This window comes from Nerophis lumbriciformis, linkage group LG30 (assembly GCF_033978685.3).
Source record: "Nerophis lumbriciformis linkage group LG30, RoL_Nlum_v2.1, whole genome shotgun sequence".
Lineage (NCBI taxonomy): Eukaryota > Metazoa > Chordata > Actinopteri > Syngnathiformes > Syngnathidae > Nerophis > Nerophis lumbriciformis.
In genome coordinates this window covers 7,077,244-7,335,086 of record NC_084577.2, presented here as the reverse complement: position 1 = coordinate 7,335,086, position 257,843 = coordinate 7,077,244, and the positions used below count along the sequence as shown (strand labels likewise).

General features: G+C 40.7%; 1 protein-coding gene across 1 annotated transcript; it reads right to left on the bottom strand.

Moving 5' to 3' along the window:
* Positions 1–15,256: 15,256 nt before the first annotated feature.
* ecel1 (endothelin converting enzyme-like 1) lies at positions 15,257–191,761 on the bottom strand. The gene is made up of 19 exons (XM_061925937.2): positions 191,660–191,761; positions 187,291–187,453; positions 164,323–165,504; positions 154,539–154,607; positions 154,059–154,169; positions 148,091–148,183; positions 146,253–146,377; positions 87,972–88,194; positions 71,178–71,276; positions 70,653–70,727; positions 62,144–62,247; positions 61,387–61,445; positions 50,723–50,774; positions 39,135–39,202; positions 36,791–36,915; positions 21,455–21,520; positions 16,505–16,600; positions 16,336–16,412; positions 15,257–16,264 (listed from the first exon to the last, which is right to left on the bottom strand). Exons 3-19 carry the CDS (start codon positions 165,172–165,174, stop codon positions 16,165–16,167), a joined length of 2,394 nt encoding a protein of 797 aa, XP_061781921.2. The 5' UTR covers positions 165,175–165,504; positions 187,291–187,453; positions 191,660–191,761; the 3' UTR covers positions 15,257–16,164.
* Between the last annotated feature and the right edge of the window lie 66,082 nt (positions 191,762–257,843).

The following is a 257,843-nucleotide window of genomic DNA, read 5'->3' as shown; positions in this document are numbered from 1 at the left end:
TATATATATATATATACATATATATATATGTATATATATGGGGCGGTATAGCTCGGTTGGTAGAGCGGCCGTGCCAGCAACTTGAGGGTTGCAGGTTCGATCCCCACTTCCGCCATCCAAGTCACTACCGTTGTGTCCTTGGGCAAGACACTTTACCCACCTGCTCCCAGTGCCACCCACACTGGTTTAAATGTAACTTAGATATTGGGTTTCACGATGTAAAGCGCTTTGAGTCACTTGAGAAAAAGCGCTATATAAATGTAATTCACTTCACTTCACACTTCACTTATATATATATATATATATATGTATATATATATGTATATATATATATATATATATTTATATATATATATATATAATGATACTACACAGAAAATAATAATAGTAAGAGAATAAATGCAAAAATAAAAAAGGAACCACAGACAGCTGCATTCCCAAATGGCCTTAGAGAGAGATAACAACCAACAAGCACATAGAAGGCTTCACCTAGTTGTGCTTTAATCAGGGTTCATTTGCCATTTGAGATGACTAGTTCTGTGTGTCAATCAATCAATGATGGTCAATCAATTGATTGATTGATTGACCATCATTTGGGAGTTTGTGTGTTCAAAGGCTGACTCCTAACCCTAACAAAATTAAATTTCTAACACAAAATCATCCATCCCATCCATTTTCTACCGCTTATTCCCTTCGGGGTCGCGAGGGGCGCTGGAGCCTATCTCAGCTACAATCGGGCGGAAGGCGGGGTACACCCTGGACAAGTCGCCACCTCATCGCAGGGCCAACACAGATAGACAGACAACATCAGTTGACAAATATTAATATTTACTTGGTTATCATTATCTGTTGTTTTTACTGGTGTAGAATAGCCAAGACAGCCACATCCGACAGTTGCAGAGTAGAGACCTTCCAGAGTCGGCCGTCACTCATCAGTCAGCCTGCGTGTCATTTGACATGCGTGGGTGACAACATTTATGTGCATGTTTGAGGCCTTTATATGCCGTCATTATGTACTGCGGAGATACACTAAATAATCAATATAATAAATCATTTTCTGTAAGATGAGCTGTGGTGGAAAGCAACAAGCTATTTCTCTTTAAGAATGATGCAATAGAAACAATGTCTTATTTTGTGGCACGGGTGTTTGCAAAAGGCTTTGACAGACATGTGCCAACCATTAACTCTATTTTGGTCAAACAATGCTAAAATATTAAGGAATTGTAATACCGGTACTTGGCATTAGTTCAATACCAACATGTCTAGTTTTCTAGTTTGTATTCATAATTGTTAATGCCCAAGTAACGAAATCCATGACTATTGGGTTAAAAAGTACAAAATTAGCTTAAATAATAGCATAAACTGTAATTAGCATGATAACAGGGGAATAGCGAGCTTACTTCTAAGATGGCACCAGGTAACCAAATTCATGATTATTAGATTTAAAATGTAAAAAAAGAGATAAAATGCTAGCATAAAATGCTAATATTAGCACCTTAATATTAGCATGCTAACAGGTGAAGGCTAGCATACTTTTAAGATGGCGCCAAGTAATGGAATCCATGTCTATTAGGTTAAAAAGTACAAACCCCGTTTCCATATGAGTTAGGAAATTGTGTTAGATGTAAATATAAACGGAATACAATGATTTGCAAATCATTTTCAACCCATATTCAGTTGAATATGCTACAAAGACAACATATTTGATGTTCAAACTGATAAACATTTTTTTTTTTTTGCAAACAATCATTAACTTTAGAATTTGATGCCAGCAACATGTGACAAAGAAGTTGGGAAAGGTGGCAATAAATACTGATAAAGTTGAGGAATGCTCATCAAACACTTATTTGGAACATCCCACAGGTGAACAGGCAAATTGGGAACAGGTGGGTGCCATGATTGGGTATAAAAGTAGATTCCATGAAATGCTCAGTCATTCACAAACAAGGATGGGGCGAGGGTCACCACTTTGTCAACAAATGCGTGAGCAAATTGTTGAACAGTTTAAGAAAAACCTTTCTCAACCAGCTATTGCAAGGAATTTAGGGATTTCACCATCTACAGTCCGTAATATCATCAAAGGGTTCAGAGAATCTGGAGAAATCACTGCACGTAAGCAGCTAAGCCCGTGACCTTCGATCCCTCAGGCTGTACTGCATCAACAAGCGACATCAGTGTGTAAAGGATATCACCACATGGGCTCAGGAACACTTCAGAAACCCACTGTCAGTAACTACAGTTGGTCGTTACATCTGTAAGTGCAAGTTAAAACTCTCCTATGCAAGGGAAAACCGTTTATCAACAACACCCAGAAACGCCGTCGTCTTCGCTGGGCCTGAGCTCATCTAAGATGGACTGATACAAAGTGGTAAAGTGTTCTGTGGTCTGACGAGTCCACATTTCAAATTGTTTTTGGAAACTGTGGACGTCGTGTCCTCCGGACCAAAAAGGAAAAGAACCATCCGGATTGTTATAAGCGCAAAGTTGAAAAGCCAGCATCTGTGATGGTATGGGGGTGTATTAGTGCCCAAGACATGGGTAACTTACACATCTGTGAAGGCGCCATTAATGCTGAAAGGTACATACAGGTTTTTGAGCAACATATGTTGCCATCCAAGCAACGTTACCATGGACGCCCCTGCTTATTTCAGCAAGACAATGCCAAGCCACGTGTTACATCAACGTGGCTTCATAGTAAAAGAGTGCGGGTACTAGACTGGCCTGCCTGTAGTCCAGACCTGTCTCCCATTGAAAATGTGTGGCGCATTATGAAGCCTAAAATACCACAGCGGAGACCCCCGGACTGTTGAACAACTTAAGCTGTACATCAAGCAAGAATGGGAAAGAATTCCACCTGAGAAGCTTAAAAAATGTGTCTCCTCAGTTCCCAAACGTTTACTGAGTGTTGTTAAAAGGAAAGGCCATGTAACACAGTGGTGAACATGCCCTTTCCCAACTACCGTATTTTCCGCACCATAAGGCGCCCTGGGTTAAAAGCCGCGCCTTCAATGAACGGCATATTTCAAAACTTTGTCCACCTATAAGCCGCCCGGTGTTGTAAGCCGCATCTAACTGCGCTAAAGGAATGTCAAAAAAACAGTCAGATAGGTCAGTCAAACTTTAATAATATATTAAAAACCAGCGTTCTAACAACTCTGTTCACTCCCAAAATGTACGCAAATGTGCAATCACAAACATAGTAAAATTCAAAATAGTGCAGAGCAATAGCAACATAATGTTGCTCGAACGTTAATGTCACAACACACAAAATAAACATAACGCTCACTTTCTGAAGTTATTCTTCATTCATAAATCCCTCGAATTATTCTCCTTCGTTGTCCGAATTGAAAAGTTGGGCGAATGTGGGATCCAAAATGTCTGGCGCTGTCGCCGTCTCCCTGTCTTAGTGAACGTCACGTGTGTTCGCCTTCTGTCATCCACTGTTCCCACGCAGTTAGCAGTCTAGCTTCGAATGCCCTGTTGACACCAATATCTAGCGGCTGGAGGTCTTTTGTCAATCCACCCGGAATGACGGCGAGTATTGAATTAAGCGCGTAAGCGTGTCTCTTAATGTGATGTTATGAGCTAGCAAATATAACAACTACACTACCCAGCATGCAACGATAGTTACGAGCATGCGCGGTAGCCCTGAGAAGCGTTGTTGTATGCTGGCAGTTAGAATGTGGTTATGAGCACGCTGTGAATAAACGTTGAGAACTCAGTTAACACGCCTCGTCTGCATTATTTATAATTAGACAGACAACACACTTAATAGGAGCCATTTTGGGGTCTTTACATAAACACACAAATGGAAATGAAACGTCACATATCCCAGCATGCACCGCGCGCTTCTTCTACGGGGAAAAAAGATGGCGGCTGTTTACCGAAGTTGCGAGACCGATACTTTATGAAAATGAATCTTAATATTTATCCATATATAAAGCGCACCGGGTTATAAGGCGCACTGTCAGCTTTTGAGAACATTTGTGGTTTTTAGGTGTGGTTTTTAGGTGCGCCTTATAGTGCGGAAAATACGGTACTTTGGTACGTGTTGCAGCCATGAAATTTTAGGTTAATTATTATTTGCAAAAAAAAAAAAAGTTTATGAGTTTGAACATCAAATATCTTGTCTTTGTATTGCATTCAATTTAATATGGGTTGAAAAGGATTTGCAAATCATTGTATTCCGTTTATATTTACATCTCACACAATTTCCCAACTCAACGTGGGTCCCCCCTCCAATGGGCTCACCACCCATAGCAGGGGTCATAGAGGTCGGGTGCGATGTGAGCACGGCGGCAGCCGAAGGCAGGGCACTTGGCGGTCCGATCCTCGGCTACAGAAGCTAGCTCTTGGGACGTGGAACGTCACCTCGCTGGGGGGGAAGGAGCCTGAGCTAGTGCGCGAGGTGGAGAAGTTCCGGCTAGATATAGTCGGACTCACTTCGACGCACAGCAAGGGCTCTGGAACCAGTTCTCTCGAGAGGGGATGGACTTCTCTTCCACTCTGGCGTTGCCGGCAGTGAGAGGCGACGGGCTGGGGTGGCAATTCTTGTTTCCCCCCGGCTCAGAGCCTGCACATTGGAGTTCAACCCGGTGGACGAGAGGGTAGCTTCTCTCCGCCTTCGGGTGGGGGAACGGGTCCTGACTGTGGTTTGCGCTTATGCGCCAAACCGCAGCTCAGAGTACCCACCCTTTTTGGATTCACTCGAGGGAGTACTTGAGAGTGCTCCCCCGGGTGATTCCCTCGTTCTACTGGGGGACTTCAATGCTCATGTTGGCAGCGACAGTGAAACCTGGAGAGGCGTGATTGGGAAGAATGGCTGCCCGGATCTGAACCCGAGCGGTGATTTGTTATTGGACTTTTGTGCTCGTCACAGATTGTCCATAACGAACACCATGTTCAAGCATAAGGGTGTCCATATGTGCACTTGGCACCAGGACACCCTAGGCCGCAGTTCCATGATCGACTTTGTAGTTGTGTCATCGAATTTGCGGCCTCATGTTTTGGACACTCGGGTGAAGAGAGGGGCGGAGCTTTCTACCGATCACCACCTGGTGGTGAGTTGGCTGCGATGGTGGGGGAGGATGCCGGACAGACCTGGCAGGCCCAAACGCATTGTGAGGGTTTGCTGGGAACGTCTGGCAGAGTCTCCTGTCAGAGAGAGTTTCAATTCCCACCTCCGGAAGAACTTTGAACATATCACAAGGGAGGTACTGGACATTGAGTCCGAATGGACCATGTTCCGCGCTTCTATTGTCGAGGCGGCTGATTGGAGCTGTGGCCGCAAGGTAGTTGGTGCCTGTCGTGGCGGTAATCCTAGAACCCGTTGGTGGACACCGGCGGTGAGGGATGCCGTCAAGCTGAAGAAGGAGTCCTATCGGGTTCTTTTGGCTCATAGGACTCTTGAGGCAGTGGACAGGTACTGACAGGCCAAGCGGTGTGCGGCTTCAGCAATCGCAGAGGCAAAAACTCGGACATGGGAGGAGTTCGGGGAAGCCATGGAAAGCGACTTCCGGACGGCTTCGAAGCAATTCTGGACCACCATCCGCCGCCTCAGGAAGGGGAAGCAGTGCACTATCAACACCGTGTATGGCGAGGATGGTGTTCTGCTGACCTCGACTGCGGATGTTGTGGATCGGTGGAGGGAATACTTCGAAGACCTCCTCAATCCCACCAACACGTCTTCCTATGAGGAAGCAGTGCCTGGGGAATCTGTGGTGGGCTCTCCTATTTCTGGGGCTGAGGTTGCTGAGGTAGTTAAAAAGCTCCTCGGTGGCAAGGCCCCGGGGGTAGATGAGATCCGCCCGGAGTTCCTTAAGGCTCTGGATGCTGTGGGGCTGTCTTGGTTGACAAGACTCTGCAGCATCGTGTGGACATCGGGGGCGGTACCTCTGGATTGGCAGACCGTGGTGGTGGTTCCTTTCTTTAAGAAGGGGAACCGGAGGGTGTGTTCTAACTATCGTGGGATCACACTCCTCAGCCTTCCCGGTAAGGTCTATTCGGGTGTACTAGAGAGGAGGCTACGCCGGATAGTCGAACCTCGGATTCAGGAGGAACAGTGTGGTTTTCGTCCTGGTCGTGGAACTGTGGACCAGCTCTATACTCTCAGCAGGGTCCTTGAGGGTGCATGGGAGTTTGCCCAACCAGTCTACATGTGTTTTGTGGACTTGGAGAAGGCATTCGACCGTGTCCCTCGGGAAGTCCTGTGGGGAGTGCTCAGGGACTATGGGGTATCGGACTGTCTGATTGTGGCAGTCCGCTCCCTGTATGCTCAGTGCCAGAGCTTGGTCCGCATTCCCGGCAGTAAGTCGGACACGTTTCCAGTGAGGGTTGGACTCCGCCAAGGCTGCCCTTTGTCACCGATTCTGTTCATAACTTTTATGGACAGAATTTCTAGGCGCAGTCAAGGCGTTGAGGGGATCTGGTTTGGTGGCTGCAGGATTAGGTCTCTGCTTTTTGCAGATGATGTGGTCCTGATGGCTTCATCTGGCCAGGATCTTCAGCTATCGCTGGATCGGTTCGCAGCCGAGTGTGAAGCGACTGGGATGAGAATCAGCACCTCCAAGTCCGAGTCCATGGTTCTCGCCCGGAAAAGGGTGGAGTGCCATCTCCGGGTTGGGGAGGAGATCTTGCCCCAAGTGGAGGAGTTCAAGTACCTCGGAGTCTTGTTCACGAGTGAGGGAAGAGTGGATCGTGAGATTGACAGGCGGATCGGTGCGGCGTCTTCAGTAATGCGGACGCTGTATCGATCCGTTGTGGTGAAGAAGGAGCTGAGCCGGAAGGCAAAGCTCTCAATTTACCGGTCGATCTACGTTCCCATCCTCACCTATGGTCATGAGCTTTGGGTTATGACCGAAAGAACAAGATCACGGGTACAAGCGGCCGAAATGAGTTTCCTCCGCCGGGTGGCGGGGCTCTCCCTTAGAGATAGGGTGAGAAGCTCTGCCATCCGGGGGGAGCTCTAAGTAAAGCCGCTGCTCCTCCACATCGAGAGGAGCCAGATGAGGTGGTTTGGGCATCTGGTCAGGATGCCACCCGAGCGCCTCCCTAGGGAGGTGTTTAGGGCACGTCCGACCGGTAGGAGGCCGCGGGGAAGACCCAGGACACGTTGGGAAGATTATGTCTCCCGGCTGGCCTGGGAACGCCTCGGGGTCCCAAAGGAAGAGCTGGACGAAGTGGCTGGGAGAGGGAAGTCTGGGCTTCCCTGCTAAGGCTGCTGCCCCCGCGACCCAACCTCGGATAAGCGGAAGAAGATGGATGGATGGATAAACAATTTCCCAACTCATATGGAAACAGGGTTTGTAAGAAATTAGAAAAGAACAAAACAATTAAGAGGTAAACTTAACTTGTCACCACATCCCGCTTAAAAGTTTGCGACTTCACTCTGCTGCTGAATTTAAAGTATTATTGGCCACGGAGGAGACCAAACCAATCAGAATGCGCTGTTCAGTATGGTGACCACTGATTGGCTCAGGTTTAGGCAGTATTACTAGATTAGATTATACCAACGTGAAGGAGACTAAAGGGTGTTATTTCATGTCTAGAGGGCTCTCATATTAAAAAAAACTAATTTTAGAAGGTTGTAAATATTTATTTTATGCCCCAACAATGAAAATATTATGTTTTTAATAATTGATTCCTACTTTGCGGAAAAGTATTTACCACGGTCAGAGGCGGAACCAATTAAGAGTGACAACAAGGGTTTACTGTACTTTTATTTTTGCGCTTTTTCCACAAACTGGGACACAAAAGATGGTATTTTAGGTTTTAAAATAAATCCTTACATGGACACAGATCTCTGTGGTGTGGTGTTTATGTAGCTAGCTTATGGAGAGCCACCATCAGATATTGGGTGGTTTATACACAGATGGGCCGTTGTGGAGGATCAAGCCTATCAGCACCCACACTGCTGTGGGCCCTTGTGGACGATCGAGCTTATCAGCACACACACTGCTAACACACTGATAATGACCCCCAAAACACACGAGCGTTTGTTTGTATTTATTCAAACATTGAACAGCAACCCATAGATGGTAAAACAATAGCAGCCACATGTGAACTTGCAGCCGTACAGTTTTTTTTTTCCCGCATGAGTGATCCATGTATGGCAGTTATTACAACTTTGTGTTGCTAAGAGTCAAAAACAACTGTACAACAGTAACATCTCATTCACGTGTTGCATACAAAAGCATTTTTTGAAAAAATACCACTGTACAAATGCACAAGTCTCCATCCAGCAAATATTTTCTTACCGCTTAAGTCGGTCCCGTTTATGTCGAGCAAATCATCAAGTCCTGGTCCACCGTGTTCTTCGGATTACTGTTTTTGTTGACATAAAATGGAAAACCTGGAGTGGTCATTTTAATTAAAAAAACGTTCTGTTTATGTCGACACGTGTTGTAATACAATACAGTGGTACCTCGGGATACGAGTTTAATTGGTTATGTTTCGGAGCTCTTCATTCAAAGCACTTGTATGTCAAATAAACGTCACCCATTAAAATGTATTTAAAATCAATGACATAAGAGCACAATTTTAACATGTAACATGCCTTTTAAAAATAAAAACGGATGCCATGATTGGATATAAAAGCAGCTTCCGTGAAATGCTCAGTCATTCACAAACAAGGATGGGGCGAGGGTCACCACTTTGTGAACAAATGCGTGAGCAAATCGTCGAACAGTTTAAGAACAACATTTCTCAACCAGCTTTTGCAAGAATTTAGGGATTTCACCATCTACGGTCCGTAATACCATCAAAGAATCTGGAGAAATCACTGCACGTAACATTGAATGCCCGCGACCTTGGATCCCTCAGGCAATACTGCATCAAAAAGCGACATCAGTGTGTAAAGGATATCACCACATGGGCTCAGGAACACTTCAGAAAACCACTGTCAGTAACTACAGTTGATCGCTACATTTGTAAGTGCAAGTTAAAACTCTACTATGCAAAGCGAAAGCCATTTATCAACAACACCCAGAAACGGCCCCGGCAAACATTTGGCTAAGAAATATTGTATCAAAAACAATACAATATGACAGCGTTTCTTAACCATACGGCCAGGGCCCATTAATGGGCCCCCTCGAGGGCCACCCAAAAACACATTTCCCTTTTGAAAAATATATGTATATATTTAAAAGCAAAGAAAAAAAAAGAATGCTAAAAAAAATAATTTGAAAAACATCTGTCAGCTGTGGTCCGTATGGGCCGCAGCAGTATTCAGCTGTGATACACTTTTCCACCACTTGTGGCAGTGATGACAATGATCAAACAGTAACGACATATGACCATATCAAACAGTTTCTTAAGCCAGTGTTTTTCAACCTTTTTTGAGCCAAGGCACATTTTTTGCGATGAAAAAAATGCGGAGGCACACCACCAGCAGAAATCATTAAAAAAACGAAACTCAGTTGACAGTAAAAAGTCGTCGTCGCAATTGTCGAGTATGACTTTAAAGCATAACCAAGCATGCATCACTATAGCTCTTGTCTCAAAGTAGGTGTACTGTCACCACCTGTCACATCACACCCTGACTTATTTGGAGTTTATTGCTGTTTTCCTGTGTGTAGTGTTTTAGTTCTTGTCTTGCGCTCCTATTTTGGTGGCTTTTTCTCTATTTTTGGTATTTTCCTGTAGCAGTTTCATGTCTTCCTTTGAGCGATATTTCAGTTGTTTTTATCCTTCTTTGTGGGGACGTTGTTGATTGTCATGTCATGTTCGGATGTACATTGTGGACGCCGTCTTTGCTCCACAGTAAGTCTTTGCTGTCGTCCAACATTCTATTTTTGTTTACTTTGTAGCCAGTTCAGTTTTAGTTTCGTTCTGCATAGCCTTCCCTAAGCTCCAATGCCTTTTCTTAGGGGCACTCACCTTTTGTTTATTTTTGGTTTAAGCGTTAGACACCTTTTTTTACCTTCACACTGCCTCCCGCTGTTTCTGACATCTACAAAGCAATTAGCTACCGGCTGCCACCTTCTGATATGGAAGAGTATTACACGGTTACTCTGCCGAGCTCTAGACAGCACCGACACTCAACAACAACACATCATTTGCAGACTATAATTACTGGTTTGCAAAAAATATTTATAACCCAAATAGGTGAAATTAGATCATCTCCCACAGCACACCAGACTGCATCAGACGGCACAGTGGTTGAAAAACACTTTCTTAAGCGAGTAAAAAGTATGACAAAAGTAAAGAAGCTGTATTTTCATCAGCACAGCCTAGTTAAAACATTATTATTAATATTAATTATCGACTTAGTTAGAATGTATTTATTTTGGCACTGCATAATGTTTATTTTTGGTGCACCCTTCTTTTGCATATTTCAATAGCACTTATTTTGTAATCAGCTTGATCCAAGCTTTGATGATATTTTTTTGTGATTAACACTTGCTTTCATGTCATTTGACGAGGTGTATCCTGTTAAACTGTAAGTAGGATGGATGTAATTATTGTATACCATTTAAATCAAGATAAGATGATTAATTCAGTGTTAATATTTGAGTGATCCATCTGTAGTGGAGAAGTTGGTCCCCGAGGTCAAAAAGGTTAAGAACCCCTGAGATGTAAAGCACTACAAACAACTACAGTAGTTTTATGAAGTGATTTAACATCCATGTACAGCTTTTACTTTGGAGGGTGGACTTCTACACTGCTTCTCAGTCAAACACACCATCCGCAGCTTTTCGACATTGTCATAGATAAATGTCCGCCGTTTAGATATTACTTTAGCGTTATCGACTCATTCTCAAACTGCTTTGCCAAGCCGTTCACGCAATCAGTCATGTTTTTTTTGGATGATTTCTTCCTTTCACTCAATAAATTGTACCTGCTTCACGCATTTTCTTCACTCCCATGCTTCGAAAAACATAGCGATGTCGCTATGTAGATATAAGCTAATGCTAACGAGTGAGACACAGAGGGCCTGATTTACTAAGATCTAAATTCCTTGAACTAAAGAGCATGTGCAATCTATAAAATAGCGTGTACGATTAGTGCGCAATTGAAGACGGCAATATTTAAACACAGATTTTACGGGGCATCACCACAGAGACACTCTCATTTACTGCACATTCATGTTATTATGCTCCCATGTGTGGCGTTTTGCAATGTTTTCAAACATTTAGCAGCAGTCGTGCAGTGCATCTACATTGACACCACATGTTTTCCCTTTAGCCCTGAAGGTGCAGGAGAGAGGCTGCATTATGCATAATTGTATAAATTGCATAATTGCATAAATGCATAATTCAAAGAAGTAAAACAAATAAAAAAATAAATAACACCAAAACGTATCAATTGAATTTGTTTTAATCAGCCACTTAAGTCATCTAGCAGGTAAGAAACTATAAAATGATGTTGCTGAAAAGATGATTTGTGTAATCATTTTTGTAATTTCTGAATAGGTTGAAAAATACACGCAGGACGGAAGATTCCCTGTCCGTTGTGTGTCTTTGCAAGGCGAGCACTCCTCTCTCACAGGCCTGTGCGTAGTAACTGTCAGTTTGCGCGTCCTTTTTCAAAGGTGCTAAACGCAAAATAGTTTTGACTATTGGAAACAAGCCTTTTGGCTTTTTGTGCCATCCATTTGCCATTTTAAAGCATTGCATGGATTAAATTCTTTAAGATGCCAATAAACTTCTCAATCAATCAATCAATCAATCAAAGTCCACCTGTTTCTGGATGTTGTTGATAAATGGCTTTCGCTTTGAATAGTAGAGTTTTAACTTCAACTTACAGATGTAGCGACCAACTGGAGTTACTGACAGTGGGTTTCTAAAGTGTTCCTGAGCCCATGGGGTGATATCCTTTACACACTGATGTCGCTTTTTGATGCCGATTTACGATTTACACAACGTGCCACCTTCACTGGTTTTTGGATTGTATGTAAAACCAACTGTTTTCCCTATTGGTACCTGTTCTTTTCCTCTTTAGTCAGGAGGACACGACGTCCACAGTTTCCAAAAACAATTTGAAATGTGGACTCGTCAGACCACAGAATACTTTTACACTTTGCATCAGTCTATTTAATGGACCACAATGGAAACAAGCCTTTTGGCTTTTTGTGCCATCCATTTGCCATTTTAAAGCATTACATGGATTCAATTCTTTAAGATGTCAATAAACTTCTCAATCAATCAATCAATCAAAGTCCACCTGTTTGTGGGTGTTGTTGATAAATGGCTTTCGCTTTGCATAGTAGAGTTTTAACTTGAACTTACAGATGTAGCGACCAACTGTAGTTACTGACAGTGGTTTTCTGAAGTGTTCCTGAGCCCATGTGGTGATATCCTTTACACACTGATGTCGCTTTTTGATGCCGTACCGCCTGAGGGATCGAAAGTCACGGGCATTCAATATTGTTTTTCAGCCTTGAAGTGATTTCTCCAGATTCTCTGAACCTTTTGATGATACTACGGACCGTAGTGGTGAAATCCCTAAATTCCTTGTAATAGCTCGTTGAAAAATGTTGTTCTTAAACTGTTAGACAATTTTCCCACGCATTTGTTCACAAAGTGGTGACCCTCGCCCCATCCTTGTTTGTGAATGACTGAGCATTTCATGGAAGCTGCTTTTATACCCAATCATGGCACCCATCTGTACCCAATTAGTCTGTGCACCTGTGGGATGTCCCTAACAAGTGTTTGATGAGCATTCCTCAGATTTCTCAGTCTTTTTTGCCACTTGTGCCAGCTTTTTTGAAACATGTTGCAGACATCAAATTTCAAATGAGCTAATATTTGCAAAAAATGACAAAGTTTACCAGTTGGAACGTTAAGTATCTTGTCTTTGCAGTCTATTCAATTGAATATAGGTTGAAAAGGATTTGCAAATCATTGTATTCTGTTTTTATTTACGATTTACATAAGGTGCCACCTTCACTGGTTTTGGGTTTTGTATGTAAAACCAACTGTTTTACCTATTGGTACCTGTTTTTGTGTATTTGGGATCCCGGAAATTTGAAATCAAACCATGGAGGCATGGCGGCGATATTTATAAAACAAAAGTATTTGGTTTTGAGACTTTAGTGACACATTTTGCCTTTGTGACGTCAGCGGATATCTTCATTTATGGTAAAGGTTTATCCGAAACACTTGGCCCCAGTCAGCCAATTTTATTCAGTTGTAGTCCAAAGTTGGAGTCATTATTTTCATAGTTTTCTATATTCTCTTGTTGTGGGGCATACTAACTCGTATTTCCAAATTCATTTTCAGTAGCGTACTGTTCTAACTTACAGCTGTCAGTAGACTCAATCTGGAGGAGGACTTTGGCACGTAAATAAGACCTCCTACAAAACGGTTCATCCTGAAGAGAGTGCCAGAAAGCGGCTTAAAGATGGTCTGCGAAACATAATCCATCGATCAGCATAATGAATACAGAGACACGAAATTGACTGCACGCCTTAGTCTGCTCACCTACAGACACAATACACTTTGCAAACATATAGTAGATCAGCTTTGCGTGTACTACCAAGTTTGCACGTGCTTTAGTACACGCAAACATTCAGTAAAACAGGCCCTGAATGTTTCAGTTGGATCTTACGGGGTTCACAATATATTCGCTTTGCCAGCTGGTGGTGGTGATTTTCGCTCGCAACCTAAAACATAACAATTCGCCGAGAGACAGCGTGTAGCCCAAAAAACGGCTAAGCCGAGATACCACTGTATTGTTTACATCGTCATTATTGCAAAGCCGCGTAAAACAACAACAGCAACTTAATGACTGTCTAGGTCAGGGGTGTCCAAACTACGACACAAGTTCAATTAACAGGAACTACGTATCCATATCATATAATAATACCCAGAGGGCCTTTGGTTATTCGGTGGCCAGTGATAGTAACTCTGCCTTTAATTGTACTCTAGAATACAGAGAGTGCAGAATATACTTATATGACCTAACCCAAACAACCTTCCCTAGTCACGGTCCAGAAAACAAAAATCAACACACATGACCATGTGTGTTGATTTTTGTGTGAACACAACCTGCTCATTCAACTTTGTGGACATTATAAAACACGTCTGCTCAACATTAAACAATCAAAATGACACCTATTTAAATCCATTACAAGGGATGATGGGAAAAATGCAAAACAGTCTCTCCACACATATCCATATTTGGCGCATTTTAGCTCCTTGATATTTCTGATTGATTAAAAAAACCTTATAGAGGTTGTCACAGAAGTAAACAAGGTAGGAGTCGAACTTTCACATACTCTTAATAACCAATTATAATCATTATTATTTATACATTTTATTATTACAATAATACATACTTGCCAACCCTCCCGAATTTCCCGGGAGACTCCCGAAATTCAGCGCCTCTCCCGAAAACCTCCCGGGACAAATATTCTCCCGAAAATCTCCCGATTTTCAGCCGGAGCTGGAAGCCACGCCCCCTCCAGCTCCATGCGGACCTGAGTGAGGACAGCCTTTTTTCATGACGGGAGGACAACAGGGTGACAAGAACTAAATCATCCAGACTAGAGATAAATTGTATTATTATGTTTATTTTACCTAAAAATAAATATATTTATTAATTAAAAAAAACAAAAACTAAATACATTTTTACTATATTTTGATAGAAAAACATCAAAATTAATTGTATTTTTATTTTTTTGTGACTCCTTATTACATGCAGCCATAGAATTATACATTAAAATAAACATATTTGAAATAATTGATTTTAAATTATCATAATAATTCATTTAAAATGACCATATTTAATTATTAAAATAATTGCTTGTTTATCAACAACTTTAGCATTTTATTCATTACATTTTGAAACTCTCAAAAGCCAAGTTATGTTATATTCCTTAATATTTATTTATGCAAGTTTGAAGTATCAATTATCTAAACACAGTTTTGTTTGCATATTTTCAGGATGTATATATATATATATATATATATATATATATATATATGTGTATGAAATACTTGACTTGGTGAATTCTAGCTGTCAATATACTCCTCCCCTTTTAACCACGCCCCCAACCACGCCCCGCCCCACCCCCGACCACGCCCCCACCCCCACCTCCCGAAATCGGAGGTCTCAAGGTTGGCAAGTATGCAATAATATGTACTCATATATATGTATAGGCTATACATATACAGTATATAGATACTTTGCATATATATATATATATATATATATATATATATATATATATATAGTTACTTTGCATGCAGTTTGCTTTCCGGCCAAATTTTTTAAAGCCAATGCAAGCCCTAGTCAAAAAGTTTGGACAGCCCTGGTTTAGGTGCAAAGCATTAAAACGTACACACACTTACTTCCTGTTAAGTGCACAATAAGCTTAAAATTTAAGACATGGATTACCACCGCAATAACAAAATGCACGCATGTCAACAAACATCCTTTATTATGTTTTTGACCGTTTCACTTAGTCGCGTCAGTCAGCCAGTCTGAGAGGCGTCAACATAAACTGATGGGAAATTTATATGAAACCATATCTCGCCGTTTCTGGGTGTGGTAGGTTCAAGCTCATGTTCCAGTCAGGAAATAATAGCTTTTTGTGTTATATTTTATCGATCAGGTGATGATGAGGCGGCATAAAGTTTGTATCCTTCTTTTGGCTCTAAACTTCCTGAGGTCAACCATCATAATAAACCTTTCTCCCAAAAAAAAAGAAAAAAGAAAGAAATTAAAAAACGTCTCTTAAAAAAGTCGAAATACAAGAACAAAGAGAACAATGCAGGCAGACGATACAACAACCTTAATCACAATGCTGAGGCAGAGGCAACAATGCTACCTTCCTGTTGGTCCTAAAACGTGCTGCAATCTGACTGAGATCACAGCTGCTGCTGACCTTCTACTTCTTCTGGAATGTCCTGGTTGATGCATCAGTGGATAAACGATTGAGAAAACTAGGTTAGTGCTTGGAACCTGCTAAGTAAAAACCAAGACAGCTCACCAACAGTATGAGCCTGTTGTAATACAAAAATAGATGATTTAAAAATAAATGTAAACATAGAAAAATATATATAGTCAATGATAAGCGTCTTGTACTCGGATGTTAGCTTGGTTAGGCGACGATGCTTTATATGCATGTTGGCGTTTTTCATTTTTCATTTTAAAAAGATGAACTTTTATTATGTGGTCGTTCTGATTAACGCAAAATATAACGAGGCATGTGAAGTGGTGTCACCATACAGAACATTTGTCATCAGGGTTCATAGGGGAGCCTTTCCCACAATGGTAAACACGGGAAAACTCTTTGAATTGGGAAACGCTGCCGATCACTCTGCAAAGTGTGGAGGAAAAAAAAAAGCATCATATAATTGTTTTCATATAACAAGAGTGTGATTATTTTACCTGTAGTGTTCTGGTGCATGTTTATCGGTTAACAACTGCAAGTAGATTGACTGAGATCTTCTTTTCATACACCAGTTCTGAAATTAAGACATCAAAACCACATGATGAAACAAAAAAAAGTAGTAAATATCGATGTTGGAATAATATGTTGTGTACGTAAGCTTGGTACCTGTGCAAAAGCGATGAAGAAGAGTTGTTCATGTGTATATTTGAGGCCTGGTAGGGGCCTCTCAGGGCCGTGTTCCCTCACCCACTTCTGGTACGCCTGCACAGAAAGCCGGTGTGACGGTTTGAAAAGTAAGACCGAATTAAAGCTCGAAGTCGGACACGTAAAGTAGGAAAGATGTCTGGTAAAATGTTTATTTTTTTCTGTTAATCTTGTTTTTTGCGCTAAAAATGTATTATTGAACAATTTGTTCTCCATGTATTTGTCTTACTTCAAACATGCATCTTATTAAACACTAAAATTTTTCAAAGCATTAAAATGTAACAAGAACAGCACCGGCTAGCTTTTGTTAACAGAAGACATTTGTTTAACAATTGTCGATATTTTTCACAATTGCAAAGTTTATGTAATGCATGTAATGCCAGAATAAAATGATCGGTGTTTACGGCGGTCGCTTATAAATAAATATACCTTCAAATATACATTCAATGACAGCCAATGCTAGTTATCACAATGGCTATTTTAATTTTTTTTTTAAGTTTTATAAACCTTTATTTATAATGTTCAACATTTAAAAACAAGCAAAGAAGCAATCATAATCAAAACAAGTACAAAAACAGTACACAAATAGTACAATACAGCGCTAGGGGGTTGTAAACACCAAATGGCTATTATGAGCTAACAACACCCAAAGCAGGGGTGTCAAACTCATTTTAGATCGGGGGCCACATGGAGAAAAATCTACTCCCAAGTGGGCCGGACAGTTAAAATCACGGCACGGTAACTTAAAAATAAAGACAACTTCAGATTCTTTTCTTTGTTTAAAAATAGAACAAGCACATTCTGAAAATGTACAAATCATAATGTTGTTGTTTTTTTGTTTTTTTACACTTACACTGCAAAAACTGAAATCTAAGTAAGATTAAATATCTCAAATAAGGGTGATATTTACTTATTTTCTGTCTAATAACAATTCTTCTCACTAAGCAGATTTTATGTTAGTGTTTTACTTGTTTTAAGGGTTTTGGTCCTAAATGATCTCAGTAAGATATTACAGCTTGTTGCTGAGATTTTATGACCTATATTGAGTAAAACATGCTTGGAACCAGAATATCAACTGTTGTAAAGCTGTGTCATCAACACTCACAAGTATAAAACTGCTTTTTCAAAGTAAGAATTTCTTATTTCAAGCATGAAATAAAAAATCTTGACTTTGACACAATTGTGTCTCATAATTAAAACTTTGCTGTTTTATTTTCAATGAAACAATAGAAAATACGTACTCATATAGTAGTACAGTTGGCACAGTACAGTAAACTGACAGTTAATATTTAAACATTTAACATGTGACATTTCAAACTATTTTGAACAGAAATAGTTCATGCACATTCAGATGAATTCTTCAAAATTACAATAAAAAAAAATTGATTGGGGGCCGGGCTATAAATATATATATATATATATATATATATATATATATATATATATATATATATATATATTCCTTGCGCACTAATTGACTGAAAGAGCACGCACTTGGCGCGATGATGTCATTTTATCGATGGCAAAAATGCAAGAAATGTAATGCCGAGCACATATCTTTATGTCAAGATAATGGCACTAGCATTTACTTAATTTAAGAATATTTTTCAACATATTGAGAAAAAAGGTCTCATATTTGTTTTTTCTATCAAGAAAAGTGCACTTGTTATTAGTGAGAAAATACTTATTTTAAGGTATTTTGGGTTCATTGAGGTTAGCTAATTTGACTTGTTTTGGAAAGTCTTGACAAGCCAAATTTTCTTGTTCTATTGACAGATAATTTTGCTTAGTTCAAGTAAAATGCCCCTAAATTTTGTATTTTTTTTTTCTTGTTTTTGAACACTGACTTTTTGCAGTGTGCATGTTGCGGTTAATAATATTCTATCTTTATTTGTCGTTATTTATACTTTCTGAATAAATGATGTGATAATGTTCATCAGTCAACTCATTGGTGTTAATTTTCAATCTATCAAGATAAAAAAATTATATCAAAATCAAATTACAGGATGTTATTTATTTAGTTTAATCATTTTCCTCGACTGATGTATTAACATCAGGTGGTCTATTTTGCACATACTGTATGTAGTATTTACAAAGAATTGTTATTGCGGACACATTTAGAACAGCTGTTTATTTAATTCAAAATTTCAGGTTAATTTTTATACTTAGCAAACTCATCCCGCGGGCCGGATAAAACCTGTTCGCGGGCCTGATCCGGCCCTCGGGCCGTACGCTTGACACCCCTGACCTAAATCTAATGCGCTTGCATGTGTTACGTACGTACGTAATTACGTAGGAGAAGCAGCGAGCCCCTCTAAATTCTGGCTGTGGTCAAAGAGTATAAAAACATGTTTGTGTAGTTTGTCTGTCATCATTCCATAAAATCCACAAACGTTGCATGGAGGCGGCTGCACTCGGATTGTTTGTTGAAGACATTTCACCATAAAGGCAAATTCAAGAAAAAGGTATTCAACAAACAAGAAGTGTCCAGTTCCATTCATCCTCTGTGGATAGTATGAAACTTGTTTCACATTCACACAAATCGGGTCACCGAACTCGCCAATAAAGTGTTCCTTATTTATTTTTCAGGGAGCTGGCAACCCCAGAATCGACCATGAAAATCATTTGTCGAAGTCAGCCCTTATATTTACTAGAACTAGCTCTCGCTGCCAGTGGTGCATAGTGATAGGCAGAACACAACCATGTTCTTCCACTAGATGGCGGAAGCACATAATTCACCTGTGTATTCAACCACCTGTAGGTATGCATTAGAGATGCGCGGTTTGCGGACACAACCGCGGAGTCCGCGGATTATCCGCGGATCGGGCGGATGAAATTAAAAAAACTAAGATTTTATCCGCTCGCGGGTCGGGTCGGGCGGATTAATTTTTTTTTTTTTTTTTTTTTTGCGGGTGGCAGTTAAACCAATTCGGAAATATATATACATAGTTAAATGTTGTTACCCACATACGAAAAACGAGCAGGCACCTGCTGCATATGCCACAACAGAAGAAAAAAAAAGAAAAGAGATGGACACTTTTACGGAGCGGAGAAGGGACGCCTCGCCGGGGTCCTGGACCGAGGCCCCTTCCCCCGAGAGGGCCCCACCGGGAGCCGTAGCTGAAGCGATCCGCGAGAAGGGCCCGACGCACGTCCAGGGTCACTACCGCGCCCACCGCACCGACACCCCGCCTCGTCCGCTTTCGCCGCGGCCGGCGTCACGCGCAGCAGGTAAGCAGCTTACCTGCCCGCCACCCCCGTGGCCGGGGGCTCGTAACATGGGTCACTCCGCGCGCTCCGCCCGCGCAGCTTACCTGCTTGCCACCCCTGTTGCCGGGGGCGCGTAACAGGGGTCACTCCGCGCGTAGTGCGCTCATGAAAGGGGTGGGGCTCACCCTGGTTGATATAGAGAGCAGGACGGTGGCCATGGAAGTTGGAACCCGCTAAGGAGTGTGTAACAACCCACCTGCCGAATCAACTAGCCCTGAAAATGGATGGCGCTGGAGCGTGGGCCCATATCTGGCCGTCGCCGGCAGCGAGACGCGCTTGGAGGTGCGCTCAGCGCGGCTCCCATATGATTGCGCACTGGTGTGCGTCTGGGTCGTGACAGCGTGGCACGCGAATGTCTGTGCATTGGATCAGTCTCCTTTCTTTAACAGGCAAAAGCTTTATAACCTCACCATACCTGCCAACTTTTAAATCAGAAAAACCTAGTAGCCAGGGTCCAAGGGCCGCAGGCCCCGGTAGGTCCAGGACAAAGTCCTGGTGGAGGGTTCAGGGCTTCGCCCCCCGACGCAAAATGACTATTAGCATTCAGACAGGTTAAAATGTTGCTAAAACCATCACTTTTCTATCAGTCACAGTGACTTTTCAAAACAAAAATATTACAGCAAAAATCATATGGGTTGATTGACATGTTTATTCTGTAAGCTAACTTCAATAGTTTGAAATTATTTTGACAGTTAATGCCAGTTATCCTGTCAACCTTTCACAAGACTTCAATTTGTTAATTGAAAGTATAAATAGTATAAACACTTTTTACAGTATGTCGTGCTGTGAAATACAGCCGACAGGATTGCGCATGCATGGTGCAGGAGAACAAAGGACTTCTTTCATTTAAGGTTTGTGATAAACCATCAAACTCATTCGTTAAAAGGACTCTATAGTAATATAAAGCGAATTTTTCTGGACATTATCATGCAAGAAAAGTTTATTTTTGGGATCGCGATCACCGCGTAATGATTTTTAAAGGTTGCATTACATTATTAACTGTCCCATGTGATCAGCCAGTGCGATTGGAAGTCCATGCTCAATTATTGCCTCCGTAAATAAAACTTCGGCATTTATCACATCCAAAGAATCTGTTTGGGCGACGAAAAACGTTGAAAGTTTTCCACTTGTATCGCTAGCAACGGCATTAGACTTGTGTTTTTTTGTCCCAACGTGGTCTTTTACATCGCTAATTCCTCCGTGTCCGATCGAAAAATCTTGTCTGCACTAGGTGCAATTCGCGTAGTTTTCACCCTTTTTTTTAATTTTTTTTATTAATATTAGATATATAACAACGGGCGGATGGTGGGCGGGTGAAGTTCTGATCAAACGTTACATCGGGTGGATGGCGGATGGTTGACGACTTTCTGACGCGGTTGCGGATGAAATAATTGCCTATCCGCGCATCTCTAGTATGCATACAACAGAATAGGTCAATGCATTTGACCTCTGGGTGTTTCACCAGCATTCTGTCTTTGCACTTTTTGTGCCTATAACATAAAAATCTTGGATTTTTTTTGGACTTTACATTTGTTAGATCTGGCCTAGGAGTAAACTGAAAGAGGCCTTGTTTGAACAAATTATGCCTGTAATTTAATTGTTAATATTATAAAACCGATGATAGTAACTAATAGTACTCACATAGTATGACAGTTTGAGTCCTCCCATGTCTGCTATGTTCTCCCCCAGTGTCAGGCGGCCATTCACCTAGAGGCATAAAAAAATGTCAGTTCACTTCATTCTAAATACTTGCATCTAAATGGAATATGGGTTGGAATAATATATCGTCTTTCCCTGTCACAACATGCAAACAACAGTAAGGGAGGGAGAAATGCTCATTCCCATACTGAATAATTCACATAATCAGGAGGGACCAGGGATTCTGCACACACACGAGACTGACCATACGTCCTCTTTTCCCCAGACATGTCCTCTTTTACAGGGCTGTCAGGGCGGAGTTTCTTAAATACCTCAAATGTCCGGCATTTTGAGTTAGGGTTGCGTGTATTTTCAATGTACGTTCAGGGTTAAGAAGGGGTTAAAAACAAAACAAATTGTGAAGGTGTGCACACGCAGCAGCATTCGTGAGGAAGGGGCAGAGATAGAGAAAGCGAGAGAGTTATGATAAACGTGCATGCGTCGTCAGGCTCTGCTCTTTATCCATAGATTTATCAGATTTAATTTTTTATTATCTATAGCAGGGGTGTCAAAAGTGTGCCCCGGAGGCCATTTGCGGCCCACGGCTAATGTTTTAAAGGCCCACGGCACATTCTAAAAATACTATTAAAATAAACAAAAACATAACAAAAGTGAAATAACAAAAGGTGAAATGTAATTTAGAAACAGTTGCAATGTTGACAAAGCTGTTTTTTTTCTTTCAAACTGTCATTGCTCAAAACATAATATTGAATCAAAATCAATGTTATTATGAATTATTGACCTATCCAAGGTTCCGATTACTTCACATCAAATATTCCACTTTGAAAAATATTTTTGGTGAAAGATTTTGCATATTTTGTTAGTTTGCCATAAAAAACATAGTTTTGTTTGACAAAAAAGGGCGAAAAACAAACAAACAAAAAAACAACATAAAAAAAACTAAAACATTTTGAAATGAGGGATAGATGTGAAGTTGATGTAGACTCCAGAGATTTAAGCGTTAAATATAAAATGTATGTATACCCTGGCACACCATTATTATCATTTCATGACCGAAGCAAAACACTTTTTACACTTTTATACTGAAATAAATACACTTACAACTTATTAAATAAAAACATAGAAAAAAACTACCAGCAGCGGTAAAGTTTAGATCCATGAAGGAAAGAAGAAAGTGAATGAATGTTTATAACTGAATACATTTACATATGCAAACAAATTTGTTTTCTTTTTTATTATTATTATTTTTTAATGAATTAAGTAACGTTTATGACAACCTTTTTCCAAAACTTATAGAATGTGAGATATAACAGGATAATGCATACGTTTATTAAAAAAAATTCAAAACCCTTACAAAAAAGTGGGACTCCAAAAATTTACTGTGGGACCCCATTTTTATGACTTGATGGGGTCCCTGGGACCCCATTTTGAAAATTCCTAGCGCCAACACTGCTGTCAACAGAGGAGAAAAAAATGCTTCATTTAAATAAATATATTATTTATAAAGCAAGTTCGAGTATCATTGGCAAATTTTCACCTAGTCCCGGCCTTCGCGTGCTGCCCGCCTTGGCATGCATATATGTGTCCTCTTTTTGGGATTTCAGAATATGGTCAGCCTAACACACACACACATACACACAAAAATTGCTACATTTTGGGACGATGTGGCTCAGATGGTAGAGCGGCCGTGCCAGCAACTTGAAAGTTCTAGATTGTATAAGTTTCTGCCATCCTCGTCACGGCCGTTGTGTCCTTGGACGAGACTAATTTGTTGGATATGAATTTGAACCATAACCAACCATGCATCTTGTCTCAAAGTAGGTGTACTGTAACGACCTGTCACATCACGCCGTAACTTATTTTGACATTTTTGGTGTTTTCCTGTGTGTAGTGTTTTAGTTCACGTCTTGCGCTCCAATTTTTGGTGGCTTTTCCTGTTTTGTTGTTATTTTCCTGTAGCAGTTTCATGTCTTCCTTGAACGCCATTCCCCGCACTTGCTTTGTTTTCGCAATCAAGACTATTTAAGTTGTGCGGACGCTATCCTTCTTTGTGGGGACATTGTTGATTGTCATGTCATGTACGGACGTACTTTGTGGACGACGTCTGCTCCACACGCTGTAAGTTTTTACTGTCGTCCAGCATTCTGTTTTTCTTTACTTTGCAGCCAGTTCAGTTTTAGTTTCATTTTGCATAGCCATCCATAAGCTTCAATGGCTTCTCTTAGCAGCACTCTGCTTTTTGTTTATTTTTGGTTTAAGCATTAGATACCTTTTTACCTGCACACTGCCTCCGCTGTCGTCGGCATATTGTGATCACGACAAACATCTACAAAGCAATTAGCTACCCGCTGCCACCTACTGATATGGAAGAGTATTACATGGTTACGCTGCCGAGCTCTAGACAGTGCAGACACTCAACAATGGCACATTATTTGCGGATTATAATTACTGCTTTGCAAAAAATATTTTTAACCCAAATAGGTGAAATGACATAATCTCCCACGGCACACCAGACTGTATTTCACGGCCCACAGTGGTTCACAGTGGTTGAAAAACACTGCCCGAGAGAGCCGCCAAAAAATATCTGTTTCTCAGCAGTGGTCCGTATGGGCCGCAACGGTACTCAGTTTTCCCCACCACTTATGGCAGTTACGACAATCTCAAGCAAACAGAACAAGTCTAGAGCTGTGGTTCTCCAACTTTTTTCACCAAGTACCACCTCAGAAAACACTTGGCTCTCCAAGTACCACCATAATGACCAACATTGAAATGCAGTAGCGTAGTAGGCCCAAGTATTCATTAGAAACAAGGCAGAGGTTTTGTTTAACAAGTATTTTGAAAATCATTGGTCAAGAGCTAAAGACATGGAGGAGTTTCTTAAGCGCACAAATTATGACCAAAGTGGTGAAGCAGCATCACTAACAATACACTACTTTTTAAATTTTACCAGACACATTAGGTATATTTGCACAAAGCATTGGATTTTTATCGCAGAGAGCTATATTTGACTCGGTATCCAATCGGAAAGCAAATCGGTGGTATCGCACATCACTAGTTGGAGGAGCTTTAGGGACAAAGTCAGTGTACCCCAGGGCAGCTGTGGCTACAAATGTGTGAATGTGGAGTGAATGAATGATGGGTTCTCACTTCTCTGTGAAGCACTGTGAGTGTCTAGAAAAGCATAACATAAATCTAGTCCATTCATTTTTTTCCCGTAAGAAAATCCGCAAACAGAACAAGAAAATTTGACTTCTGTAATACAAGTCAACATATTTAACCTCAAAGACAGGCATACCTAAAACTAGTGTATTTTCATACCTGTCTTTGTCATGTCTTGGTGATCATGTTTAGTTTGGCTATGTTCTGTTTGGTTTTTGGATTTTGTCAGTTCCTGTTTTTTCACTCCCTGTTTTGTTTCCATGACAACCCATTCGTTTTCACCTGTCCTCATGTCACGCACCTGATTCATTTGGACTCACACACCTGTCATTAATCATGTTCAAGACTATTTAAGCCGATAGTTGCCAGGAAGTCAGCCTGGCGACATTGACTTCTGCTACCTGCTTGAGACCCATGCTGTCTGATGTCCTTACTACGGTACTCATGCCATTGTCATGCTGCCATAGTTTTCATGCTGCTCGTTTCTTGCCACGTGAGTTTTGTGTATTCTTGTCACAGTAAGTGTTTATTTGTTTCATGTTCATAGTTTTTTGCCCAAGTGCTAGTTTTTGTTTCATTAGTCAAGTTTGTTCTCCGCCTTTGTGCGCGCCTTTAGTTTTGTACCTTTTGTTAGTGTTAAAATAAAATCATGTATTTACCTCCAAGCCATGTCCGATCCAACTTTACTTGCATCTCGGGAAAACAAACACCCCATAGTCTACGTCATGACAGTCTTAACATACAATAACATGTATAATAAAAATAATAGTATTGAAATAAGCAAACACAGTTACCAAAAAGCACTACGGATGAACCAAAAACCATAATATTTTTCTTGATACAAAGAACGCATATTAGAAAGTATCTACATTACTACAATGAGCTCACATTTTACATCTTGTGCTTTGCAATATTCCTGTTAGAAAAGCCAATATCTATTAAATTGTTTTTTTCTTAGGACGTTTAACCAATGTGCTTGTCTTAAAGGGGACCTATTATAAAACCCAAAACCAGTGAAGTTGGCACTTTGTGTAAATCGTAAATAAAAACAGAATACAATGATTTGCAAATCCTTTTCAACTTAAATTCAATTGATTAGATTGCAAAGACAAGATATTTAATGTTCGAACTGAGAAACTTATTTTTTTTTTTGCAAATAATCATTAACTTAGAATTTAATGGCAGCAACACATTGCAAAAAAGTTGGCACAGGGGCATTTTTACCACTGTGTTACATGGCCTTTCCTTTTAACAACACTCAATAAACGTTTGGGAACTGAGTAGACCAATCTTTGAAGCTTTTCAGGTGGAATTATTTCCCATTTTTGCTTGATGTACAGCTTAAGTTGTTCAACAGTCCGGGGTCTCTGTTGGGGTATTTTATGCTTCATATTGCGCCACACATTTTCAATGGGAGACAGGTCTGGACTGCAGGCAGGCCAGTCTAGTACCCACACTCTTTTACTATGAAGCCACACTGTTGTAACATGTGGCTTGGCATTGTCTTGCTGAAAGAAGCAGGGGCGTCCATGGTAACGTTGCTTGGATGGCAACATATGTTGCTCCGAAACCTGTATGTACCTTTCAGCATTAATGGTGCCTTCACAGATGTGTAAGTTACCCATGCCTTGGGCACAAATAACCCCCCAAACCATCACAGATGCTGGCTTTTGAATTTTGCGCCCTATGACAGTCCGAATGGTTCTTTTCCTCTTTAGTCCGGAGGACACGACGTCCACAGTTTCCAAAACGATTTCAAATGTGGACTCGTCAGACCACAGAATACTTTTCCACTTTGCATCAGTCTATTTAATGGACCACAATGGAAACAAGCCTTTTGGCTTTTTGTGCCATCCATTTGCCATTTTAAAGCATTGCATGGATTAAATTATTTAAGATGCCAATAAACTTCTCAATCAATCAATCAAAGTCCATCTGTTTCTGGGTGTTGTTGATAAATGGCTTTCGCTTTGCATAGTAGAGTTTTAACTTGAACTTACAGATGTAGTGACCAACTGTAGTTACTGACAGTGGTTTTCTGAAGTGTTTCTGAGCCCATGTTGTGATATCCTTTACACACTGATGTCGCTTTTTGATGCCGTACCGCCTGAGGGATCGAAGGTCATGGGCATTCAATGTTGGTTTTCAGCCTTACAGTGATTTCTACAGATTCTCTGAACCTTTTGATGATATTACGGACCATAGTGGTGAAATCCCTAAGCTTCTAGTTCCTTTCTCGTTGAAAAATGTTGTTCTTAAACTGTTAGACAATTTTACCGCGCATTTGTTCACAAAGTGGTGACCCTCGCCCTATCCTTGTTTGTGAATGACTGAGCATTTCATGGAAGCTACTTTTATATCCAATCATGGCACCCACCTGTTCCCAATTAGTCTGTGCACCTGTGGGATGTTCCTAATAAGTGTTTGATGAGCATTCCTCAGATTTCTCAGTCTTTTTGCCATTTGTGCCAGCTTTTTTGAAACATGTTGCAGACATCAAATTCCAAATGAGCTAATATTTGCAAAAAATGACAAAGTTTACCAGTTGGAACGTTAAGTATCTTGTCTTTGCAGTCTATTCAATTGAATATAGGTTGAAAAGGATTTGCAAATCATTGTATTCTGTTTTTATTTACAATTTACACAAGGTGCCACTGGTTTTGGGTTTTGTATGTAAAACCAACTGTTTTACCTATTGGTACCTGTTTTTGTGTATTTGGGATCCCGGAAATTTGAAATCAAACCATGGAGGCATGGCGGCGATATTTATAAAACAAAAGTATTTGGTTATGAGACTTTAGTGACATATTTTGCCTTTGTAGACGTCAGCGGATATCTTCATTTATGGTAAAGGTTTACCCGAAACACTTGGCCCCAGTCAGCCAATTTTATTCAGTTGTAGTCCAAAGTTGGAGTCATTATTTTCATAGTTTTCTATATTCTCTAATTGTGGGGCAGACTAGCTCGTATTTCCAAATTCCTTTTCAGTAGCGTACTGTTCTAACTTACATCTGTCAGTAGACTCAATCTGGAGGAGGACTTTGGCACGTAAATAAGACCTGCTCCAAAACGGTGCATCCTGAAAAGAGTGCCAGAAAGCGGCTTAAAGATGGTCTGTAAAAAATATAATCCATGCAACATTTTGACCAAACAACCACCATTACATGTTATGTAGACCACAAGAGAAGTGTTTTAAATGTAGGAAAAAAAGAAAGAAAAAAAAGACTCCTTTATATAACCTATAAATGTAATACATGTTTTACATACTATATATTATCAAGAAAATTTGACTTGCAAAAACATTTGAAACAAGTAAAATGGTGTACTGGCATGAAATATTTAAACAGTTATTAGAGCAGCTGGTTATTGTATCAATAATTAATTGCATTTATGAAATCTAATTCAATAGAGACTTTGTGAATAATTAATGGGAATAAATCACAATTACATTACGGTACGTGCCAATATTTGAATAAAAGATGAAATAAGAATAATAGAATAACATTTTTATTTTAATATATTGTGATCGACGACTGAATCGATGTACATATGTAAACTTAATGGGGAACTACATTTTTTTTTAAATTTGGCTTATCATTCACAATTCTTATGTAAGACAAGAACACATATGTTTTGTTTTTTAATGCATTTTAAATAGTAAATAAATGCGATCAAAAGTCTGCTGACAATGGAGCTTTATGGGAGCCACTCTAATCTACCTATAAAGCCCTTAAAACATCTTTACACCTCCATTAAGACTATATATATATGAAGTAAGAATCTATGTAATGTAGTAAAAGGCACATTTATAACAACATCACTGATTACTACTCACAGCAGACTTTATGAGAGCAGACAAACATAAAACATCACTTACTGTACAATGTCTGCAGTCATTAGGATGCCGACTGATAGAATCTTGTCATATTCCCGTTTAGATGAAAAATGACTCATACTTCTCACAAAGAAAAGGGGGTGGAACCAAGCGTCTTTTCGTGTCTTTCTCGCCATTTCCTAATCTAAATTGGATGTCAAAGTGTACCAACTTGTGGGATTACGTCCTCGTCCTTCTACTATCCAGGTGAGAGGCATTATTTACAATCTAAAATAAACTTCCACGAGCTCCGACGCGAGAAAGCAACTCACCAGCTGATGGTGTGAACATTGGCACACATGCCAGTGATCACAGCGCCGCTATAAATAGTTTGTCTGCGTTAGCGCTTATAATAACAAAGTCACTAATCCATCCATCCATTTCCTACCGCTTATTCCCTTCAGGGTCGCGGGGGGCGCTGGAGCCTATCTCAGCTACAATCGGGCGGAAGGCAGGGTACACCCTGGACAAGTCGCCACCTCATCGCAGGGCCAACACAGATAGACAGACAACATTCACACTCACATTCACACACTAGGGTCAATTTAGTGTTGCCAATCAACCTATCCCCAGGTGCATGTCACAAAATGTAAATGGAGTACTGTTGCTTTTTTTGTGGTGGTTATTTATTAGGTTTTATAGGCGGAATAGAGGACCTACCATTGGCTCCAATGTAAGCAAACTTTTATTTACCTTTATTTAAGAGTAAGAATGCTTTAAAAAAATACATCCGGCGTCTTGTCCTTCATAATGATAGGTAAAAATTCTCCCAAAAAGTGCAGTTCCCCTTCAAGCAACAAGTACACAGTGCACATGGTTGGTCTTTTCCCATATTTAGTGAAGTCATTTACAAAAGGTATACATGAGAGGCTATAGGCTACTTGGAGCTAGCAGCTACACATCAGGTAAGCACACAATAGCACACAAGCTAGACATACATAACTATCCTTAATTAAACAATGTTGCATTATTCGCGTTAATCTAAACAAGTATCAAATAATTATAGGGCGTGTTAGAAAGTCTCCGAGGTAGAAGCGTACTAAAAATTATCCAGTAACAAACGTGTCCGCATCATTAAACTTAGTGCGTCATGATCTTAACTTAATTGATTATTGTGGCCACTAGGTGCAGCCAAAAAAAACCCAAAACATTCCACTTAAGCTTTAGGACAGCATAAGTCCATTTCAGACGGTTAATAATGAATAGGTTAGTGTTCTTCATACCTACTATTGGTCTCTGTTTTGAGTAATTTTACTTTTCCTTACCTTTTCTAACATTTCACACTACAAAATAATAAAAGTTCGTATGATTCGTGCTGATATTGGGTCAATATTGGTATCAGTCGGCTAATATTCAAAGCTCCAAAGTCAAGAAGTTGAATTGAGACACCTTTACTTAAAACAGGTGGGAAGATACCCTAAAAGTGGCCTTGATCATTTCAGGGGATTTTTTTGAAACATTATTTTAATAAAATACTGTGTGTTAGGGTAAATCTGCGTTCTTCTCCGCTACTCTGTTGTGAATAGCCTGACGTTGGCTCCAGCACCCCCGCCTGAAATCTTGAAATGTTCTCTTACTCGACTTTTCACAAGATTTAAGAGTGGTATAACAATTTAGCCAGGGAAAACTTCAAAACACACAAATATAGCACTTTCACTTCATGTAACGTAAGTGTGCAAAGTTGCAAATGTAGGATAGGAGATAAGAGTTTATACAAAAAGTATCTCGTCAAACATGTTATTGCCACCCTAACTGTGAGAGTTAGTGTTTCTGTGTTTGGCCTATTCCAGTCTTTTATAATTGGCCAACATGATATCACATCTTTGTCTTGTACAAAGCATTTTGCAATCAAGTCAATTTTAGCACAGACTTACAGGAGCTGAAAAAATCAGCACAGCAGCAACCCAAGCATACATCTGTTGTGGGCGCACTCACACTGCGACATGACAATCAGCCTCCACCCTCCCTGGTCAGCCTTTGGCAGCCACACTACACCCAGCTCGCGGCAGGACATCATCACTCTATTTTACAAACGGCCTTTCTGCACCTTTTCAGACGTATTTTATGTCATCATTAATAACTGGCGGATGAACATTGGGTACACAACACGTCTAGGTTGCATTGTGCATTCCTACGAGCAGCTGTGAAAGAACAATCTACCGCGCCCAGGCCCACCTCTCCATGGTAAATTGTTGAACTTGAGATTCTACAGTATGTATTAATTCAGACCTGGGCATTCTGCGGCCCGCGGGCCACATCCGGCCCTTTGTACGTCCCTGTCCGGCCCGCGTGTGTTGTGTTTTTATTTCCCTGCCTTCTCTTTTATTGTGATGTGTTTCCTCAGCTCATTAGTCTCCAGCGAGGGGCGGACACTAAGGCACACCTGCAACCTATTTCTTCAGAGGAGTATTTAAGCTCGTCACCCACAGCTGGGTCTTGCCGGTTATGTTATCCTGCACCTCCCACGTCTCGTCAGTCCTGGTACGTTGCTTTTCCTTAGTCCTGTTATTTCTAACTTTGTTGTGTTTGTTTCCTAGCCTCCTTGAGGCAGCAAGGACATTATGCTGTGCTGAGTGCGCCCTGGTTTTTTCCCCTGTCGACCACTGAGGAACCTGTTTTAGTTAGTATTCATGGTGTGCATTTCTGCCCCATCGCTTTTTGTTACACTTTTTGGACTTATTAAATGTATTCATTTTTGTTATTCAAACTTGCATCCCCTTTGATCAGTTCCTAACAGCGTGAGGCCAATCATAAATGACAAAATACATTTTAAAAAGTATCTATCTCGAGTGTGCAATACAACGATGCTGCTTTTGTTTTGAAAAGCGTTATTTGTATTACTTCCGTGTGGACGTATGCTCGTGCGCGATTGAGTGAATGTGAACAGCGGCAATCACAAATTACAAAATAAATTTAAAAAAACACCTATGTCGTACGTGCAATACAACTGTGCTGCTTTTATTTTGAAAAGTGTTATTTATGGGCGTATGTCCGTGTGTAACCTGCGAGTGAAGGTGCACAGCGACAAGTGATGCCCGGTTACTCCCGAGACGCTAAAAAAAGAAAAGTTGATGACGAATGGCGTGTTTTCAACAAGACATGGACTGCCAAGTATTTCTTTACAGAAATTAAAGGTAAAGCCGTGTGCTTAATTTGTGGTACACAAGGCGACTTGTCCAGGGTGTACCCCGCCTTCCGCCCGATTGTAGCTGAGATAGGCTCCAGCGCCCCCCGCGACCCCGAAGGGAATAAGCGGTAGAAAATGGATGGATGGATGGAAGGTTGCTGTGTTTAAAGGGGAACATTATCACCAGACCTATGTAAGCGTCAATATATACTTTGATGTTGCAGAAAAAAGACCATATATTTTTTTAACCGATTTCCGAACTCTAAATGGGTGAATTTTGGCAAATTAAACGTCTTTCTAATATTCGCTCTCGGAGCGATGACGTCACAACGTGACGTCGCATCGGGAAGCAATCCGCCATTTTGAGTGTTAGACAAGCCTCCTCTCTTCCTGTTTTTAAATCTCTCTTAAAAACATACTTTTATTCCATGGCTTTTAACACTGAGTGATATCCATCCTGCAATGGCGCCCCATAATACACCTGCTGTGATCCTGTTTTTATGTTTTTATGTTTTTATTAATTCTATTTTAATTATTTATTTTCTATCATGTTCTGTTTGTGTTGTGTTGTGTTTGCTCGGTACTCGTTTTATCTTTTAACCTGCTCATTGTACAGCACTTTGGCTACCCCTGTGGTAAATTTTAAATGTGCTTTATAAATAAAGTTGATTTGATTTGATTTGATTTGATTTTCTCAAACACCAAGTCAAATTAGCTCTGTTATTTTCCGTTTTTTCGACTGTTTTCCGTACCTTGGAGACATCATGCCTCGTCGGTGTGTTGTCGGAGGGTGTAACAACACGAACAGGGACGGATTCAAGTTGCACCAGTGGCCCAAAGATGCGAAAGTGGCAAGAAATTGGACGTTTGTTCCGCACACTACCGACGAAAGCTATGCTACGACAGAGATGGCAAGAATGTGTGGATATCCTGCGACACTCAAAGCAGATGCATTTCCAACGAAATCTGCCGCCAGACCCCCTTTGAATCTGCCGGAGTGTGTGAGCAATTCAGGGACAAAGGACCTCGGTAGCACGGCAAGCCGTTTGTTCCCGCAGACGAGCGGGATAAACCGCACTGGATGTCTTGACTCACACCGTCCCGAAGATGATCAAGAGAAGAATATCGACCCTAGCTTCCCTGGCCTGCTGACATGAGGGTATGTCTCCAGAATATATTAATTGATGAAAATTGGGCTGTCTGCACTCTCAAAGTGCATGTTGTTGCCAAATGTATTTCATATGCTGTAAACCTAGTTCATAGTTGTTAGTTTCCTTTAATGCCAAACAGACACATACCAATCGTTGGTTAGAAGGCGATCGCCGAATTCGTCCTCGCTTTCTCTCGTGTCGCTGGCTGTCGTGTCGTTTTCGTCAGTTTCGCTTGCATACGGTTCAAACCGATATGGCTCAATAGCTTCAGTTTCTTTTTCAATTTCGTTTTCGCTACCTGCCTCCACACTACAACCATCCGTTTCAATACATGCATAATCTGTTGAATCGCTTAAGCCGCTGAAATTCGAGTCTGAATCCGAGCTAATGTCGCTATAGCTTGCTGTTCTATCCGCCATGTTTGTTTGTGTTGGCTTCACTATGTGACGTCACAGGAAAATGGACGGGTGGTTAAAATCAGGCACTTTGAAGCTTTTTTTAGGGATATTGCGTGATGGGTAAAATTTTGAAAAAAACTTCGAAAAATATAATAAGCCACTGGGAACTGATTTTTAATGGTTTTAACAATTCTGAAATTGTGATAATGTTCCCCTTTAAAGAATATAGTGTAACGACCTGCTGAAGTTGATGTTGTGTTCTTTAGTTGCGAAAATGAGGAGTGAGGATAGACGTGCGTGTGGAAGGAACGAGATAAGTTGAGCTGTGTTAGTATAGGTTGCTCAATAAAAGTTTAAAATGAGCGTCAGACTTGGTGTGCATTTCTTCTGGATGCTACAATTGGTGTCAGAAGTAAAACTTTGCGCATACTGCCGCTGCTTGTGTGCTCAGCCTGCTACGTCATCGGGAGGTACGTGCCACGATGTTTCCTGGCGACTTTGTCAAGATTGAACGGGAGGGGAAGGACATTGAGTGGGGACTTAAGGTGCCGGCAGCGACGGCAGATAATAGTGTGAATCCCGGACGTGAGGAGCTCGTCGCAAAGAGAGAGAGAGAGGGAGGAAGGAGAGAGGCAGCGTCTACAGGTGCAGCGCACGCTGCTTGGCATGGGGGAATTTCACCCTCAATGAAGACTCCCAGGTTTGATGGCAAGGCGAACTGGGAGGCATTTCATCCCACTTCTGACACCAATTGTAGCGTCCAGAAGAAGTGCATACCAAGTCTGACGCTCTTTTTAAACTTTTATTGAGCAACCTATACTAACACAGCTCAACTTATCTCGTTCCTTCCACACGCACGTCTATCCTCACTTTTCATTTCCGCAACAGTAACGCTTCCTCCTTCTTCGCCAATCACCTTACAGGCGTGATACGTTCACAACAAAGAGGATGCAGGATAAAGTGACAGAAATTGAAATTTTTGCATTGTATTATACATCAGGAAGTGTTGTGTAAGAAAGTGTTAAAAATAAAACCATCAAAAGCCATCTACTTTTGTATAAAGATAAGTTAGGTTAAATGAGCCCTGCGATGAGGTGGCGACTTGTCCAGGGTGTACCCCGCCTTCCGCCCGATTGTAGCTGAGATAGGCTCCAGCGCCCCCCGCGACCCCAAAGGGAATAAGCGGTAGAAAATGGGTGGATGGATAGGTTAAATGAAAATATTATTATTATTATTATTTATCTTACGGTATATCAAAAATAATTTGATATTGTCGGTGTGGCCCTCCAGCAGTGCTCGGGTTGCTCATGCGGCCCCCGGTAAAAATTAATTGCCCACCCCTGGACTAGTAGATGGTAGTCACAAATAAGAGATACCAGACCAGATATATGTGTGGACTGCAAGTTGATGCCTGTTCAATAAATGACGCTAGCAAGTACCGGTAAGCAAGCAAGACCAAAACTCTAATGTTTCATTGAGAATATAGAACCTTAACCGGTGCTCAAATATACCATACCATACCATACCATCCATCCATCCATTTACTACCGCTTATTCCCTTTGGGGTCGCGGGGGGCGCTGGAGCCTATCTCAGCTACAATCGGGCGGAAGGCGGGGTACACCCTGGACAAGTCGCCACCTCATCGCAGGGCCAACACAGATAGACAGACAACATTCACACTCACATTCACACACTAGGGACAATTTAGTGTTGCCAATCAACTTATCCCCAGGTGCATGTCTTTGGAAGTGGGAGGAAGCCGGAGTACCCGGAGGGAACCCACGCAGTCACGGGGAGAAACATGCAAACTCCACACAGAAAGATCCCGAGCCCGGGATTGAACCCAAGACTACTCAGGACCTTACCATACCATCTTCTGACAAAATGTTTTAGTACGACTTTGGTAAGCTACAAAGCCGCACCGCTTGATGGAGCATTACGGCTTCCTTAGTCAGACGTGCTGCGCTTCAACATACAGGTATTATTATGGTGTGTGTATAAAGACCCCAAAATGGCCCCTATTAAAAGACATTTTGTTTGGCGTTTTGTTTTGCAGACTGTACCTGCTGTTGTGTATTTGAGATTTGCAAAAATTCTGGAAATTTGCCATTGTAGTCTGCCCTGTAGTCAATATACTCCTTCTTTTTCTCTATCCTCTTGTTGTGGGGCATTTATCCTCCGCTGTTAACATTTCTAATACAAAGTAGCGTATAGTTCGAACTAGATATGTCCGATAATATCGGCCTGCTGATATTATCTGCCGATAAATGCGTTAAAATGTAATATCGGAAATTATCGGTATCGTTTTTTTTATTATCGGTATCGTTTTTATTTTTTTTATTTTATTTTTTTTATTAAATCAACATAAAAAACACAAGATACACTTACAATTATTGCACCAACCCAAAAAACCTTCCTCTCCCATTTACACTCATTCACACAAAAAGGTTGTTTCTTTCTGTTATTAATATTCTGGTTCCTACATTATATATCAATATATATCAATACAGTCTGCAAGGGATACAGTCCGTAAGCACACATGATTGTGCGTGCTGCTGGTCCACTAATAGTACTAACCTTTAACAGTTAATTTTACTAATTTTCATTAATTACTAGTTTCTATGTAACTGTTTTCATATTGTTTTATTTTCTTTTTTATTCAAGAAAATGTTTTTAATTTATTTATCTTATTTTATAAATACATTTATTTTATATTTTTAAAAGTACTTTACCTTCACCATACCCGGTTGTCCAAATTAGGCATAATAATGTGTTAATTCCACGACTGCATATATCGGTTGATATCGGTATCGGTTGATATCGGTATCGGTAATTAAAGAGTTGGACAATATCGGAATATCGGATATCAGCAAAAAGCCATTATCGGACATCCATAGCTCGAACCTACGTCTACCAGGAGACTCAGTGGCCTAGTGGTTAGACTGTCCGCCCTGAGATCGGTAGGTTGGGAGTTCAAACCCCGGCCGAGTCATACCAAAGACTATAAAAATGGGACCCGTTACCTCCCTGCATCAAGGGTTGGAATTGGGGGTTAAATCACCAAAAATGATTCCCGAGCGCGGCACTGCTGCTGCCCACTGCTCCCCTCACCTCCCAGGGGGTGATCAAGGGTGATGGGTCAAATGCAGAGGACAAATTTCACCACAGCTAGTGTGTGTGTGACAATCATTGGTACTTTAACTTTTAACTTTAACTTTAACTATGAAAGCGCTAATAACTACAATAAAGATGACAGGGAGAAGACGCAGTCAAAGTGGAGCCACGTAAATAAGACCACCCACCAAACGGCACATCCTGAAGAGACGGTTTAAAGATGGTCTGTAAAACATAATCTATGCAACATTTTGACCAAAGAACCACCATTACATGTTATGTAGACCACAAGGAAGTGTTTTAAATGTAGAAAAAAAAAAAAAATGACCCTTTTAATGTGTTTTATAATTTGGTGCGCCTTTTGTATGAAAATACACTCATATAGGCCCGTTTATAATCTGGTGCGATTTATGGTCCGAACAATATGGTACATTACATGTAATGAAAGATGGTGCAGTTTAAGTTTCTGTGGCGTTTCCTTGGTCAAGACTCACCCTTTGATTGTAAACTGTGAAATTGTTGTAGAGCTTAACAATACATTCGGCCTTCTTCTGGAACTTTCTGTAACTGTCCTCAGTCCACCACTGTTTGAGGTTGCCGTGGCGATCATACTGGCCCCCTAGGGATGCGAAGCGATTGTTTAATATGCAAGCAAGAAAGGACATGACAACAATACCTGTATGTTAGAATACAAAAAGGACACGTTTGTTCCATTAAAAGTAGTAATGCACCAAAAATTTGGCCCAATTTGTCATTTTTGGCTTTTGGCCGAATTACTTTAACCACCAAAACAACACTTCCAAAACAGGATGGAGTGGAGCAGAGGCAACATGTCAGCGCTGTGGATGTATTTCAATATATCTGAGAAAGACAGAGATCTGCAGAATATGCATTGTGAAAATATCAAGAGGGGGATTTTCAGCAAAGACGTTTTCCACATCTGGTTTCATACATCACCTGCTGTCCGAACATTCCCATGGCCAGTCTGACAACAACGCCAAACAGCAAAGAAAAGTATCCACCAGTGCGTCGATGCCAAAAGATAAGAAAGTTTTGCACATTAATTTTATTTTATATTGTTAGAAGAGCAGGGGTAAATACATACAGTATTTTCATAATTTCATGATTGTTTTAATTTTCGAAAGATAAATATTAATTTGTGCAATTGCAACGCCTTGATTTTAGTGAGTTTAGTACACATTCATAGTCATAAATGCATTGGTAATAATAATAATAATTGGCAAAATAATCATTCCTTTCTTTGCGGGCTTGGGTTCCTCATTTTTGGTTTCACTTCAGTCCATCCCTAATTAAAAGCTCCAAAGCTCTTTAAACTATGAAAATGAAAGTAGATACATTCATATAGTCAGTGATCTTTTGCTGATTTTCATCAGATGTAATGTACATGTTCAAAGCATTGATGATCTAACATAACTTTTTTCACCAAGTACCACCTCAGAAAAAACTTATATTGACCGACATTAAGATACAGTAGCATAATAGGCCTAAGTATTACTTAAAAACAAGGCAGATGTTTTTTTTAACAGGTACAGTATATTTAGTCTTTTTGGCCACTGTGTTACACACAGTTTGAACAGTAACACTGTTTGAATATTGGGAAATAAAACACTGTACCTTAATCAAGTCATTTTTGGCGTACCACTAGATGAAGCCCATGTACCACTAGTACAGGGGTCGGCAACCCAACATGTTGAAAGTGCCATATTGGACCAAAAATACAAAAAACTAATCTGTCTGGAGCCGTAAAATATGAAAAGCCGTATATAAGTCTTATAATGAAGGCAACACATGTCGTTAGTGTCTATATTAGCTATAATAGCCTACTATCAAAATGACTATGTGTCGCAGGCTGAAGCAAATCTTCGTTGACAGAAATGCTGAAATGTAATATTTATTCTACACATTTTTATATTAGAAACCATTAGTGAATCAGAGGCTACTCAGAAGGTGAGATAACTCTTGGAAATTACTGGCTCTTAATGGCCAAAGATATAGATGTATGTGTACAAGTTAAAGGAAACGGCAGGCTGTCTTCTTTTAATAGATTTATTACAATCTTTGGCAAGCCAGGTAATGTTTGCTGTGGTCTGGAACAACATGGCACACAAAGAACTATCTGAAATGCAGCCAATATTACATACAGATAATGTGTCATGAGACATGCAAGTAAAAATTATATACGAAGTGGACAAAAGTAAAGGATATTAAATGAGCTCAAATATACCTACAAATGATGCATAATGATGCAATATGTACATACAGCTGGCCTAAATAGCATGTTAGCATCGATTAGCTTGCAGTCATGCACTGACCAAATATCCCTGATTAGCACTCCAACAAGTCAATAACATCAACAAAGCGCACCTTTGGGCATTCATGAAACTTTTGATGGACAAAATGAGACAAAGAAGAAGTGGAAGATTTTACATGTAAACAAACTGTTGCGTCACAGTCCACACTATGGTGAGTTCAAGAACCGCCGAAATTAGTAGGACAAAACGGTGTTCACCAAATACTCTCCTCAGTGAAGCATACACACAAACATATTAAACAATGGGCTTTCTAACAATTGGAAAGGTTTGTGTCATGTTTGTCCTCAAACAAAAAGCATACTAAAACAAAACAATTAATTTTCTCCCATCTTTTTCCATTTTCAATCCTTTTTTAAAAAGCCACTAAGGCGGCACTTAACAGCCGCATGCGGCTCAAAAGCCACGAGTTGCTGACCCCCGCACCAGTGGTACACATAACACAGTTTAAAAAACACTGATCTAACCCAAGCAGCAGCACTGATGATGAATAAAATGTTATTCTTACCCCAGTCATCATATCCATGTGTCAGTTCATGGCCAATGATTGCTCCTATTCCGCCATAGTTCAAAGACCTAACAAATAAAGGAAACATTAGACCACATGCAGTCTAAGGATGTTAGAAATTGCATAGCGTGTGTAACCTAATTAATAGCATTTTTTGTATTCATACACAAATTCAGGTTCCGCTTTCCTTTTATTTTATATTGTTTTCCTCCACTCGTTCCTGTTTGTGTTTCCGCTGGAGATCCTTTTACGTCTGGTATTATAGCCGCTTCCCAACTAGTGGTATTCAAATTCACAGCTGCTGAGGCAGGAAGACGACGGATTGATGTTTCCCGGACCTGTCACATGTTGGCCATACCATTCTTGTCTTCCATACCTCTCTATACCATGGCAAAAACAATTGAGCACTGTTTCTAGTTCCCGTTTCTTCAATCACGGTCTAGTATTTTTGTACCTATATTTGTAGCTAATATTAAGCTTTAAAAAAAATAAAAAAATAAAAGTTTACCATCCATCCATCCATTTTCTACCGCTTATCCGGTTTAATAGATTTTGTCTTGGTTGGATGTTTTTATTAGTTTTTTGCACCATGACTAAGGAAGGTTGTTTGCATTGGGTCAGATAAGAAAAATGCCGTGCAAATGTGCAATCACAGCGTAAAGGTCATTGACTTGAATTACTCATGGTCCACTCAATGGTGACATAATAGGAGCAATAAATGTGTCAGACTATTATAAAGACTGCAATCTCCCTGTGGGTTAAGATTCCTTATTAATAAACTCATGTCATCTCACAGGCCATTTGGTCTGCAAGCCATAGTTTGGAGACCCCTGCTGTATGCTAAACATGCCTGTATTTTTCGGACTATAAGGCACAAAATAATTTCATTTTCTTAAAAAAATCCACAGTGCACCTTATGTATGTATCAATTCTGGTTGTGCTTACTAACCTTGAACCAATTGTATGTGATACATGGCGTTATGATAAATGTGACCAGTAGATGGCAGTCCCACATAAGAGATACCAGAGCAGATATATGTGTGGACTGCAAGTTGATGCCTGTTCAATAAATGACGCTAGCAAGTACTGGTAAGCAAGCAAGACCAAAACTTTGATGTTTTATCCATCCATCCATCCATTTTCTACCGCTTGCCCGGTTTAATAGATTTTTTCTTATTTTCAGCTAAATGCTGCGTTCGATCTACCTCGGAAGTTGGAAGTCGGAGCTGGGAATGACGTGATTTTTACAGACGCCAAATACGCAAAAACCGGTACAAAAAGTTGGTTTTGCATAATAAGTCATACATTCCATCCATCCATCCATTTTCTATTCATACATCTATAATCTGATAGGTACAATATCATATGAAAACATAAGCAACTAAATATAAATATGCACAAATTGACATGGCCCGGGAGCACGCCAGTGCACATTCATGTGTGCGCTGCGCTGAGCGCACACATGAAGCGCGTCAGTCCGGCGGTAGCAAGCGGCTGCAATCAATTACCAGCAATCTGCGCACCTGTGGTTGATCAGAGGACCTGCCTTCATAAGCCTGCACAACCTGCTATCCCGCGCCAGAACGTAGTCATCTGTTCCTGTACAGTAAGCGATCATCTAGCTCTATGCATTCTCTCTCTGTGTTTCGCCCCCGTCGTGTGGATTGCCCGTGTCCTCCTTATCGTCCACCCTGCAGCCTGCCCTCATTCCCACGTCACGAGCTGTGTTAAGTTAAAGTTAAAGTTAAGTTAAAGTACCGATGATTGTCACACACACACACTAGGTGTGGTGAAATTTGTCCTCTGCATTTGACCCATCCCCCTGTTCACCCCCTGGGAAGTGAGGGGAGCAGTGTGCACACAACCTACCGATCTGTCTCGTCTTCCTGCGTTCCCTTTGCTTCCGTGGCTGCCTCTTGGATCTCGACCTGCCGCTTGGACACGGACCTTCAACGCCTCTCTATCGCCCCGACTTCCTGCCTGTCTCACGGATCAACGAGCCTGCTCTGCCCCTATCGGACTTCCATCTCTTTTGCTCAACCCTCACGGTAACACTCAGCAGTTAATTCCCACACATAGTCACACACCACACTCTGTTGGATTAATTACACACTACATGTGATTATTTATATATATATATATATATATATATATATATATATATATATATATATATATATATATATATATATATATAAATATATATATATATATATATATATATATATAAATAAATCTAGTGCTAAACTACAAAACCTGTTTCCATATGAGTTGGTAAATAGTGTTAGATGTAAATATAAACGGAATACAATGATTTGCAAATCATTTTCAACCCATATTCAGTTGACTACGCTACAAAGACAACATATTTGATGTTCAAACTGATAAAAATTATTTTTGTGCAAATAGTCATTAACTTTAGAATTTGATGCCAGCAACACGTGACAAAGAAGTTGGGAAAGGTGGCAATAAATACTGATAAAGTTGAGGAATGCTCATCAAACACTTATTTGGAACATCCCACAGGTGAACAGGCAAATTGGGAACAGGTGTGTGCCATGATTGGGTATAATAGTAGATTCCATGAAATGCTCAGTCATTCACAAACAAGGATGGGGCGAGGGTCACCACTTTGTCAACAAATGCGTGAGCAAATTGTTGAACAGTTTAAGAAAAACTTTTCTCAACCAGCTATTGCAAGGAAATTAGGGATTTAACCATCTACGGTCCGTAATATCATCAAAGGGTTCAGAGAATCTGGAGAAATCACTGCACGTAAGCAGCTAAGCCTGTGACCTTCGATCCCTCAGGCTGTACTGCATCAACAAGCGATATCAGTGTGTAAAGGATATCACCACATGGGCTCAGGAACACTTCAGAAACCCACTGTCAGTAACTACAGTTGGTTGCTACATCTGTAAGTGCAAGTTAAAACTCTCCTATGCAAGGCGAAAACCGTTTATCAACAACACCCAGAAACGCTGTCGGCTTCGCTGGGCCTGAGCTCATCTAAGATGGACTAATACAAAGTGGAAAAGTGTTCTGTGGTCTGACGAGTCCACATTTCAAATTGTTTTTGGAAACTGTGGACGTCGTGTCCTCCGGACCAAAGAGGAAAAGAACCATGCGATTGTTATAGGCGCTAAGTGGAAAAGCCAGCATCTGTGATGGTATGGGGGTGTATTAGTGCCCAAAGCATGGGTAACTTACACATCTGTGAAGGCGCCATTAATGCTGAAAGGTACATACAGGTTTTGGAGCAGCATATGTTGCCATCCAAGCAACGTTACCATGGACGCCCCTGCTTATTTCAGCAAGATAATGCCAAGCCACGTGTTACATCAACGTGGCTTCATAGTAAAAGAGTGCGGGTACTAGACTGGCCTGCCTGTAGTCCAGACCTGTCTCCCATTGAAAATGTATGGCGCATTATGAAGCCTAAAATACCACAACGGAGACCCCCGGACTGTTGAACAACTTAAGCTGTACATCAAGCAAGAATAGGAAATAATTCTACCTGAGAAGCTTAAAAAATGTGTCTCCTCAGTTCCCAAACGTTTACTGAGTGTTGTTAAAAGGAAAGGCCTTGTAACACAGTGGTGAACATGCCCTTTCCCAACTACTTTGGCACATGTTGCAGCCATGAAATTCTTAGTTAATTATTATTTGCAAAAAAAAAAAAAAGTTTATGAGTTTGAACATCAAATATCTTGTCTTTGTAGTGCATTCAATTGAATATGGGTTGAAAAGGATTTGCAAATCATTGTATTCCGTTTATATTTCCATCTAACACAATTTCCCAACTCATATGGAAACAGGGTTTGTACATCCCTCCTGTCTGTGCCGTCTCCTCCTTCTGTACACATAACACAAATATAGGAAACAATGTTGAAAAACTGCCATGGGTTGAAAAATACTTTATGATCAACCATTCTTCCTATGTGTCTTGCCAATGTCATAAGTACATTTGCAAGTTTCCATTTCAGTCATGTCGACTGTCTCTCAGTACCAATTCATGCATTTTATTTTAATAAAATGCTGGAGGCCAATAATAGATGAGCTGCATGCCCAAAAAAATGGACACCCCTGACTTAAACTAATGAGGGTGTTTTTGTTCCTGTGCAAAAAACACATTTTCGATGCAATACAGTGATTCTTCCAACTGCACCTAGAAATGCTGACACGTCTTGATGAATTCAACACCAACACGTTCCTTCTTTAATGCCCTATTGCTGCCAAAGAATCTTGCCCCGAACTGGACGCTAGCTTCCTTTGCATCACAGCAGAGTCCAATGAGAGGTCTATCCACATGACTACGTCCGAAAATGACTTTCTGACAGCTAGTCGATACACTGCCTCACAATGAGCTGGCCTCTCTCGCTGAGACTAACCGGCTGATTGAAGCTTCAATTACTGGACATGATAGTCGAGGTGTTTTGTGCCGGTGTGTATTTGGGAGTTTTGGCCTCCTGGAAGGAGACATGCTTCCACACAACCATGAATTAATATTTATTAACGTGCATGGCAGCAGGTAGAAGAATTAGTGGTGATTGGCGCTAATGAAGACGTAAAAGTGTACGGTAATGTTTAGCACACAAACTGTTAGCTCTAATGATCTCATTAGTGTGGGTGTGATTTATATGAATCAAAGAAGGCGCAGCCATTTGGACCGAATTAGAGTTTGTGGTGGAATAAACCCGAGCAGCGGTCTGTCAGTGAAAAGCTCTGCTTTACAAAGACTACATCAGAGGTGTCTAAACTATTTCCAGCGAGGGCCGCAGCAATAAAAATTGAAGAATGTGGGGGCCACTTTGCTACATTTAGTACATTAAATATACTAAAACAATATATAACATCCATGTCTTAGCTTTGTGTAATCAGTAATAAAGTTTATTCTATGTAATTTTTTAATTAAGACTTTTCGAGTATAAAATAGGCCAAATCAGGGGTCCCCAAATGAATCCGGCCCGCGGGAAGTCTCAAGGTTGTTTTTTTTTTTAAATTTGTCCGACCGCTTCTATGTTAGCAACCTCTCTTTGTTTATAATGTCTATTTTCTGCTGGATCTACTTTCTATTTTATGCTGCCCTTTTTTTTTTGCTGCAGCTGTTACATATACTGCATTACTGTACATCAGGGGGGGTCCAACTCATTTGAGCTCAGGGGCTGCATGGAGGGAAATCTGTGCACTATTAAAATCATGGCATTGAAACTAAACAATAAATGACAACTTCAGATTGTTTTCTTTTGTCTTACTTTGGCCAAAAATAGAACAAACACATTCTGAAAATATTACAATAAAAGTATAGAAAAAAATACTCGGCAGCGGTAACGTTTAGATCAGGGGTCTCCTAACTATGGCCCGCGGGCCGAATACCGCCCGCCAGCGTCCAAAATCCGGCCCACAGAAAGTCTCAGTTTTTTTTAAATTTATTTGTCCTTTCTAATCTATTTTCCACCGCTTGTTACTCTCGGGGTCTCCTAGCCGCTCAGGCAAATCATATTGTCTAAAAATGCATTTTCCTATCGATAACGTGACATCATCGCGCTCTCGTCCCAGTGTCAGGCGATCGTGCGGCAAGTCCGCGCTCTTTTAGTCAAATAGTGCATGAGAAATATATATATATATATATATATATATATATATATATATATATATATATATATATATATATTAGGGCTGTGAATCTTTGGGTGTCCCACGATTCGATTCAATAACAATTCTTGGGGTCACGATTCGATTCAAAATTGATTTTATTTCAATTCAGCACGATTCTCGATTCAAAAATGATTTTTTACCGATTCAAAACGCAAGATCTACCCCAGTCTGCTGACATGCAAGCAGAATAGTAGATTTTTGTAAAAAGCTTTTATAATTGTAAAGGACAATGTTTTGTCAACTGATTGCAATAATGTAAATTTGTTTTAACTATTAAATGAACCAAAAATATGAATTATTTTATCTTTGTGAAAATATTGGACACAGTGTGTTGTCAAGCTTATGAGATGCGATGTAAGTGTAAGCCACTGTGACAGCATTGTTCTTTTTTTTTTTATAAATGTCTAATGATAATGTCAATGAGGGATTTTTAATCACTGCTATGTTGAAATTGTAACTAATATTGATACTGTTGTTGATAATATTCATTTTTGTTTCACTACTTTTTGGTTTGTGTCGTGTTTGTGTCTCCTCTCAATTGTTCTGTTTATTGCAGTTCTGAGTGTTGCTGGGTTGGGTTTGGTTTTGGAATTGGATTGCATTGTTATGGTGTTGCTGTGTATTGTTTTGTTGGATTGATTAATTAAAAAAATAAATAAATAAATAAAAATTAATAAAAAAAAAAAAAAAAGATAAATAGATTTTTTTAAAATGAGAATCGATTCTGAATCGCACAACGTGAGAATCGCGATTTAAATTCGAATCGATTTTTTCCCACACCCCTAATATATATATATATATATATATATATATACATATATATATATGTATATATATATATACACACAGCCCGGCCCCCAGCCAAATTCTTTTAACCCAATGCGGCCCCCGAGTCAAAAAGTTTGGGGACCCATGGACTAAATGAACTAAAAATACCAATACTACAGTAGAATTGGCCACTACACAAGAGCAAAACAATCAGACCGTGCTGGTTAGTATCGTGGCCAGTGATAGGCTCAGCCTCAGCCAGCATGGCTAATATTAGCGTGCTAACTTTTTTAGCCAATTTTGCAGCCAAACACCTCAGCTAATTTTGCAGCATGCTAACATTAGCATTTTTAAGTTTGGCTTGCTCATTTCAGCGGCTTGTACATTTCAGCAATCACGTAAAATTTTTCCCCAAATTGTATATTCTAGTTCTTTTGTGTAATCTAATCCGGGATGTTTTTTTTTGTTTTTTTAAGAACGTGTTGCAGGCCAATAAAAAAACATGCTGCGTCCCGCAAATGGCCCCCAGGCCACACTTTGGACACCCCTGCTTTACATACAAGTTTCCCTCCTATATTTTGTCCTATTGACTCTTAACTCATTATTTGGGTGACCACTCAATAGGTCACTATTCAGCTTGAATTTGTGGCACAATCGGGTTGCTGAAGGTAGTATGAAAAGCTAATTTGGCTAATTTTACTAAGCGTCACTTTATGTGGCTCAATAACTTTTCATTCTCCACTTCAATGAACAGAAAAAAACAGCGGCGTCGTAACAAGCAATTCCTGTATTCATATTCATTCAAGTCATACAGGCAACAGAAGACAAAGATATAGTAGCACTTATTAGTGGGCAAAACATGTTAATTATATTTTTTGATTATAGATTTGATTTATGGCTTTTAAAGGAAGAAAGATGTTGAGGAGCCGGTACTTTTAAAGAGCCGTTCCAAGACTGGCTCCTTATTGTTGTTTTTTTTCCCCATCCATCGATTTTCTACCGCTTGTCCCTTTTGGGGTCGCGGGGGGTGCTGGAGTATCAATCACTGGTAGCAGTAATAGATACTGTACTTGGTATCATTACAGTGGATGTCTGGTGTCGATCCACCAATGGAGTTCAGTGTTTCCCACACATTCATTTATTTGTGGCGGCCCGCCACAAAAGAATTACGTCCGCCACAAATGGATTTTTCGGCTTTTGACTCGCTCGACCGCTCATAAAAGCAATGGGACTGTCTGTGAATGTACCTTGTAGTTACAACTCCGGTGCAGTAGGTGGCGGTAGCCTACTATGCATTGTAACTCCGCCAATAGCACTTAATTCACCTGGTGGGCCAGAAGAAGAAGAAGAAGAAGAAGAAGAGGGACGGACGGACGGACAGACGGGATCAAAATACGAGGGTAATATAGGTTATAGGTAGATAGGTTATAGCTGCATCGCTCGCGGCTCGTCATATATTTAACGTTAATCCGCGATTTCACCGAGCGTTTCACTGACGGTGAGCAGCCTGACGCTGCTTCATTAACACCACCGCTGTTTGACTCGTGGCCCGGGGCAGACGCACGTAGTAACAGTCACGTGTTTTCATACCGACGAGCTAACGTGTCCAGGTTATAACCTTGTTGTCAATAAACACACATGGACTGAAGCTAAATTGTCCACTGTCCACTGCAGCATGTGAATGCAATGAAAAGAATACAATCTGAGCCAACCAGCTGTTAAAATGTTGTCCAGGTTAATGTTTTGGCCATTAAAGGCCATTCATTTCAAGATTTCAACTGTGATCGGGCTTTAAACAGGTGGCTGACCTGTTCAGATGGGTGTAACTGCTACTGGTCAAATAATGTGAAATAGCATTTAATTTTACATGTATGCAATGCCATTTAAATGTAATTATAGATACTAATAATAATAATAATAATAAATACTGTGTAGTGTTGTAAATAGTCAACGGGAAGAATTTTAGTAAGATATAAGCCATGAGCACTACACAGCCAGAAAAAAACCTAGGCAGGACAAGTGAAAATATTGGGGCAAGTAGATTTGAGAAGTCGGGCAAGTAGAAAAAAACCTTAACGTAGAACCCTGCATGTGTTGAGCTGCTGCCGCTTAAGGTTAGACGGCACTGTACATAGAGCGGTTCTGCTCGTTAGTAATAAATTCTAATGTTGTATGTTCACTCCTTCACACAGATGAGTATAGAAAAATATTTTCAACGGCCGAAAAGGGCTCGACTTGGAGAGGAGGTAGGCCTACAGTCCGGACCACAGGTGCGACCTGTTCAGCAGCAGCAGGAGGAGGAGGAGGAGGTTGACTGACTGTGGCAGGACACCTCTGCCTCTGTTTCACTTCATGTTGCTGGTAAATAATATGGTTGTAGTAGTAGGCTAAAGTTAAATTATTTAGTATTCACTAATTAAAGGGGCAGAGCTTTAAGAGACATTTTAGCTTTTATATTTTATAAGATATATTTTTTGTAAGAACCACAATTAATAAATATATTTCAGTGAATCACTAATTGTTCAAATCTGTATATAAATATGTACATAAAATGTTGTAATTATATTCCAACTCCGCGTTCTTCTTGGTCATCGCCGCTGCCGCCGCCACCCCCCGCCCCCCGACCACACCACCACAAATAGATGCCTGTCCTATGGGAAACACTGGAGTTTGTTTACATTTTGATGCCGGTGAGCTACGGTGTGTAGTGAAGCATGTTTAGCTATTCCTCGTCCTGCAGGGATGATACTTGTAAGAAACTCACTTTATTTGTCGCCATGGAGGCGAGGATTAGTGATTTAGAAGTAGCTAAAACACTGTGCACGGCGGGTGGACGTTAGTCGCTAGCTACCGAGCCATGTCTTAAAGCAGTGTTATAACTTCACCTTTATCGTTAGTTTTTAAGCCAAAATGCGCCCTTTTCTGTCTACACACTGTGTCTGTTTGTAAGTACTCCGTGATTGTGTGCCGCCGAACATGCTCGTCTGCTTGTAATCCAGCAATGTCACGACGTGACTTTGACGCGGGGGGATGCGGGACCGGTACGTTTCAGAGACGATACGTTTCAGAGACGGTATCGTACCGAAAATGATTCATTAGTATCGCGGTACTATACTAATACCGGTATACCGTACAACCCTAATATATATATATATATATATATATATATATATATATATATATATATATTACACTAATTGACTGAAAGAGCGCGCACTTGCCGCACGATCGCCCGACACTGCGACGCGAGCGCGATGATGCATTTTTAGACAATATGATTTGCCTGAGTGGCAAGGAGACACTGGGATGATCAAGCAGTAGAAAATTTAGATTCGAAAGGACAGATATATATATATATATATATATATATATATATATATATATATATATATATATATATATATTTTTAACTTGGGACTTCCCGCGGGCCGTATTTTGGGGACCCCTGGCCTATGCATCTGATTATTATATATCCTTTACATACACTGTGAAAACATCTTTAGATTTTGCAGTTAGTTAAAAAAACTGGCAGCTCAGTCGTCACAATAATACTGTCAAATGTACGGTGTTTTTTTTACAGCATATTACTGCAAAAGGACGATAGTTTTTTTACGAGACATCTGAGTCAAGCAGTTATTTATTATGATCCGGTTTATCTTAACGAACAAAAAGTTTGAAATGTAAGATAGTATTATATTTGCTGCTTTCTTAGATAACATTTAAAAGATATGCAATTACATGCAACACATGTATTTTTTCTGTCAAAATGGAAAGAATGAATACATTTTGTAATAAAAGATAAAAGTACTGATTTAAGGCTTATATATTCAAGGCTTTTGTGGGCCACAATGAATGATGTGACGGGCCAGATATTTGCCTTGGAGCCTTGAGTTTTACACCTGTACTTTTATTACTCTACTTGTTAATTTCCTGTTAAGAACTACTTACTTTCTGCTGTAACATGGTTCCATCTGCACTTACTACATTTTACAAATCACCTATTTATTGTGTTGTTTCAAACTAGATTAGCGGCTAAATTAGCAATTAGCATGCCTTCTTGTCTGCTCCTGCTCGCTCTTATTCTGTGTGTATCATGTGTAGCCGTGTCCTCCAGTGATAATGTTACTTGTGAGAAATGTAGTTTATTTGACACAACGGAGGTGATGGTTCATAACTTACAACAACAACAACAACAAAAAGCGTAGAATTGAGAGATAGCTCTGAAGTTGATGAATGTTTAGAACTGAATACATTTAAATATGCATACAAATTTGTTTTCTTGTGTGTTATGTTTTTAATGAATTGAGTAACGTTTACAACAACCTTTTTCCAAAACACAATATAGAATGTGAGATATAACAGGATAATGCATATATTTATTAATTTGTTTTCAAAACGATTACAAAAAAGTGGCACCCAAAAATTTACTGTGGGACCCCGTTTTTATGACTTGATGGGGTCCCTGTGACCCCATTTTAAAAATTCCTAGCGCCATATATATATATATATATACACATACATATATATACACACACACACACACACACACACACACACACACACACACACACACACACACACACACACACACACACACACACACACACGCACACACACACACACAGGTATATACTGTATACAGCCCGGCCGTGGCCACATTTTTTAACCCAATGCGGCCCCCAAGTCAAAAAGTTTGGGGCCCCCTGGTATAATATATTGGTTTCAGACTTATTTATTGATGAAGCTATTTGAACAAAACATTGACATCTTCGCTTTGTGTTGTAGGTGAAAAAGCAAATGTCTAATGAATTCATTACATTTTTTGCACTTTGGAAATCCCTCAGGCAAAGAAGGTTTTTTGTTATATATTTGCTTTGTACTTTTAAGTCCAAATGAAGGAAGATTAGTCCCATCTACTGTCATGCGCTGTCCAATTACTTAACTCCAATTTAGTCATATCACCTGACAATGAAACCTGCTCCATTCGCAGGGCCTTGTTAACTATTAATTAAGCTCTTTATGGGTTGTTAAACTGCTTCAATAAGGGGTGCAAGGCAAGACGAGGCTTGCAAGAATAATACGGCCTTTAAAGATCTTTTGTTTCTGAGGCACATGAGATGTTTTTAATGTCCCTGTGGACTGCACTGTAGAAAGCTACTTACTGTGGGAACTCAGGGTTGTACAAAGTAGGCTGTAGGATGCCGGCTGGGAAAACTGAAAAATAAAAGAACAGAGACACGTCAAGATGAAGACAAACTCGAATCAAGCTTTTGAGTTTTGGTTGCACAGGAAAAGGAAATACATAAAGTACAAGACTAGTATTTATAGTATTCATAACAAAAAAAACATTCATATATTATTATTTCTTTACATTTATTACAGGTACAATGAAGAAAAAGATATACTTTTAAATAATTGTATAATTTATAAATGTTTTCCTTGTGTCTAGACTTAAAAACACCCTGTACAGTAGTACCTCAACTTACGAGCTTACTGTAATTTGTTCTGTGAGAAAGCTCTTAACTCAAAACACTTGTATCTCAAATCAATGTCTCCTATTAAAATTTATTGAAATCACCCCTATATATATAAATACGTTGTATATGAAATACGGAATGGAAATGGAATGATCTTTATTGTCATTGCACACACACACACACACACACACACACACACACACACACACACACACACACACACACACACACACACACACACACACACACACGCACACACACACACACACACACACCAGTTTTTGATCATCACTTGTGGGCACCACTCTTTCTACAGGTTGTGGAGGCATAAAAAAAATTAGGTAAAATGGCCACTGCCCAGTTAGCTCATGTACGTCTTTAAATCTCTGGATTGATGAAGTAATGTGCTGATCATTCTTACTGGGGACCCTGGGGAAAAAGACTTAATGGGTTCATGGGGACCAAATTTAAATAATTTTGCATAATTCACACAAATTTGTACGTGACTACTGAGACAAGATCCTCAGAATACAGCACTACAACTGTACTCTTACAGGAAGTTTCACCACTTAAATGTTAAAGCAAATCCTGCATTTTCTGTGACATTACTGAAAACTGCTATTTAGCAGTAATGAAGTTGTCTGCAACTCCAACTACCATATACCAGATTTTGTTTTTGGAAAAATATATTAGTTTTAACTAAGGATGGATACCCTACAGAATCACAGTACTATTAATGCCAAGATAACAAATGTTTCACTTTTCAAGAAAATGTATTTTCTCTTTTACCAATATTTGAAACACGTAAACAAAACACACCCAAATTTCCCTGTTGTGGGATCAATACCCACAGAAATAAAATACAAACTCATTTAAACTTTTATTTTTGGTTTCCCTTTAGGGGACCTGTTTTTTTGTCAGAGGTCCCCTAAAGGGAGACCCAAAAATAAAAGTTTAAATGAGTTTGTATTTTATTTGTGTGGTTTAAGGTAAGATAAGATTATCCTTTATTGGTCCCACAACAGGGACATTTGGGTGTGTTTTGTTTACGTGTTGGTAAAAGAGAAAATAAATGTTCTTGAAAAGTGAAACATTTGTTATCTTGGCATTAATAGTACTGTGATTCTGTATGGTATCCATTCTTAGTTAAAACTACTATATTTTTCCAAAAACAAAATCTGGTACACACACACACACACACACACACACACACACACACACACACACACACACACACACACACACACACACACACACACACACACACACACACACACACACATTTAATATATAAACACAAATATATTGACAGCACGAGACATGGAAGGATAAAGAAATGTGTGTAAGTATCTTGACAAATGGGAAGATTATTATCCTTATTTAAGAAAAAGCAAGGTCAGGCTGACTAATACTTTTTGTCAAATTTTAAACATTGATTTTAAGAAATGATGTGAGTCAGCATGAAAAATCTCCGAAGCATAGTGCTTATAATGTAGGAATGTTGACAGCATTGCTTGGCTTTGCAGGCCATATTTATTTAGTTTTATGATGAAAATCCTCTAATTGTTACATTTTCCCAGGAAATTTCACATATTTTGAAATGCAGATGTTTACATGTATCTGCTTGATGGTGAATATTCTTCTCTTTTCACGTTTAGGGGAAAGCCCCTTTTTCTTTTCCAGCATGACTGTTATCCAGTGCAAAAAACAAGGTCTTTAGAGCAGTGGTTCTTAACCTTGTTGGAGGTACCGAACCCCACCAGTTTCATATGCGCATTCACCGAACCCTTCTTTAGTGAAAAATGTAATGTTGTTTTTTTTCAAATTCAAGACAAAATTATATGTTTTTTTTCCTGGTGCACAAAATGAACCGTGCATGAACCACAACAAATGACACACCTGCAAATCAGATGGAAAATTAGAGGGAACATTGTTTGGGGGCATCCATAATACGCCGATAGGGAGAAGTTTTTATTTACACAATGAGTCTCCGCCGAACCCCTGAAGCCGACTCACCGAACCCCTAGGGTTCGATCGAACCCAGGTTAAGAACCACTGCTTTAGAGGCAGGGGTAGATAACGCAACAAAGAACCCTGACCTTAACCCCATCCATAGACAAATTCCAAAATCTTGAGGAAAACACGTGAGTCACGTTTTCCTGCTTAGAATTAAAGGGGAACATTATCACCAGACCTATGTAAGCGTCAATATATACCTTGATGTTGCAGAAAAAAGACCATATATTTTTTTAACCGATTTCCGAACTCTAAATGGCTGAATTTTGGCGAATTAAACGCCTTTCTATTATTCGCTCTCGGGAAGCAATCCGCCATTTTCTCACTTTCGTCGGTGTGTTGTCGGAGGGTGTAACAACACGAACAGGGACGGATTCAAGTTGCACCAGTGGCCCAAAGATGCGAAAGAGGCAAGAAATTGGATGAAATTTGTTCAAAATACGAGGGTGTGGGGAAAGCCGACGAAATGGTCAGTCGTTTGTTCCGCACACTTTACCGACGAAAGCTATGCTACGACAGAGATGGCAAGAATGTGTGGATATCCTGCGACACTCAAAGCAGATGCTGACATCAACTCAATCCCCACCTAGTACCAACCTCGTCATGTCCGTTGTGTCCTGAGCAAGACACTTCACCCTTGCTCCTGATGGGTGCTGGTTAGCGCCTTGCATGGCAGCTCCCTCCATCAGTGTGTGAATGTGTGTGTGAATGGGTAAATGTGGAAGTAGTGTCAAAGCGCTTTGAGTACCTTGAAGGTAGAAAAGCGCTATACATGTACAACCCATTTATCATTTATTTATTTAACTCCAAAACTGGACGGATCAGCTTTCAGGAAAAGAGAGCGGATGAGGGTATGTCTACAGAATATATTAATTGATGAAAACTTAAAATTCATTACTCCCGTTTTACGTAAATTATTATACATAAACTGTGTTAATAATTGAGCTTAAAAACATTTATTTTTTTCAATCATTCGAGTACATTCGGGTAGTCTTGTGTAATGCAGTATTTTGTGTCTATTTAGGTATGGTTAACCTGAGTGCTGAAATCGTGGAAAAATAAATGTCCTTAGCGCGCTTAAAATAGGCTGTCTGCACTCTCAAAGTGCATGTTGTTGCCAAATGTATTTCATATGCTGTAAACCTAGTTCATAGTTGTTAGTTTCCTTTAATGCCAAACAAACACATACCAATCGTTGGTTAGAAGGCGATCGCCGAATTTGTCTTCGCTTTCTCCCGTGTCGCTGGCTGTCGTGTCGTTTTCGTCGGTTTCGCTTGCATACGGTTCAAACCGATATGGCTCAATAGCTTCAGTTTCTTCTTCAATTTCGTTTTCTCTACCTGCCTCCACACTACAACCATCCGTTTCAATACATGCGTAATCTGTTGAATCGCTTAAGCCGCTGAAATCCGAGTCTGAATCCGAGCTAATGTCGCTATAGCTTGCTGTTCTATCCGCCATGTTTGTTTGTGTCGGCATCACTATGTGACGTCACAGGAAAATGGACGGGTGTATATAACGATGGTTAAAATCAGGCACTTTGAAGCTTTTTTTAGGGATATTGCGTGATGGGTAAAATTTTGAAAAAAACTTCGAAAAATAAAATAAGCCACTGGGAACTGATTTTTAATGGTTTTAACCCTTCTGAAATTGTGATAATGTTCCCCTTTAAAATTGCAATTCTCTGGGACAATTTTTTCAAACGCACACATTGTTAGGGGACATTAAGTCCATGCTGTTATTACTATGTTATACTCCTCGTCAGTTTATGGGAGACGTACTCAAAAAAAAAAAAGAAGATAAAACCGAAAATAATCCATCAATTCAAAAACATGGCACGCTTGCTCGCTCATAAGTACATTAAAGACAGGCCAGAAAAAAGTTGATTAATTAATGCGATCGCTTCTCCCTCAAACTGATGAATGATCGATGCTGCCGGCGAGCCTCGCCAGTGGCGTCAGCTATTAGCACGTGAAACCAGGGAAGCTGAGCCAACTTGCCCTGGCCCGGTGAGGCTTGCTCACGGACGGGGAGAGTGAGGAGGAAGTGTCCAGTGTGAGCAGGGCCAACCCCTGGCATAAACACACTTTGCGGTTGTTTAGGGCCACAACCACATGATTAATGAGACTGGTCACTTCAGCAGCTGATCATCAACGTGTTCGTCATGCTCTGCAGGTGTTTGCCTGTTCTACTTTGATGGACTTGGTCGGATATAATTATGTTTTGTTTCTGCTAAACTAATATACAGCGGTGAGTCGACATGTCCTTTGTAATAGTTTTACAGCAGTTTTTTTTAACAGCATCATGGCCACATCTGTTCAAAAGCTCATTGAGTTCATTGCAATGCGAGATACACTATGTTGCCAAAAGTATTTGGTCACTCATTCCAATGATCAGAATCAGGTGTCCTAATCACTTGGCCTGGCCACATGGATGACAGAGTCTGGTGTGGATGAACTTGACTGGCCTGCACAGAGTCCTGACTGAACCTGATAGAACACCTTTGAGATGAATTAGAACAGAGACGGAGTGTGTGACCTCACCAATGCACTTTTGGAAGATAGGTCGAAAATTTCTATAAACACACTCCGCATCCTTGTGGACAGCCTTCCCAAAAGAGTTGAAGCTGTAATAGCTACAAAAGGTGGACTGACATCATATTGAACCCTATGGGCTAGGAATGGGATGGCACTTCAAGTTCATATGTGAGTCAAGGCAGGTGGCCAAATACTTTTGGCAATACAGTGTATTTCTAAAACGACCGTATTATTTAAGTTTTTATTGTAACCAAACCTTTTTTCCAAAATATATAGTTTCTAGAGCAAAATTTTTTCCATAGTTTTTGGCCAATGATTGTGTTTTGTTTACTTTTTCAATCTATTTTTTTACCTTTTCATCTACTCTTTGGACATTAACTGGAATATAAACACATGACTACTGAACATATTGAATTTAACTGATGATAATATTAGAGATGTCAGATAATATCGGCCTGCCGATATTATCGGCCGATAAATGCTTTAAAATGTAGTATCGGGAATTATCGGTATCGTTTTTTTAATGATCAGTATCATTTTTTTAAAATTAAATCAACATAAAAAACACAAGATACACTTACAATTAGTGCACCAACCCAAAAAACCTCCCTCCCCCATTTACACTCATTCACACAAAAGGGTTGTTTCTTTCTGTTATTAATATTCTGGTTTCTACATTATATATCAATATATATCAATACAGTCTGCAAGAGATACAGTCCGTAAGCACACATGATTGTGCGTGCTGCTGGTCCACTAATAGTACTAACCTTTAACAGTTAATTTGACAAATTTTCATTAGTATGGGGGCGGCATGGCGTAGTGGGTAGAGCAACCGTGCCAGAAACCTGAGGGTTGCAGGTTCGCTCCCCGCCTCTTACCATCCCAAAAAAAAAAAAACGCTGCCGTTGTGTCCTTGGGCGGGACACTTCACCCTTTGCCCCCGGTGCCACTCACACCGGTGAATTGAATGATGAATGATAGGTGGTGGTCGGAGGGGCCGTTGGCGCAAATTGCAGCCACGCTTTCGTCAGTCTACCCCAGGGCAGCTGTGGCTATGAAAGTAGCTTACCACCACCAGGTGTGAATGATTGATGGGTTCTACATGTAAAGCGACTTTGGGTACTTAGAAAAGCGCTATATAAATCCCAGTTATTAATTAATTATTAATTTTCATTAATTACTAGTTTCTATGTAACTGTTTTTATATTGTTTTACTTTCTTTTTTATTCAAGAGAATGTTTTAATTTATTCATATTATTTTATGAATTTTAAAAAAAGGACCTTATCTTCACCATACCTGGTTGTCCAAATTAGGATAAATAATGTGTTAATTCCACGACTGTATTTTTCTCGGTATCGGTTGATATCGGTATCGGTAATTAAGAGTTGGACAATATCGGAATATCGGATATCGGCAAAAAGCCATTATCGGACATCCCTAGATAATATTATATTATAGCTATAGCCTAAAAACAGCTTGCGACTTTCTAAATATGGTTAATAACAGTAAAGGAGAACTGCACTTTTTGTGGAAATTTGCCTATCGTTCACAATCATTATAAAGGACATGACGACAGATGGATTTTTTTTTTATGCATTCTTAATAGTAAATAAATAAAAGTATGCTTACAGCGGAGCCAAGGGGAAGTTCCACATTTACGCGCATAAAATCGCAAACAATACAATTTACATCTCGTGACTTGAATATTAGTCAAATTAGTGATATTGTTATCATAACAGACAAACTATTTTTGGTCGTCGTGGTCACTTCCGTGTCTCCCTATGTTTACATCATCGAGTAATCTGCTGCTTACTTGCTCCCTGTAAATTTATTCTGGATCATAAATAATTAATCTCACTTGAAAAGTAGATGGCTGATGAAATCCGACAAGTTGGGACATTTTGACCGCCATATAGGACCTGGAACTGGCAAGGACGACACGGAAAGCGATTGTTCCCTCCCGGCCCCCAGCCCGTTTCTTCGTGAGGATTATAAGACATTTTTCATCTAAATGGAAATATATGAACATCCCAGCAGTCGGCATCCTAGCAGACCTTGTACAGTAAGTGATGTTTTATTATGTTTGTTGGCTCTCATGAAGACTGCAGTGAGTAATAATCAGTGATGAAGCAAAAAAAAAGCAAACGTTGTGATGCGTTTTTGAAATCAATGCGCCGCGTATGCTTAAAATGAGCAAAATACGTAAATATTCAATGTTATCATAAATGTGCCCGTTACTACATTACATATATACTTACATCATGTATATAAAACCCTAACGAAGGTGTTTGGATGTTTTTTTAGGGGCTCTATAGGCAGAATTTAACGGATCCCGTTGGCTTCATTGTCGCGGACTTTTGATCTAATTTATTTATTATTTAGAATGCATTAAAAAAAATTCCAGCCTCCGTCATGTCTTTTGCAATGACTGTGAACGATAGGCAAAATTACCAAACAAAGTGCAGTTCCCCTTTAAGGCTATATCTACACTAAGTCGTTTAACCCCTTAAACAAGGGGTGTCAAACTCAAATACAGAGTGGGCCAAAATTGAAAACTGAACAAAGCCGCGGACCAAGGTTGAACAAATTAACCTTTTAATAGGGACCCAAACAAGTTTTGCATTGAATATTGAACAAGCAAGGCTTATATAACTTTATAGTGACATGCAAAATCCAGTTTCAAATAATAATAATAATCATTAAAAAATATCAATGGCATATCAAATACAATTTAAATAAAAATTGAATGCCTTTTTTCTATTTGCAGCCTTCTGAGGTAAATATCAATATTAACTTTTTCCACAGGCTAATAAATTTGAAAATAAAATAACAATGAATAAACCAACCATTCAGGACTTTTAACTGTTCAGTTTGCAACACACTGATCTAATCTGATGTGCCCAAGCCAGATACCTGCCATCTTTTCTTGGATGCTAGTTCATTAATGTCGGGGCTCAGGCTTTGAGCTGAGGCAACCTTCATTATCCAACCAAAGTGTTCATCAGTCATTATATCTCGTAGTCCACCCGGACCACAGTCTTGGGCCGTGCCTTAGAGGCACTGCCTTTAACGTCCTCTGTGAGCTGTCGTCACGTCCGCTTTTCATCCATTCTAACAACGTGTCGGCCCAGTCACAAGATATGTGCGGCTTCTGTACGCACACACACGTGAATGCAAAGCATACAAGTATGCTTTGCATCGCTGTTGATCAAGATCAACAGCGATGCAGGTTACACTGAGGGTGGCCGTATAAACAACTTTAACACTGTTAGAAATATGCGCCACACTGTGAACCCACACCAAACAAGAATGACAAACACATTTCGGGAGAACATCCGCACCGTGACACAACATAAACACAACAGAACAAATACCCAGAATCCCACGCAGCACTAACTCTTCCGGGACGCTACAATATACACCCCCGCTACCACCGACCCCACCCCCAACTTGTAGCGTCCTGGAAGAGCTAGTGCTGCAAAGGGTTATGGGTATTTGTTCTGTTGTGTTTATGTTGTGTTACGGTGCGGATGTTCTCCCGAAATGTGTTTGTCATTCTTGTTTGGTGTGGGTTCACAGTGTGGCGTATATTTCTAAGAAAACTTAAAGTTGTTTATACGGCCACTCTCAGTGTAACTTGTATTGATGTTGATCAAGTATGCCCTGCATTCACTTGTGTGTGCGTGCAGAAGCCGCACATATGTGACTGAACCAGCACACGTTGGACTGAATGAAAAGCGGACGTGACGATTTTCGGGAGGGTCACTGAAATCTGGGACTCTCCCGGGAGGGTTGGCAAGTATGAGAATTAGCGGTGAATGCGGTGCTACCGTGGCACCGCCGCTGAATATAATCGGCGGGCCAGCTCTAGTGTTAATTTGATATCGCCTCAAGGGCCAAGTGAAATTACACGGCGGGCCAAATTTGGCCCGCGGGCCAGAGTTTGACACCTATGCCTTAAACTAATAATTATTTAGCCTAAGCCCGTTTCAGCCACACTAAACCAGCGTTTAAGGTAACCCTCCTTGGATACATTTTTACACGGGTAAGTGTTATGATCCGCTGCCCGGATCATAGTTTGTTTACGTTGTTTAGTCACTTGTGTTTTCAGCACCTCTTGAGTTTGTTTGTTTCAGTTGCCATGACGGCAGATTACACTCAGCTGCCTCTGGTTAGTGTTTGAGGCGCTCACTAATCAGAGGGCTATTTAGTCTTCACCTGGTCTGGCTTCCTAATTTGCATTTGCAACAGTTGACGACTTTTGTTTCCTGCTAAATACCGGCTAGCTTCCACGCTAGGCTATTTTGCTTGCTAGCTCCCACGCTAGCCCATTTAGTTTTTACCTTAAGTGCTATGAGCACGTTTTTTTTTTGTTCCCGTCTGATTTATTCTTTAAATAAATCATTTTTCCTACCTGCACGCTGTGTCTGAAGCCCGTCTGCATTCCTGGGAGAACACCCCGGCATCACGATGCGACCCGGTCGTCACAGTATGTGCGTCGTGTATTTCTTGAATCTCCGGCTCTTAACTTTGTATGAACTCATTGATCGTTTACAAACTGAGTTCGGAATAGAAGTGAAGTCAGAAAGACCGCGCCGCACACAGGAAGTGACGTCTGAAAAAACACGCCACAGCCAGCCTATAACAACCGGGGCAAACCACTGGAAATATGAAGGTGAGTCATCCAGACATGCCCGTGTTTCTCCTTCTTCTACATGTACAGACGCTTGTGGAAATCACACATGAATATCTTAAGAGAAGAAAACGCGCAATTGCAGCTATTTCAGATACAACACATCTCAGACGGCAAGAAAACTTTCGAATGTCAACTGTGATTCTACTTACCGAAAAACTACGTCCATTTGAGACAACGAGAATGCGAGCTCCCGTGGATGTGATAAAAAAGGTAGCGTGTGGTTTGTATTACCTGGCTGTCGAGAGAAGACTACGGAAAACATCGAATGGATTTGGAGTGGCAAAGCAGACTGTATCAGTTATTGTCCGCCATGTATGTCGCGGACTCAATGTCTTGGTCCAGAGTATATAAAGTCACCAAAAACGAATGGACAATGAAGGTGAAGGCAAAAGAGTGAGGAGTGTCCTGACCACATATCTAGATCCCTAGATTGATTGTTGTTAAATGTTCTTTATCACATTGTTTATGTGTCTAATAAAGATTTATGATGGCTCAGGTGTGATTCACTACAATAGGGCCCCACAGCACACTGGATTCCAGTTAATTGAAATACCACAACACTGGATATTGTTCAGATAAGTTAAATTTAATTTAAGAACTTGCACACAAAGCAACACTGGAGGTGACTATGACATGCGCCGGCGGACGGAGGGGGGGAGGGGGTCTTAAACGACCATTGTGTGTGTGTGGACAAGGATAAGGTTAGGTTGGATTAACCCTGGATAACCTTACCGGCTTGGTGTAAACGGGGCCTTTAGACATGAAATAACACCTACATAGTCAACTTTACAAGCCGCAAACTTCAGAGTGTGATTTAGCGAGGGAAGACTGTATTACAATACTCACGAGGCTGCAGTCAACCCTAGCTCCACAAGACCAAAATGAAGCCTAGAACAAAGTGTTGTTTAGGGCCACAAAATCCCAAGTCCAGCCTTAAATGTGAAGTCTTAAATTGAATGGCACCATTTATTTGTGATACAGAGTTGTTTAGACTGCGATTTTTGTTGGATTTTTTGTGCAGCCCGAGTCCCCATTTTCAGGTTTGAGGAATGAAATGGCTAGTATTTGTGTTCCTGGTGCTTGAACAATCACTCACCCATTTGGTTCTTGTTAGGAAGGTAGTAGGCATTCAGCGCCTGTGGGGGGAGAAGCCACCTGTGGAGATATCAAACAAACCACACGCACACAAACATCCTGAGTTTGGGAACATTCTCTCATCTCTGTAAACCCCCTAGTGAGAAACATTCAGCCCCTGTGATCCCACAGTCATGGCTCTCTGCACAGAGAAACAAGGACAGTCCCAGTTTATGCTAATCCACTTGAAGCCAGACCCATCGATTGCCACCACATTCCCCAAGTGACTAACTCTGAAAGTGAGCGATGCCCTTGTTCCAGGAGTGAAAGACTGATTCTGCGTGGGCTGCACAGAATCGGTCGGAGAGGAGCAAAACACAAAGAGGAGGAGGAGCATTTATTTATTTCCCAGTGACAAGACAGAGAGAGCGAGCGATGAAAGATGCACCTTTTGGTGATAAAGCAGGAGTGTGTGTTGCAACTCTTTAGGGTATTGCGCGTGGGCTAATGGAGCACTTGTTCCAGGCATCTTGGAATAATAATGTGTGTCAGAGCACAGAATCAGTCAACCCAAGACTATCGGGGGGCTGTATTTTACAAATGAGCGCCAATGCTCACAGCAATACTGTCTGGCTCCTGTAGATAACTAACTAAAAGCGTCTTTCTGGAATATGTCAATTTCAAATCAGTTTGTCTCAGTGGCAATAGCACAGAAATATTAAACTAAAAAAATAAAGCACAGGGACAGTATGCCTTTTATAAAAACACGGGGCACTTACGCGGTCTTGTCCACTTCTTCGTGAATCTTCTTGATCGATAGCTTGATGTTGAACTTGATGCTGTTTAGGATGTTCTTGAAGTAGGTTTTTTCATCCACCTCAAACTGCAGAACCACAGATAAGATGCCAGCTATGGGTTATTTAGTACGGGCTACTTCACTACTGTAAGCTGTAAGAAAGACACACACAGCGTACCAAAGTATTTTCTACCTGTCCCTAATAACATTATGATGCCTGGGTTGTTTTTTCACTTTAGAAAATGCTGTCAGGCAAGACTTCTAGGATGGTATTTTGGATACACCTAAACACGTATATTATGAGACTTGTGTGCAGACAAAATGTGGCACACTTTTAGACTGCAAGAAAATGGCTTTTTTTGAATTTCTGGTGAGGTTATAATGTTATATAGGTTATAATGTTATAACCTCACCAGAAATAAAAAAAAAAGTCATTTTCTTGCAGTCTAAAAATGTGCCACACTTTGAATTTCTGGTGAGGCTATAACACTATAGCCTCACCAGAAATTCGAAAAAAAGCCATTTTCTTGCAGTCTAAAAATGTGCCACACTTTGTCTGCATGATCATGATTTCTATTTCCAATGGTAGTTTTAGGTCCTCAAGCTAGTTTTTAAGGAAAAAAAAAAGTTTTGTAATAAAGCCCCTTCTACACTAAGCCGGCCAGCTAAGGTTATCCAGGCTATAACCCACCTAACCTTATCCTCGTCGACACACACACAATGCCACTGTTTAAGACCCCCAACCCCTCCGTCCGCCGGCAAAACGCGACCGAGTACGCATGGCCGAAAAAAAATGCGCGCGTCATAGTTGCCTCTGACCTGGAAGTGTATTCTTACCCTGTGTTTCAATGTAGACTATTGTCACATATCTTTTAACAGTAAACCTTGCTTGCCTCACCATCATCAGCTGTTAGACTAGCCCTATTGTAGTGAATCACACCTGAGCCATCATACATGAATCATATCTTTAATGGACGTGTGAAAGTAAACAATGTGATAAAGAACAGTTTACAATCTAGGGATCTAGATATCTGGTCAGGACACTGTGCTTGGAGGCTGAAATTGGCGGTTGTACTTGACGGCCGTAACCACTTCATGGCTTCACAATAATTATGGAGTACAAAACTAGACGTCGAATAATCGCTCGACATACATCGCGGACAATAACTGATAGTCTGCTTTGTCAGTCCAAATACACGCGCTGTTTTCCGTAGTACTCTAAAAATTAGCAAACGCAATCCATTTAGCGTATCTGCTGTCATGTATATGTAGAATATACTGTATGCTGATTATCACAACATTGGGAGGTGGAGATGCAAATATAATCATTTTTGTTTTCAAACTCTTTGCTCTGATTACTGCTTTACACACTCTTGGCATTCTCTCGATGAGCTTCAAGCACACCTGTGAAGTGAAAACCATTTCAGGTGACTACCTCTTGAAGCTCATCGAGAGAATGCCAAGAGTGTGCGAAAAAGTAATCAGAGCAAAGGGTGGCTATTTTGAAGAAACTGAAATATAAAACATGTTTTCAGTTTTTTTTTTGTTAAGTACATGTGTTCATTTATAGTTTTGATGCCTTCAGTGACAATCTACAATGTAAGTAGTCATTAGGGCTGTGAATCTTTGGGTGTCCCACGATTCGATTGAATATCGATTCTTGGGGTCACGATTTGATTCAAAATCGATTTTTTTTCAATTCAACACAATTCTCGATTCAAAAACGATTTTTTTCCCAATTCAAAACGATTCTCTATTCATTCAATATATAGGATTTCAGCAGGATCTACCCCAGTCTGCTGACATGCAAGCAGAGTAGTAGATTTTTGTAAAAAGCTTTTATAATTGTAAAGGACAATGTTTGATCAATTAATTGCAATAATGTAAATTTGTTTTAACTATTAAATGAACCAAAAATATGACTTATTTTATCTTTGTGAAAATATTGGACACAGTGTGTTGTCAAGCTTATGAGATGCGATGCAAGTGTAAGCCACTGTGACACAATTGTTCTTTTTTAATTTTTTATTATAATTGTCTAATGATAATGTCAATGAGGGATTTTTAATCACTGTTATGTTGAAATTGTAACTTATATTGATACTGTTGTTGATAATATTCATTTTTGTTTCACTACTTTTGGTTTGTTCTGTGTTGTGTTTGTGTCTCCTCTCAATTGCTCTGTTTATTGCAGTTCTGAGTGTTGCTGGGTCGGGTTTGGTTTTGGAATTGGATTGCATTGTTATGGTATTGCTGTGTATTGTTTTGTTGGATTGATTAACTAAAAAAATAAAAAATAAAAAAACATATATAAAAAATAAAAAAAATAAAAAATAAAAAAATCGATAAAAAAAAAATAATCGATTTTTTATTTATTTATTTTTATTTTTTTTAATTAATCAATCCAACAAAACAATATGCAGCAAAGAGCAGCTCGAAGACCTCTATGAAGAACACGAACAAAGGACCCAGATTTCCCTCGCCCGGACGCGGGTCAGCGGGGCTCCCCTCTGGAGCGAGGCCCGGAGGTGGGGCACGATGGCGAGCGCCTGGTGGCCGGGCCTGTCCCCATGGGGCCCGGCCGGGCACAGCCCGAAGAGGCAACGTGGGTCCCCCCTCCAATGGGCTGACCACCCATAGCAGGGGCCCTAGAGGTCGGGTGCAGTGTGAGCTGGGCGGAAGCCGAAGGCAGGGCACTTGGCGGTCCGATCCCCGGCTACATAAGCTGGCTCTTGGGACGTGGGACGTCACCTCGCTGGGGGGGGGGGGGGGGGGGGGGGGGGGGCCTGAGCTAGTGCGTGAGGTGGAGAAGTTCCGGCTAGATATAGTCAGACTCACTTCGACGCACAGCAAGGGCTCTGGAACCAGTTCTCTTGAGAGGGGCTGGACTCTCTTCCACTCTGACGTTGCCGGCAGTGACGGGATGGGGTGGCAATTCTTGTTTCCCCCCCGGCTCAAAGCCTGCACGTTGGAGTTCAACCCAATGGAAGAGAGGGTAGCTTCCCTCCGCCTTCGGGTGGGGGGACGGGTCCTGACTGTTGTTTGCGCTTACGCGCCAAACGGCAGCTCAGAGTACCCACCCTTTTTGGATTCACTCGAGGGAGTACTGGAGAGTGCTCCCCCGGGTGATTCCCTCGTTCTACTGGGGGACTTCAACGCTCATGTTGGCAACGACGTGATTGGGAAGAATGGCCGCACGGATCTGAACCCGAGTGGTGTTTTGTTATTGGACTTTTGTGCTCATCACAGATTGTCGATAACAAACACCATGTTCAAACATAAGGGTGTCCATATGTGCACTTGGGACCAGGCCACCCTAGGCTGCAGTTCCATGATCGACTTTGTAGTTGTGTCATCGGATTTGCGGCCTCATGTTTTGGACACTCGGGTGAAGAGAGGGGCGGAGCTTTCTACCGATCACCACCTGGTGGTGAGTTGGCTGCGATGGTGGGGGAGGATGCCGGACAGACCTGGCAGGCCCAAGCGCATTGTGAGGGTTTGCTGGGAACGCCTGGCATAGTCTCCTGTCACAGAGAGTTTCAATTCCCACCTCCGGAAGAACTTTGAACATGTCACGAGGGATGCGCTGGACATTGAGTCCGAGTGGACGATGTTCCGTACCTCTGTTGTCGAGGCGGCCGATTGGAGCTGTGGCCGCAAGGTGGTTGGTGCCTGTTGTGGCGGTAATCCTAGAACCCGCCTCAGGAAGGGGAAGCAGTGCACTATCAACACCGTGTATGGTGGGGATGGTGTTCTGCTGACCTTGACTGCGGATGTTGTGGATCAGTGGAGGGAATACTTCGAAGACCTCCTCAATCCTACCAGCACGTCTTCCTATGAGGAAGCAGGGCCTGGGGAATCTGTGGTGGGCTCTCCTATTTCTGGGGCTGAGGTTGCCAAGGTAGTTAAAAAGCTCCTCGGTGGCAAGGCCCCGGGGGTGGATGAGAACCGCCCGGAGTTCCTTAAGGCTCTGGATGTTGTGGGGCTGTCTTGGTTGACAAGACTCTGCAACATCGCGTGGACATCGGGGGCGGTACCTCTGGATTGGCAGACCGGGGTGGTGGTTCCTCTCTTTAAGAAGGGGAACCGCAGGGTGTGTTCCAACTATCGTGGGATCACACTCCTCAGCCTTCTCGGTAAGGTCTATTCAGGTGTACTGGAGAGGAGGCTACGCCGGATAGTCGAACCTCGGATTCAGGAGAAACAGTGTGGTTTTCGTCCTGGTCGTGGAACTGTGGACCAGCTCTATACTCTCGGCAGGGTCCTTGAGGGTGCATGGGAGTTTGCCCAACCAGTCTACATGTGCTTTGTGGACTTGGAGAAGGCGTTCGACCGTGTACCTCGGGAGGTCCTGTGGGGAGTGCTCAGAGAGTATGGGGTAACGGACTGTCTTATTGTGACGGTTCGCTCCCTGTATAATCAGTGTCAGAGCTTGGTCCGCATTGCCGGCAGTAAGTCGGACCGGTTTCCAGTAAGGGTTGGACTCCGCCAAGGCTGCCCTTTGTCACCGATTCTGTTCATAACCTTTATGGACATAATTTCTAGGCGCAGTCAGGGCGTTGAAGGTATCTGGTTTGGTGGCTACAGGATTAGGTCTCTGCTATTTGCAGATGATGTGGTCCTATTGGCTTCCTCTGGCCAAGATCTTCAGCTCTCACTGGATCGGCTCGCAGCTGAGTGTGAAGCGACTGGGATGGGAATCAGCACCTCCAAGTCCGAGTGCATGGTTCTCTCCCGGAAAAGGGTGGAGTGCCATCTCCGGGTTGGGGAGGAGATCTTGCCCCAAGTGGAGGAGTTCAAGTACCTCGGAGTCTTGTTCACGAGTGGGGGAAGAGTGGATCGTGAGATCGACAGGCAGATCGATGCGGCGTCTTCAGTAATGCGGACGCTGTATCGATCCGTTGTGGTGAAGAAGGAGCTGAGCCGGAAGGCAAAGCTCTCGATTTACCGGTCGATCTACGTTCCCATCCTCACCTATGGTCATGAGCTTTGGGTCATGACCGAAAGGACAAGATCACGGGTACAAGCGGCCGAAATGAGTTTCCTCCGCCGGGTGGCGGGGCTCTCCCTTAGAGATAGGGTGAGAAGCTCTGTCATCTGAGGGGAGCTCAAAGTAAAGCCGCTGCTCCTCCACATCGAGAGGAGCCAGATGAGGTGGTTCGGGCATCTGGTCAGGATGCCACCCGAACGCCTCCCTCGGAAGGTGTTTCGGGCACGTCCGACCGGTAGGAGGCCACGTTGAAGACCCAGGACACGCTGGGAAGACTATCTCTCCCGGCTGGCCTGGGAACGCCTCGGGAATCCCCCGGGAGGCGCTGGACGAAGTGGCTGGGGAGAGGGAAGTCTGGGCTTCCTTGCTTAAGCTGCTGCCCCTGCGACCCGACCTCGGATAAGCGGAAGAAGATGGATGGATGGATAGATTTAAAAAAAATGAGAATCGATTCTGAATCGCACAACGTGAGAATCGCGATTCGAATTCGAATTGCTTTTTCCCACACCCCTAGTAGCCATGAAAATAAAGAAAATGCATTGAATGAGAAGGTGTGTCCATACTTTTGGCCTGTACTGTATGTATCTCTCTCTCTCTCTCTCTCTCTCTCTCTCTCTCTCTCTATATGTATATATATATATATATATATATATATATATATATATATATATATATATATATATATACTGTATATATATACTGTATATATACATATATATATATATATATATATACTGTATATACATATATATATTAGGGGTGTAACGGTACGTGTATTTGTATTGAACCGTTTCGGTACGGGGGTTTCGGTTCGGTTCGGAGGTGTACCGAACGAGTTTCCACACAAACATATTAAGTAGCCGCCTCCGCTTCCTTCTGCCTCTGTCTCTGTCAGTCCTCTCCACAGCACCCAGCATTGTCCCATCCACACAACCATCTGATTGGTTACAAACAGAGCGGTAACAGCCAATCAGCAGTGCGTATTCAGAGCGGTAACAGCCAATCAGCAGTGCATATTCAGAGCGCATGTAGTCAGTGCTTTGTGTTTAGCAGGTAAGCATCAGGCAGCGGACTCTCCCCAAATTATAATAAACACCTCCCAGTCAACTACTAGTAACATCACTATGAGCCTGTTGACCTTCTAGAAATATAAAAGGCAGTTCAGCTTGCTCACAGTCCTGGCTTGAGGTGAAGGCTAATTCGCTTTTAGCGTAACGTTAGCTCATTTTGCGGTGTGTGTGTGTGTGTTACGGACAGCAAAGCCCTGTCTGTCTGTTGTTTCACTTTACCTTTTTCTGTGTTGATTGAGCTGTGTTGAAGCAGCAAAAAAGGACATTATGTTAAATGAAGAGTTTCTGTTTCTGATAGTTGATATAATAATGTAACTGCATCATTAAGCCTACTTGAACTCCATGGTGTTCAGGGATGAATAGTCTCTCCTATTGCTATTGTACCATTTTTTCAGCTATAGTTACATTAATCATTAGAAATGCAGCAGCCTAGTTTTGAATGGCAGGGTCCCTGCTATCACATGTTGATAAAAATATAACATTTACATAATAAAAATCAACTACAAGGTTCCCAAATGCTGTAATAAATTAAGCATGATGAGTTGACTTGAAACGGTTTAATGTTGCACTTTTTATATGTAGAAGAAAAGTTTTGTCATTGTATTTAAATCTGAGCAACAACTTGAGGCAGTTTAATGTTGATTAATGTGGGCAGAATTATTATAGTTTTCCCAATGTTAAAAGGATAAAGCCATTGTTTACAAATTTGGTAAATAAATAACCAAAACATTTACATTTTGTTGTTTTCTTACTGTACCAAAAATGAACCGAACCGTGACCTCTAAACCGAGGTACGTACCGAACCGAAATTTTTGTGTATCGTTACACCCCTAATATATATACATATACAGTATATATATATATATATATATATATATATATATATATATATATATATATATACATATACAGCATATATATGTATATATATATATAAATATATATATACACAGTATATATGTATGTATATATATATATATATATATATATATATAGTATAAATGTATACATGCATCCATGTTCTACTATATATATATATATATATATATATATATACATACATACATCCATTTTCTACCGCTTATTCCCTTTATATATATATATATATATATATATATATATATATATATATATATATACATAGTCTTTAGGTCAGGAAAAAACACACGGAGGCTATTTCATCCCTACATGTCTGTTCCACAGGTTTCCCTGCCCTTCAGGGGAGTTTATTGAAGCGTCTGTGGCTGGTGGGTTTTTGGTTGATTTGAAGCCATGGGTTAAGAAAGAATAAGGCTTTCCAGCGCATACGTCGCAAGATGTGTTCTGTCTTTTCAATTAGTTTCTGTAGGTATTCGTTCCTTGATGGTAGTGGGATGTTCTTGGTGGATTAGCCAATGTTGAATTTTTCCAGAGCGGGTTGTCCTAGAGTACTCAACGAGTTTTATCTTGGTTTAACGGATAAACCACAGCAACCTCGGCCATATTTTTGCCCCAAGAAAATCTTGTAATAGGTTACTTAGTATATTATTATTATTTATTAGTTTTAAAATGTCAGCATTTTTTAATTGCATTCTGAATTTTTGCTTGTTTATTATTTTAAATATTTACTGTTGTTTTTATTCTATTAGGAGACTTAATATTTAATTATTTTAATGCTTTTATTACCTTACTTATTTCCTTTTTAATGGTCTGAAACCACCTTGTATGATTATGTCTTCTGTTTTTTCTCTTGTATCAGCTTGGGTATATTCTTGTTCACGCTACTACCTCAATGTACTTCAGAGCTTATTGTATTCTTTATGCAATGAGATATGTTATTTAAAATACACAACTTTTTACATTTTAGCAGACACACTAGGTATATTTGCACAAAGTATCTGTATCGTCGATACCAGCCTGAGTTTTACTCGGTATCAGATCGGAAATAAATTCAGTGTTATCGCACATTACTAGTGCTTGTACATCGAGGTACGACTGTTGGTAATCCAAAAGTTCATAGCACACAGTTTCTATTTGCTTTTTTGTTTACCAAATCTGCTTCTGTTTTACTTCACACCCTCACGTCTGAGTGTTTTCTTTCAGAATCAAAGCTTACGCAATCTCCATCATGGGAAATGCAGACAGACACATTTTTGGTCGGATAGAGTGTTTTTCCTGGCCTCAAGTGTCTATAACACATTCTGGAAGTATGCCTAAATATTGTGGAAATAGATTGATTTTCATATATCATACAGTGAACATTAAATGTGCTCCCTGCTTGGATCAGCACACTTAATTTGAAGGTTGTTTTTTTTCCTTTTTTTTTTTTAAATCACTGGGGGCTCATTTTTTCTCTCCTGTTTTGTACATTTAAGTTGTATCCCAGGATTCATGATGAAAAATCATTTACCAGGTGGAGAAAGTTGCTGAGAAAGTGACTGCTCATAACTCACCCCGTATTCTTGATCTATGAGCTGGGGTTTGAGCAGGAAGTCCGGGTATCCTGTCATGACCATCATGTACTTCAGCTGAGAGAAAAGAGAAGAGGAGGATGACGAGAGGCAAAGTCACAGTGGAAAGTCTCTACCGGTACTCTCCGAGCCGTTCATTTGCGTTGACTTCTGGAGGCGGGCACACATGTCAGTGCGCGCACACGCGTCAACTAATCACGCAAACCAAGTAAAATAGGATTACAGGAAGCTCTTTATATTCAGCAGGGCCCTCTAAAAGGATTATAACTCCATATTGTAAAAGTATTAGAAGGGATATCTTGCTGTGCAGACCCTAAATCAGCACCGCGGAGAGATCCGGATTCTCAAAGTCAAGTCCTTGATGTATTCTATCACTTAGTTTCATCTACCCAAGCAATCAATCAAACCCCCAGTAAGAAGAACTCCAAAAATAATTAAATCCTTTACAAACACTAAATCGGATCTGACAGTGTGCGTGTGACGAAGAAGCGGAGTTAGGTTTTAAACCTTTGCTCTGGCGGCCTCCTTGGTGGCTTCATCCATCCAGTCAAGCTCCTCCAGCCGGAGGTCCAGGGCGTGCTTTATGTCCTCCACCAACTCTTGCACCTGGAGGGGATCAAATGACATTTTTTAAGTCCATTAAAACAGATTTCCTTGCTCTGCTTCTTACAGTAAGTTAATATAAGCTTAGCGGGGCAACATATTTCCAGCAGATGTCGGAGGAATTTTAGTCCTTTCACCTGGCACTCTTCTTTTACTACTACTCATCTACTTTTTAAAACACTGGCTGCAGTAGTATACAATGATGTTGTCTGTATGCAAACATTAACACTTATTTAGAATATGCATCTAGAATAGCACACACTCAATGAAAAAAACAGTTTCTGCAATCGGCAGTGTGTGCTCTGACAATGCACTTGACGACATTTTTTTTTAAATTGTAAATCTACAAACAAACATTTTAAACACAGGAACTTCTTACCCGCTAACGCCACCTTGGTGCTGGATAAGGATAGGCCATATGGCTTAAAATCTCTATTGCAATATGTATGGCAGGTTCCTGGGATAACAATATATATCACAACATTATTTGGTATATAAAAATAATAAAATCATTTCGAAAGCTGCCCAAAATTAGACTTAGACTTATAAAACCTTTAATGATCCACAAGGGAAATTGTTCCACACAGTAGCTCAGTTACATACGATGGAAAGGATAAGGATGGTAAGGATCGTGCACACAAGGGCACAAAAAGAAGGCGAAAACAAAAGGTATAAAGTAGACAACAAATGTAACATAGTAGCAATATAAATTTTAACATATACTGTATGTAATATTTACATGTTATATATACAGTATATAATTCATACTGATATTTTATTATATAATATATACAATATATAACAAATCCCAATTACCATGTACATTATTACAGTATATGTAACAGCTGCAGCATAAAATAGAGAGTAGATCCAGCAGAAAATATACATTATAAACAAAGAGAAGTAGCTAAAAAAGAAGTGGTTAGGTAATAGACAGATATCATCTATTGCTGTATGGCGAGTGATTGCTGGATGGAGTGCGGAATGAAGGAGTTCTTGAATCGAACACTGTGGGAACGAAGCTGAAGGAGCCTGTTGGAGTATGAGCTCCGCTGTCCCTCAATTGTCTGGTGGAGTGGGTGGACAGGATTGTCCATGATGGCGAGCTTTGTCCATTGCCCTCCTGTCCCTTACTGACACAAACGCCTCCAACTGCGTGCCAATAGTTTCTTTACTTTACTTTACTTACTTTCCGGATCTATTGTTCAATCCGGTTTAAGTCCCTTTTGCTGGTGCTGCTCCCCCAACAAACCACTGCAAAGTACAGGGCACTGGCCACAACAGACTGAAAAAAGATCTCCAACAGCTTGCTGCACACATTAAAGGATCTAAGCTTCCTCAGGAAAAAGAGTCTGCTAATGCCCTTCTTGTATACGGCTTTGCTGTTGTCCTTCCAGTCCAGTCTGCTGTTCAAGTGGACTCCCAGGTACTTGTACTGCCCCACTACTGCCACCTCCCGGCTCTGGATGTTGATGGGCTCCACAGGGGGCATTTACCGTATTTTTCGGAGTATAAGTCGCACCGGAGTATAAGTCGCACCTGCCGAAAATGCATAATAAAGAAGGAAAAAAACATACATAAATCGCACTGGAGCTGCGATGACCAGCTGCTTGGTTGTCGATGACCAGCTCCTTGCATATGGTGACATATGCAAACTATTTTTATTGTACTTGTTAATTTACTGTTAATATCTGGTTACTTTGTGTTGTAACATGGTTCTATCTACACTTCTGTTAAAATATAATAACTACTTGTTCTTCTGTTGTTCGATACTTTACATTAGTTTTGGATGATATTACTAATGTTACATTTGTTGAATTAAAAATGATTATCGTCAACGACCTATTCATCCAATGACTAAAATAGGACGATAAAGAATCACAACAAATGCACGTTGACGAAAACAATTACACAATGAATTGACAATTTAGTCGACGAACAAAAACAAGACAAAAATGTTGACGGAGACGAAATCCAATCTTGTTCAATTTCTTTGTTAGGCAAAAGGAACATGTTAGCATACCTGCCAACTTTTGAAATCAGAAAAACCTAGTAGCCAGGGTCCAGGGGCCGCAGGCCCCGGTAGGTCCAGGACAAAGTCCTGGTGGGGGGTTCAGGTTCGCCCCCCGATGCAAAATGATTATTAGCATTCAGACAGGTTAAAATGTTGCTAAAACCATCACTTTTCTATCAGTCACAGTGACTTTTCAAAACAAAAATATTACAGCAAAAATCATATGGGTTGATTGACATGTTTATTCTGTAAGCTAACTTCAATAGTTTGAAATTATTTTGACAGTTAATGCCAGTTATCCTGTCAACCTTTCACAAGACTTCAATTTGTTAATTGAAAGTATAAACAGTATAAACACTTTTTACAGTAAACAAATGGTAAAACAGTACTAAACAATTCCATTAAAAAAAAAATTGGTGTCATTATTAACTTTCTGTCCAAGCTTGTATAATCTACTGCCTTGTTCAATTGTAAAAAATATTATGTGCCTAAAATTCACATTTCTATCACAATTATCATACTGTAAACATGGTAAGCTAACTTCATTAAAATTAATAGTCCTGTCAATAGCATGGAATTACAATTCAAATGTAGTTTTTTTGTAAGCCTTTCAAAAGAATTCAAAATATGAACAATTAATGAAAATTAATTTAAGCCATCAGACACTTGAAAAGTGGCACATCACATCTCTAATGTAATCATTTTAACTTTTCAACAGAAATAGCACTGCAAAAATATTAAGGACATACTTCTGTATTTTGGTAGTTATGCCGTCAACATTTAACAAGATTTCTTCAACTTGGACTTGAAAGCATAAATAGTATAAACACTTTTAACAGTATAACAGTACTAAACAATTCCAATAGATAACATTGGTGTCATTACCTTTTTGTGGCTAAAATCCAAATTTATTCTATCAGATTGATCGTACTGCAAAAATGTAATGGTAACTTTATTGTCAACTGAATAATGTTTGATGTTTTGGTTCGACCACATCCATATTTTTTGGCGATTTTCGAGTCGGGAAACATTTTCCGAAATAACTGTCCCATGTGATCAGCCAGTGCGATTGGAAGTCCATGCTCAATTATTGCCTCCGTAAATAAAACTTCGGCATTTATCACATCCAAAGAATCTGTTTGGGCGACGAAAAACGTTGAAAGTTTTCCACTTGTATCGCTAGCAACGGCATTAGACTTGTGTTTTTTTGTCCCAACGTGGTCTTTTACATCGCTAATTCCTCCGTGTCCGATCGAAAAATCTTGTCTGCACAAGGTGCAATTCGCGTAGTTTTCACCCTTTTTGGAACGGATAATTATTCCCGGATAGGCTTTTGAATATTCTTCACAGAATGACTGCAGTTTTCTTTTCGGTTTAAGACTCGTTTGCGATTTTTCTCCAGCTGATTCCATGATCGTTCGCTCGTTTGGAAACATGCCTCGTGCTTGGCAGCGGTGCTATAAATAGCCTCGCGCATGGCATTCGGAATGGCTCGATAGGAAGTTACGGGAAGCAGTGTCGATTGTCATTGTTGTTACGCGATTTCGTGAATAAAACTTAAAAAAAATATTATTTTTTTTAATTAATGAAAAACCGTATTTTTTATCACTGCAACCGTAACCCGGAATAAGTTGATGAAAACCGTACTAATTACGGGAAAACCGGAGTAGTTGGCAGGTATGTGTTAGGAATCTATCCAATCACAGAATGTGGGAGAGGGGCGGGGGTAAATCATGGTCCAATCAAAACTACTGTCTTTGGGCAAGTTTTTCTGGAAAAACAAGAATGTATTGTAGGTATGCAACGATAAAGGTATTAATGATGAACGTAGCAAAACTCCCTGACGGTGAGTACTACTACTTTTAAATTATAATAATGAAAAAAACGAGATTGATGACTGAACTTTGATAAACTCAAGGACTGACTGTGCCAGCTCGCTAGCTTAAATGCTAACACGAAAACATTAACGTGTTTCCCCACTAAGAAACAACATACTAAACATGTATAAACACATTACTCTCTGAGCAACTATGCTATTTAATTGAGCACATTGAACCTACAAGCTGTGCTCTCTTAGAACACAATTATGATGTTCGATCTTTTCTCAGAGGAGAAGAGAAGGTGTTTTTATGGCGCGTTCGAGGACAGCTGACAGAGTAGAACACAACGCATCTGCCAGAAATAATAAATTACTATAATAGATTTTGTTTGTTACGTACTTTTCATTTAAATAAATCATACAGTACAAACCAATATTTAAAACAATAAAAGCTGAGTCATTAAAACAGATAAAATACTAAGACTAAAACACATATCAGTGAAGTATAAGAAACAGAAAACATGCAAAATAGTGGCTTTTCTAATAGTGTGTCTATTTATTTGAGTTATATTTAAAAAAAACCTAACTTGGTCAAAACATTTCAGTGTGTGTATAAGTACTTTTTGAACACATTCAACAATGCCACAATTATTATGATAACTGTAATAATTTTGGTGACAATAACCGTGATATGAAAATCTCACATCGTTACATCGCCACTGTATTGTTACACACCTCAATACAATATGTCTTCTGTACCTGGAAGAAAGAGAAGACAAATGGACTAATTTTCTGCAGACTAACCGTCCGAACATCTATGCAAAAGTAAGTCAACCAAAACTAATATTTCGAAATTACTCATAGTGAACCGAATTACTATTACTGTTAATCAACAACTACTTCTATTGTACACCATTGGCAAACTTGTCCGCCAATTTAATAAGCAATATTGCACAACTTGACAACACAAAAGACCAGATTTGCCATTTTTCAACCTAACACACAAAGAAAGACCGACATGTGAGCGATATATACCCTCTACATTTATAACACTGGTTGTTGTATTTAAACGGGACCGTGACTAAGACCCCAATTGTGTACCCCCAGTGTAGTTATACACAATATCGAATGACACTGGTTTGTTTCTTCATATGACCATTTTAGTCATATATTATTCAACATTTGAGGACAATGCTTAATTTCAGTAAAATAATAACACTCAGTGAGGGTTTCTGTAAAATGTACTTATTGATATATTCATGGAGTGCAGGTCTTGTTGTGAATTTAGTTTTTGAGATGTTCTGCAATAACCTTAAAGGCCTACTGAAATGCGATTTTCTTATTTAAACGGGGATGAAAGATTCGTGGATGAGGAAAGTGAGAGTGAAGGACTAGAGGGCAGTGGGAGCGTTTCAGATAGGGAAGATGCTGTGAGAGGCGGGTGGGACCTGATATTCAGCTGGGAATGACTAAAACAGTAAGACATATATATACTCTATTAGCCACAACACAACCAGGCTTATATTTAATATGCCACAAATTAATACCGCATAACAAACCCCCCCCCCCGTATAACCCGCCAATACAACTCAAACACCTGCACAACACACTCAATCCCACAGCCCAAAGTACCGTTCACCTCCCCAAAGTTCATACAGCACATATATTTCCCCAAAATCCCCAAAGTTACGTACGTGAGACTTTTTGAGCCTTTTATTAGTAGGTTGCACAGTGAAGTACATATTCCGTACAATTGACCACTAAATGGTAACACCCGAATAAGTTTTTCAACTTGTTTAAGTCGGGGTCCACTTAAATTGATTCATGATACAGATATATACTATCATATATACTATCATCATAATACAGTCATCACACAAGATAATCATCAGGGTGTATACATTGAATTATTTACGTGACATGCACATAGCGGCACGCATGTACGGGCAAGCGATCAAATGTTTGGAAGCGTACTCACGGTACCATGTCTGCGTATCCAACTCAAAGTCCTCCTGGTAAGAGTCTCTGTTGTCCCAGTTCTCCACAGGCCAATGGTAAAGATTGACTGTCATCTTTCGGGAATGTAAACAATGAAACACCGGCCGTGTTTGTGTTGCTAAAGTCGACCGCAATACACCGCTTCCCAACCTACAGCTTTCTTCTTTGCTGTCTCCATTGTTCATTGAACAAATTGCAAAAGATTCACCAACACAGATGTCCAGAATACTGTGGAATTTTGCGATGAAAACAGACGACTTAATAGCTGGCCACCATGCTGTCCCAAAATGTCCTCCACAATCCGTGACGTCACGCGCTGACGTCATCATACCGAGACGTTTTCAGCAGGATATGTCGCGTGAAATTTAAAATTGCACTTTAGTAAGCCAACCCGGCCGTATTGGCATGTATTGCAATGTTAAGATTTCATCATTGATATATAAACTATCACACTGTGTGGTCGGTAGTAGTGGGTTTCAGTAGGCCTTTAATACAAGTGGTTTTAAAGCAACTTCAAAGATGCGTGATACTTTATGTTTTAGTCGATGAAATTTACTGTAATTTTAGTTGACTAAAATGTTAAGGAATTTATTAGACTAAAACTAGACTAAAACTATATCCATTTAGGTGACTAAAATATAAGTACAACCTAACACTGGATACTACACATTTGGGTACGGCTCCAATACCAAGTAGTTCCAGGGGCAGTAAAGCCCTCCTTTGTCCAGGGACCTAATTCCTGAATTTTTAAATAACAAAAATAACAATAAAATTTTTTCATAGTTAAAAAAAGATATTGAGCTAATCACCTGGTATCGACATAATACTATACTACTTGGTATCGTTACTGTTGATATTTGGATCGATCAGCCTACCTTTGTTTACATTTATAAGCTCTGGCTTGCAGAAAGCAGTTAGCATATCCTACGGTGTGTAGTGTAGCATGTTTAGCTATTCCTGGTCCTCCAAGGATGATACACGGACGATGCAAGGATCGCAGACTTAGAACTGTGGAGGGACTTTAGCGAATGCTACATTGTGTTGAGGACGCGTTCATTTGCTTGACACTGTCAAATTTGCGTGACACAGCTAGAATGTGTCATCAACATGCATTACCACTGTATATAACGATGGTATTAAAAGCTCTACCATCGGCTACTTTTGTATCATTTATGTTGTATATCATCTTTATCGCAAAACACTATTGCTGGATAAAACTTGCTTGGTCAGTGGTCAAAATGAAAGGAATTAATGAGATATATTATTAGATGTGACACTAAGTTGCTTTGTTGCCTATAACACAAAGCTAAAATGTTTTGTTCAGATATCTTAATAAATAATGACCTACAGTACATTGTTTTGGTTTAAGCTAGGTGTGTTTCGATCAGATTTTTATGCTGCCGATCTCATGAGTGAGACCGGCTGAGACCGATGGTATGTATTAACTATACATTTTAAATTATAATTATAACCAGAAAAAAACCCAGGATGGCAGTATAACAATATCCACACTATAGTTAAACCCATTTCTTTATCCTCCTTTATTACATGTAATTGTTTGAGCAAAAATAAAATAAATAGCACACAATAACTAAACAAAAGCAAAAACAATCAACTACCGTATTTATCGGACTATAAGTCGCAGTTTTTTTCATAGTTTGGCCGGGGGTGCGACTTATACTCAGGAGCGACTTATGTGTGAAATTATTAACACATTACCGTAAAATATCAAATAATATTATTTAGCTCATTCACGTAAGAGACTAGACGTATAAGATTTCATGGAATTTAGCGATTAGGAGTGACAGATTGTTTGGTAAACGTATAGTATGTTCTATATGTTATAGTTATTTGAATGACTCTTACCATAATATGTTACGTTAACATACCAGGCACGTTCTCAGTTGGTTATTTATGCGTCATATAACGTACACTTATTCAGCCTGTTGTTCACTATTCTTATTCAAATGTCTATTCTTGGTGTTGGGTTTTATCAAATACATTTCCCCCAAAAAATGCAACTTATACTCCAGTGCGACTTATATATGTTTTTTCCCTTTATTATGCATTTTCGGCCGGTGCGACTTATACTCCGGAGCGACTTATACTCCGAAAAATACGGTACTACCTATTTAAATAATTTGTGTATTTCTCTCAAAGTCTTCCTGTGTCCAAATAATTATTACCTGAACTTTTAATTATGGATGATGTTCGTTAAGAAATTATCGATGGAGAACTTGCCTAGCTGTACATTTCGGACACAGAAGATGAGGACTTTGATGGATTTGTGGATGAGGATTGATAAAAAAATAATGTGAGTACATTGATAAATACGGCAATAAAATACAACCGAACTCAGCTTTGCTCCTGCTGCCTTTTTAAAACAGCGTCCATGCATGCTAGCGTATGTTTTAAGCTAACGTATGTTTAAAGCTAGCGTATGTTTTAAGCTAACGTATGTTTACCATGCCTGTGCCCAAAAATACGCTACGCCTTATTTATGCGGTAAATACAGAAATAGCACCCGTAACTGACGCGGCACCTTCTAATACAGTGCGCCCTATGGTCGCGAAAATACGGTATAGTGGCTTCGATAACGGGAACCGGTTCTCAAAAAGGGATTCAAATCCATGGAATCGGTTCTTTTCTTATCGAAGCATCGGGAGAACCGGTTTTTGAACATCATCCCTACTTTTAATCATGATCAAAATCTATAAAAAAAGATTTTGTAAATATAAAAATATATCAAATTTTTAATCAATCTAGTATTGACTGATACTAACCCTGGTATAGACACTTAATGGATTGAGCCGCCCTAACCTGACATGTATGCCTGGCTGCTACACAGAAAATGAGCAATAGGGATGGGCACCGAAACCCATTCCATAATGACACCTGTGCCAATGAAAATGGGAGTAAACAGACCAAAAATGAAAAAGCTATTGGTGCTTCATTTCGGTGCTAAATAGGGATTTACTGTATATCGTTAGGATTTAAGTAGTACTCTTATCGGTACTACTGTATAAGGTTGTGAAAAATAAAGACGAAAAAAATGCCTTTTTTTATTAGCGTTTATATTAACACAAGAAGTTGTACACCACCAACATTATGTAACATCTCACAGCAGGGAAGTCTTATTGACACCTGCTTTTTAAGTCTTAAACAAGTCAACTATGTTTGCAGTGCAAGGCACAATGCAGTCGTTATGTCATCATATTGTAAACACCACTATTGTACTCAGCTGGAATTAATATTTATGTATGCAGAGCACAGTCCTTTTACATAAGGGGTTTTTTAATCTTTTTTTTTTTTAGCTCGGGCACAACTTTTCCATTACAGAGGGGCCCGGGGCCCACTGAAAAACTTACACTGGATTTAGGAATCTTACTTTTTGTCAGGACGTGGACAATGGGTTGTTCGTTTTCCCGAGTTGCAATGAAAGTTGGAGTGGACAAGGCGTGAAGGTAAAGACATATTTATTTTTATCACTAACAAAAAGAACAAACAAAAAGCGCGCACAAGGCGTAGATTCAAACTTGACTATGAAACAAAACTAGCACTTGGGCAAAAAACTATGAACATGAAACAAATAAACACTTGCTGTGACACGAATACACAAAACTCACGTGGCAAGAAACGAGCAGCATGAAAACTATAGCAGCATGACAATGGCATGAGTAGTAAGGATATCAGATAGCATGGGTGTCAAGGAGGTAATGTCGCCAGACAGACTGCCTGGCAACTGCAAGCTTAAATAATACCGACATGGTGCGCGAGTGCAAAACGTGAGACAGGTGAAACTAATGAGTAGTCATGGAAACAAAACAAGCAAGAGTGCACAACCAGGAGCTAAAAAGAGTCCAAAAAACAAACAGCACATGGCCAAACAAAAACATGATCAACAGACATGACACTTTTGATTTTAATTGTATTCAATAATTGTATCTAACACATAAACCTTGGCTTCGGTCAGGCAGGTTACAAAAACAAATACTAACCAAATAGAAGGGACTCATAAATAACTGACAAAAAAATACATGTACGTATAAATATGTGCTGCTAAAATAAATAAACTAAATTAATAACAAATATAACAAATAATAATAATAATAATAATAATAATAACTGGGATTTATATAGCGCTTTTCTAAGTACCCAAAGTCGCTTTACATGTAGAACCCATCAATCATTCACACCTGGTGGTGGTAAGCTACTTTCATAGCCACAGCTGCCCTGGGGTAGACTGACGGAAGCGTGGCTGCAATTTGCGCCAACGGCCCCTCCGACCACCACCTATCATTCATCATTCAATTCACCGGTGTGAGTGGCACCGGGGGCAAAGGGTGAAGTGTCCCGCCCAAGGACACAACGGCAGCGATATTTGGATGGTAAGAGGCGGGGAGCGAACCTGCAACCCTCAGGTTTCTGGCACGGTTGCTCTACCCACTACGCCATGCCGCCCAATATATATAATATATATATATATATAAAATAGGTTTCTGAACTAAACTGGAATTAAAAAGTATGGCTTTACCACTCATACCATAGTTGCACTAAAAGGGGCTGTTTGCAACTAGCTCACGATACATTTTTCCAGTGGTGGACCGTGAGTTTCTCACCTAGGCCTTCAGTAATGTCCTACTTAGTCCGACTTCACCTCTCAAAATACCGTAATTTATCTCACCACATGGACACGGCTGGAGATACTATACAGAAACACACTTTCTCACTACTTGTCATTGAATCCCCTCAACAGTGTACAAAACATTAAACATTCAATAAACCCGCTTCAGCAATTAAAACATATCTTACGTGGTACTGTCAAAATGAAAATAATTGTATAAAACAAATGAAACATGAAAAAATAAAGAAATAAAATATTTGAACTCACAATTTGTAGCACCCATCTGACGCCGTATAAGCCAGTGGTACCGTCGTCGTCGGTTGATTCGTGTGAATGTGGAGGACAAACCATTTCACTGCAGGGACAGCTTTGCTAGCTTCCGGTGTCGGCCGACCTCATCTCACAAGATGTGGTTTCTCTTAAACATCGTTCTTGAAAATGGTCTCCTTCTTTGTGGGTTAAAAAAGTGAGTACCGGTGGGTTTTCTGTGGCTTTCTATGGTTCCGGTGCCACTTCTTGTTTTCGCAACTTGTGATTGGATACTCACTTGGGACTCCCAAGTGAGTATCCAATCACAGGACGCGTAAATGTCACGTTCAACGTGAGGCCAGCGAGAAGGCCTTACTGACAACAACTCGTGATCTGATTGGCTATCACAATTATCCATCAACTGTATGTGTTCGTTCACTTACAGTGCACAGACGCCCGCATTTTTGATTCTGAAGGCCCCGGGCAGATTTCGTGCAGCATGGCAACATAAGCTTGCTGAATTCTGAACTCTAACCTAAAAACAACAGCGCAGGAAGGAGCATAATATGACATGAGGAGAATATGAATACTTTTAGATATTTAGGGAAAGTAAATTAAAAAAATAATTTGATCTTTAATTTTGATCATGATTTCTGTTTATGTTAGGCCAGCAGAGAAGGCCTTGCTGGCCCTGACGGCACACCGCTGCATTTTTCAAAGTAAAAAATACAACAAGAACACCACCGGCTAGCTTAAGTTACCATTAGTGGTTTAACAGAACCTATATGTGTTAAAACTGTCTAAGTTTGAACAATTATTAAGTTTGTCTAACACATTTTTTTACCGGCCCGAATAAAATGATTGGTGTTTACGGCAGCCACTCATCCTCTCTCGTCAACCTGCAGAGAGTGCGTAAACAAATACAAAAGCAATCCAAGAGACGCAACAAACAATTTGCAGTCATGGTGTTGTTATGATAGAATATGCATTCAATGACTACGTTTATATTGCAGGCCAACGTGGCCCAAATCTGTTTTTTTTAACTCAGATTTTTTCCAGCTGAAAAATAAAATGTGATTTTTATCAGTAAAATGTGATTTTTATCAGACTCCAGTGTTAACACGCAAAAGCCCCAATGTGGCCCCAATGGGACCTCGACATCACTTGCATGCGCACTTCGATAAAGTGAAAACAAAGAAAGTTGACCGAGAGGAAGTAGCTACTACTACAAAATAAAATAAAAGTCGCAATGCCTTAAAAATTAACGTTTTTTTAGGTGAAAATAAATTAAAGTAATACAATGTATGAATGGTCCGCGAACCCGAAAGGGACAAGCGGTAGAAAATGGATGCATATAGTGTAATATATTTGGGTGGGTTGTAGTCTTTTTATGGCTGTTAAGTAGAGGAGACACGGACATCAGCGTGGATCTAAGTGAGCTTTATTTTTCAACTCACATGCAAGCAAATGTGCCACAGCATCAATTCCAGGTCTTTCAACAATCGCTATTTCTTCGGAATCAAAATACATTTTCGTATATTACATATTGCCTATTATTTGCGCACTATTGACAAGAGATGCAACAAAATTTGGTCGTCTTAAATAGACTTTGCTCACCGAAACCGGATGTGGTGATGAAATATCAATTTCCGCTGGCGACTGCATCTTTCCCCGAGCACACGAATGACATAGCTCACCCAAAGCTCACTAAAACATTTGTGTCACATTCAGGTCGCATTGCGTTTCGACTGTAAAGCTCAGATTCCAATCGGATTCAGGACTACATCCTCATGTGGCCTGAATCTGATGCCAAAAGATCAGATTTGAAGCACTGGCAAAAAAAATAAATCAGATCTGAGTCACTTGAGAGCCAAAAAAAAACCTGATTTGGTGTGCAGTGTAAACTCGGGCCAATGATAGCTAATGCTAATCATCCAAATCGCTAATATTAGCTTATAACACCCAAAGCTAATGGGCTTGCATGTGTTACATACGTACGTAGTTAGGTCATTACGTCGTAGAAGCCGGAAAAGGGCAGGATATAAATACATAATAACGTTTAAAATTAGAGATGTCCGATAATGGCTTTTTTGCCAACATCCGATATTGTCCAACTCTTAATTACCGATTCCGATATCAACCGAAACCGATTTATACAGTCGTGAAATTAACATGCTGGATGCATTAAACAATGTAACAAGGTTTTCCAAAATAAATCAACTCAAGTTATGGAAAAAAATGCCAACATGGCACTGCCATTTTTATTATTGAAGTCACAAAGTGCATTATTTTTTTTAACATGCCTCAAAACAGCAGCTTGGACTTTGGGACATGCTCTCCCTGAGAGAGCATGAGGAGGTTGAGGTGGGCGGGGTTGAGTTGGGGGGAACAGGGGGTGTATATTGTAGCGTCCCGGAAGAGTTAGTGCTGCAAGGGGTTCTGGGTATTTGTTCTGTTGTGTTTATGTTGTGTTACGGTGCGGATGTTCTCCCGAAATGTGTTTGTCATTCTTGTTTGGTGTGGGTTCACAGTGTGGCGCATATTTGTAACAGTGTTAAAGTTGTTTATACGGCCACCCTCAGTGTGACCTGTATGGCTGTTGACCAAGTATGGCTTGCACTCACCTGTGTGTGTGAGAAACCGTAGGCAAAGGCAGTGCCTTTAAGGTTAATTGGCACTCTGTACTTTTCTCTATGTCCGTGTACCACTCGGTACAACGGCGTTTTAAAAAGTCATACATTTTACTTTTTGAAACCGAAACCGATAATTTCCGATATTACATTTTAAAGCATTTATCGGCCGATAATATCGGACGTCTCTAGTCATTACATCATAGAAGCCCGAAAAGGGCAAGATATAAATACATACTAACGTTTAAAATACATTGGAAAGTTAACGCTCTCTAATCGCAAACAGCCCCTTTAATCGGCATTGGCTTATTATTGCATACTTTTTCACGGAAAATGGTCGATACTTATTGGTGGCTGATCCTCTATGTGCATTTCTAACCAGAATATTTCTGCATGTGTCCCCCCCCACAACCCTGAAATGAAAAATCACTCGCCATCCTTGTGTAATCCTGCAAAAAAAGAATCAAACACTTGTATCTTTGGCGGAAGTAATAATACTATCACAAGAATACAAAAAAAATATCAGTCTTGTTGAGGAATATGTGCCGACTCCTTGGCACATCACGTGTCACTCTGTGTTGGTTATTTATCTTTAAAGCTGTCTCTTGTTTCTTGTTGTGTGGCTTTGTAATTCTTTTTTAAAGTTATCGGTAGGGATGTCCGATAATATCGGACTGCCGATATCATCGGCCGATAAATGCTTTAAAATGTGATATCGGAAATTATCGGTATCGGTTTCAAAATCATCGCTATCGGTTTTAAAAAGTAAAATTTACGACTTTTTAAAACGCCGCTGTGTACACGGACGTAGGGGGAGGTACGGAGCGCCAATCAACCTTAAAGGCACTTCCTTTGCGTGCCGGCCCAGTCACATAATATCTACGGCTTTTCACACACACAAGTGGATGCAAAGCATACTTGGTCAACAGCCATACAGGTCACACTGAGGGTGGCCGTATAAACAACTTTAACACGGTTACAAATATGCGCCACACTGTGAACCCACACCAAACAAGAATGACAAACACATTTCGGGAGAACATCTGCACCGTAACACAACATAAACACAACAGAACAAATACCCAGAACCCCTTGCAGCACTAACTCTTCCGGGACGCTACAACATAATAATAAACAGGTAGGTTGATTGGCAACACTAAATTGGCCCTAGTGTGTGAATGTGAGTGTGAATGTTGTCTGTCTATCTGTGTTGGCCCTGCGATGAGGTTGCGACTTGTCCAGGGTGTACCCCGCCTTCCGCCCGATTGTAGCTGAGATAGGCTCCAGCGCCCCCCGCGACCCCAAAGGGAATAAGCGGTAGAAAATGGATGGATGGATGGAAGGTAGGAGCTTGATAAAATGAAAGTACAGTAAATGATCAAATGGTGCATGTAAAATCCTCATTTAAATAAGGCGGTCTGCACAACTTCTGAAATTTGCACTCAGTGTTAATAGATCACACGCAACACGCCCAATCACTATTTTACAGATTGCACACGCTGTTTAGCGCATGGTAATAGAATCTTAGTAAATCAGGACCCATATTATTTCTAGGCTTTCTAGAGCCACAGAAAATGATGTGGTGGGCCAGATCTGGTCTTCCAAGCCGTGAGTTTGACACATGTGTATTAGAGCAGTGTTTTTCAACCACTGTGCCGCGGCACACTAGTGTGCCGTGAGATACAGTCTGGCGTGCCGTGGGAAATGATCTAATTTCACCTATTTGGATTAAAAATATTTTTTGCAAACCAGTATTTGTAGTCTGCAAATGATGTGTTGTTGTTGAGTGTCGGTGCTGTCTAGAGCTCTGCAGAGTAACCGTGTAATACTCTTCCATATCAGTAGGTGGCAGCCGGTAACTAATTGCTTTGGAGACGTCGAAAACAGCTGGAGGCAGTGTGCAGGTAAAAAGGTATCAAATGGTTAAACCAAAAATAAAGAAAAGGTGAGTGCCCCTAAGAAAAGGCATTGAAGCTTAGGGAAGGCTTTGCAGAACAAAACTAAAACTGAACTGGCTACAAAGTAAACAAAAACAGAATACTGGATGACAGCAAAGACTTACTGTGGAGCAAAGATGGCGTCCACAAAGTACATCCGAACATGACATGACAATCAACAATGTCCCCACAAAGAAAGATAAAAACAACTGAAATATTCTTGATTGCTAAAACAAAGTAGATGCGGGAAATATCGCTCAAAGGAAGACATGAAACTGCTACAGGAAAATACCAAAAAAAGAGAAAAAGTCACCAAAATAGGAGCGCAAGACAAGAACTAAAACACCACACAGGAAAACACCATAAAACTCAAAATAAGTAACGGCGTGATGTGACAGGTCGTGACAGTACACCTACTTTGAGACAAGAGCTATAGTGATGCATGCTTGGTTATGGTTTAAGGTCATATCCAATAATTACGACTTTTTACTGTCAACTGAGTTTTGTTTTTTAATGATTTCTGCTGGTGGCGAGCCTCCGCATTTTTTCAATGCAAAAAATGTGCCTTGGCTCAAAAAAGGTTGAAAAACACTGTATTAGAGTGTCAAAAATAGACATTTTAATGGGTGTCTCAATGACTCGTGTTCTTTGATAATTTGCAAATAGTCTCAGAACGTATTTCTCGTGAATAGCGGGGGTGTACGGTTATTATCATACTTTTTGATATTTAAATACAATATAAACCGTGTTGGGTGAGACATATTCACACTAAAACAGTGTTTTTCAAAACACATTCACATTATGTATCCTTCTTCTGTTTTTTCTGTTTTGTTAGCAACATTTGGCTCAACATAAGTGAAAGTGTTAAATTGACATGCTGGGCACAAGATGATAAAGAGTTTGGGGTTGCAGAGGTTAAAAATTCCATTGGAAACCAAATCCCCATGTCCTAGAATGGGCACAAGATAGAGAGATAAGAATAAGATGGACGGATCAAGGTGAGAGAAGGAAGGACTACGGGTGATCGAGGGCCAGGGGTGTGGGATTAGTCTGAACTGGCCGAGAGAGTGTTATGATGGCCATGGATAGAATGTCCAGATCACAGCTCTGTTAATCCATCTGAATGATCTGGTTATTTCAGAAACCACTTTGAAGAAAGACTGATATAAAAAAAAAAAAGTTGTTAAAAGTACTGAACCAACTTGGAATGAAATATTCCTACAATAACTTATTGTATCATTGAAGGCCAAAGCCAGGGTACATTTTTACCCTGTTGCAATTGAAGGATTATTTTTGCATTGTTCAGATTTTTTTGTTACATCCAAAAAAAATTATAAGCATTTCATTCATTGCTACCGTGTGAAACAACACAATGAAAGGCATGCATTCAAGAAGCCGTGCATACACCTGCCAGCATGCATTCTTACCTTTGCTTTGCTCTGTGAGGAGAAGTGCTCCTGGACAAAAAGTGCTCCCAGGGCCATGCCGAAGTGTTTGTTGGCCTGTGTGAGACACATTCTGCCCAGCTCCAGCTGCTGCTCGGTGCCATCAATTTCCCGAGAAAACTCATGAATGGTGCTCCTGAAGGCGGTGGACAGATTTTCGCTGAGCGCTGCCACAATGCGCCACAACATGTAGTTATGGAGAACCCTTGGATAGAAAATACAAAGAATATATCAAATAAAGTATTACAAAATAGAAGTGCTCCCCTCACCCATCCTTTGATTTTTTTAGTATGCGACCCATGGCTGAAAATATTTGGATATCTCTTGTATAATATAAATTACATAAATACAGTAAATATACTACCTCTTAAATATACAGACTTCGACCAGGCCTTATCTACCAATAGGAAAATAGTCTTGAATCCAGACGGTGGTCTGGACCGGAACTTTTTGATTTAGCGGAATATCAGAATGATTGAAGCAGAGTGAATTCTCTTGATGGGGTCCCGATCATTTTGGATACAATACCGATAGGATTTCCACAAGACTGCCAATTTACTTTTGGCAGTGGAAGCGTGGCTACGGGCGTGATGGGGGTGTGGTCAATATGATGTAATCATATAATTTGCATAATCGCGATGATGCATATATTTTCTTTAAAACGTCTAAAAATTGTTATACATCCATTTTTAAAAACTAATTTGTGTTATAAGTAATTAGAATTAACATATATGTACCCTGCCTTCCGCCCGAGAGCAATTGGGATAGATTCCACACCCACTGTGACCCAGAGAGGCACAAGCGGTAGAAAATGGATGGATGGATATATTTTTTCTTACAATACATTGTTTTGTTTTAGTTTTCAATTGTTGCTTCATAATATACAATGTAACGGGCTGTACTTTGTTGAGAATTTTTCGACTTTCTAAAGACTTATCCAATCCTTTTAGTGACATTTTCTGTATTAAAAACAACTAGGAAACAAATCTAACATATTTTTCTGGTGTTATCCGAGACAGTACTCATGACCTTTAAATATTTTCTTATTGCACATTTTGTAAATTGCTGTCCGTGGGTGTATCTCAAATATACATTAAAGGCCTACTAAAATGCGATGTTCTTATTTAAATGGGGATAGCAGGTCCATGCTATGTGTCATACTTGATCATTTCGCGATATTGCCATATTTTTGCAGAAAGGATTTAGTAGAGAACATCGACGATAAAGTTTGCAACTTTTGGTCGCTGATAAAAAAGCCTTGCCTGTACCGGAAGTAGCAGACGATATGCGCGTGACGTCACCGGTTGTGGAGCTCCTCACATCTGCACATTGTTTACAATCATGGCCACCAGCAGCGAGAGCGATTCGGACCGAGAAAGCGACGATTTCCCCATTAATTTGAGCGTGGATGAAAGATTCGTGGATGAGGAAAGTGAGAGTGAAGGACTAGAGGGCAGTGGGAGCGATTCAGATAGGGAAGATGCTGTGAGAGGCGGGTGGGACCTGATATTCAGCTGGGAATGACTAAAACAGTAAATAAACACAACTCTATTAGCCACAACACAACCAGGCTTATATTTAATATGCCACAAATGAATCCCGCATAACAAACACCTCCCCCCTCCTGTCCATATAACCCGCCAATACAACTCAAACACCTGCACAACACACTCAATCCCACAGCTCAAAGTACCGTTCACCTCCCCAAAGTTCATACAGTACATATATTTCCCCAAAGTCCCCAAAGTTACGTACGTGACATGCACATAGCGGCACGCACGTACGGGCAAGCGATCAAATGTTTGGAAGCCGCAGCTGCATGCGTACTCACGGTACCGCGTCTGCATATCCAACTCAAAGTCCTCCTAGTAAGAGTCTCTGTTGTCCCAGTTCTCCACAGGCCAATGGTAAAGCTTGACTGTCATCTTTCGGGAATGTAAACAATGAAACACCGGCTGTGTTTGTGTTGCTGCAGCCGCCCGCAATACACCGCTTCCCACCTCCAGCTTTCTTCTTTGCGGTCTCCATTGTTCATTGAACAAATTGCAAAAGATTCACCAACACAGATGTCCAGAATACTGTGGAATTTTGCGATGAAAACAGACGACTTAATAGCAGGCCACCATGCTGTCCCAAAATGTCCTCTACAATCCGTGACGTCACGCACAGGCGTCATCATACCGAAACGTTTTCAGCAGGATATTTCGGCGCGAAATTTAAAATTGCACTTTAGTAAGCTAACCCGGCCGTATTGGCATGTGTTGCAATGTTAAGATTTCATCATTGATATATAAACTATCAGACTGCGTGGTCGGTAGTAGTGGGTTTCAGTAGGCCTTTAAAGCATGTTCACCTTGCAGAATTCTGCCTTTGCTCCAGACAATTGCACGCGTCTTGCTTACGCCATCACAACATCCTGTTTGGCAGTGCTGTGTCGGTGCATCACTAGTCAATAATGCGCAAATAATAGTCTATATAGCCGTTGTCGAGCTGCAAACTCCTACAAAACCTAGTACCACCATACGATTTTTTCAATGACCACTAAAATACAAGAAAAGACCAATCTTGTGTACTTATTGGATAACTTTTAGCTGTTTAGCTGTCAAGATTTGACACTAGTGTCCAGTCGAGGGTGTTCCCTACCTCTTGCTAAAACCAACTGGGATAGGTTCCAGCTCACCTGCGACCCTAAATAAGCTAGGTGTAGAAAATGGTGGGTAGTGAGAGCGGAGTCTGGGGCAAGTTCAACCCAGGTGGTTTGTCCCCATGCCTTTATCCCATTCCGCACAGGAACCGTAACTTGGTAGTACACATGAGAGGCGTGAAGACCACCGAGCTTAAAGCCCGGGCTGGCCAACTCAGCAGCCAGCCCACTCTTGAAGTTGTCAGGGAGTGAGGTTTACTAACGTACAGTTGGCTCAGCCACACTGGCTGGAGCCTGTTACACAAGCAAACAACTAAAGAGAAAAAAAAGGTCTGGAAAATCATTTAAGGCAGTTAAACCAAAAGCCGGTCCATGTGTCCGTCTGGACTGCCTTTTTCATTAGCTCTAATCTTAAGAGTCTGAGAAGTAAGGAAAAAACAAAGAAGAAGACAGTGACTGAGAACAAATAGAGAGTGGTCAAGTCCAGTACAGCCTAGGGGTGGACAGAAGGGGTGGTGCACAGAGTAATTGATGTCAGGCTCACTGTGATACACTTTAAAAAATGGTTGTGAAGTTCCAGGAAAGATAGTAGTCGCCTAAGACTTCTGCTTTTTCCCTTCATTTGTTAATGACATCAAATTTGATCCCTGCATCTAACCCGTCACAATCGTGAACACGGCAAGCATGGACTGGGACTATTGCTGGTTTGCAACCATGCGACCAATAGGCACTTCCGATTTTGGCTTAGGCGGGAAATAAATCAATAGTTCCTGTTAATTTATATCAGTACCTTATCTGCGGAGATGTCTGAGTATTATAGGGGGAACATAGAAAGTGATCACTTAGCAATGGGAAGGACATGCTAACAGCCAATCAGGTAACAGTATCAACTATCAAGTTTGGTTGAACCATCTTGGTGTCTCGCTGTGGATGGAGTGAGAAGATAAACTGTGATATTTTGATACATCAACTTAATAACAGAAACTTGTCTTAAGTTTTGTTGGTTTTAATGCATACAGTGCGGCAAAATCTGACACTTGTAATGTCTCGGTCCAACGAGGAGCTTCCCAAACTAAGCTTTGTAGTGTTCAATGGCTTTTACACTACTGCCATCTAGTGTCTCAAAACTGCAACTACCTTCAAATCTACCATACAACAGAAGCTAAAAATGAGTGCTGTCGAGAGCGACAAAATTGTCGACAAAACTGGAATAGTCAACTTGACAGTGTGGCAGTTTTTTTCAAACGGATGAATGAAAATAAATGTTTCTGAGAAAGATGGCGATGTCAGACCAGTGTGATTTGCTCGTTCCCACCAAGAGCAGTAATACAACCAATGTATTTTACCATCTTAGCTGCACTCATAGCTTGCTACAATTCTCTGGGCATAGCTTCACCTGTAGCTTTGCTACATTTAATCGAGAATAAATTGTAGCTTAGCTTCTTACATTTTGCAAGTAGCTTGCCCATCACTGCTGGGTGCGCATTTTGTTAATGCAACAAACCTTGCTTTGTCACTTCCGGTGTCTTCCGAACAATCTATATATATATATATATATATATATATATATATATATATATATATATATATATATATATATATATATATATATATATATATATATATATTAGGGCTGAAACTAACGATTAATTTGATAATCGATTAATCTGTCGATTATTACTTCGATTAATCGATTAATAATCGGATAAAAGAGACAAACTACATTTCTATCTTTTCCAGTATTTTATTGAAAAAAAAACAGCATACTGGCATCATACTTATTTTGATTATTGTTTCTCAGCTGTTTGTAAATGTTGCAGTTTATAAATAAAGGTTTATTTAAAAAAACAAAAACAAAATGTTTAAAAAAAAAAAAAAAAAGCCTCTGCGCATGCGCATAGCATAGATCCAACGAATCGATGACTAAATTAATCGGCAACTATTTTTATAATCGATTTTAATCGATTAGTTGTTGCAGCCCTAATATATATATATATATATATATATATATATATATATATATATATATATATATATATATATATATAATATTTTATCGAACGCTTTTCTTATTAATATTGATTAAGTGTCTATCGCAATATATGATATATTGATGTCATTTTATAGGCCCAGCCCTAGCATGCACTACAAACAACTACAGTAGTTTTATGAAATGATGTAGTATTATTGTTCAGCAGACTTTTGTGGGTCTCTGCTATGCCTTTGAGAGCATACGAAAGTTCAGAGTTGGCAGCAAGCTGTGTTTGTGTACTAAAAGTAATGCTCAATTGTCCAGTTTGTTGAGTCAGGACAGAACAAACTCAAACATGTCAAACGCAGCATCAGTAGCTTCTCCATATTTTCTTGGATAAATGTCCATCCTTTGGATGTTTGTAGCTGCATGCTGCGGAGACTGGCTGTGGCTTGTGTGATGCGGACTAACGGTGCTGCGTTTGGGCTGTCTTGCCGACTCGGCGAATCGGTAGGACATGTATTTAAAGGGGAACATTATCACCAGACCTATGTAAGCGTCAATATATACCTTGATGTTGCAGAAAAAAGACCATATATTTTTTTAACCGATTTCCGAACTCTAAATGGGTGAATTTTGGTGAATTAAACACCTTTCTAATATTCGCTCTCGGAGCGATGACGTCACGTTGTGACGTCACATCGGGAAGCAATCCGCCATTTTCTCAAACACCGAGTCAAATCAGCTCTGTTATTTTCCGTTTTTTTCGACTGTTTTCCGTACCTTGGAGACATCATGCCTCGTCGGTGTGTTGTCGGAGGGTGTAACAACACGAACAGGGACGGATTCAAGTTGCACCAGTTGCCCAAAGATGCGAAAGTGGCAAGAAATTGGACGTTTGTTCCGCACACTTTAGCGACGAAAGCTATGCTACGACAGAGATGGCAAGAATGTGTGGATATCCTGCGACACTCAAAGCAGATGCATTTCCAACGATAAAGTCAAAGAAATCTGCCGCCAGACCCCCATTGAATCTGCCGGAGTGTGTGAGCAATTCAGGGACAAAGGCCTTGGTAGCACGGCAAGCAATGGCGGCAGTTTGTTCCCGCAGACGAGCGAGCTAAACCCCCTGGATGTCTTGGCTCACACCGCCCCTTATGCCACCGAAGATGATCAAGAGAAGGATATCGACCCTAAATTCCCTGGCCTGCTGACATCAACTCCAAAACTGGACAGATCAGCTTTCAGGAAAAGAGAGCGGATGAGGGTATGTCTACAGAATATATTAATTGATGAAAATTGGGCTGTCTGCACTCTCAAAGTGCATGTTGTTGCCAAATGTATTTCATATGCTGTAAACCTAGTTCATAGTTGTTAGTTTCCTTTAATGCCAAACAAACACATACCAATCGTTGGTTAGAAGGCGATCGCCGAATTTGTCCTCGCTTTCTCCCGTGTCGCTGGCTGTCATGTCGTTTCCGTCGGTTTCGCTTGCATACGGTTCAAACCGATATGGCTCAATAGCTTCAGTTTCTTCTTCAATTTCATTTTCGCTACCTGCCTCCACACTACAACCATCCGTTTCAATACATGCGTAATCTGTTGAATCGCTTAAGCCGCTGAAATCCGAGTCTGAGCTAATGTCGCTATAGCTTGCTGTTCTATGCGCCATGTTTGTTTGTATCGGCATCACTATGTGACGTCACAGGAAAATGGACGGGTGTATATAACGATGGTTAAAATCAGGCACTTTGAAGCTTTTTTTAGGGATATTGCGTGATGGGTAAAATTTTGAAAAAAACTTTGAAAAATAAAATAAGCCACTGGGAACTGATTTTTAATGGTTTTAACCCTTCTGAAATTGTGGTAATGTTCCCCTTTAATGGTTCGTTTGTCTGATTCTCCTTTGCACTAACTTTCTCAGTCCTAGTGGTTTTTACGGCAGCACCGTGTCTCTGTTTGTCCGCTGTGGACAATTCAACTTCGATCAATGGCGGGGAGGCAAGTAACTTAAATCATGCTTGCAACTTAAAGCACAACAAAAAGCAGAGAAAAAGCTTGTATTGTGAAATACTCAAGTACTCGTAAGTTGAGGTACTCCTGTAGGGACATGCTGGAGCACTGCACTCATTCACTGACTCCAACAATAATATATATTACTGATATTTCGCTGTTGTAGCAAAAAATACTAAAAACAGAAATTATTGTAAATAACTTGAGGAAAATATTTGCTACATCTCTTGTGGTGAATTCCATTAGATGTTGGTGCATGTTAGTAAATGTTTCCTTAACCTAATGATACAAGTCAAAAACAAGTGTTGAAATTGTGGAAGAGGTGGTAAAAGTGCACCATTCATTTATGCATTCAAATTGTGTCTTCTCCCTCAGACGACAGAATGCTGGTTTGCTCTTGTGCCCTGCTCTGCTGGGTGCATTCATTCAATGTGCCTTGGGGGACAAACACCACTCTCTCCCATTGTGAGGCTCTATCTGAGGCATGTTGTTGTTGCTTCCTCCCCAATTCATTTTCCCTGTATATGACATATCTGGAATCAGAAGAGGCTTGGCAATAGCACCCTGAGGGTCCTGCCAACAAAGCACTTGTGTTGTGAATTTAATTGATGGCAAAAGGTAAAGGAAGGCGTGGTTGGGCCACGGAGTGTGATAAATACAGGCTGTTACAAAGCAAACTAAACATATATCTTGAAACTAGAGTGCTGTTGGAATGCAGACTTTATGTCTAATCATTTGTATGTTTTGCACATATACTGTTCATAAATTATTTACACTGTTGTAAACTGTTGTTTACGTGTTTGATCATATAAAAGTAACCACTTCATTCATTGTGTATTTACAATTCACAGTTTTCCAGTTATACACCACTAACTTAAAAGGGACTTGGTTACAGGACGAGAGCATCAAAACAAGGTCTGCCATGAATGCAGATTTGATGAAGTCGCTTTTGTGGAAGCTGCTAAACTTTCAAAGAAGACAAAAGATTTGTCATCCTGCTGACACGGCATCGAAATGTGATGGACAGAAATATTTTGGAAATGGACAGGATTAAGTGGTGGTTGAGCATCATCAACATCATAACATGTTTATGTGTTGATTAGTTACTACGTTACTTAGTTTGTAATGCCAGACCTTAATGGCAATTAATGAGCGATGGTATTGGAGCTGGAACTAATAAGTCACTTTTATTGCAAATGTTGATTCGAAATCAGAGGAGTAAATACAGTACAGGCCAAAAGTTTGGACTCACCTTCTCATTCAATGCGTTTTTTTTATTTTCATGACTATTTACATTGTAGATTGTCACTGAAGGCATCAAAACTATGAATGAACACATGTGGAGTTATGTACTTAACAAAAAAAGGTGAAATAACTGAAAACATGTTTTATATTCTAGTTTCTTCAAAATAGCCACCCTTTGCTCTGATTACTGCTTTGTACACTCTTTGCATTTTCTCAATGAGCTTCAAGAGGTACCTGAAATGGTTTTTACTTCACAGGTGTCATAGTTTTGATGCCCTCAGTGACAATCTACAATGTAAATAGTCTTGAAAATAAAGAAAACACATTAAAATGAGAATGTGTGTCCAAACTTTTGGCCTGTACTGTACATGCGAACAAATAATGTGAAAAGACGACCATGCACACCATCGTTTAGGGTCTGCGTTGCTGCGGCTAAAGGTTAGACTTTATTCGTAGGTGCATGTTAGAGGAGTGCTAGTGTCTCACCGCAGGAGCCTAATCCAGGTTTCTGAGATTAAAATTGAAATTGAAACCGGCGAAATACAACAAATGCGTGCTTGGACAGTACCAAAATATCCAAGACAACTCAATGTTCAAAATGCTTGCAAAGTACAAACATATGTACACACTGGCCTTGTTTGGCAGTTTTGTAGAGTGGTGTTTAGTTACTGTACTCTTAAATATACACAGCATCTGCATGCAAATGTAATGTTTTATTACTAACTGTACCAGTGATCACACGTATTGATTAAGCTTCCTTGACATGAAGTGAAACTTTCCCTGTGTTCTTTGCATCAATTTATTTAATGTTCGCGTAGTGTACCATGATCAAAGGACATCCCTTTAAGCACACTAATGACTGGGTTGCACAAAGGTGAGTATCGTATTTTTCGGACTTCAAAGTGCACTTTAAATCCTTTCATTTTCTCAAAAATCAACTGTGCGCCTTAAAACCAAATGCACCTAATGTACAAACCCCATTTCCATATGAGTTGGGAAATTATGTTAGATGTAAATATAAACGGAATACAATGATTTGCAAATCATTTTCAACCCATATTCAGTTGAATATGCTACAAAGACAACATATTTGATGTTCAAACTGATAATTTTTTTTTTTTTTGCAAATAATCAGTAACTTTAGAATTTGATGCCAGCAACACGTGACAAAGAAGTTGGGAAAGGTGGCAATAAATACTGATAAAGTTGAGTAATGCTCATCAAACACTTATTTGGAACATCCCACAGGTGAACAGGCAAATTGGGAACAGGTGGGTGCCATGATTGGGTATAAAAGTAGATTCCATGAAATGCTCAGTCATTCACAAACAAGGATGGGGCGAGGGTCACCACTTTGTCAACAAATGCGTGTGCAAATTGTTGAACAGTTTAAGAAAAACCTTTCTCAACCAGCTATTGCAAGGAATTTAGGGATTTCACCATCTACGGTCCGTAATATCATCAAAGGGTTCAGAGAATCTGGAGAAATCACTGCACGTAAGCAGCTAAGCCTGTGACCTTCGATCCCTCAGGCTGTACTGCATCAACAAGCGACATCAGTGTGTAAAGGATATCATCACATGGGCTCAGGAACACTTCAGAAACCCACTGTCAGTAACTACAGTTGGTCGCTACATCTGTAAGTGCAAGTTAAAACTCTCCTATGCAAGGCGAAAACCGTTTATCAACAACACCCAGAAACGCCGTCGGCTTCGCTGGGCCTGAGCTCATCAAAGATGGACTGATACAAAGTGGAAAAGTGTTCTGTGGTCTGACGAGTCCACATTTCAAATTGTTTTTGGAAACTGTGGACGTCGTGTCCTCCGGACCAAAGAGGAAAAGAACCATCCGGATTGTTATAGGCGCAAAGTTGAAAAGCCTGCATCTGTGATGGTATGGGGGTGTATTAGTGCCCAAGACATGGGTAACTTACACATCTGTGAAGGCGCCATTAATGCTGAAAGGTACATACAGGTTTTGGAGCAACATATGTTGCCATCCAAGCAACGTTACCATGGACGCCCCTGCTTATTTCAGCAAGACAATGCCAAGCCACGTGTTACATCAACGTGGCTTCATAGTAAAAGAGTGCGGGTACGAGACTGGCCTGCTTGTAGTGCAGACCTGTCTCCCATTGAAAATGTGTGGCGCATTATGAAGCCTAAAATACCACAACGGAGACCCCCGGACTGTTGAACAACGTAAGCTGTACATTAAGCAAGAATGGGAAAGAATTCCACCTGAGAAGCTTAAAAAATGTGTCTACTCAGTTCCCAAATGTTTACTGAGTGTTGTTTAAGGGAAAGGCCATGTAACACAGTAGTGAACATGCCCTTTCCCAACTACTTTGGCACGTGTTGCAGCCATGAAATTCTAAGTTAATTATGATTTGCAAAAAAAAAAAAAAGTTTATGAGTTTGAACATCAAATATCTTGTCTTTGTAGTGCATTCAATTGAATATGGGTTGAAAAGGATGTGTAAATCATTGTATTCCGTTTATATTTACATCTAACACAATTTCCCAACTCGTATGGAAACGGGGTTTGTACGTATTAATTTTGGTTGTGCTACCGACCCCAAATCGATTTCATTTGGTACATGGTGTAATGATAAGAGATTTGTGTGGACTGCAGGATGACACCTGTTCAATTGATGACATTGGATTATCCATATATGGTAAAGGTTTAGTATTCCATTAACAACTTATTTTTCTCTACGCTCCCATTGTGGAGCATTCATCTTCTGCTGTTGCTATTTCTAATACAAAGTAGCGTACAGTCCTAACTTACATCTGACAGTATACTCGCTATGGAAACACTAAAAACTACCGGTACAACAAAGATGGCAGGGAGAAGACGCTGTCAAAGTGGAGCCACATAAATGAGACTGCCCACAAAAAGAAAAGAACAGAAAAGTGGCTTAAAGAAATGTCCTTTGTGTTCTTTGATGTTTCCCTCTTACACACATGCTTATGTGTGCTATCGCTATGAGGTTTTTCCCCCTTGGCCTCAGTCTGGACCCCCTCTCCAGGGGCCCAGGCTTAGACTGATTTTTTTTTCTTTCTCACTTCCCCCGATCTCCGGTGTTTACCTGTTTCTCACCTTTTTTGTAAGGGCCGCCGGAAGTTGGCAAACCCATCAGCGATCCTGTTCTGTCTCCCTGTAATGTTTGTCTGCTTTTGAATGGGATTGTGCTGAAAATCTTAATTTCCCCCCAGGGATTAATAAAGTATTTCTGATTCTGATTCAGATAGTGAATCAATAAATCACTTTCTCACAGGGGGCTTTCTGTAAAATAACAAATAATTATCCATTTTAAATTGATTATTATTAAATGTACTCGAGAGCCTAGCAACTTTCCGATGCATCAAACAGGTTTATATGTGGTTATAGTGTATATACAAACCCCGTTTCCATATGAGTTGGGAAATTGTGTTAGATGTAAATATAAACGGAATACAATGATTTGCAAATAATTTTTAACCCATATTCAATTGAATGCACTACAAAGACAATATATTTGATGTTCAAACTCATAAACTTTATTTTTTTTTTGCAAATAATAATTAACTTGGAATTTCATGGCAGCAACACGTGCCAAAATAGTTGGGAAAGGGCATGTTCACTACTGTGTTAAATGGCATGGTGTTGAAGCTTTGAAAGTGGAATTCTTTCCCATTCTTGTTCTATGTAGAGCTTCAGTCGTTCAACAGTCCGGGGTCTCCGCTGTCGTATTTTACGCTTCATAATGTGCCACACATTTTTGATGGGAGACAGGTCTGGACTGCAGCCGGGCCAGGAAAGTACCCGCACTCTTTTTTTACGAAGCCACGCTGTTGTAACACGTGCTGAATGTGGCTTGGCATTGTCTTGCTGAAAAAGCAGGGGCGTCCATTAAAAAGTTGCCGCTTAGATGGCAACATATGTTGTTCCAAAACCTGTATGTACCTTTCAGCATTAATGATGCCTTCACAGATGTGTAATTTACCCATGCCTTGGGCACTAATGCACCCCCATACCATCACAGAAGCTGGCTTTTGAACTTTGCGTCGATAACAGTCTGGATGGTTCGCTTCCCCTTTGTCAAATATTTCCAAAAACTATTTGAAATGTGGACTCGTCAGACCACAGAACACTTTTCCACTTTGCGTGAGTCCATCTTAGATGATCTCGGGCCCAGAGAAGCCGGCGGCGTTTCTGGGTGTTGTTGATAAATGGCTTTCGCTTTGCATAGTAGAGCTTTAACTTGCACTTACAAATGTAGCGACGTACTGTATTTTGTGATAGTGGTTTTCTGAAGTGTTCCTGAGCCCATGTGGTGATATCCTTTAGAGATTGATGTCGATTTTTGATACAGTGGTGTCTGAGGGATCGTAGGTCACGGTCATTCAATGTTGGTTTCCGGCAATGCCGCTAACGTGGAGTGATTTCTCCAGATTCTCTGAACCTTTTGATGATATTATGGACTGTAGATGTTGAAATCCCCTATTTTTTTTTTGCAATTGCACTTTGAGAAACGTTGTTCTTAAACTGTTTGACTATTTGCTCACGCAGTTGTGGACAAATCAAATCAAATCAAATCAACTTTATTTATAAAGCACATTTAAAATTTACCACAGGGGTAGCCAAAGTGCTGTACAATGAACAAGTTAAAAGATAAAACGAGTACCGAGCAAACACAAACAGAACACGATAAAAAAATAAATAATTAAAATAGAATAAATAAAAACATAAAAACAGGTTCACAGCAGGTGTATTATGGGGCGCCATTGCAGGATGGATATCACTCAGTGTTAAAAGCCATGGAATAAAAGTATGTTTTTAAGAGAGATTTAAAAACAGGAAGAGAGGAGGCTTGTCTAACACTCAGGGGGTAGGTCGTTCCAGAGCTTGGGAGCAGCAACGGCGAAAGCTCTGTCACCTCTAAGCTTCAGCCTTGTGTCAGGGACCGTCAACAGCAGCTGATCGGCTGATCTTAAGGATCGGGTGGGGCAGTAAGGCTGAAGGAGGTTGGAGAGATAGGTTGGCGCGAGGTTGTTTGTAAATATAATGATAAATGGGTTGTAATTGTATAGCGCTTTTCTACCTTCAAGGTACTCAAAGCGCTTTGACACTACTTCCACATTTACCCATTCACACACACATTCACACACTGATGGAGGGAGCTGCCATGCAAGGCGCTACCAGCACCCATCAGGAGCAAGGGTGAAGTGTCTTGCTCAGGACACAACGGACATGACGAGGTTGGTACTAGGTGGGGATTGAACCAGGGACCCTCGGGTCGCGCACGGCCACTGCGCCACGCCCGTTTAGACATTTAAAAACAAATAAAAGGAGTTTAAAATGTATTCGGTAACACAAAGGGGTGTACCTCGCCCCATCCTTTCTCGTGAAAGACTGAGCATTTTTTGGGAAGCTATTTTTATTCCCAATCATGGCACCCACCTGTTCCCAATTAGCCTGCACACCTGTGGGATGTTCCAAATAAGTGTTTGATAAGCATTCCTCAACTTTATCAGTATTTATTGCCACCTTTCCCAACTTCTTTGTCACATGTTGCTGGCATCAAATTCTAAAGTTAATGATTATTTGCAAAAAAAAAAAAAGTTTGTCAGTTTAAACATCAAATATGTTGTCTTTGTAGCATATTCAACTGAATATGGGTTGAAAATGATTTGCAAATCATTGTATTCTGTTTATTTTACATCTAACACAATTTCCCAACTCATATGGAAACGGGGTTTGTATATTTTCTCATTTTATTTTGCACACTCTTGGAGTCAACATGTGCATAGTCATGTACATAGTGTATACTTCATATTAAAACATTTTTATACACATGTTACAGGTTATATAACTTTTATTATTGAATGTATCAAATGTGATGAATATGTAATGGACCACAATGGAAACAAGCCTTTTGGCTTTTTCTGCCATCCATTTGCCTTTTTAAAGCATTACATGGATTCAATTCAATCCCGGGCTCTGGATCTTTCTGTGTGGAGTTTGCATGTTCTCCCCGTGACTGGGTGGGTTCCCTCCGGGTACTCCGGCTTCCTCCCACCTCCAAAGACATGCACCTGGGGGAAAGTTGATTGGCAACACTTAATTGGCCCTAGTGTGTGAATGTGAGTGTGAATGTTGTCTCTCTATCTGTGTTGGCCCTGTGATGAGGTGGCGACTTGTCCAAGGTGTACGCCGCCTTCCGCCCGATTGTAGCTGAGATAGGCTCCAGCGCCCCCCGCAACCCCGAAGGGATTAAGCGGTAGAAAATGGATGGATGGATGGATGGATTAAATTCTTTAAGATGTCAATAAACTTCTCAATCAATCAATCAAGCTTAATTCTGATTAACCTCCCAAATGCCAGTAGTGCTCTGACTCCCTGCAGGGGGTTGCTTCTATGAACATATATTACTACTTAAAACACATCTTAAAGGGTTGACAACTTCACCTGTATAATGACATGTACAGTATGTGTTCGCATGTCCATTTGCAGTAATGGAGTTACAGCAGAATGTTCGGATCAACCAGTTAGTCTTTATCAGCAAAGAAGTGGGAGCTCATTAGCTAAATGGATTTTAATGAGGCTAGTTAGTGAAATGAAAAGACACTGTCCTCCCATTAGCAAAGGTAATGACCCTGAAGGGTAATGGGGGAGATTGAAAGCCTCCAAACTTCACATGCAGTGCATTTTCAGACTGAACGCGCAAGAGCACTTCTCGTGCGAATAAATATGATAAGAATAATCACTTCAGATTGGAAGATATGTGCACCTCAGCTCTGTAAGTGCAATTTAAAAATGAAAAGACATGAAGTGGGTGTTTAGGGACAGGTTTTTTATCCAAAGTCACATTGCATAGCACGGCTGCATATTTTCACTTCGGATGAGCACTAACATTTGTGAGCGCTAAAGCACCATGAAATCCGGTATTTGGTGAACCGAAAATGACATTAAACCTAAACTGAGTGTTTTTTCAAAGCAGGACAACACGCACACTCCTTAGCTGCAGTGGTAGATATGGATAAAAGCTCACAAATACAGAGTCAGCATGAGTGAGGCAATGCAATACTGTCCCATTCTAAACTTGGACTGGACTTACATTGCACAGCAACAATTGAAAAATGACACGGTAACTTCCCACCCACTCACACACACACACACACACACACACACACACACACACACACACACACACACACACCCTTGAGAGTAATGATGAACAGAAGGAGCAGACGGTGCCGGAGCAGTGGGGAGGAATATGTGTGAGAGAGATTCTGGTGTTGTCATTATGCTTTCCCCTTCATTGAAGGCCTGCTCATCTGGCTAATGGGATTGGCTGCGGTCACCGCAGTGGCTGGAGACTGTATAGAGTGGGCTGTAGAAATGGAAAGGAGAAAAGCGGGTGGAGGAGAAACAGAGCGATGCATAATGTTGGGTAGATGTACAGTATGCAAGTAGGGTTGCTAACTACCTGCAAAAAAGGGACACCTTGCACGGCTGGTCGACCCAATTGCCTTTTTTATTTGTGTGAAAGGAGTTTTACACTAAGCGCAAGTTGTGTAATAATACACAAACATGGAAAATAAGTGATTTAATAATATTTTTTTGTCCAAAACAACAAATGAAGGGAAAATATGTTTTTCTTAAATTGAAATATTTCTTGTTTAACTTAACATAGTAAAAATAAAGCGTTGGGCGTGGTTAAGAGGGGAGGAGTATATTTACAGCTAGAATTCACCAAGTCAAGTATTATATATGTACCGTATTTTCCGCACTATAAGGCGCACCTAAAAACCACAAATTTTCTCAAAAGCTGACAGTGCGCCTTATAACCCGGTGCGCTTTATATATGGATAAATATTAAGATTCATTTTCATAAAGTTTAGGTCTCGCAACTACGGTAAACAGCCGCCATCTTTTTTCCCCGTAGAAGAAGCGCGCGGTGCATGCTGGGATATGTGACGTTCATTTCCATTTGTGTGTTTATGTAAAGACCCCAAAATGGCTCCTATTAAGTGTGTTGTCTGTCTAATTATAAATAATGTCTAATTATAAATAATGCAGACGAGGCGTGTTAACTGAGTTCTCAACGTTTACTCACAGCGTGCTCATAACCACATTCTAACTGCCAGCATACAACGCTTCTCAGGGCTACCGCGCATGCTCGTAACTATCGTTGCATGCTGGGTAGTGTAGTTGTTATATTTGCTAGCTCATAACATCACATTGAGACACGCTTACGCGCTTAATTCAATACTCGCCGTCATTCCGGGTGGATTGACAAAAGACCTCCAGCCGCTAGATATTGGTGTCAACAGGGCATTCGAAGCTAGACTGCTAACTGCGTGGGAACAATGGATGGAAGGCGAACACACCTTCACTAAGACGAGGAGGCAGCGCCAGACGACGCCAACATCTGCCAGTGGATCGTAAATTTGCCCAACTTTTCACTTCGGACACCGAAGACGAAGGATTTACGAATGAAGAATAACTTCAGAAAGTGAGCGCTATGTTTATTTTGTGTGTTGTGACATTAACGTTCGAGCAACATTATGTTGCTATTGCTCTGCACTATTTTGAATTTTACTATGTTTGTGATTGCACATTTGCGTACATTTTGGGAGTGAACAGAGTTGTTAGAACGCTGGTTTTTAATATATTATTAAAGTTTGACTGACCTATCTGACTGTTTTTTTGACATTCCCTTTAGCGCAGCGTAGGCGCGGCTTATAGTCCGGGGCGGCTTATTGGTGGACAAAGTTATGAAATATGCCATTCATTGAAGGTCGGGCTAATAATCCGGTGCGCCTTATAGTGCGGAAAATACGGTATATATATATACATATATATATATATCTTTATATATATATCTACATCCTGAAAATATGCAAACAAAACTGTTTAGATAATTGATACTTCAAAGTTGCATAAATAAATCTTAAGGAATATAACATAACTTGGCTTCTGAGAGCTTCAAAATGTAATGAATAAAATGCTAAAGTTGTTGATAAACAAGCAATTATTTTAATAATTAAATATGGTCATTTTAAAAGAATTATTATGATTATTTAAAATTAATTATTTCAAATATGTTTATTTTAATGTATAATTCTATGGCTGGATGGAATAAGGAGTCAGAAAAAACCCCTAATAAAAATACAATTAATTTGGATGTTTTTAGCAAAATATAGTAAAAATGTATTAAGTTTAAAAAAAATAAAAATATTTCTTTTTAGGTAAGATAAACATATTAATAAAATGTATCTCTAGTCTGGATGATTTAGTTCTTGTCACCCTGTTGTCCTCCCGTCTCTTCCCCAAGGATGGCTCCATGAGCTAGGCAAATGTCTGGAGATGTTCTACGTCAACAACACGGTCGGCGGCCCGTCGGTGCGCAGCTCGTACATCGCCCCCCTCTACTTCACCCTCAGCAGCCTGACAAGCGTCGGCTTTGGCAAAGTGTGCGCCAACACGGACGCAGAGAAAATCTTCTCCATCTGCACCATGCTCATCGGCGGTATGCCGGACGCCTCCTATGGAATAACGTGATTGGGCAGGCACGCTGTTTATATCGTGGGAAAGCGGACGTGAAAAAAAGCTGTCCTCACTCAGGTGCGCATGGAGCTGGAGGGGGCTGAAAATCGGGAGATTTTCGGGAGAATATTTGTCCCGGGAGGTTTTCGGGAGAGGCGCTTAATTTCGGGAGTCTCCCGGAAAATCCGGGAGGGTTGGCAAGTATCCTTTTTCAAAACTCTTCACACAGTTCTCCAAACGAACTTTCAGTTCATTTCACTTTCAAAATGCACTAAAACTACCAAATCACTTCATACATGTCTCAAATCAACTCATTCTTCCAGAACACTAACAAAGGTTGACAGACAACAAACACACTTTTTCACCCACAAAACAATGACCTAAAAAACACTAACAGCAGGTAGCATTTTAAAATGTTTTCTTGTGTAAAACAAGGACCTCTCTGTTTATAATTCACAGAAACATATATGTTACTGGAATGAATCAGACATGATGCAGAATGTCTTCTATTATTTTTTTTTTTTTTTTTGCACTGAGTAATTCCAAAATACAAGAATCTGTATGCACACCATCCACTGATACAGATATAATAGTAATGCTAATCTACATCACATATTATGTCATCTAGGGCAATATACCTAGGAAAGAATCTTCTGGCATGCCTGATCCCTCCCTGGCAATCTTCTGCTGATATGTCCAGGCATCCAGCATTCATTGCGTCCAGGAGGGACATTTGATCATGTGGATGGTGGTCAAATACGATTTAAAAAATATTTCGTTAAAATATTACTGTAGAATTGTAGCAAATTGCTGTCTTATTCAAGTTTGTGTTATGTTATTGTTTTGAACTTAAGTTGAACAGTTTTGAAAAACAGTATGCAAGCATGTGCAAATTGGCCTGCAAGTACACAGAGTTTTGGCGGTTGTTGTGTCGAAGTGAGAAAATAATTAATGTAATTTGAAAGATGCAGTCATTGAATACATTTTGTGCCAAAGCAATGATAATTGATCCTCAGTTTAGCCCATTTATACTTCAGTTGTGCTCACTGTGTGAAGAGTTTTGAAAAAGTGACCCAAGTATTGGGAAATGTGTCCTCGCGACTGTAAAAAACTGTAAATGATTGATTGAACAGCTCTCCAACTTTCATCACAATGAGAGCTACTTTGAAAAAAAAGGGGAGGTGAACCATATGTCTTACATTTTTTGACTGGCAACATTTAAATTAGAGCATGTGTTCTCTCAAACAGTGTGGTCACTGTTTTTATGCTATTTTGTGGTAATTTGTTAAAAAATAGAAATATAGTGTCTGAATTAAACGCTTATAAAAATAGTTAAAGCAAATATTCTTTGACCCTTTAGTGCAGGGGTGTCAAACGTACGGCCCGAGGGCCGGATCAAGCCCGCGAACAGGTTTTATCCGGCCCGCGGGATGATTTTGCTGAGTACCGTATTTTCCGCACTATAAGGCGCACCTAAAAACCACAAATTTTCTCAAAAGCTAACAGTGCGCCTTATAACCCGGTGCGCTTTATTACGATTAATTTTCATAAAGTTTCGATCTCGCAACTTCGGTAAACAGCCGCCATCTTTTTTCCCGGTAGAACAGGAAGCGCTTCTTCTTCTACGCAAGCAACCGCCAAGGAAAGCACCCGCCCCCATAGAACAGGAAGCGCTTTAAGCAACCACCCGCCCCCGGAAGAAGAAGAAAAAACGCGCGGATATCACCGTACGTTTCATTTCCTGTTTACATCTGTAAAGACCACAAAATGGCTCCTACAAAGGACAAGGATCCGGTTCATAAAAAGACGCAATCTCTCCATCCGCACACGGATTACTACCGTATTTCACAACAACTGATATTCCTGTGAACCGCACTGTGGAACGGGAGCACGTACGGTGAATATTCGCACCACAGGGAATGAGAAGTCATCCTTCACTGTGGTTCTAGCTTGCCATGCTAACTTCCACCCATGGTGATATTCAAAAGGAAGACCTTGCCAAAAGAGACCTTTCCAGCCGGCGTCATCATAAAAGCTAACTCGAAGGGATGGATGGATGAAGAAAAGATGAGCGAGTGGTTAAGGGAAGTTTACGCGAAGAGGCCGGGTGGCTTTTTTCACACAGCTCCGAAGGCGAACACACCTTCACTAAGACGGGCAGACAGCTCCGGACGACATACGCCAACATTTGCCAGTGGATCGTAAATGCCTGGGCAGATATTTCGGTCACAACTGTGGTCCGAGCTTTCCGGAAGGCAGGATTCACAGAACAACAGCGACACTGACTCCCGATGACTTCGACGAGACGGAACCGGCCATTTTGGATACCACGCTTGCGCAACTTTTCAATTCGGACACCGAAGACGAAGAATTCGAAGGATTTACGAATGAAGAATAACTTCAGAAGGTGAGCGCTATGTTTATTTTGTGTGTTGTGACATTAACGTTCGAGCAACATTATGTTACTATTGCTCTACACCATTTTGAATTTTACTATGTTTGTGATTGCACATTTGCGTACATTTTGGGACAGAGTTGTTAGAACGCTGGTTTTCAATATATTATTAAAGTTTGACTGAACTATCTGACTGTTTTTTTGACATTCACTTTAGCGCAGCGTTTTTTTGACATTCACTTTAGCGCAGCGTAGGCGCGGCTTATAGTCCGGGGCGGCTTATTGGTGGACAAAATTATGAAATATGTAATTCATAGAAGGTGCGGCTAATAATCCGGTGCGCCTTATAGTGCGGAAAATACGGAGAAACATGAAATTTTTTAATGAAAGAAACAGCTGTTCTAAATGTGTCCACTGGATGTTGCAATAGCAATTCTTTGTATCTTTGTAGATGAAGCTACATATGTACAAAATAAACCACATGATGTCAGTACATCAAAATGATCAGAATACCGTATTTTTCGGACTATAAGTCGCAGTTTTTTTCATAGTGCGACTTTACTCAGGAGCGACTTATGTGTGAAATGATTAACACATTACCGTAAAATATCAAATAATATTATTTAGCTCATTCACGTAAGAGACTAGACGTATAAGATTTCATGGGATTTAGCGATTAGGAGTGACAGATTGTTTGGTAAATGTATAGCAGGTTCTATATGTTATAGTTATTTGAATGACTCTTACCATAATATGTTACGTTAACATACCCGGCACGTTCTCAGTTGGTTATTTATGCCTCATATATATGCGTTCACTATTATTTATTTATTTTAAATTGCCTTCCAAATGCCTATTCTTGGTGTTGGGTTTTATCAAATACATTTCCCCAAAAAATGCGACTTATACTCCAGTGCGACTTATATATGTTTTTTTTTCTTCTTTATTATGCATTTTCGGCCGGTGCGACTTATACTCCGGAGCGACTTATACTCCGAAAAATACGGTACATAAATAACATACTGTAATTTGATTTTGATATTATTTTTATCGTAATAGATTGAAAATCAACACTAATGAGTTGACTGATGAACATTATCACATAATTTATTCAGAAAATATACATAACGACAAAGATAGAATACTATTAACTGCAACATGTAAATGTAAAAAAAACCCGACAACATTATGATTTGTACAATTTCAGAATGTGCTTGTTCTATTTTTAAACAAAGAAAACAATCTGAAGTTGTCTTTATTTTTAAGTTATCGTGCCGTGATTGTTGTACGAGTATGCTCGTGCAACACTTAAAACCTTTAGCATATCTGTATGTGGAATTAAATTATGGAATGGATTAAGCAAAGAATTTAAACAAAGCACTAATATGCTTCAGTTTAAAAAACTGTTCAAACTACAAGTGTTCACAAAGTACACAGAACAAGAATTATGATGAATATCTTGAACCCTTTTTTTTGAGATAAAGATTATTTATGTATTTATTTATTTATTATTTATTCACTGTTCTGTTACAGAGAACAAGAAAATGGGATACAATTGCTATGGTATGAAAAGGGGTAGGACTAAATAAGCTCTGCTTCTTCCTACTCCTTTTCAGACGTGCTGTAATGAAACAACTGGAAATATGTGATGCATTATATTGTATCGTATGCATGTTTGAAATAAGCTGAAACTGAACTGAACTGAACTGATCTAAACTGAGGCAGAGTGACAAATGTAATGGCCATAGGGGTCCATCGAAGTATATATATATATAATAAATATTGCCAGCCACAATTAACTTGTGCTCAGCTGGGAAAATAAGTGTATATATATATATATATATATATATATATATATATATACTTTTTATGTCATCCATTTACTTAATATTATGAACTGTTACAGGCGTATTAAATAATCATGCTAATATTAAAAATGTAACATAATACAATGTAGGGATATAAAAGGCATCCGGTGCTATCAGACCGGGCAGAAGCGGAAATTGACGTCACACACCACCTGGAGCACCTGTCAGCCACAGCGTTTTTGCTACGGAGCCACGGCATTGAAGGATCATTTTTGACTGTTTTGTGGATTTACCATTGGCCTGTGGAGAACTGGGACAACAGAGACTCTTACCAGGAGGACTTTGAGTTGGATGCGCAGATGCGGTACCGGGAGTACGCTGCGGCTTCCAAACATTTGATCGCTTGCCCGTACGTGCGTGCCGCTATGTGCATGTCACGTATGTAACTTTGGGGACTTTGGGGAAATATATGTGCTATATTAACTTTGGGGAGGTGAACTGCACTTTGGGCTTTGGGATTGAGTGTATTGTGCAGGTGTTTGAGTTGTATTGGTGGGCTATATAGACGGGAGGGGGGAGGTGTTTGTTATGCGGGATTAATTTGTGGCATATTAAATATAAGCCTGATCGTGTTGTGGCTAATAAGTTATATACGTCTTGTGTATATTTATTGTTTTAGTCATTCCCAGCTGAATATCAGGTCCCACCCGTGACTCCTTAATTTGCGTAGTGGCAGCGACACCCGGAGAACTTGGGTGCAATAAACAGATGCCAGAAAAGTCGAACTGCAATGAGTTTGACAGGTGAACGATCAGACAAGCTGGGATCAATTGGCTTAGCCTGTAGCAATTTGTTGTAAAGCTCTTGTCATTTGATGGAATCAATGGACATTTTCCAGACTATTTTTTATTCTCACAATAGGGCTCGAAAGGGTGTGTGATTTCACAATGCATTGTGGGGGCAGGGTAGCCATTGGACAAAGTTTGTGTTTACATGACTGTACTCAATCAGCAGTATTGTGAGAGTGAGCAACAAACTGGATAAAAATGGATCGTACCAAAGAAAGAAATTAAGGGACTGTACCGAAACAAACTGGACCCTGTTCCAAAGACTCGCCACCTTAAAAAGAATAAGTAAAACTGGTGGAGTTGATCCATGTGACAACAACCAGAAGATGAGATTTGAGCAAGCTGCTAAAGGTGTCCTCGTATCTCGATTGTCAACAGAGTCAGTTTTTATACAGGCCAAATATTTCGGAATGCAAAGTCAGTAAAGGCTCACAGAAAACCAATTTTTGGGTCTGTACAAGAACAGTGGCGTGTCCAGGGGGGTTGCAAGCACCCCAAGAATACATTTAACACGATTGAAGGGATATATATGCAAAACACTCTCCACACTTGGTTGGACATGTTTGAAACATTTTAGTTGTAGATTTAGCTGTAGCCCTTCCTGTAAGCAGTGATGCATGTGAACGACGCTTTTTCAGCTCTAACACTCATTAAAACTCATTTACGTACAACTATGGTTGACACGAGGCTGAGCCATTTAGGTATCCTAAGCATTGACTCCAAAAGAATTTAGCCTAGCTTAGCTAACACTGACAGCCGACTAAATGCTATGTGTGCAACAACTTACCAGTGTAAAAATGCCGTCAACACACCATCATGTACCAAGTGACGGTGTTAAAAGTGAAGTTTTATCATCTCACAGCTGCTATCCAGGCTATTCATTGTGCCTTTACTAGCTCACTAACTCGACTTCCTTTTCTCACCAAATCTTTTTATTTTCCTGAAGCAACTACGACAACCATTGTGGCAGTTATTGATGCCACACGTTTGCGACATATTTGGAACTTGTTAAAGAAAAAAACCCACAACTTTAGGACAGAGTCTTGCATTTAACCCAATGTAAAGGTTCTATGCCGATGCAGTAAGACCCATTATGCATTGCCTTTCCATGTCACACTTTCAAGCTCTATAGGGCTGCAACGATTCATCGCTTAAACTAAATTATTCGATTTATATTTTGTTGCTTTGGCGATTTGTTTAATGAGTTTACCTACTCAAAAATGATAAAATCTAGAACCCATGGAAAACGTTGTTTTCGTACGACTGCTCGACATGAGAATGTGGGTACATGGTCTGTGTGTGTGTGGCGGCAAAGTAAAAAAGCGACGAGCGGGAAAGAGGGAAAAAGAACTGCAAGAAAAATGCAGAATCTGTCAAAAGTTTGGGAACATTTCAAACTCAAAAAGACAGACAATGTGGTGAAATGTTTACATTGTCAGACGGAGCTGACAATTCATAAGAGCACAACATCAATGATGCAGCACGTTAGGAGAAAGCATTCTGCATATTTACACAGCAGCAAACAACTAGAAACAATGGAAAATGTTACAGAATGTGTTTTCTTATTATTATTATTCAACAAATATCACAAAAATATTATGCAAACATGAAAATGTTAACATTGTTTTTTCTTTCGTTCAGCAAATCCTGGCCCAGTTTTGACAACTTACTGCAAATGCACAGAGCCTGTTTAACACAACAAGCAGCTTAACACACACACACAGCATCTTAAATATGCTAGTGACTGACAGGTGTCCTATTTCCATAGACATGCAATTAATTTCTAACTTGTTACAATTACGAACTACCACCTTCGACCTACTTTACGTACAAAATTAGGAAAAGATACAAGCCGATTAAGACTACCGTATTAAGGAATGTGAATCTGTTGCACTAACCCGGGGGTCAGCAACCTGCGGCTCGAGAGACGCATGCGGCTCTTTAGTGCCGACCGAGTGGCTCTCTGGAGCCTTTTTAAAAAAGGATTGAAAATGGAAAAAGATGGGGAAAAAATACAAACAAACGCAACAGTTTGTGTACATGTAAAATCTTCCACTCCTTCTTTGTCTCATTTTGTCCACCAAAAGTTTTATACTGTGTGTGAATGCACAAAGGTGCGCTTTGTTGATGTTATTGACTTGGAGTGCTAATCAGGCATATTTGGTCAGACATTGACTAATAGGTAATCAATGCTGACATGCTATCTAGGGTAGCTGTATGTACATATTGCATCATTATGCCTCATCTGTCGGTATATTTGAGCTCATTTAATATCCTTTACTTTTATCCTCTTTGTATATAATTTAGTTGTGCATGTGTCATGACACAGTAGCTGTATGTAATATTGGCTGCAATTCATTGTTTGTGTGCCATGTTGTTCCAGACCAGAGCAAACATTACCTAGCTTGCCAAAGATTATAATAAATCTATTAAAAGAAGACAACCTGCCATTTCCTTTAACGTGGACACACACATCTATACATTTGGCCATTAAAAGACAGTAATTTCCAGGAGTTATCTCACCTTCTGATTAGCCTCTGATTTACTAATGGTTTCTAATGTTGTAAAAATGTGTGGAATAAATATTAAACTTCAACAATTCTGTCAACGAAGATTTGCTTCAGCCTGCAACACATAGTCATTTTGATAGTAGACTAATATAGACACTTACATCATGTGTTGCCTTCATTATAAGACTTAAATACGGCTTTTAATTTTTTGCGGCTCCAGACAGATTTTTTTTTTGTATTTTTGGTCCAATATGGCTCTTTCAACATTTTGGGTTGCCGACCCCTGCACAAACCACTGACCACTGACATCAAGACAGCCACACAGCTGCCAACATTGCAGAAAGGCTTCAAGATTTGAGGAATAACTCTGGCACCCCACCTAAAAAGGTGAAAACTGTTTTCCACGATTATGGTGTTCATGTGGTTGCTGCTACTAATGTTATAAAGGAATTGTTTGGTTGGGCATCAGTAAGCTTAAATTTAATTGCAAAGAGCTCCTTGAAAAACAACGGTACTGTTGTACAGTGTGTGTGTCTGCAGCAGTGACGTGCGGTGAGGTTCATGGGTGGTGAGGCACTGACTTCATCACAGTCAGATTTACAAACATATGAACCCTAAAGAGTATCTTATTCACCATTTGATTGGCAGCAGTTAACGGGTTATGTTTAAAAGCTCATACCAGCATGCTTCCCTGCTTGGCACTCAGCATCAAGGGTTGGAATTGGGGGTTAAATCACCAAAAATAATTCCCGGGTGCGGCGCCGCTGCTGCCCACTGCTCCCCTCACCACCCAGGGGGTGATCAAGGGATGGGTCAAATGCAGAGAACAAATTTCATTACACCTAGTGTGTGTGTGACAATCATTGGTACTTTAACTTAACTTGAACTTTACACATACAAACTGTAGCACACAAAAAAGCACATTTAATAAAAAAAACGTTATTATGTTCTTACCTTTACTTATAAATTTAGTCCATTTGCCGCTGTTGTGCTGGATTAATGCAACCGCTGACGGGAGTGTTATATCAACTAAAGCCCTCACTTAAACTTTCCACGTGCAAGATTGAATCTATTTAAAAAAAAGTGTAACCGAGGGTTTATAAATGTCGCCTATACTGTATGAAACTACAAAATAACAAACACGGAGGCTCCAGTTTACACGAGGACCACTTTATTTACCTTCTTTCAAAAACCTCCGCTCCACTCCAACGTGTCATCACTTCCGCTCTTAGCGCCTTCAAAATAAGAGCTCAAGGCATATACTGTATAACAGCGCATAACAGGAACTTAACATCACAAAGAGGAAAGCCCATAAAAATAGGTTACAAAAAGTATTTTATAAGAAGCCAAAAAGTAAAAAAACAATAATGTTCGTGTTGGAGGAGTTGTGAATTAGATACACCTGCAGTCTGCAGGTGTACCTAATGTTGTGTCCCTGCATTCATTCACAACTCCTCCAACACGAACATTATTGTTTTTGCACTTTTTGGCTTCTTATGAAATAACTTTTTTAAATATATTCAATCTTGCACGTGGAAAGTTTAAGTGTGGGCTTTAGTTGATATAACAATTCTACGGCGGGGGTGCAGGAGGCGGGATTACTGGAGCCTCAGCCAGTGCGTTTTTTGCAGCCGTTTTATGATCGCTCAGCATAAGAAATACGTTACACATATACAGTTGTTGACAAAATACACTGTACATTATATACCTCATCTAACTAAACTATGGAAATGTATAATATAATTCATATAGCAATACAGTCTCACTGCACAGCAGGCCAGCAGTTAGCCGAGTCCGGAATCCATGTTGAGGCACTGAGTGACGTGCCTCAACTGGCTGCTGTTCACCGCACCGTCTCTTCTCAGTATTTGAACGGCAAATGTGAAAATTCAGCGATTTTGAATAAAAATAATCTAAAACTGGTGAAGTTAAATGGAAAATAACTTATTTTAATTTATATTTAAACATTTTTTTTTTTTCTTTTTACATTTTTTTTCTTTCCATGATGGCAGGTGAGGCCCCGCCTCTAATGACTGCACGTCACTGGTCTGCAGCTAGTTGACTTGTTAAAATGACCTGCACCAAGCTTAAGATAAGCAGCATCGGATGGCTTGACCACAACATGCTCTTGCAAAATGTCAGCACTCGATGGAACAGCACCATTCACATGCTGTCTCGGATGCCGGAACAAAGTTGCCCATTGACTGCTGCACTTTCAGACACAACCGTGACTCCAAGAGGTAAACATCATCACATCATCAGGACCTCAAATCTGAGCAGTGCAATCTGACTCTTTATGGCCTTTAATGACTGACGTTGGTATTGACAGAGGGGTTGCTCGTTTGTATCTCAACTAGAGATGTCCGATAATATCGACCTAAATTATCGGTATCGGTTTCAAAAAGTAAAATTAATGACTTTTTAAAACGCTGTTGTACGGAGCGGTACATATCCGGTAAAACACGGTTATAAACCCAGTCAGCAGCCCCTACCCTCTCCCCTCTCCCACACTCAACACAGGAGTTGACGACTGCAGCATGAGAGGTTTACTGGCGATGCTTGATGACCTCATCAAACTGCCGCGAGCGAAGCATAACAACAACAAGAGTGTGTTGTTGCCGATGCTGTAGCCGTGGCTAACAAGCGAGCTCGCTCGATGACTGACTAACGACACCATGTCTATGGTTTGGGATTATTTTAAAGTGTGTCTGACGGATAAAAAACTGGCAATTTGCAATGACTGCAAGCAATTTGATCTCCCACCTCTTCAAGAATCATAAGGAGATACACGGTGTATACAAGCGGAAGATGGATGAAAAGCAAACACCGAAAAAAAGTAGTACCACACAGTTGTAGCTTAAATACTACGCCGAGAAAAAACTAAAATACAACACAACCACCCCAGGGCGAAAGCTCACATTGTGGTCAGGGACAACGCACGCAGTATGTCAAAAGCTACGGTGGAGTTTGGTGTGGACAGTCTGCCCTGCATGGCGCACACTTTGCAGCTTGCAGTGAACGGAGGTGCCCTGTCTCAACGCAGCATTTCAGAAGCTCTGGCTGACTGGTAGGCCACTTCAAGCACTCACCACTAGCTTGCAGCACATTTTTGTTACTCATACAAATACGTTAGAGCAGGGCAGATTGAGCCCAGTTTATAATGTTATTGTTTACTTTATTACTCTAGTATACTCTGGACTGAAGCTGTGTGCCTTCATTGTTTTTGTAGCTGTTGTTTTGAGGCATGTTTAAAAAAAAAAAGAATAATGCACTTTCTTAGACTTAGACTTTGTGAAAGTCAAAGTATAGTATTTCCCATAGTTGTAGTGGGTATCAGGATTATCTCAGGGAGAGCATATCCCAAATTCCAAGCTGCTGTTTTGAGGCATGTTAAAAAAAATAATGCACTTTGTGACTTCAATAATAAATATGGCAGTGCCATGTTGGCACTTTTTTGCATCATTTGAGTTGAAGTTGTTCTCTTATTTTGGAAAACCTTGTTACATTGTTTAATGCATCCAGCGGGGCATCACTAAAAATTAGGCATAATAATGTGTTAATTCCACGACCGTATATATCGGTATTGATTGATATCGGAATTGGTAATTAAGAGTTAGACAATATCGGAACATCGGATATCGGCAAAAAAGCCATTATCGGACATCTCCAATCTCAACAGTTGTTTTTTTCACCACACCCCATCCTTGCCCTTAGCCTGTGCACACTGTCCTCTTGTTGGATAATCAATAGTTGGCGCTTTGGCACCAGCATCTAGACTACTGTAGATCTGACCTATCTAAGTCTATATCGAAAGCCTGCTTGGATGAGAGGCAGAACGTCTTCTAAGGCAAACTGAACAGTCGAGTTGCGATCGATTGAATGTCCTGAGAATACATTGACCTGGGTGAACGAGAACATCCACAGACACAAATCGTATGGAGGAGCCGAACTAGGCCCTTCCCCCAATTGAAAGTGCCATTATTCTTTCTCAGCAAACAGTATGTCACCCTGTCGATGCTTCCTCAACATGTACATAGTCTAAAGAAAACTATACTTGGTTCAGTTTTTGAAACAACTAGTCAAGGCTTGCCAGACTGTCATAACTGAAGAAATTGCATCAAGATGGGACAGCATGTTGGTGTTTAACACAAAGAGCCCCGCCCTCAACACACCAATGTTTGCTGGTGCATTTGATCCTAGATTTAGGATCTTTGGGGTCTTTCTGTATGGAGTTTGCATGTTCTCCCCATGACTGTGTGGATTCCCTCCGGGTACTACGGCTTCCTCCCACTTTCAAAGACATGCACCTGGGGATAGGTTGATTGGCAACACTAAAATGGCCCTAGTGAGTGAATGTGAGTGTGAATGTTGTCTGTCTATCTGTGTTGGCACTGCGATGAAGTGGCGACTTGTCCAGGGTGTACCCAGCCTTCCACCTGAATGCAGCTGAGATAGGCTCCAGCACCCCCCCTGCGACCCAGAAAGGGACAAGCGGTCGAAAATGGATGGATGGGCATTTTTTTCAGCACAAGACAACACACACAAAGTACTGTGTGAGCTATGGCATTTGATGCAAATAAATCAATGTTCAAAAGTCAAAGTGAAGGAAACCTCATTCCTCGACAAAGTTATGGGATAATCTGGTCTGGACGGTCTGCGGGTAAAATTATTTTTATTAGAGAAAACGCAACAGCAATTGTGCAGCGGGGAAGTGCACAAAAAGCAACCAGGCACAGGAAATATCGTGAAAACTATGCACCACGTCCAGACGCCGTGACTGCCATAAGAAGTCTCCTGATTGACAACTAGGGAAAGCTGCGTTGTCATCAGGAAACAGGTGTGAAAAGCAGTGCTCTGACCTGAACGGAAGTGGTGATAATCAAGAAGTGGGAAAAATAAGACTGCTATACAGAATACAAAATACAGGAAACTAATAATGAAGTCCAAACTGTCATGTGAGATCATGACATCATCATCTGAATCCAGCGCAAGTGAAGCAGAAGATGCAGAACAGGCGAGTCAGGTAGTTCGCAAGGAAGTACTCATGTATTTGGTGAACACCCTCTTCCTAAAAATGAGAATCCACTTTTATGTTGGAAGACCAATGTTCCATTACCCAACTCTTGTAAAACTTGCCAACTCATTTATACAGTATGCATCCCACCTACATCAACTCCATCACAGCGTTAGTTTTCTTTAGCTGGAATAAATGTATCAAAGCGCAGGGTTAAGTCTGAGCTCAGAACATGTTGACATTTTTGCCCTGCAACAGCAACCTGTTCTGTTAGGAACAGACTGACTGGATGACTGTGTTGTTGTTCTAAGTTCTCTCCGATGCATCTCAATGTTTTTACCACTGTTCATTTGCTACAAAGCCCATATATTTACAGCACTCTAAAAATGCACTTTGTAGACAGCTTTTGACATTAGCCCTATTTGATGTTGTATCTCTTTATTGGTTTGTAACAGAGCCTGAGCTTTTTGTTTTCACATTTGTCATATAAAATTGCATGCTTGAATGTCGATGAACATGCTGGAATGCATACTTTATCAGAGAGACTTTCTGATCAGATTGGTTCTTTATTTATGTATAAGATGGTTTTCGCTATACTTAGGTTGTATTTATCTTTAACTATTTTCTTTAGTGGTTCTCTCATGATAAAAGTGCAATTTTAATGTTTATGTTCATTAATAAAAAAATCCTTGTTAATTTGAACTATTTTCCCTAAAATACCCATTGAGGCTATAAACAGGCATGTGATTTGACCACAATGAAAAAGACTGAAAACATTTCCGTGGGCCTGGGGGACGAAGGCCCCCAGCCAGGTCCAGGGCTCCTGGTTTTTCACCAATTTAACATGCTAAAATTAACAAAGACAGCACCATTTGAAGAAAATATTTTAGTGTTTAAAGACATGAAAACATCATCAATAGAACATACCTTGCTTCAAGTTGTTTCATATGTTTTTGGCGTTTCGCATGTACTTCCAAAGCCTTGAAACCTTGTGATCCATAGTCAATATTATCATGACACCACGTGCACAAAACCTTTCCGGAACAATCGATTTTCCGAATAAAATCACCAAACTAAGTCGTAACTTCCTTCTTCCCAACAGTATCAGTGATTTCCCTTTCCATCTAGTCCCATCGAAACTTATTTTTGACATGTTTATCAATTTCTTTTACTCTTAAAGCGTCCTTTCTCTCGAGAACCGACATCGTTTACATATGGAAAATGGCGGTAATAACCATTATGAATGATGACGTTATTAACGTCATCATTCATAACAGATGTCCTGATTGGTCACAAGGAACATATCGACCAATCAACTACGGCGTAATATAAACTACGTCTCGAATCTTGATTTAGGGTCGGAAAAAAACCCCGGAAAAACGGGAGATAATTTTTTTTTTTTCCCGAGATTAAAAAAGACGGAATTCCAACTTTAGACGGAAAAATCACATGCCTGTATAAAGCGTGTTTTATTAGATTACTCTATTAATTGAACAAATTAATCAATATATTATTTGATTGCTAAAATAATCAAGAGCTGCAGCCCTATCTCACGGTAATACAAATGCGGGACAAAGTGCGTTCCTTGACAGCCCTGTCCATTCGTTACGTGAGCTGGGTTTAGACCGTCATGAAACAGGTTAGTTTTACGCTACTGATTGAGTTGGCGACATAATCTCTATTTGTTGTCAGAGCAACACTAATCACAAAGTAGAAGAAGCCCCGCTTGATATATCGATACAGTACAGAGTATCCCCTGGATTGCCAAGATACTGTACCTGTGGCGGCGGGGGCGTGTTTATGTGTGTGGTTACCATGATGTCATCGGATAATTATCATACATTGCTACGATAATATGATTTTTTTTTAAAAGCTAAAAAAAAATATATACATACATTTTAAAACAAATCTGTGTTATTATTAATTAGTATTAACATATACTTTTTTATTAAATATTATTTCGCTCTTTTTTTAAATTGTTGCTGCTTATTGTACAATGTACTTAGTTGAGAATTTTTCAAGTGTCTAGACACTTTTAGCCAGCATGACGTCACACTTTCTTTGCGCTGCCGCTCCAGCTGGATTTTCTCACCTTAAAAAAGCCGCCGCTGTCCTCTTAAAATTTGCACATTATATAGATCACTGTCTGCAGGTATATCTCGGCTATATTAAAGGGGAACATCACTCTTTTTTTTACCTTTCCTATCATTCACGATGCTAATGAGAGACAAGAAGACAAAAGGTTTTCTTTTTTTTTTGCATTCTAATTTGTAAAAATCAGCTACTTTTTGGTGGTGTAACGTGGTCGAGGCATGTTGATGCCGGAGGTCGTCCTTCCAGGATGCGGCGGAACATCAGGAAGCAGCTTGCAGGTAAGAAGAATGATTTATTTGCATAAATCAAACAAAAAGACAGGAAACGATACAAAACAAACGTGCATATAGCACTGGAAGCTAACGGGATAGCTCACGAGGAACGCTAAGGCGGGACTTAGTGCAAGACAAACACAGGGAACCAGAAATCATCAAATGTCAGAGTTGCGTTAAGCAAACAAAAGCACCAGAGTGAATGAAGCGACATACAGGACTAAATAGCTCTCTGATTAGTGCCCAGGGACTGGTGAGCGTCCCGAACACTAATCAGAGGCAGGCGAAAACAACAAATAACCATGGCAACCAAGGAGACACAAAATAGGGGTGCTGAAACAGAACTAGGCCAACAAGTGACATAAAACGTCAACAAACTATGAGCCGGGCAACGGATCATAACAGCACCCCCCTCCTTTTTTTTAAAAAAAACAAACAAACTCAAGGATGCTGAAAACAGAACTGAAACCACAAGTGAATCACAACCTAAATAGACGTAAACAAACTATGATCAGGGCAACGGATCATAACAGATAACGGGAGCAATCCATTCTGCCTCTAAATCACTTTAAAAATGCATCCAAAAACCGCCAACAATAATGAATTTACGTTCCGTAATCTGTACAATAACCAAGCTGTAGCGGTGGTCAAATTTTCAGTGCTTTACTAGTCAATATAGCATAAATGATAGGTAATATATAGTCATTCATACTGTAACGTTCTACTGGTGGTAATGTTTTATGTCTGTGTGGTTTTGATTTGATGTTCATTGTTTCCAGAATCGCGAACACACCGTCCGTGCCTGAATGTGGATTGGCAGAAAATTAAGAAGTGCTAGGAGGGAATACCTGTTGGAATTGAGTCGGTTGTTAGCATAAGATTGCCAATAAAAGTTAAAAATAGGGTCAGACTTTGTGTAACGTCTTCTGGAGGCTACAATACATTAAATGACTTTAATTTGTTTTCATGTAAAAACACAAAACAAGAAAACTTATTTTTATGGTGTGGCGGCTTCAATTTTGCCGTGGCGGTGCGCCACCATCAGTTACAATAAGGGGAAGCACTGATGCTGAAAATGGTTCCACAAGTGTATTATTCCCTGTCGGCTGCCCACTGAGCAACATTGATGCTAACCGACTTTTCATCACAACATGTCCGCTGTGTGGAAATATTTTACACTAGAAATACCGCAGAGCAAGACAGCAACGAGCAATGCATGTTTGCATCCGATGTAATCCCACCCTGTCAGTTATAAAACGGCTGCTCGCAGAGGAGAAAATAGGTACTGACAGCGGCATCAAAAAATTGAAAAGCAGCTCCTCCAACTGTTAGCAGTCGATTCAGCATCAAAAGTGAACGCCTTTAGGCTGATGTCACCTCAGTGGACGCTGGAAACAATAAGGACAGGCATATTTTTTGCCTCCTTCTGTTTGTTGTTGCTGTAACGGCCAGCATACTTCATTTGTATTTTATTTGGCAAGGAGAAGAAGTGTTAGAGAAGTTTACCTCTTATGTGTATCTGTCTTGGATTTAATTAATATTGACATATTTATTTTAAACCCTGACAGTTGCATTTTTCATGATGGGATTTTTAGTTTTTCAGTAGTATTTTATTTATGTATCATTTTGTTTTCTTTCTTTATGCCAGTCCTTCTCAAATAGTGGGGCAGGCCCACCCATTTTTATTGAAAAAAAATAAAATAAAAAATCAGCACAATCTGTTGTATTTATTTTTGTTTTATAGGTTCAAGTGTTTTATACATTGTGCTCTGGAGTTATTGTTGATGATCAATTTGAATTCCTTATTATTTATTGAGTTTATTTAATTGTATTTTCCAGTATCAAATGGCTAAAGTCGGTCAAAAATAGGATACACTTTTTTTTCCCGCAAATTGATGCACTTTAATGTTAGACTAAAAAGCAATGTTCATGAAGGTATTCTTTGTTGTAAATTGATCTTTGTCTTTTTTGTTTTCTTTAATGTTAATAAGATTACAATGTTTTGCAGTGGTGTACTTATAACAATTTTATAGACAAATGATACTATTTACCGTTGCGGCAGAGAGTGGGGGGGGCACACAATTTTTTCTTCGTCATTGGGGAGGCGTAACAGAAAATAATTAAGAAACACTGCTTTATACTTAGATCTTAGGGTTTTCCCGATACCAATACTTTGGTACCAGTACAAAAATGTATTTCGATAATTTTCGACACTGTTCTAAATTAAGGGGATAACAATTGGCAACACTAAATTGGCCCTAGTGTGTGGATGTGAGTGTGAATGTTGTCTGTCTATCTGTGTTGGCCCTGCGATGAGGTGGCGACTTGTCCAGGGTGTACCCCTTCTTCCGCCCGATTGTAGCTGAGATAGGCTCCAGCGCCCCCCGCGACCCCAAAGGGAATAAGCGGTAGAAAATGGATGGATGGATGGACAAAAAATGGCAATATTGACTTTATTTTAACAAAACAATCTTACAATACATTAAACATACGTTACTTATTGCAATCAAAAAGAACAATGTTGGCCTTAAATAAAATAGTGAACTTGTCTTTTAGTAGTAAGTAAGCAAACAAAGGCTACTAATATGGCTGCTGATGTATGCAGTATTATATTGTGTCATTTCTCATGCTATTATTTTGTCAAAATTATTAGGGACAAGTGGTAGAAAATGGATTATTAATCTATTTACTAGTTTACTGTTAATATCTGGTTATTTTTCGTTTCAACATGTTCTATCTACACTTCTGTTAAAATGTAATAAACATTTATTTTTCTGTTATTTGGATGCTTTACATTAGTTTTGGATGATACCACAAATTTGGGTATCGATCCGATACCAAGTAGTTACAGGATCATACATTGGTCATATTTAAGGTCCTCATGTGTCCATGAACTTATTTCCTGAGTTTATAAACATAATATAATTTTTTTAAATAAAGGAAAAAAGATTTTGTGATGATAAAAATATTGATGTAATAATTGTAGTATCGACTAAATACACTCTTGTACTTGGTATCATTACAGTAGATGTCATGTGTAGATCCAAGCGTGGCATTTGTTTACATTGAGCAGTACCAGCTTGTAAGCGGTGAGCTATTGTATCCTCCTACGGTGTGGAGTGAACAGTGTTGGGTTAGTTACTGAAAACCAGTAACTAGTTACAGTTACTAGTTACTTTTATTTCAAAAGTAACTCAGTTACTAACTCAGTTACTTACACCAAAAAGTAATGCGTTACTGTGAAAAGTAACTACTTAGTTACTTTATTTTTTTATTTTTTTAAGGCTCCCATTAATGCCCTTTTAGCCTTCATTTCAGTACTGTTATTGCACTGGAGAATAATACTGTCATAACGTGGACTATGGGTTGTTTGTTTTCCCGAGATGCAAGAAAAGCTGGACCGGACTTGGCATGAAGGTAGATACATATTTATTTTAACACTAACAAACTACAAAAAGGGGTACAAACAAAAGGCGCGCTCACAGGCGGAGACAAACTTGGCTAAGAAAAATAAAAAAGGGATCCGGTATTTTTTTAAAGGCAGTATAGTACCGTTTTTGATTCATTAGTAACGCGGTACTTAATCAGCTCCGGTATACTGGGGCGGCATAGCTCGGTTGGTAGAGTGGCCGTGCCAGCAACTTGAGGGTTCCAGGTTCGATTCCCGCTTCCGCCATCCTAGTCACTGCCGTTGTGTCCTTGGGCAAGACACTTTACCCACCTGCTCCCAGTGCCACCCACACTGGTTTAAATGTAACTTAGATATTGGGTTTCACTATGTAAAGCGCTTTGAGTCACTAGAGTAAAGCGCTATATAAATATACTTCACTTCACTATACCTAACGTACAACCCTATTTAAATCTAATTAGTTTTTTGTTACATACATGCATACTATGTGACATAGTATACTTGCTGTAAAGAAGTGTCCATTACAGCCTCATATAAAATCAGCAATAATGATCATGAATAATGATATAAAAGCAAATTTAGCTATCGTATTGGCATCGGCTGATATGTAAATTCAGGTATTGTAATTTTGTTGAAATATTTTAGCAAAGTAATTTTCTGGTCAAATACCTTTACTTTAGTATGGCTTTCAAGTACTTTATAGAAGACTGGTTATGCGCAAAATCCACACGGAATTATTTTTCCTGTTTAAGAACTCTTGGTGAATCCTTGATGAGGACATTTATTATTTAATGAATACATATAGTGAATGTTTTTCTTTCCTTCATTGTGACCAGTTTACAAAAGTTGAGAGACAAGACTATCCACTTTGTCCAGCTTTTAAAAAGCAATATCCCGGTTGTGTTTCTCATGGCATTTTTCGAGTTCAGCGGCAGGCTATGTTCTCTGTCCAATTCTCTACTTCCAACTTGGAAAAAGCACAGTTTGAATGAGGCTGTTTTCTGCCACAGTGCACAAAGCAATGCTCATGAAGACATGGTTGATGATAGCTCAGGACCTCAACTCTTTCAAACACATTTGGTATAAATAGAACACATATCGTGTTGCTTCTTAAAGGTCCAACATTACGAATACTTTAGAAATGTTCTTTTAAATCAATGGGCAACAATTCCCACAGATTCTCACACAGGGCTCACATAATGCTATGATATATTTACGAATGAGCTGGGACAGGATGTGTTGCCATGACAATTGCAGGGGAAAAAAAACAACATCAAATGGGGTCTTCCCCCCTTGTTCTGACACAGTCGGGGCCACACATTTTGGGTGGAACAAAATGTCTCTCTTTCTGAGGTAGCCGCTGGAGGATTGTATATCTTTGCTTCAATTATTTAAAGGCAATCTATTACGGTGTATCTGAAATTGACACCTGCTTGATGGGTTTTAATCAGACAAACAACGAACACCCAAGGATAACATTCAACACACATAGAACCATGTCAAAAAAGCTAGCAAGGGGATTGGAGAAGTTGATTGCAGGAAGCATTCTTAAAGGCCTACTGAAATGCGATTTTCTTATTTAAACGTGGATAGCAGGTCCATTCTATGTGTCATACTTGATCATTTTGCGATATTGCCATATTTTTGCTGAAAGGATTTAGTAGAGAACATCGACGATAAAGTTCGCAACTTTTGGTCGCTGATAAAAAAGCCTTGCCTGTACCGGAAGTAGCAGACGAGTAGCGTGACGGCACCGGTTGTGGAGCTCCTCACATCTGCACATTGTTTACAATCATGGCCACCAGCAGCGAGAGCGATTCGGACCGAGAAAGCGACGATTTCCCCAATAATTTGAGCGAGGATGAAAGATTTGTGGATGAGGAAAGTGAGAGTGAAGGACTAGAGGGCAGTGGGAGCGATTCAGATAGGGAAGATGCTGTGAGAGGCGGGTGGGACCTGATATTCAGCTGGTAATGACTAAAACAGTAAATAAACACAAGACATATATATACTCTATTAGCCACAACACAACCAGGCTTATATTTAATATGCCACAAATTAATCCCGCATAACAAACACCTCCCCCCTCCCGTCCATATAACCCGCCAATACAACTCAAACACCTGCACAACACACTCAATCCCACAGCCCAAAGTACCGTTCACCTCCCCAAAGTTCATACAGCACATATATTTCCCCAAAGTCCCCAAAGTTACGTACGTGACATGCACATAGCGACACACATGTACGGGCAAGCGATCAAATGTTTGGAAGCCGCAGCTGGGTACTCACGGTACTGCGTCTGCGTATCCAACTCAAAGTCCTCCTGGTAAGAGTCTCTGTTGTCCCAGTTCTCCACAGGCCAATGGTAAAGATTGACTGTCATCTTTCGGGAATGTAAACAATGAAACACCGGCTGTGTTTGTGTTGTTGCTGCAGCCGCCCGCAATACACCGCTTCCCACCTACAGCTTTCTTCTTTGCTGTCTCCATTGTTCATTGAACAAATTGCAAAAGATTCACCAACACAGATGTCCAGAATACTGTGGAATTTTACGATGAAAACAGACGACTTAATAGCTGGCCACCATGCTGTCTCAAAATGTCCTCTGCAATCCGCGACGTCACGTGCTGACGTCATCATACCGAGACATTTTCAGCAGGATATTTTGCGCGAAATTTAAAATTGCACTTTAGTAAGCTAACCCGGCCGTATTGGCATGTGTTGCAATGTTAAGATTTCATCATTGATATATAAACTATCAGACTGCGTGGTCGGTAGTAGTGGGTTTCAGTAGGCCTTTAACCAGAAATGTACAGCGATGCAAGAACACCAGGGGCCTCATGTATTAAGCGTGCGTATGGACAAAAACCTGGCTTATGCCCTTTTTCACGGCAAAGTTGGGATGTATCAAGAGTGAACTGAATGTGGAAATGTGCGGTGCGTCAGGTCAACTCCATGGCTGTCGTGCACAGATTTCTACATGCTCTGGATATTTTGGCGACTTTCAGAAGTGATGCTGGGTAACTGTTTAAATTAAAAAATGACAAACAATTACTCCTCAGAATGAATGATGTTGTCACACCGATGACAACATGTAGGGATGTCTTGTCTTGGTTTTTTGTCTTGTGAATTTCATGTTTTAGTTTGAAAAGTAACTCTCCTCTCGTTTCAGGTCACTTGCCCTTCCTCTTGTGTCATCAGTCTGACATCATCCCTCATCCTTGATTGTTTCCACCTGTTCCCCATTACCCCCATGTGTCTTATAGTCCGTGTCTCCCTTTGTTCTGTGCCAGAATATCTCGTGGTATCGTGCATCTCTAGCACCAAGCCCAAGCCTTGTCTCGTCTGAGTTATCCGGATCCTGAATTTCCTTGTTGAATTTCCTTTTCTCCTCTTAAGCAGAGTGATTTTTCGTTTGTAAAGTTTTCAAGTTGAAGTGGTGAGTTCTGTTTACTTTTACAGTCTCTTCTTTTCCTCATTTTTGAGTGTTTTTTTTTGTTAATTATTTTGGTAGACACAATAAGGCCAAACAGACCCAGATCTAAGCTTCACAACCTTGGTCTGAACACCTTCCTCTGCAACTGGATTTCGGACTTTTTAACGAATCGCACACAGTATGTGAAAATAGGCGAGCACATTTCTGCCACGCTCACCATCAACACCGGTGCCCCACAGGGTTGTGTGCTAAGCCCTGCGCTCTTCACCCTCTTCACACATGACTGCATAGCCTCTTCAACATCCAATCTCCCTGTCAAATATGCCGACGACACCTCGGTGCTTGGGCTCATCAGTAATAATGATTCGGTGCTTGGGCTCATCAGTAATAATGATTAGACAGCATACAATGCAGAGGTCCAACAGCTGGCTTCATGGTGTGCTAACAATAACTTGGTTCTTAACACTAACAAAACCAAATAACTAATTGTAGACTTCCGCAGGAAAGGGCAGAACAAGCACCCTCCACTTTTAATTAATAACAATCTCGTAGAAAGGGTCAAGCATTTCAAATTCTTAGGGGTGAACATAACAGAAGATTTATGCTGGGACATTAACACTGCTTCTACAGTCGGAAAGGCCCAACGTCTTTTTTTTTTTGAAGAAACTAAAATGCGCAAACATTCCGCAGAAATCAATGGTAAACTTTTACAACTGTGCCATCAGCAGTGTCCTCACTTACGGATTTTTAGTGTGGTTTGCTAGCTGCACTAAAGCGAACACAAGACATATATATACTCTATTAGCCACAACACAACCAGGCTTATATTTAATATGCCACAAATTAATCCCGCATAACAAACACATCCCCCCTCCTGTCCATATAACCCGCCAATACAACTCAAACACCTGCACAACACACTTAATCCCACAGCCCAAAGTACCGTTCACCTCCCCAAAGTTCATACAGCACATATATTTCCCCAAAGTCCCCAAAGTTACGTATGTGACATGCACATAGCGGCACGCACGTACGGGCAAGCGGTCAAATGTTTGGAAGCCGCAGCTGCATGCGTACTCACAGTACCGCGTCTGCGCATCCAACTCAAAGTCCTCCTGGTAAGAGTCTCTGTTGTCCCAGTTCTCCACAGGCCAATGGTAAAGCTTGACTGTCATCTTCCGGGAATGTAAACAATGAAACACCGGCTGTGTTTGTGTTGCTGCAGTCGGCCGCAATACACCGCTTCCCACCTACAGCTTTCTTCTTTGCTGTCTCCATTGTTCATTGAACAAATTGCAAAAGATTCACCAACACAGATGTCCAGAATACTATGGAATTTTGCAATGAAAACAGACGACTTAATAGCTGGCCACCATGCTGTCCCAAAATGTCCTCCACAATCCGTGACGTCACGCGCTGATGTCATCATACCAAGACGTTTTCATCAGGATATTTTGCGCGAAATTTAAAATTGCACTTTAGTAAGCTAACCCGTATTGGCATGTGTTGCAATGTTAAGATTTCATCAATGATATACAGGTAAAAGCCAGTAAATTAGAATATTTTGAAAAACTTTATTTCAGTAATTGCATTCAAAAGGTGTAACTTGTACATTATATTTATTCATTGCACACAGACTGATGCATTCAAATGTTTATTTCATTTAATTTTGATGATTTGAAGTGGCCTCCTCTCTGAGCTGCCACCTTAACGTGGTAGAGGAGTTTGCGTGTCCCAATGATCCAAGGAGCTATGTTGTCCGGGGGCTTCCATGCCCCCTGGTAGGGTCTCCCAAGACAAACAGGTCCTAGGTGAGGGATCAGACAAAGAGCAGCTCGAAGACTTCTATGGAAATGCAAGAACCGAGACTCAGATTTCCCTCGCCCGGACGCGGGTCACCGGGGCCCCCCTCCGGAGCCAGGCCCGGAGTTGGGGCACGATGGCGAGCGCCTGGTGGCCGGGCCTGTCCCCATGGGGCCCGGCCGGGCACAGCCCGAAGAGGCAACGTGGGTCCCCCCTCCAATGGGCTCACCACTCATAGCAGGGGCCATAGAGGTCGGGTGCAATGTGAGCTGGGCGGTAGCCGAAGGCAGGGCACTTGGCGGTCCGATCCTCGGCTACAGAAGCTAGCTCTTGGGACGTGGAACGTCACCTCGCTGGGGGGGAAGGAGCCTGAGCTAGTGCGCGAGGTAGAGAAGTTCCGGTTGGATATAGTCGGACTCACCTCGACGCACAGCAAGGGCTCTGGAACCAGTTCTCTCGAGAGGGGCTGGACTCTCTTCCACTCTGGCGTTGCCAGCAGTGAGAGGCGACGGGCTGGGGTGGCAATTCTTGTTGCCCCCCGGCTCAGAGCCTGCATGTTGGAGTTCAACCCGGTGGACGAGAGGGTAGCTTCCCTCCGCCTTCGGGTGGGGGGACGGGTCCTGACTGTTGTTTGCGCTTACGCGCCAAACAGCAGCTCAGAGTACCCACCCTTTTTGGATTCACTCGAGGGAGTACTTGAGAGTGCTCCCCCGGGTGATTCCCTCGTTCTACTGGGGGACTTCAACGCTCATATTGGCAACGACAGTGAAACCTGGAGAGGCGTGATTGGGAAGAATGGCCGCCCGGATCTGAACCCAAGTGGTGTTTTGTTATTGGACTTTTGTGCCCGTCACGGATTGTCCATAACGAACACCATGTTCAAGCATAAGGGTGTCCATATGTGCACTTGGCACCAGGACACCCTAGGCCGCAGTTCTATGATCGACTTTGTAGTTGTGTCATCGGATTTGCGGCCTCATGTTTTGGACACTCGGGTGAAGAGAGGGGCGGAGCTTTCTACCGATCACCACCTGGTGGTGAGTTGGCTGCGATGGTGGGGGAGGATGCCGGACAGACCTGGCAGGCCCAAACGCATTGTGAGGGTTTGCTGGGAACGTCTGGCAGAGTCTCCTGTCAGAGAGAGTTTCAATTCCCACCTCCGGAAGAACTTTGAACATGTCACGAGGGAGGTGCTGGACATTGAGTCCGAGTGGACCATGTTCCGCACCTCTATTGTCGAGGCGGCTGATTGGAGCTGTGGCCGCAAGGTAGTTGGTGCCTGTCGTGGCGGTAATCCTAGAACCCGTTGGTGGACACCGGCGGTGAGGGATGCCGTCAAGCTGAAGAAGGAGTCCTATCGGGTTCTTTTGGCTCATGGGACTCCTGAGGCAGCGGACAGGTACCGACAGGCCAAGCGGTGTGCGGCTTCAGCGGTCGCGGAGGCAAAAACTCGGACATGGGAGGAGTTCGGGGAAGCCATGGAAAACGACTTCCGGACGGCTTCGAAGCGATTCTGGACCACCATCCACCGCCTCAGGAAGGGGAAGCAGTGCACTACCAACACCGTGTATGGTGCGGATGGTGTTCTGCTGACCTCGACTGCGGAAGTTGTGGATCGGTGGAGGGAATACTTCGAAGACCTCCTCAATCCCACCAACACGTCTTCCTATGAGGAAGCAGTGCCTGAGGAATCTGTGGTGGGCTCTCCTATTTCTGGGGCTGAGGTTGCTGAGGTAGTTAAAAAGCTCCTCGGTGGCAAGGCCCCGGGGGTGGATGAGATCCGCCCGGAGTTCCTTAAGGCTCTGGATGCTGTAGGGCTGTCTTGGTTGACAAGACTCTGCAGCATCGCGTGGACATCGGGGGCAGTACCTCTGGATTGGCAGACCGGGGTGGTGGTTCCTCTCTTTAAAAAGGGGAACCGGAGGGTGTGTTCCAACTATCGTGGGATCACACTCCTCAGCCTTCCCGGTAAGGTCTATTCAGGTGTACTGGAGAGGAGGCTACGCCGGATAGTCGAACCTCGGATTCAGGAGGAACAGTGTGGTTTTCGTCCTGGTCGTGGAACTGTGGACCAGCTCTATACTCTCGGCAGGGTCCTTGAGGGTGCATGGGAGTTTGCCCAACCAGTCTACATGTGCTTTGTGGACTTGGAGAAGGCATTCGACCGTGTCCCTCGGGAAGTCCTGTGGGGAGTGCTCAGAGAGTATGGGGTTTCGGACTGTCTGATTGTGGCGGTCCGCTCCCTGTATGATCAGTGTCAGAGCTTGGTTCGCATTGCCGGCAGTAAGTCGGACACGTTTCCGGTGAGGGTTGGACTCCGCCAAGGCTGCCCTTTGTCACCGATTCTGTTCATAACTTTTATGGACAGAATTTCTAGGCGCAGTCAAGGCGTTGAGGGGATCCGGTTTGGTGGCTGCAGGATTAGGTCTCTGCTTTTTGCAGATGATTTGGTCCTGATGGCTTCATCTGGCCAGGATCTTCAGCTCTCACTGGATCGGTTCACAGCTGAGTGTGAAGCGACTGGGATGAGAATCAGCACCTCCAAGTCCGAGTCCATGGTTCTCGCCCGGAAAAGGGTGGAGTGCCATCTCCGGGTTGGGGAGGAGATCTTGCCCCAAGTGGAGGAGTTCAAGTACCTCGGAGTCTTGTTCACGAGTGAGGGAAGAGTGGATCGTGAGATCGACAGGCGGATCGGTGCGGCGTCTTCAGTAATGCGGACGCTGTATCGATCCGTTGTGGTGAAGAAGGAGCTGAGCCGGAAGGCAAAGCTCTCAATTTACCGGTCGATCTACGTTCCCATCCTCACCTATGGTCATGAGCTTTGGGTTATGACCGAAAGGACAAGATCACGGGTACAAGCGGCCGAAATGAGTTTCCTCCGCCGGGTGGCGGGGCGCTCCCTTAGAGATAGGGTGAGAAGCTCTGTCACCCGGGGGGAGCTCAAAGTAAAGCCGCTGCTCCTCCGCATCGAGAGGAGCCAGATGAGGTGGTTCGGTCATCTGGTCAGGATGCCACCTGAGCGCCTCCCTAAGGAGGTGTTTAGGGCATGTCCGACCGGTAGGAGGCCACGGGGAAGACCCAGGACACGTTGGGAAGACTATGTCTCCCGGCTGGCCTGGGAACGCCTCGGGATCCCCCGGGAGGAGCTGGACGAAGTGGCTGGGGAGAGGGAAGTCTGGGCTTCCCTGCTTAGGCTGCTGCCCCCGCGACCCGACCTCGGATAAGCGGAAGAAGATGGATGGATGGATGGATGGATTTGAAGTGGCAACAAATGAAAATCCAAAATTCCGTGTGTCACAAAATTAGAATATTACTTAAGGCTAATACAAAAAAGGGATTTTTAGAAATGTTGGCCAACTGAAAAGTATGAAAATGAAAAATATGAGCATGTACAATACTCAATACTTGGTTGGAGCTCCTTTTGCCTCAATTACTGCGTTAATGCGGCGTGGCATGGAGTCGATAAGTTTCTGGCACTGCTCAGGTGTTATGAGAGCCCAGGTTGCTCTGATAGTGGCCTTCAACTCTTCTGCATTTTTGGGTCTGGCATTCTGCATCTTCCTTTTCACAATACCCCACAGATTTTCTATGGGGCTAAGGTCAGGGGAGTTGGCGGGCCAATTTAGAACAGAAATACCATGGTCCGTAAACCAGGCACGGGTAGATTTTGCGCTGTGTGCAGGCGCCAAGTCCTGTTGGAACTTGAAATCTCCATCTCCATAGAGCAGGTCAGCAGCAGGAAGCATGAAGTGCTCTAAAACTTGCTGGTAGACGGCTGCGTTGACCCTGGATCTCAGGAAACAGAGTGGATGACATGGCACCCCAAACCATCACCCAACCATGCAAATTTTGCATTTCCTTTGGAAATCGAGGTCCCAGAGTCTGGAGGAAGACAGGAGAGGCACAGGATCCACGTTGCCTGAAGTCTAGTGTAAAGTTTCCACCATCAGTGATGGTTTGGGGTGCCATGTCATCTGCTGGTGTCGGTCCACTCTGTTTCCTGAGATGCAGGGTCAACGCAGCCGTCTACCAGCAAGTTTTAGAGCACTTCATGCTTCCTGCTGCTGACCTGCTCTATGGAGATGGAGATTTCAAGTTCCAACAGGACTTGGCGCCTGCACACAGCGCAAAATCTACCCGTGCCTGGTTTACGGACCACGGTATTTCTGTTCTAAATTGGCCCGCCAACTCCCCTGACCTTAGCCCCATAGAAAATCTGTGGGGTATTAACGCAGTAATTGAGGCAAAAGGAGCTCCAACCAAGTATTGAGTATTGTACATGCTCATATTTTTCATTTTCATACTTTTCAGTTGGCCAACATTTCTAAAAATCCCTTTTTTGTATTAGCCTTAAGTAATATTCTAATTTTGTGACACACGGAATTTTGGATTTTCATTTGTTGCCACTTCAAATCATCAAAATTAAATGAAATAAACATTTGAATGCATCAGTCTGTGTGCAATGAATAAATATAATGACTTGTACATTATATATACACCTTTTGAATGCAATTACTGATATAAATCAAGTTTTTCAAAATATTCTAATTTACTGGCTTTTACCTGTATAAACTTTTAGACTGCGTGGTCGGTAGTAGTGGGTTTCAGTAGGCCTTTAATTTCAGTATAAAAGTGTAAAAAGTGTTTTGCTTGGGTCATGAAACGATGATAATGGTGTGCCAGGGCATACATACATTTCATATTTAAGCTTAAATCTCTGGAGTCTACATCAACTTCAGATCTATTCCTCATTTAAAAATGTTTTAGTTTTTTTATGTTGTTTTTTTGTTTGTTTGTCATCCGCCCTTTTTTGTCAAACAAAACTATGTTTTTTTATGGCAAACACACAAAATATGCAAAATCTTCCACCAAAAATATTTTTCAAAGTGGAATATTTGATGTGAAGTAATCGGAACCTTGGATAGGTCAATAATTCATTAAAAACATTGATTTTGATTCAATAATATGTTTTGAGCAATGACAGTTTGAAAGAAAAAAAAACAGCTTTGTTTTATTAGTCAACATTGCAACTTTTTCTAAATTACATTTCACCTTTAAGCTTTTTTATTTCACTTTTGTTATGTTCTTGTTTATTTTAATAGGATTTTTAGAATGATATGAAATTGTGTGATGTATTATGCTGTAAGTGTGTTCATGTTCGAAATAAACTAAAGAAAGAAAGAAAGAAAGAAAGAATGTGAACTCCCTCGCTCTCTCGCAAAAGAGGACATGTCCGGGGAAAAGAGGACGTATGGTCAGTCTAACTTACATGGATGTGAAGACAGTAAAACGTAGACCATCTAAAGTAGCTCATCCTCTTGAGCAGAAGACAAGAGATGTAGCCGTGAAATACTCGGTCCTGACCAGAGCACAGAAGCGGGTCCAAGTCTGCAAAGCCTCGTTCATGAGCCTATTTTGTAAGTAATTTAATCACACTCAATGTCTGTGACTGTTTTAAGAATCATGCCAAAAAATATACGGTTAGTGAGATATGAGATATTATGTCAAATGTCAAGACATTTTCATTCCAATGCGTATTAAGATTCTAGTACATGTGACAAATGTAATATTATTTTTGTCAATGTAGTTTTTCTTTTTAGTTCCTAATGTTGTTTACATCTCATTACATTGCTTAAGCGATTCTTTTTCAAATAACATAGTGCACATTTCAAATTAAGACACTTTCAAGAATATCAGTTTATTGTCAGGAAGTAGGCATAATTAGTGTAGACTATTGCCTGTTATAAATTGTATTTAAGGCATGAATTGGAGCTAACTGTTTTTGCACCAAAACGCAAGTTGGATATATCTGCTTTTGTCAACAACAACAAAAAAAGTAATTGAAAAAAATATTTATTTTCAATAAGAGTTATATATTTTTTTAAATACTTCTGTTTTGTTAAGTCATTCCTACTTAGTGAAAGCCACTGAACTGTAGTTTCACAAATATTACCTAAAGTTTGTAATAGAAATACTCATTCATTGAGAATTCACAGAAACGGAGATATCTGCTTTTGCAAATGAACTCTTCATATGAACAATTAACACACCCCATGTGTGCAAATACATAAATGGATATAAAATGGGGTGGGGTGGCTCGGTTGGTAGTGCCATGCACACTGGTTTAAATGTAACTTAGATAATGGGTTTCACTATGTAAAGCGCTTTGAGTCACTACAGAAAAGCACTATATAAATATAACTCACTAAAATCTTGGGCAAAGTGGTTAAAAAAAACAACACATTGAATTATCGGCATGTTAGCCAGGTATATGAAATATCTGCACAAGTCAGCTGAACAGCCCGGCATTAAAGCACAATTCAAAGCAATAGCTGATTTTCCTAATGTAATTAGAGTATTGACCGCACACATTGCTCGCCATCATATGACAAATATGTATATGTCAACAGGAAACATTTTTATTCGATCAATTTACAGCTCATGTGTGAAGTGCAAATGCAATGAATGATTCTTAAATTCTCAGTAACAGCATGGTTAAGAACATTGGCATTCTTTGTGATTTGTGGCTTCTTGATGAGTACTTTTATTTATGTAATGGTTCCAATTAGGGCTGGGTGGTATACCGATATTACACTTAATACTGGTGTATTTTAGAAAGAGATACATATTTGAGACCCTACCCCCATACCGGTATCTTTTGATGTGCCTTTGTTACAGCCGTTTGCTCTTCTCTGTGTTTACGTAGGCTTCTCTGACACATAACAACGCAACACAACACACTTTTTAAAAGAATATGGTGGCTCCGGTGCCAACTTCCCGACTCTCGAGTGATGCAATGCTTTGGTCACCGACTGCATTTGGCTATTGGTGATTGACTACAGCTTTATTTACACATACACCAATTTACTTGAGAACCTATGTCTCTCCCTGTAGCGACTTTAATCTCATATGTTTATGTTGTTCAGTTCTGTTAGCAAATTAGCACAGCAGCTCGCAATAGCTCCTCTTTGCTGTTCGCTCGGTGTGTCAAATGTTTAGTTACTGCTCGGCTTGAAAATGCCTCTCCCCATAGCCCGTGCGGACCGACCTAGTGCTGCGGCGGGGAGGCTTAAGAATATCCATCTAACATTAATGAATAATTAACAAAAACTGCTAATTGCTTAAGAATAAGCAACATGTTACGTTACTACTTACAACAAAAATTATCTGAGTACTCTTAACACTGGTTTTCTAGCCATAAAATACTTAGGCATTCTTGAGCACTTTAGACATTTTGTTTAAGATACCGGTCTATTACATATATCGCCATTTAGATACCTGGATATCAGTTTTGGTCCATAACGCCCAGCCCTAGTTTTAAAGGGGAACATTATCACCAGACCTATGTAAGCGTCAATATATACCTTGATGTTGCAGAAAAAAGACCATATATTTTTTTAACCGATTTCCGAACTCTAAATGGGTGAATTTTGGCGAATTAAACGCCTTTCTATTATTCGCTCTCGGAGCGATGACGTCACAACGTGACGTCACATCGGGAAGCAATCCGCCATTTTCTCACTTTAGTCGGTGTGTTGTGGGAGGGTGTAACAACACGAACAGGGACGGATTCAAGTTGCACCAGTGGCCCAAAGATGCGAAAGTGGCAAGATATTGGACGAAAGTGGCAAGATATTGGACGAAATTTGTTCAAAATACGAGGGTGTGGGGAAAGCCGACGAAATGGTCAGTCGTTTGTTCCGCACACTTTACCGACGAAAGCTATGCTATGACAGAGATGGCAAGAATGTGTGGATATCCTGCGACACTCAAAGCAGATGCATTTCCAACGATAAAGTCAAAGAAATCTGCCGCCAGACCCCCATTGAATCTGCCGGAGTGTGTGAGCAATTCAGGGACAACGGACCTCGGTAGCACGGCAAGCAATGGCGGCAGTTTGTTCCCGCAGACGAGCGAGCTAAACCCCCTGGATGTCTTGGCTCACACCGTCTCTTATGCCACCGAAAATGATCAAGAGAAGAATATCGACCCTAGCTTCCCTGGCCTGCTGACATCAACTCCAAAACTGGACAAATCAGCTTTCAGGAAAAGAGAGCAGATGAGGGTATGTCTACAGAATATATTAATTGATGAAAACTTTATTCATTACTCGCGGTTTTATGTAAATTATTATACATAAACTGTGTTTGCCAATAATTTAGCTTAAAAACATTTATTTTTTTCAATCATTCGAGTACATTCGGGTAGTCTTGTGTAATGCAGTATTTTGTGTCTATTTAGGTATGGTTAACCTGAGTGCTGAAATCGTGGAAAAATATATGTTCTTAGCGCGCCTGAAATGAGCTGTCTGCACTCTCAAAGTGCATGTTGTTGCCAAATGTATTTCATATGCTGTAAACCTAGTTCATAGTTGTTAGTATGTATCTTATCAGACAGTGTTAAGCCGCTGAAATCCGAGTCTGAATCCGAGCTAATGTCGCTATACCTTGCTGTTTGTTTGTATTGGCATCACTGTGTGACGTCACAGGAAAATGGACGGGTGTATATAACGATGATTAAAATCAGGCACTTTGAAGCTTTTTTTAGGGATATTGCGTGATGGGTAAAATTTTGAAAAAAACTTTGAAAAATAAAATAAGCCACTGGGAACTGATTTTTAATGGTTTTAACCCTTCTGAAATTGTGATAATGTTCCCCTTTAATATTAATCTTTGTGATGCATATTGACCAGTGGCGGGCCGTGCATTTCCCACCTCGGCCTTCAGTGATGTCCAACTTCAATAATTACCTCTCAAAATACCATAATTGATGATCCCACATGACCATTGCTGGAGAAATACAATACAGAAACACATTTACGCACTACAGGTTATTTTCTGGCGCATTTAAAAATCAATAAACCCGCATCAGCAATTAAAACATACTTATGTGGTACTGTCAAAACTAAAATTGCAAAAACCATATTAAATGTGAAAAAAATTAAGAAATAGAATATTTGAACTTACAATCTGTAGAACCCATTCGAGCTTCCGGGGTTGGCCGACATCCTCTCATAAGATGTAGTTTCTCTTTAAATAACCTTCTTGAAAATGGCCTTGCAAATATATGTGTTGTCTTGTCTAATCATAAACGATGCAGACAAGGCGTGTTGGGTGAGTTCTTAAAGTTTACTCCACAAGGTACTCATTAAAAACATCCAGCTGCCGGCATGGCTAAACGGGGCTACTGCGAATGCTCTTCAGTACTGAGGCATGCTGGGCAATGGAGTTCTTATGTGACCTAGCTCATAACATCACTATATATCTGCCTTAGGCCAGCTAGAAGGCCTTACTGACAACAACTCGTTATCTGATTGGCTATCGCAATTATCTATCAACTGTATGTCCCCGTTCACTTACAGTGCACAGACGCCTGCATTGTTGATTCTGAAGGCCTCGGGAAGATTTGGTACAGCATGGCAACATAGGCTAGCTGAATTCTGATTGGATAAAAAACTCTGTAACCTAAAAACAACAGTTTTGGAAAAAAGCATAATATGACATGAAGAGAATATGAATACTTTTAGATATTTAGGGAAAGTAAATTTAAAAATACCTTTATCTTTAATTATGATCAGGATTTCTGGTTATGTTAGGCCAACACAGAAGGCCTTGCTGGCCCTGACGGCACACCACTGCCATTGACCATATGAGGGTGGAGGACAGAGTAAAACAACTTGCACTGAGCCTAGTCTATAAAATCCGCTACACTTCCCTGATACCAAAGTACATGTCAAGCTACTTCCTTAACGTAAATGACCGCCATAACCACAACACCAGGGGGAGCTCCACTAACCACGTTAAACCCAGATTCCGATCTAACAAAGGTCTTAACTCATTCTCTTTCTATGCCACATCAATGTGGAATGCGCTCCCAACAGGTGTAAAAGAAAGGGCATCTCTATCCTCCTTCAAAACCGCAATAAAAGTACACCTCCAGGCAACTTCAACCCTAAACTAACACCCTCCCCGGATTGTTAATAATCAAATGTAAACAATCAAATGCAGATATTTTTCTTATGCCTTCTGATCTCTCTCTCTCTCTCTATGTCCACTACTTGCTGTACATATCCTACCAAGTCAGACCTACACTGTTTCAATATCCATTTCTCCGTTCTCAATTGTTGATGACTGATGATAACAACCAAACCTAACCCCACCGCCCCCCTCTAAACCCCGAATTGTAAATAATGTAAATAATTCAATGTATACACCCTGATGATTATCTTGTGTGATGACTGTATTATGATGATAGTATATATCTGTATCATGAATCAATTTAAGTGGACCCCGACTTAAACAAGTTGAAAAACTAATTTGGGTGTTACCATTTAGTGGTCAATTGTACGGAATATGTACTTCACTGTGCAACCTACTAATAAAAGTCTCAATCAATCAATCAAAAGCCCCTTAAATTTTAAAACCCTTCTTTACATCATTGTTACTAGCTCTCGGTTAAAGTTAGTGATCTGCTGTATTTTGTGGTTTAAACTACATCTTAAGATCTATTAAAGAAGCCTGTGATTGTCTCTTTGTGCAAAGAATACTCATTTTTATAACCAGTATGTAAAGTGTGAAGCACTAAACCACACCTTTTACCCGGCGCATGTGCTGCTGCACTAACTTACAACAATAGTGGAATAGAGAACATTTTGACACTCCAGCAAGAAGCACCTCCAACACATTGTCGGTGAAATTATTTTTGCCGTCTTGCTCAATATCTTTGTGTTTTCCAACTGTGCGGGATCTCAGACTCATGGCTAATTCAAATAAGATTTGCGTATTCAAATGGAGGTGTGCACAGGTTAGTGGCAAAGCCACTGCAACATGTGCGCTTGATTCCATGCTGATTGGCAGTGATGGGCAAGCTACTTGGAAAATGTAGTAAGCTAAGCTGCAAGTTGCTTTCGATTGAATGTAGCGAACTACAGGGAAAGCGGTCCTCGGAAAATAGTAGCAAGCTACACGGCAAAAGTAGCTTGCTACATCAAAGCTACATTTACAGCATTTATATCTGTGGGCCCACATGAGTAGTCTCAATGTTAATGTAATTGAAAGTCTACAAATGGAGCCAATAGCGTTCCTGTTCTGTAACCGTGTATACTGTTTGTTTGTCTAATCTTGAACGGGTTTGTGCTGAAAATATAGTTTTGTTGTACTTGTGCAATGACAATAAAGTCCTATCCTATCCTAATATGGGTCCATTACTATTAACTATCAGTCATTTAGCTGGGGACACCCTACAACTACCTTTAGGGGTCCATACACCCCACTGTATGTACAAACCCCGTTTCCATATGAGTTGGGAAATCGTGTTAGATGTACGGTAAATATAAACGGAATACAATGATTTGCAAATCATTTTCAACCCATATTCAATTGAATGCACTACAAATACAAGATATTTGATGTTCAAAGTCAGAAACTTTATTTTTTTTTGCAAATAATAATTAACTTTCATGGCTGCAACACGTGCCAAAGTAGTTGGGAAAGGGCATGTTAACCACTGTGTTACATGGCCTTTCCTTTCAACAACACTCAGTAAACGTTTGGGAACTGAGGAGACACATTTTTAAGCTTCTCAGGTGGAATTCTTTCCCATTCTTGCTTGATGTACAGCTTAAGTTGTTCAACAGTCCGGGGGTCTCCGTTGTGGTATTTTAGGCTTCATAATACGCCCCACATTTTCAATGGGAGACAGGTCTGGACTGGACTACAGGCAGGCCAGTCTAGTACCCGCACTCTTTTACTATGAAGCCACGTTGATGTAACACGTGGCTTGGCATTGTCTTGCTGAAATAAGCAGGGGCGTCCATGGTAACGTTACTTGGATGGCAACATTTGTTGCTCCAAAACCTGTATGTACCATTCAGCATTAATAGCGCCTTCACAGATGTGTAAGTTACCCATGTCTTGGGCACTAATGCACCCCCATACCATCATAGATGCTGGCTTTTCAACTTTGCCCCTATAACAATCCGGATGGTTCTTTTCCTCTTTGGTCCGGAGGACACGACGTCCACAGTTTCCAAAAAACTATTTGAAATGTGGACTCGTCAGACCACAGAACACTTTTCCACTTTGTATCAGTCCATCTTAGATGAGCTCAGGCCCAGCGAAGCCGACGACGTTTTTGGGTGTTGTTGATAAACGGTCTTCGCCTTGCATAGGAGAGTTTTAACTTGCACTTACAGATGTAGCGACCGACTGTAGTTACTGACAGTGGGTTTCTGAAGTGTTCCTGAGCCCATGTGGTGATATCCTTTACACACTGATGTCGCTTGTTGATGCACTACAGCCTGAGGGATCAAAGGTCACAGGCTTAGCTGCTTACGTGCAGTGATTTATCCAGATTCTCTGAACCCTTTGATGATATTACGGACCGTAGATGGTGAAATCCCTAAATTCCTTGCAATAGCTGGTTGAGAAACGTTTTTCCTAAACTGTTCAACAATTTGCTCATGCATTTCTTGACAAAGTGGTGACCCTCGCCCCATCCTTGTTTGTGAATGACTGAGCATTTCATGGAATCTACTTTTATACCCAATCATGGCACCCACCTGTTCCCAATTTCCCTGTTCACCTGTGGGATGTTCCAAATAAGTGTTTGATGAGCATTCCTCAACTTTATCAGTATTTTTTGCCACATTTCCCAACTTCTTTGTCACGTGTTGCTGGCATCAAATTCTAAAGTTAATGATTATTTGCAAAAAAAAAATGTTTATCAGTTTGAACATCAAATATGTTGTCTTTGTAGCATATTCAACTGAATATGGGTTGAAAAGGATTTGCAAATCATTGTATTCCGTTTATATTTACATCTAACACAATTTACCAACTCATATAGAAACGGGGTTTGTATTAGCGGGCAAATAACGGGTGATCTACCTGCGGAAGGCGGGGTACATCCTGGACAAGTCGCTACCTCATCACAGGGCCAACACAGAAAGACAGACTACATTCACACTCACATTCACACTCTAGGGCCAATTTAGTGTTGCCAATCAACCTATCCCCAGGTGCATGTCTTTGGAGGTGGGAGGAAGCCGGAGTACCTGGAGAGAACCCACGCAGTCATGGGGAGAACACACAGAAACAAACTCCACACAGAAAGATCCCGAGCCCGGGATTGAACTCAGGACCTTCGTATTGTGAGGCACATGCACCAACCCCTGTATCACCGTGCTGCCCGTTGGCACATTGTGTAAATTGTAAATAAAAACAGAACAATAATTTGCTAATCCTTTTCAACCTATATTCAATTGAATAGACTGCAAAGACAAGATACTTAACGTTTGAACTGGAAAACTTTGTTATTTTTTGCAAATATTAGCTCATTTGGAATTTGATGCCTGCAACATGTTTCAAAAAAGCTGGCACAAGTGGCAAAAAAGTATTTGCAGTCTATTCAATTGAATATAAGTTAAAGGATTTGCAAATCATTGTATTCTGTTTTTATTTACGAATTACACAACGTGCCAACTTCACTGGTTTTGGGTTTTGTACATTGAAACCACTTTTTTTTTGGCACGTTGAAGTTGGGTTCATGGGAGAAACAGTCAATAGGTTGCAACTAGGTATGTCTGATAATATCGGCCTGCCGATATTATCGATAAATGCGTTAAAATGTAATATCGGAAATTATCGGTATCGTTTTTTTATTATCGGTATCGTTTTTTTTTTTTTTTTTTTTTTTTTAATTAAATCAACATAAACAACACAAGATACACTTACAATTAGTGCACCAACCCAAAAAACCTCCCTCCCCATTCACACTTATTCACACAAAAGGGTTGTTTCTTTCTGTTATTCTGGTTCCTACATTATATATCAATATATATCAATACAGTCTGCAAGGGATACAGTCCGTAAGCACACATGATTGTGCGTGCTGCTGGTCCACTAATAGTACTAACCTTTAACAGTTATTTTTACTCATTTTCATTAATTACTAGTTTCTATGTAACTCTTTTTATATTGTTTTACTTTCTTTTTTATTCAAAAAAATGTTTTTAATTTCCATCCATCCATTTTCTACCGCTTATTCCCTTTGGGGTCGCGGGGGGCGCTGGAGCCTATCTCAGCTACAATCGGGCGGAAGGCGGTGTACACCCTGGACAAGTCGCCACCTCATCGCAGTGTTTTTAATTTATTTATTTTATTTTATGAATTTTTTTAAAAAGTACCTTATCTTCAACATACCTGGTTGTCCAAATTAGGCATAATAATGTGTTAATTCCACGACTGCATATATCGGTTGATATCGGTATCGGTTGATATCGGTATCGGTAATTAAAGAGTTGGACAATATCGGAATATCGGATATCGGCAAAAAGCCATTATCGGACATCCCTACTTGCAACATTACCTATACATATTGCAATATATATACAAATATTTTACATAGGAGATAGGGTTGGACGGTATACCGGTATTAGTATAGTACCGCGATATTAATTAATCATATTTGGTACTATACCGCCTCTGAAAAGTATCGGTCCGCATTTATGTGTATACACTCAGGAAATATGTCCCTGGACACATGAGGACTTTGAATATGACCAATGTACGATCCTGTAATGACTTGGTATCGGATTGATACCCAAATTTGTGGTATCATCCAAAACTGATGTAAAGAATAAGTGATTATTACATTTTAACAGAAGTGTAGATAGAACATGTTAAAAGAGAAGGTAAGCAGGTATTATCAGTAAATGAACAAGTAGATTAATAATTAATTTTCTACCACGTGTCCTTAATAATTTTGACAAAATAATACAATGGAAAATGACACAATATGTTACTGCAGATGTAAGCAGCTAAATTAGGAGCCTTTGTTTGCTTACTTACTAATAAAAGACAAGTTGTCTCGTATGTTAACTGATTTATTTAAGGACAAACTTGCAATAAGAAACATATGTTTAAAGTACCGTAAGATTTTTTGTTAAAATAAAGCCAATAATGCAATTTTTTGTGGTCCCCTTTATTTAGAAAAGTACCAAAAAGTATCAAAATAATTTTGCTACCAGTGAATAGACAATATGTCTAATTTTTTTTTTTTGACAGTCCATGTATGTTGACAATCACACGTAAGACTGAGCTGCAGCACACTTGCCTCTTTTCTCCCAGCTGTGTGTGTAACTGTGTTAGTTTGCATGTACTTTTCCGACATAAAAGTAATGATAATAATCATAAAAACTTAAAAAATAGTGCTCGCAGTTGAGTTTTAGTCATGATGAATGACACTGTGTGTGCTAAATAATTATACTTGCATTTTCTCCTCCCAGTATTGTGGACCTGCTGATCATCATCATATATTCTGCATATTCATATTCATGTCCTTGTTTTGGCATACGTTTTTGCTTACTACAAGCTGTGTCGCTGTCAAAACGCTGTCAGTGCTACTGAGGCCACTTGAAGTGTGAAACTGCATGCAATGATAATGAATAAAACGCCTCCAGATAGGAAATGCATCTGTCTGCCATAAGTAGAAATGGATCAGTTATTAATGCAGTAGTGCTCATCTTTACAATAGAGTGTTACGGTTCATGGCTTATCGAGGCAAACTGATTTTTTTATGGACCTAAAGTTTCGACTGACAGTATGCATGTATGTAGGAGTATGACATCCATCCAGTATTCCACAATAATGACAAGAAAGTAATACACCCTCCAGTCAACCAGTCAGTCATCCATGCGTGCAGCTTGAGTGTTGTCGTGTAGAGCACAGTGAGTATTGGCGAGCTGTCAGCCGCTCTAACACACATTACTGACGTGGTAAAGCCCATCAAGAGCAAAAAGAGAAAATAACAATGTGTGTGTGTTCTTGTGTGGAATAATAGTGTGGGTAGATCAATAATAATCAGCTTCTGTAAAACTGGTAGGTAATTCAACAGGAACCAACGCCCGACTAACATCCTCATATGTGGATATCGACACGGAGAGCACATCGTAGTATCTCTATACTACTCATGGACAAAGGACAAGGGTCCAAAACACTTAAACAAATGTGAACATTTTCATCTTAAAAAGTGCTTACGCACAGAGCTTTGAAAATACATGTGTCACATTGTATTCCTTCCTCACAGACAGACCCCAATCTGTGAGAGTGGGCAACACCACCTCCAGTGCCATCTCCCTGAGCACCGGCTCCCCCCAAGGCTGCGTCCTGAGTCCGCTGCTGTTCACGTTGATGACCCATGACTGCTGTGCCAGGTCCACTACTAACCACATTGTGAAGTATGCGGACGACACGACAGTAGTGGGCCTCATCCGTGACAACAATGCAAAACCAACAACCTGGTCCTGAATGTCAACAAGACCAAGGAGATCATCGTTGACTTCAGGAAGCACCAGTCCAGCCACGCTCCACTCTACATCAACGGCACAGTGGTGGAGATAGTAAGCAGCACCAAGTTCCTGGGGGTGCAGATAACTGACAATATAACCTGGTCCCTACACACCGGAGCTCTTGTAAAAAGAGCTCAGCAGCGCATGCACTTTTTGCGTTGGATGAAAAGAGCACAGCTCCCTGCCCCCATTCTCACCACATTCTACAGAGGCACTATAGAGAGCCTGCTGACCAACTGGACTGGAGCCTGCAATGCCTCAGACTGGAAGTCTCTCCAGAGAGTGGTGAGGACGGCGGAAAAGATCATCAGGACTCCTCTTCCTCCTATCCAGGAGATCGCAAAAAGCCGCTGCCTGACCAGGGCTCAGAAAATCTGCAAAGACTCCTCCCACCCCCACCAAGGACCGTTTTCACTGCTGGACTCTAGAAAGAGGTTCCGCAGCCTCCGAAGCAGAACCTCCAGGTTCTGTAACAGCTTCTTCCCTCAGGCCGTAAGACTCTTGAACGCATCATAATTAAATTATCCCCTCAACTCCCCCCAAAATGGATTAACTCGCTGGAATAAAAAAGACAATATAACATACATCCATAAACGTGGACGCATGTGAAAAAGTGCAATATATTTATCTGTACAGTAATGTATTTATTTATTTATATATATATATATATATTTATTATATATATATATATATATACATATTTATATATATTTATTTATTTATATATGCACCTTATTGCTTTTTTATCCTGCACTACCATGAGCTTATGTAACGAAATTTCGTTCTTATCTGTGCTGTAAAAGTTCAAATTTGAATGACAATAAAAAGGAAGTCTAAGTCTAAGTCGAAGTCACATTGTATTGATTCTGGAGAAAACCTCCCCACTCTCTGTAGCACTTGCATAATGTTTACCTTTTTGATGTGGTCTTGATGATGTCGGACACTTTTTGTATGTAATCGGTGGCGAGCACCACTATCTCCTCATCTTCAGAGAAGTTGTCGTCGAAGATTCTATCCAGCAAGCGTTTCCAGTGAAGCTGTGGTCAGACATTCAATTATCAATCATCACTGCACATTACTGATGAAACTACATTTGGCTTGTTTATAAGCCATCCAAAATGTGAGTGCTTGCTTATAGGCTAATGTTTGAGGAAGAGCATAAACGATGCATTTGATTTACAACAGAAGGATAGAACATATTATTGATAGTGTATGTGGATCTCTACATCGAGAGGAGACAGGTGAGGTGGTTTGGGCACATCTGACCAGTAGGAAGCCACGAGGAAGACCAAGGACACGTTGGAGAGACTATGGGCCTGATTTACTAAGATCCAAATACCTCGGGCTAAACAGCTGGTGCAATCTACAAAATATGTTAATGAGCGTGTTGCTTGTAATCTACTAAAACTGCGCGTGCAATTGAAAACTGGCGCAGACCGCCTTATTTAAAAGCTTGTATTATCATCTTTTAAGCCAACTCGGGGGTGGTGAGAATGCTCCGACTTTCCGAGGAGGAAATCCAACTTCGAGGGGAGTTCCAATTGAAATTCCGACAAGAAGTTCCGAAATTCCAACTTTGCAGTACAAATGGAACGCACCATTCGGCTGCTCCCCCTGCGACCCAACTTCGGATAAGCAGAAGAAGATGGATGGATTGATAGGATTTGTGACTACTGAGAATTGGTCTTTTTTGCTCAGTGGCCTTGTGGTTAGAGTGTCCGCCCTGAGATTGGTAAGTCATGAGTTTAAACCCCGGCCGAGTCATACCAAAGACTACAAAAATGGGACCCATTACCTCCCTGCTTGACACTCAGCATCAAGGGTTGGAATAGGGGGTTAAATCACCAAAATCACCGCTGCTGTTCACTGCTCCCCTCACTGCCCAGGGGGTGGAACAAGGGGATAGGTTTCAACACACCGAGTGTGTGTGTGTGACTATCAGTGGTATTTTAACTTCAACTTTTTGGTACTTTTTTTTTTTAATTCAATTAAGTTTGCAAGGAAATTTTTACAAAGTGAAACTTATATGTTTGTTTTTTTAAATCTGATCTCTTAAACCACACCGGTAGTGTTCTTATATATATTTTTTATTTCAAAATGTTTTATTTGAAGAAAGCTTTCATTTAAAAGCTATACAAATAGTTCAAAAACATCACACAAAAAAGATCAAAGCAGAGATGAAAATAGATTCAGACCTGCTAACTTCTATTAAAAAAGCGTTTGAAGAATCAGTTAGTTAAAGCCTTAATTGCACACCGTGTAAACCAGATTTGCATCCTAAATCTATCCGTATTTCAGCCCCAGATTCAATTGACAGCCAAAATAATTCAGCATCACAGAGCGTTTCTTAATGTTCTGTTTTTCCACTTCAATTTCTGCTTCTCTGGCCCCATTTTACAGATAGCATATATTCCCTCTCACCGTCTCACTGTGTGTTTTTAATCTCTTTTTTGGCTGGAAATGGGAAATCAGGCATTTTATCTTTCAGGTTTTCTTTCCTCATGTGTCCCTCCCTTTAACCACAGAACATCTTGAGGATGTCTGTCAGCATTCTCACAGCTCCAGGGTACAGCCTCCTCCTTCTTCTTGCTCAAAATCCAATTTACCCTTCCTCTTCCGCCTGCCATCATGTCTAACACCCTCCAATGTCCTTTTTATATTCCTTCCTTCTACTAGCATTCAAGCTTCATTTATAAGTCCTGCATGGTGGACACCTTTTGTGCATGTGTGTGTGTGTGTGTAGTACTCACACCAGGAGCCATGCGTTGCAGCTGCCTGAGTGTAATACGGTTATACATCGTGCTGACGTCCCTTCTCTGGTCATCATATTCAGACACAGTTATCTGAAAAGAGATTCAAGTCAACAGTGCACATGCATACAGGAGGTTCTCGAGGTTCAGTGCCTACGACGTCCTACGTAAGTTGGGTTTTAGTGTAAGCCTGAACTTAAGACGTAAACTAGTCAGTGCAACTGTACCTAATGAAGTGGGTACGGTTGTGTCTTCTGAAAAGGGATGTTGGCTTATTGGGAGGAGGAAGTGTCACCACGCTGCTTAGTTACGACTGTCCATTTTGAAGCAGAGCCTTACACATGTTAAAGGATACCATCTTCACCATTCATGATGGTCGCAATATTGAGTGACTTGAACCGGCCTTGCAAACAACGTTGATTAGCTTTTCTCCACCATACTTGCCAACCTTGAGACCTCCGATTTCGGGAGGTGGGGGGTGGGAGGGGGCGTGGTTAAGAGGGGAGGATTATATTTACAGCTAGAATTCACCAAGTCAAGTATTTCATATATATATATATATATATATATATATATATATATATATATATATATATATATATATATATATATATATACACATATATATACATATATATATAAGAAATACTTGACTTTCAGTGAATTCTAGCTCTAAATATATATTTATTTTATTATGTATATATATATATATATATAGCGCATATGCCAAATTTTCAAAGAGAACGGCCTACGGATCACGATTGAAGCCAACAAGCAAACCGTCCACTTCCTTGACGTCACTTTCAACCTGAGAAATAACAGCTACCAACCATTCACGAAACCCAACACAACACTCCAATACGTGCACCATGACAGCAACCACCCACCCACCACCACGAAAAGAATATCTACCGGAATCAATAAAAGGCTATCGATGCTGTCATCTAGCAAAGCTGAATTTGACCAAGCAACCCCCCCATACCAAAAAGCCCTTGATGAAAGCGGATACAATTTCACCCTCACCTATGAACCCACGCCAGGAAACCAGCCAAAAAAGAACAGAAAACGAAACGACATCATCTGGTACAACCCCCCATACAGCAAAAACGTCTCAACTAACATTGGACACAAATTCCTCAATCTGATTGACAAACACTTTCCCAAAGACAACACCCTAAGAAAAGTATTCAACAAGAACAACATTAAATTGAGCTACAGCTGCATGAACAATATACGACAAATCATCTCAAACCACAACAAAACAATTGCAAATGAGCTGTCGGCCCCCAGACAGAGCGACTCCAAAACCAACAAAGACTGTAACTGTCGAAAGAAACCTGATTGCCCCCTCAACGGGGGGTGCTTACAAACATCAGTTGTCTACCAATCTAAGGTAATACGCAAGGACATTAACACATCCGACACATATGTAGGATTAACCGAGGGAGAATTCAAAACCAGATGGAACAATCACAAGGCTTCTTTCAGGAACAAAAACCTGCGAAATACCACAGAACTCAGCAAACACATTTGGGACCTCAAAGACAATAATGTTGAATATTCAATAACATGGCAAATTCTTGCATCCAGCACACCTTACAATAGTGGTAATAAAAGATGCAACCTATGCTTGAAAGAGAAACTGTTTATTATTTACCGTCCAGACCTGTCATCCCTCAACAAGCGCAGCGAAATTGTAACAACATGCCGCCATAGACGGAAACACCTCCTAGGTAACACATGAGCCAATCACCACGCCCCTAGGCCAGCCTGTACCCACCCACTCTGTGCCCTATATAAACCATGGTATGTGAATGCTCCCATTAAAATCTCCTGATGATTGAGGGTACCCCCCCTCATGAAACAGGCCTGTAGAGATGAAATAGTCTTGTGATTTTTTTTCCCACACATACATATATATATATATATATATATATATATATATATATATATATATATGAATAACAGAAATACTCCATTCTGTATAAGTGCTTTCATCAAATGCACTAGAGTCTGGAATCTTCCATCTCTCCCTAGCTTGGCCCAAAACCGGTCAGTCTTTGCTTCATGAGGAAGATCTTCACTGCCAAGCACTTGGTACTCCACTACTTCTTCCCGGGGGCTATCCAGGTCCAATCGCATCTGCGGCTTGGAACTTACAAGCGTATTTCTTCATCTTACTCGTCGTCGGCGTCGCCACGGCTGTATCTTCCTCGTTCTTCTGCTTCGTCTCCTTGTTGTGTGCGCAGTTGTGCACTGCACTCTCTAAAAGCCCTAGATGTTATTGTCACATATGCATGTACAGTAGATGGCAGTATTGTCCTGTTTAAGAGTGTCACAACATTGCTGTTTGGCAGACAAACTGCTTTACGGTAGACGAAAACGTGACTGCTGTTGTTGTGTGTTGTTACCGCGCTGGGAGGACGTTAATGAAACTGCCTAACAATAAACCCACATAAGAAACCAAGAACTCGCCCTTGATCATTCTACAGTTATAACGTCATTGGGCAGGCATGCTGTTTATATTGTGGGAAAGCGGACTCAGGTCCACATGGAGCTGGAGAGGGCGTGGCCTTCAGCTCCGACTAAATTTCGGGAGATTTTCGGGAGAAAATTTGTCCCGGGAGGTTTTCGGGAGGGGCGCTGAATTTCGTGAGTCTCCCGGAATTTTTTTTTTACCTTGGCCTCAGTCTGGAACCCCACTCTAGGGGCCCAGGCTTAGATTGAATAATTGTTTTTCTCACCCCCCCTCCTCTACAGCGTTTACCTGTTTCTCACCTTTTTAGTAAAGGGAGCCGGAAGTTGGCAGACCCGTCAGCGTTCCTGTTCTGTCTCCCTGTAATGTTTGTCTGTTCTTTAATGGGATTGTGCTGAAAATCTTAATTTCCCCTCGGGGATTAATGAAGTATTTCTAATTCTGATTCTACCAGTGAGTACTGTAATCTACAGTAGAACACACTCGAGGCCACTACAAGCATGAAACAAGTGTAAAGGTGACTATATAGGTGTTATTTCATATTTAGAAGGCTGTATTATAGTTAGGGATGATGCTCGAACCCGGTTTTCCCGGTTGTTCGATAAGAAAAGAACCGAGTCCTCGGACTCGAATCCCTTTTTGAGAACCGGTACCCGTTATCGAGACCACTATAGTAAAGAAAAAGAGGTGGTTATTTATTCAAATCCCAAGGAGCGAATCCCGTCCCGACAAGAAATGCCCCGTGAGACATCACAAGAAATGACGTCACGTAGCCCAGTCATTTGTCACGGTGGGGTGCAGCCTGCTGCGGTTTGTTACCGGGACGCAAAACTGACGGCTCCGGACAAAAGCGTGCGGGTAGGAGATGATTTATTTCTCATAAATCATACACATTACAACAGACAGGAACGAAACAAAAGGAAAGCGTGCCGTTCGCACGAGAAGCTAAGGCAAAAACTTACTTAGCACAGGATTACTAGAAGCTAAGGTAACTTTAGCACAGGAATCATGAGCTCGAAAACCAGAATGCCAACGTAACTATTGCAAATGCAAACAATGAAGCCACGACGAGTGACCGGAAAAGGCAGGCTTAAATAGAGTCTCTGATGAGCAACAGGTGTGCGTACAGGGCAGGTGAAAACCATAAGTAACCATGGTGACTAAAACAAACCCCCGAAGTGCACAAAACAACTAAGGAAGTCCAAAACTAACAGAACATAACTAAACAAAACATGATCCGAACACATCATAATACATCACAGTTTCATATCATTTCACTTTACAGGAGTAGGAAGAAGTAAAGCTTATTTAATCCTACCCCTTTTCCCACTTCATAGCGTTTACAAATGTATACATCATTTACTGACCTTTTTATAATAAAATATCTGTGAATTAGTATATACAACAGTTTTGTAATATGGAATTCATTAATTCAGTCATTATTAATATACTTAGATGAAGAATATCTTATTTTCAATAAGGTTGAAAGTATTTCTCATAATTCTTCTTCTTTGTACTTTGTAAGCACGATTCATTTGAACAACCTCATAAACTGGATCATATCAGTACAATGTTTAACTTCTTTACTTAATCCATTCCATCATTTAAAGGCCTACTGAAACCCACTACTACCGACCACACAGTCTGATAGTTTATATATCAATGATGAAATCTTAACATTGCAACACATGCCATGTGTTAGCTTACTAAAGTGCAATTTTATATTTCGCGCAAAATATCCTGCTGAAAACGTCTTGTTATGATGACGCCTGCGCGTGACGTCACGGATTGTAGAGGACATTTTGGGACAGCATGGTGGCCAGCTATTAAGCTGTCTGTTTTCATCGCAAAATTCCACAGTATTCTAGACATCTGTGTTGGTGAATCTTTTGCAATTTGTTCAATGAACAATGGAGACAGCAAAGAAGAAAGCTGTAGGTGGGAAGCGGTGTATTGCGGCAGGTGTTGTGCCGGATAACGCACCCCCGCCGTAGAATGCACCCCTTCACTGTTGTGCCGGATAACACAGCCGGTGTTTCATTGTTTACATTCCCGGAAGATGACAGTCAAGCTTTACCATTGGCCTGTGGAGAACTGGGACAACAGAGACTCTTACCAGGAGGACTTTGAGTTGGATGCGCAGACGCGGTACCGTGAGTATGCATGCAGCTGCGGCTTCCAAACATTTGATCGCTTGCCCGTACGTGCGTGCCGCTATGTGCATGTCACGTACGTAACTTTGGGGACTTTGGGGAAATATATGTGCTGTATGAACTTTGGGGAGGTGAACGGTACTTTGGGCTGTGGGATTGAGTGTGTTGTGCAGGTGTTTGAGTTGTATTGGCGGGTAATATGGACGGGACGGGGGAGTTGTTTGTTATGCGGGATTAATTTGTGGCATATTAAATATAAGCCTGGTTGTGTTGTGGCTAATAGAGTATATATATATGTCTTGTGTTTATTTACTGTTTTAGTCATTCCCAGCTGAATATCAGGTCCCACCCGCCTCTCACAGCATCTTCCCTATCTGAATCGCTCCCACTTCCCTCTAGTCCTTCACTCTCACTTTCCTCGTCCACAAATCTTTCATCCTCGCTCAATTAATGGGGAAATTGTCGCTTTCTCGGTCCGAATCGCTCTCGCTGCTGGTGGCCATGATTGTAAACAATGTGCAGATGTGAGGAGCTCCACAACCTGTGACGTCACGCTACTCGTCTGCTACTTCCAGTACAGGCAAGGCTTTTTTATCAGCGACCAAAAGTTGCGAACTTTATCGTCGATGTTCTCTACTAAATCCTTTCAGCAAAAATATGGCAATATCGCTAAATGATCAAGTACGACACATAGAATGGACCTGCTATCCCCGTTTAAATAAGAAAATCGCATTTCAGTAGGCCTTTAATTCCACATCATTTTAGCTGTTTGCAATTTTACCAAATCATCGAACTTTAATATTTTTGACTCAATAAATAAAGTGTTTATATGTTCTCTGTATCCAACATTATGTATCAGTCTAATTGATCTTTTTTGTAACACGGTTAATGAATATAGCGCACATTTGTAGTTATTTCCCCACATTTCTGCACAATAACTCAGATATGGTAATACTATAGTAGCGAGCAGTAGAGAATGTGAAGTGATTTGTTAAACCAAATATTGTGTTTTTTTCCATATACAACAACCTATCTGGACTCGATAAGAGAATCGATAAGGAATCGGTTCGATAAGAGGATTCGATAATAGGCTCGAACTTGATAATTTCTTATCAAACATCATCCCTAATTATTGTTCAAAAATATTTTATTGTTTATGCTTTATCTATGAAATTATTTGATGTATTAATATTAAACGTACTTCTCGGAAATTCATTTACCGCGGTCATGTCTGCGCTAAACAACGGACGGCTAAATTAATAATTTATAGAAGTGCGAACATAATCTGGAAACGTTGTAACACACATATGCTTGCACAGAAACATCACAATCAGCTCACATTGGCCAGACGGGTCTCCAGCTCTATGATCTCTTTGGACTTTTGTGTAGCGTTGTGAGCCCCCAGCATGCTCAGTAAGCGCTCCATCAAGGCCTTGTATGCCGCCAAGATCTGTGAGGAACAAGGACAGCACTATTTGAGGGACGGAGCATCATCGATAACAGCTGGTGATGGCGTGACGCGGCGAGGTGGACAGCACAACAAAAGCGCAGTGGGAGACAGGAGAAAACAGGTGGATTAATGCGGACGAGTGAGGGGTGAAGACATAAGTGGGGATGGGAGGCAGAGAAGCGAGGGAAGGAACAGTGAACTCGGTGACAGTGACGGATGCAGAAAGGAATCATGAAGGAAGGGGGGTTAAAAATGGTACTGGTAAAACAGGAAGTGAGAGCAGAAAGGCGGAAGTGCATGGAAACAAATAGTAATGGAAAAAAGAAAATGATGGATGGTCACAATAAACTGGAAGGTAGAGTTTTTTACCTTCACACTGTCCTCATCCTCACCCAAGTAGAGGCTCCTCTCAGGCAGTGTTAGTCCCTCCTGATCAATCTTTACACACACACACACACACACACAGATGCATGCACACGTACGCACACACACACACATATTTTAATATGATGATCAAAAATAGTGCCAATACTTACAAGCTAATAAATCCTCCTCCAACTGATTATCATCACATTTATTTGAGCTTCTTCCAGCCCTTTGAATATTAATGCTACTCAAAATTAATGCGAAATGTAGGGCTTTGGATTTGCACATTAAATTCTAACATTATAGACACGTGTGTTCCTTATTGCAATTACATTATTGTAAAAGGTTTTGCTTGTGACGACATATTGTATCAACTCTTTACTGCACGACAAGATGCCACATTTTATAACTGAAGTGAGGGCTCAAAATAAACCCATCACTGTGAAGTGGTAACATTTCCATTTTCTCTGGCCTGTCATGGAAGAAAAATATTGATACTGAAAAAGTCCCATAAAATACATAAAGTCAAATGCCCCAAGGTCGCGCAATTCACAATGTTTCCAACGTTTTCCGGAAAGTCGGGTAAAACTTCAGAGCTCTGTCATGCTTTACTGTACGTCTCATGAGACCATGAAAGCATTAAGCGGGTATGTGTACTTTTCAAAAGAACCGGCATCAACAAGGGAGGATAAAAAAACTGAAGAAAATAAGCAAAATATACACCAGAAGTGACATCAAGAAGTGGTTTCAAACCTGTGGGCAGCCAAGAAATGTGTTTGAAATTAAATCAATTAAATTTTTTTGTCTTCTGGTATGTTTTTTTTTAAATAGTCCCACACTATTGCACTTATTTGAACATCCTCCATCATTGGTAAGGTAAGCTAGTAAAAATGAGTTGCACTGATTCCCCTGTTTCTGCATCAAGGTGAGTTTATTTTTACTGTTGTAATTGGTGTGATACGTGTAAACTCTAATAATTTTTCCCATATAACATTATAATGTTGATGTAACTGTCACTCTGCCACCTGTTCTTGTGTTTTCATAAGATATTGTTTATGTTTTTATCTAACAGAGCTTCTGCAGTCATTTCGTTGTCTGTCTTGACTACAAACGTTCAATGACAATAAAACTTTCGTCCATGTACAAACCCCGTTTCCATTTGAGTTGGGAAATTGTGTTAGATGTAAATATAAACGGAATACAATGATGTGCAAATCCTTTTCAACCCATATTCAATTGAATGCACTACAAAGACAAGATATTTGATGTTCAAAGTCAGAAACTTTATTTTTTTTTGCAAATAATAATTAACTTAGAATTTCATGGCTGCAACACGTGTCAAAGTAGTTGGGAAAGGGCATGTTCACCCCTGTGTTACATGGCCTTTCCTTTTAACAACACTCAGTAAACGTTTGGGAATTGAGGAGACACATTTTTTAAGCTTCTCAGGTGGAATTCTTTCCCATTCTTGCTTGATGTACAGCTTAAGTTGTTCAACAGTCCGGAGGTCTCCGTTGTGGTATTTTAGGCTTCATAATGTGCCACACATTTTCAATGGGAGACAGGTCTGGATTACAGGCAGGCCAGTCTAGTACCCACACTCTTTTACTATGAAGCCACGTTGATGTAACACGTGGCTTGGCATTGTCTTGCTGAAATAAGCAGGGGCGTCCATGGTAACGTTGCTTGGATGGCAACATATGTTGCTCCAAAACCTGTATGTACCTTTCAGCATTAATGGCGCCTTCACAGATGTGTAAGTTACCCATGTCTTGGGCACTAATACACCCCCATACCATCACAGATGCGCCTATAACAATCCGGATGGTTCTTTTCCTCTTTGGTCCGGAAGACATGACGTCCATAGTTTCCAAAAACAATTTGAAATGTGGACTCGTCAGACCACAGAACACTTTTCCACTTTGTATCAGTCCATCTTAGATGAGCTCAGGCCCAGCGAAGCCAACGGCGTTTCTGGGTGTTTTTGATAAACGGTTTTCGCCTTGCATAGGAGAGTTTTAACTTGCACTTACAGATGTAGCGACCAACTGTAGTTACTGACAGTGGGTTTCTGAAGTGTTCCTGAGCCCATGTGGTGATATCCTTTACACACTGATGTCGCTTGTTGATGCAGTACAGCCTGAGGGATCGAAGGTCACGGGCTTAGCTGCTTACGTGCAGTGATTTCTCCAGATTCTCTGAACCTTTTGATGATATTACGGACCGTAGATGGTGAAATCCCTAAATTCCTTGCAATAGCTTGTTGAGAACTGTTGTTCTTAAACTGTTCAACAATTTGCTCACGCATTTGTTGACAAAGTGGTGACCCTCGCCCCATCCTTGTTTGTGAATGACTGAGCGTTTCATGGAATCTACTTTTATACCCAATCATGACACCCACCTATTCCCAATTTGCCTGTTCACCTGTGGGATGTTCCAAATAAGTGTTTGATGAGCATTCCTCAACTTAAACAGTATTTATTGCCACCTTTCCCAACTTCTTTGTCACGTGTTGCTGGCATCAAATTCTAAAGTTAATGATTATTTGCAAAAAAAAAAATGTTTATCAGTTTTAACATCAAATATGTTGTCTTTGTAGCATATTCAACTGAATATGGGTTGAGAATGATTTGCAAATCATTGTATTCTGTTTATATTTACATCTAACACAATTTCCCAAGTCATAAGGAAACGGGGTTTGCATAAATATTTTTTACGTTGTCTAACAAAAAATGAAAACTGCTGTATGTCACCGATAGATGGCTTCCTAGACGGCGCTCATGTTCGAATGAGCTGCAGGCATTTTATACCGCCCCATTCCTGGTCCAACCATGGAAGCAACTTGTACTACTAATACACATGCACAAAACAAAAATGATAACATTCGGGGCTTCATCAAGTAAGATCCAAATTACAAGTGCAAAATAAATTGCGCAAAGTAAAAACATTGTGTTTCTATTACTGGGCGTGTTGCGGGTGATCTACTAAGACTGCGCGCACAATTGATAACAAAAGCAAAAGTGGTGCAGATCGTCATTCAAATGAGGATTTTGCCAGTACTATACAGTTGTGCCCATGGAGACGCTCCAAATTCATGACATCATATGCTCCATCGGTCCAACCAGCTGTACTTTTTGTCATGGAATATGCAGCAGACAAATATAATATGAACCACCTTTTCTGGGCGATATAAAAGTTTTCTGTACAACAATGTATTTGATACTTTCCAACCAGGCTTTAGGCCCCATCACCGCACTGAAAAAGCACTGATCAAGGTGACAAATGGTATCATCCGCCTGAGCACCTACGCAGAAAAAGTCTCAGTCTATGTCCTGCTGGATCTGAGCGCTGCCTTTGACACAGCTGGCCATACTATCTTATTACAGAGGTTACAAAACTGGGTGGGAATATCTGGTTCAAGTCCTATCTCGGTCACAAAATAACTTTGTTGAAATTGATAACTGTGTTTCTGACCAAATGGCTATGGCCTGTGGGTTTTCCCAGGGCTCTATACTGGGACCCTTAGTGTTTAACTTGTACATGCTGCCAATAGTAGGTTGATTGGCAACACTAAATTGGCCCTAGTGTGTGAATATGAGTGTGAATGTTGTCTGTCTATCTGTGTTGGCCCTGCAATGAGGTGACGACTTGTCCAGGGTGTACCCCGTCTTCCGTCCGAATGCAGCTGAGATAGGCTACAGCACCCCCCGGGACCCCGAAAAGGATAAGCGGTAGAAAATGGTTGGATGGATGGATGCTGCCAATAGGCCAGCTAATAAGCAGCTTCAAAGTGTCCTATGCAGATGACACTCGGAACTACGTGTCACTGACAGCAGGTGACCGTCGGCCTGTAGATTCACTTTGTCGCTGCATCGAACAGATCGTGTGTGCATGGCAGAATGCAAAATCATTTTCTTCAGCTAAACTCAGACAAAACTGAAATCACTGTCTTTGGCCCACACAGGCAAAGAGAAACTATTATTGGTCACCTTGAGACCCTTTCCCTGAAACATAATGATCAGGTTAGAAATTTGTAGGTAGTAATGGACTCAGACCTGAACTTTAACAGCTACATTAAGTCAATGACATCAGCAGCCTTTTTATCACCGAGAAACATGACCAAAATCAGAGGATTAATGCGTGGCGCGGTGGGTAGAGCGATCGTGCCAGCAAATTGAGGGTTCTAGGTTTCATTCCCGCCTCTGCCAGCTTACAATGTGAATGTGGAGAGAATGAATGTTGGGCTCTCACTTGTCTGTGCGCGCTTTGAGTGTCTAGTGCAGGGGTCCCCAAACTACGGCCCGCGGGAAGTCCCAAGTTAAAAAAAAAAATATATATTTTTAAATTTTCTTAAATTATAATTTTTTTAAATCTGTCCTTTCTAATCCATTTTCTACCGCTTGTTACTCTCGGTGTCTCCTAGTTGCTCAGGCAAATCATATTGTAAAATGCGTTTTACCATCGATAACGTGACATCATTGCGCTCGCGCCGCAGTATCTTGTTTTAACCCACTGTGGCCCCCGAGTCAAAAAGTTTGGGGAGCCCTGGTCTAGTGTATAGAAAAGCGCTATATAAATTATTACTACTATTAAATCAGACTTAGAAAGACTAATCCATGTCTTTGTCTCCAGCAGGTTAGACTACTATAATGGCATTTTCACTGGGTTCTCTAAACGAGCTCTAAAGCAGCTGCCGTACATCCCATATGCTGCTGCTCGAGTCCTGACTCGAACCAGGAAATATGACCATATTAGTCCAGTGCACTGCTCAAATAATAGACATTCAAACAGCTCTACTTGTGTACAAGTCCTTTCATGGTCTTGTGCCAAAGTATATGTTAGAGACATATGAACCTCAGGGAGTGGTCTCTTGCTGGTGCCCAGAGTCAGGATTGAACATGGTGAGGCTGTGTTTCAGTTTTATGCTCTTAAATCTGGAATTGTATTCCCAAAGATGTGAGACAGGCTTCAACATTGGCAATGTTCAAAGTCAGGCTGAAAACACTTATTTAATTGTGCATATGGCAACTAAAAGTATTCTACCTACACTTGAATTATAATAGTTTTATGACGATTTTATTCTACGTGTTTAATATGAGCTATGATTACTTTTATGATTATTATAGTTTTAGTGTTGCCGTCTTGTAATTTTCAGTAGAGCACTTTGAATTGCCTTGTATACGAATTGGGCTCTATAGAAAAAATTGCACTTGCTCTTGCGATTAAGACAACAGAACCTATTTTTTTAGCAATTAATAAATAATAATAAAAATCACACAAAATGACAGAAAATGCATTTTGCTATACATTTTTTTATATATTAATAATATATCCCCACCATGAAAAAAAACAAATACCATTAAAAAGAACCAACAGACACCAAAACAAATCAGTTCAATTTGTTTTAAACAGTGTTTTTCATCACTGTATTTTGTGTAGGAACCCGATATACAGTACAGGCCAAAAGTTTGGACACACCTTCTCATTCAATGCGTTTTCTTTATTTTTATGACAATTTCCATTGTAGGTTGTCACTGAAGGCATCAAAACTATGAATGAACACATGTGGAGTTATGTACTTGAAAACATGTTTTATATTCTAGTTTCTTCAAAATAACCACCCAGAATAACCAACCATCTGATTACTTTTTCGCACTCTCTTGGCATTCTCTCGATGAGCTTCAAGAGGTAGTCACCTGAAATTGTTTTCACTTCACACGTGTGATTGAAGCTCATCGAGAGAATGCCAAGAGTGTGCAAAGAAGTAATCAGAGCAAAGGGTGGCTATTTTGAAGAAACTATAATATAAAACGTTTTCAGTTATTTCACCTTTTTTTGTTAAGTGCGTAACTCCACATGTGTTCATTCATACTTTTGATGCTTTCAGTGACAATCTACAATGTAAATAGTCATGAAAATAAAGAAAACACATTGAATGAGGAGAAGGTGTGTCCAAACGTTTGGCCTGAACTGTATGGCAAACATATTGACGACAACATTTTGTTTTTCCTGTTAACTTTAGTAGATGTAAGTGAAGTGCACCTGTGCTACAACCTTGGTGTCGGTCCTCACACAACGCAGAGAGGAAAATACCACCGGTTACCCACAGAGAGAGGAATCTCTCACCATCGTTTGTCTTTGCAGGGCGATTGCATCCTTTCTCGCAGCCTGTGTGTAAGACACAGTTTGCATGCACTTTCTAGACGTGCCAAATACACACGAAAAAGAGTGGCTGCAATACAGTTTCAGTCCTGCTAAATCACATTGCGAGTACTTAATGATAATATTTGCATCTCCTTCGAGTGCATATACATGAAGACAGAAACTCTAAATAGATAGCACTCTCTATTTTGCACATTTAAGAGACGTACTATAATCCTCAGCGCACAAGCTTAGTAGATCAGCTTTGCATGTGCTATAAAGATTGCACGTGTTTTAAAGTGTACCTTTTATGCAAAACCAACTTTCCTTACATATTGACGCCTGTTTTTGTGTATTTGAGATATGTATAAGTCCCTAAAATTAGAAATCAAACCATATATAAAACAATCTTGCCTTCCTTCAAACTTCCTCTAATCGAGCCCTTTGGGATTTGCACTGTTTGAGACATTTTCCCATTTGGGGTCGTCAGCGGATTATCCATATATGGTAATGTTTTACTCAAAAAGCTGTGCGCGAGTTCGCCATTGTTGTCCGACGCTGTAGTCAATAAGTTATTTATTTTTCTCTATCCTCTTGTTGTGGGGCAGACTGGCTCGTACATGCACATGCATCTTCCGCTGTTGCCATTTCTAATACAAAGGAGCGTATAGTTCTAACTTTTATCTGTCAGTCGACTCCATGTGGAAGCGCTACAAACTACAACATGGCTGATGGGAAGAAGATGCAGTGGAAGTGGAGGCACATAAATACGACCACGCACCGAACGTCGCAACCTGAAGAGAATGTCAGAGAGCGATTTGAAGATGGTCTGTAAAACAAAATCTATGCAAAATTTTGACAAAAGAACCGCCATTACATCATATGTAGACCACAAAGAAGTGTTTTGAATGTAGAAAAACAATCATAATAAGACCCTTTTAATACCCTCAAACCTTTAATACATCAGGCAGTAGATATAGTACTAAAGCATTGTTTGGAAAGGCCTATGATATCACTCATCGGTTTAATGTGGATACAACAACCTCCTAAGCATCTGTTTTAAAATCCCATTATTCCCGAAGCTCTTTTGTGAATATACTTATGCAAGACAGGTGTGGTTGACAGCCTAAGCGTCAGAATGTTTATTCGGCGACAACTGCAATTTTTACACTTTTGGGTTCTAATAGTTTTTGGTTTAGTCTCTTTTTTTTTTTAAATGTGGAGCGACATTAAGACGCTTTAAATGGGCACATTTTGTGAGTTGAGTAGAATCCAGGTTAATGTTGCCATACTTTTATTTTGAAGGTTACTTTGCAATGAACTGAAAGTCACTGTGTTCAGGTTTAAAGCTGTTTAACCAGTCAGTAGTTATGTCCCAGCTGGTATACGACATTAAAACAACGTTAAGAACTTGTTGAATTAGGTCCTGATTTTGAGAAGCTCAAATCTAACGTTGAAACAACGTCCTTTTTGACAACGTCTATTCAATGTTGGGTTCTGATGTTGATTTGACCATTGAATTTTGGTACTTTCCCAACCAATATTCTACAACACAACGTTGAAACACCATGCTTTTTGACGACATGTATTCAACGTCAGGTTGTGACGTTGATTTGACCATTTAAATTTGGTCATTTCCCAACCAACAACGTGGATCCAACGTTTGCACCAACCTCGTTTCAATTTACAAATACAACGATTTTGCAACATTTTTTTAAAGTCAGTTTTAAAGGACAAGCATGTATAATCAATTTTGTATCGATGACTAGTGCCTGCTGGGGTCGTTGTTGTCGTTTTATGTTGCTTAGTGATAATGAAGAAGTTAACAATACTGCAACACATGTCGACTGATTAAACATATTGTAATATGTGATTTGCACAATCTGTATTATCTCAGAGGATTAACCCACTCAATATAATAGTGCACACACACACAGACACACACACACAGACACACACACATTCTTGTATTTGTTACCTTCCTGAGACCTCCGAAAAATGCCTACCTGTTTAGAACCACCCTTTCTAGATATATAAAGATTTGTATTTACAACATTAATGATATATACATACTGTGCCAATATAAAAAAGCTTGTTGTGAAAAATGAGTTGGAATTTCACAACAAAAAGGTCACAATTTCACAAATAAAACTTCGAATTTTGGCAGTATTACAATAAAAGTCGTAATTTTACTCAACGCAAGTCAAAATTTTACAAGAAAAACAGAACATTTGTGCAATATTATCATACAAATTAGAATTTTACTCAATAACAGTCGCAATTTTACAAGGAAAAGCTTAACATTTTGGCAATTTTATGAAAAGAGTCGTAATTTTACTCGACAAAAGTCACAATGTTATAAGAAAATGTAAAATATGTTGGCAATACTATAATAATAATCGGAATTTTTACTTGCCGACATTATCACATAAGTCATCATTTTACTCAAAAAATGTCACTATTTTACAAGAACAACAAAAAAATTGGCAATATTGTGATAAAAGTCTGAATTTTATACAACAAATGTCACCATTAAAAAGTAATAATTTTACATAAAAAAGTAATAATTTTACAAGAAAATATTGCAATATTACAGAAACAGAAAGAATACGTGAAATTGTTACAAACTTTATAACAAAAAAGTCGACACATTGTGAGAAAAACACTGCTTTTAGTGATTTTTTTATTTTTTGTTTTGTAATTGTTTTTTAATCTTCATTATTTACTTCAAGTTATGACAGTATGTCTCTATGTACATATTTATTTTATTTTTTTAATACATTTTGGCCAAAGGGGGCGCATTTCAATTTCTTACACACACTTGTTATTTCATACGTTGACCAGCGGAGGAGCACTTTTAAAACGACACACAGTCAATTTGAAAAATCCCTTCTTTTTGTGACCACCCTAATTTTGATGGATTTAACTACCAGGGGTGCAAATGAGACATTCTCTATTAGATGCAATGGTTTTCCCTATTGGGACCATGATTTATGTCCTAACTTGTTCAGCAGGTACTTTTCCTTGTTGGTGTCTCAAGAAAGGCAGAAATACAAGAACACACACACACACACACACACACACAAACATTCGTGTATTTGTTACCTTCCCGAGACCTCCGAAAAATGCTTACATCTTTAGATCCCCCCTTTCTAGATATATAAAGATTTGTATTTACAACATTAATAATATATATATATATATATATATATACTATGCAAATATAAAAAATATAAAATACTTCAAGTTATTACAGCATCCTATATACATATTTATTTTTTGAAATTAATTTTGGCCAAAGGGTGCGCATTTCAACTTCTTACACAAACTTGTTATTTCATATGTTGACCAGAGGGGGAGCACTTTTAAAACAGACATGAAGTCAATTTGAAAAATCCCTTCTTTTTGGGACCACCCAAATGTTGATAGATTTCACCACCGGGAGTGCAAATGAGACATTCTCTATTAGATGCAATGGTTTTCCGTATTGGCACCATGATTTTGGTCCTAACTTGTTCACCGGTCCTCATATGGAAGGTACTTTTCCTTGTTGGTGTCTCAAGAAGGGCAGAAATACAAGAACACACACACACAAACACTTACACAAGCATTTGGCTCACATATGCACAATCATCCTGTTTCTCACCCTGATAGCATTTCGAGAGGAGTTTTTGTCGTCCACATTGACGGTGAGCGAGAAGAAGACCGCAGTGCTGTACACGCCCTGCGTCCTGTACAGCAGCTCATTGAAGTCCGGCCTTTGCGGGGCACCCTCTTTCTCCCAGCCAGCAGCACCAGGGGGAGCGCCAACTAGATCCCACCCTCCGCAGCTGTCTATCACCTCAGTCATGGGGTCAGAACCCAGCTTGTCAATCTCTTGGATGTTGACACAAGATCTGTAAAATTCCTTGACCTTGCGCTCGGCCGAATCGGGCTCACGCCTCCGAACGGGCTCCAGAAGGATGCGATGTAGCTTTTCTTCATTGTGCTCCCCTATGGCTGTGATGATGCCATAGCTGAGCTTGTCTTCTGGAATGGCGTGACGCCTCAACCAGCCCCCGCAGGCAAAGGAGTAAAAGTCCTGGCAGGGCTGGATGGTGGGGTCGATATTGGCTTGGACAAAGCGTGCAGCCCGCAGCAGTGCGCGTCTTTGCTGGCAGTCTTGCCTGCACTGTGGGTCCTGCTGCGCCTCCAAGGAAATATATTTCAGTGCCAGCATGCTGGCTAAAATCACACACATGCCCGCTGCAAAGACCAAAGCAGAGAGGAGGCAAATCTCCCTCCGGCTCCATCGAGGGAGACCGCCGCCGGTGCCGCTCGCATCTCTATTGCGACCGTTTGACCACGTTCCTCCCCGCGTGCGCCCGACATGTCGGTCCAGACTGCCACCCAAGTGAAGGGTCATGCCGTTACTGAGGATGTCACTGCTGTAGCGGCCGCCGTATTTCACTTCCTGGAACTCATCATAGTGGGCGGTTAGTGAATACGTCTTCTCCATGACAATGGGATGTAATGAATTAGATGGCAATAGCAGACGGCTGTGTAGGGTGGGGGATTAAAGACTTATTTTTGTGTTCAGATTAAAACCATGACTCCGGCAGAGCTAAATATAGGGCGGTCACGCAGGGCAAAGCAAAGAGGACAAGGCCTTCTTTAGGCAACCTTGTCTTTGCCTTGCCTTTTCAAACCATGAGTAGGCAGGATGAGGACTTCCATTGGGAATGGGAAACCTCCTGGGTGTCGCTCGTTATGTGGCTCATCTTCCTTCTCTTTGCTCCTTTTCAATTGATTATCTTCCTCTCCTCCCCTCCAACGTGTTCCAAGTCACCTGTCGATAAAAATAAAAAATAAAGATTTTGGGAGGGGGCTTTAGAGCGTGAGAGAAATATTGAACAACAGGGAATTAAACATTTTGGCAGTTTTCACACATATTCTATGTATGGTAATTCTATTGTGTGCCAGTCATACTGTTGGGGAAGTGAGGTCCTTGGATGGAAATATGGGAAATAAGCGATAGTAGTTTGGCTTCAACCTGAAATTTAGGGGCAGGCTCGGCAAAATCTATTAGTGCTGAAAATTAAAGAGCACTCAAGGGGTGCAGACTTCGATCTATGATTAAAAGAGCTAAATGAATTTAAGATTTAATTCCGTCAGGATCCTAGGGGACAGCAATAAAATCTTCTAAGCACAACAAATAAATTTAGCTTCAGAATGATGTACAGCGGTGCCTTTTTGTACGCCCTGGTGCTAGGATGATTGAGTTTTAGATTAAAAGCAATTCACGAAAAATAGGTCTCGATTTTTACACACTTGGTTATTGTACAAACAAACACACGTTGGTAACATTGTGTCTGTTTTTTTTTTTTTTTTTTTAATACGGCTGCCACCACAGTGCCACATAATGTTGGAGCATACAGGTATAATCCAATCACGGTCAACAAGAACCATTTATTTCCAGTATGCCACTAGAGTAGGGATGTCCAAAGTGGGGGCCGCAGACCAAGTTTTGCCCGTGGTCTCATTTCGTTTGGCCAGTCAATTTTAAAAATCCCTTCTTTTTGGAACCACCCTAATTTTGATGTATTTCACCACCAGGGGTGCAATTGAGACTTTCTATTAGATTGCAATGGTTTTCGTATTGGGACCATGATTTCAGTACATATTCATACTGACCTCTTTCATGCTGTTGATTGAATGCCCACAAGGCTACAGTGTGGAAAAAAGTAATTTTTACTGTAAAAACCTAGCAGCTCAGTCACCTAAAATTTACCGTAAAATCATCAGTGGTACCATTTTTCCATTTACAGTAATGCACTGTAAAGACAGGGATTGCAGATTTAATGATAAAAAAATAGCACCTCAGTCCCCAGAATTTTGCAGTAAAATAACAGGGGTACTGTTCAATTTGTAGTAATGCACCGTAAAAAATGGCCAAAGATGTTTTACAGTGAAAAGCTGTCAGCTCAGTCACCAGAATTTTAACATACAAACAACATTTGTACAGTTTTTATTTAATTTTACGGTAAAATTATGATAACCGACTACCAAAATCTACAGATTTTTTTTTTTACAGACTAACTGGTTGCGTTTGAATTCGGGACCCCTGCTCTACGGTAAAGTTGTGACGTTCCATGGAGAAAGATAATCTTGGTCGCCCTGCTTCGCCCACGTTCTATAATAAAAACCTAAACACTTCGAAATTTAGCATCTTCAATGTGTTTAATCTGTCTGGGTAAAGTTTGAAAGCGATCAGATACAAATATTTAGGAGTAACTGGTTACAGAACAACACCTGGAAATGGCAAAAATCTGCAGAAAATTACCTTTGTGAATGTTTTAGGTTAAAAATGCACATAAAAGATGCAGTAAGATAATTGCACCATGGAAAAATATACATTTTAACAAATCATAACCATCCGAAAATCAATAAGACATTCAAGCTTTAGCTGAGTATATTTAAACTTCTGACTCGAATTGTAGATTTTATTGATATATATAGATCAGAACAATTGATCATTGTTGAGGTCTGCATTAGGGCTGCATCTACCAATTTTTAGCAATTGACGATATCGATTAGTTTGTTCCATTGACCAAGTAATCGAATAAAACCCACATTATAGCCTCAACGTCTATTTTAGGGAACATAGTTTAAATAAACAATCCAATCCAATCCACTTTATTTATTTAGCACATTTAAACAACAAAAATGTTTCTAAAGTGCTGCACAACAATATTAAAAACAATATTAAAAACAATAATCAAATTTTATCGACCCCCGCTTGGACGTCGCTTCTCTCCTGCCTCCACCACCTGCCTGCCTATGGACCACCTCTTTGCCTCGCCCTTCTGGACTGTCGAAAGATTCATCCAACACGCACTTACAACATCCCTTGGTAATATTCACATGGTTAAGATCACACATATCAATCAATCAATCAATGTTTACTTATATAGCCCTAAATCACGAGTGTCTCAAAGGGCTGCACAAGCCACAACGACATCCTACGTCAGGGCAAGAAAAAACTCAACCCAATGGGATGACAATGAGAAACCTTGGAGGGGGCCGCAGATGTGGGGACCGCAACCCCCCCATGGACGTCGAGTGGATCTAGCATAATATTGTGAGAGTCCAGTCCATAGTGGATTTAACATAATAGTGAGAGTCCAGTCCATAGTGGGGCCAGCAGGAGGTCATCTTGAGCGGAGACAGGTCAGCAGCGCAGAGACGTCCCCAACTGATGCACAGATGAGTGGTCCACCCTGGCTCCCGACTTTGGACAGCTAGCGTGTCATCTGTGGTCACCGAATCTCTGCCCTCCCTCTCCACGAAGGAGAGGGGGGCAGAGGAAAAAAGAAACGGCAGATCAACTGGTCTAAAAGGGGGGTCTATTCAAAGGCTATACAAATGAGTTTTAAGATGGAACTTAAATGCTTCTATACATAGTCCTGCACCAAACACTTAGAGTAGCATACACCTCCCACACATTCATCAAAGGTTGCAATAAACCGGGTAACCTGATCTCCCTCCTTCCACCCCTCACGTACATAACAGTTAATCTATATATTTTTCTACCACTCTTACTGTTTATACAACTTTTCACAAAAACTCACCTTTTTCAAACATGCATGATCTGCAACTGGCTATATTAGTAAGGGTCTATTTTATGACATAAGTTTCTTGTTCTTAATGGATGAGCATACAGTGCCTCTGCCTTATTGATTATAATGTACGCATTATTGGATTACAGGATTCAGATATATGCCTTCCGTCTTTCCAACTCTCCCCTGCTTTTGAAATATTGTATCTTCCCTCATGTCACAGCTCTTTAAACATTAAAATAAATTATGGCAACCACACGTTCCTACATACAGCCAAATACAGCACACGCACGCGTACACACACACACACACACACACACACACACACACACACACACACACACAAACACACACACAAACACACACACACAAGCGTGCAAGTGCACAACCTGCATATGGATAATGGATTGGATTGGGTTCCATCACAGAGAATGGCATGCGTGATGAATGGCTATTTACTGAACATGACAGCTTCTGATATCTGAGGGTAACTTATACTGCTGCAGCATGCACACACAGACCCTGGAAATGTCTGAAAATGCTTGGACACTGGGCAACTACATAGAAAGCACACAACCCCTTGACACATTGTAGTGTGACAGGACTGAACAAAATAACTATTTGTTTAATTTTTTTTTTCACTCTTCAATTGTACCAACCATGAGGGGCTGTAATGACATTATAGTCGGTCCTCTGATTACGAACGAGTTCCGTTCAGAGTCGAAGATGTAAGCCGTGGTAGTGTAAGTTGGATCTTATGCCTCAAAAATTATACGTAAAATAACCCCTGAACACGTAAAGGACATATAATATTCACAAATTAAAATATTAGATACAATAATTAAATGAATATTTACAGCGTATAATACACCACCTTCAACACAAATTACTGGTGTATAATACACCACATTTAACATTATTTACTGTGTATAATACACCACTTTCAACATTATTTACTGTGTATAATACACCACATTCAACACTATTTACCGGTGTATAATACACTATATTTACCACTATTTACTAGTGTATAATACACCACATTCATATATATTTATCCATCTATTAATGTTCTACCGCTTGTCCCATATATATATATATATATATACATATATATATATATATATATATATATATATATATATATATACACACAATTGACCACTAAATGGTAACACCCGAATAAGTTTTTCAACTTGTTTAAGTTGGGGTCCACTTAAATTGATTCCTGATACAGATATATACTATTTTCATAATACAGTCATCACACAAAATAATCATCACAGTATATAAATTTAATTATTTACAATCCGGGGTGTGGGATATTGGGGGGGGGTGGGTTAAGTTTGGTTGGTATCAACACTTCAGTCATCAACAATTGCATCATCAGAGAAATTGACATTGGAACAGTGTAGGTCTGACTTGGTACATATGTACAGCAAGTATTGGACACAGAGAGAGAGATCACATGCAATGGTATTTTGATAATACAGGATTTAGTGTACGTCCTTTTTCAACTCCATAGATCTATTTAAGAGTAATTCTAAGACATAGAATTATGATAAAAGCCAACAATTACTTTATTATATATGGGCGATTTAAAAGTATTTAACTCTGTTCTTTATGGTGTAACATAGGTTTTATGAGAAAATGTTAATGGCATTGTTTGTGTAAATGATGCACTCGGGATCTTTCTGTGTGGAGTTTGCATGTTCTCCCCGTGACTGCGTGGGTTCCCTCCGGGTACTCTGGCTTCCTCCCACCTCCAAAGACATGCACCTGGGGATAGGTTGATTGGCAACACTAAATTGGCCCTAGTGTGTGAATGTGAGTGTGAATGTTGTGATGAGGTGGCGACTCGTCCAGGGTGTACCCCGCCTTCCGCCCGAATGCAGCTGAGATAGGCTCCAGCACCCCCGCAACTCCTAACCGGAAAAGCGGTAGAAATTGGATGGATGGATGGATAGTTAAAAAGTGTGTGTTGAAGATGTTGCAATATTGCCGTAATATTGTTTTCTTGCCTGTCATTGGTTCTTACCCCTAGTCAGCCCAAGCTGTCAATTGTAATTGGCAGGTAGACGGGAGGGGATGGGACTTGAAAAAAAAGTCAACAACAGAAGGAGATAACATCCGCAGTAACCTACCACATAGCGAGGGACATACACTATTTGATTTCCTATTATGCAGCTCATTTTTATTTGACAGTTATTGAAATATCTTGTGTGACATCATGCACAAAAGTGCACTTTATTTGTTTTAAACTATTGTAGTGGTGTTCTGTACAAAAAGTGCACTTTAATTTAGTGTTGTTTTGATATAATTTAGTGTTGTTTTGATATGTCATCTACAATTTTGGTAAATTTACTTAGTTGTGATTTCCCTCTCTGCATGAAAATTTAAAATGAGCATATATTAATGCAGTATGAACAAGAATGTTTTAATGTAGACATAAAGAATCATCATACTGGTGTGATTTTATGCATCAAGTGTTAATTCAAGGCTAAGGCAAAATATCGAGATATATATCGTGTATCATGACATGGCCTAACAATATCGAGATATTCATAAAAGGCCATATCGCCCAGCCCTACAACACACAGACAAATATATGTTTCAAAGGGCCTATTTGTTTCAGGCCAGAACAAATTGACACAACTTTTTTAAATAGCTGCAATATAACATACATAAGTAACAAACAGCATAATAACAACATGTCACAACATAGCTGTAAACCTGGCTTCACCCAAGGAAGGCACACATGACATACACAAAGCCTACCCAGGCATTTTTTTTTCTCAAGGAATTCTGAAATAAAATCATGTCTTCAGGAGATTAACACTGTACTGAAGCCCAGAACATTCTACGCATTTCCCCAGTTTTAGTTTAGAGATAAGGAAAGATTGGCCTAGCCGACTAGGATCCCTCTTTATGTTTATGAACTTTATAGTCTATACATTTAGAGTGATATGATAATCAAGCACTCTAGAAGTCTATAATGAAAGAGTATATAAGAGAATTGACAGTGTGTGTACCTTCAGTGATGAATGATGAGCAGAGGCAGAGTTTGGAGTGTTTTCTTTAGCTCGCTTTCCATGTTTATGTACTCACTGTCCAGGTACGTGGAACATGTTTTCCGTTCCAATTGCCGTTTGACGCTGGTATCATGCTAATTAGCTGCCTGAAAGCAGGTGACTCCACTGTAGAAATAGCCTGCATGTCTTCTAGCACATACGCTGCAATGGCTCTATCAATGTTGTCCTGGCTAGCAGTCCCTCCGTTAAAATCCAGTCGCTGTTGCTTAGGTGGAGGTGGAGGTGAAGGTGAAGTGGCATTGGAGTCTGTGTCTCTCTTTACTAGCTTCGTCAAAGCATGTTGCTTTTGTAGCTGTTTCAGCAGATTTGAATTGCTGTTTTGGGCAGTAGATAGGATCTTTGATCCAAGACACAATTTACATTTAACTAAAATGCGGAACTCCGCGGAACAAACAGGAAATAGAACAAAATAAGAGCACTGATGGGAAGTAAATACAAAAACAAGGAAACAAACAGAAATGAAGTGACAGATCGTCACAGGACCCCCCCCCCCCCCCCCCCCCTCAAGGAACAGATTCCAGATGTTCCCGGGAAACAAGAGCGGTCGAAAGTCCAAAAGTTAAGGAAGGGCTTTTAAGTCCTCCATGAATTGTGTGGTCCAGAACGTCGGCTGTGCATCGCCGACAGGGGTTCTCGCGAGGTAACAACGTTCTGGCTCGATGATACTGTTGGGAACTCGCAAGGCTGCCGTTTTGTGACCCCAAGATGCAAGAACCAGGAGAGCGAAGAGGAGGTAAGATTAGTTTTAATCTCGAACAGAGAGGGAAGCATCCAAGACACAATTTACATTTAACTAAAATGTTATTTTCTTTGTGCTCGACAAAAGAAAAGTTGTGAGAATATCTCCATATTAAGAAACTCAACTTCGGCTCCGCCATGATGTCTTCTAGTTAGTAAACACAGACAAGCCCCCCCACACACACACACACACACAGCGCGCCTCTTGTGACACAGGAAGATTCAGAAGGACGACACTGCAGCTTTCCAATAAAACAAACTCAGATCTTCTCAGTTTCTAGCCGATACTACATAAAAAATAACGTAAAATAACGCAGTAACACATCATCCAGTAACGGTAACTTAGATACTGAATATAAAAAATGACGCGTTAGATTACTAGTTGCCACTGAAAATAACGGCGTTACACTAATGTGTTTGTAACACGTTAGTCCCAACACTGGTTGTAAACGAAAAAATTGCCGACAAACACATCACCAACATGGACGATGTGCCGCTCACTCACACACGATGCTACGCCACATGGCGTAACATCGTGGATGCTTGAGCTAACGTGTCTGCTTGCACTGTTGTTCGAGCTTTCGCAAAAAAAGCCGGCATCTTTTCCGAGGAGCCCCACGGCAACGAGACTGACGAGAGGGAATCTGGCGTGTTTGATGGAGAACTTGCCCAGCTGTTCATTTCGGACACAGAAAATGAGGACTTTGATGGATTTGTGGGTAAGGATTGATCAAAAAATTATGTGAGTACATTTATAAATACTTCAATAAAGAACAACCAAACTCAGCTTTGCTCATGCTGCCTTTTTAAAACAGCGTCCATGCATGCTAGCGTATGTTTTAAGGTAGCGTATGTTTTACGCTAGTGTATGTTTAACCATGCCTGCACCCAAAAATACGCTGCGCCTTATTTATGCGGTAAATACAGAAATAGCACCGTAACTGACACTGCGCCTTTTAATACGGTGCGCCCTATGGTCGCGAAAATACAGTATAGTGGCTTCGATAACGGGAACCGGTTCTCAAAAATGGATTCGAATCCATGGAATCGGTTCTTTTCTTATCGAAGCATCGGGAGAACCGGTTTTTGAACATCATCCCTATATGAATATATATATATATATATATATATATATATATATATATATATATATATATATATATATATATATATATATATATATATATATGTCTTAATAAGGTTATCCAAAAAATAGTGCTCGATACCGTAGTAGAGCGCAATATATGTATGTGTGGGAAAAAAAATCACAAGACAACTTCATCTCTACAGGCCTGTTTCATGAGGGGTTCCCTCAATCATCAGGAGAAACTGATGTTTGTAAGCACCCCCCGTTGAGAGGGCAATCAGGTTTCTTGCGGCAGTTGCAGCCTTTGTTGGTTTTGAGGTCGCTTTGTCCGGGGGTCGACGGCTCATTTGCAATTGTTTTGTTGCGGTTTGAGATAATTTGTCGTATATTGTTCATACAGCTGTAGCTCAATTTAATGTTGTTCTCGTTGAATACTTTTCTTAGGGTGTTGCCTTTGGGAAAGTGTTTGTCAATCAGAGTGAGGAATTTGTGGCCAATGTTAGTTGAGACGTTTTTGCTGTATGGGGGGTTGTACCAGATGATGTTGTTTCGTTTTCTGTTCTTTTTTGGTTGGTTTCCTGGCGTGGGTTCATAGGTGAGGGTGAAATTGTATCCGCTTTCATCAAGGGCTTTTTGGTACGGGGGGGTTGCTTGGTCAAATTCAGCTTTGCTAGATGACAGCATCGATAGCCTTTTATTAATTCCGGTAGGTATTCTTTTCGTGGTGGTGGGTGGGTGGTTGCTGTCATGGTGCACGTATTGGAGTGTTGTGTTGGAAGAAGAAGAAACCTGATTGCCCTCTCAACGGGGGGTGCTTACAAACATCAGTTGTTTACCAATCTAAGGTAACACGCAAGGACATTAACACATCCGACACATATGTAGGATTAACCGAGGGAGAGTTTAAAACCAGATGGAACAATCACAAGGCTTCTTTCAGGAACCAAAACCTGCGGAATACCACAGAACTCAGCAAACACATTTGGGACCTCAAAGACAATAATGCTGAATATTCAATAACATGGCAAATTCTTGCATCCAGCACACCTTACAATAGTGGTAATAAAAGATGCAACCTATGCTTGAAAGAGAAACTGTTTATTATATACCGTCCAGACCTGTCATCCCTCAACAAGCGCAGCGAAATTGTATCAGCATGCCGCCACAGACGGAAACACCTCCTAGGTAACACATGAGCCAATCACCACGCCCCTACGCCAGCCTGTACCCACCCACTCTGTGCCCTATATAAACCATGGTATGTGAATGCTCCCATTAAAATCTCCTGATGATTGAGGGAACCCCTCATGAAACAGGCCTGTAGAGATGAAGTAGTCTTGTGATTTTTTTTCCCACACATACATATATATATATATATATATATATATGTATATGTATATATATATATATATATATATATATATATATATATATATATATATATATTGTCTACTTATAATTGTCTATAGTTGCAGTTTTTTTTTTCCAAGATGTTGCCGCTGTAGCGGCTCCTTCTTGCAGAAGCTTTGTGCTCTTGTGTTTCCCCCCTTGTGTTCTTGATATTTCCCTCTTGTTTTCGTATGTTCTTTGCCTCTTGGATCGGGCCCCTCCGGGACTGTGCAACAAGGGGTGGCACTTTTGTGACTTCTGCGCTGCTTTTTGGTGAACTTTTGGATCTGCCTTGTGGACCAGAGACCAGCCGCTGGCTCTCTTCCACACTGCAGTCCACGTGGAGAGATCGGAGAAGACGCGGAGGCAGAGACGGGTCTGCAGTGCTACCGTTGAGCGTCGGGATGGACGAGCATAACAGAGCCCTGGCTGGATGAGCATGTATCGGACTCTTTGGTCTCCTTGGACGAATTCTCGATCATCCGCTCGGAGTAGACATTGATTGGACATTGGCAGAGAGCTAGTGGGCAGCCTAGGATGGAGTCAACTCTCTTTGTTGTTTTGTTGGGTCTGTTCCTGTCTTTGGCCTTGCTGCCCCACCAGCAGACAATGCTGTGGAACACCATGGGTGTTGAAATGATGTTTTTGCTTTGTTTTATTTTTTTGTTTGTATGCATGGTGCAATCGTTTGTGTTTTTTGTTTTTTCGCTGTTTACTTTTTAGCTGTATGTAGAAATAGCGCCTCTGCCGTGGCAGCTGGTTGCATCATCTCTGTGCTCCTTTAATGTACTGTATGTCCTTCGTGTTCATTAATGTTCCCCTCTTGTTACAGAGTCGTCACGCTACTCTGCTCCCTGGTAGTTGTTGCATTTTTCTGTTTCTTTGCTTGAACAAAGAGAGCACAGTCTACCAAGTCCAATTCCTTGTGTGTTAAACGTATTTAACCAATAAATCTGATTCTGATTCATCAATAACAAAAATTTTAACCACACTTTTTGGGCATTGTGTCTATCATTCACAATCCTTATGTGAGACAAGCACACATTTTTTTGTTGTGCACTCTAAATCGTAAATAAATGCTAACAAGAGTCAGCTAATAATGGAGGTAATAGAATTAGCTCTATTCCGCCTTTAAAGCACTCTAAAAAACCTGTGGTAATCTGAAATCTCCTTGTTCATTTCTGTTGTTGTTTGCACATAATGTTCACTCTCTCTCTCTCATCCTCAGTATGGAGTGCAGCTGGTGCGAGGCAGCAGCACACACCTGACATTGATTAGGAGCAGCCTATTTAACCTGGCTGCTGACGGCCTGTGAGCGCCGGAACTTTGTTACTGCTTGCTACCTGTTTATCTTGCCAGAGAACTCACTAGTTCGTCGTGTGCCCTTCATATCAGGTTTGCCTGTATATTTCCTAGCCTTGTCTAGCGTTTTCATTTTGTACTTTGTTTATCTATTTACTTCTTTCATGAAGTATGTTTTCCTAGCCTCGTCTAGCGTTTTTAGTTTGTACTTTGTTTTATATTAACTTCTTTCATGAAGTATTTTTTCCTAGCCTTGTCTAGCGCTTTTAGTTTGTGTGTTATCTCTCGTAGTAGTTTTTTTACATGGTGTGTTTTGTTGTGTTTACCACCATCGCCTTTATTTTGCTACTTTGTGCTTCCTCCTAAATAAAAGGAAGAGCTATTGTACACAATAAGTCTCTGCATCCTTGGGATCCACCCTACCAATTCCTAACAAAACCTCCAGAAATCTCCAACATTTTATATAAATGCTGTACGTATATATGCAATGAAGTAACAGGCACATTTATAATAACATGTAATATTATGTACAAAGCAAACAATAACCTGCTACCAAAGAATGTACAACAATTCTTCTCAACAAGAGAAGTATAACCTTAGAGAAAAATCTAATTTAAAACATACACGTACAACACTTAAGACCTTTAGCATATCAGTATGTGGAATTAAGCAAAGAAATCAAACAAAGCACTAATATGATTCAGTTTAAGAAACTGTTCAAACTACAAGTGTTCACAAAGTACAAAGAAGAACAATTATAAATATCTTGAAAAAAGTATTTATTGATTGATTATTTATGTATTTAACAGTTGTTTAATTATGGTATATTTATTTATTCACTGTTCTGTTTATTCACTGTCCATCTTACCGTATTTTCAGGACTGTAAGGCGGACTTAAAATCCTCTTTTTTTATTTTTCAAAACTTGACAGTGCGCCTTATAACCCGGTGCACCTAGGTTTGGTTGAGCTTACCCACCTCGAAGCTATTTTATTTGGAACATGGTGTAATGATAAGTGTGACCAGCAGATGTCAGTCACAAATAAGAGATTATAGGATTATAAGAGAGTGTAGGCTGCAATATAGTGGCAGTCATACACAAGAGATAAGTGTAGACTGCAATATGACTCAAGTAAACAATACCAATATTTGATATGTTCCATTGAAAATATACAACATTACACACTGCGCTCAAAAATCTATTAATATGTTTTAGTACAATTTGGTAAAGTACAAAGCCGCACCGCTTGATGTGCGTCAACATGCAAGTATTATTATGGGGTGTGTCTAAGGTAAGACATTATCTGGCGTTTTGTTTCGCAATATTATGCAAAAGTAACTTTTCTTACCTTCTGGTACATGCTGATCTGTATTTGGGATCTACATAAATCCTGAAAAATTGTGCGCGTCCGCCTTTGTAGTCCGTCCCGACCACATAGTCGATAAGCTTCTTCTTTTTCTTATTCTTCTTGTTATGGGGCATTCATCTTCCGCTATTGCCATTTGTAATATAAAATAGTGTAAAATTCTTACTTATATCCGTCAGTAAACTCGCCATGAAAGCACTAAAACATAACGGTGTAGTGAGTTTACATTATTCACACAAGGAACTTTAGTTATTAGAGAGTTCTGGTCGGACGTTTTTTCACGGGACACATTTCCGGTGTTGTTGTTTCCGGATGAGGAGATGCTGCTCCGTTATTGATTTAAGTAAAGTCTGAATGTCATTAAAACAGTTAGCTCCATCTTTTGACACTTCTTCCACTCCCGTCCTTGCACAATATACCGCTACAACAATGGATGACGGACAAGAAGCTTCACTTAGTTTTTTATTTCATTCCGCTATACATAGCTCAAAAGGTTAAGGGCACATTTTAATCAAACTTTCAGGAAATGTCAGAAATGGGATAAGGAACAAGTGATTACATTATAGGGGTGATCCTGATCACTGTCTGGATTCAGGTCTTTTTTATTATTGGGAGGTAGGGCCTGGTGAAAGTCTGCAGTCTCTGAGTGCTTTTCTAGTTTCCTAATAAAATAAAATGCCACTTAGGACACACTCGGTTGGGACTCTTCTTTGGTACCATGATTTGGCACGATAACCCCTCCATGCCCCACCTCTTGCTGGCTTGCATTCATTTTGAAAGTTGGTTTATGTAATCCCTTTATCAGTGTTTCCCTGACCATTACAGGGGGTAAACTGCACCCCACACCATCCAAGGAAGTTAATTTTATTTTCACTTAATATAATTTTCTATATACCGTAGCTCCAGATCACAAGTAATTTGATAACTTCCATATAGAGTCATTCAAATAAATATAACATATAGAACATGCTATACGTTTACCAAACAATCTGTCACTCTAGGGCTGCAACAACTAATCGATTAAATCGATTAAAATAGATTATAAAAATAGTTGGCGATTAATTTAGTCATCGATTCGCTGGATCTATGCTATGGGCATGCGCATAGGCGACGGTTTTTTTTTTCCGTTTTTTTTTTAACCTTTATTTATAAACTGCAACATTTACAAACAGCTGAGAAACAATAATCAAAATAATAGGGGTGTAACGGTACGTGTATTTGTATCGAACCGTTTCGGTACGGGGGTTTCGGTTTGGTGCGGAGGTGTACCGAACGAGTTTCCACACGGACATATTAAGTAGCGTACTGCACGTTGTGTAAACAATACTCAAAATGCCGGACATTTGAGGCATTTAAGAAACTCCGCCCGGACAGCTCCGCAAAAGAGGACATGTCCGGTGAAAAGAGGATGGTCAGTCTATCGTAACCCGTTAGCTGCTAGCATGCTAGCAAAAGAGAACATGTCCTGACCATACGTCCTCTTTTCACCGGAGCTGTCCGGGCGGTGTTTCTTAAATGCCTCAAATGTCCGGCATTTTGAGTTAGGGTTGCGTGTATTTTCAATGTACGTTCAGGGTTAAGAAGGTTAAAAACAAAACAAATTGTGCGCACAGCAGCATTCGTGAGGGAGGGGGAGAGACAGAGGGAGTTGTGATAAATGCGCATGCGTCGTCAGGCTCTGCTTTTTATCGATAGATTTATCAGATTTAATTTTTTATTATCTATAGCAGGGGTGTCATAAGTGTGCATATTTGTAACATTTTCCTCGTTTTATTTGGCAAGTTGAAAGAACAGGGCGCCAGTATGCTGTTTTTTTTCAACAAAATACTGGAAAGGATAGAAATGTAGTTTGTCTCCTTTATCCGATTATTAATCGATTAATCAAAGTAATAATCGACAGATTAAATTCATCGTTAGTTGCAGCCCCATGTCACTCCTGATCGCTAAATCCGATGAAATCTTCTTCCTCGTTGTCGCTCCTGGTATGCGCCGCTAGCGTCCTTTCTTTCTGCTGCTCGATCGCCGTTTTCTGCTGCATATTTCACTACGTCCAGCTTGTAATCTGCAGTATATCATTTCCTTTTTGGTGCCATTTTAGTTCAGTTTTTATAAGTTACCGCCAATGTAGAAATTATCCATTTTAATAGCTACGGCAGTAGCATATAGCATATAGCAGTTAGCATCCCATGACCCACAATGCACTTCTGCCATGACCCTCCCCCGCCAAATTCTTATTGGTTGACGTGTGTGTGACGATTGCTGACATTTTGCTTTGTCTCTTCCGTGAAATAGATAAATAATATTATTTGATATTTTACGGTAATGTGTTAATAATTTCACACATAAGTCGCTCCGTAGTATATGTCGCACCCACGGCCAAACTATGAAAAAAACTGCGACTTATAATCCGAAAAATACGGTATTTCTCATGCTTTATATCAGCGGTTCCTGCTTAGTTATTTGACCTGAAGCCTTGTACCACACTGACATACACCAGTGTCTGTAAGCACATAGTTAAACGTCTCACTATGAATTTTTTCTCACCCGCTTGATATAGTCAATTAAATATTCTATAATTATACAAGTGATTTGTTTTGGGGGGAAGGAAATCTTTACAGAGGAATATGTCCTATTTAATTGTTTTTTCAAGAGTGCAAAACATGTGTTGTATCTGTTGACTTAACCAGCTGTAGTGTGTATAATTAACTGGCTTGCATGATAATCATAAAAAAACAAATGCACTAATTAGTCACAGCACGATCTAAGAAGACAACCTCTTTCATTTAGCACACATCACATCTTAATACATCTTTTAAAAAAGTAAACACTTTCAATGCATGACATAATGATTAAACGTACATATTTATTTACATCACCCTCACAGAACAATGAACAAGCACTGTGCTCCATGTGCTGTGCAGCCGCTGTTCACGTGAGGCATTAAAGCACACAGCGTAACTATGAGTGTTAAGACAACAATGTAGTAGGGATGTAACGATAAACTGTATTAATGACAACAACCACAAACATAACCTTTAAATTAAAATGATTGAAAAAAAACATGATTGATCGCCGCACTTCGATAAACTGACAGACCGACTGGAGGTAGCTCGGTAGCTTAAATGCTAACATGACAACAGGAGACATTAACTTTTTTCCCCATTTAGAAACAACATTTCCCAATCGAGTCTGATAAAAAACACATTACTGTCTGATCAACAAAGCTATTTATTTGTGCACATTGAACCTACAAGCTGTGCTTTCCTAGCAGTGAGTGATGAAACTTTACTCGAAGCGTTCAAGGACCACTGTACAGAGCAGGATACCACAACACCACGCCAAAAAACTTATCAGTAAAGCATTAAAAACACAAAACATGCAGAATAGTGGTCTTTCTAACAGTGGGTCTATACATCTTAGTTATTTAAAAAATCTAACTTTTGAAGCAAATTCAACAATACCGCAATGATAATGATAACCTTGATATGAAATGTTCATATCGTTACATCCCTACAGTGTAGTAATTGGGCTGCAGTTATCCATTATTTTTCTAATTAAGTAATATGTTGATTAGTTTGGTCAATTAATCTAAGCACACTTTATAGCCTCAATGCATATTTTAGGGGAAATAACTGAAATTGCACATCATCAACATTGAAATAACACCTTTTTATGTGTGCATTAGGGATCTAATTATAAACTCTAACAATGATAACCGCGGCAAAACTCTGGACAGTTACTAATACCGTTTTAAATAAAAATGATCGAAAAACCAAGACTGATAATTGCACTTTGGTACGCTCACGAACACGCTCGCTAGGTTCAATGCTAACATACAAGAGACATTAACGTCGTTCCACATTAAGAAACGTCATACCCCAATCTAAACTTATATAAACACATAGCTGACTAAGCAATTAAGCTACTCAATTGTGCACATTGAACCGACAAGTAGTGACCTTTCTAAAGGGCCTGATTTACTAAAGGTTTGTGTGTACTAAAACACGTGCAAACTTAATAACCCACGCAGAGCTGATCTACTAAACGTGTACAAAGTGGATTGCGTCTGTTAAGTGAGCGGAATAAGGCGTGCAATCCATTTTGCGTCTCTGTCTTCATTAATATGCCAAATATATGTTGATCATCAAAACGCCAACAATACTGGGAGGAGAAAATATATATATCTATATAATATATAAATATAATTATTTAGCACACGCAATGTGATTTATCAACACTCATCACCGTTTTGCGAGCACAATTGTGCGTTTTATGAAGGACGTCCAAACTGACAGTTCCACACACAACTGCAGGATCAAAGCTCAGGCTGCACAGACAGACGATGGACAGACAAGAATCCTCCATCCTCCATGTGTGTCAACATTTTGGTGAACGGTCAGAGAGAGAATTATTATAATGTCTATTCAGCAATTTCATTTTATAATTGTATTGCTGCTGGATGACTTATGGGGCTGATTAAAACTCATTCAATTGATGCATTTTAGTGTCATCTTTTACTATAATACACCTCCTACATGAAAAGACGTCTTTTATTGCACAGTTTCTTGCATTTAAGTCATTCCAGATGTACGTATGCGCTGGTGATGCGTTCCACAGCCTCACGCACAGAATGTGAAAGTGAAAGAAAAGTGCCTGAAAGTGTCAGTGTGCAAATGTTTCTGTTGTCTAGATTGCAATTTAGAAAAGGTGTTACAGATTATAGATGTCTGCTGCTGATTCAACACATCACACACAGGTAGGAGCATGATTGTTACGGCTAAGACTCCTGCCGCCGCCTCTCATCCATCTGTGCGCTCCAGTGAGAGCCCCGCGGGCCACGCCCACAGGCGTTCCCTCTCCGCTGCGGGCGCGCCTCTGCACGGCTGCAGGAGATCTGCAATCTGCGCCGCACCTGCCTGACTGCTCAACCTACTATCCGGCGCGAGAACGTAATCTTCTGTTGATGTCCCGTAAGCGATCGTTAGCTCTATGCAACCTAGCTCTTTGCTCTCTGTGTTTTCTTCCACGTGTTTGATTTGTCCCCTGTCTTCTCCCTTGTGCTCGCAGTGTTTTCCTTCCGTCGCCTTGGATTCGAGCTGTGTGTCTCGCTTCCTTGGACTCCCTCTGGATCTCGACTGCCTCCCTCGATCCTCGACCCCCGCTTTGGACACGGACCTCTTGACGCCTCTCTCAGCCTTACGGACCTCCCGCTTGTCTCACGGACCTTCTTCTGCCTAGCCCTTTTATACTTCTCTGCTTTCTCTCTCAACACTTCACAGTAACACTCAACAGCTAATCATTCATACACATAGTCTCACAACATACACCCATTTTGGATTAGTCACACTCCATTCTCTTGTTTAGTTTATATTCATATTATTGTTTGTTATTATATATATATATATATATATATATATATATATATATATATATATATATATATATATATATATATATATATATATATATATATATATTATATATATTTATTAATATATATAATAAATACATAGAGCAATATTGCCCCTTGTGGTTCCGTGCCATCAACTCCCTCCTGAAACATAACAGTATGTTCTCGCCAATTTAATAAGGACCAGACGGCGCAGGTTTTTTTTTTCCCCTTAGCCCCGCTCCCAGTGACTTTATCCTCACCCCCAGTGACTTTTTGCCCCACTCACTATGTCTTTTTGCCCCACTCACTATGTCTTTTTCTTTTCCCCCCACCCTGGAGAATTTTTCCAGCCCACCTCACCAATATCATGGACTGTTTAGCGGTGCTGTAGGGTTAGAAGAATTTACCCGCCGCCTGGACGTCTTCCTTTCACCCTCAGTGACTGTTCCTCAGTCGACAGGAAGCGTCTGGCATCCGCTGTCAGAGGGGAGGGGATAGTATTGACGACTGTGCTGGTGGGGTAGCACAACTGCGTCCAGCAAAACCACTACCACCTGTCTTTTGGTTTGCCTGGCCGCACCCACCAGTCAGACCACCAGCACCCGCTCCTCTTGACACCTTTCTCAGCCCCATTGACCTCCCGCTTGTCTCACGGACCTTCTTCTGCCCAGCCTCTTTGGACTTCTCTGCTTTCTCTCTCAACACTATACGGTAATACTCAACAGCTAATCATTCATACACATAGTCTCACACCATACACCCATTTTGGATTAGTCACACGCCATTCTCTTGTTTAGTTTATATTCATAGTATTGTTTGATATTATATATATTTATTAATATATAATAAATACATTGAGCAATAATACCCCCTTGTGGTTCTGTGCTGTCAACTCCCTCCTGAAACATAACAACGATAACTTGAATGTGTGGTAAAAGCCCTGTATGCACGCAAAATCTTCATTTAATAAAGTCGGTCTGCACCACTTTTCAATTGCATGCGCAGTTAGTAGATAACACGCAACACGCCCACTCATAGTACACGCTATTTTATTTTTTGCACACGCTGTCTAGCACGTGGTATTTGGATCTTAGTAAATCAGGCTTTTAGTGTCTCTCTGAATGATATCAGAATGATCAAAAAAAGGGGTGTTTTTCTTTGTTTTGTTTTTTTTCCATATAAGAATACAATCATGTGTGCTTACGGACTGTATCCCTGCAGACTGTATTGATCTATATTGATATATAATGTAGGAAACAGAAATATTAATAACAAAAAGAAACAACCCTTTTGTGCGAATGAGTGTGAATGAGTGTAAATGAGGGAGGAAGTTTTTTTGGGTTGGTGCACTAATTGTAAGTGTATATTGTGTTTTTTTATGTTGATTTAATAAAAAATAAAAATAAAAATATATATATATATTTCTTGTGCGGCCCGGTACCAATCGATCCACGACCGGTACCGGGTTGCGGCCCGGTGGTTGGGGACCACTGATCTAAGCGATATAACTAGGTTGGTAGAGTGGCCGTGCCAGCAACCGGAGGGCTCCAGGTTCGATCCCCGCTTCCCCATCCTAGTCACTGTCGTTGTGTTCTTTACCCACCTGCTCCCAGTGCCACCCACACTGGTTTAAATGTAACTTAGATATTGTGTTTCACTATGTAAAAGCACTTTTGAGTCACTAAAGAAAAGTGCTATATAAATATAATTTACTTCACTAAATATAATTCACATCTTCAAGCCGCTTTCTGACAGTCGCTTCCGGATGCGCCGTTTTGTGGGCGGTCTTATTTACGTGGCTCACCTTCGGCAGCGTCTTCTCCCCGTCATCTTTGTTGTACCGGTGTAGCGTGCAAGGACGGCAGTGGAACTCACGACACCGGTATGTTTTAGCGCTTTCATGGCAAGTTTACTGACGGATATAAGTAACAACTTTACACTACTTTATATTAGAAATGGCAACAGTGGAGGATGAATGTCCCATAACAAGAAGATAGTGAAAAAGAAGAAGCTTATCGACTACGGAGTCGGCACGAACTACAAAGGCGGACAGACGCAATTTTTCAGGATTTATGCAGATCCCAAATACAGATCAGCAGGTACCAGAAGGTAAGAAAAGTTTATTTTGCATAATATTGCGAAACAAAACGCCAGATAATATGTCTTACCTTATACACACACCATAATAATACTTGCATGTTGACGCACATCAAGCGGTGCGGTTTTGTACTTTACCAAAGTCGTACTAAAACATTTTGATAGATATTTGAGCGCTGTGTGTAATGTTCTATATTTTCAATGGAACATATAAAATGTTGGTGTTGTTTACTTGAGTCATATTGCAGTCTTACCTCTTGTGTATGACTGCCAGTATATTGCAGCCTACACTTATTTCTTATGTGTGACTGACACTTACTGGTCACACTTATCATTACACCATGTACCAAATAAAATAGCTTTGAGGTGGGCAAGCTCAACCAAACCTTCTTTACATTAGTTGCACTGGGCTATTAGGCGCACTGCGCCTTATAAAATACGGTATTTAAAAAAAGTAACTTGGTCAAAAGATTTCAGTGTGTGTACATATAAGTACTTTTTGTAAAATATTCAACAATACCGTGATAATAATAACTGTAATCACAGTAATTGTGATATGACATTTTCATAACGATGCATCCCTTGTGTGCATTAATCAAAATTAGAAAAAAAACAACTCCGCTCTTTGCTGCCACAAAGATCACAGCACCCACACACTAACACCATCACGTGCACTCTAGTAGTAAACCCTAGTAGTAATGCTGTTTTACATTTTTATTCACGTACCCCCTGACAACAAGTAGGCGTAACCCACTTTAGCAACCTCGGTTTTATATTATGAAAATATTGAAAAGTAACTGTGGAAGAGCGATTGCAATACAGTTAACTATACTCCGCATCTGCATTTGTGCGTGTTTGTGTCAGTAATTGTTCACACTCCAACACACACACACACAAACACAAACACACACACACACACACACACACACAAACACACACACACACACGCACACGCAAACACACACACACACACACACACACACACACACACACACACACACACACACACACACACACACACACACACACACACACACACAAACACACTCTCTGAGCCCATGCCTCCTAATCCTAACTGTAGAGCAGCAAGTGCATTACAGTCGGCTTGCATGTTTGTATGGATAAGGGAAGTGTAAAAAAACACTACTTCACGATAAAAGACTCCATTACTTTGTGGATTGTTTAAACCTGGCGTAGAGTGCTACCACTTGTCAAACCACATTTTATTGTGTCAATCATGTCCAAGCGTGGTACTAATTACCTTGTGTGAGTGAGCCCATGAGAACTTTTCATGTATTTTGATTAAAAACTTCTTTGAAGGGGTCAATTTATGATTTTTGTTCCTATATTCAAAACACTTCCTTGTGGTTCTTTGGCCAACATTTTGCATTGATTATGTTTAACAGACCACCTTAAAGTCGTTTTCTGACTGTCTCTTCTTCTCTTTGGCTGCGGCTTCTCTTTGCCATCCATGTTGTAGTTTTTAACATTTCCATATGGAGTTTACTGACAGATATAAGTACGAACTATACGTTACTTTGTATTAGAAATGGCAACAGCGGAGGATGCATGTTCATGTACGAGCCAGTCTGCCCCGCAACAAGAGGCTAGAGAAAAATAAGGAACTTATTGACTACAGCTTCGGTTAACAATGGCGAACTTGCGCAAAGCTTTTTAGTTTAATCTCTGCCATATATGGAGATCTCCGTTGACGTCACATTTGGGAAAATTGTTAAAAGCTATTAACTATTAAATTAACCTAAATATGACTTATTTTATCTTTGTGAAAAATATTGGACACAATGTGTTATCAAGCTTATGAGATGTGATGCAAGTGTAAGCCACTGTAAAACTATTGTTCATTTTTTTAATGTTTTTATTTTACTTTTCATAAATGGCTGTGATCATGATGTAAGTGAGGGATTTTTTTATCACTGTTATGTTAGAATTCTTATTAATATTGATACTGTTTTTGATATTATTCATTATTGTTTTGACTACTTTTGGATTGTTTTGTGTCATGTTTGTGTGTCCTTTTAATTACTCTGTTGATTGCTATTTTGAATGTTGCTGGGCCGGGAATTGGAATTGCATTATTATTGTATTATTGTGTATAATTTTGTTGGACTGGTTAATAAAAGAATTTAAAAAATGGGCAAACTCCAAACGGCTTTTATGGAGTAAGTACGAAGGAAGGCGAGATTGTTTTATAAATATGCCCACCATGCCTTCATGGTTTGAGTTCATATTTACAGGACTTATGCAGATTCCAAATACACAAAAACAGGTGCCAATAGGTAAGAAAAGTTGGTTTTGCATAGTCCCTCAGTTACTATTTCTGTCAGTGTCAAACACATGGCTTCCTACAACCAGGTGTGTGACAGGGACGAGTAATGTTCAGTGACTGTATGGTATTGTTCTATCTCGATTTCTAATTGAGGTATTCTAATATAAACACTGCATTTGCCCAAAGACCACCTGTCAGCATCACTGACAGAACTGTGCTCTGTTGGTGTGCACAAAAATGGTTAAAACTTGTCCAAAGAAGCTTACCTGTGGAGAGTAAATCCAAACACTCGGAAGGAAGGACGCTGCAGATGACTGCTCTGTCAAGTGGAAGTCCAAGTAGATGACGCGGTTCCTTCCAGAAATCGGCACACACGTTGGGATGTCCACCACTTACTGCCGCCGCTGCAGAGCCCACAGCCTCCCAAGTCTGAGGATGAGGAGGAGAGAGGGAGGGACAAAAGAGGGAGAGAGAGGCGAGGTGAGTCCGTCATGCACCAGCAGGCACACACGTGTTGGTTATTCAAGCGTCCATAGAAATAAACATAGGAAAAATATGTAGACGTGAATATGCATTCATTCCTGAAAGTGCACACACACAGAAACACCACAATTCCCACCAATTCCTGCTCACATTAGTCAAATAAACCAGACTTTAAGTGTCTAAATAATATTTAAAACTGTCTTGCTTCCCTTCCCTTCAGTGAGTCATTTAGTATGAGGAGTGTGAGTCTGCTTGCTGTTACGCCATGAGTAAGTTATATGGATTTTCAAGAACATCTTCTGTGCAAACAGCTGTGGGAAATAAAGTTATGTTTCTGGGGCGGGTAAATCTCTTCAAAAACGCTAAACACAATCATCTCTCTTTTAAAATGCGGTTTGGGACTTTGACTTGAGACCAAATATAAGCTCTACACTTTTATCTCATATCTAGCCGGTTAGTTTGGAAGCTCTCCATGAATGAACTTATTAAAAAATACTTTCAAAAACTTGCTGCAGGAGCACTGGGACTCAACGCTTATCAGCAGTCGCCAGAGGCTGCAGGGTGGAGCTATGGATTGTGTATGGCCACAAGTTTAGTTTCAGGGGGGACATTTAACTATATTTATTTAGGGAAATTAAGCATTTGTGTTAATTTAAATAATTGTTTCTCCAGAGGAGAATAATGCAGCCCGGAGTAGTGCTTTGCAAATCAACTTGCATCATTCTCTGAGGCTGAATCAACAGTGTCTCTGCTGGTTGATGCCAAGTAATGCGTGCCCCCCCCCCCCTTTTTGTAACCTCCCTTGCTTCAGGATTCAATTAAATTCAAACGTTATTTATAAAGCCGGCTATAGCTGAAACAAAGTGATTGACAATAATCCAAGAAACATGGAGCAAAAAAATGTATACAAAATCAACAATTTGGCTTAATGATCAGTTTTTACCAATCGATTCGGAGCTTTACGGGTGTAGAACACAATTTTGGGCCTTCATACGCATGTTTACAGTGGATCCCAAAAGTTATCCCAGCGCTTCACTTTTTACACATTGTGTTATCCCTCCATCCATCCATTTTCTACTACTTGTCCCTTTCGGGGGCGGCGACTTGTCCAGGGTGTACCCCGCCGAATGCAGCTGAGATAGGCTCCAGCACATTGTGTTATGTTACAGCCTTATTCCAAAATGGAATGAATTCATTTTTGTCTTCAAAATTCTACACACAATAGCCCATAATGACAATGTGAAAAATTTCAATTTTTTAATTTTACTGATTTATAAAAATAAAAAAAAACGCACATGTACATAAGTATTCACAGCATTTGCTGAATATTTTTTGTTGAATTACGGCTTCATGTCTTTTTAAATACTATGCCACAAGCTTGGCACACTTATCTTTTCTCTTCTTCATTCCTCTTTGCAGCACCTCCAAAGCTTCATCAGGTTGGATGGGAAGTGTTGGTTTCCCTCCATCCTGACTAGTCTCTCAGTTCATGCCGCTGAAAACCATCCCTGCAGCATGATGCTGCCACCACCATGCTTCACTGTAGATATGATATTGGCCTAGTGATAAGCGGTGCGTAGTTTCCTCTAAACATGAAACCTGGCATTTGCAGAGTTCAATCTTTGTCTCATCAGACCAGTACATTTTTTTTTGGTTTGAGAGCCTTTCAGGTGCATGTTGGCAAACCTTTTACTAAGAAATGGCTTCTGTCCGGCCGCCCTACCATAAAGGTGTGATTAGTGGATTGCTGCAGAGAATATTGTCCTTCTGGAAGGTTCTCCTCTCTCCAACAGAGGAATGCTGCAGCTCTGACAGAGTGACCATGGAGTTCTTGGTCACCTCCCTGACTAGACTAAGATGAATGCAGCAATGTACAGAGACATCCTGGTTGAAAACCAACATAACATTTGATAAACACCTTTAACATCAGCTTCATGTTCCAAAAAAACTGTCTGTACAATCATACTTTTCCTGCAAGTGTGCATAATACCTTATGTCAGTCAACTGTTTCGTCATTTTTTGTTTGTACACAAATTCCCCATCGAGAGGGCCAACATGCTTTTTAGCTTTTTGCACGTTGGTAACAGTACAACAGGCTATTCAACAAAATTGTTCTAAGGGCCACAGTTTCAGAAAGTTAAAGACTATAATTTCTAATTTGAGAACCGGCATTCCATTCTTTTGTCAGTCATACATTTCGGAAAAAATAGCCCTGTTCTAAAAAATAATGGCCTTTAGGAGGTCAAAATATCAATGCAAGGAATTGTTTACACTGTTACAAGTTAATCTATACAACATGAGTGCTTCAGTGTTTTTATTATATTTAATTTGCTGTAAAAATGTTAACATCTCTCTCCACTGAACTCAGGGGATTGGTCTGGTGTCATTATTGGGCTGAATTTGCCTCTTGAATAGCCCCGTACTATGTGAACAAATTGCCTGAAATGCGTTGTCATAGATATTTTAAGGGATTTTAAATCATTATGTGATGCAGATCAGGTAATTGTGTTCGTTTTTAAAATCAAATTAATAATAAACTACTACAAATATAATGATGGTGAACCAATTTGCAATAACTCGTTACATTTGACAGCCCTATACAAAATGTTGTATGGTTTTACAAACTCTGGGATAAAGTTCTTAGACAAATGAAGACTTTGTGGGCAACCAGACAAATTATTTGAATAAGAGCCAATATGGGGTGTCAAATGTAAAAATGTAGTGACACTTTTCTAGCAGATTTAGATTCAACATTTATATTCATATTTAACATTTAGGTTTAGATTTAAGATTTACATTTAGGATTTTGATTTAACATTTAGGTTTAAATTCAACATTTAGATTTAACAAATAGATTTAGATTTAACATACAGGTTTGGATTTAACATTTAGATTGAAATTTAACATATAAGTTTAGATTTACCATTTACATTTAAATCTAACATTAGAACACACTAACATATTAATTATTAATTATGGTTTATTGAAACTACAGGGGCAGCACGGTGGCAGAGGGGTTAGTGCGTCTGCCTCACAATACGAAGGTCCTGAGTAGTCTTGGGTTCAATCCCGGGCTCGGGATCTTTCTGTGTGGAGTTTGCGTGTTCTCCCCGTGACTGCGTGGGTTCCCTCCGGGTACTCCGGCTTCCTCCCACCTCCAAAGACATGCACCTGGGGATAGGTTGATTGGCAACACTAAATGGGCCCTAGTGTGTGAATGTTGTCTGTCTATCTGTGTTGGCCCTGCGATGAGGTGGCGACTTGTCCAGGGTGTACCCCGCCTTCCGCCCATGTGCAGCTGAGATAGGCTCCAGCGCCCCCGCGACCCCAAAGGGAATAAGCGGTAGAAAATGGATGGATCTAGGTTTAGATTTAACATTTAGATTTAGATGTAACATTTAGATTTAGATGTAATATTTAGATTTAAATTTAACATTTTGATATAACACTTTGAGTCAACATTTAATTTAAACTTAAATGTGATAAAAATGTGTCAATCGTGAGAAAAGTGAGTTAAAGGTGAGATGGTTTGGATTTAACATTTAGGTTCAACATTTAGATTTAGATTCAACATTTAGATTCAAACTTAACATATAGTTTTAGATTTAACATTTAGATTTAAATGTAACATTTAGGTTTAGATTTAACATTTCAATTTAGATGTAACATTTAAGATTCAGATTTAAATGTAACATTTTCATATAACACTTAGAGTCAACATTTGATTTAAGCTTAAATGTGATAAAAAATGTGTCAGCTGTGAGAAAAGTGAGTTAAATGTGAAAAAAGTGAGCTAAATGTGAGAAATATATCTGCAAAAAAGTGTGATGAACTTTTACATTCGGCACCCCATAAGCCAATAGTCGTTGGCTTGTTTTGCACTTTTTTTTTTTTTACTTTATTTTGCTCAAACAATTGTACAGTTGGTATCGCTACATTGTCTTATATTGTTGTATAGCTTTTACTGTATTGTTGTTCAAAAATAAGTCTGTTGATGAAAATATTATTATTATGCTTTCTTCTGAATACAATAATGGTGAACACATTTACAATTGCGTAATAATGTGATAAAATGAAAAGTAGCGGTAGTATCGGAATCATCGATAATGGCTTTGAAATTTGCAGAATCGGCGGGAACTTGTCTGAGCTTACCTGTGGAGAGTAAATTAAAATACCCGGTGGGAAATTAAAAGTGCCCTAGTCAATTGAGGGAAGAAGACTGAGCTCTCCAGTAGAAGTCCGAGTGGATGATACGGTTCCCTGCGGAGGTCAGCGCACAAGAGCCGGGCTGCTGTGCGCCACTTACTGCCGAGACTGCAGCCTCCAGCCTCCCAAGTCTGAACATGAGATAGAGAGGGGGAGGGGCCAAAGAGGGAGAGAGAGGCGAGGTGAGTCCGTCACGCACCCATGGCACACATGTTGATTATTCAAGCGGCCATATGCACTCTTCTTTGTTATGTACTTAATTTCACATTGATTATTGACACCACATGCATGCTTTTCATCAGTCGCGTGCACATTGATTTTGGGGGCGGGGGGGGGCAGGTACTCAAAAGGGTAAAAAAAAATATTCATAAAATTATTACTATGATAAGAATCACATCATGATATTTCCAGCTTATAGTAACAAGTACAAACACAAATGATCAAATTGGAATTAAAATGGGCTTTTCCTTTTAACAACACTCGGTAAACGTTTGGGAACTGAGGAGACCAATTTTTGAAGCTTTTCAGGTGGAATTATTTCCCATTCTTGCTTGATGTACAGCTTAAGTTGTTCAACAGTCCGGGGGTCTCCGTTGTGGTATTTTAAGCTTCATATTGCGCCACACATTTGCAATGGGAGACAGGTCTGGACTACAGGCAGGTAGGCTAGTACTCACACTCTTTTACTACAAAGCCACGCTGTTGTAACACGTGGCTTTGCATTGTTTTGCTGAAATAAGCAGGGGCGTCCATGATAACATTGCTTGGAGGACAACATATGTTGCTTCAAAACCTGTATGTACATTTCAGCACTAATGGTGCCTTCACAGATGTGTAAGTTACCCATGTCTTGGGCACTAATACACCCCCATACCATCACAGATGCTGGCTTTTACACTTTGTGCTTGATTGATTGATTGATTGATTGATTGATTGAGACTTTTATTAGTAGGTTGCACAGTGAAGTACATATTCCGTACAATTGACCACTAAATGGTAACACCCGAATAAGTTTTTCAACTTGTTTAAGTCGGGGTCCACTTAAATTGATTCATGATACAGATATATACTATCATATCTACTATCATCATAATACAGTCATCACACAAGATAATCATCAGGGTGTATACATTGAATTATTTACATTATTTACAATTCGGTGTGTGTGGGGGGGGGGGGTTAGGTTTGGTTGTTATCATCAGCTTATCAGCTTATAACAATACGGATGGTTCTTTTCCTATTTGGTACGGAGGACACGACATCCACAGTTTCCAAAAACTATTCGAAATGTGGACTTGTCAGACCACAGAACACTTTTCCACTTTGCATCAGTCTATCTTAGATGAGGTCGGGCTCAGCGAAGCCGGCAGCATTTCTGGGTGTTGTTGATAAATGGCTTTCGCTTTGCATAGTAGAGTTTTAACTTGCACTTACAGATGTAGCGATGAACTGTAGTTACTGACAGTGGTTTTCTCAAGTGTTCCAGAGCCCATGTGGTGATATCTTTTACACACTGATGTCGCTTTTTGATGCAGTACCGCCTGAGGGATCCAAAGTCCGTAATATTATCGCTTACGTGCAGTGATTTCTCCAGATTCTCTGAAACTTTTGATGATATTACGGATCGTAGATGGTGTAATCCCTAAATTCCTTGCAATAGCTCGTTGAGAAAGTTTGTTCTTAAACTGTTAGACAATTTGCTCACGCATTTGTTCACAAAGTGGTGACCCTCGCCCCATCCTTGTTTGTGAATGACTAAGCATTTCATGGAAGCTGCTTCTATACCCAATCATGAAACTTACCTGTTCCCAATTAGCCTGTTCACCTGTGGGATGTTCCAAATAAATGTTTGATGAGCATTCCTCAACTTTCTCAGTCTTTTATGTCACTTTTGCCACCTTCTTTGAAACATGTTGCAGGCATCAAATTCCAAATGAGCTAATATTTGCAAAAAATAAAAACAAATTCCAGTTCGAACGTTAAGTATCTTGTGTTTGCAGTCTATTCAATTGAATATAGGTTGAAAAGGATTTGCAAATCATTGTATTCTGTTTTTATTTATGATTTACACAACGTCCCAACTTCACTGGTTTTGGGGTTTGTAGAATAGCAAAACTGTTGTCAAACTATTTGCCCTATTGTCATTAGCACTGTGAAAATGGATCAGGGGTTATGATGCTTACATTTAGAGCAGTGCTTCTCAAACATTTTTTCACTAATTACCACCTAAGAAAAAACTTGGTTCTCCAGGTAGCACCATAATGACCAACATTAAAATATAGTAGTGTAGTTGGTCTAAGAAGTAGTCATTAAAACAAGGCAATTTTACACACAGTTTGAACAGTAACAGTATTTAAATATATATATATATATATACATATATATATATATATAGGAAAATAAAACAATGTACTTTAATCAAGTGATTCTTTGGCATACCACAAGACGAAGCCTGTGCACCACTAGTGGTACATGTACCACATTTTGAGAATCAGTGGTGTAGCGTAAGGGACGTGGGTTCAAGTACCAATTTGGACATGTTTTATTTATTTACTGATTTAACTGATTGTGATGAAAATGAAACTCCTTATTTTATGTTATAATCAAATGTACATGTTGACAGGTATGCCCTCTCTCCCTCCATTAAACATGACGAACGTCAGTAAACAGCTGGACGGCTTTGAGTTTGAGTAGTTTGAGCTTGAGTAAAAGGCTTTGAGTTGTTTTTCTGTTTTGTTTAGAGAACGTTGAACCGGCAATGTTTTCAGTGGCTCCAATGTTGTTGTTTTTTGCCCAAATAACATCAGGGGATTTCACAAACATTTTTATTACTTGTCTTTCTGATGCTGTGTGTCAGAGGAGACGTAATGGAGGCTCAGAGCTACATGAGCAGGAGGGGCAGGGGTGAAGTCATCGACTTCATGAAGAGAATGACCCCTGTGGAGCCCATCAACATTCAGGGCCGGGAAGTGGCAGTAGTGGGGCAGTACAAGTACCTGGGAGTCTACTTGAACAGCAGACTGGACTGGAAGTACAACAGCAAAGCTGTATACAAGAAGGGCATGAGCAGACTCTTTTTCCTGAGGAAGCTTAGGTCCTTTAATGTGTGCAGCAAGCTGTTGGAGATCTTTTTTCAGTCTGTTGTGGCCAGTGCCCTGTACTTTCCAGTGGTTTGTTGGGGGAGCAGCACCAGCAAAAAGGACTTAAACCGGATTGACGAACTGATCCGGAAAGCCGGCCAAACTATTGGCACACAGTTGGAGGCGTTTGTGTCAGTAAGGGACAGGAGGACATTGGACAAAGTGCTCGCCATCATGGACAATCCTGTCCACCCACTCCTCCAGACAATTGAGGGACAGCGGAGCTCATACTCCAACAGGCTCCTTCAGTTTCGTTCACACAGTGTTCAATTCAAGAACTCCTTCATTCCGCACTCCATCCAGCTGTATAATCACTCGCCATACAGCAATAGATGATATCTGTCTATTACCTGACCGCTTCTTTGTTAGCTACCTCTCTTTGTTTATAATGTATATTTTTTTTGCTGGATCTACTCTCTATTTTATGCTGGCCTTTTTTTTTTTTTGCTGCAGCTATTACATATACTGTAACATTGTACATGGTAATTGGGATTTGTTATATATTATATAAAAATATAATATAATATATCAGTATATATTATATACTGTATATATAATAATATTACATATATGTTATATTTTATATTGCTACTATGTTACATTTTTAGTCTACTTAATTCCTGCATTATCCTTTCCATCCTTTGAAACTGAGCTACTGTGTGGATCAATTTCTCCTTGTGTATCAATAAAGTTTGTCTAAGTCCAAGCCTAAGTGGGGCGTCAAGGGTTTGTGAAAGATGACAAGCAGTTTGGGGAGGAATTTTCACAAGAACATATTATACATTAAATATCATTGTTGCAAGAAATAATTTGGCTAAAAGACCACGTCCTAACCACCAGACAACTTTAATCATGCCAAAATGTAAATGCTAGCTTTATTTTAAGAAATGTGGGAACCTTTTTAAGTCTAAGCCTCCCTGACGGGCTTACTCATGTCGGCACAAGCGGTTGTCGACATAATATAATCTACCATTCTTGTCCATTTACATATGGCTTTTGCTAAAAAGAGAATGGGTGACAATAAAGGATTTTTAACGTAATCATTCATGCATGCATATTTTGTTTGGATTATTTAGTCTTCATATAAAATTAAGGCTGTCAAACGAATAAAATATTTAAATGTGATTAATTGCAGTTTGTTCATAGTTAACTCTAAATTAATCTTGATTAATCGCAGATAGCTATAATTTTTCATCATTAATAGGTGCACCCAAGACAGATCGTTTTCAGGTTTTTCTTACTATCCATCCCACTTGTCCCTCTCAGGTTCGCAGGGGTGGCTGGAGCCTATCCATGGCTAGAAAATGAGTTTTCTTTAATGAAATATTTTCTCAACAATATGCATTAATAAACAGCTCAACACGAAATTACATAAACATGCTTTTAATGACAAAAAACAGATGCAAAATTGGCATATTTTTTTAGTTACCGTGATTAAACGGTAACAATACTGTGTGCGTGTAATAATGCCGCAGTAGTGAGTAGTTTTGTTGGAGTTGTAGTTTTACGTTGCTGGAGTTTTCTCAAAACTCGATAACCCGGTGCGCCTAATGTAAGGAATACGTTTGGTTGAGCTTACCCTCAAAGTTATTTATTTGGTACATGGTGTAATGATAAGGCAGTCAAACTTAAGAGATAAGTGTAGGCTGCACTATGATGGCAATATGACTCACCGACTCACACAACACAAACTGTTGCCATTTCTAATACAAACCCCGTTTCCATATGAGTTGGGAAATTGTGTTAGATGTAAATATAAACGGAATATAATGATTTGCAAATCATTTTCAACCCATATTCAGTTGAATATGCTACAAAGACAACATATTTCATGTTCAAACTGATAAGCTTTTTTTTTTTGCAAATAGTCATTAACTTTAGAATTTGATGCCAGCAACATGTGACAAAGAAGTTGGGAAAGGTGGCAATAAATACTGAAAAAGTTGTAAAATGCTCATCAAACACTTATTTAGAACATCCCACAAGTGAACAGGCAAATTGGGAACAGGTGGGTGCCATGATTGGGTATAAAAGTAGATTCCATGAAATGCTCAGTCATTCACAAACAAGGATGGGGCGAGGGTCACCACTTTGTCAACAAATGCGTGAGCAAATTGTTGAACAGTTTAAGAAAAACCTTTCTCAACCAGCTATTGCAAGAAATTTAGGGATTTTACCATCTACGGTCCGTAATATCATCAAAGGGTTCAGAGAATCTGGAGAAATCACTGCACGTAAGCAGCTAAGCCTGTGACCTTCAATCCCTCAGGCTGTACTGCATCAACAAGCGACATCAGTGTTTAAAGGATCTCACCACATGGGCTCAGGAACACTTCAGAAACCCACTGTCAGTAACTACAGTTGGTCGCTACATCTGTAAGTGCAAGTTAAAACTCTCCTATGCAAGGCGAAAACCGCTTATCAACAACACCCAGAAACACCGTCGGCTTCGCTGGGCCTGAGCTCATCTAAGATGGACTGATACAAAGTGGAAAAGTGTTCTGTGGTCTGACGAGTCCACATTTCAAATTGTTTTTGGAAACTGTGGACGTCGTGTCCTTTGGACCAAAGAGGAAAAGAACCATCCGGATTGTTATAGGCGCAAAGTTGAAAAGCTAGCATCTGTGATGGTATGGGGGTGTATTAGTGCCCAAGACATGGGTAACTTACACATCTGTGAAGGCGCCATTAATGCTGAAAGGTACATACAGGTTTTGGAGCAACATATGTTGCCATCCAAGCAACGTTACCATGGACGCCCCTGCTTATTTCAGCAAGACAATGCCAAGCCACGTGTTACATCAACGTGGCTTCATAGTAAAAGAGTGCGGGTACTAGACTGGCCTGCCTGTAGTCCAGACCTGTCTCCCATTGAAAATGTGTGGCGCATTATAAAGCCTAAAATACCACAACGGAGACCCCCGGACTGTTGAACAACTTAAGCTGTACATCAAGCAAGAATGGGAAAGAATTCCACCTGAGAAGCTTAAAAAATGTGTCTCCTCAGTTCCCAAACGTTTACGGAGTGTTGTTAAAAGGAAAGGCCATGTAACACGGTGGTGAACATGCCCTTTCTCAACTACTTTGGCACGTGTTGCAGCCATGAAATTCTAAGTTAATTATTATTTGCAAAAAATACATAAAGTTTCTGAGTTTGAACATCAAATATCTTGTCTTTGTAGTGCATTCAATTGAATATGGGTTGAAAAGGCAACGCAAATCCTTGTATTCCGTTTATATTTACATCTAACACAATTTCCCAACTCATATGGAAACGGGGTTTGTATAAAGTAGTGTAAAGTTCTTACTTACATCTGTTAGTATATTCACCATGAAAGCGCTAAAACTTACCGGTGTAATGAGTTTACATTATTCACCCAAGGAACTTTAGTTATTAGAGTTCCGGTCGGACAGTTTTTCACGGGACACATTTCCGGTGTTGTTGTTTCCAGATGAGGAGATGCTGCTCTGTTATTGATTTGAGTAAAGTCTTTAATGTCATTAAAAGAGTTAGCTCCATCTTTTGACACTTCTTCCACTCCCGTCCTTACACGCTACACCGCTACAACAAAGATGACGGGGAGAAGACACTGCCGAAGGTGAGCCACGTAAATAAGACCGCCTACAAAACGGCGCATCCGGAAGCGACTGTCAGAAAGTGGCTTGAAGATTGATCTGTAAAACATAATTTAAGCAACATTTTGACCAAAGAACCAACATTACATGTTATGTAGACCACAAGGAAGTGTTTTACATTTAGAAAAAAATTATAATAATATGACTCCTTTAATGCGCCCTATAATCCGGTGTGCCTAATGTATGAAAAAAGATAAAAATAGACCATTAATCGGCAGTACGGCTTATAATCCGGTGCGCCCTATAGTCCGGAAAAAACGGTAAGTTAAAACAAATTTCTTGTAATAATAACCATAGTGCTGCCGCGATTAGTCAACATTGTTGATGTAATTGACTGGATCAGACAAAGAACAGCTCGGAGACTTCTATGGAAATGCAAAAACCCAGACTCCGATTTCCCTCGCCCAGACGCGGGTTACCGGGGCCCCCCTCTGGAGCCAGAGCCGGAGTTGGGACACGATGGCGAGCGCCTGGTGGCCGGGCCTGTCCCCATGGGGCCCGGCCGGGCACAGCCCGAAGAGGCATCGCTGGTCCCCCCTCCAATGGGCTCACCACTCATGGGAGGGGCCCTAGAGGTCGGGTGTGTTGTGACCTGGGCGGCAGCCGAAGGCAGGGCACTTGGCGGTCCGATCATCGGCTACATAAGGTAGCTCTTGGGAGGTGGAATGTCACCTTGCTGGGGGGAAAGGAGCCTGAACTAGTGCGCGAGGTGGAGAAGTTCCGGCTGGATATAGTCGGACTCACTTCGACACACAGCAAGGGCTCTGGAACCAGTTCTCTCGAGAGTTGATGGACTCCCTTCCACACTGGCGTTGCACGCAGTGAGAGGCGACGGGCTGGGGTAGCAATTCTTGTTTCCCCCCAGCTCAAAGCCTGCACGTTGGAGTTCAACCCAGTGGACGAGTGGGTAGCTTCCCTCCGCCTTCGGGTGGGGGGACGGGTCCTGACTGTTGTTTGCGTTTACGCACCAAACAGCAGTTCAGAGTACCCACCCTTTTTGAATACACTCGAGGGAGTACTGGAAAATGCTCCCCCGGGTGATTCCCTTGTCCTACTGGGGGACTTCAACGCTCATGTTGGCAACGACAGTGAAACTTGGAGAGGCGTGATTGGGAAGAATGGCCGCCCTGATCCAAACCCGAGTGGTGTTTTGTTATTGGACTTTTGTGCTTGTCACAGATTGTCCATAACAAACACCATGTTCAAACATAAGGGTGTCCATCTATGCACTTGGCACCAGGACACCCTAGGCCGCAGTTCCATGATCGACTTTGCAGTTGTGTCATGGGATTTGCGGCCTCATGTTTTGGACACTCGGGTGAAGAGAGGGGCAGAGCTTTCTACCGATCACCACCTGGTGGTGAGTTGGCTGCGATGGTGGGGGAGGATGCCGGACAGACCTGGCAGGCCAAAACGCATTGTGAGGGTCTGCTGGGAACGGCTAGAGAGAGTTTCAATTCCCACCTCCGGAAGAACTTTGAACATGTCACGAGGGAGGTGCTGGACATTGAGTCAGAATGGACCATGTTCCGCACCTCTATTGTCGAGCCGGCTGATTGGAGCTCTGGCCGCAAGGTAGTTGGTGCCTGTCGTGGCGGTAATCCTAGAACCCGTTGGTGGACACCGGCGGTGAGGGATGCCATCAAGCTGAAGAAAGAGTCCTATCAAGTTATTTTGGCTCATGAGACTCCGGAGGCAGCGGACAGGTACCGACAGGCCAAGCGGTGTGCGGCTTCAGCGGTCGCGGAGGCAAAAACTCGGACATGGGAGGAGTTCGGTGAAGCCATGAAAAATGACTTCCTAAAGGCTACGAAGCGATTCTGGACCACCATCCGGCGCCTCAGAAGGGGAAGCAGTGCACTGTCAACACCGTGTATGGTGAGGATGGTGTTCTGCTGACCTCGACTGCGGATGTTGTGGATCGGTGGAGGGAATACTTCGAAGACCTCCTCAATCCCAAAAACACGTCTTCCTATGAGGAAGCAGTGCCTGCGGAATCTTTGGTGGGCTCTCCTATTTCTGGGGCTGAGGTTGCTGGGGTAGTTAAAAAGCTCCTCAGTGGCAAGGTGGATGAGAACCGCCCAGCTGTGGGGCTGTCTTGGTTGACAAGACTCTGCAGCATCGCGTGGACATCGGGGGCGGTACCGCTGGATTGGCAGACCGGGGTGGTGGTTCATCTCTTTAAGAAGGGGACCGGAGGGTGTGTTCCAACTATCGTGGGATCACACTCCTCAGCCTTCTCGGTAAGGTCTATTCAGGTGTACTGGAGAGGAGGCTATGCCGGATAGTCGAACCTCGGATTCAGGAGGAACAGTGTGGTTTTCGTCCTGGTCGGGGAATTGTGGACCAGCTCTATACTCTCGGCAGGGTCCTTGAGGGTGCATGGGAGTTTGCCCAACCAGTCTACATGTGCTTTGTGGACTTGGAGAAAGCATTCGACCGTGTCCCTCGGGAAGTCCTGTGGGGAGTGCTCAGAGAGTATGGGGTATCGGACTGTCTGATTGTGGCGGTCCGCTCCCTGTACGATCAGTGTCAGAGCTTGGTTCGCATTGCCGGTGAGGGTTGGACTCCGCTAAGGCTGCCCTTTGTCACCGATTCTGTTCATAACTTTTAAGACATTGAGGGGATCCGATTTGGTGGCTGCAGGATTAGGTCTCTACTTTTTGCAGATGATGTGGTCCTGATGGCTTCATCTGGCCAGGATCTTCAGCTCTCACTAGATCGGTTCGCAGCCGAGTGTGAAGCGACTGGGATGAGAATCAGCACCTCCAAGTCAGAGTCCATGGTTCACACGGTATGGTCCAAGATCACGGGTACAAGCGGCTGAAATGAGTTTCCTCCGCCGGGTGGCGGGGCTCTCCCTTAGAGATAGGGTGAGAAGCTCTGCCAAAGGAAGGGAGCTTAAAGTAAAGCCGCTGCTCCTCCACATCGAGAGGAGCCAGATGAGGTGGTTCGAGCATCTGGTCAGGATGCCACCCGAACGCCTCCCTAGGGAGGTGTTTAGAGCACGTACGACCGGTAGGAGTCCATGGGGAAGACCCAGGACACGTTGGTAAGACTACGTCTCCCGGCTGGCCTGGGAATTTCTCGGAATCCCTCGGGAAGAGCTGGACGAAGTGGCTGGGGAGATGAAAGTCTGAGCTTCCCTGCTTAGGCTGCTGCCCCCGCGACCCGATCTCGGATAAGCGGAAGAAGATGGATGGATGGATGGACCGTGCAAATTAGTCGACGGTAATGTTTTTAGTCGATGCGTCATCTACTGTTGTGCGCAATCGCTCCTAAGTTACTAATCGTTGCCTCTATTGCAACAAATAAACTTTTTTACAAATTATTACAGCTAAGCATGAAACACACCAATCAAGAGAGAGGATGAGGAAACAGGAAGCCATACTAACTGCTATAATAACAAAACCACAGTACATGTTTTGTGAACTTTGAGCTAATTAGCTGGAACCTCGTTACAATGGAGATTAATCAGATACAAATAGGAAGTTAGCAAGTAGATAGTGCCTAGATAGAAAATAATAAAACAACTACACAAAGAAGCTAAGCGTACACGTCAGAAAACTTGGAATGGCGCAATACTTATCGTGTATGCCAGCAGCCAAAGGAGGAGCCTTTGTAACCCGTTTTGAAATGGTTCTGTTATGATTCATACAGTGGCGGTCTGTGCGTTTCCCAACTAGGCCTTCAATCATGTCCTACATAGTCCAACTTCAATAAATACCTCTCAAAATACAATCATTTATGTCACCACAAAGCCACGGCTGAAGACATACTAAACAGAAACGGGCATTGGATCACCTCAACAGTGTACTCAAGGGGCTATTTTTTGGCGCGTTTAAAAATCAATAAACCAGCATCAAACATATCTCACTGTCAAAGTTAAAATAATTGTAAAAAAACCCGAATTAATCGTGGAAAAAAATAAAGAAATAAAATATTTGAACTCACAAGTTGACGCCTTATAAGCCAGTGGTGCTGAAACAACTTAGCTAGCTTCCGGGGTCGGCCCGACCTCGTCTCACAAAATCTAGTTTTTCTTTAAATATATATTTTTAGTCCTTCTTTGTGGCTTAAAATTAAATTAAAATTTCTCTGCTCCGGTGCCACTTCCTCCTTTTGCAAATCACGAGTTGTAATTGTCACGTTTAACGTAAGGCTACTTAGATGGGCTGCTCGTTATCTGATTGGCTATTGCAACTGTCTATCAATTGTATGTCCTCTGTTCATTTACACTGCACAGCCGCCGCTAATGTTGATTCAGAAGGCCTCCGGTAGAAATCATGCAGCGCTGGCAACAAGCTAGATGAATTCTGATTAACACTAGAGCCTAATATGACATGAAGAGAATATGATGAATACCTTTATATATTTATGGAAAGTAAATAAAAAATAAAATGAAATGTTATTAATTTATGATCATGGTTTATGTTAGGCCAGCAGAGAAGGCCTTGCTGGCCCTGACGGCACACCACTGGATTCATATATATGCCAAATAATATATTGTGATATATATCGGCAGCAAGGTATACCTCTATATCAGTGGTTATTAACCTGGGTTCGATCGAACCCTAGGGGTTCGGTGAGTCGGCCTCAGGGGTTCGGCGGAGCCTCCGCCATGGAGGTAAAGACACATCTGACTTATCGTGTAAATAAAAACTTCTCCCTATCGGCGTATTATGGATACCCCCAAACAATGTTCCCTCTAATTTTCCATCTAATTTGCAGGTTGTTTGATTGATCGATTGAAACGTTTACTAGCAGATTGCAAAGGAAGAGAATACATTATATGAAACAGTACAGTTTACACAGTACAGTACATATTCCGTACAATTGACCACTAAATGGTAACACCCGAATAAGTTTTTCAACTTGTTTAAGTCGGGGTCCACTTTAATCAATTCATGGTAATGTGTGTAAAGGGTGTAATTTGTTGTGAGTTCATGCACTGTGTTGGTTTTGTTCTTTGAACAAGGTGATGTTTATGCACGGTTCATTTTGTGCACCAGTAAAAAAACATAACTTTTTTTTAAATTTAAAATTTTCATTTTTTATTTTTCAGTAAAGAAGGGTTCGGTGAATGCGCATATGAAACTGGTGGGGTTCGGTACCTCCAACAAGGTTAAGAACCACTGCTCTATATATATTTTGAACATTTTTACAATTGACTCTCTACACTGTATAATCCACAGCCTGTGTAATGTATTTAATGTAAGTGTGACATTTTATTCCTCCTAATAGGATTATAGATACAAACAAATCATGCTGAGGAGCTGTTGTACTCTGAGTCACCACACATACTGAATCCATATGAGTTGGGGTGAAGGACCAGAGATAGCAGGCGCTTGTTTATGCCATACCATCGTTTTCCACAGAAGCCAGTGTTTTTTGTTTGAAAAAACTTTTTTCACACAGTCAAAATGCAGTAGACTTATGTTAAGGCTCTGCTGAATGAACGGATTAATGAATGTGACCACTAAGATGGAGGAATATACAGTATTAAAAAATGGGACCCATTGCCTTCCTGCTTGGTACTTAGTATCAAGGGTTGCAATTGGGGGTTAAATCACCAAAATGATTCCCGAGCGCAGCCACCGCTGCTGCTCACTGCTCACCTCACCTCCCAGGGGGTGAACATGGAGATGGGTCAAATGCAGAGGATAATTTCACCACACAGTGTGTGTGTGACTATCATAGGGACTTTAACTTATTTACAAGCACACCTTTCGTTTTTGACAAAACGAAAGGTGATTATTGTGTACGGCGGCGGGGAAGGAGACGACACCACGGCAGGACTAGGGTTAACAGTTTTATTTAACCTTCTGATGAGTGTGTAGGATGTGTATGCTACTTCAAGTGATGGGTGCAAGACGATGTGTAGAATTAACCATGTGAATGTTACCAGGTTTTGTTGTCTGTGCGTGTTGGATGATTCCTTCGTCAGTCCAAGGCGGCAAGGCGAGAGGGTAGTCCGTGGGCCCGCAAGCAGTCGAGGGCTGGAGAGAAGCATCAATGTCCGTGTCCAAGCAGGGGTCGAGGATCGTGGAAAGCAGTCCAGAATCCAGAGGGAGGTCGAGAAACACAACTCGATCACGGAAGACGGGGGATGAGCTGCGGGAGACACAAATGACATCAAAACACGGGAACAGGAAAGGGCACAGAGAGAGAGCGAGCAAGTACAAGGGAGTAATGCCAGAGACGAGATGCTTACTACTAAGAGTGAACTACGTTCCGGCAAAGGCTCATCGGGTCCGCTGGTCTTTATGCCGTCCTCTCTCATTAGTCCCAGGTGCGCTGATGAGAGATTGTCTGCAGCTTTGCCAGCGCGAGCAGGCACGTGTCCTGGCGTGCTGCCAACGGAGGTGCTGGCAGAACCTGCTGCCGAGGAAAAGCGGGTTCGAGCTCGCGCCGTGACAGTGATCAGACTTTTATAATCAAAATTACATAAATGTGACCAATAAGTATGAGATACAATTTTGATGAAAGTAATTTTTTTTCTTATTTGTATCCTATTCTATATTTCATCTTCTTAATGAGCAGCCCCTTTGAACATTGATGAAATTAATGTAATAAATGAATTTAAAACACTCAAAGCGCCTCACCTGCTTGGAACCTAACCGCAAATCACTGACGTTAGTTATGGGAAACCTGAGTCCTTTAACGAGTGCTAATGAGTTACTCACTGATTGCATGGGAAGAAATTAGCACATGTACATAGGGATGCTTGAACCTGGTTTTCCCGGTTGTTCGATAAGAAAAGAACCGAGTCCTCGGACTCGAATCCCTTTTTGAGAACCGGTACTTTTATCGAGACCACTATAGTAAAGAAAAAGAGTTGGTTCTTTATTCGAATCCCTGGGAACGAATCCCGTCCTGATCAGAAATGCCCCGTAGGACATCACAAGAAATGACGTCACGTAGCTCAGTCACTTGTCTCGGTGGGGTGTAGCGTGCTGCGGTTCGTTCTCCCGGGCCTCAAAACTGACGGCTCCGGACGAAAGCGTGCAGGTAGGAGATGATTTATTTCTTATAAATCATACACATTACAACAGACAGGAACGAAACAAAAGGAAAGCGTGCCGTTCGCACGAGAAGCTAAAGCAAAAACTTACTTAGCACAGGAATACTAGAAGCTAAGGTAACTTTAGCACAGGAATCATGAGCTCGAAAACCAGAATGCCAACGTAACTGTTGCAAATGCAAACAATGAAGCCACGACGAGTGACCTGAAAAGGCAGGCTTAAATAGTCTCTGATGAGCAACAGGTGCGTGTACAAGGCAGGTGAAAATCATAAGTAACCATGGTGACTAAAACAAACCCCCGAAGTGCACAAAACAACTAAGGAAGTCCAAAACTAACAGAACATAACTAAACAAAACATGATCCGACCACATCATAATACATCACAGTTTCATATCATTTCACTTTACAGGAGTAGGAAGAAGTAAAGCTTATTCAATCCTACCCCTTTCCCAATTCGTAGCGTTTACAAATATATACATCATTTACTGACCTTTTTAATAATAAAATATATGTGAATTAGTATATACAACAGTTTTGTAATATGTAATTAATTAATTCAGTCATTATTAATAAACTGAGATGAAGAATATCTTATGTTCAATAAGGTTGAAAGTATTTCTCATAATTCTTCTTCTTTGTACTTTGTAAGCACTATTCATTTGAACAACATCAGTACAATGTTTAACTTCTTTACTTAATCCATTCCATCATTTAATTCCACATCATTTTAGCTGTTTGCAATTTTCCCAAATCATCGAACTTTAATATTTTTGACTCAATAAATAAAGTGTTTATATGTTCTCTATATCCAACATTATGTATCAGTCTAATTGATCTTTTTTGTAACACGGTTAACGAATGTAGCGCACATTTGTAGTTATTTCCCCACATTTCTGCACAATACTTCAGATATGGTAATACTATAGTAGCGAGCAGTAGAGAATGTGAAGTGATTTGTTAGACCAAATATTGTGTGTTTTTTTCATATACAACAACCTATCTGGACTCGATAAGAGAATCGATAAGGAATCGGTTCGATAAGATGATTCGATAATAGGCTCGAACTCGATCATTTCTTATCAAACATCATCCCTACATGTACAACAGTCACCCCCCCAGTGAATTGGGACCTGATTCAGCCCTCGTCAAAAAGAGCAAAGGTAGCGTGTCCCAATTGCACAAGTCCTCCCCACTTGAAAACACTGACTCGTTAACCACACCGGCAAAACGTAAACGCTAGCGGTAGTGTGACTGTGCGGAAGTACATGTGCAAGCCTCACTCCTTGACACCTTCAGCGTTTGCGCTGGATAACAAGCTGACAGCCTGGGCAGGACGAAGGTGTGCAGGGCTAGCAGGGTTACATTGATAAAGTGCAGCCTTTATTCACAGTCCATCTGCACTTCGATCTTCAGTCTCTCTCTCTTCTGCCTGGCGGCTCCTCATGCAGTCCTTGTGTACCCCCCATGTTCAGATGACCGATGTGAAAACAGATTGAAGCATCAAGATAGTCTTAATGACGAAACATTTATCAGCGCAAATCTTTGAATGAATGTACAAAATGTTTTTGTAGAAATAACCTTTGCCCTTTTTTCACTCTGTCTCCATGGTACACAAAACATACGCCTTTCTCTTTTTTTGTGCATTCTAAATAGCAAAAAACTTATAGCAAGAAGCAGCTATCAATACAGGCAATGGGGGTTGACATCAACAATAACTACAGAGGAACTTTGATTTATGAATGCCTCTACTTGAGACCTTTTCGGTTTACGAACCTTTACATCACGCTGAATATGCTTCTGTGTGCGAACTATGAACGCTTCATTTATTTATTCATTTTGAATGCCATTTAAAGCCATCAGGGGCTGCCGTAGGCGTGGCTATTTTGAAGAGTTGTGACGGCCAGCGACACTCCTGATGTGTTTATTTCCACAATTGCACGGGTCAGAGCTCTGTCAGCCTGTTTTAGAGATCACTCTGTGAGCAGAAATGATAAACTCTCGTTTTATGGCTTGCAGCCCCTTCAGTTGGAGGATTTTATCAGTGAAGGGGGCTTTGTTCTTTAATTGTGATGAGACCGAATAAGATGTCACAGCAGACCTTTGTTACAGTGAAGGAGAAGGCACTAACGGGACACAAGCCAATAAAGGATCGACTCAAACTGCTAGTTTGTCCTGACGCCAGCGGTGACTATGGGAAGCCACTCCCAGATTGTTCAACAATGGTACAAATATTCACTGGCACAAGGTAAAATTATTTTCCTTTTTAGTCTTTTATTGTAGCAACATGGTGGTTAACATTTTGTAGCACACCAACGAGTCTTGTGTGTGCGCGTGTCTGTTGATATTTAGGCTCGCTGTAATGTAGTTGTGTTGTTTAGACAGAAAAAGAGTATATATGTATGTATATATATTTCAAACCATATATATATATATATATATATATATATATATATATATGTATGTATGTGTGGGAAAAAAATCACAAGACTATTTCATCTCTACAGGCCTGTTTCATGAGGGGGGGGTACCCTCAATCGTCAATACATATATATATATATATATATATATATACATATATATTTATATATATGCATATATATATTCCTTAGGTCAGGAAAAAACACACGGAGGCTATTTCATCCCTACAGGTCTGATTCACAGATATCCCTGCTCTTCAGGGAAAACAGCCTCCATGTTTTTTTTTTCCTGACCTAAGAAATATTCCGCTCTACTGTTAAACGGATAAACCACAGCAAACTTGGCTATAAATATATATATATATATATATATATATATATATATATATATATATACATACATATATATATATATATATATAATCGTTCTCCGGATACCAATATTTTGGTACCGGTACCGGTACCAAAATGTATTTCGATACTTTTCGGTACTTTTCTAAAGGGACCACAAAAAATTGCATTATTGGCTTTATTTTAACCAAAAAATCTTACGGCACATTAAGCATATGTTTCTTATTGCAATTTAGTCCTTAAATAGAATAGGGAATATACAACACAACTTGTCTTTTAGTAGTAAGTAAACAAACAAAGGCTCCTAATTTAGCTGCTGACATATGCAGTAACATATTGTGTCATTTATCATTCTATTATTTTGTCAAAATTATTAAGGACAAGTGGTAGAAAATGAATTATTAATATACTTGTTCATTTACTGTTAATAGCTGCTTACTTTCTCATTTAACATGTTCTATCTACATTTCTGTTAAAATGTAATAATCACTTATTCTTCTGTTGTTTGATACTTTACATTAGTTTTGGATGATACCACAAATGTGGGTAACAATCCGATACCAAGTAGTTACAGGGTCATACATTGGTCATATTTGAAGTCCTCATGTGTCCAGGGACTTATTTCCTGAGTTTATAAAAATAATATACCTGTAAATAAAAAAATAAAAACAGAGGCGGTATAGTACCGAATATGATTAATTAGTATCGCGGTACCATACCAATACCGACCAGTATATCGTACAACCCTAATATATATATGTATATATATATATATATATATATATGTATATATATATATATATATATATATATATATATATATATATATATATATATATATATATATATATATATATATATATATATATATATATATATACGCATACATATATATGCAGAAACTAATATGTAACATAGGATCATAAAATTCAACTCAAGATATTTCAAGGCTTCTTTCCATTCAAATTTGATGATTATGGCTTACAGCTTATAAAAAACCTTGAATTTAAAATGTTTGAAATTTTGCTTATCAAAATTATTACAAATACAAGTTCAACATATTTCACTTTGTATGTAATGAGTTTATATAGTTTCACATTTGAAGTTGAATTGCTGAAATACATTGGACTTTTACACAATATTCTAATTTTGTGAGTCTCACCTGTATTATAACATACGGAAAATAACAATACATGGAGTGCATCCGGAAAGTTTTCACAGCGCTTCTCATTTTCCACATTTTGTCATGTTACAGTCTTATTTCAAAATGGAATTAATTAATTTTTGTCCTCAAAATTCTACAAACAATACCCCATAATGACAATGTAAAAAGTTATTTTTTGAATGTGCAAATTTATTAAAAAAAATAAAATAATCACAAGTGCCTTTGCTTAACACTTTGTGTATGCACCTTGGGTGGCAATTACAGCCTCAAATATTTTTTGAATACAATTCCACGAGCTTGTCACACCTATAGGTAGTTTCGCCTATTCGTCTTGGCAGCAACTCTCAAGGTCCATCAGGTCGGATGGGAAGCGTTGGTTTTCATCCAGGACGTCTGTGTATATTGCTGCATTCATCTTTCCCTTTATCTAGTTCCTGCCGCTGAAAAGACATCCCCACAGCACGATGCTACCACCGCTATGCTTGTGATTGTGAATAATAGGCAAAACTCTCCCAAAAAAAGTGTCGTTCCCCTTTTAGTATAGTGTGATGATGCCTTGGTTCATTGTGTCGTGGTTGTCATGATCCCACATGATGGTTAGAATCTTGTTATTTTCCGTTTTTAGTATCACTTCCTGTCCTGGTGCTCTTGTTTTGTCAGTATTTCCTGTTTGGTCTCTGTGTTTTATATTACTTTCACCTTCTGTTTCATGTCCGACCAGCACATCTGTTCCCATTGTTAATTAGTTCTGTTTAGTTTCACATGGTTCCCTCCTTCAATGCCGGTTCATTAATTAGTGTATGTAGAAAATGGATGGATGGAAAATGGATGGTTAATGTGCGGTTGTAAACAACCTTCCTCACTCCAAATGCAATTCTGCTTTGGGCCCCAATTTAGCCTGGGGCCGCCCTGTTGGTCTCCATTACTACAGGGCACCTTACTGCAGGGCACCATTGAAGTTCAGCATTCTAACAGCTTCCGGAAAGAAGTTGTTGCTTCACAGCCTCCTGCCTGAGGGCAGGGGATCAAAGAGAGGGTGTGCTGGGTGAGAGGAATCCTTGGTGATGCAGAGAGCCCTCTTTCTGCATCGGCTGATGAAGATGTTGCTGGTGGTGTATCGAGCCAGAACGATTAGGTGTCAATACCCCAATATTTATGGACCTCACTATATACAGGTAAAAGCCAGTAAATTAGAATATTTTGAAAAACTTGATTTATTTCAGTAATTGCATTCAAAAGGTGTAACTTGTACATTATATTTATTCATTGCACACAGACTGATGCATTCAAATGTTTATTTCATTTAATTTTGATGATTTGAAGTGGCAACAAATGAAAATCCAAAATTCCGTGTGTCACAAAATTAGAATATTACTTAAGGCTAATACAAAAAAGGGATTTTTAGAAATGTTGGCCAACTGAAAAGTATGAAAATGAAAAATATGAGCATGTACAATACTCAATACTTGGTTGGAGCTCCTTTTGCCTCAATTACTGCGTTAATGCGGCGTGGCATGGAGTCGATGAGTTTCTGGCACTGCTCAGGTGTTATGAGAGCCCAGGTTGCTCTGATAGTGGCCTTCAACTCTTCTGCGTTTTTGGGTCTGGCATTCTGCATCTTCCTTTTCACAATACCCCACAGATTTTCTATGTGGCTAAGGTCAGGGGAGTTGGCGGGCCAATTTAGAACAGAAATACCATGGTCCGTAAACCAGGCACGGGTAGATTTTGCGCTGTGTGCAGGCGCCAAGTCCTGTTGGAACTTGAAATCTCCATCTCCATAGAGCAGGTCAGCAGCAGGAAGCATGAAGTGCTCTAAAACTTGCTGGTAGACGGCTGCGTTGACCCTGGATCTCAGGAAACAGAGTGGACCGACACCAGCAGATGACATGGCACCCCAAACCATCACTGATGGTGGAAACTTTACACTAGACTTCAGGCAACGTGGATCCTGTGCCTCTCCTGTCTTCCTCCAGACTCTGGGACCTCGATTTCCAAAGGAAATGCAAAATTTGCATGGTTGGGTGATGGTTTGGGGTGCCATGTCATCTGCTGGTGTCGGTCCACTCTGTTTCCTGAGATCCAGGGTCAACGCAGCCGTCTACCAGCAAGTTTTAGAGCACTTCAAGCTTCCTGCTGCTGACCTGCTCTATGGAGATGGAGATTTCAAGTTCCAACAGGACTTGGCGCCTGCACACAGCGCAAAATCTACCCGTGCCTGGTTTACGGACCATGGTATTTCTGTTCTAAATTGGCCCGCCAACTCCCCTGACCTTAGCCACATAGAAAATCTGTGGGGTATTGTGAAAAGGAAGATGCAGAATGCCAGACCCAAAAACGCAGAAGAGTTGAAGGCCACTATCAGAGCAACCTGGGCTCTCATAACACCTGAGCAGTGCCAGAAACTCATCGACTCCATGCCACGCCGCATTAACGCAGTAATTGAGGCAAAAGGAGCTCCAACCAAGTATTGAGTATTGTACATGCTCATATTTTTCATTTTCATACTTTTCAGTTGGCCAACATTTCTAAAAATCCCTTTTTTGTATTAGCCTTAAGTAATATTCTAATTTTGTGACACACAGAATTTTGGATTTTCATTTGTTGCCACTTCAAATCATCAAAATTAAATGAAATAAACATTTGAATGCATCAGTCTGTGTGCAATGAATAAATATAATGTACAAGTTACACCTTTTGAATGCAATTACTGAAATAAATCAAGTTTTTCAAAATATTCTAATTTACTGGCTTTTACCTGTATTATTAGGTTTAAGATCAGGATTCTTCCATATGGATTCAGTGACACAACATGGATTGATATACTTTTGAAATGCCTTATGTGCAAATGCAAAATGCACAAAGTAAAACAGTATTGTCATTAAATGTTCTGTTACAGACAGACCACTTTTCATATAATGTGCTTGTCAATGTAAATATCTTACAAAATGTAACCCCGATGTCCCGATACCAATATTTTAGTACTGATATCGGTACCAAAATGTATTTCGATACTTTTCGGTACTTTTCGGTACTTTTCGATACTTTGATACTTTTCTAAATAAAGGCGACCACAAAAAATGGCATTATTGGCTTTATTTCAACAAAAAATCTTAGGGTACATAAACGTATGTTTCTTATTGCAATCGAAGAACCATTTTGTTCTTAAATAAAATAGTGAACATACAAGACAACTTGTCTTTTAGTAGTGAGTAAGCAAACACAGGCTCCTAATTTGTCTGCTGACATATGCAGTAACATATTGTGTCATTTATCATTCTATTATTTTGTCAAAATTATTAAGGACAAATGGTAGAAAATGAATGATTAATCTACTTGTTAATTTACTGTTAATATATGCCTACTTAACATGTTCTATCTACACTTCTGTTAAAATGTAATAATCACTTATTCTTCTGTTGTTTGGATACTTTACATTAGTTTTGGATGATACCACAAATTTAGGTATTGATCCGATACCAAGTAGTTACAGGATCATACATTGGTCATATTCAAAGTCTTCATGTGTCCAGGGACATATTTCCTGAGTTTATAAACATAATATACATAAAAAAAAAACGAAAAAAGATTTTGTGATGCTAAAAAATATCGATGTAATCATAGTAGTATCGACTAAATACGCTCTTGTACTTGATATAATTACAGTGGATGTCAGGTGTAGATCTACCAATGGTGTTTGTTTACATTTTGACGCCGGTGAGCTACGGTGTGCAGTGAAGCATGTTTAGCTATTCCTCGTTCTGCAGCAATGATACTTGGAAGAAACATACTTTATTTGTCGCCATGGAAATGAGGATTAGTGATTTAGAAGTAGCTAAAACACTGCCGACTGCATATGGACTTTAGCCGCTATCGAGCTAGCCGTGTCTTAAAGCATCTCTTTACGCTACAAGGTGTGTGTGTGGGTAGGAAGGGGTGGTTTGGTGGTAGCGGGGGTGTATTTTGTAGCGTCCCGGAAGAGTTAGTGCTGCAAAGGGTTCTGGGTATTTGTTCTGTTGTGTTTATGTTGTGTTACGGTGCGAATGTTCTCCCGAAATGTGTTTGTCATTCTTGTTTGGTGTGGATTCACAGTGTGGCGTATATTTCTAACAGTGTTAAAGTTGTTTATACGGCCACCCTCAGTGTAACCTGTATCGCTGTTGATCAAGTATGCGTTGCATTCACGTGTTTGTGCGTACAGAAGCCGCACATGTCCTGTGACTGGGCCGGCACGTTGTTAGAATGGATGAAAAGCGGACGTGACGACAGTTCGTAGAGGACGTTAAAGGCAGTGCCTTTAAGGCACGTCCCAAGACTGTGGTCCGGGTGGACTACGAGATATAATGACTGATGAACACCTTTGTTCGATAATGAAGGTTGCCTCAGCTCAAAGCGTGAGCCCCGACATTAATGAACTAGCATCCAAGAAAAGATGGCAGGTATCTGGCTTGGGCACATCAGATTAGATCAGTGTGTTGTAAACTGAGCAGTTTAAAATCCTGAATGGTTGGTTTATTCATTGTTATTTTATTTTCAAATGTATTAGCCTGTGGAAAAAGTTAATATTGATATTTACCTCAGAAGGCTGCAAATAGAAAAGAGGCATTCAATTTTTATTTAAATTGTATTTGATATGCCATTGATTTTTTTAAATTATCATTATTATTATTTGAAACTCGATTTTGCATGTCACTAAAAGTTATATAAGCCTTGCTTGTTCAATATTCAATGCGTCCCTATTAAAAGGTTAATTTGTTCAACCTTGGCCCGCGGCTTTGTTCAGTTTTAAATTTTGGCCCACTCTGTATTTCAGTTTGACACCCCTGCTTTATACTGTATATTTTAGTTGACACAATGTACTGTCATTTTAGTCAACTAAAATGTGGAGGAATTTAGTCGACCAAAACTAAATCAATTTAGATGACTAAAATATAACTAAAGCTAAAATACAATGACACAATGACTACAATTAAATTAAAAAACTGCTGTCAGAATTAACACTGATCCGGGGTCCTAGTCAACACAGTTTAACTGCATAACAGTTTGAAACATATGAAATAATGTCACACATTTCAAACATAACATAACTGTTCGTGTTGACATGCCCTCAAACAGCTCCTTTCAATTCCTGGTCAATGCTTCATCCCATTCACTCAGACCTGAGATTGACAGGTTATCAGTCATGGGTGTATTTTGCTTCTGACCCAAACTCAGCTGTGCTGGGGCCCACCCCAGTACCTGAACCAGCAATAGAAAATGATGGCATGGAGCGAATTAAAAGGCTTACACCGGTCAAAGTGCCCAATTACACACCATCACACATGCTAAGCTACCTTCACACATGGACATTTACTGTATGTGTAATGGGTGCCAGCCAATATATGTTTTTTTTTTTCATTTATTTATTCTTTTTAACATGCCCTGTCCAGCCACTCAGGCAAATCATATTGTGATGTAGATGCTCATATCTGCTGTAGAGATTTACCTTACAAAAGTGAAGTGTGTGATACTTCTCGTGTTGCCTTTTTTTTTATTTGACTTTATTAAATAGATTTATTTAATGTTTGGCGCAGCCGGACCGGAGCAGGAGGGGATAGAAAGTAAAAATAAAAGGAAGACAGAGGGTGAAATTGCGGAGACAAGAGGGGCATAAGACAGAGAGACAACAACGACAAAAACAATAACAACAACAACATCAACTACAACATCAGCAAATACCATATTAGATGAAAAATGATAGCAATGAACCAGTTAGTGAATGATATAGTAATAACCCATCCATCCATCCATCCATCCATCTTCTTCCGCTTATCCGAGGTCGGGTCGCGGGGGCAGCAGCTTAAGCAGGGAAGCCCAGACTTCCCTCTCCCCAGCCACTTCGTACAGCTCCTCCCGGGGGATCCCGAGGCGTTCCCAGGCCAGCCGGGAGAGATAGTCTTCCCAGCGTGTCCTGGGTCTTCCCCGTGGCCTCCTACCGGTCGGACGTGCCCGAAACACCTTCCTAGGGAGGCGTTCGGGTGGCATCCTGACCAGATGCCCGAACCACCTCATCTGGCTCCTCTCGATGTGGAGGAGCAGCAGCTTTACTTTGAGCTCCCCCCGAATGACAGAGCTTCTCACCCTATCTCTAAGGGAGAGCCCCGCCACTCGGCGGAGGAAACTCATTTCGGCCGCTTGTACCCGTGATCTTGTCCTTTCGGTCATGACCCAAAGCTCATGACCATAGGTGAGGATGGGAACGTAGATCGACCGGTAAATCGAGAGCTTTGCCTTCCGGCTCAGCTCCTTCTTCACCACAACGGATCGATACAGCGTCCGCATTACTGAAGATGCCGCACCGATCCGCCTGTCGATCTCACAATCCACTCTTCCCCCACTCGTGAACAAGACTCCGAGGTACTTGAACTCCTCCACTTGGGGCAAGATCTCCTCCCCAACCCGGAGATGGCACTCCACCCTTTTCCAAAGTAATAACCCAGAAATGACAATGAACATTGCTGCACTACAAATGGAAGAATATAAATACCAATAGAAATAACACTATATTACCAACAATACAGTTGTTTCAAATGCAACGATACATATATGTAATGAAAACTTGAATTTCAAAATAAAGCAGACAAATGGGGGGAAGAAGGAGAAGCGGACTTTATCAACCTTATAGATTATTATAGTATAAATAGATTAAGCTCTGTCTGTGTACCGGGTTTTACCCAGTTTCTCCTGGGGGGGACAACATTAATATGTGTTTGATGAAACTGAGTGTATGTATGCATGTGTGCTTATATATGTACAGTATGTGTATATGTATGTTTGTACAGTGAATGTCCGTGTGGATGTATGTATATACTGTATTTGTGTATGAATGTGCGAGTGTAATCGCCCTGAGAAGGGAGATGTTTGAGTATACAGTTCTGCTCACGTCTGTATTGACTGCAAGCAGGAAGTCAGGTGTACTCTAGTATAGCTCCCAGCACAACGCTTCCCTGCTGGAGCCGTCCAGTACTACAATGGCTCTTATTAATGCTGGCATTACAATAACATTAGCTCCATATTCTACAAATAACGGTGCTTTACTGTTGTCATTAACAATAAACATTTTTAAGTTGCGAATATAAAATGGCATAGTAATACAACTCAAGAGCTTACTTTGCTACTTACTATCACTGTATTCTACTAGTAACTAAATTTACATCCTGTCACACGAGCGTATGTACCTATGTGTGCCCGTATGTATATATGTCTGAATAATTGTGTGTATGTGCGTATGTATGTATGTGTGAGTGTTTGTATATACAATACATTGGTCTCCCAGTATGTGCGGGAGCCCAAGTACGGGCTGCACCACCTTACAATCACAGACCATCCATCCATCCATCTTCTTCCGCTTATCCAAGGTCGGGTCGCGGGGGCAGCAGCCTAAGCAGGGAAGCCCAGACTTCTCTCTCCCCAGTCACTTCGTACAGCTCTTCCCGGGGGATCCCGAGGCGTTCCCAGGCCAGCCGGGAGACATAGTCTTCCCAACATGTCCTGGGTCTTCCCCGTGGCCTCCTACCGGTCGGACGTGCCCTAAACACCTCCCTAGGGAGGCGTTCGGGTGACATCCTGACCAGATGCCCGAACCACCTCATCTGGCTCCTCTCGATGTGGAGGAGCAGCGGCTTTACTTTGAGCTCCCCCCGGATGACAGAGCTTCTCACCCTATCTCTTTCGGTCATAACGCAGAGCTCATGACCATAGGTGAGGATGGGAACGTAGATCGACCGGTAAATTGAGAGCTTTGCCTTCCGGCTCAGCTCTTTCTTCACCACAACGGATCGATACAGAGTCCGCATTACTGAAGTCGCTTCACCGATCCGCCTGTCGATCTCACGATCCACTCTTCCCTCACTCGTGAACAAGACTCCGAGGTACTTGAACTCCTCCACTTGGGGCAGGGTCTCCTCCGCAACCAGGAGATGGCACTCCACCGTTTTCCGGGCGAGAACCATGGACTCGGACTTCACACTCAGCTGCGAACCGATCCAGACCGTATAACAAAAGCGCACATCTTCCGGATTAACTGATTGATATTCATTGCTATTTGATAACGCGATAATTTATTTTGATTAATCACATGCGTTAACATTGACAGCACTAATATATATATATATATATATATATATATATATATATATATATATATATATATATATATATATATATATATATATATACAGTATATACAGTCTGGGCCAAAATTTTGGACACCTTCTCATGCAATGCGTTTTCTTTATTTTCGGGACTATTTACATTGCAGATTGTCACTGAAGGCATCAAAACACGTGTTCATTCATAGTTTTGATGCCTTCAGTGAAAATCTACAATGTAAATAGTCATGAAAATAAAGAAAACACATTGAATGAGGAGAAGGTGTGTCCAAACTTTAGGCTGTATACTGTATAGACCGTATATATATATACACACACACACACACACACACACACACACACACACACACACACACACACACACACACACACACACACACACACACACACACACACACACACACACACATAAATATATATATATGTATATATTCATACATATACACGTGTCTGTTAATAAACCCTACTCCCCGACAACTTCAAGATTATTGCTGGCTGCTGACCTTTACAGCCAAACTTGCTAGGTTACATCGGTGCCGTGACCCGGATGAGAGTGAGGTTTAGGGGGGTGAGTGTAATGGGGGCCAGTCAGAGTGGCTGCAGCAGGTGTACGTTAATAAACCCCACTCCCTGACAACTTAACGGTAAAATGTGCGGGGCCGAATTAGCCAGGTTACGTATGCAGACTAAGATGTCTTTGATCTGGTTGTTTCACTGCATCCTCTGATAAATGTGTTTTGAGCTCGGGGGTATTTTGTCCCACTTTCTCCAGAAGTCACCTTACTGGTAACAGTGAGAGCAACGAGACACACTGGCCTATAATCTGGCTCAGTGAAGCATTTCATTTGGGTTCAGCTGTCACCCTGCACAGAAGCAGAACACTTGGCACAATTATGTCCCAAAACACTCGTGGCCTACAGGCTCAGAATTATAACGAGTGCCCCAGCAGACCAGAGGGGTGGGAACAACCCGTCGAGCCAGAGACGCTGATGATGAGCAGATGAGCAGGGATCAATGTTGGACTCCAATTTACCAAACAGGAGGGAGTGTGACGAGGAGTGGTGCTTGGGGCCCGCAGTACTTTGATTTAACCAGATTTGTATTAGGATGTTATTTACACACCTGCTGCCAAGGGGACAGAGGAGAACACACACTCTCCATCCCTGGCTGCTGTGCACACTCTTTATACAAACAAGAGTACTAGTGGGAAACAAACACATCTGCGCAATCCTCTCCAAATACAATTCAGTTTTTTTTCTCTCTTTCTAAACATGTCATCTTGTAATTCTGATTAATCGATTAAGGAACTTATACAGCTGCAAATAACTATTGGTTTATTGTGTCCTCATCCCTCCCCTCCAGTTTTAAAGGCACAGTACAGACATACATGGAGGTATCTTTAATCAGTGACCAGAGGTGGGTAGTAACGCGCTACATTTACTCCGTTACATCTACTTGAGTAACTTTTTGGATACATTGTACTAGGGCTGGGCGATATTGCCTTTTTTTAATATCGCGATATTTTAAGGCCATATCGCGATACACGATATATATCTCGATATTTTGCCTTAGCCTTGAATGAACACTTGATGCATATAATCACAGCAGTATGATGATTCTATGTGTCGACATTAAAACATTATTCTTCATACTGCATTAATATATGCTACTTTTAAACTTTCATGCAGAGGAGGAAATCACAAATAAAAAAAATCACTATTTTTTTCATACGGTGTTGATCTGGAAATGTTTGCCTCTGCATTTTGATGGTGTGGACGTGTAGCACCGAACGGAGATGTTGACTTGCGGAGTAAGCCCTCTTCCTTGTCTAGCGGGTGACTTTTCAAATGATGCTACATATTAGCAGTGTAGCCGAGTGTCCTGGGTTTGCCTATACAGTGTACGTATCTAATAAAATAATAAACGGGAGACATTAGAGCAGGTTCGGTAGCCACCGCTTCTTTAATGTCAACATCACACTCCTTCCACAACCACACACACCCTACGTCACAGCCCTACGGCAACAACTCTGGAGGGACAAAACTCCTCCTCCTTACCTAACACACTCCGGTATCTTGGGACACCCTGAACTGTTTGTTACAGCAGTAATGCTACTTTTCATAGCAACGCTTTTGCCCCACACTTGACAAATTACGGTTGTCTGTTCGACATATTCCCACTTGAAGCCAAACCACCGCCAGACGATGGACCCCTGCTGTTTTTCTTGGGAATTAATTATTCCTCCATTTGTTACCAGATTCGCACCTTCTTTCTCTTGTATTACCACTCCGCTAGCATCACAGCTAACGTTAGCCATGCTGCTACCTCTCTGCTGTGAGAGGGCGTATACGTATGTGACGTATGACGTGACGTGTGTAAGAAGGTGCGCTTGTCTGTCTGTGAGAAGGAGAGACTGGAAAGAGGAGAGCCTGTAGTGTAATGACCGCAGCTAAAAGCAACTGCGTGAGAACGTATACTCGATATCACGATATAGTCATTTTCTATATCGCACAGAGACAAACCCGCGATATATCGCGTATATCGATATATCGCCCAGCCCTACATTGTACTTCTAAGAGTAGTTTTAATGCAACATACTTTTACTTGAGTATATTTATGGAGAAGAAACGCTACTTTTACTCCGCTCCATTTACCGTATTTTCCGCACTATAAGGGGCACCGGATTATAAGGCGCACCTTCAATGAATGGCATATTTCAAAACTTTGTTCATATATAAGGCACACTGGATTATAAGGTGCACCTATGCATCCATTAGATGGAGCTGCGCTAAAGGGAATGTCAACAAAACAGTCAGATAGGTCAGTCAAACTTTATTAATAGATTACAAACCAGCGTTCTGACAACTCTGTTCACTCCCAAAATGAATAAACAGCTGTTTTATTATTTTCCCCGAGGTAAAGGCAGTGATGTGGTGTTTTGTTTATCTTTTAACATCAGCAAGGTAAAACATGTAGTGCAACATTTACAGTATATCACATAGTGGAGGGGAACTTTTCCCTGATTCAATAAACACGTAAAAAACAGTGATACTGTTACGGTAAATCAAACGTTAGTGCAATCACAATATAGTAACACTCGAAATAGTGCAGAGCAATAACAATACATCAATAACTCAACGTTGCTCAAACGTTAATGTCACACAACACAACACACAAAATAAACATGTAAAGCTCACTTTATGAAGTTATTCTTCATCCACGAATCGCTCTATTTCTTCTTCTTCAGTGTCTGAATTAAACAGTTGGGCGAATACGGCCCGGCTCCGTCTCGTCGAAGTCGTCATTAATGGAGTCAGTGTCGCTGCTGTTGTCTAGCAGTTCAGTGACGATTCCTGCCTTCCTGAAAGCTCGGACCACAGTTGAGACTGATAAATCAGCCCGGGCATTTACGATCCACTGGCAGATAGTGGCGTATGTCGTCCGGCGCTGTTTCCCTGTCTTGGTGAACGTGTGTTCGCCTTCTGTCATCCATGTTAAATTCTCTCGCTGCTGCTCTATTCCCGTGTTATACTGCATGACTGATCGTCTTAAAGGCCTACTGAAACCCACTACTACCGACCACGCAGTCTGATAGTTTATACATCAATGATGAAATCTTAACATTGCAACACATGCCAATACGGCCAGGTTAGCTTACTAAAGTGCAATTTTAAATTTTGCGCCAAATATCCTGCTGAAAACGTCTCGGTATGATGACGCCTGCGCGTGACGTCACGGATTGTAGAGGACATTTTGGGACAGCATGGTGGCCAGCTATTAAGTCGTCTGTTTTCATCACAAAATTCCACAGTATTCTGGACATCTGTGTTGGTGAATCTTTTGCAATTTGTTCAATGAACAATGGAGACAGCAAAGAAGAAAGCTGTAGGTGGGAAGCGGTGTATTGCGGCCGGATAACACACCCCCGTCGTAGAATGCACCCCTTCACTGTTGTGCCGGATAACACAGCCGGTGTTTCATTGTTTACATTCCCGGAAGATGACAGTCAAGCTTTACCATTGGTCTGTGGAGAACTGGGACAACAGAGACTCTTACCAGGAGGACTTTGAGTTGGATGCGCAGACGCGGTACCGTGAGTACGCATGCAGGCTTCCAAACATTTGATCGCTTGCCCGTACATGCGTGCCGCTATGTGCATGTCACGTACGTAACTTTGGGGAAATATATGTGCTGTATGAACTTTGGGGAGGTGAACAGTACTTTGGGCTGTGGGATTGAGTGTGTTGTGCAGGTGTTTGAGTTGTATTGGCGGGTTATATGGACGGGAGGGGGGAGGTGTTTGTTTTGCGGGATTAATTTGTGGCATATTAAATATAAGCCTGGTTGTGTTGTGGCTAATAGAGTATATATATGTCTTGTGTTTTTTTTTACTGTTTTAGTCATTCCCAGCTGAATATCAGGTCCCACCCGCCTCTCACAGCATCTTCCTTATCTGAATCGCTCCCACTGCCCTCTTGTCCTTCACTCTCACTTTCCTCATCCACGAATCTTTCATCCTCGCTCAAATTAATGGGGAAATCGTCGCTTTCTCGGTCCGAATCGCTCTCGCTGCTGGTGGCCATGATTGTAAACAATGTGCGGATGTGAGGAGCTCCACAACCTGTGACGTCACGCGCATATCGTCTGCTACTTCCGGTACAGGCAAGGCTTTTTTATCAGCAACCAAAAGTTGCGAACTTTATCATCGATGTTCTCTACTAAATCCTTTCAGCAAAAATATGGCAATATCGCGAAATGATCAAGTATGACACATAGAATGGACCTGCTATCCCTGTTTAAATAAGAAAATCACATTTCAGTAGGCCTTTAAGTTTAAACTCTGCGTCATAAGCGTATCTCTTAAAAGGAGCCATTTTTGGGTCTTTACATAAACACACAAATGGAAATGAAACGTCATATATCCCAGCATGCACCGCGCGCTTCTTCTTCTACGGGGGCGGCTGCTTACCATAGACTTACCGAAGTTGCGAGACCTAAACTTTATGAAAATGAAGTTCAGGTTTGTTGTGGCTCAATATTGGTCCATATATAAGGCGCACCGGATTATAAGGCGCACTGTCAGCTTTTGACAAAATTGGAGGGTTTTAGGTGCGCTTTATAGTGCGGAAAATACGGTATCTACATTCAGCTCGCTACTCGCTACTGATTTCTATCGATCTGTTAATGCACGCTTTGTTTGTTTTGGTTTGTCAGACAGACCTTCAAAGTAGGATCTATCACATGCCTGCGTTTCACCAATCAAATACAGTCACTGGTGATGTTTGACTCCGTTTCACCGATCCCATACAGTCACTGGTGACGTTTGACTCCGTTTCACCAATCAAACAGAGCCAGGCGGTCACATGATTAACAAGTTTAAGCTTACATGAACTCAACAAAGCACATGGCGGTAAGTAACGTTAGTAGATATTTTGGTTGTCACCGTAGGCTGATGTTAGCTTCCCTGCTATGAATCACTGTCAAATGTACATCGTGTGGGGACATTTATTAAAGGCCTACTGAAACCCACTACTACCGACCACGCAGTCTGTTAGTTTATATATCAATGATGAAATCTTAACATTGTAACACATGCCAATACGGCCGGGTTAGCTTACTAAAGTGCAATTTTAAATTTCGCGCAAAATATCCTGCTGAAAACGTCTCGGTATGATGACGCCTGTGCGTGACGTTACGGATTGTAGAGGACATTTTGGGACAGCATGGTGGCCAGTTATTAAGTCGTCTGTTTTCATCGCAAAATTCCACAGTATTCTGGACATCTGTGTTGGTGAATCTTTTGCAATTTGTTCAATGAACAATGTAGACAGCAAAGAAGAAAGCTGTAGGTGGGAAGCTTCATCTTCCACCTTCGCTCAAATTAATGGGGAAATCGTCGCTTTCTCGGTCCAAATCACTCTCGCTGCTGGTGGCCATGATTGTAAACAATATGCGGATGTGAGGAGCTCCACAACCTGTGACGTCGCGCGCATATCGTCTGCTACTTCCGGTACAGGCAAGGCTTTTTTATCAGCGACCAAAAGTTGCGAACTTTATCATCGATGTTCTCTACTAAATCCTTTCAGCAAAAATATGGCAATATCGCGAAATGATCAAGTATGACACATAGAATGGACCTGCTATCCCCGTTTAAATAAGAAAATCGCATTTCAGTAGGCCTTTAACGTACTGCAGCCTCAAAGACACACACACACACACACACACACACACACACACACACACACACACACACACACACACACACACACACACACACACACACACACACACACACACACACACACACACACACACACACACACACACAGCATGCATAGAAACACCAATCAGTGTGTTCCCAGATGCAGCCCACACCTATCAGTTTATGGTTTGCATAAAGGCTAACTTTTTATTTTCCTTTGTAATCTCTGCCTACTGAGCCTATGGTGCTGTTAAGTTATTGTGGCTCAATTTGCCTTAATTTTTTTTATGTTAATGTGTTATTATTTAATATATATTATTGTTTGCTCTTGAACGCATCATAATTATCCCCTCAACTCCCCCCAAAACGGATTAAGTGGCTGGAATAAAAAAGACAATATAACATACATCCATAAACGCGGATGCATATGAAAAAGTGCAATATATTTATCTGTACAGTAACCTATTTATTTATTTATATCTGCACCTTATTGCTTTTTTATCCTGCACTACCATGAGCTAATGCAACGAAATTGTGTTCTTATCTGTACTGTAAATTTCAAATTTGAATGACAATAAAAAGGAAGTCTAAGTCTAAGTTTTCGTTGCTTAAGAGATATTCCTGGCTCTGAATTTGCTCATTGCTATTTTTGTCATGTCTGTGTTGATCATGTTTTTGTTTTAGTCACGTTTTGTTTTGTTTAGTTATTGGACTCTTTAGTTTCTGGTTGTTCACTCCCTTGTTTTGTTTCCATAGCAACCCATTAGTTTTCACCTGTCACGTCACGCACCTGTTTCACGTATTGAGTCACGCACCTGTTTTTGTTAATCATGTCTGTGTTATTTAAGCTTTTCTTCTTCTGTTGGTCAGCTGGCGACGTCCGCATTTATGCTCTGCACACTCTGTTTACCTCTGCGCACTTCATGCCATGTCCAAGTAAGTTTTTTCGATTCATGCCACAGTTAGCGACTTTTGTTCATGTCCTTAGTTTTTTTGCCCACGTGCAAGTATTTGTTTTCATAGCCAAGTTGTTTTACCTCCGCTGTGAGCGCCTTTGTTTATACCTTTTTGTATTTTTTTGAGTTAGAATTAAAATGTATTCACCTTCACGCCATGTCTGGTCCAAATCATTTGCACCACGGGAGAACAAATCACGCCATAGCCCAAGTCCTGACAATTTGTATGTTTTTGTGCATTATTTGTTGCCGTCATCATTAAACGAACAGGTTACACATCAGTTATTCAGTACTTGAGTAGTTTTTTCACAACATACTTTTTACTTTTACTCAAGTAAATATTTGGGTGACTACTCCTTACTTTTACTTGAGTAATACATCTCTAAAGTAACAGTACTCTTACTTGAGTACAATTTCTGGCTACTCTACCCAACTCTGTCAGTGTCACCCCCTTCCTTCATTTCACATGCTCTTTTGTCATTGAGGTGGAGTAATCAGAATTCGAATCCGAATCAGGAACAGAAATACTTTAATAATCCCCAACTGGGAAATTAAGATTGTCAGCACAATCCTATTCAAGAGCAGACCAACATTACAGATCTACCAACTTCCGGCGCCCCTTACAAAAAAGGTGAGGAACAGGTAAACACTGGGGAGGGTATTTTTTTGAAAAAATATTCAGTCTAAGCCTGGGCCCCTGGAGAGGGGGTCCAGACTGAGGCCAAGGGGAAAAAAACCTCATAGTCATAGCACACATAAACATGTGTGTAAGAGAGGAACCGTTGTGTTTTTATTTCCCTGCCTTCTCTTTTATTGTGATGTGTTTCCGCAGCTCATTAATCTCCAGCAAGGGGCGGACACTAAGGCACACCTGCAACCACTAAGGCACACCTGCAACCTATTTCTATTTAAGCTCGTCACCCACAGCTGGGTCTTGCCGGTTATTTTATCTTGCACCTCCCACGTGCATGCGCCTGCTTTGCCTCGTCAGTCCTGGTACGTTGCTTTTCATTAGTCCTGTAATTTCTAACTTTGTTGTGTTTGTTTCCTAGCCTCCTTGAGGCAGCAAAGACATTATGCTGTGCTGAGTGCGCCCTGGCTTTTCCCCTGCCGACCACTGAGGAACCTGTTTTAGTTAGTATTCATGGTGTGCATTTCTGCCCCATCGCTTTTTGTTACACTTTTTGGACTTATTAAATTTATTCCTTTTTGTTATTCAAACTTGCCTCCCGTCTCTGCATCCCGGGGTCACCCCCTTGACCAGTTCTTAACAGAAACATTAAGACATTAAAAGAGCAGAGCTGGTGCAACCTAACCTGACTCTCGCCAGATCCTTGTAGTTCTCTGAGCTCCACACAAAGATCTGGGACTTCTCAATAGGAGATGTATTTCAGAAGGCGGGGCCTTGTAAAAAAATTATTGTATGTGATTATCTGTTATCTTGAGTGACGTGCTACTTCAACCACTCACATCGAAATCAACCCGTGACGCTGATGAGAGCGACGCTGGGAAATCCATAACAGAACAGCCGACATATTGAATAACGACAGAGCGAAAAGTTAATAAATGCCTTCAAAACCGTTCTCTTCGATAGATTCGACAAAACAGTTGCAATAAGCAGAATCAAGGTTTTGCAGGCATCTCTACTTCTCGCTCTGTCGTCCATTGGTTTGTTATGATTTCAAGCGCGCTCTCATCAGCGCTACGGTGCTCGATGTCGAGGTGAAGTCGCACCGTCCATCCTGATTGGTAATCAATAATTTTTTAAGGCTATCTTGAAGGAGTTTGCATGCCCTCTGATCCCAGATCCTTGTGTGAAGCTCAGTGAACTACAAGGATCTGCTGAGAGTCAGGTTAGATCAGTGGTTCTTAACCTTGTTGGAGGTACCGAACCCCACCAGTTTCATATGCGCATTCACCGAACCCTTCTCTAGTGAAAAATAAAATGTTTAGTTTTTTCAAATTCAAGACAAAGTTATATCCATTCATCCATCCATTTTCTTCCGCTTAGTTGGGTCGCGGGGGCAGCAGCCTAAGCAGTGAAGCCCAGACTTCCCTCTCCCCAGCCACTTTGTCCAGCTCTTCCCGGGGGATCCCGAGGCGTTCCCAGGCCAGCCGGGAGACATAGTCTTCCCAACGTGTCCTGGGTCTTCCCCGTGGCCTCCTACCGGTCGGACGTGCCCTAAACTAGGGAGGTGTTTGGGTGGCATCCTGACCAGATGCCCGAACCACCTCATCTGGCTCCTCTCGATGTGGAGGAGCAGCGGCTTTACTTTGAGCTCCTCCCGGATGACAGAGCTTCTCACCCTATCTCTAAGGGAGAGCCCCGCCACCCGGCGGAGGAAACTAATTTCGGCCGCTTGTACCCGTGATCTTGTCCTTTCGGTCATAACCCAAAGCTCATGATCATAGGTGAGAATGGGAACGTAGATCGACCGGTAAATTGAGATCTTTGCCTTCCGGCTCAGCTCCTTCTTCACCACAACGGATCGATACAGCATCCGCATTACTGAAGACGCCGCACCGATCCGCCTGTCGATCTCACGATCCACTCTTCCCCCACTCGTGAACAAGACTCCAAGGTACTTGAACTCCTCCACTTGGGGCAAGATCTCCTCCCCAACCCGGAGATGGCACTCCACCCTTTTCCGGGCAGAACAAAGTTATATGTTTTTGGTAACACTTTAGTATGGGGAACATATTCTAAGTAAATAAGACTTAATTTAGAGTTATTTGGTTAGGGTTAGAGCCAGGATTAGAGGGTTAGGGTTATAAGAAGGCCATGCCGAATAAGGCATTAATAAGTACTTAATAATGACTAGTTAAGAGCCAATATGTTTCTAATTTGCATGTTAATAAGCAACTAATTAATGGTGAATATGTTCCCCATACTAAAGTGTTACCATGTTTTATTACTGGAGCACAAAATGAACCGTGCATGAACATCACCTTGTTCAAACAACAAAACCAACACAGTGCATAAACTCACAACAAATTACACACCTGCAAACCAGTCAGCTGTTGCCGTATCTGTAATACGCGGATAGGGAGAAGTTTGTATTTACACGGGTATGTTTTGATCTCCGCCGAACCCCTGAGGCCGACTCACCGAACCCCTAGGGTTCCATCGAACCCAGGTTACGAACCACTGGGTTAGATGCAAACAGCCACTTCTACACAGCCACAAAAGTAAAATAACAACAACAACAACAAAAAAAACATATACACTGTGCTGGTCTTTGCGGTGTTCCACGCCATCGTCTGCTGGGGTGGGGGGAGCATGGCCAGAGACAGGAGCATAACCAACAAAGCAACCAAGAGAGCCGACTCCACCCTCGGCCGCCCACCAAAACTCAGCCAGTGTCCAGTCTGCATGGATGAGTGAGGATACGTCCAAGGAGACTGAGGTGTCCGATACTGTCAAGACTTGGACTATGGTGTGGTTTGTTCTCCCGTGGTGCAAATGAACATTTGGACCAGACATGGCGTGAAGGTGAATACATTTTAATTCTAACTCAAAAAAATACAAAAAGGTATAAACAAAAGGCGCTCACAGCGGAGGTAAAACAACTTGGCTATGAAAACAAATACTTGCACGTGGGCAAAAAAACTAAGGACATGAACAAAAGTCGCTAACTGTGGCATGAATACAAACAACTTACTTGGACATGGCATGAAGTGCGCAGAGGTAAACAAAGTGTGAAGCAGAGAGTCAGGGGTATGATGTCGCCAGCCCGACAAACTGAAAACAATGAACTTAAATACTATAGACATGATTAACGAAAACAGGTGCGTGACTCAAAACGTGAAACAGGTGCGTGACGTGACAGGTGAAAACTAATGGTTGCTATGGTGACAAAACAAAAGTGCACAAAAAGTCCAAAAACAAAACCAAACATGACTAAAACAAAAACATGATCACACAGACATTACAGATGCATGTTCATTCAGCCAAGACACTGTCCGTCCCGGCGCTCAGCGCCAGCTCCGCAGCCCTGTCTCTTCATCCTCATCTTCTCCAGTCTCTCCAAACGGACTCTGGTGTGGCAGAGACCCAGCACCTGGTCTCCATGGCCAAAAAGGCTGCCGGGAGGCAGATCCAGAAGTTCACAAAAAAGCACAGCAGATGTCACGAATGTGCCACCCCTTGTCACACAGTCCCAAAGGGTCCCCAACCAAAAGGCAAAAAAAATCCCACATGAAAACAAGAGAGAAACATTAGGAACACAAAAGGAGCACAAGAGCACAGAGCTCCTGCCCACAACAGCCACTACAGCCGCGCCATCTTGGAAAAAAAGAGTACCGTATTTTCCGGAGTATAAGTCGCACCGGAGTATAAGTCGCACCTGCAGAAAATGCATAATAAAGAAGGGAAAAAAACATATATCAGTCGCATTTTTTGGGGAAATGTATTTGATAAAACCCAACACCAAGAATAGACATTTGAAAGGCAATTTAAAATAAATAAAGAATAGTGAACAACAGGCTGAATAAGTGTACGTTATATGAGGCATAAATAACCAACTGAGAACGTGCCTGGTATGTTAACGTAACATATTATGGTAAGAGTCATTCAAATAACTATAACATATAGAACATGCTATACGTTTACCAAACAATCTGTCACTCCTAATCGCTAAATCCCATGAAATCTTATACGTCTAGTCTCTTACGTGAATGAGCTAAATAATATTATTAGATATTTTACGGTAATGTGTTAATCATTTCATACATAAGTCGCTCCTGAGTATAAGTCGCACCCCCGGCCAAACTATGAATAAAACTGCGACTTATAGTCCGGGAAATACGGTAGTTCACTTCCATTAAAAGTTGTTATAATACATCTTTGCCCCATTTATTTGCTTTGATAAATTAGAAAAAAACACATGTATTTCTTACCTTTTACTGTATTTGTATGTAAAGTACATGTATTACAGTAGAAATATGGCCCCAACGTTACTGTTTACCTGACACATGAAACGTGACAAATTGAGTGTGTACGATCCACTTCAGCCACCAGATGGCAGTAGAGTGTTGAATGTCTTAACATTTGTTTTGTAGCAGATCCAACTTTGACCACTGCGTGAGTTTCTATGTAAAGTGGCATTTTCCATCATTTTCAGCAGACTGCCTTGCACAATCATTAGCTCCCTCCCTTATTAATCCCTTCCCAACTGTATCTTTATATGATTGCCCCAGTTTTGTGTGAAAGTCCAGTTTAGAGAAGCGTTTGATCCTGGACATTATGTCCTCCATTATGGCAGCCACATTCATTTCCATTCATTCATTCGACGACGTTCTTGCATCTGACAAAACAAGGAACAGACAACACAATCGCTGGCTTCCTTGTTGATAAAACATGGTAGCGACATGCATTTGCTAGCTCACGATTGCCCCGACCTCTCACAGTGTGGCCAGTCAGGGTACTAGAAGAGGCACTCCAGTTCAGAGCCTAGAACTGTATTTATTGTTCGATTACCAAGAATAACAATGTCACACTTACATTGGAAACATATTTAAAAAGATTTGGATTATAAAGTGTACTAGGAAGTCGTGATGTAAGAATGTCTTTGCAAAATTATTTGGTGACAAGCAGACCAGCCAGTAAGCCATGCCCTCAGTCTCTTCTACTTCAGTTCTTCTCTAATAGTGAGACCCAGAAGCCTCTGTTTGTTTGCCAATGTGGAGGTCTCAGGTAAGTTATTGTTTAAAAATGATTTTTATCCGACAGAAAATACTTTAAAAACAAAGTTTAATGGAAAAATAGAAGCATTTAAGTCCCCTCTTAAAACTAATTTGTATACACTAGCCTTTAAATAGACCCCCCTTTTAGACTAGTTGATCTGCCGTCTCTTTTCTGCTCTGCCCCCCTCTCCTGCGTGGAGAGGTTATTAGGTGACCACAGATGTTGCGCTAGCTGTTCAAAGTCGGGACCCTGGGTGGACCACTCATCTGTGCATCAGTTGGGGACGTCTCTGCGCTGCTGACTTGTCTCCACTAAAGATGATCCCCTGCTGGCCTCAGTATGGACTGGAATCTCACACTATTAACCAGATCCACCCGACGTCCATTGCACCGGTCGCCCAGGTGGGGGCTCCCCACATCGTTGCCGCCCCTAAGCTCTGGAACAACCTTCCCCTCCACATTAGGTCAGCCCAGAGCCTGGGGGTCTTCAAAACCCTCCTTAAGACCTACCTCTTCTCGCTGGCCTTTGACCTGAGCTGAGTCCGCCCACTAGGCCACCATTTCTAGTCCCCCCCACTCCCACCTCTTCACTTTAGTTTTATTTTTCAATTTGTCGCACTTTTATTATTATTATTTTTATTCTGCAAATTTTTACTTTTTATTCGACCCCTTTTACCGTATTGCTTTTGCACTATCTTGTTCAGCACATTCATTATTTATGTTCTTTGTTTGTTTTTTTTGTTTTGTTTTGTTTTTTGCTCAATGCTTTTTTAACCTGTAAAGCACTTTAGTTCAATTTAAAAGTTGTTGAAAATGTGCTATATAAATAAAGTTGACTTGACTTGACTCCAAGGTTTCTCATTGTATCTCATTGGGTTGAGTTTTTTCTTGCCCTGATGTGGGATCAGAGCCGAGGATGTCGTTGTGTCTTGTGCAGGCCTTTGGGACACTTGTGATTTAGGGCTTTTGATTGATTGATTGAATATTGATATTTATTTAATGATAGTTTGTTTTGGGTTTTTTTCATCACATAAGTGAGTCTCTGTCGTACCTTTCTCCACTGACCGCTGTGCAGGCATAACATACACTATACACTAAACAGCAGTTGAACAGCAGAAACAGAACTAGAATATGAAGTAAGAAATAGGTACAAGCTAAGGGTGGGCGGACCAATCCAAATATTGATAACATCGGTACTACGGGTAGTATCCGATCAATGTTTTTCATGTTTATTTTAGGAAAATATATGTTTATTGTTGTGTTGTTCATATTGTTACTGTTACGGTACAGGGGAAGAAGACGGCACAGACAGGATAGACGTCGTTTTAGCTCTATTTGATATCTATATGCAATAAGAAATGAAATGTGACTAATTCAAATGTGTGCAACTATGTGCGGAATTAAATGCTGAGTGTTACCCGGAAGTGTGGAACGAGGTGCGGAAGTCCAAAGGGGGCAAGACAAGCTCGGAGGTCCGTGAGACAGGCAGGAAGTCGGGGCAAAAGCGAGGCGTCAAAGTCCGTGTTCAGGCGGGAGGTCGAGATCCAAGACGCAGACAGGGAACCAGAGGGAAAGGAGGCGACAAGGAGGAACACGAGACAAATGAACACGGGGCGGAGGGACACAGAGAGCAAAAGAGCTGGATAGATTCGGCTTACTGTACATGACAGGTCGCTACAATCTGGCCCAGAATAGCAGGTTGCGCTGCCTTAAGAAGGCAGCTCTTCTCATGTGTGTTCTCGTATGTTGATAGATAGATAGATAGATAGATAGTACTTTATTGATTCCTTCAGGAGAGTTCCCTCTGGAAAATTAAAATTCCAGCAGCAGTGTACAGATTGTGATTGCTGATGATTGTATGCAGATGCTTGTTGCAGCCAGTGTGGCACGCGCCTGGCGCACTCCTGGAGGTGCGCCCAGCGCAGCGCACAGATGAATGCGCACTGGTGTGCGCCCTGGCCGTGACAGTTACAGTGTTGATATCGTCATTTTGAATATGTTATATTGAGAGTTGGGTCGTAACCTGCAAGTATCATTAATACATCGCTAAATCATAAGTTACTTTTCAGTTACTCAGTACTTGAGTAGTTTTTTCACCGAATACTCAGTTACTTACTTAAATTATTTATTTTTACTTTTACTTGAGTTTACTCTGAAGCAGTGCATCTCAATTATTTTCTGGGGCTCTCCCTTAGAGATAGGGTGAGAAGCTCTGTCATCCGGGGGGAGCTCAAAGTAAAGCCGCTGCTCCTCCACATCGAGAGGAGCCAGATGAGGTGGTTCGGGCATCTGGTCAGGATGCCACCCGAGCGCCTCCCTAAGGAGGTGTTTAGGGCATGTCCGACCGGTAGGAGGCCACGAGGAAGACCCAGGACACGTTGGGAAGACTATGTCTCCCGGCTGGCCTGGGAACGCCTCGGGATCCCCCGGGAGGAGCTGGACGAAGTGGCTGGGGAGAGGGAAGTCTGGGCTTCCCTGCTTAGGCTGCTGCCCCCGCGACCCGACCTCGGATAAGCGGAAGAAGATGGATGGATGGATGGATGTTTATTAACTTTGTTTTTTGTGTATGTAACAGAAAAGATTTAAAGTGCATCAATATGACTGAAATCCCCCCGCCCCCCCAAAAAAATCCTCATTTAAACTACAAACATTTTTTTGACGGATTTGAACCCTTTGATATTGAAAATTAAAATTAAATAAACTTAATAATAAAGAATTCAAATTGATCAGCAACATTACCTCAAAAGCAAAGTATATAAACACGTTAACCTACAAAACAAAAAAAAACAAAAAATATTTGTGCTTTTTTTAATTAAAATGAGGAAGTCAGGATTAATAGCTAAAATGATTGTGTTTTGCAGTGCACAGCTTTTCAAAGCAGGGTTTGAAGCATGATACTGCATTATTGTCAGGACCTGTTACACCAGGGCCTGACCTTAGTTGTCATTTTGTATTGTTTTCCTGTTATTTCCTGTTTTGCGCTCTAATTTTTTAAAATTTCTTATTTTCACTTCCTGTTCCAGTACCACTAACTGTTTCTGAGCGCTTCCTCCCTCACGTGTCTCTGATTGGCAATCTGGGCACACCTGTTCCAGGTCGCCGACCAGGCTTCTTTAAATGCCAGTACAGGTCATTGTTTACCGATGTATTTGTTGTGCACAACTTTCGTTTGCTCTATGTGCACTTCCTTGCTGCACTCCCTGTTTTGAGAATTACAGACTCTTCTAACCTGCATGTCGTCTCTTATTTCCGAATTTTGGGTTACAACTATCGCATTAATACGAACTTGTGACAGTAATACTGATAAAGCATGTTCCCTGGGGTCACCCATGCACACCCCTCTATTTGAAAAGTAACAGTACTCTTACTTATGTACATTTTTTGGCTTCTCTACCTACATCTGTCTGTGTTGTTTACAAAAAAGCAACTGATTTAAAAAAGAGCCAATTGTAGTTTTTGCAATCAAAGTTATTTTGCACTATTGGCTTATTTTGCTGAAACAATAGTATGTCTATCCATTTCCATTTTTGTTGTTGATATTGTTACATTACTTTATATTGTTGTATCAACATAACAAAAGACAAAATCACAAATACATTTTCATGAGCTTGAAAAATGTTGAGTGAAAAGTATCGGTATCTGTACCAGAATCGGTGATATTGGCTCCATACTTACTTGGTATCGGCGCAATACCAACATTTGCAGTATTGCCCACCACTTGTACACACGTCTCACTGGCTCCTCCGTGCAATATTGCGTAAGATTTATTGTTCAACTTCTTTTTACACCTGTATGATAGGAAAAATATTACAAACCCCGTTTCCATATGAGTTGGCAAATTGTGTTAGATGTAAATATAAACGGAATACAATGATTTGCAAATCCTTTTCAACCCATATTCAGTTTAATATGCTACAAAGACAACACATTTGATGTTCAAACTCATAATTTTTATTTTTTTTGCAAATAATCATTAACTTCGAATTTCATGGCTGCAACACGTGCCAAAGTAGTTGGGAAAGGGCATGTTCACCACTGTGTTGCATGGCCTTTCCTTTTAACAACACTCAGTAAACGTTTGGGAACTGAGGAGACACATTTTTTCAGCTTCTCAGGTGGAATTCTTTCCCATTCTTGCTTGATGTACAGCTTAAGTTGTTCAACAGTCCGGGGGTCTCCGTTGTGGTATTTTAGGCTTCATAATGCGCCACACATTTTCAATGGGAGACAGGTCTGGACTACAGGCAGGCCAGTCTAGAACCCGCACTCTTTTACTATGAAGCCACGTTGGCTTGGCATTGTCTTGCTGAAATAAGCAGGGGCGTCTATGGTAACGTTGCTTGGATGGCAACATATGTTGCTCCAAAACCTGTATGTACCTTTCAGCATTAATGGCGCCTTCACAGATGTGTAAGTTACCCATGTCTTGGGCACTAATACACCCCCATACCACCACAGATGCTGGCTTTTCAACTTTGCCCCTATAACAATCCGGATGGTTTTTTTCCTCTTTGGTCCGGCGGACACGACATCCACAGTTTCCAAAAACAATTTGAAATGTGGACTCGTCAGACCACAGAACACTTTTCCACTTTGTATCAGTCCATACTAGATAAGCTCAGGCCCAGCGAAGCCGACGGCGTTCCTGGGTGTTGTTGATAAACGGTTTTCGCCTTGCATAGGAGAGTTTTAACTTGCACTTACAGATGTAGCGACCAACTGTAGTTACTGACAGTGGGTTTCTGAAGTGTTCCTGAGCCCATGTGGTGATATCCTTTACACACTGATATCGCTTGTTGATGCAGTACAGCCTGAGGGATCGAAGGTCACGGGCTTAGCTGCTTACGTGCAGTGATTTCTCCAGATTCTCTGAACCCTTTGATGATATTACGGACCATAGATGGTGAAATCCCTAAATTCCTTGCAATAGCTGGTTGAGAAAGGTTTTTCTTAAACTGTTCAACAATTTGCTCAAGCATTTGTTGACAAAGTGGTGACCCTCGCCCCATCCTTGTTTGTGAATGACTGAGCATTTCATGGAATCTACTTTTATACCCAATCATGGCACCCACCTGTTCCCAATTTGCCTGTTCACCTGTGGGATGTTCCAAATAAGTGTTTGATGAGCATTCCTCAACTTTATCAGTATTTATTGCCACCTTTCTCAACTTCTTTGTCACGTGTTGCTGGCATCAAATTCTAAAGTTAATGATTATTTGCAAAAAAAAAAAAAGTTTATCAGTTTGAACATCAACTATGTTGTCTTTGTAGCATATTCAACTGAATATGGGTTGAAAATGATTCGCAAAACATTGTATTCCGTTTATATTGACATCTAACACAATTTCCCAACTCATATGGAAACGGGGTTTGTACAAACGTTTGCACTTTAAAATTGCCTGAGAAGTTTTAGAGATATTCACGATGGATGCAGTTTGAAATAAAAATTCCTATAAATCAGGTGTCCTGGATTGCAATCAACACCACTTGTTGTAATTACATTACAATGTTAACCCTAACACAAAGTGCTAAAGGTGTCCTGGTTACTTGGTGACTACCCAACTTAGTCTGATTTTGCCATCTAATGAGCATGGGGGCTCATTAGATTGTGCAGATGTACCAAATGTCGCTATGACAACTGATACAGTCCAGTTACTACTTTGTGAGTGAACTGGAACCAAAGCACTTGCCTGCAGGTAACTTGTAGGTGTAGGCGGACTGATGATGGATGGAGCCTGCTTGTCCAGGGGAGGTGGACATGGATGCTTTTTTTCTCTTGTTTTGCTCATCACCTGAGCCTGACCCCACCCCATGCATCCGCCCCCTACATCTCCCACTCAGACTGACTAATGGGAAGATGGTTTGCATTCTCCAACCGGCACCATACCTTACTTTTAATGATACGTTTGTTGTTTTATTTATCTGCTTCACAGGTTCAGGTTCTGAGTTTGAATCAAACATCTCTTTCCCTGCAGATTTCTCTGGGTACAGAGTTTTCCTCCAACAGTCAAAATCATGTATTGGTTCCCATGGCGCAGTGTTTTTCAACCACGGTGCCGCTGCACACTAGTGTGCCGTGAGATATTGTCTGGTGTGCCGTGGGAAATTATGCAACTTCACCTGATTGGTCCAAAAAATATTTTTTGCAAATCAATAATTATAATCTGCAAATAATATGCCGTTGCTTAGTGTCTGTGCTGTGTAGAGCTCGGCAGGGTAACCATGTAATACTCTATATTAGTAGGTGGCAGCAGGTAGTTAATTGCTTTGTAAAAGTCGTTTTGCATAGCCATACCTATGCAAAACGACAAAGTAAAACTGAACGGGTTGCAAAGTAAACAGAAACAGAATGCTGGACGACAGCAAAAACTTGCAGCATGTGGAGCAGAAACGGCGTCCACAAAGTGCATCCGTACATGACATGACAATCAACAATGCCCGCACAAAGAAGGATAGCAACAACTTAAATAGTCTTGCTTGCTAACACAAAGCAGGTGCGGGGAATAGCACTCAAATGAAGACATGAAACTGCTACAGGAAAACACCAAAATAACAGCGCAAGACAAGAACTAAAGCACTACACACAGGAAAACACAAACAAACCCAAAATAAAGCACGAGGCCCTGGCGGAGTTTAGTTTTTTAATATTTTCTGTTAATGGTGTACCTCTGGATTTTTTAATAAAAAAATGTGCCTTGCCTTAAAAAAGGTTGAAAAACACTGCCATAGCGTCCAGTTGACTGGAATTTCACTAACAAGTTCTCTTTGTCATGTCTGTGTAATGTTTTGTTTTAGTCATGTTTTGTTTTGTTTAGTTATTGGACTCTTTAGTTTCTGGCTTTTCACTCCCTTGTCTTGTTTCCATGGTTACCCATTAGTTTCACCTGTTCCACGTTTGGACTCATTGTGCACTCTTGTTTGTCACCATAGCAACCCATTAGTTTTCACCTGCCCTCACGATTCACGCACCTGTCTTTAATCATGTCACTATTATTTAAGCTTCCAGTTGCCAGGCTGTCGGTCTGGCGACATCATACCCCTGACTTTCTGCTTCTCACTCTGTTTACCTCTGCACACTTCATGCCATGTCAAGTAAGTTTTTTCTATTAATGCCACAGTTAGCGACTTTTGTTCATGTCCATAGTTTTTTGCCCACGTGCAAGTCTTTTTGTTTTGTTAGTCAAGTTTTGTACTTCCGCCCTTGTGCGCGCCTTTTGTTTGATCCTTTTGTTTTGTAGTTTTAGTGTAAAATAAATAATGTCTTTACCTTCACGCCTTGCCCGCGCCAACTTTCATTTGCATTCCGGGAAAGCAAACACCCAGGACCAAGCCATGACACTCTTTATTTTGTTTACTCTTGAAAATGAATCTGGCAGTCATTTCCTATAATACCAATTAGTTTTTGAGCAATGGGTAGATAACTAACTGTACTTGAAACGCCTCCTTACCAATGCCAGAGTGAATATGTCGTCCCCTCTTGGTGTGACATCATCTACAGCAGTGTTTTTCAACCACTGTGCCGCGGCGGCACACTAGTGTGCCGTGGGAGATTATGTAATTTCAATTAATTGGGTTAAAAATATTTTTTGCATACAAGTAATTATAATCCGTAAATAATGTGGCAGAGTAACCTTGTTATACTCGTCCATATCAGTAGGTGGCAGCAAGTAGCTAATTGCTTTGTAGATGTTGGGAACACGTCGTGTCGTGATCACAATTTGCAGACGACAGCTGGAAGCAGCGTGCAGGTAAAAAGGTGTCTTATGCTTAAACCAAAAATAAACAAAAGGCGAGTGCCGCTGTGAAAAGGCATTGATGCTTAGGCATGGGTATGCAAAACGAAACTAAAATTGAACTGGCTGCGAAGTAAACAAAACACAAAATGCTGGACGACAGCAAAGACTTACTGTGTGTGGAGCGGAGACGGCGTCCACAAAGTACATCCGCACATGACATGACAATCGACAATGTCCCCACAAAGAAGGAAAGCGTCCGCACAATTTAAATAGATTGCAAAAACAAAGCAGGTGTGGAGAAAAGCGCTGAAGGAAGACATGAAACTGCAACAGGAAAATACCAACAAAACAGGAAAAAACACCAAAATAGGAGCGCAAGACAAGGACTAAAACACTACACACAGGAAAACAGCAAAAAATTCCAAATAAGTCAGGGTGTGATGTGACAGGTGGTGACAGTACACCTACGTTGAGACAAGAGCTATAGTGATGCATGCTTGGTTATGGGTTAAAGTCATATCCAACAATTGCGAGAACAACTTTTTACTGTCAATACCGGCTACTGAGTTTAGTTTTTTAATGATTTCTGCTTTTGGTGTGCCTCAGGATTTTTTCAATGAAAAAAATGTGCCTTTGCTCAAAAAAGGTTGAAAAACACTGATCTACAGAATTGGAGCCCATTTCCTTGCATAGACATGTAAAACGGTTATTTTGATCACTTAATTGCTTGTTTTTTTTTCAACTTAGTCCATGATTACTTAAAAATTGACATGGTTAACATTATGAGCAATAAAGGAACAATAAAAGACAGTAAAAAGATAATCTGTTACACTAGTTTGGGCAATCATTGCTTCTTTACAAGACAACTCTTATTAAAGTTCTAAGTCTGAGATTTTGGATTTAGATTCTTTCACTGACAAAGCTTAAAAACGCCATAACTGGCCACAAAACCCGTACTGTTTTGAGTTGAAGTCAAAGAGAGGGAGGCCAATCCTGACCGGGCCTTGGCTGTGGGCGGTGCACCAGCAGATGACCGTACTCTTTCATCCTGAGGAAAACATCAGTAGAAGAGGATGCAAAATAGAATACCAGTGGTTTACCTTATTTATTTCTTCCTAATAATGCAATAACTGTACCCACTTGGCATCCATTGCAGCCGGTCACCGACGAGGGGTCCCCACATCTACGGCACCCAAGGTTTCTGCTTTTTCCTATATTGGGTTTTGAGTTTTTCCTTGCCCAGATGAGGGTTTCAGATCAGGGGATGTCATTGTGGTTTGTGCAGCTCTTTGAGGCACTTATGATGAAGGGCTATATACAAAACCCAAAACCGGTGAAGTTGGCATGTAGTATACATTATAAATAAAAACATAATGCAATGATTTGCAAATCCTTTTCAACATATATTCAATTGAATAAACTGCAAAGACAAGATATTCAATGTTCGAACTGAGAAACTTAATATTTTTTTGCAAATATTCATTAACATAGAATTTAATGGCAGCAACACATTGCAAAAAGGTTGGCACAGGGGCATTTTTACCACTGTGTTACATGGCCTTTCCTTTTAACAACACTCAGTAAACGTTTGGGAATTGAGGAGACCAATTTTTGAAGCTTTTCAGGTGGAATTCTTTCCATTTCTTGCTTGATGTACAGCTTAAATTGCTCAACAGTCTGAGGTCCCTGTTGTTGTATTTTACGCTTCGTAATGCGGCACACATTTTCAATGGGAGACAGGTCTGGACTACAGGCAGGCCAGTCTAGTACCAACACTCTTTTACTACGAAACCGCGCTGTTGTAACACGTGCAGAATGTGACTTGGCATTGTCTTGCTGAAATAAGCAGGGGCATCCATGAAAAAGACGTTGCTTGGATGGCAATATATGTTGCTCTAAAACCTGTATGTACCTTTCAGCATTAATGGCGCCTTCACAGCTGTGTAAGTTACCCATGTCTTGGGCACTAATACACCCCCATACCGTCACAGATGATGGCTTTTGAACTTTGCGCCTATAACAGTCCAGATGGTTCTTTTCTTCTTTGGTCCGGAGGACACGGCGTCCACAGTTTCCAAAAACAATGTGAAATGTGGACTCGTCAGACCACAGAACACTTTTACAATTTGCATCAGTCCATCTTAGATGAGCTCGGGCCCAGCGAAGCCGACGGCGTTTCTGGGTGTTGTTGATAAATGGCTTTCGCTTTGCATAGTAGAGTTTTGACTTGCACTTACAGATGTAGCGACCAACTGTAGTTACTGGCAGTGGTTTTCTGAAGTGTTCCTGAGCCCATGTGGTGACATCCTTTAGACACTGATGTTGCTTTTTGATGCAGTACCACCTGACGGATCGAAGGTCACGGGCATTGCAGTGATTTCTCCAGATTCTCTGAACCTTTTGATGATACTACAGACCGTAGATGGTGAAATCCCTAAATTCCTTGCAATAACTTGTTGAGAAATGTTCTTAAACTGTTCGACAATTTCCTCACGCATTTGTTCACAAAGTGGTGACCCTCGCCCCATCCTTGTTTGTGAATGACTGAGCATTTCATGGAAGCTGCTTTTATACCCAATCATGGCACCCACCTGTTCCCAATTAGCCTGTTCACCTGGGGGATGTTCCAAATAAGTGTTTGATGAGCATTCCTCAACTTTTTCAGTCTTTTTTGCCACTTGTGCCAGCTTTTTTTAAACATGTTGCAGGCATCAAATTCCAAATGAGCTAATATTCGCAAAAAAATAACAAAGTTTACCAGTTGGAACGTTAAGTATTTTGTCTTTGCAGTCTATTCAATTGAATATATGTTGAAAAGGATTTGCAAATCATTTTATTCTGTTTTTATTTACGGTTTACACAACGTTCCAATTTTACTGGTTTTGTTTTTTTTAAATTAACTTTGATTAATTAATCTTTTTTCTCCTTTTTTCCACATGTTCTGACTCAGTATTTCCATTCCTATGTTGTTTCTCATTTTCAGGATCATTATTTGGCTATAGTCTTTTGAAAATGTTCCATACAAAATTTCAAAGAAAAAAATAATTAAAACATGATCGCTGCATAATTACAATCCTTTCACTTGGTCCGCCCCATTTTGCTGGAGTCACTAGTGTCACTGGCAGCAAAACTGTCCCAGAACCTACTGTACCACCACAATTCCTGACAGTGTTTTTAGGTTTGGAAGCCTTGCACTGACTCATCTAGACATAATCCCTGTTATTGTGGACACATAACTAATTATTTGGTTTGTCAATGTGAACAACTGGAAATTGTATTCAAACTTATAGGTTGATTTCGGGGGAGGGGCTTCTTTCTTGGTTAGCAGCCATCAGTCCATGGAGATGTAAAAATGGATGATGTTCCAGCAGTATACAGTTCTTGGTAGTTTGGAGCCTTGGTAGTTTCTGGGTTGCTCCTGAACTTTCGAACCAAAACAATGACAGTCACAAGTTTTCATTTTCAACTATCTGTGTTTCAGATTCACTTTTCATATATGTGTGGGTGTGTGCGTGTGTGTGTGTGTGCGTGTTTGTGTATGCGTGCGTGTGTTTGCATGTAGATTAGAGTACCTGAGCCTTATTATTGAAGACTTACAATGCATATTCACAGAACTGCACCTCATTTAAAAAAAGATTATAATGAGGGTAAATTTGGAACTAGAACTGTACAAAATTACCGTATTTTCCTGACTATAAAATCCTTTTTTTCCCTCAAAACTCGACAGTGCACCTTATAACCCGGTGCGCCTAATGTACGGAATAATTCTGGTTTTTGCTTACCGACCTCGAAGCAATTTTATTTGGTACATGATGTAATGATAAGTGTGACCAGTAGATGGCAGTCAAACATAAGAGATACATGTAGACTGCACTATGATGGCAATATGACTCAAGTAATTAACACCAACATTTTATATGTTCCATTGAAACTATAGAACATTACACACGGCGCTCAAAAATCTATCAACATGTTTTAGTACGACTTTGGTAAGCTATGAAGCCGCTCTGCTTGATATGCTTCAACATACGAGTATTATTATGGGGTGTGTACAGTTTGTATAATGTAAGACATTATCTGGCGTTTTGTTTCGCAATATTATGTAAAAGCAACTTTTCTTACCTTCTTGTACCTGCTGATCTGTATTTGGAATCTATCCCGGAAATGTGCACGCGTCCGCCTTTGTAGTCCGTGCCGACACCGTAGTCGATAAGCTTCTTCTATTTCTCTTTCTTCTTGTTATTGGACATTCATCCTCCACTGTTGCCATTTATAATATCAAATAGTGTAAAGTTCTTATTTATATATGTCAGTAAACTCGCCATGAAAGCGCTAAAACATACCGGTGCAATGAGTTTACATTATTCACTCAAGGAAATTTAGTTATTAGAGAGTTCCGGTGTTGTTGTTTCCGGATGAGGAGATGCTGCTCCGTTATTGATTTAAGTAAAATCTGAATGTCATTATAACTGTTAACTCCATTTTTGACACTTCTTCCACTCCCGTCCTTGTGCGCTACACCGCTACAACAAAGATGACGGGGAGAAGACGCTGCCGAAGGTGAGCCACGTAAATTAGACCGCCCACAAAACGGCGCCTCCGGAAGCGACTTGAAGATGATTTGTAAAACATAATCTACGCAACATTTTGACCAAGGAACCACCATTACATGTTATGTAGACCACTGTTTTTCAACCACTGTGATACAGTCTGGTGGGCCGTGGGAGATGATCTAATTTCACCTATTTGGGTTAAAAATATTTTTTTTTACAAACCAGTAGTTATAATCCGCAAATAATGTGCCGTTGTTGAGTGTCTGTACTGTCTGGAGATCGGCAGACTTACCACGTTATACTCTTCCACATCAGTAGGTGGCAACAGGTAGCGAATTGCTTTGTAGATGTCGGAAACAGGGGGAAGCAGTGTGCAGGTAAAAAGGTATCTAATGCTTAAACCAAAAATAAACAAAAGGTGAGTGTCCCTAAGAAAAGGCATTGAAGCTTCGGGAAGGCTATGCAGAAAAAAACTAAAACTGAACTGGCTACAAAGTAAAGAAAAACAGAGACTTACTGTGGAGCAAAGACAGCGTCCACAAAGTACATCTGAACATGACATGAGAATCAACAACGTCCCCACAAAGAAGAATAAAAACAACTGAAATATTCTTGATCGCTAAAACAAAGCAGGTGTGGGGAATAGCGGTCAAGGAAGACGTGAAACTGCTACAGGAAAATACCAAAAAAAGAGAAAAAGCCACCAAAATAGGAGCGCAAGACAAGAACTAAAACACTACATACAGGAAAACAGCAAAAAACTCAAAATAAGTCAGGGCGTGATGTGACAGGTCGTGACAGTACACCTACTTTGAGACAAGAGCTATATTGATGCATGCTTGGTTATGGTTTAAAGTCATATCCAACAATTGCGACAACGCCTTTTTACTGTCAATATCGGCTGCTGAGTTTAATTTTTTTAAATGAAGAAATTAGATTTCTGCTGGTGGTGTGGTTCCGCATTTTTTCAATGAAAAATATGTGCCTTGGCTCAAAAAAGGTTAAAACACACTGATGTAGACCACAAAGAAGTGTTTTCAATTTAGAAAAAAATAAAAATAAATATGACTCCTTTAATGCGCCTTATATATGAAAAAATATCAAAAATAGAGCATTCATCGGCAGTGCGTCTTATAATCCGGTGCGCCCTATGGTCCGGAAAATACGGTAATCTTCTCTTTTATGCATTTTCTGCTTTTGTGCTAAAGGTGATAATAGTACCACACTGATTTCGGAGCTGAAGGAGTGGATCAACTGAAGTTGGATCAAGTGAGCAATTTAGTTATATTGCATTGAATGACAATCAAGTCCAATATGTATGTTGACTTACTGTCCGAAACGTTGATATCTACGTGAGTCCTACCTGTGCAAGATATCTCATTCCATACTGAAAAATACAATGCAAATTTTCCTCATACTTTATCTCTTGCCACATGGAAATTGGAAATGATCACAGATGTCATTCACACTGCAGACAAATTATATTAAAGCCACCCTTACAATACAAATCTATCACACTCACATTGTAACACACTATTAACAAGTGACCACAAATTGTTCTAAAAAGGCCCATGTTTCCATAGGGATTGTTAGCGTCAGGAAAGGTTGGTGACGATGCAGAGACGACAGGCTGGATGCAAGGAAACATGATTTAATGTCCAAAATTAAGGAAAAACACAAACCAGGAACCAGGAACAGGCAAACTGGAAACAGGGAACAGGAACCAGCGAACAGGAAAACTGGAAACAGCTAACAGCAAACAGTCCACAGGATACAGCTACAATACTCCAGCACTGACTGGAGGGCAAGGCATGTCTAAATAGCAGCCGACTGATTGACACCAGGTGTGGCCAGGTGCCAATCAGCCGCAGCTGAGGGGAAAGAGCGCTTAGGTAGACAAGCAGGAAACTGAACAAAAATAAGAGCGCTGACAGGAAACAAAACAAACAGAGAAAAAACAAAACATAACCAAACTGTCAGTGACAAGCCTGACAGTACACCCCCTTCCGATAACGGATACCAGACGTTCTAGAAAAACAAAAACAAAAAAAAGTAAAAAAAAAAAAAGTCCAAAGTCACGGGAGAGTTGAGGGAGTACAAGGCGGTGGGCCGCCAGGCCAAGTGTCCCCGCAACCAGCGGGGAAGAGTCAGGTGGCCTAATTGACGCACGTGCGTCAGGACAGCTGGAGGCTGCAGAGGCGACGATGCTGGAGAAGCTGGCAACGCAGTGGGACGGCCCGCCAGAGATGAGGAGGCTGATGTCGTCGGCGTGGGCAGAGCCAGAGACGAGGAAGACGAGGTCATCGCCGTGGGCGGAGCCAGAGACGAGGAAGATGTGGTTGTTGGCGTGGGCGGAGCCAAAAGAGCAGGTGTCCCGTCTGCCGTGGGCGGAGTCAAAAGAGCAGGCGGCTCGTCTGCCGGCGTGGGCGCAGTCAAAAGAGCAGGCGGCTCGTCTGCCGGCGTGGGAGGGCCCACCGGAGTTGATGGCACCGTCTGCAGGCCCACCGGAGTTGATGGCGGCGTCTGCAGGCCCATCGGAGTTGATGGCGGCGTCTGCAGGCTCACCGGAGTTGATGGCGGCGTCTGCAGGCCCACCAAAGAGGATGGCGCCGTCTGCTGGCCCACCGAAGAGGATGGCGCCGTCTTCTGGCCCACCGAAGAGGATGGCGCCGTCTGCTGGCCCACTGAAGAGGATGGAGCCGTCTGTTGCAGATTCACCGGGGTGAGAAGTAGCTGTGCCTCCCCAGCTGCATAGCTATGATCCAAGACGTCCCCCGAGAAGCCAACACAGGACAGGGATGGGTGGGAGGGATCACAAAAAGAGGCAAAATATAATATTGTTAAGTCTCTCTGTCATTGAAATTTCTGCGGGGTTCCTAGTTGGCTGGAGTATTCCGTCAGCAAAGGTTGGCGATGAACCCCAAGATGCAGAGATGGCAGGCTGGATGCAAGGAAACATGATTTAATGTCCAAAATTAAGGAAAAACACAAACCAGAAACCAAGAACAGGAAAACTGGAAACAGCTAACAGTAAACAGTCCACAGCATACAGCTTACAGCTACAATACTCCAGCACTGACTGGAGGGCAAGGCAGGTCTAAATAGCAGCCGGCTGATTGACACCAGGTGTGGCCAAGTGCCAATCAGCTGTAGCTGAGGGGAAACAGCGCTTAGGTAGACAAGCAGGAAACTGAACAAAAATAAGAGCGCTGACAGGAAATAAAACAAACACAGAGGAACAACTAAAACATAACCAAACTGTCAGTGACAAGCCTGACAGTTAGTGGCACTGAACAGATGTTCTAAGTTGTCTTTGTGCAGACATATTTTATACAGTTTCAATATTGTGTAACTATCAAGATTTGTATGTGTTGGGGAAAGCGGCTTAATTACAGTCGATCTAATTAGAGGTCCAACATGATAACGTATTGTTAGCAAGTTGAAATAGTGTTTGTTCTGAAGGGTTTGCATGTTGTTAATAAATCTGTTTAGGTTTTAATTAAATTGAAGATAAAGCAAGCCGCATCAGTATTGACTTGTGTAATGTTTTGTTTGTGTCAGAGAATCTGACCAGACGTCTGAGATGTCTCAGTGACTGATAATAACTGGAATGAACCAGAATCAAGATGGACAAGAACTTTTCTCTCATTTCCTTTTCTTTTCTTCTCATTTTACTTTTCATTTCTTTTCTCTTTTTTTTGGAGGATGTGGATTTTGTTGTGACAGCATATTTCAATCTTGTTTTCCATTTTTTCAAACAAAGATGATGTCCAAAATTTGCTTAACTAAAGCTGTCTCAGTCATTTCTGTCTTGGACTATGACGTCACTAGTAGTTTTCGAATTACAGCTCTTTTTCTATGAAACTCATAATGTCAGGTTGTAAAAAACATACACTGAGACACAAACAGCGGTCTAAGTCTATTTTGATACACCACAGCTTTACACACATTTGTACTAAACAGGACTCTTAACATCACAAATAATATCAGGGTGTCTATGGATTATTATTCACATCAAGCTGGAAGAAGATGGTCCTGTGCGTGCATACACACACTACACTACATCACCATGATGACAAACGTCCACACGACAAGCACAGTTAGATTTCATATTTAAAGCGTCTCTTTCATGGATTTCAATATTATTCGCAAATGGTAGTAAAATCCCATGATCTATGAATTTCACAATTTTCCCCAAAAAAGGCGCTGCGGCAAAAGCCGCCTCCTTTGTAATATAATGAACCCGCCTTTATTCATGACTTCTGCACTTTAGAGCGCAAAAGTAAAAATCCCACGCTTTGCATTGGACTTGGTGATGTATGGCTTAGATGCAGCTGCTCGGCCATGGAAACACATTCCATGAAGCTCTCTGCGTACTGTACGTGGGCTAATCGGAAGGTCACATGAAGTTTGGAACTCTGTAGCAACTGACTGTGCAGAAAGTCTTTGCACTATGCACTTCAGCATCCGTTGACCCCTCTATGTCAGTTTAGGTGGCCTACCACTGGGTAGCTGACTTGCTCTTCACTTTTCCTATAATAAAGTTGACTTTGGAATATTTAGGAGCGAGGAAATTTCACGACTGGATTTGTTGCACAGGTGGCATCCTGTGACAGTTCCACGCTGGAAATCACCGAGAGCGGCCCGTTTTTTCACAAATGTTTGTATGCCTAAGTGCTTGATTTTATACACCTGGCCAAGTGATTACGACACCTAATTCTCATCATTTGGATGAGTGGCCAAATACTTTTGGCAATATAGTGTACCTCTGTGTATCTTTTGTGACACCATGTCCTCGTTTATACTGCAAGTCTAAAACATTTCAAATATTGGACAGCGGCACTCTAAATGATAAGGTTTGAGCTTATTAACCATTACTTGCCTCAAAATTGTGCACTCGCAAACATGTTTTAAAACATTGGAGTCAAAGTTATTTTGGAACAAGAAAACTATTTTGTGTGGCGCTGTTGTATTTTTTCAAGAATGTCTGGAAAATGTTAAAGGGGAACATTATCACAATTTCAGAATGGTTAAAACCATTAAAAATCAGTTCCCAGTGGCTTATTATATTTTTCGAAGTTTTTTTCAAAATTTTACCCATCACGCAATATCCCTAAAAAAAGCTTCAAAGTGCCTGATTTTAACCATCGTTTTAAACACCCGTCCATTTTCCTGTGACGTCACATAGTGATGCCAACACAAACAAACATGGCGGAAAGAACAGCAAGCTATAGCGACATTAGCTCGGATTCAGACTCGGATTTCAGCGGCTTAAGCGATTCAACAGATTACGCATGTATTGAAACGGATGGTTGTAGTGTGGAGGCAGGTAGCGAAAACGAAATTGAAGAAGAAACTGAAGCTATTGAGCCATATCGGTTTGAACCGTATGCAAGCGAAACCGACGAAAACGACACGACAGCCAGCGACACGGGAGAAAGCGAGGACAAATTCGGCGATCGCCTTCTAACCAACGATTGGTATGTGTTTGTTTGGCATTAAAGGAAACTAACAACTATGAACTAGGTTTACAGCACATGAAATACATTTGGCAACAACATGCATTTTGAGAGTGCAGACAGCCCAATTTTCATCAATTAATATATTCTGTAGACATACCCTCATCCACACTCTTTTCCTGAAAGCTGATCTGTCCAGTTTTGGAGTTGATGTCAGCAGGCCAGGGAAGCTAGGGATGATAGGGGGGATTAGCTCGCTCGTCTGCGGGAACAAACTGCCGCCATTGCTTGCCGTGCTACCGAGGTCCTTTGTCTCTGAATTGCTCACACACTCCGGCAGATTCAATGGGGGTCTGGCGGCAGATTTCTTTGACTTTATCGTTGGAAATGCATCTGCTTTGAGTGTCGCAGGATATCCACACATTCTTGCCATCTCTGTCGTAGCATAGCTTTCGTCGGTAAAGTGTGCGGAACAAACGTCCAATTTCTTGCCACTTTCGCATCTTTGGGCCACTGGTACAACTTGAATCCGTCCCTGTTCGTGTTGTTACACCCTCCGATAACACACCGACGAGGCATGATGTCTCCAAGGTACGGAAAACAGTCGAAAAAACGGAAAATAACAGAGCTGATTTGACTCGGTGTTTGAAAAAATGGCGGATTGCTTCCCGATGTGATGCCACGTTGTGACGTCATCGCTCCGAGAGCGAATATTAAAAAGGCGTTTAATTCGCCAAAATTCACCCATTTAGAGTTCGGAAATCGGTTAAAAAAATATATGGTCTTTTTTCTGCAACATCAAGGTATATATTGACGCTTACATAGGTCTGGTGATAATGTTCCCCTTTAAGAAAGTGACAAGTCGCGTAAAAAAATAAACACAAACATCCCGCAAGAGCCACAGCTGCAATGTTCAATAATTGCTTAATTAACTTGTGGTCTAAAAGCCTCCTCTGAAGTTGTTTGGATATTGTTTGTGTGTACAAGCACGAACACTAAACAGACATTGCTGTGCATTCAATGACATTTTCACAATAACAAATATGTGACTTTGAGTTCCGCAAAATGCTCCATAAAAAAAACAAAAAACGTTTGAGGAATCTTACTTTCAGACCGGGGAGTTTTCGCACAACAAATTGTAACGTCCCTTCAATTACACCGTCCACAGTCCCTCTTTTTTCATCATTTTTTTTTTTTTTTTACTTCTTTAGTCTCAAGTGTCACCAACCCAATTACAGTATTTACATCAGTGGACCCTCAAAGAACTCTCCTTCAAACAGCCGTGGAAGGCATGGAGGCGGAGAGATATGGTTGGAAGGAAAGAGATGGATGGAGGGGGAGATGAAGGCTGGTGGGGGATGGAGCAGGAGGTGGAAAAAAAAAAAAATCATACTTCACAAGTTAGGAAATAAACAGCGGACAAAAACACAGCACAGCTCCAAGGTGCACTTGTGCTGTTTTGGCGTCAGTAAATCAGCAGCACCATAATTTGAATTGCTGCTGTAATTATAATCAAATGAGCACATTTTTCCGGGTGATTGGCAGCCTCCTCTCTTTTACAATACATCTTACCATTGGTGCAGAAAACAAGAAGAAAGCACATTTCATATATTTCCTCTAGCGCCGAATTAGCTTGACGGCATTATAATGACGGTGGTTTTCGATATTTTATGTATTGCTATTCTTATTTTACAAATTTAAAATGCAATGGGATGTCAACACAAATGAGATGACTGGGGCTCTATGGAAGAAAACATTTGTAGAGTCTCAAAGAAGGACAAAAGCCCCTCCAGAAAAGTGGTGTCTAAGGACCATTTTGTTGTGCTGCCAAATTGTTATATTTTTCAGCAACTATACTCAGCAGCTTGTTGATTAGCACCCTTTCAACAGACCGTAGTCATTTCGGAACCCTCGTTTATAATACCTCATTGCAGCCTGGAAACAATGCAGCCTTTTGAAAGCAAAATGTGGTCCAAAGCTTCAGTAATTAAACAATTGAAATAATAATCACACTATACTATATTTGTTGCAAAGGAATATATATATTTTTAATTTATGCACCATTTTCTTAGACATAAAGTAGAAAATAATCGAATAGTATGTATTTAGTTTTTGATTGTGGTCATAGGTTTACAGCAGTGAAGTGCACTGACGTACCTCATGCACTGACTTTTTTTTTAATTTTTTTTTTAACTTTACCTTCTCATGCGCTAAGCAGTGATGTTGATAGGTTTTCAATGTAACAATAACAATAGGTGCCCAATTTAAAACATGTGTTTCTTACTATTTGTTATATTTTTCTTTTTCTTAAAGTGTAGCACTAAACTCATTTGACCGGTGGTCTGGTAAATAAATGATAAATGGGTTGTACTTGTATAGCGCTTTTCTACCTTCAAGGTACTCAAAGCGCTTTGACACTACTTCCACATTTACCCATTCACACACACATTCACACACTGATGGAGGGAGCTGCCATGCAAGGCGCTAACCAGCACCCATCAGGAGCAAGGGTGAAGTGTCTTGCTCAGGACACAACGGACATGACGAGGTTGGTACTAGGTGGGGATTGAACCAGGGACCCTCGGGTCGCGCACGGCTATTCTCCCACTGCGCCACGCCGTCCCTAAGGTAAGACATAGTTATTGTAAAGGGAAGAATGCATTTATATTAGAAAATGTCCAAAACCTGCTCAGTGGCCTTGTGGTTAGTGTCCGCCCTGAGATTAGTAGGTCGTGAGTTCAAACCCCGGCCGAGTCATACCAAAGACTATAAAAATGGGACCCATTACCGCCCTGCTTGGCACTCAGTATCAAGGGTTGGAATTGGGGGTTAAATCACCAAAATGAGTCCCGAGCGCGGCCACCGATATTGCTCACTGCTCCCCTCACCTCCCAGGGGGTGGAACAAGGGGATGGGTCAAATGCAGAGGGTAATTTCACGACACCTAGTGTGTGTGTGACTATCAGTGGTACTTTAACTTTAACTTTGTGCGCTAAGCAGTGATGGAAAATTCAATAGGTGCCCAATGTAAAATATGTATTTCTTACTATTTGTTATTTTTCTTTTCTTAAAGTGTAGCACTAAACTCATTTGACGGTGGTCTGGTAAGAAATTCATTTATGTTAAAAATATATCTGATAATAAACAAATACAATTCCGAATTTCATGGTTTTCCTTTCCCTGTTTACTCAAGAAGAAACAATAATTGATATTGTTTTTTTTTTGTTTTTTTTTAAGGCAAAGCTCTCAATTTACTGGTCGATCTACGTCCCTATCCTCACCTATGGTCATGAGCTTTGGGTTATCAATCAATCAATCAAAGTTTACTTATATAGCCCTAAATCACGAGTGTCTCAAAGGGCTGCACAAGCCACAACGACATCCTCGGCTCAGATCCCACATCAGGGCAAGGAAACACTCAACCCAATGGGCCACAATGAGAAATCTTGGAGGGGACCGCAGATGTGGGGACCCCCCCCCTGGGCGACCGGTGCAATGGATGTCGAGTGGATCTAGCATAATATCACCGAAAGGACAAGATCACGGGTACAAGCGGCCGAAATGAGTTTCCTCCGCCGGATGGCGGGGCTTTCCCTTAGACCATACTTGCCAACCCTCCCGGATTTTCCGGGAGACTCCCGAAATTCAGCGCCTCTCCCGAAAACCTCCCGGGACAAATTTTCTCCCAAAAATCTCCCGAAATTCAGGCGGACCTGGAGGCCACGCCCCCTCCAGCTCCATGCGGACCTGGAGGCCACGCCCCCTCCAGCTCCATGCGGACCTGGAGGGTCTGCATGGAGCAATGTTGTTGTAATATATTGAGTTGGAGGCAATAAACAGGCGAGGTGATGAAGTACGTCTCTTTACTGTAGACTTCAGAAGAGACTCACACACTTGACGTCAGGTGCGCAACACCACGTAAATCGTTGGCCAACCAAAAAGTAACCCCAGTACGCTATAGCCAACATTCACCAGGAGATGGCAACAGACAAACATAGACCACCCAAACAACCCAACCAAAAAATGCAGAAGCTCAATTAAAAAACTGTACTTAAGCCACATTCTTTTTTTATTTTTAGTACTGAACTCTTAACCCTCATTTGTAAACAATAACATGCTTATTATACAAACAGTATTTGCACATCTTTAACACAGATTTTTATACTGTCTTCAGAGATTCAGTTTTTTTGGTGGTACTCGAAACCTTTCTGGGTAACTGCGGATCACTGGTGGGGTTTTTGTTGTGGGTGATCTGGGTTCTGATGATGGCAATTCAGCAGCCCTTGAATCTGGTTCAAAGATGAGACTAGTTTGTGTCTGACTCACTGATGGTCCTGGTGATGGAACTGAAACAGTACTGTCCAGTTGTACTGATGGCACATTTTCTGCAACTGGTGGAGACTACATAACTGGCAGTCTCTCCATGTTTTCTCGCCATGGTAACATGTGATCCACATGCACTGTGCGCTGTCTCTGTCCCTCTTGATATATATATATATATATATATATATATATATATATATATATATATATATATATATATATATATATATATATATATATATAAGAAAATACTTCACTTTCAGTGAATTCTAGCTATATATATATATATATATATATATATATATATATAGATATATATATATATATATATATATATATATATATATATATATAGTTATTTATTTTATTATATAAATATATATACATATATATATACAGTATATGTATGTATATATATATATATATATATATATGAAATACTTGACTTGGTGAATTCTAGCTGTAAATATACTCCTCCCCTCTTAGTCACGCCCCCAACCACGCCCGCGCCCCACCCCGACCACACCCCCCACCTCCCGAAATCGGCGGTCTCAAGGTTGGCAAGTATGCCTTAGACGTAGGGTGAGAAGCTTTCCTTTTAACAACACTCAGTAAACGTTTGGGAATTGAGGAGACACATTTTTTAAGCTTCTCACGTGGAATTCTTTCCCATTCTTACTTGATGTACAGCTTAAGTTGTTCAACAGTCCGGGGGTCTCCGTTGTGGTATTTTAGGCTTCATAATGCGCCACACATTTTCAATGGGAGACAGGTCTGGACTACAGGCAGACCAGTCTAGTACCCACACTCTTTTACTATGAAGCCACGTTGATGTAACACGTGGCTTGGCATTGTCTTGCTGAAATAAGCAGGGGCGTCCATGGTAACGTTGCTTGGATGGCAACATATGTTGCTCCAAAACCTGTATGTACCTTTCAGCATTAATGGCGCCTTCACAGATGTGTAAGTTACCCATTTCTTGGGCTCTAATACACCCCCATACCATCACAGATGCTGGCTTTTCAACTTTGCGCCTATAACAATCCGGATGGTTCTTTTCCTCTTTGGTCCGGAGGACACGACATCCACAGTTTCCAAAAACAATTTGAAATGTGGACTCGTCAGACCACAGAACACTTTTCCACTTTGTATCAGTCCATCTTAGATGAGTTCAGGCCCAGCGAAGCCGACGGCGTTTCTGGGTGTTGTTGATAAACGGTTTTCGCCTTGCATAGGAGAGTTTTAACTTGCACTTACAGATGTACCGACCAACTGTAGTTACTGACAGTGGGTTTCTGAAGTGTTCCTGAGTCTATGTGGTGATATCCTTTACACACTGATTTCGCTTGTTGATGCAGTACAGCCTGAGGGATCGAAGGTTACAGGCTTAGCTGCTTACGTGCAGTGATTTCTCCAGATTCTCTGAACCTTTTGATGATATTACGGACCGTAGATGGTGAAATCCCTAAATTTCTTGCAATAGCTGGTTGAGAAAGGTTTTTCTTAAACCGTTCAACAATTTGCTCACGCATTTGTTTACAAAGTGGTGACCCTCGCCCCATCCTTGTTTGTGAATGACTGAGCATTTCATGTAATCTACTTTTATACCCAATCATGGCACCCACCTGTTCCCAATTTGCCTGTTCACCTGTGGGATGTTCCAAATAAGTGTTTGGTGAGCATTCCTCAACTTTATCAGTATTTATTGCCACCTTTCCCAACTTCTTTGTCACGTGTTGCTGGCATCAAATTCTAAAGTTAATGATTATTTGCAAAAAAATAAAAATGTTTATCAGTTTGAACATCAAATATGTTGTCTTTGTCGCATATTCAACTGAATATGGGTTGAAAATGATTTGCAAATCATTGTATTCCGTTTATATTTACATCTAACACAATTTCCCAACTCATATGGAAACGGGGTTTGTATTTATAGCGGCGCTGTGATCACTTAAGTGTTCCTTGCTCCCTGTAATTTTATTCTAGATCATAAATCATGCATCTCACCTGGATATGGGACATCTGAGTAGGTATTTCGACAAGTTGGTACACTTTGACAGCCATTAAGGACTCAAAACTGGCGAGGACGACACGAAAAGACACTTGTCCCTCCCGCTCCACACCTCGTTTCTTTGTGAGGATTATAATACATTTTTCATCCAAACGGGAATAAATGAACATCCTAGCAGTCAGCATCCTAATGGCAGCAGACCTTATACAGTAAGTGATGTTTTATTATGTTTGTTGGCTCTCATAAAGTCTGCAGTGAGTACTAATCAGTGATGAAGAAGAAAAAAAAGCAAACGTCATGATGCGTGTTTTAAATTAAAACGAGCAAATTACGTAAATATTAAATGTTATAATACATGTGCCCGTTACTACATTACGTTTATATACTTACATAATGTATATATATATATATATATATATTGAATGTTTTTTAAGGGACTTATAGACGCAATTGCGTAGTTCCCATGGCTCCATTTATTTAATATTTAGAATGAAAAAAAAAAAATTCATCGTCATGTCTTTGATAATGATTGTGAACAATATGCAACATTCCCATAAAAGTGCAATTCCCCTTTAAGTTGTGAGCACACATATGGGTTACAAGCCAGCTTCAGATACCTTAGTTAAACCTTGTCAAATCCGCCCATGTGGCAGCAGTACAATCTTCGCACTGCCACAAACGGTACCATACTCAACATAGGCGATTGCTCTAAGACTCAGTCATTGTGGTAGCGTCACAGTGCATGAAAACAGGGGTGTCCAAACTACGGCACGCAGACCAAGTGTGGCCCATTGGCGCATTCAGTTTGGCCCACGATACATGAGCTCTCCTAAGGAATCCAAACTAATTTTAAATATCTAGCAATCCATTTTGTTGACAATGTGAGTAAAGCTGGTCAATAAACATGAATTATGGTTTGAAGCGCAAACAGCACGCGCTTTACTTTATTGACCCAATCCAAACAACCCTTCACACTCATGGCGCAAACTGCAAACAACACAAAAAGTCAATACACATGGTCACACATAACACAACTTGCACACTGAACTTTGTGGATATTATTAAAATGTCTAAACGCCAGAAAAGATTCAAAATTATACCCATTTAAATCCACATTACAATGCATGATGGGAAAATGCCGAACACTCTCTTCATGCTTATCGTGGGGGCCCAGTTGCTGGTGGGGCGGGAGCTGTCTTGCCCCTCGCCACCCCCTGCTTGTGTGGGAATTGGTCTCTCGCTGGCTTGGGGGATGGCTGTCCCCTGCTTCTCCCGTGCCTTGTCCTCTGCAGAGCGCGTCTGTCTATGGCCTGCTGCTGGCCTTGCCGGGCGGCACCAGCTATGGGGCTCTTGTCGCTGGCCGGTCTGGCTGCGTGGGGCTGGTGGTTCCTTGTTCCCTGGGCACTGCACCTGCTGTTTTGGGTTGGGCTCTCTGGTTGGCTGGGGCCGTACTCCCGCACACACTGCGAGACAAATATATACAAATGCACATACATACTCACATACACACAATTATACATACATACAGTATATACTCACATTGGTATATTCATTCATTAATACATACATACGCGCATACATTGGTACATACTAGAGATGTCGGCCGATAAATGCGTTAGAATGTAATATGCAAGGGATACAGTCCGTAAGCACACATGATTGTGCATGACTTCCGGATTTCAGTGCCTCTCGCAGAAAACTCCCGGGATTAATATTCTCCGATTTTCACCCTTACAATAATAATAAGGGCGTGCCATGATGGTACAGCATTTAGCGCCCTCTACAATCTGTACTAAAAGCGTGCCAGCCCAGCCTCTTGTTATATGCATCTTCGGCTTGCACACGTAACTGACAGCAAAGCATACTTGATCAACAGCCACACAGGTTACACTGACGGGGGCCATATAAAACAACTTTAACACTCTTACTAATAATGCGCCACACTTTGAACCAAAACCAAACAAGAATGACAAACACATTTCGGGAGAACATCTGCACCTTAACACAACATAAACACAACAGAACAAATACCCAAAATCCCATGCAGCCCTGACTCTTCTGGGCTACATTATACACCCCCGCTACCACCAAACCCCGCCCCCACCCCAACCCTGCTCCCTCACACATCAACCCCCCCTCTGTGCGTCGGTTGAGGTGGGTGGGGTTTGGTAGCGGGGGTGTATAATGCAGCCCGGAAGAGTTAGGGCTACATGGGATTCTGGGTATTTGTTCTGTTGTGTTTATGTTGTGTTACGGTACAGATGCTCTCTCGAAATGTGTTTGTCATTCTTGTTTGGTGTGGGTTCACAGTGTGGCGCATATTAGTAAGAGTGTTAAAGTTGTTTTATACCGCCACCGTCCGTGTAACCTGTGTGGTTGTTGACCAAGTATGCCTTGCTGTCACTTACGTGAGCAAGAAGAAGCCCCATACAACGTGTGGCTGGTCCGGCACGCTGGTTGTAGTGGGCGCTAAATGCTGTACCATCACGGGACGTTCGAGAGAATACATGCCCTGAAATTTGAAGTCTGACGAAAAAATTGAGAGGGTTGACAAGTATGACGCTGTCAAGCGCCATTCATATAAAGCTTGCGGCCCGCACTAACATTCAATTTTCATATTAAGGTTAGTGATAGTGATGGGATCGGCAGTTTTTTTGACTGTACTGAATCACTAGAATCAGTTCCTTAAATTGAGTCGTTCAAAAAATTTGTTCACCGAATCAACTGAACTGAGAAAGGAACCAATCAGTTCATGAAGTGATTCGGTTCAGTACGTTCACTCAAAAGATTTGTTCGTTCGAACAAATCGTTCGCGAACGACACAACATTAATTAAGGTGTGGGCCGCGTGTCTGAGACCCTTGGTTTAAACATAGCACAAATAAAAAAAAACAAAACTTTGTATGCAGTGTTATTACAATTTAAATTTCAAAAGATTTTTGTGGCTCCCATTATTTTCTTTAATTTGTGAAACTGGTCAAAATGGCTCTTTGACTGGTAAAGGTTGCCGACCCCTGCCCTAGGGAAACTGGGTAACACACAGCACACTGACAAAGCTTAACCTATATTTACTATAACAATCTACAAGGTTAATAGAGTTAGCTTCTCTTTCTTCCCCTCCATTTTTCTGTTTTTTTTTTGTAATTCAAGTTATCATTACATATAAGTATTATCGCATTAGAAACAACTATATTGTTGATTATAGAGGTCATTATTGTTGTTATTCATTATCAATAGTGCTATTTCTATTGGTATTTGTATTGCTCCATTTGTAGTGTAATCATTTTCATTGTCATTTCTGTGTTATTAATATTTACTTC

Excerpts from the sequence above, each read along its gene's own strand:
- ecel1 (XM_061925937.2), bottom strand. The coding sequence starts at position 165,174 with ATGGAGAAGACGTATTCACTAACCGCCCACTATGATGAGTTCCAGGAA. Across the intron at positions 154,170-154,538 it reads AGGATGAGGACAGTGTGAAG|ATCTTGGCGGCATACAAGGC; the intron begins GTAAAAAACTCT and ends TGTTCCTCACAG. Across the intron at positions 146,378-148,090 it reads TGCAACGCATGGCTCCTGGT|CTTCACTGGAAACGCTTGCT; the intron begins GTGAGTACTACA and ends GTCTGACCACAG.